This window comes from Lepisosteus oculatus, chromosome 7 (genome assembly GCF_040954835.1).
Source record: "Lepisosteus oculatus isolate fLepOcu1 chromosome 7, fLepOcu1.hap2, whole genome shotgun sequence".
Lineage (NCBI taxonomy): Eukaryota > Metazoa > Chordata > Actinopteri > Semionotiformes > Lepisosteidae > Lepisosteus > Lepisosteus oculatus.
Genome location: NC_090702.1, coordinates 47,840,945 through 48,119,847, shown reverse-complemented (window position 1 = coordinate 48,119,847; position 278,903 = coordinate 47,840,945). Strand labels below are relative to the sequence as shown.

The 278,903-nt window shown below is 49.4% G+C and overlaps 16 protein-coding genes and 1 long non-coding RNA gene across 37 annotated transcripts in view; 6 read left to right on the top strand and 11 right to left on the bottom strand.

Annotated features, from left to right (window-relative positions):
• Positions 1-17,045, top strand: part of pus7 (pseudouridine synthase 7) — a 17,877-nt gene extending 832 nt beyond the window's left edge. Inside the window, exons 2-16 of the mRNA XM_069192625.1 lie at positions 1,170-1,790; positions 1,890-1,974; positions 2,388-2,489; positions 2,610-2,754; positions 6,759-6,870; positions 7,652-7,729; positions 9,286-9,414; positions 9,536-9,661; positions 10,657-10,718; positions 10,885-11,045; positions 12,058-12,184; positions 12,781-12,882; positions 13,608-13,737; positions 14,638-14,729; positions 15,235-17,045. Coding sequence (XP_069048726.1) covers positions 1,414-1,790; positions 1,890-1,974; positions 2,388-2,489; positions 2,610-2,754; positions 6,759-6,870; positions 7,652-7,729; positions 9,286-9,414; positions 9,536-9,661; positions 10,657-10,718; positions 10,885-11,045; positions 12,058-12,184; positions 12,781-12,882; positions 13,608-13,737; positions 14,638-14,729; positions 15,235-15,371 — 1,965 coding nt within the window. The 5' untranslated portion in view covers positions 1,170-1,413 and the 3' untranslated portion in view covers positions 15,372-17,045. The remainder of the gene's footprint in view (positions 1-1,169; positions 1,791-1,889; positions 1,975-2,387; positions 2,490-2,609; positions 2,755-6,758; positions 6,871-7,651; positions 7,730-9,285; positions 9,415-9,535; positions 9,662-10,656; positions 10,719-10,884; positions 11,046-12,057; positions 12,185-12,780; positions 12,883-13,607; positions 13,738-14,637; positions 14,730-15,234) is intronic.
• A 2,270-nt stretch (positions 17,046-19,315) lies between these two features.
• rint1 (RAD50 interactor 1) lies at positions 19,316-33,093 on the top strand. Its single transcript, XM_069192624.1, has 13 exons — positions 19,316-19,587; positions 22,096-22,337; positions 23,342-23,515; positions 24,153-24,293; positions 25,115-25,271; positions 26,370-26,480; positions 26,678-26,903; positions 26,996-27,133; positions 27,814-28,013; positions 28,515-28,732; positions 30,786-30,966; positions 31,533-31,651; positions 32,516-33,093. Exons 1-13 carry the CDS (start codon positions 19,366-19,368, stop codon positions 32,727-32,729), a joined length of 2,343 nt encoding a protein of 780 aa, XP_069048725.1. The 5' UTR covers positions 19,316-19,365; the 3' UTR covers positions 32,730-33,093.
• Positions 33,094-39,320: 6,227 nt separating this feature from the next.
• Positions 39,321-48,827, bottom strand: LOC107077984 (uncharacterized). Of its 2 annotated transcripts, XR_011190100.1 has the most exons (5): positions 48,800-48,827; positions 46,955-47,057; positions 45,907-46,260; positions 41,649-41,709; positions 39,321-39,497 (listed from the first exon to the last, which is right to left on the bottom strand). It is a non-coding gene; the product is annotated as an uncharacterized lncRNA (long non-coding RNA). The 2 variants fall into 2 exon arrangements; XR_001478959.2 differs by lacking the exon at positions 41,649-41,709.
• Positions 42,222-46,876, top strand: szl (sizzled). Its single transcript, XM_006633240.3, has 4 exons — positions 42,222-43,426; positions 43,779-43,948; positions 44,468-44,560; positions 46,016-46,876. The coding sequence occupies exons 1-4, from the start codon at positions 43,152-43,154 to the stop codon at positions 46,324-46,326; spliced, it is 849 nt and encodes a 282-aa protein (XP_006633303.2). The 5' UTR covers positions 42,222-43,151; the 3' UTR covers positions 46,327-46,876.
• Positions 48,828-56,586: 7,759 nt separating the features above from the next.
• Positions 56,587-63,738, top strand: LOC107077987 (uncharacterized). Its single transcript, XM_069192632.1, has 6 exons — positions 56,587-57,415; positions 57,794-57,847; positions 58,861-59,154; positions 60,451-60,596; positions 60,950-61,056; positions 62,663-63,738. Exons 2-6 carry the CDS (start codon positions 57,814-57,816, stop codon positions 62,799-62,801), a joined length of 720 nt encoding a protein of 239 aa, XP_069048733.1. The 5' UTR covers positions 56,587-57,415; positions 57,794-57,813; the 3' UTR covers positions 62,802-63,738.
• Positions 63,739-65,043: 1,305 nt separating this feature from the next.
• On the bottom strand, positions 65,044-74,896 carry LOC102695733 (mitogen-activated protein kinase 12-like). Of its 2 annotated transcripts, XM_069192627.1 has the most exons (12): positions 74,357-74,881; positions 72,584-72,713; positions 71,956-72,014; positions 70,757-70,868; positions 70,545-70,574; positions 70,070-70,117; positions 69,811-69,925; positions 69,628-69,699; positions 69,389-69,468; positions 68,489-68,567; positions 67,715-67,888; positions 65,044-66,816 (listed from the first exon to the last, which is right to left on the bottom strand). In XM_069192627.1, the coding sequence occupies exons 1-12, from the start codon at positions 74,473-74,475 to the stop codon at positions 66,749-66,751; spliced, it is 1,086 nt and encodes a 361-aa protein (XP_069048728.1). In that variant the 5' UTR covers positions 74,476-74,881; the 3' UTR covers positions 65,044-66,748. The 2 variants fall into 2 exon arrangements, with proteins under 2 accessions (XP_069048728.1, XP_069048727.1); XM_069192626.1 differs by having other exon boundaries at positions 69,628-69,925; positions 74,357-74,896.
• A 4,316-nt stretch (positions 74,897-79,212) lies between these two features.
• mapk11 (mitogen-activated protein kinase 11) lies at positions 79,213-101,489 on the bottom strand. 4 transcript variants are annotated; one of them, XM_069192629.1, is made up of 12 exons: positions 101,108-101,486; positions 95,379-95,508; positions 94,236-94,294; positions 93,954-94,065; positions 91,657-91,686; positions 88,388-88,435; positions 87,319-87,433; positions 86,394-86,465; positions 85,320-85,399; positions 84,490-84,568; positions 82,300-82,473; positions 79,213-80,277 (listed from the first exon to the last, which is right to left on the bottom strand). In XM_069192629.1, exons 1-12 carry the CDS (start codon positions 101,218-101,220, stop codon positions 80,204-80,206), a joined length of 1,086 nt encoding a protein of 361 aa, XP_069048730.1. In that variant the 5' UTR covers positions 101,221-101,486; the 3' UTR covers positions 79,213-80,203. The 4 variants fall into 4 exon arrangements, with proteins under 4 accessions (XP_069048730.1, XP_069048729.1, XP_069048732.1 ...); XM_069192628.1 differs by lacking the exon at positions 101,108-101,486 and adding an exon at positions 97,776-97,994; XM_069192631.1 differs by lacking the exon at positions 91,657-91,686 and having other exon boundaries at positions 101,108-101,489.
• A 3,266-nt stretch (positions 101,490-104,755) lies between these two features.
• LOC102696128 (C-type mannose receptor 2-like) lies at positions 104,756-112,579 on the bottom strand. The gene is made up of 5 exons (XM_069192925.1): positions 112,546-112,579; positions 108,507-108,639; positions 107,473-107,609; positions 105,794-106,161; positions 104,756-104,944 (listed from the first exon to the last, which is right to left on the bottom strand). The coding sequence occupies exons 1-5, from the start codon at positions 112,577-112,579 to the stop codon at positions 104,939-104,941; spliced, it is 678 nt and encodes a 225-aa protein (XP_069049026.1). The 3' UTR covers positions 104,756-104,938.
• Positions 112,580-128,987: 16,408 nt separating this feature from the next.
• LOC102696328 (angiopoietin-4-like) lies at positions 128,988-136,254 on the bottom strand. 3 transcript variants are annotated; one of them, XM_069192613.1, is made up of 7 exons: positions 135,916-136,254; positions 133,272-133,346; positions 132,560-132,587; positions 132,006-132,097; positions 130,975-131,092; positions 130,683-130,868; positions 128,988-129,608 (listed from the first exon to the last, which is right to left on the bottom strand). In XM_069192613.1, exons 2-7 carry the CDS (start codon positions 133,341-133,343, stop codon positions 129,307-129,309), a joined length of 798 nt encoding a protein of 265 aa, XP_069048714.1. In that variant the 5' UTR covers positions 133,344-133,346; positions 135,916-136,254; the 3' UTR covers positions 128,988-129,306. The 3 variants fall into 3 exon arrangements, with proteins under 3 accessions (XP_069048714.1, XP_069048715.1, XP_069048716.1); XM_069192614.1 differs by having other exon boundaries at positions 135,992-136,254; XM_069192615.1 differs by lacking the exon at positions 135,916-136,254 and adding an exon at positions 135,065-135,152.
• Positions 136,255-144,662: 8,408 nt separating this feature from the next.
• On the bottom strand, positions 144,663-153,599 carry selenoo1 (selenoprotein O1). Its single transcript, XM_069192612.1, has 9 exons — positions 152,938-153,599; positions 152,234-152,437; positions 150,965-151,145; positions 150,627-150,757; positions 149,389-149,666; positions 148,549-148,717; positions 146,705-146,890; positions 146,177-146,333; positions 144,663-145,780 (listed from the first exon to the last, which is right to left on the bottom strand). The coding sequence occupies exons 1-9, from the start codon at positions 153,501-153,503 to the stop codon at positions 145,556-145,558; spliced, it is 2,097 nt and encodes a 698-aa protein (XP_069048713.1). The 5' UTR covers positions 153,504-153,599; the 3' UTR covers positions 144,663-145,555.
• Positions 153,600-155,443: 1,844 nt separating this feature from the next.
• trabd (TraB domain containing) lies at positions 155,444-172,288 on the bottom strand. 7 transcript variants are annotated; one of them, XM_069192605.1, is made up of 11 exons: positions 172,183-172,227; positions 168,603-168,777; positions 168,078-168,164; positions 167,872-167,938; positions 167,549-167,715; positions 166,239-166,379; positions 165,783-165,893; positions 164,838-164,977; positions 162,220-162,392; positions 161,202-161,298; positions 155,444-157,677 (listed from the first exon to the last, which is right to left on the bottom strand). In XM_069192605.1, the coding sequence occupies exons 3-11, from the start codon at positions 168,099-168,101 to the stop codon at positions 157,506-157,508; spliced, it is 1,092 nt and encodes a 363-aa protein (XP_069048706.1). In that variant the 5' UTR covers positions 168,102-168,164; positions 168,603-168,777; positions 172,183-172,227; the 3' UTR covers positions 155,444-157,505. The 7 variants fall into 7 exon arrangements, with proteins under 7 accessions (XP_069048706.1, XP_069048708.1, XP_069048705.1 ...); XM_069192607.1 differs by having other exon boundaries at positions 168,608-168,777; XM_069192604.1 differs by lacking the exon at positions 168,603-168,777 and having other exon boundaries at positions 172,183-172,288.
• Positions 172,289-172,480: 192 nt separating this feature from the next.
• LOC102696909 (tetraspanin-7-like) lies at positions 172,481-177,254 on the bottom strand. Its single transcript, XM_015352195.2, has one exon. The coding sequence runs from the start codon at positions 177,025-177,027 to the stop codon at positions 176,035-176,037; it is 993 nt and encodes a 330-aa protein (XP_015207681.2). The 5' UTR covers positions 177,028-177,254; the 3' UTR covers positions 172,481-176,034.
• Positions 177,255-183,501: 6,247 nt separating this feature from the next.
• Positions 183,502-204,482, bottom strand: panx2 (pannexin 2). The gene is made up of 5 exons (XM_015352159.2): positions 203,072-204,482; positions 195,504-196,032; positions 191,269-192,525; positions 190,617-190,811; positions 183,502-189,635 (listed from the first exon to the last, which is right to left on the bottom strand). The coding sequence occupies exons 2-5, from the start codon at positions 195,727-195,729 to the stop codon at positions 189,349-189,351; spliced, it is 1,965 nt and encodes a 654-aa protein (XP_015207645.2). The 5' UTR covers positions 195,730-196,032; positions 203,072-204,482; the 3' UTR covers positions 183,502-189,348.
• A 3,569-nt stretch (positions 204,483-208,051) lies between these two features.
• mov10l1 (Mov10 like RNA helicase 1) lies at positions 208,052-226,988 on the bottom strand. 5 transcript variants are annotated; one of them, XM_069192600.1, is made up of 28 exons: positions 226,929-226,988; positions 226,478-226,609; positions 225,627-225,736; positions 224,522-224,709; positions 224,273-224,432; positions 223,684-223,796; positions 223,202-223,389; positions 222,749-222,895; positions 222,136-222,624; positions 220,543-220,737; positions 219,705-219,819; positions 219,166-219,343; positions 218,999-219,069; positions 217,894-217,985; positions 217,723-217,781; positions 216,943-217,004; positions 216,683-216,767; positions 215,304-215,485; positions 214,274-214,420; positions 213,957-214,078; positions 213,045-213,144; positions 212,798-212,962; positions 211,405-211,578; positions 210,354-210,503; positions 210,097-210,204; positions 209,748-209,888; positions 209,286-209,377; positions 208,052-208,216 (listed from the first exon to the last, which is right to left on the bottom strand). In XM_069192600.1, exons 3-28 carry the CDS (start codon positions 225,721-225,723, stop codon positions 208,180-208,182), a joined length of 3,657 nt encoding a protein of 1,218 aa, XP_069048701.1. In that variant the 5' UTR covers positions 225,724-225,736; positions 226,478-226,609; positions 226,929-226,988; the 3' UTR covers positions 208,052-208,179. The 5 variants fall into 5 exon arrangements, with proteins under 5 accessions (XP_069048701.1, XP_069048704.1, XP_069048699.1 ...); XM_069192603.1 differs by having other exon boundaries at positions 226,574-226,609; positions 226,929-226,943; XM_069192598.1 differs by lacking the exons at positions 226,478-226,609; positions 226,929-226,988 and adding an exon at positions 226,659-226,919.
• A 3,639-nt stretch (positions 226,989-230,627) lies between these two features.
• mlc1 (modulator of VRAC current 1) lies at positions 230,628-247,640 on the top strand. Of its 2 annotated transcripts, none has more exons than XM_069192596.1 (13): positions 230,628-230,685; positions 233,493-233,627; positions 238,534-238,727; positions 240,103-240,192; positions 240,835-240,888; positions 242,392-242,493; positions 242,648-242,749; positions 243,592-243,663; positions 244,452-244,568; positions 244,897-244,953; positions 245,842-245,964; positions 246,306-246,473; positions 246,776-247,640. In XM_069192596.1, the coding sequence occupies exons 3-13, from the start codon at positions 238,542-238,544 to the stop codon at positions 246,848-246,850; spliced, it is 1,146 nt and encodes a 381-aa protein (XP_069048697.1). In that variant the 5' UTR covers positions 230,628-230,685; positions 233,493-233,627; positions 238,534-238,541; the 3' UTR covers positions 246,851-247,640. The 2 variants fall into 2 exon arrangements, with proteins under 2 accessions (XP_069048697.1, XP_069048695.1); XM_069192594.1 differs by having other exon boundaries at positions 230,630-230,685; positions 246,770-247,640.
• A 172-nt stretch (positions 247,641-247,812) lies between these two features.
• Positions 247,813-258,458, bottom strand: osgep (O-sialoglycoprotein endopeptidase). Of its 3 annotated transcripts, XM_015352234.2 has the most exons (13): positions 258,425-258,458; positions 258,080-258,140; positions 256,622-256,744; positions 254,983-255,102; positions 254,171-254,346; positions 253,374-253,469; positions 252,519-252,568; positions 252,022-252,100; positions 251,266-251,331; positions 250,472-250,562; positions 249,860-249,935; positions 249,114-249,212; positions 247,813-248,159 (listed from the first exon to the last, which is right to left on the bottom strand). In XM_015352234.2, exons 3-13 carry the CDS (start codon positions 256,734-256,736, stop codon positions 248,120-248,122), a joined length of 1,008 nt encoding a protein of 335 aa, XP_015207720.2. In that variant the 5' UTR covers positions 256,737-256,744; positions 258,080-258,140; positions 258,425-258,458; the 3' UTR covers positions 247,813-248,119. The 3 variants fall into 3 exon arrangements, with proteins under 3 accessions (XP_015207720.2, XP_006633270.2, XP_069048698.1); XM_006633207.3 differs by lacking the exon at positions 258,425-258,458 and having other exon boundaries at positions 258,017-258,086; XM_069192597.1 differs by lacking the exons at positions 249,114-249,212; positions 258,425-258,458 and having other exon boundaries at positions 258,017-258,086.
• apex1 (APEX nuclease (multifunctional DNA repair enzyme) 1) lies at positions 258,393-266,548 on the top strand. Its single transcript, XM_006633208.3, has 5 exons — positions 258,393-258,494; positions 260,634-260,783; positions 262,245-262,414; positions 263,070-263,262; positions 264,776-266,548. Exons 2-5 carry the CDS (start codon positions 260,720-260,722, stop codon positions 265,288-265,290), a joined length of 942 nt encoding a protein of 313 aa, XP_006633271.1. The 5' UTR covers positions 258,393-258,494; positions 260,634-260,719; the 3' UTR covers positions 265,291-266,548.
• Positions 266,549-278,903: the final 12,355 nt, after the last annotated feature.

Below are 278,903 nucleotides of genomic sequence, written 5' to 3'. Positions count from 1 at the left end.
CAGGCGGAGCGCCTGCTTGCGGGACGGGCTTGGGCTGGGGGGTTGTAGATGCAGCTCAGCCTCCTGGTCGGGCTGTGTGGGCGGCTCAGCCGGCGCAAACGCGGGCTCCAGGGACCGGCTGTTGTTGGATCTGGAGGTTTAGTTGTGGCGGAAACGGTTCTGGAAGTCACACCCCCCCTCCCCCGAACTGACGGAGGGGTCGATTCTCTGTCGGCTCGGGTTTTCGTGGCCCAGCTGAAGGCCCAGTCTTGAGGTCGGACGGGAGCAGTGGGGTCGAGCAGTGTGCAGTCTCAGCCCCCTGGCCCGTGTCTCTCGGGCTCGTCACCGCCCACTGGCGCTTCTGCTGGTTCAGTGAGCTGCTGCTTTATTCTATAATAATAATAATTGCTTACGCTTATATAGCACTTTTCTGGACACTCCACTCAAAGCGCTTTACAGGTAATGGGGGCTCCCATCCACCACCACCAGTGTGCAGCCCCACCTGGATGATGCGACAGCAGCCATAGTGCTCCAGAACGCTCCCCACACACCAGCTCTCAGTGGGGAGGAGAGCAGAGTGATGTAGCCAATTCAGGGCCAGGGGGAAATTTGGCCAGGACGCCAGGGTGACACCCCTACTCTTTTCGAGAAACACCCTGGGATTTTTAATGACCACAGAGATTCAGGACCTCGGTTTTACATCTCATCCGAAGGATGGCACCTGTTTACAGTATAGTGTCCCCGTCACTATACTGGGGCATTAGGACCCACATGGACCACAGGGTGAGCGCCCCCTGCTGGCCCCACTAACACCTCTTCCAGCAGCAACCTTAGTCTTTCCCAGGAGTCTCCCATCCAGGTATTGACCAGGCTCACACCTGCTGAGCTTCAGTGGGCTGCCAGCTGTGAGTTGCAGAGTGATATGGCTGCTCGACGCCTCCACTCCCGGATGTGCTGTGGGCTCTGCAGACGGCACGAGTTTCTCGAACCGCCTCGCCGTCTAGCTTCTGCGGTCTCTCTGTGTAGAAGAACCTCGGCATCGGGTCACTAAGCTTGCCCTGCCTTGCTGTTTGTCCGGCGTCCGCCCTGCGGCTCTTCTGGTCTCCTCGGCGGAAGTGGGTTCCGATTACTGTTCAGCTTAATGAAGCCGACGGCCAGCGTAACCGGAGTATCCGTGCATGTCTTCCCAGATTCCGCCGAACTCTCCCCGCTGCAGGACCGCAGCGCCGTGGCCCTCCCTGCTGGACCAGAGACACCCCAAGAGCAAAGTGCTGCTGGGTTTCCGGTGCAGGGCACCCCCTTTCCCCCCCGTGCGGTGCGCCCAAGCCCTGGCAGGGTCTGCGCTGTGTCCCTGAAAGAGTGTACTGTACGTTTCCAGAGCGCCCAGTGCTGCTGCGCCAGTCAGCCTCGCCCTCCGGTCCCAGCGCTGTGCCCATGGAGGTGGCAGAGCCTGTCCCGGCCCCCCGCCCTGGGGGAGAGAAGAGACCCCCTCCTGAGGAGGAACCCCCCCACGCTGCCAAGAGAACCAAGCTCCAGCAGGGGGCGGAGGGGGAAGAGAATGGGGGGCGTGCCGGGAGAGCAGCGGAGGTGGAGAAGGGTGGGGAGGGGCCAGCGGAGGGGGAGGGGCTTGTGGAGGGGGGGGGGCCAGCGGAGGGGGAGGAGCTCGGGGAGGGGGAGGGGCCAGGAGTGGAGGAGGAGGAAGAGGGAGACAGCTTTGCTGAGATGATGAAGCACGGGCTGACGGAGGTGGACGTGGGGATCCTGAAGTTCGTCAGCGATCACGAAGGCTTCTCGGGGATCCTGAAGGAGAGGTGAGTGAGCGCCCGAGCCACGGTTCCGCCCCAGCCGGCTCAGCAGTCTCCGTTTCCGACACGGCGATTGATTTCTTTGTTTTTTGTTCCCGCGCGCAGGTACTCGGACTTCGTCGTGCACGAGATCAGTAAGGAGGGAGCGATCGTGCGCCTGGATGATCTAACGGTGCCCGTGGACGCGGAGGTGAGCACAGCGTCCAGCGTCGGGATCTGTAATCGGAGTTGGAATTGCAGTATGGCGTGGTGCTGAGCCCAAGGACTGACATGCCTCTCTTTGTAGCACGGTCGCTTAATGTCGCCTAATTCAGGTGAAATTGAGCTGTCAGAATAGCACTGTGGAAGCATAGTGGTATGATACTGTTTTAGCTTTGTTGGCATGAGCAAAGTTCCCGAGGGTAAGAGGAGAAGCGTGAAGTGTGTGTGTGTGTGTGTGAGAGTGAGAGAGAAGAGTGCCGCTCTTCTCTGGCCCTGTCAGGAGCCGGTCTCGGGGCCCCCGCGGGCTCAGGGCCACATCCTAAAGGGCAGCGACCCGCTGACTGGGAGATCTGCAGAGGGGCGCCATGGCCGTGACCCCGCTGTCGGTGCTTTTCCTCCCAGGACCCCCCCCTGGACGTGTCGGACGTGCTGACGGAGGAGCAGAAACAGCAGCTGGAGGAGCTGCAGCTCTTCAAGAACAAAGAGGGCAACGTGACCATAGAGGTAAGAGGCAGGCGGGCGGGTCTCCCGCAGCGCCCAGTCTCTTCTCCGCCCTGGCCCCAGGGTTCATTCAGTTTGTTCCACCCGCTGTCTTCATCCCCTTCCGCCCTCTGTCGTGCCCAGGTGGTGGAGGACACGAAGGAGAAACGCACCCTGCTGCACCAGGCGGTGAAGTCCCTGTTTCCTGGCCTGGAGACCAAGACCGAGGAGAGGGAGGGAGTCAAGTACATCGTGGCGTACCACGCCGCCGGGAAGAGAGCTCTCGCAGGTACAGGGAGAGGGGGGCAGAGGGGACCAGGGGCACGCGAGAGGAGGCCCTTCAGTCCGTCAGGCCCGTTTGGTAGTTAAAAGCTAATCTTTCAAGAACAAAGCCAGGATACGAGCTTCAGCAACACGTGAAGCCGGCTTCTCCCAGACTGCCAGAGGCTAACACCAGGTAGAGAGTTTGCAAGACTTTGTTGTCCTCGCGCTCTGCCCGTATTGGCCCACAGTTCTCAACGACCACCAAGCACTGTGTGGCCGTGAAGTTCCTTTTTGTTTCTCTTCTCCCTTAGAAATAGCAGCGAGGCTTAGCGTGCATCTGGGCTGTCGTGTCTCCTCGACAAGCCTGGGTTCAGTCTTGGATTATTCCGACCCGGTCGGTCTCCGTAGAGTATGGAAATCATGATATTTTGCAGGATTTGCTTTATCCTGAAAGGAATAAACTATGCCATTTGTACGCTAGGACAACCGAGAATGACTCCTCTAAGCAGCAAGACCTCTCATTTCCTCCAGGACCCACTTCTGCAGTGTAATCTATTTTCTGACTCTGACTGGATAGCCAGCCTATTAGTATTATTAGTATGGACCTTAAATGATAGGCAAAAAATCGAATTGCATTATGAGAAAAGACCTTAAGAGCAGTGTTAGATGGTCTCAGTGAAATCAAATGCTCGTTCTTAAGCATTAATGTATGTGTAGTGCTGGAGTCTGAATGGAGATTTTTTTGCATGCTTTCTGTCTTCATGATTAAACCCCACATCCTCTCGCTGCATGTGATCAGACCTTGAAACGGGGAGATGCTCTGGGGGGGGGTGGGGGTGGGGCAGGTCATGGCAAGCTGCATGTGTCACGCATGTGTCTAGACCGTAACGGACGCATCGCATGACCCTGGGAAAGATCCAGGCCAGATCATCCAGTTCCTCTTGGCTCCCTGTAACCAAAGTCATTACCTCACTGGATCTTAACCTTTCTGTATAGCACTCTCCTCATGAACTAAACATGTCCCCCACTGCGCCAGTCTAATGCGAGCAGCCTGGCACAGAGAAAGTCTGTGTAGGACGCCAAAGCCCACAGCATTCTGTAGTGGTGTGGGAAAAACTGGACAGTAAGTCCATGATGCTCATTTTAAAATGGCAGGGATCTGTGTAACTATCTGTTTAAGTTCTTAAGCCCTCCTGAGCACAGCACACTTTGTCCTTCTGGTTGGATGGGAGCTGCTTGTGGCTCTTATGTTGAGTCAGACTCTCGGTACAGTCAATCCTCTGTGTGCAGTTAATTAACTAACGAGCTCGGCTGGAACGGAGGCCCAAGGTGTCTCCAAGTATCTCCAAGGAACTCTGGTTTGGGAATCCCCTGAAAATCCTTGGCTTGTCAGATGATCTCTCCTCAGTCTACAGAGAGAGGAAGAGGAACCAAAACAAAGTGACCCGACCTCCTAAAATCACAAGGCCCTCCTGAGCCCAGAGAAGACCCCCCCCCACTTCAGACAGCCGGTTCTGAAGCTCACTGGCAAACCCCTTGGGACAGAGAAACTTCCAGACTCCTGTTTTTTTCAAAGATAGAAGCAAGGGTTCTGGCCAGCATGGCAAACAAGATGAAGCATTGGCTCAGTGACCACAGCTTGGCCATAGAAACTGGACACAGGCAGACCTGACTGTCCAGAGAGGACAGGCTCAGTGACCACAGCCTGGACATAAAAACTGGACACAGACCTGGCTGTCCAGAGAGGACAGACTCAGTGACCACAGCCTGGCCATAGAAACTGGACACAGGCAGACCTGACTGCCCACAGGGGACAGGCTCAGTGACCACAGCCTGGACATAGAAACTGGACACAGGCAGACCTGTCTGTCCAGAGAGGACAGGCTCAGTGACCACAGCCTGGCCATAGAAACTGGACACGGCCAGACCTGGCTGCCCAGAGGGGACAGGCTCAGTGACCAGAACCTGGACATAGAAACAGGGTCATATAGACAGACCTGGCTGCCCAGAGAGGACAGGCAGCACTGCCTCTTCCGGCAGGGAGAAAGAGAAACGGAGGCGGAGAGATACTTTCTGCTGCTCTGTATTCGGCTCATCTAGCCTGCTTGGTAGTTAATAACCAATCGGATCTCTAGGATCTCGTCCAGCCGTCTGAAAGAAGCCAGGGTATTGACTTCAGCAGCGTGGCCGGGCAGCTGGTCCCAGACTCCCACAGCCCTAAGTCCACCTCAGTTGGGACATTGGCACGCACCTTCTCTTCCCCACGCGCATGACCTCGACTGACCTCTTCGGGCGCGCCAGCCGTGCTGTCCCCAGTTCGCAGAGGCTGCGCGGCCTTCGGGGGGCGTCTTGGGTCCTTACTGGGGCAGCCTGGCCGCGGGGGGGGCTGAGTTCTATAGCTGCGGTAAAGTGGCGCGTCGGGGGAGTATTCAGGCGTTGCCGCCGGCGCGGAGCGGAGTCCAGATAGAGGAGGACCCGCGCGGTCTCCCCGGCGTGTCCACACTCCTGCTGCACAGAAACGTTTGAGCACATCAACCTCACCTGCATGCTGACCTGATGCAGACCCCCCCGCTCACCCCCATACCCCCCACCCCCACCCCCCACCCCGAGGTGTGTCTCTGGCTCGCGAAGGGTTGCTGACCGTCCTCGGTAACGCTGTTTTGTCCTCCTTTTGCTCTTCTCTGGGTGGACAGAGGTCAGATCTGCAGCAGGTAAGACCGGCTCGCTGGCTGTCTGCTCTGGGAGGAACTGGGAAACCGGGGTGGTGGAGGGGAGCAGCCTGGGGTTCGAGGGCACTCCGAGTGCGCTGGGGTGGGAGGGAGGGAGAGAAGGAAATCGGTCTCTGTTCTGTGAGTTAGACCTGTCTGCAGCTGAGCCAGAGCTATGCAGCTATTTGCACAGGTTGCAACGCAGGCAGGTGTGTTTTTTTTCGACGTGCGCTGTTGCAGGTGGCATGATTCCTACGTTTCCGTTGACTGTCTCAGATTTGTCTCTGAGTGTGAATGTCCACGTTTGCAAATGGCCTGTTCTGCTGTCTCGAAAGGCCCCGCTGATTCCCGCCTGTTAGCGTTAAGACCGTGTGCTCTCGATGTGCACTATTACAATTGGGAAAATCCCCACGCTGGGCAGGGGGCGCTCCTGTTGGCTGTGGGTTGGCGCCACAGTTGCACTCGGGATGTCGGATACCCCTCCCCAACAAAACGGCTCTTATCTCATTATTCTCCATGTGATAGGTGTGAGATCTGCTTCACAAGCCAAAGCAAAGGAAAAGTGGTATACAATTTTACCGTGCGAGTCAAGTACGTGTTTGAAGAGGTATGTTTCTGGGGGCCAGTGGGGAACCCAGCGGGGGTGTGTGCAGCCGTCTTGAGCGCCACCTCTCTGGGTCCGTCAGCGCTGCCGTTAGCAGCTGGAGCACACTCTCCTCGGAGCGGCAAAGGTGTGAGGATTTCTTTGTTACAAACCCGAGCTGACCTAAACCAAAAGGCACAAGTTTTTATTACTGACAAGAGGGCAGTGGTTTGGTTTCCGATGCTTAATGGCGTGGTGCTCTGTAGGCCTCTAGTGTTCAGGCTAAGTCAGTGTGATGTTAAACATGTCCCCGTCTCGTTCCTCTGAGCTAGCGAGGACCTTCTTCGCTGTTCCTTGTCGTTGGGTCTCGTGGGCCCGGTGGGATTGGCCCGCGCCCCAGGGGGGGCTGGCGGGCGCTGGGCTCGATTGCAGAAAGGGAGGTTAATGCTCGGTTCTGGTAGGGCCTCCGGCATGCGGCTCCCCGCCGCGGGCAGCACAGTGGGATAGGAGTGATGTGAGACGGCTGCCGTGTTCAGTGCAAACGCTCGAACGGTTCTGTGTCACGCCAGCGCCAGAACGGTGTCTTGGGAGCAGGTAGTCTTGTTTTTGGGGTGGGAGGTAATGAATTATTAAATTAATTTAGTGTGCATATGCTGTGCGACGGTTTCAAAAGGATTCATTAACTCCTCTTTTTTTCCGTTTTGTCTTCTCGTCTTCCCTGTGCCCCCCCCGGTGCAGCACCACGAAAGCACTCCTGGCCGAAGAGCCGGGGCAGTTTCTGTCACTGCGTGCTGTACAAGGAGAACAAGGACACCATGGACGCCATCAACGTGCTCTCCAAATTCCTCAGGTGGAGAGCTTCCCTGCCTCGCTGTCCCGGAGGCTGTACTGTGTCTGTCTCACACACTGCCTCACAGCCTCGCTGTCCCCGAGGCACAGGGCTGTACTGTCTCTGTCTCACACACTGCCTCACAGCCTCGCTGGCCCCGAGGCACAGGGCTGTACTGTCTCTGTCTCACACACTGCCTCACAACCTCACTGTACCTAAGGAAAAGTGACAACAGCGCTTGACAGAAAACTCAGTTACATGTCACAATTTAACTGATTTGCATATTTTGCTTTTCCCTATTCAATTTTGGACATAGTGATTGGGGCTGAAAGAAGAGGTCAATTCTCCTGCCTGACAAAAAGCAGGACAGTGTCTGTGCTTGGCAATCTGTTGAGCTGGTGTGAAGAGCAGTTTTTAATGATTTGCTCGAAAATTGTGGCTTAGAGGAAATACCTCGGTGAAAATAGCAGGGTGGTTTGCAGCAGAGGCAGGTTGCAGGTTGTGTTGTTAATGTTGTTATTATAACAAGAGCAGGAGATGACAAACAGACTGCAGCCATTCACTGAACTGTGAGGAGGAACTCATTTAGAGATGTTTGTGTGGAAAAATTCCTCTTCTTCTCTACTGTTATGTCAAAAATGTTAATTAATTTACTAAAAATACTGCACGTGTGTTTTGTGCCTGTAGCCAGCTGCTTATAATCAGCTCTTTAACCCGTGGGCATTGTTTCGGTACAGTGTGGTACTTTCAGAGCAGGCAAAACAGCACCTACCAGGACTGTTAACAGTGATTTTCTCAACAGAGTGAAGCCCAATATCTTCTCTTACATGGGAACTAAGGACAAGAGGGCCATCACAGTCCAGGAGATTGCAGTGCTGAAGTGAGTGCCTCACCGAACAGGCCTTCATGCAGAAGCAGAAGGAAACGCTGGTAGCTCAATCTCTGACTATGGTCTTGGCCTGATCCCTCTGTTGAGATGGGTTTGAGTGACCTGCTGGGCTCTGGTCTTGACCTGACCCCTCTCTTGAGATGGGTTTGAGTGACCTGCTGGGCTCTGGTCTTGACCTGACCCCTCTCTTGAGATGGGTTTGAGTGACCTGCTGGGCTCTGGTCTTGACCTGACCCCTCTCTTGAGATGGGTTTGAGTGACCTGTTGGGCTCTGGTCTTGACCTGACCCCTCTGTTGAGATGGGTTTGAGTGACCTGCTGGGCTCTGGTCTTGACCTGACCCCTCTGTTGAGATGGGTTTGAGTGACCTGCTGGGCTCTGGTCTTGACCTGACCCCTCTCTTGAGATGGGTTTGAGTGACCTGCTGGGCTCTGGTCTTGACCTGACCCCTCTCTTGAGATGGGTTTGAGTGACCTGCTGGGCTCTGGTCTTGACCTGACCCCTCTGTTGAGATGGGTTTGAGTGACCTGCTGGACTCTGGTCTTGACCTGACCCCTCTGTTGAGATGGGTTTGAGTGACCTGCTGGACTCTGGTCTTGACCTGACCCCTCTGTTGAGATGGGTTTGAGTGACCTGCTGGGCTCTGGTCTTGACCTGACCCCTCTGTTGAGATGGGTTTGATTGTCCTACTCCTGCTGAAAAGTGTATCTGTCTGAGTTTATATCGGGTTGTACTATTCTGGTTATAAAGAGCCCCAGTCTGGCAGGTTTCACAGTTTGCTATTAAATCATCATTTCTAGAGACTTGAAACATCAGTTGTGATCAATAAAATAGATGTTTGGTGTAAACCAATATCCGTGTACCCTTCAGCCCTAAATAATGACCAGAGTTTGCTTATTTATACACAGTACTTGCCTTATTAATCAATAGCTTGCAGGTGGTCTTGATCTGAGTCTGGGAGCAGGTGACCTATAAGCCTGTCTGGACTGGGGATCTCCAGGAGCAGGCTTGGAGACCCCTGGTTTGGACAGTCCTCCCAAGTTAAGTTTCATTTACATGTAGCTGTAGGTGGGTCATTCAGTAGATTGACCTGCACTTGGCAGCAAAACTGGTGCCACAATCTGAAAAGTTGCTTTCCATTATACCCCAGTACGGCATGCCACAAGCCACGAACTGAAGACATTGCTCGTACTGCTGGCTGGAGACAGTTCAGGGCTGAATGTGTGCTTGTCTCCTTGTGGGGTAACTTGCAGCTTAGGTTGTTTGTAATCCGTGTGGGTCAACCTAGTCTGAGCTGCTTTCTGTTCAGGATGTTAAAAACATTTTTCTATGCGGAGAAGTGGATTGTGGATCAGGTGTACTTTCTTAAGGGTGAGGAGCAGAACCACTGAAGCACTGTACATCGAGCAATAGGATCATTTCATTAATGTGTTTCGTTAGATCATCTGTTCAGTGATCCTGTTGCAAACAAAGCTGTAGGATTTCAACATGGGGGAGTGTTAAGTAAGTTTTAGTAGTTCAGTGGACATTTGCCTCTTTCCTTCGCAGGATCAGCGCTCAGAGACTGTCTCACCTCAACAAGTGCCTGATGAACTTCAAGCTGGGGAACTTCTCGTACAAGAAGCACCCCCTGAAACTAGGGGAGCTCCAGGGCAACCACTTCACTGTGGTCATCAGGTCAGTGGTGGGCAGCCTGGGGGGTGGGGTGTCTCCGTCTGCTAGCGAGAGGCCGGTGCGGCTGGCTGCGGAGTGGAGTGGGCAGCGCGCTCACACCTGCCTCTCGCTGCCCCGCCGGCAGGAATATCTCGGGCTCAGACGCGCAGGTGCAGCAGGCCATGACCTCGCTGAGGGACACCGGCTTCATCAACTACTACGGCATGCAGCGCTTCGGCACCACCGCCGTCCCCACGTACCAGGTTGGCAGGTAAGGCAGGGGGAGGCGGGGGCGGGGGGGGGCACTGGGCAGGGTGTGTGTGGAGGGCAGGGCAGACACTGGGCAGGGGACGGAGGAGGGCGGGGCAGGGACAGAGGAAGGTGTGTGTGGAGGGGAGGCGGGCACTGGGCGGGGTGTGTGTGGAGGGCTGGGACAGAGGAAGGTGTGTGTGGGGAGGGCGGGGCAGACACTGGGCAGGGGACGGAGGAGGGCGGGGCAGGGACAGAGGAAGGTGTGTGTGGAGGGTGGGGCGGGCACTGGGCGGGGTGTGTGTGGAGGGTGGGGCGGGCACTGGGCGGGGTGTGTGTGGAGGGTGGGGCGGGCACTGGGCGGGGTGTGTGTGGAGGGCTGGGACAGAGGAAGGTGTGTGTGGAGGGTGGGGCAGGGACAGAGGAAGGTGTGTGTGGAGGAGGGTGGGGCAGGGACAGAGGAAGGTGTGTGTGGAGGAGGGTGGGGCAGGGACAGAGGAAGGTGTGTGTGGAGGGCGGGGCAGGGACAGAGGAAGGTGTGTGTGGAGGGCGGGGCAGGGACAGAGGAAGGTGTGTGTGGAGGGGGGGGCGGGCACTGGGCGGGGTGTGTGTGGAGGGGGGGGCGGGCACTGGGCGGGGTGTGTGTGGAGGGTGGGGCGGGCACTGGGCAGGGTGTGTGTGGAGGAGGGCGGGCACTGGGCGGGGTGTGTGTGGAGGAGGGCAGGCACTGGGCGGGGTGTGTGTGGAGGGTGGGGCGGGGACAGGGGAGGGCACAGAGGAGGAGTGCATGTTGGGGGGGCTGGACAGTTAGAAAGGATACATGCGAGTCTGGGGGGCTGTCTGTGGCACGCACATGGTGGGGGTTGATCTGAAATCATCAGAAGTTGCTCTGGATATTGATGTGTGCCGGTTTGTGAAAACAGTAGCCTTTCCTTATGAATCAGTAAGCGCTTACACATTGGCCTGGCGGCCTGGTTGACCACCTGTCTGAGAGGTTGTTACTCCTCTGTCAATCAGGACCATCCTGCAGAACAACTGGACAGAGGTGGTGGATCTGATCCTCAAGCCCCGGCCCGGAGGTAATGTTGTTTTCCGCAGCCTTGCGTCTAGAAACTCTCCTGTCCCAAAACCCGTACAGCGCCCGGGAGCGAACGGCCTTCGTCTCCGTCGCGAGCCCCACCCGCCCGTCAGTTTGTGTGCGTGTCCCGTTGTCTGCTCTCTCACGCCGCCTCCCCCCCCCTCCAGCCGAGAAGGGCTACCTGGTGCGCTGCCGGGAGGAGTGGGCTCGCACCCAGGACCCCGAGGCGGCCCTGCGGAAGCTGCCGGTGAAGCGCTGCGTGGAGGGGCAGCTGCTGCGCGGACTGGCCAAGTACGGCAGGAAGAACATCGTCACCGCCTTCGGCCTCGTGAGTACGGCCCCTCCGCGGACGGGGCAGGGCGGAGCTCTGGGCCGCGGGTTCGGACCAGAGCCGTGCCGCTGCCGCTTAGACTGTTACAGCAGCGGTACAATAAGAAGAATAATTCCTCACACTTACACAGCGCTTTCCTGGACTCTCCACTCAAAGCGCTTTACAGGTAATGGGGGCTCCCCTCCACCACCACCAGTGTGCAGCCCCACCTGGATGATGTCACGGCAGCCATAGTGCACCAGTACGCTCCCCACACACCAGCTCTCAGTGGGGAGGAGAGCAGAGTGGTGAAGCCAGTTCACAGATGGGGATTATTAGGAGGCCACGACTGGTAAAGGCCAGGAGGAAATTTGGTCAGGACTCCAGAATTAACACACCCACCCTTTTTGAGCAAAGCCCTGAGATTTTTCGTGACCTGTGGAGAGTAAGGACCTCAGTTTTATGTCTCATCCCAAGGATGGAGCCTTTTCTTTACAGTATAGTGCCCCCCTCCCTATACTGGAGAATTAGGACCCACACGGACTGCAGGGTGAGCGCCCCCTGCTGGTCCCACTAACACCTCTTCCAGCAGCAACCTCAGCTTTCCCAGGAGTCTCCCATCCACGTACTGGACAGACTCACAGCTGCTGAGCTTCAGTGGGCTGCCAGTTGTGAGCTGCAGGGTGATATAGCTGCTGGCTGTTCAACATCGATTCCTTCGAGTTGAGCTTGTGGAAATAAGAATGCATTTAGAAGCAGAAGTCCTGTGATCATGTAGAAGTTTGCCATTTGCACAGAGGTTCCTGGTCAAACCAGGGGAGTTGCCTGAATCAGTTGCCTTTCTTCTAAGGAACTACTGTCCCTGTAAAGGCTTGTTTGAGGCATGCACTGCAAACAGAGGAGAGGATCACTGGATTGGTCCAGCAGCGGGTGGGGCAAACGTTGACACGGTTGTGGACCAATCCAGCGATCGTGCACTGCAGCGCGGGAGGTGTGTCTTGACGCTGTGGCTCTCCCCCACCCCCCGCAGATCCCCCGGAACAACCGGCTGATGTACATTCACAGCTACCAGAGCTACGTGTGGAACTGCATGGTGAGCCGGCGCATCGAGGCCTTCGGGCTGGAGGCCGTGCCCGGAGACCTGGTGCTCCGCGGAGGTGAGAGAGGCAGGGAGCTGACCGCGTTTGTATTCTCGGCCAAGGAAGTCCAGGCCAATAATCGCGTAGCCTTTTAAGATAAGATCACATTATTGGCCATATACAATTTAGGAATTTGTCTTTTCACATACCCCAGCTTGCTCTCCATGAGACACACAGACAGGGAGAGAAACTGGGGGTCAGAGCGCAGGGTCAGCCATTGTACAGCACCCCTGGAGCAGCTGGGGTTAAGGGCCTTCCTCAGGGGCCAGAGTAGGATTCCTCTTTCAGCCGTGGGATTCGAACCGGCAACCTTCCAGCCACTGGCGCAGATCCTGAGCCACAGAGCCAGTGCACTGCCCCCACACTTACGCTAGAATATGCTTCCAGCCTGTGGGGAATTATTAATCACAGTGAACACAGTGCTGAAAAACGAGGGAGGGGTAAATGAGCAGACACAGGGCCCCAGCTGTAGGCTTAATGCCTCGTCCCAGCGGGTTGCCCGAGCACCTGAGAGTGGCCGCGATGAAGGAGTGGATCCAGGCAGGAAGGAGAACGGGTTCTGGCAGGCGCTAAGCAGTGCTGACTTCGTGCCACTTCTGTGCGTGTCCGTGCAGGCACCGCGGTGCCCCTGTCCCAGGAGGAGGCCGCCAGCCACACCATCCACGACGTGGTGATGCCCCTGCCCGGCTTTGACGTCATCTACCCAGCACACCACAGTGAGTCTGACGGCCTGGCCTCCGGGCCTTACAGGGCAGCTGCAGTCCCAGTTTCTCAGACCGGTTATTAGATCTCGCTAGCAAAGTAAATTCACTGACGTTCTAGAAAAAAATCACAAATGTCAGATTAAACACAAAATTGTGAAGTTTGTGAAAGTACTGTAAGTCGCCACAAACTCCACAAACCGATGCAGCCCTTCCTGCTCACTAGTCCCTGTAATGACTGATGTACGAGCTAAACAAGTACAGGTTGTGCAGCAAATATTTCACTACAGCAATCCAACATTCCAGTGTGATCTGAGTTAACAAGCGAGTTGTGTTTGTCAGCAAAACCATCTCGAAGTCGAGAGCTATGTTTCTATTGGCTCAAAAGAGATGGATTCACAGGGCTGCTTGTTTACAATATAACAGGGCCGCTTCACCTCACCGGAGGGTTTTGTTGCCTCGTTCTGAATTGCAGAACACGGCGCTGCGCAGAGCTGGAAATTTAAATTGACAAGTCAATGTGTATGTTTTGCCGTTGTTGCGACTTGAAATGCACTCATCAGCGCCGATTCTTTCTAACCCTGAAAAACACGGGGACTGTTGCCGGCGTGTCTGCTGTCACCCCTGCCCGTGTCCTCCGGGAGGTGCACGAGGCGGCGAGGGGTGTCGGAGAGATGCGTCTGCGCAGTTTGCTGCGGAGTAGGGCCCGCGTGACGTGTGTGTGCGTGTGTGTGTTCCAGTTGGAGACGGCTACAGGGAGATGCTGTCGGCGGACGGCCTGGACATCGACAACATGCGACACAAGATCCGCGACTACTCCCTGTCTGGGGCCTACCGCCGCATCCTCCTGCGACCGCAGGACGTCCGCTGGTCAGTGTCCGCGTGCTCCCGGCGAGATCTCCTCCCTGGACTCGGGAGTCGGCTCAGAGGCTGCTTGGGCTGTTTCTGCACCCCCCCCCCGGCCATCAGGGGCTGGGGTTCACGGTGTGCATTTGGTAGGAGGGTCTCGGATGTGTCCCTCGAACCGCTCCGCACCGGTCTTCCCTGCACAGGAAACCGGTGAGCCGGAGAGCTCTCGGGGGGTTTGAGGGATACACTCACACACCTGCCAGCTGCTCCAGGGGTGCTATACAATGGCTGACCCTGCGCTCTGACCCTCAGTTTCTCAGTCTTGTATTTCCATAGGAGATCTTCATCGATTCTGTGATTTCCGGTTATCTTGTGGTTTGGTCAAGCTGGCAATGTAGCTCCCAGCTCAAGAGTACGAGCCTCTGTGTCTTTCACACCTGCTTTTTACTGTGTGCATCTGCAGAGTTCAAGTAGCGCAGCGGGGCTGTTTGGCTGCAGTCCAGACGGGAGCCTGCTGCTCCTGAACCCTGCACTGGGTGCAGCCTGTGTGCTACAGGAGTCCCGTCTGTTTTTATTTGGTCCTTCACTCATCCAGATAATCTCCAGTGTTTCTTATGCTTGCCGTTTCTTTTGTATGCTAAGGGTATTCTTTACCGTGAAAACTCAAGATGTGCCCCCAGCTGAGTCAACTCCCTGGGTGCAAGATTCATGCAATGCTAGTTCTGTTGTCTGCAGTGTAATGCAAATCCTAAATGAGCTTTTTTCCCCACGAGTCTTCTACATGTTTGCTGGTGTGTGCCACCGCCCTCTTCTGCTCTCCTGTGCCGTCTGGAGGCGGCGGTGGCTTTGGCCTTGCGGCCCTCGCGTGTCCTGGGCTGACCGCGGCCTGGGCGCCCCTCTCTTCTGTCCCCGTCCCCGCAGGGAGGTGATCAGCTACGACGACCCCCGCATCCCGCTGGTGCACACCGATGTCGAGAAGCTGGAGGGGAAACCGCCGCCGGTCTTCCCCAAAGGTCAGTTGGATTCTCTCCCATTCCCCTCGGGGACACACGCGGGGACACACGCGGGGACACACGCGGGGACACACGCGGGGACACACGCGGGGAGGGAGAGAGAGGGAGAGAGAGGGAGAGAGAGGGAGAGAGAGGGAGAGAGGGAGGGAGAGAGGGAGAGAGAGAGAGAGAGAAGGGGGAGCGGTGTGGGTCCGAGGAGGCTTCAGGTCCAGCTGGGATTGGGACACGGAGCGCCCCCTACTGGCCCCTCGAACGCCTCTTCCAGCAGTGGTCTTGGCTTTCCCAGGAGTCTCCCCTCCAGGCACTGACCAGGCTCACGCCTGCGGAGCTCCAGTGGGCTGCCAGTTCTGAAGGGGGATCGCTGCTGGCTCAAGGACAGGAAGGCCTGGTGTGATCTGCCACAGTGTGTAGTCAGGCGTCTTCAAAGCTGGTGTCGGGACCTCGCGGTGCAGTGTGGTGTCAGAGCACTGGGATTTACTCCTTCCTCTCCTCTCTCCGTCTCTAGAGGGTCAGTACCGGGCTCTCAGGATGGAGTTCTCCTTGCCCCCCTCCACCTACGCCACCATGGCTATCCGCGAGGTACTGAAGATGGACACCAGCATCAAGAACCAGACCCAGCTCAACACTACCTGGCTCTGCTGACCTGCGCCGCCTGACCCGGCATCGAGAGTGTGGCTTCAGTGCCGCACAGCCGGGCTGCGTGATTGTGCGGCTGTCCAGCTGTGCACAAGTTGCTGCTGCTCCTGTATATATGTACAGCCGCGTCTGTTGCGTGTGTGTGTTTTGCAGTGCTGTGGTCTGGCCACACCTAGGGGTCAAGGGTCAGGACAGACACACTGCCCAGCAGGCCTGCACACGGACGGCCGCCCCTCTGAGCAGTGTTTTTAAACGAGAGAGGAGAATATTGCACAAGGGCAAGTTTTTATTTTTTACTTTTTTTTTAAGTGTTACAATTTAAGGCGAAAGCAGGGGAAGTGAAATCGTTTTACTTTACAGCACTAGTGAGAGCAGGGAGGTGGCGATTAGACTCTACTGACTCTCTGTGCCAAGCAGTTTCTAACAGCCCTGGGATCTGTGCAGGGAGGTATTTTTTCTCATTTGTAGCCCCCTGGTTATGTTCTATTTTATACTCTCATTTGAAATTGCCCGTTGTTTAAGAGCTCTGCTGAAAAAGCCGCACAGTGGAGAATGAGAGTAGGTGTACGTGCCCGCCCATCGGAGCCTTTCATCTTGTGACGCATGGCGAGCCCCACTCCCTGACAGCAGTGCTTCCCAAACTGGTCCCATGTGGAATCGGAAGAGATTGTTTAAAGATCTGTGTTTTTGTGTGGCTTTTCCCAGCATTGAACCGAAGGGGTAAACAGTTCTGTCCCTTGAAACAAACTCAGATCATCACATCAGGCTTCTAGTCCAAAAAAGTGAACTGTGATATTTCTCATCACAGCTATAGTCTGTTAATGGCACCCAGCCCTGCTCCTGAAGGAACAGTCTTTGCTCCAGTGCTGATCGATGACTTAATTGATCTGCTTTCTTGTTTAGACTTTCATTGAACTTGTTTCATCTGTAAGTCCTGTGTGTCAAAATTTCCCGAATTCAAGGTTACCACTCCCAACACGTTCAGCATGTAGAACGCTGTGCCGCCTCTCCTCACCTTACAGAGTGAACAGCTCTTGGTAGCCGATCAGCTGCTGGTGAGCAGGTAGAGGTGGGAATGACGCAATGAGCGCTTCTCCTTCTGCACAAGTCTGATCAGTTACATTTCAGGGAGCGCTGCTGGAGGAGGGCAGCTCTGCAGCTCAGAAACTGGTACAGAGCAGATGACAAATACAAGCCCCGATCGACCTTTTAAGAGCTGCAGGTGAATTTACAAAATAGGTAACTGAGATCGGTGAGCCTGTGATTAATTACTCAGCTGCAATAAATAGAGGTACAGTTCTTCTAGGGCCAGGGTTAGGAACCACTGCTCTATGTTGAGAGTTTAAAATAATTAACTCTGGCAATATGGGTGCATTTTATTTAACGTTAAAAGCGTGCCGTGATCTGAAGAGGTTTGGGAAGCACTGCCTCTGGTGGAGAAGCTCCTAGCAGACGCCAGGGAGCGAGATGAAATCGGACCCTGGTACTCTCCCGGTCAGGTGTGTCCTGGTCACGGCCGGCTGGTGACTGCAGCCCACTCCGTCTGGGACGGCCACACCCTGCTGCTCGGCTTCACACACTGTGCCTGAGCCGCCCCGCTGGGCCGCCGCCGCCATTGTTTTAAACTGGACACCTGTATGGATGATGACTTCCTCGAAGAATAAAATGGCCGATACAAGAGTCTGTGTCGTTGTGTGGATCGAACGGCGGTGGGGGGTGGGGGGTTACTCCCGTGCGTAATTTAAAATCGTGTACCGGATATAAAATACATCACTTATGGATCCAACACGTTTACAGCCATATCGGGGAAGATATTTTTTGTAATAAGTACTTTGAATTGTATTGAAAAGACGTGACCTAAAATACATTGCCTGTAGGTGTGACAAATTCACGACATTATCAGGACAGTTTGTATAGCGGATACCCAGGTCAGGCTAGTAGCATGTGTGGCCACTGTGGGAGGAAGTACAAGCTGTACGTCTGGGACTCGTGACTTGTACCAGGTTGCAGATGCTGTGATGTGGGATTCTGTCCCTTTCCTCTCCTACTGCCTGGAGCCTGTGCCTGGTCACTGGTCTCTGAGCCCTAGATGTCACATCACCCCAGCTCATCCCAGAAATGTTTGATGGGGCTCACATCAGGATAGTAGGGATTCCACAGTATAACAGCCAGGTTCCTGTCAGTCCCTGCCTGTGGAGTTCTGTAGTGAGTGGACACTTCTGCCCAGTGTACACAACCACCGTCACATCTGTAACATCAATCGGGGTGGTCGACGCAGAGCGATGCTTCATCTCTGAAGAGGCCTTGGCTCAAGGGCTCTCTCCCCCTTTACTCTGATGAGCATTAGGCCTCTGTGTGATTGTCTGGCCTGCAGACAGTGGCTGCTCAGCTGCCCCCACAGCTGAGAACTGTAACGGACTGCAAGTCCAGTGGCAGTTTGAGATGACGGTGCATGATGTCGGTTCTGGCGAGGTATCGCGACTCGTGCTTTCCCAGATCAGTCCCTGTCAGTGCTGTTACGTGTTGTAACATCTTGCCAGATTTCGGAATAGTCGAGCCTTTCACATTCTGACGGCACAAAGACATTGTTCTCTTCGTCTGCTGGACAGATTCTGGGGTGTTCTTTCTTGATCCCTCAGGGTAATCCTTGAACAGGTTGAATCGCCTCATCCCCTGTGCTCGGTCAGCTCTAATGAAGTGATTCAGCGACTACACAACCGTCAAAATGACTTCCACAGTCAATCATGAATGATCAATTCATAAAACCGAAACTACAAACAACTTCTATATGGGCAACCTTTCAAACAGCTGAAATACTTCTGTTTTATTTTCCTAAAACATGTATGTACGGTGATTTTTCCACTCTGGTTATTGCCTTATAAAAGGGCAATAATACAGTGATGTTCCCTGAGCTCAGGACCTGCGTGGCATGGGCTTGGATGGTGCTAGGCTGTCTGCTTTGATCTGTTCCTGTGGTTTCTGGGAGAGGACGATGGGTGGTCAGAAAAAGAGGAGAACCCTGTTAGAAGTAGGGCCTTGCTCACTTTCCACAGTCAGACTGGTCATTTGTAATGCAATGGTCCAGCAGGAACGGTCAGCAGGCATGTGTGAGAGCTGTTCCTCAGGTCAGTCTGTCCACATGTCTTAAACAAGTCTGTCCAGCCTTCCCGAAGGGAAGATTCAGCAGGGGACAAGCAACGGCGGGCTAGTGGGAATGAGCTCTTCATGAAGCTCAGATTTTTTTACTGTAAACTTATGGCGCCATTTTGCATCCTATATTATTGTTGGGCATTTTTTCAGGTGCTTTTATCCAGAGGCGTTTGGAGAGAACGTCGCCTGGATACAGTCATAGCCGAAGTGCTCTGCTCCAGCTGCACGTTACAAAGGCTGTGTAAGGTTTCCACTGTGATGGTGGAATCCTTCTCTGCCATCACAGAAAAGGGTTGCTGTGCATGGCCAAGTCAAACCTGACTGAGTCCAGGCTTTGGGGTTTTACTGCCTCTGCATCATCCCCGGAAATATTTTCTTGTCTGCAGGATGGAGAGCAGACAGGCCATTCAACCCATCTTGTTTGTTATATAGAAGCTAGTAGCAACACCTGATTCAATAATTCAAAATCCTCAAAGACACTGACAAAAGTCAGCACTGAAGCACAAACCTATGTGGAAGAGCATTTAAAACCGAGAACAGGGGGCACTTCTTTACCCAGAGGGTTGTGGAACAATGTTGCTTCGGCCATGTTGCTGAAGCTGATACTCTTACTTCCAAGAAGCAGCTGGATGAGATCCTGGGATCAATTAATTAGGTACTAAATTCCAAACGTGTTAGACAGGTCAAACGCGCCTCGTTTGTCACCTACGTGCTGATGAAACAAAACAAACTGAAGGGCATCTCTCGGGCTGGGGAGCGCCTGCAATGCCTCTGGCTGCCACAAGAGGGCGCCGACCCCCCGCTTGCTGCTGACGTGGAGACGGGCCGAGAAGGACGCTTGCGAGTAAATATGGCGGCGCCCACGAGCGAGCGGGGCTGTTCCAGAAGCGGCGGTCTACCCGGTTCGGGAAACCCGGACAGCAGTCCGGGGTCCAGGGAGGAGGAGGACGGCATCCCGGAGCACGTCACCCAATATGTGGAGAGCGAGATCGGCGGGGATCTGAAGTCCCTGAGGAAAGTGAGGGCCCTGCTGGAGAGCCTGCTGGCGGAAAACAAGCTTCTGGAGGAGCAGGTAGGGCAGCCGGTGGGCGACACGGGTGACGGGGGCTCGGGGTGGGTCAATGGCAGTCCGTCTGCAGCGCTGTCCGCCCCGAAGAGGATAAAAGGACGGGACCGGCGCAGGGCATTCATTATAATACGGCCAGTATAAAGTGTAGCTCAGCCCGTTATTACTGAGAGACCAGTAACCAGTGGCTGTTTGTTACTGCTATACGCCCGGGTCGACGCCCCTGGTCCCTCTCGGGTCCTAGTGTAAGAAACGGGTAATTATTAATAACAACAACTCATCATAATGCCGGAGAAGCTGTCGGAATAACCGGGGCACAGAGCCGACACGGTCGCGCTTTGCTGATCCTCGTTGTACATGAGGCTCTTCACGCCCGCTATGAGCTGCAGCACAAGGAGGGGAAAAGTGCCTGAAATCCTAATAAGCAGGGAAACGACAGAGAACCGGCCCGCAGACTGGGGTTTGAAGTGTACGAGCCGAGTCCGCAGAGACACACGGACAGTCCACACGCCAGTGTGTGTGTGTGAGAGAGAGAAGTTTTCTGTGTGTGTTTGCGTCCCCGTTAGCGCTCCGCCGGTGAGCGCTTTGGCACATCGGGGTGCGATTGTCATGCACATCATTTCGGGCACAAAAGAAAACGTCCTTTGCATAAAGTCCAGCCGAGACGTGGGAAAGCGCCGCTTTCATGCAGCCCGGCTCGGCCTCTGCCGGGAGTTGTGCCAGATGAGGAGGGGTCTGTGGGGCGGTTGCCCTGCGCAAGACCTCATGCGGAGCAGGTGACATCAGTCTGAGCGGTGGGTGTGAAGAAGTCCTCGCTCTTCCGGCGATGGGTTGAAAATATTGCGATCTCTTCCCCCTGATGAGCTCGGCCCCTGGGCAGCCCTGTTCTGTGCAGGGGGCTCAGTTTCCCACCGAGACCTTGAATCAGGGCGACTCGCACAGACAGGCACTCAGGTTCGCTGAGCTTGAACGATGCCTGAACGATGAATTACTGCAACAATAAGCAAGGCATTAATGTTTACACTTATATAGCGCTTTTCTGGACACTCCACTCAAAGCGTTTTACAGGTTAATGGGGGCTCACCTCCACCACCACCAGTGTGTAGCCCCACCTGGATGATATGACGGCAGCCATAGTGCACCAGTACACTTCCCACACACCAGCTCTCAGTGGGGAGGACAACAGAGTGACAAAGCCAGTTCAGAGATGGGGATTATTAGGAGGCAATGATTGGTAAGGACCAATGGGACATTTGGCCAGGAAGCCAGGGTTACACCCCTGCTTTCTTCGAGAAACGCCCTGGGATTTTTAATGACCACAGAGAGTCAGGACCTCGGTTTTATGTCTCATCCGAAGTATCGTCACTATACTGGGGCATTAGGACCCACATGGACCGCAGGGTGAGCGCCCCCTGCTGGCCCCACTAACATGTCTTCCAGCAGCAACCTTAGTTTTTCCCAGGAGTCTCCCATCCAGGTACTGACCAGGCTCACACCTGCTGAGCTTCAGTGGGCTGCCAGGTGTGAGTTGCAGGGTGACATGGCTGCTGGCCATAATTTGGGATGCTCACTCTGTTCCTCAGGCTGTGACAGGAGATCACATACTGGGCTGCAGCTCTATTGAAGCTGTTCCCATTCTGGCAGGAGTGGGCATTCTGGAATTAGATGTCGTAATTTAGGGAAGAACATTGGCCTAATCCCTGAGAATTTTTTGCAGTGCAGCAGAAACTTTTTCTCTGTCCCTATGTCTCCCAACTGGCAGTGGGAGCACAGCCTGTCCTCTTTTAGCAGTGAGGTCTGCCTGTGTCCAGTTTCCATGGGCAGGCTGTGGTCACTGAGTCTGTCCTCTCTGGGCAGTCAGGTCTGTGTCCAGTTTCCATGTCCAGGCTGTGGTCACTGAGCCTGTCCTCTCTGGGCAGTCAGGTCTGTGTCCAGTTTCCATGTCCAGGCTGTGGTCACTGAGCCTGTCCTTTGTCAGAATCTGTTTCTCCTTGTCCCATGCCAGTTTGTGTTGTTTGTGTGTGTCCTGATGGGAGAGGCGGTGTTGTGTGGTCACTGCGTAATCTGTGTACTATTGGGGTACAGCTCCCCTCCATTGTGGACATTTTTAAAACTCGCTGTCTCAAGAAGGCTGCAGGTATCACTTACGTCAACAATCATCCCGGTTTCTCATCTGTCTCCCCCCTTCCCTCTGGTAAGTGTTATAGGAGCATAAAGGCTTATACGTCCAGATCCAGACGTACAGTTTCTTCCCACAAGCTGTCAGGTTACTGAACTCTGCCCCTGCCGCTGGCTCACACTGATGGCCTTTTTTTTGTCTTTTCTTCTCACCCTGCTTGTCTGACTTGTTTTTTTTAAGTTATATGTTATTTAACTTGTTGTTGTTCTGTGTTTCTGTTTTTTGGTTTCCTTAATGTCTTCGTACTGGAGTGTACATGCAGATAAGCGTGTCATTGTGCCTGTGCTCATGACGCGTACACGGACACGTACCTGGTCTGCTCTCCCCTGCTGCAGGTGCTGACCGTGTCCAGCACCGTGCCCCTCCGCGTGTCGGCGGCGCTGTCCGCGGCGGAGCAGGCCCAGGACTCCCTGCGCCACCTGCTCTGCAGAGAGAGGGCGCTGTCCAACACGCTGCACCAGCACCTGCAGGGGGCGCAGTGCTGGGCCGACCGGCTGGGGCCGCCCCTGGGGACGCTGGACCTCACTGCCAGGCACCTGAGCTACCTGAGGTGTCTGGGCCGCATCGAGGAGCTCAGGTGAGCAGGGGGAGGGGCAGAAGCACAATAGCACAGTACTGCACAGCTTGAACCACCCCAGTCACCAGGGCACACACAATCACAGCACACGCTGGCCAGCTGCTGGACCCTAGAAAGAGAGACAGCACGCACGCACGCACGCACGCACGCACGCACGCACGCACTGGCCAGCTGCTGGACCCTAGAGAGAGAGACAGTACGCACGCACGCACGCACGCACGCACACATACACACGCACACTGGCCAGCTGCTGGACCCTAGAGAGAGAGACAGCACACACGCACACTGGCCAGCTGCTGGACCCTAGAGAGAGAGACAGCACACACACACACTGGCCAGCTGCTGGACCCTAGAGAGAGAGACACACACACACACACACACACACACACACACACTGGCCAGCTGCTGGACCCTAGAGAGAGAGACAACACACACACACACACACACACACACACACACACACACACACTGGCCAGCTGCTGGACCCTAGAGAGAGAGACAGCACACACACCCACACACTGGCCAGCGGCTGGACCCTAGAGAGAGAGACAGCACACATGCACACTGGCCAGTGTGAGACACAGCAAGGTGAAACAAACTCTGATGAAGCACATGTTCAGTGACCACAGCCTGGCCATAGAAATTGGGCGACACAGACAAACCTGGCTGCCCCCTGAGGACAGGCTCTTTGACTACATCCTGGCCATAGAAACCGGACCCAGTTTCCTGGTTGTCCGGAGAGAACAGTTCGCTGGATCTAAAAAACTGGACACAGCAATTGTCATCTGTTGTAATTTAATGCTGTAATTCGCCTGTCATGCTGAAAGGGTGGAGGGATTATGGGGAGAAGAGGGAGGTAAGGGGCTGTTTCTTCCTGCCCTTCCCTGTCTCTCCACACTCTCCATTCTCCACGGAAGCCTGTCACAGCAGGGCCTGCTGAGCAGGAGGAGCTGCATGTGTGCACGTGCCCTGGGTTGGTCTCTGACCTCTTTCCCCCTCCCCAGCGACAGTATCCAGCAGCACCTGATGACCAGCAGTGTGCAGGAGGCAGCCAAGGCTCTGGGTCAGATGGCCAACCTGGACCTGGGCCTGCAGGAGTCTGACTGCTCTCACCTGCGCGGCTTCCTGAGGGACACCCTGCGCTTCTGGCACAAGATCCTCAAGGACAGGCTGTCCAGGTCAGAACCGAGTCTGAACCGAGCTCCAGTGGGTCTGAACCGAGCTCCAGTGGGTGGGGACTGGGGGCTCCAGTGGGTCTGTACTGAACTCCAGTGGGCGGGGACTGGGGCTCCAGTGGGTCTGTACTGAACTCCAGTGGGTGGGGTCTGGGACTCCAGTGGGTGGTGGCTGGGAGCTCCAGTGGGTCTGAACTGAACTCCTGTGGCTTACATTGTATTTAGATAAGATACGAATACTTTATTGGCTCTATACAGTTTCTTGCATTAGGAATTTGTCTTTTCACATACCCCAACTTGCTCTCCATGAGACACACAGACAGGGAGAGAAGCTGGGGGTCAGAGCGCAGGGTCAGCCATTTATACGGCACCCCTGGAGCAGCTGGGGTTAAGGGCCTTGCTCAGGGGCCCAACAGAGTAGGATTCCTCTGCCGGCCGTGGGATTTGAACCGGCAACCTTCCAGCCACAGGCGCAGATCCGGAGCCACAGAGCCCCCGCTCCGCCCCCAGCAGCTTTCTTACTGAGCTGTTAACTAGGTCGTCCTAAATTTGTAATTTCACTTGATGCTGGAGTTGACGCCTCTGCTCTTGCTGTGTTATTATTGTCATTCTTCTTGTTGTTGTTGTCTCCTGTCTCCAGTGACTTCGAGGAGGTCCTGACTCAGCTCCACTGGCCGTTCGTGTCTCCCCCCAGCCCGCTGCAGACGCCCCCCGCCAACTCCTCCGAGCTGCACAGCCAGCTGGAGCAGCTCTTCACTCAGCTCCTGTCCCTGCAGACCTCGTATCCTTAACCTGGAGAGTCACCCCGAGACACCAACACCCCATGTGTGCTAGACACCTGGCGCCCCGAGCCTCTAACACCCTGTGTGTGCTAGAAACCCAGTGAGATACCCCGAGACTATTAACACCCATATGTGCGAAACGACCTGATGAGACACCCCAAGACTAGGCGAGGCACCCCGACACTTGAACACAACCCAGGACTCTAACACACACTTACACATGCACACTGACACTGACACACTAACACACACTTGCACACTAATACATGCACACTGACGCTGACACACTGAAACACTAACACACACTTGCACACTAATACATGCACACTGACGCTGACACACTGAAACACTAACACACACTTGCACACTAATACATGCACACTGACGCTGACACACTGAAACACTAACACACACTTGCACACTAATACATGCACACTGACGCTGACACACTGACGCACTAACACACACTTGCACACTAATACATGCACACTGACGCTGACACACTGACGCACTAACACACACTTGCACACTAATACATGCACACTGACGCTGACACACTGACACACTAACACACACTTGCACACTAATACATGTACACTGACGCTGACACACTAACACACACTTGCACACTAATACATGTACACTGACGCTGACACACTGACACACTAACACACACTTGCACACTAACACGTGCACATTGATGCTGACACGCACTGAAGCTGAGATACTGACACTCTACCCCTGCTCCACTTCCTCCTCCTCCCTCCTCGCTCCTCCCTCTGGCTCACCCCCGGTTCTGCTCCCTAACCTCCGTCTCCAGGGACGATCTCATCTCCGAGCCCAGGCAGCTGCCCCCCCGGTTCGACCTGCCCCCGGCCGCCCCCCTGCCTCTGCCCATCCAGATCATGCTGCTGCCCCTCAGCAAGAGGTTCCGGTACCACTTCACCGGGAACCGGCAGACCAACACCCCCAACAAGGTCAGACGGGCTGATCCGCGGCCTCCTGCTTCCCGGGTCAGCCCTTTCAGGAATCCGGGAACGGGAGGGCCTGCGGAGAGGTCCTCTCCCGCCGTCCTCCGCTCCAGTCCGAGGAGCTGAAGTCCCTCTGTGGGTCAGAGAGGCCAGAATCACGTCCACACACTGAACGAGCTCTGGCTTACAGTATGCGCTGTACAATCGGGAGAATCACTTCCCCTGCATTCCCGTCGGACATTTTCCCTGTATATCTGTAGGAGCTGGCTGGCAGCTGTTTAAGAGGAACAGCTATGTCCTTTCACAAGTTTTGAGCTTGACATTTTGTAGCATCTGTGTGCTGAGACTTTGCATCCTCTTACTTGACAAGTCCCGCCAGGCTTTTAGATCAGAAAGGAGTCTAATACAGACCCCAGAGGCACTCCACAAATTAAAACTTTTTGGAGTCTTTTTTTTTAATCAGTAGTCTGTTTTCCTTCTGATTTTTTCTTTTAAATCAAGCTTTATCGTCCAAACTCTTGAGCTAGATTTTTGACCACAGCTCTCAGTTTCGAGGATGTTTTATGACCTATCACCCCTTGCCTGCCTCTGGTGATGACCGAAAAGTCACAGGGTGCAGAAGGGGAAAAGGAGGTTTTCTTGGACTACTGGGCTGAATTTCAGTGACAGGGTGGAGAGCTCAGCTATCTCGAAGAGTCACTACTCCTCTCAGAGCATTACAGTTCCAAGGGGGCCACTTAGAAAATCTAGCTTGTTTGCTTGTTGGAAACGCATTGATCTGAGAATCTCATAGAGCAGTTTGGATACTGGCTTTGACAATATACTGCTGTAGCTCGTTCCCCACTCCCACAACTCTTTGTGTAAAGAAGTGCCTCCTGGTTTTAAATGCACTTCTCCATAGTGTCCCATGGTTCGTATCGCATAGCTGATAATGAAGAAGTCCACTGCTGACTCTCTTAGTGCTTAACGAAATGTGCTTGAGGAGGGACCTTCCCTCTGCACGTCAACCCTGAATGAGATCGGAGTGTGTGCTCGTACAGGGGCAGTGGGTGCCATACAAGAGCGCAACGCCTGCTCCCTCTGTCTCTCTCCTTCTGCCTCCAGCCAGAGTGGTACCTGACCCAGGTTCTGATGTGGATGGGAAATCACTCTGCCTTCATGGAAGAGAAGATCCAGCCCATCCTGGACCGGGATGGAGCCCGGATCAATGCCCGGGTACGGCCGACTCCCAGACCTGCTCCTGAGCAGGCTGGGGCTCCATCCAAGCTTACAGCCCAGCCAGACCAGGGGCCCACTGAGAGACAGTCAGTGCAGACTGCCAGGGAACAGAGCTGTGAGAGACCATCGCTAGCCTGCCCCCCGTGAGGCGGCACGGCGAGCGTCACGGCGCCCTCTCCGTCTCCTCCTGCCAGGTGGAGCTCTGTCGCGGCCTGCTCTCGCTGGCCCTGGAGAAGCTGGCTGCCGACGCCCCCCGCCTCCTGTTCGACGACGCCCTCTTCTGCCACCTGGTGGACGAGGTCCTGCAGTTCGAGCGCGAGCTGCGCGGCACGCACGCCTACCCCAGCACGCTGCCCGGCGCCCTGCACATCCTGCTGGACGACGCCGTCTTCCAGAAGTGGCTGAGCGTGGAGAAGAAACGTCAGTGGTGTCTGGGGGGGGGGTGGTTTGCGGTGGTTTGGAGTTTGGGGGCTCCTGACACGTGGGGCGCTGCTGTGCTTGTGGTCCGACAGTGGCCGTGGAGAAGGTGGACGCCTTGCTGGCCGCAGAGGGGGCCTGGTCCTCCCAGTACAGGGACATCGCCGACCTGGACGAGCTGAAGGTGCCCGACTGTGCCGAGACGTTCATGACCCTCCTGCTGGTCATCACAGGTACCGTCTGTCTGCTACAGCGTCTGCGTGACCCCCTCACAGACCCCCCCCTCGCGTCCCCCCTCACAGACCCCCCTCGCGTCCCCCCTCACAGACCCCCCCTCGCGTCCCCCTCACAGACCCCCCTCGCGCCCCCCCTCACAGACCCCCCTCGCGTCCCCCCTCACAGACCCCCCTCGCGTCCCCCTCACAGACCCCCCTCGCGTCCCCCCTCACAGACCCCCTCGCGTCCCCCCTCGCGTCCCCCCTCACAGACCCCCTCGCGTCCCTCTCACAAACCCCCTCACAGACCCCTTGCGTCGCCCTCACAGACCCCCTTGCGTTCCTCTCACAAACCCCCTCACAGACCCCTTGCGTCCCCCCTCACAGACCCCCTCACAGACCCCCCTCGCGTCCCCCTCACAGACCCCCCTCGCGTCCCCCTCACAGACCCCCCTCGCGTCCCCCTCACAGACCCCCCTCGCGCCCCCCCTCACAGACCCCCCTCGCGCCCCCCCTCACAGACCCCCTCGCGTCCCTCTCACAAACCCCCTCACAGACCCCTTGCGTCGCCCTCACAGACCCCCTTGCGTTCCTCTCACAAACCCCCTCACAGACCCCTTGCGTCGCCCTCACAGACCCCCTCGTGTCCCTCTCACAAACCCCCTCACAGACCCCTTGCGTCGCCCTTCTCCCGGCAGACCGGTACCGCTCCCTGCCCTCCCCGCGGGCCCGGCTCAGTTTCCTGGCCCTGCAGAAGGAGCTGGTGGACGACTTCCGGATCCGGCTGACCCAGGTGATGAAGGAGGAGAGCCGCTGCCCGCTGGGGCCCCGCTACTGCGCCATTCTCAACGCCACCAACTACGTGAGCGCCGTGCTGGCCGACTGGGCGGACAACGTGGTGAGACCGGCGCGCTGCCCCGCCGCTGAGGGTCACTCGCCGCGCGTGGCTGTGGGACAGAGCAGGGAGGCTTAGGACAGGCTTGCACGCGATCTGCTGCTCAGTCACAGAGCTGTCCAGCCATTTTCTAAACGCCTCCTCCAGGACAGGACCTATCCCAGCATGCAGTGGGCCCAGGGCAGGATACACCCTGGATGGGACGCCAGTCCCTCACAGGACACACAGACTCGGACACACCCACTCACTCCAGGGCCAGTTTTGACAGCAGCCAGTTAACCTGCCAGCATGTCTTTGCACTGTGGGAGGAAACCAGAGCACAGTGGGAGAACATACAAACTCCACAAAGACAGCACCCCAAGTCGGGAATCGAACCCGGGGCCTGATCACCGCAGGGCAGCAGTGCTGAGCACTGCGCCACCAACCCGCCCAGTGTGACCCGGGTTTGCTGGGAGGGCTCGCCTGGCCTGACCCACCCTGCAGCAGCGCTGCTCTGTCCCTCAGTTCTTCCTCCAGCTCCAGCAGGCGGCTGTGGACATGGGGGAGGAGGTGCTGGGGAACCTGGGGGTCACGGAGACGGGGCGGCTGGCGTCCCTGGAGGGCTCGGTGTTCGAGGGGCTGCTGGGCCTGCTGGACCGGCTGCGCGGGGACATGCTGGGCCGCCTGCTGGACGCCGTCCTGAGAGACGTCAAGGACAAGGCCCAGCCCTACTGCCGCGAGAAGTGAGTGCTGGCGGGCGGAGAGACGAGACCGGCCGCCGCCAAAAAAAAACAAAACAAAAACAGAGATAAAACAGGCTCTGTCTCCTGTTCGAGACAGATAGACTCAGCTGGTAGCTGATTGATCTGACTGTCTCCTCCAGCTGTTTGATTGAGGGACCCGGCCACATGGCTGGGTGGCTTGTTCCACCCTCCCACCGCCCTTTGGGTAAAGAAGTGCCTCTGCTATGGAATAAACTGCAGGCTGACTCTGTCAGTGCCTTTGAGGATTGTGAGGACTTGTATGGGATCCTCTCGTAGTCTTTGCTGTTTAAGAATACAAAGTTTCAGTTCCACCAGGTTGTCAGTCTACGACATTCCTCTAAGCCAGGGGTGGGGAACCTTTTTTCTGCCAAGGGCCATTTGGCTGTTTATAACATCATTCGCCGGCCATACAAAATTATCAATTTAAAAATTAGCCTGCTGTATTTGGTCAAACATTTAATGAACTCACCCCTAATGTGATGGCTGGAACTGCCTCTCTTTGGCGAGGCGTGTGATGTTAGCTGGTATTGATGATGTTGCTACTCGCAACTGCTTTTCCAGGTTTGCGTCGGTCAGTCTGGGGCCCAGTCGATCAAACAGCCACTTGCTATCATTGAGTCACCTGACAGGTTTTCCCTTCACCTCCACAGTGTGTTAACACTTTCGCAACGTGTATACTCCCAGCCTGCCTGGCACTGACTGCCCTCTGAGTCACAGCGATACAGGCAGGCGGGCCGCGGGCAGCCAGCGAGAAGCATGCGTGTCTGTCCCATCATGGACGTTCCTTGCTTGTCCCTCAAAATTAACGTTGTTATTATGATTCACTTAATATAAATTTATGTTGCTATGAAAAAAGCTCCTAGATTTATTGAATTTCAAGTCCCGCCTGCGTAGGGCTGGGCGATATGGCCAAAAACATTATCACGATATAAAATTCATATCAGTCGATATCGATAATTATCATGATAAATGTCAAATCACTATTTCTTTCAAGTTTAAAGGCAGATTTTTGTCTCCTGAGTGAAAGTTGAAGAAACCAGACAGTTAATTGGGGAATTAAACAACTCTTTATTTTAAGAACACAACACTTGCCAAACGGCAGAAACATTAAACAAATCTGTTTGCTGCCCGGTCTGCAACACGCACGCGCACACTCGCGCAGTATTTAGTGCGCATGCGCGTATCGTCCGTAAAGCATGAACGTTTATCAAACTTTTGTTAAAATTATATTGAGGAAAATTATATTGCGATATCTATCGTTATCGAATTATCGCCAGGCTCTACACCTGCGGTTGCCTTGGCAGGGCCAGACCAAATGATTTCCGGACGTTCCCCACCCCTACTCTAAGCCCTAGAACATTTCTACTGTATACTGTATCAAAATATAAATTGTAACGTATCGTCAAAAATCACTGCAAAGAGCACGTTTTGGAAACGATGAATGGAATTGGCGAAGAGTGGACAAGGTCTTCCTTCAGTCTTGAGAAAGCACCCCGGCCCGTTGAAGCCGGTGAATTGGTGGCACTACAGGAGGTACGTCTTCCCAGGGGGAGTCTGGGTGTCCCAGCTGCTTGAGGGAAGGATGGGATAGGGCTGACCTTCGACCCCGGACGCCCCGGACGACAGTCTTCTCAGGCTGCACAGACAGACCTGCTGAAACGTGTGAATGTACATCATTGGGCAGATCGGGAAGAGCAATCTTTTGCAGCCAGCCAGACCTTGACAGAACGGGCAGGGATGCGCCAAAGAGCTCCGGGCCAAACCCAGCCTCTTCATCAGGTTCTGTCCATTTATATTTGGGGGGGAAATTGGAATATGGGGTTGACTGCCCCTGGCTTTCTGGATACCGAGCTTGAGGGGAGAGAAGAACCCGCCATCAGCTGAGAAACCTACAGAAAATGGCCGAGGCTGGGGAATTCATTAACTACTAGCAAGCTAATGAGTGAGATGTGCTACAGCTACAGCTTCCCATCGAGTCTGAGCCGTGTCCCTGGGGCTCTGTGAGTGTTGACGCGCGGCCGTCTGTCTGCAGGTGGCTGTCCCTACCCTCCCAGGCGGACCAGGCCACCATGTCTCTGTCCAGCTCCGCGTGTCCCATGATGCTGTGCCTGCGCGACCGGCTGCTCCAGCTGCAGCAGCTGCTGTGCGTGCCGCTGTTTCAGAGCTGCTGGCAGGGGCTGGCGGAGCGGCTGGACCTCTTCATCTACCAGGAGGTGAGAGAGGGAGCGCGACAGACCGTCGTGCGCCCGCCCCTGTCCGGGTGACCGATCGATCGCCTTCCTGCCCCTGTCCGGGAGACCGATCGATCGACTTCCTGCCCCTGTCCGGGAGACCGATCGATGGCCCTCCTGCCCCTGTCCGGGAGACCGATCGATGGCCCTCCTGCCCCTGTCCGGGAGACCGATCGATGGCCCTCCTGCCCCTGTCCGGGAGACCGATCGATGGCCCTCCTGCCCCTGTCCGGGAGACCGATCGATGGCCCTCCTGCCCCTGTCCGGGAGACCGATCGATCGACTTCCTGCCCCTGTCCGGGAGACCGATCGATGGCCCTCCTGCCCCTGTCCGGGAGACCGATCGATGGCCCTCCTGCCCCTGTCCGGGAGACCGATCGATGGCCCTCCTGCCCCTGTCCGAATGCGCTCCTGTGGACACTGTCAGTGTTTGGTCCTCTGTGTGTTTAAGGGTACTTTGTTTTTTTTTAGGACAGTCAAACCATTTTAGTTGCATTCATTTCTCTTGTTTTTAATTGACATTGTCGATCTCTTCTCCTGTCTCCCAGGTGATCCTGTCCAGTCACTTTAACGAGGGCGGGGCAGCTCAGCTGCAGTTTGACATGACCCGGAACCTCTTCCCTCTATTCGGTCACTACTGCAAGAGACCCGAGAACTTCTTCAAGCAGTGAGTCTCCACAGCACGCTGGCCAGCTCCTGCTATCAGACAGGCTCACTCTCTGTTCCCCAGGCTGGGGCACAAGATCACATTCTGGGCTGCAGCTCAATCGAGTTTCCTTCCCCAGCAGGATTGGAAGTTGTTCTGATTCTTGCAGGATTGGATTTGTTATTTTAGGGGAGAACATTTGTCTGATTTCTGAGTATTTCTCATGGTGCGGAGAAAGTGCATCAATGTCTCCGTTTCTCCCTGCTGGCAGTGGGAGTATAGTCTGTCCTCTCTGGGCAGTCTGGTCTGCCTGTGTCCAGTATCTATGTCCAGGCTGTAGTCACTGAGCCTGTCCTCTCTGGGCAGTCTGGTCTGTCTGTGTCCAGTTTCTATGCCCAAGTTGTGGTCACTGAGCTGTGACGGTCTGTTCCTCTTTGCTGTCTCTCTCTCAGTGTGTCTCTGTCTCTCTCAGTGTGAAGGAGGCCTGTATCGTGCTGTCTCTCTCTCTCAGTGTGTCTCTCTGTCTCTCTCTGTGTGAAGGAGGCCTGTATCGTGCTGTCTCTCTCTCAGTGTGTCTCTCTGTCTCTCTCTGTGTGAAGGAGGCCTGTATCGTGCTGTCTCTCTCTCAGTGTGTCTCTGTCTCTCTCAGTGTGAAGGAGGCCTGTCTCGTGCTGTCTCTCTCTCAGTGTGTCTCTCTGTCTCTCTCAGTGTGAAGGAGGCCTGTATCGTGCTGTCTCTCTCTCTCAGTGTGTCTCTCTGTCTCTCTCTGTGTGAAGGAGGCCTGTCTTGTGCTGTCTCTCTCTGTGTGTCTCTCTGTCTCTCTCAGTGTGAAGGAGGCCTGTATCGTGCTGTCTCTCTCTCAGTGTGTCTCTCTGTCTCTCTCAGTGTGAAGGAGGCCTGTATCGTGCTGTCTCTCAGTGTCGGCTCAGCTCTGCTCCTGCGGGACGTCCTGCAGCAGGGGGACAGTGGCTCGGACGTGACCTCTGACCCCTCACAGCCGTCACCCGTTGCAGCGCTGAACGAGGTGGGCATCTACAAGCTCTCGCCGGGCGACGTGCTCATCCTGCTCAACCTGCGGGCACACTGGCCCGGGCAGTAACCGAGACTGCCCCCCTGTGGTCGTGCTGTAATGGCACAGCCCTGATTCGCCCTCGACTGCGCTGTGCACACGGGTACAACACTAACTGGACCGAGCTGCGGAAAGCATTCCCGGAAAAGTGTGGGAAACAGGCAGAGCCACCTGCAAATAAAACTGGATTTCCAGGCCCGGGAAGCCAAGGGAAGAGAAGATTGACTGAGGGGTACTGTGGTTTGCTGGGCGGTGGGGGGTGAGGGGTAAAAAGGTTTAAGCATCCTAATTGAACTGCTAAACCAATTAAATTAAATGGCACCCATGTAACATTATGCCTACATGATTAACCAGGATTTACATAATAAACCCTCCAGATGAGAAAAACTGGGAACTTAGCCCTTGACGATTTATTAGAACTCTGTTCTGCACAGCACCCGCTGGACTGAGGCGCAGATCGGAGCCACGCAGGGGTGGCAGTGACCCCAGCACCTCGATTCTCCTGCCTGCTTCATAGTCTTGAACACATCCCACTGCTGAAACCGAAAAAACCCAACAGCAAACAGGTAGCAAGCCTGAACTACACAACACCTGTCTCTGGTTAATAGGTGCTGCTGTGTGCAGCTCATGAGGTCTGAAATAACCTAAACCTCATTGCCATCCCTGCACTGCCCTCCCACACTGCAGCGCCCCCTTGTGGCCAGCTGGAGCGCCAGCTGGACCAGCACACCAGTGGGACACCAGCCCCGAACTGCTGCTGGCTGGCTGGAGCCCCAGTGCAGGACAAGCCCAGGGGCTAGACTCACGGTCTCCTGTGGTTATGACTGTGTTCACAGCAGTTTGGCTACAGCCCTGGAGTTCCAACGGCATGTTTGAACACTTTGCACCGAAAAAGGTGTACTCACCCGTTTGTCATTTCCGATGCCCCTCGGTGTCAGCTCAGCGTTCTGGTGGTGTGGTCAGAATGCGTCTGAGATCAGGCGGCCAGCGGGTGCTCGCCGTGGAGACTGCAGCGGAGAGGACAGCGATCTGCGGGGTGTTTCTGAAAAGCACCAGGAGACTTGGAGCTCGGTTACTAACCTGCCCAAGTCATGCTGCAACAACTTAGACGGGATCATGTCAGATTTCTAAGACAATCTGAGCAATCATAAAACTACTGTCATTGGTCTTAACCAGTCATGGCCTCCTAATAATCCCCCTCTCTGAACTGGCTTCATCACTCTGTTCTCCTCCCCACTGAGAGCTGGTGTGTGGGGAGAGTACTGGAGCACTATGGCTGCTGTCGCATCATCCAGGTGGGGCTGCACACTGGTGGTTGTGGAGTGGACTCCCCATTACCTGTAAAGAGCTTTGAGTGGAGTGTCCAGAAAAAATAGCTAAGTGGCGGGAATTATCATTTTTGCTTGTTTGATTTCTCCCCTTTCTCACTTTTGGTCTGACCTTTGCTTGACCTTAAATACTTATTTAAAAACACAAGGATGAGTACAAATGATATTCTATTTAATTTGGTTCCAAAGCTGTTTCTTGAAAGACACCGGTGTATCAGCATTGATAACATAAAGGTATTTATCCCTTTCCAATGATGTCCCATTTTATGTAATTACCATTTTTTAAATTGAATATTACTCATCAAACATTGAAGGCACAAACCAAACACTTTTATGGGGGAAAGATCAGCAAAATCTGCCCAAAAAATCCTAGCTAGAACCTGTTGATTTCACAAGTATTCACCCTCCTGAGCTGATACTGGGAGGAAGCGCCTTTCACAGCTATCAGAGCTGCAGGTCTTCTTGGTTATCAGGGGAAATATCCCTGCTCTCGCTCCCAGAGTCACGGGTCAAGGGTCACTGTAGTGAGGCACTGTTTTGAGAAACCCTTGCTGCTTTTTCCCCTGGTCATTTTGTCCAATAGCAGAAGAGAACGGTTGGAGAAGTCTGCGGCCCTAGCAACCAGGAGGAACGACGGCTCTGTGTCCTGTTCAGCAGGGCCATTAGGAGATAAAAGGAATCTCCTCACCCATTAGAGCTCCTATGTCACAGTGAGCGAGCTGCCCAGTGGAGTCTCTGTGCTCCAGACAGCCAGGCTGATACCACTCAATTACCTGCCTCTGTCTCCCGGAGACTCCTGTGTGTCCTGAGCCCCCGAGTGTCCCGGTGTGTCCTGAGCCCCCTGGTCTCCCGGTGGTCCTGAGCCCCCAGGTCTCCCGGTGTGTCCTGAGCCCCCGAGTGTCCCAGTGTGTCCTGAGCCCCCAGGTCTCCCGGTGTGTCCCGAGCCCCCGGGTCTCCCGGTCTCCTGTGCCCTGAACTCATCACACAGCAGAGACACTCAGGCACTGAGGCATCTCCTGACTTCATGACAAGAAGGGGGTTTACCCTGCCTCTGCTGAGCTTCTGCCTCGGTGTCAGGACAAACTTTGAAATATCCCAAAAGGACTGGTTCCGTGAGTAAAAAAACCTCTGCTTGTATCGGCGCAACGCTCTGTCCAGCGTCCAGTTGTGTCCCTCTGTCTGCTTGCTTTGCTCCGTGTGAAAGAGTTTTTGCTTAATTTTCTTTATGGCTTAACCTTAATGAAATAAGACGGCAATCAGGTTGAGTAAGTGATCTAGAGCTATGAATTCCCTGTGGGAATTCTAGTCCAGCACCGGATAAAGCTGACTGGTCCCACGGCTCGCCTGTGCTACAAGCCCATGAACTTGCCTGCTGGTCTAATGATAATATACTGTACCTTATAGCTCCATAGCCAGTGAAGGAAATTCCCTTTGTTCTTCCGAGAGATACACTAAGTACAAAGGCAGCAAAATATAAGCTTGTAAGCAGAAAACTTTTAGTAAAAGATAAATGAAGAAAATGGCCAGAAAGACAAGTTTTATATCAAGCTACAGCTTGTGTCCCGCAGCCTCTGTTGGTGGAAACGACTGGCTCCTAATAACCGGACAGGCCTTTTTAACATGCTGACACGGAAATGGGCTCTACACAGATGTGAAAATCAGAGTACCTCTCCCGTCCTTACGTAGAGTTCTAACGAGACTTTGGGAGGGATGAAGGCGGCCGAATTAACGAAGTTCACCTGGCTCAACTCGCACGGAATCCTGTAGCCTCAGTGCACATTTACACCACACGACACCCTCTCCTTCTCCACATCCCTTTCCTGGTCGCCCTTTCGCCAGCCGTATTGGATCCAAGCGAAACATGGGACTCTAAAGCATAAGGAATGCTGGAGTTTCTCCCCGCGGTGTCCGGAGACCCTGTGTGTGTTTCTGGCTCTGGTCAGAATACAGGGAGTTGTAGAAGGACATTTGAAACTGAGAACGGGGGGGCACATCGTTACCCAACGAGCTGTGGGAGTGTGGAACAAGCCACCCAGCCATGTGATATTCTGGCTTCTTCCAGAAAACAGCCGGATGAGATCTTGGGATCAACTAGCTATTAACTCACAAACCGACTGGACGGGCTGACTCTCGCTTTTAAATAATAATAATAGCAGCAACCTTATTTTTTAGAAGGGCTTATGTTCATCTGGTTCTGTGTCTACCCCTTCCCTAATAGTAACTGTGCAATTCTGCTGGCTCCTCTTTTTGTTTTGTTTTTCTGTAAAACCCTTTGAGAAGACACGTTTAAAGGTGATATACTGTATAAAATAAAGAATAATAATAATAATAATAAGAATAATAATAAAGCCTCTTCCTATGACCATCTGTTCTTACATTCATATGCAGCAGAGCCTTTCCCTGAAGAATCCCTGTTATCATTTTCTTGGCCTTTCTTGAGTTCCTCACACTGTCTGGAAACCTGTCCCAGTCTGCTGGGAGAGTACAGAGGCACTGGAGTGGGGCTGGCCAGCGTGTGGGGGAGACAGCAGACAGGTAGGCAGGTAGCCTGGGGGCAGACAGCCCGTGAGGAATCCACACAGACTGGCGGATCACACCTGTCTCCCGGAGGACTGCTGGGAGTTAGCACTACTGCATTGCTACACCTCAGGTCCCATAAACCCTCCTGTCTTTCACTCGGTCTGGAGGAGTGGTGAAAACAGCACCCCTATGATCTGTTTATTGAAGTGAATCGCAAATTCTTCAAACAGCTTGAATGTTTACTTGACTTTATTGTCTCAAATGGGAGATTTGCTTTGCAGGCAGATATAATACATAAGGCAAAACACAGTCCACACTTCATTTACACTGTAGCTTGATGGATTCCACAACAGGGATCCAGCAACAAATTAGTTACTTATATGATGAGAAAGAAAGAAATTGATAAATAAAGTCAAATGTTTGGTCTTTGACATTGCTCACAGAGTCTGTCTCGTCTTGTTATGTAAATGGAGATTTACTGAGAAGACTTCAATGCAGAGAGTTGTGTGTAGGATTACTGTCCAGGACTGCAGGTCTGACAGCGGAGGGACCTGGGGCCGTATTCTGTTGTAGTCTTGGGAAACCAGTGCCATTTCACAAGTGGCAACATGGTTTGCTTTCCGTGTGCCTCAGTACTCTGACACACTGGTGCAGCTCCGATGTGTTAGTGCCAGTTCTCTCTGTGCTGTGTGTGCCCCGAATGCACAATCCCTGAACTCCCTCAAAAGAGAAGAAGGTTTTTTTTACAAGCAGTTAAGGATCAGGTGAACAAAGGAGCTGATTCACCTTATCCTATTCCTACCTGTGCTCTGTTTTGCTCCTTGGTGCTTAGCAGAATTGTGGCCTGGTGCTGTCGGCTTCTAGATCCTGTGAGCTTAGGCCAGGGCATAAAAGAGCTAGCACAACTTTGGATTGTCCAGCTGCTTTTTGGACTGTTTAATTTGCCTTTGCTTTATTGATCGTGTGCAGAGCTTTCGGTCTGGAAGGCGGTGGGGGTGGACGGTACAGTTCGTTTGGAAACCAGGGCACAGGTGGGTGAGGGTGCCATGCTGTGCTGTACCATGTTATGCAATACCAGTTCAGGTGGGGAGCTGCGTCAGCATGCGTAGGCTGCAGAGGAACAAGTAATAGGTTTATTCCATGCTGAAAAGAAGAAAGAAAACACAACGTTTCAGCCGTTCACACCTGAAGAAGGCTCCACGGCCGAAATGTTGTGTTTTCTTTCTCCTTTTTTTCAGCATGGAATAAACCTACTACTTGTTCCCATGCTATGCAATGCCCTATTCGGGGCCTGCCGTGCAGTGCCAGCGTGGTGCAATGCCATTCAGTACTGTGCTACTCCGTGCATGCCACGCCATCCGCTGCTGTGCCATGCCATGCCATTCAGTGCTGTGTGCTGTGCTGTTCCATGCAGTGCCATGAAGTGCCGTGCTCTGCCATGCTGCTACAGCCCCTGCGGCTGCAGATCAAGAACTGCCTCCCATTAACAAGACAAACAAAGCCCTGAGGGAGACAATCAACAGGGAAAACAAAGCCGGGGAGGAGAAGGAGGAGGGGGGGGGTGTCAGATCCCCTCCATTGTTTTGACAAATTAGTCTCCTGTCCAGAGAGGGGCTCTCCTGTCTCGGCCGGGTTAGAGTCAGGCTGGCAGCTCTGCTGATCCCTGTCTCCTCCTCACAGACACGTTAAGCACTAAAGGATGTTGGCCGTCTGGCTGCGCGGGTCAGCCCCAGACACCACGGGCTCCTGTGATCATCTGCCCTGAGCAGCGCAGCCCCTGGCAGGGCCGCAGAGCGCCAGATAGACATCTCGGGACGCCGCCTGGGGCTAAAGGAAGACTGTTGATAGAACAAGTTTCCAGTCGTTTAGTTTTCCTGTGTTTCGGGGAAGAGTGTGAAGAACACCCAGTGATAAGAGAACCTGTTAATGGGTGTTGTGACTGAGAGGGAAACTGCTGTGATCTGACACCAGGAAAGCACAGAGCTAACGGTTCCCGGGCCCTGAAAGCCCGAAAAAGCTTCTTCCTTCGTATTTCCCTGCACGGTCTGCAAATCAGAAATTGTTTTATTTCTGCCTTTTCCCTCTAGATCTGCTGGGCCAGACCCTCGGTGCAGGAGAGGCTTTTACGATGTAGAACAGTGAGCTTTCCTGGGGGAGTTTGTCCCAGGAAGAGGTGACCCCCCAATCTAATGAGGTTGGAGAACCCCCAGGTGATGAGGACCGGGGGGCTGGAGCGAGGCCAGGATGTGGCTGAGGCAGGGAAGAGAAAACGAAACACAGAAAGGCCAGACTGGGAGAGGTCAGAGGTCGACCTCCCGCCCCCCCCCGAACATTCATTTAAACCTTCAGATGAGAAGAAAAACTGAGGTCCTGACTCAGCGGTTTCTTGAAAAGAGTAGGGGTGTTATCCCAGTGTCCTGGCCAAATTTCCCATTGACTTTTACCAGTTATGGCCTCCTAAAAATCCCTGTCACTGAATTGGCTTCATCACTGGGGTGTGGTGAGCATACTGGTGCACTATGGCTGCCATCACATCATCCAGGTGGGGCTGCACACTGGTGGTGGAGGGGAGATTACCTGTAAAGCGCTTTCAGTGGAGTGTCCAGAAGAGCGCTATATAAGTGTAAGAAATTATTATTATTATTATTATTATTAGCTCCATTACCAAGCATTTTTAAGAACAACATTGTCATGGCCGTTTGTGTGGGTTTTATAACGCTTGGCTGTCGAACAGCGCGATCACTCTCCCTGCTGGCGTGAGGGAGACCAGGTGAGTGGGGTGGACTGATCACCCCCAAAAACTCAGTCCAGTTCAAAATGCTTTATTTATCCCCAGGGGGGATATCTGTATCCCATTTGACTGCGGCCTCAGTGAGTCTCAGTCTCCTGCATGGCGACGCAGTGCGCTCCGTCAGCAGGCCTTGCCAGCAAGAGGTTGGTGGTGTTCTTGCTGGAAAAGACAGACAGGAAGTAACGTCCTTCAAATCATTGTGGTCCCTAATCCAGGAAGGGTTTCTCCAAAAGCCCAATATGCAGGGATTAGACTCACGTTATCAGCACTTTAATTCTGGATAAGACCCTAATACACAATAAAGGGTTTAAGATCAGATACTGGACATCAGGAATAACATGCTGTATCTAATCTGTTGGGTGGGCCTTCAGTTCCTGCCTGGAGGGTGTTGTTTGCGAGGTGGACAGGTCTGCAGCTGGGTGATTCTCTTTTTGAACATCTGGAACACTTGCCCACAGACTTGGGCATTTCAGGGAGAAAAGGCGCCTAACTGTGTGACAGTGAAAGGCAGATCTATCAACACACAATAGACAACAGCTGGAGTCTCATCGTTCACAAGGCGATGGGTATCAGATTTTCAATGAAACCTGGACGTCCTGCTTTTATTTTAATGAATAAATAACCCATCGATTGAAGCGTTAGTTCTCAATATATCCTGGTGAGGTCCATGTATAAACTTCTGCACGACATGCAGAATTCTGCAGACAAAAGTCCTCACAGATTCCTGCCAGAATCCACAGAGTTTTGTCAGGAGTTCCGGTTACAGTTTTAGAAAGGATCCCCTGTGGGATTTAGATTTGATCTGTGTCACCACACAGGTGGGAAAGGAAACAATGAGTCCGAGGATATAATTCTTCCGAATCAACAGTGAAACACTGACCTGAGGACACATAGAAACTATGTGGATATGCATTTAAACCTGAGAACAGGTGACCCCTTTACACAAAGGGTTGTGGGAGTGTGGAACAAGCTACCCAGCCACGATGCTGAAGCTGATGTTTGTCTTTTGAGAAATGGATGAAATTCTTGAATTAGCTACTAATAACCAATGGAACTATATGGGGCAAACAACCCCTCTCATTTGTAAACTGATGTTCATACAAACAGGTCAGCAATAGACTTGCAAGACCAATGTAATTTTTTTTTATGTTGCAGTAATAATGGCCCTCCAGCGATTCAGAAGGGGAGTAGCTGGTGCTTGTCAGCAGTTACACATACTTTGGCACTATTGCTGATTGCAGGCTAACCTTTGAGGACAACACAGATGCCACAGGTAAAACGAGCCAACAGTGATTGACCTTCCTGTGAAAGCTCTGCTCTTTTAATGTGTTCTGTACAGTGATGACCATATTCTGTAAAACGGTTTTAACATTCACTGTGGTAGCCTGGCTTGGTACCTTGAGTCCATGCAGACTGAGCAGGATAGTGAAGGCAGCCAGCAGAGTTATCAGTGCCCAAGGACTGGAGCTGACAGACATCTACTAGCAGACAGGCAGTGCAGAAGGCCAGTGTAATCACTGACTGTAACGACCACCCCTTGCACAGTAAATCTGAGCTCCTTCCATTGGTCCATTTAATTACCCAGATTTAATGCAATAGAACTAAATGATCTTTCATCCCCACAGCTATTAACCTGCCCTGTTTAGAGAAATAACTAATTGTTGCTTTTTTATTTTAATATGTATCTTATGTATCTGTCACACACACACTGATAACCCAACTTCTTTATTTATCTATTCTGGACAGGGAGGATTATTTTAAGCTTCTAGCTAGTTTTTTTAATCTTGTGCACTTGTGTGTTTTTATTTGTTAATGGATTCATGCTCCTGGAAATGTATTATATAATTTGTCCATCTTTAACCTGGCAGATTTCCCAGTATGAACAACAAGGAAGGGCAGCACAGTGTGGCTAGCACTGCTGCCTCGCAGAGCTGGGGCCCAGGGCTCAGCTCCTGGGGTGCTGTCTGTGTGGAGCTTGTATGTTCTCCCTGGTTTTGTGAGGGTTCCTCTGGGTGAGGCTCTGGTTTCCCACAGTCAGAAAACATACTGCAAAGTTAAAGTGGCTTCTAGGAAAACTGGCCCAGGTCTGTGCGTGTCTGCATCTGTGTCTGTTGTGTGCCCTGGACTGGCGACCCATCCAGTATGTACCATGCCTTGAAGATGGATGGACAATAAAGTGAGGAATTAAATAAGCAATTAAGGTTCCCTATATTGTGGGGCACAGTGAGCCTGCACTGTGGAGGGCCCTTCAGTCTGTGAATCGTCTGTTCTCTCTGGCTACATCTCCCAAAACTACATACGGTAACGCACTTGGTCCAAGGTCTCAGTCTTGCACCAGAGTGAAGAGTTGGCTTGTTGGTCAGACCACAGTCTGCATTGAAAGAAAAACAACATCTTTCTGCCCAGTACATATGACATATGTGTTTTTTTTTAACTGGCATTGCAACACTCCTTAGAAATCTTTTGCTCTTTGTCAAAATAAAAGCCATGTTCAGGTCATTTATTTTCTGTCCTGGGCCCGTTTCCTTTTTTAAGATGACTCGTTGTGAGACAGCTACGTGTACAAGGTGCCGTCAGGAAATAACAAATCGACCGGTGGGCTGACAGAGAGCCTGCGCTGCAGCACAGACAGCAGATCAGCTGTACCTGCGGCCAGGTGTGCAAACCGGCTCCTGTCTGCTCCAATTTCTCAGCCATCGCTGGGGGCAGATACTGACACTATTTCTGTATTATATATCGCATTGCGCCTGCGTCATATCACTTACAAATTCAAATTCAGCTCTATTGGCATGTCCAGTAAATTACAGTGTTGCCAAAGCATATACAATCAATACAATATCTACCTACATTTATAATACAAATACATCATGGGACATTTAAATACAACATACGACACATACAACATTATGGAGAGACAAGCTCAGGGTTCCTGGGTATCAGGCAGGAGATCACGTACTGGGCTGCCAGCCCGATTGAGCTCCCTTGACACTTACTCTCAGTGTCACCCTTTTTTATCTCACACCTTCAGAGTAAACAGAGCCATTATCCACAGTGCAGTAGCTCCTTAGCCAGCGGGATTTGAATATGAAATGAGTGTGTCTACAACATCAAAGGCAGGTGAGGAAACTGGGGTTCAGTACTGCAGGCCAGGGCTTCAGAGACTGCCCTCTCATCACACGGACTGGAGGGCTAAGGGTATTTCTCTCCTTCGCCCACAAGCACCTTTTATGAGGAAGCTGTCAAATTAGCAAAGAGTCAAACATGAAAGAGACTGAAGGTGCCTGCAGGAGCCTGGCTGTCTCTACCCCCCCCCCACACCCCTCCATACACACACACAAACCCCAACCCTCACTGGCTCAGATCACACACAGAAGCTCTCGCATATTAACATCTTCATCTGCAACAGATGCTAATTGTCGGCAAGCGCTGTGGCTGTGGGCACATTCAAAAGAAGCGGCGGCAGTTAAAATGGCGTCTAACTGGGAAGAGAAAGGCAGATCGTGTTGATCCCAGTTTTCGGTCTGGGTCCTAATTGAGGATTTGTTCAATATTTAATTGCACCCCCCCCCACCCACACACACACGTCTGCAGTCATTAAGGAGCTGCTGTCTCCAGCTCTGCAGCAGGCTGCTGTGTCTCAAGTGCTTTGATAGGGCCGTTGATAACAGGCTCCGAGGGGGGGAGGGCAGGGGGGGCTGGCCCTAGGTGGGGAGTATATAAGGCCACCTGGCGAGCCCAGAACCACCACAGAGCTCCTGGGAGCCATCGCAGACCACAGCACAGCCAGAGCACAGCGCAGGACAGACCACGGCCATGCTTCTCTTCCTGACCACACTGGGGCTGCTGGGAGCAGCCCTGGGCTTCGACCTCAGCCAGCCCACCCGCTGCGTGGCCATACCCCTGGAGATGGGCGTCTGCCAGGACGTGGGGTACAGCGAAATGCGGCTGCCCAATTTCCTGGGGCACAGCAGCCTGGAGAGGGAGGTGGTGCCCCGGTCCGAGGACTGGAAGCCCCTTTTACAGACTGGCTGTCACCCCCAGGCCCGAGCCTTCCTCTGCGCCCTCATTGCCCCGGTGTGCCTCGACACGTGAGTACAGAGCCCCCCCCCGCGCTCCCCCTGGCTTGCAATGAGGTTGTCATGCCTGGCTTTCAAGTTAATGAGTTATGTGTTGAATGTTGCGTGTAAATGGCCTATGATGTATTTGTATTATAAATGTCTGTGGATATTGTAACATTGACGTTTGGCAACACTGGAATTTATCAGTCAGGCTAATAAAGCTGTTTGAATTGAGTGCATTGCAAGGTTTGGAACATCTGTACAGCTGTGCTAAGCTGGACAGCAAGGAAACAGCCCGACTCCAAGTGAAACAGGCTCCCACGTCTGTGAGTCTGCGCTGTCAGGTCAGTGTGTGACTGTGCCTCTCCCCCGGTCCCTGCAGGTTTATCCAGCCCTGCCGCAGCCTGTGTGTGGCCGTGAGGGACAGCTGTGCCCCCGTGCTGGCCTGCCAGGGACACTCCTGGCCTGAGCAGCTGGACTGCGATCGCTTCCCGGCCCATGAGGACATGTGTCTCACTCCCGTCTCCAAACACGCCCAGCACTTCTACAAAGGTCAGCCTCTTGGGTCTGGCAGGAAAGCAGGTTACGGAGAAGAGAATTACCCTCTGACGACTCACAGGTGGAAGTTTAGATGGCACCGGGAGGGTGGAACAAGCTACCCAGCCTTGTCCTTGAAGCCGATACCCCAGCTGTCCTAGCTGTTCAAGAAACAGTTAGAGATCCTTGCATGGACTCGCTACGAAATAGCAAGGCAGCTAGATGGGCTGAACAGCCTCCTCTTGATTGTAACCTTTCTTATGTTCGTGGTAGGGGAGAGGAAGCTAGGAAATAGTTATCGATAAACTAAATAGATCCCTTAATTTGTAAAAACCTTTCCTCTCAAGGCAGTGGCATGTCATAAACACTGAAATCGTAATGGAGAGCAGTAACAAAAAAGCAAAATCAAAGGTAAAAATGACAGGACTGGCAGAGAAGTGAGTTTTCAGCTGCGTTTTGGAGGTCGCCCGAGAGATTGCGCAGACAGGGACTGTGGATCCTCTCAGCTGACCACTGCCTGTTTTTTTTCTCCAGCTCTGCCCAGACCCCAGTGTCAGGGGTGCCCCGAAGTTGAGGAGCCCTTCTCTTCTAAGACGGTGCTGGGTGCTCTCTGTCAGCATGACTTTGGTAAGTGATTTGTGTCTTACTATCTTAATTGCCTTGCATGAAAACCTCCTTTCTGTTTTATATGGTACCTTTATGGTCCATTGCATCTCGAGCAGCTGTACAATAATATAATTAAGCACAAGTAAGACAGGAGTGCACATCCTGGAACAAATAAATATATCTTGAAGCTAATTAAACAGAAGTCCAGTACACAAGTGGGTTTGAAGGCTCTGAAGGCTCGGAAACTGGTGATTGACCTGCAAGATCTGATGTGGGCTGTGATGTGGAGGTGATTCCTCTACCTTGGATCACCAGATCGGAAAGCTCAGTCCTTCCAGAGTTTCGTCTGTTGGGACCGAAAAGGGGCTGGTGTCTGAGGTCGGTAAAGGACATGTAGGTGTGTAGGGGGGTCAATGGTTTACTGTTGTAGTCAGGAGACAAACTGTTCAGGCTGTTAAAAGAGAGCAGTAGTGTTTGAATCTCAGTCTAAAAGCCACGGGGAGCCAGTGCAGGGAAGCTAAAACAGGCGTTATGTGGTTATGTGGTGTTATATGGTCATGCACTTTGGTTAAAATGCAGGCAGCTGTGTGGTGCAAGCAGGTGTTTGCAGGAGTCTGTAGAAAGCTGGAGGCTGTGAAGATGTCCGTGTGACAAGGACGGCTCAGTCTGCTCTGCCATTTACCTCCACCGATCTGCTGCCTGGGAGGCATCCTCCTGGGGGAGGTGCTCTTTAGGATGAGAAGTGAAACCAAGAGGCCGATTCTTCGCGGTGGTTAAAGATCTCAGACTGCTGTTTGAAAGCGTTGGTGTCCCCTATTCCAAGTCTGAAGATGTGCTTAGGCAGGGCTATTCCAAGTGTCTTCCTTTGCTGTAACTGGCTAATTCGTTCTTTCTTCTCCACTTCCGTCAGATGCAGACTGATCTGCCGCTGTGCCCCTTTCACAGGGTAGTGTGAAGTTCTTTCAGAAGGAAAGCACAATGCAAATGCAGTGTACTGTACTATTCTTTAAGAGCCATTCAACCACCGAGAGGCCATTCAGCCCCGTCTAACCCAATTGTTAATTAGTAGCTAATTAACCAGTGAAAGAGCTTCAACAAAATGGCTGGACATCTTGTTCCAGACTCCCCTAAACCTTAGTGTAAAGAAATAGAAATTATTTGCTCCTGCTGTGCTGTTGTTTCTGCTCTGTTTATTGATGTCCTGAGCATACCATTCAGCCTGTCTAACCCATCTGCTAATTAGCATCTAATTGACCTGAGAGGCTCATCCTTGAAAGTGAAACAGCTTCAATGAAAATAGCTGGGCAGTTTGTACCAGACTCCTACAACCCTTCGTGTAAAGAAACTGGGAATTATTTGTTGCTCACCGTGCTGCTGCTTGGGCATACTGCGAGAGGCTGTGATGTTTTAATTGCTCGTGCTGAATCAAGGCTGTCTCCTGTTCTCCTGCTCAGTCCTGCTGTTTCTTTCTCGCAGCAGTGAAAGTGAAGGTGTCCAGGCGGCGACTGCCCTCGGAGGACCCCGAGTTTGCAGTGGAGGGGCGTGTGGAGTTCATCAGCCAAGGGCCCCTGCTGCCCTACGACACCCACAGTCTGCTGCAGCAGTGGCTGCTCATCAACCCGCGCTGCGCCCACGCTCTCGCCCGCCCGGGTCGCACACAGCTCCACCTGCTGGCAGGAGACGTGCAGCCGGACGGCACAGTCGCCGTCACCCGCGTCTTCCTGTGGCACAAGAGAGATATGCAGCTCACTTCCGCCGTGCGCAAGTGGAAACACCACAAATGTTAGCACAGAAACTGTGGGAGGTCAGGAGAACACCAATCTGCACTGAACTGTGTTGGACAACAGCACACCTGGCTCCACTGAACAGGGCTGGACAACAGCCCACCGGACTGGGGTGTGCTGAGCTGGGCTGGACAGCAGCACACCTGGTTCCACTGAACTGGGCTGGACAACAACACACTGGACTGCGGTGTGCTGAGCTGGACTGGACAACAGTACACCTGGCTTCACTGAGCTGGGCTGGACAGCAGCACACCGGGCTGCACTGAGCTGGGCTGGACAGCAGCACACCAGTCTGCACTGAGCAGGGCTGGACAGCAGAACACCAGGCTGCACTGAGCAGGGCTGGACAGCAGCACACCAGTCTGCACTGAGCAGGGCTGGACAGCAGCACACTGACCGGGCTTCACTGAGCTGGGCTGGACAGCAGCACACCAGGCTGCTCTTAGCTGGAACCACAACCAAGGCACTCGGGAACTGAGAGGATAATGAGACAAGAGTATCCTGGGGCTGGACTATGAGCAAGGCCTGGGGCAGGTTGGGACTGTACAGCAGGGGTGTGCAGGGTATTATAATAATAATAATAATAATAATAATAATAATAATAATAATAATAATAATAATAATTGCTTACACTTATATAGTGATGGAGCTGGGCAATCTGCTAGTCTCTAAAGGTCCCCTGCTGAGCCAATGGGCCACAGTCTGCCTGCTTCTGCTGCAACAAGCTAGCAGGGCTGGGAAGGGAGGAAGTAAATGCACTTGTAACAGGGCTCAGTGGCAATTATGTACCAGGTCCAGTGCCAATGAGCCCTGTTACACACTCTTGAACAGATCCTTATTGTAAATAAAAGCTGAAATGTAAAAAGTTATAATAATTATACTAAATATGATCGTGTATTTAAAACATTAAAAGCGACCTGCAAAGTGTAAAGTCTTTTAAAGGTTGCTAGTGCTGTTGCTGTGTTTGTTTTTTCGCAAATATGCAGTGTGTAAAATAAACTGTAGTGTTATGTCTGACTCTTCTGACCTATTTCATCATCATCTCATGGCCCGGTAGAGTATATTTACCCAGGTGAGGGGTAACAGAAGTGACACATACACACCTTCAGGGGGATTTCTGGGCAAACGTGAATATCAGACCACTTAAAAGGAGAAAAGTCTGACAAAAGCCCAGCCCCTGGGGTGAAGGTGTGAAAGAGGTGTTGTAGGGGTGGCTTTGCTCATGAATGCAGAGAAAGGCAGCCAACATTGGCTCTGCTCACACTGTCAGCTTCCGGGAGAGTGTGTGATCTCCAGTCATGCCAGAGGAACTCTGTAATAATAATAATTAGCATTACAGAGGATCACTCCCTGTTCCTTAGGCTGTGATAGGTAATACCACACTAGGCTGCAGCTCTATTGATACAACTCTAATTCCAGAGTATTTCTTGCAGTAGTTTCTTAGCTTAGTTTGTTCAGGCTGTTTACTGAGCCTGAACTGCATCAGGCTCTGGTTTGCCTCGTCGTTTCAGAACTGGCCATAAACTCTGTCTGTGTGTGACAGATTGTATTAGGTATTGAATTCTTTGCCACTTATCGGGCTCCTTGTGCATATGTAAGCTTTAATAAGCTTTTGCCAGTTTACAAACCTTACCAAGACCTGTTTTCGTTACACTGTTGACAAATAAGATAAATTACAAATACACAGACGAACAGCAGTGCTACTGCGGCAAAGAATTGTTTTCTGAATTTCTAAACCTCTCTAGGGAGATACCTGCAGATCAGCACACAGCAGACGCAGGTAGACAATTACTAGGCTGTCTCTAGAGAGAACCTACAGGGCAAACACAGGCAGCACAGACTCGGAACACCTTCACTGGAACTTAGAAATTTGGGAAAAACATCAGAAAGAGAGGCAGGTCAGTTTAACGCCTCTTATTTTAACTTCGGATAGTCTTCTTAGGGGAATAGTGCCACCTAGAGGTTCATCATCGCCACTTCCAAGATCACTGCAACCACAGCGCTTATCGGCCCACGTAACCCCCTGGACAGCTCAAGCAGTTATCTCCTGCACTCAGATTATCAATCAATTAACATCCAATACATTCTTCCATCTGTACAGAACTGTAGGCATTCACAATAAATACAGTAAAAAAACAATATGAGCACTAAGGAAAGTAAAAGGGCAAAATGTTCAATCAAATCTGGGTTTGTGTGGGTCTAGTAGTGGTGGTATATCTGTTTGGCACTCGTGCACTACACAACTCTGCCACCGTAAAAGTCCATGAAACAGGAAAACGGTGTCAAGCATAAAAACGCTCCGCTTCTCGCACTGTCCGCCCCTGCAGTGGTCACATTTCCCTGTTCTGGCGACCCATGCGGTTCCCCAGCCTGCAGCCCTCGGAACAGCTCAAGGAACTCCCTCTGATCGCTTAAACGGTTGACTTCTATTACTGCACGGGAATTTACTGATAACCCCCAGTGCGCTCGGCCATACCCGACTGGGAAAATCCGCTGCCCGTCACCTACACATGCCGGTGGGGGGGGGGGAGCAAGGGGCTCCGGAACAGTCCATTCTCGGGAGTAGGGGGGGGGGATCTGGAAACTACGATCCGACATCTAGATCTAGATAAACTTCCCAGACACTTTTGCTATCATCATGAATGTGGTTGAGCAAAACACAACTTACTGCTGTAAGCGGAGTTGCATTGCCTTTCTTTCTTGTGACATACGTACTAAAATATTCGCACACCTCAGACACAACCCACCCGCTGCTTCTCAGCTTAAACTGTCGTCACTTCCGCTGCATGAACCACGCGCTTTGCAAACGCACAACAACAATAACAACAACATGGTGGTCCGGTCCGGAGACGGGGGAAGGTACGGAGTCTAATGTGAGTGTTTTTTAAAGATATATGTATTTCATTTCTATTCGTCTAATGATAAGTTCAGTTCTCTTGTGAAATCTAGACAAAAGCCTTTCGCCGCGGTAAGAAGGAACATACGAGGAGGCAGAAGTTAGATCATGTGTGTTTCTGCTTGAAAGTAGTACATGGTAGCATAGTTTAAGACTAGTAAATTAGAGTTATGAATCGGTGCTTATTTAGACTGCATCTCCTTTTTAAAAAAGCAGAGGTGTTGCACCGGTGGCCTGGCTAAAGCGTGCTTCGGTCTTGTACAGTCCGGCCTCTCCAGATTTCACCCTAATGAAACCGGTGAAGCAGTGTCTCTCTTCTCCAGCTGACCTGCTGTGTAGAGTAGGGTTGGGCGGCGAGGTTTGGGAGTGTACACCGAGAGCACTCGGCACAGCAAGACAACACGATTGTTCTGCAAACACCGAAAACGTGATCATGACCAACCCTCTGACTAAGAGCTGAAGAGACTGGTAGAGAACACCCCTACAGGAAGACATTTTGCGAAGAATTATAAAAATAAAATAAAAAAAGATCTTCTGCCACTTTAAATGTACCTTGACATTTAAACTTTAAAAAAAAACAATTGCCAGTTGTGTTTTGTTTCCATTTTTATGTGTTGTTTTACATGAGAACTGCTTTTCTTCATCTACGAGGAAGTGTCTGTTTCAGTATTTTATATGCAGATTGAATTTGCTGTTACAGTCTTCCGTTTGTGTTCATGTTCAACCACCACCCTGAAGACTTCAAAACGCATCGACACGATTTTGTTTATTGTTGATTAACGGTGATCTGACCAGTTTTTTTAAAAACTTGCTTGCCTAAGCTAATCATTCAGTGATCAAACGTTCAAGGTGATATCGCAGAAACAGAAGCCGTCAGCGCAGAACTAGACACACATTCTGCCTGTTGTGACTCACTTGGCAATTCTCAGAGACACTTTGTCAAACCTTTAACACACACACACTTTAGCACAGCTCTCATTGTGAAAACCTGTGTCTTCTTGCTGTACGTTTTCTACTTAAAAGGCCAAGGTCTTTTAAATCACACACTGTCTTTGCAAATCCACAGGCACGTATCCTAATAGTTGATTATGTTTGCAAAACTTTTGTAACGAGGCTCAAAAGTGGAGTTGGAGCTGCCGGAACAGCTTCATCTGTTTTTTTTTTCCCTTTATCTGAAGTGCCCGCGTCTGCTCTGTGGTCGTCCAGGAGCTTCAGGGCTGTGCCCCTGGCCCTGCCCGCTGCCGCCACTGAGAACCCCTGGACTGTCCTCTGCGCCCGAGGTGGGCGTTGGCGTCGAGTACCCGCGGCAGTCGCCTGATCCCCGCCGCTCGCCATGCCACGTAAAGGGGGGTCACGCGAGCTGCCGGACTTCCAGAGGGGGCGCATTGTGGGCCGCTGGTCTGTGGGCGAGAGCCAGAGGAAGATCTCGAGGGCGCTGGGCATCCCCGTGTCCACGGTGAACAGGGTGATCGTGCAGTACAGGAGGTGCCGCAAGACCAGCGTCTGCGCGCGGCCCGGGCGCCCCAAGCCGTCCGGGAGGCTGCTGCGAGCCGTGAAGAGGTGCGTGGAGGCCGAGCCCCAGCAGCACGCCGCCGACATGGCCCGGCGCTTCCGGGTGTCCACGCGGACCATGCGCCGCTACCTGCACAGCCTGGGCTACTACGGCAAACGGGGCATGTCTTAGCCCGCCCGCTTCCCACCCCGTTTCGAGTGGCTCCTGCTGTGGGCTTGCTGCCCTCGTGGACAGCGATGGTCCCGTTCCAGGGGTCGTGCTGCACGAGGGGGACGGAACCGCAGGGGACTGGAGAGGTGTACCCCCGTTCTCGTCCAGTGGAGCAGCGGTCAGGGCTCTGGCACAGTCCCAAGACCCAGGTGGGAGTTCCTAGAGCAAAGTGCTTTACTGAGGTTACTGCAGCACACCCAGCTTTCTAAACCAGGTGCCCAGAAGTGTGCAAAGACAGCTTCCCCGTAAGGCGCTCTGGGCAATGTTCTGCTGAATTATAACCGGAAAGATTAAGGATATTGTGGATAGCAAGGCCCTTAACCCCAACTGCTCCAGGGGAGCAGTATAAATGGCTGACCCTGTGCTCTGATCCCCAGCTTCTCTCTCTGTCTGTGTGTCTCATGGAGAGCAAGCAGGGGTATGTGAAAAGACAAATTCCTAATACAAGATATTGTATAGGGCCAATAAAGTGATCTTATCTTATATACAGGTAGTGGACAGAAAAAATGGTAACACTGATACAAAGTCACTTAACAGGCTGTTGGGCCATCACTTGTGGCCAGTGCAGCCCGTATGGCAGTCGTCTGCGTGTCGAGAACAGTGAAGGACGATTCATCTCGCCATATCGCGTTTCTCCACTGCCCGGCAGTCCTTTGCCAGTGCTTTTCGCAACACTGGGCCTGTGGCCGTGCATTGCCAGGTGTGAGGAATGGTTTTCGCACTTCGGCCCCGACTGCGTGGAGTTCTCAGCGGCCCAGCTTTCGATGAAACTGGCTGCTCGCTCCTCAGATTGCTGGATCTGGAAATGCGTGGCTGACTTGCCGTGCACGTCTTTAATGAATACACAGCTGTCCTGATCTGTGGCTGTAGTAGTTCAGGGATATAGCTGCGTCAGCATGAGTAGTCTGCAAAGGAACAAGTAATAGGTTTATTCCATGCTGAAAAAAAGAAGAAAGAAAACTTCTTGGAAGAAGGCTCCACGGCCGAAACGTTGTGTTTTCTTTCTTCTTTTTTTCAGCATGGAATAAACCTATTACATGATCTCTGGCTGCCCACCGTTTCCCTTTGCCGATGTTGTTCCCTGCTGCCATCGCCATGGCTGGTAAAACAACACAACCCAGACACTGGAGCTCCTGTCGAAGGCTCGCTGATAATCACTCTTTCAAATTCACAGCCTTGATCACTAGACAGCCATATTTTTATATGTGACACTAAGCATGCTGGGATGTCATTTGCTGACTTACTGCATGAGTCTGCCTGGAAGCCTTTGATTTTAATATACATCTTTGCCCAGGTGTTTACTTTTTATTTTCCAGTGCTTGTATAACTATTCATTGTGCCATGCAGCATCTCCAACAGTTATTCCCCAATCAGTTGGACCCTTCTGTAGTCCATGATTTTAGGAGTTCATTTCAGAATTCTCCAGCAACCACAGAAAATCACTGATCGTTGCAGAAAACCCACCTGAAAGAAGACCCTTTGTTTCTTCCTGAACTGTGCGATATCCTCAGCACCCTCACAGCATCCAGATGAAGTTAAAACTTCAAAAAGATGGAACAAAACTGGATTCCGGTGTGCTCTGTGAAGACCCTGGGGAAACACTGGTCCATGTAGTGCTGTACTGCTGGTGAACAAAAGCACATCAGCTGTCGATGATGGCTTGCATTCACCGAAACAAAAAATACTTTACATTACATTCGTGAGCATCCACTGTGAAATGGCATTACATGATCGCCATTGGTATTCCAAAGACTATACTGTGATATTTAGAAATGTTTTTTACTACTAGTGATCTAATAGCTGCTAATTCTGTCAACAGCATTTAACAGGTTTTATCGAAACATTTATCATACTTACACTTACTTTCAAGAAACATACTCCGTGACATAGATTAGGTGCAAGCGTATCTGTGAGACATACAGAGACAGTCATATTCTGAGCTGTATTACAGGAAAATCACTGTTTTCCACAAATTAATTTCACTGAAAATATTTTTGTATTGAATTTAAAGTGGGTAATCACCTGCAACGATTCAAATCGCCCATACAGTGTCGATTGTAAAAAAAGTAATGATTTGCATTTTTCAAAAAACATCAAGATGAAGAGCCAGCTTGTCAGAAAGTGAACTCAAATGTAACTCCCCCGCTAACATGACTGCGCCCCTTATACGAATAGAAAATAACATACCTTTTAAACATAAACCATTCATCATTTTATACGTGCCATTAACACAACATCCGATTCCTTACAGTTTTGGTTCTGTTTCACAGTCTTATGACTTTTCTGTTGTGAATGTGTGATGACCGCACATTAAATGTGTATTGGCTTTTTTAAATCAAGTGACGTGGGATTCTGAAGGGCCTAATTAATCATGTTTAATGACCTACTGTGCTCCACGGTGTGTGTCCCGGCTCATGGCACGAGGCTGAGAGTGATATTCCTCTTGTACAGTGTCTCTGTAATCTGAGACTGTGGAATTGAGGTGGGCAGTGGCCAGAGTCCGTCTCCCACAGAGCCGGAAACTGAATCTCCGTTAATGTGAAGGCTCTGCAACAGTTTTCCCTGGGTTTTTGAGTGTCACCAGCCAGAGTGAACATAGTTTTTCATTTAACTCTTCTGTAGCTGGTTGAATCATTAATCTTTGAATCAATCTCAATCATCATCCTTGAAAAATATATTACATTGATCATTTTATTTATGTTTATAAAACAATGTATGCACACCTTGTATAAAACAGTCATATAGCAACCTAATATCATTCATCGTGTACATTAAACAGTAAGACCTGTGTCCCGCTGCCTGTAATTAATATCTGTAAGCAATAAAAATATTCTTACTAATTTAACTTGTTAGCTTTTTTTTCTGGTGAAGGAAGCACCCCTATGGACAGCACAATTGCATAGTGTTAGCATTGCTGTCTTGCAGTGCTGGGGCCCTGGGTTCAGTTCCTGGAGTGCTGTCTGTGTGGAGTTTGTATGGTCATTTCCACCTTCCAGGTGCTTGAATGTCCTCATGCTATCCAAATACATGCTGGTAGGTTACTGGGCTTGTGAAAAGAATTGTCTCAGGTGTGGGTGTGTGTTGTGATGGACTGACGTCCCGTCTGGGCTGTGTCATCCTTGTGCCCGTTGCATGCTGGGATAGGCTGCGGCTCCCCTGCGACCCTGTGCTGGATGCAGTGGTTAGAAGATGGATGGATGGATGGATGGATGGGCAGTCTGTATGTTTTCAGACCCTTTCTGTGGTGTCAGGTAACATAGCGAGCATGAGCTGGTGCCCCAGAAGGTCGACAGACCCCCCCCAATTCTGGCTGGTGTCAGTTTGGACAAAGCCCTTGTTCCAGACCCCCACAACCCTTAGCGCAAGGTAGTGACACCTGTCCACGGTTTTAAATGTTTTTTCTAATTGTTTTATCTGGTTTGTGTGCCATTGGTGATCCTGTAGGATTCCACAGAGTTGAGTTTGCCAGTGTCCTTGAAGATTATGAGTAATTGAATTATTACAGTAGAAGTTAATGGTGACTTATAAGATTCAATTCTTTCAGCCTGTCAGTGTGGATATTACCTAATGCTCCGACAAGCATCTTGTTTCTCTTCTATGTACTGTAAGTACAGTGAGTCCGGAAGATAGCAATGACTTTTTTTTATAACATGCTGAAATATTTTTTATAGCATGATGTATTTTTTGCCTAAACCTCTGACATGTAACAATTTTTCATTTGGGTTAGTAACCTTTTGTTTAATTTGATTTCACATTTTGCAAAACATTTCAGGGAAAGGAATTACAGGACTTAAATCTTCATGTTGCTCATTTATATTAGCTGCACATGAAATGAATAGGTTTGTGTATTAATGAAGGATTTGGAACCCATAAACTACATTTGTACTTACAATTCTTAAACATTCTGCATCTTATTCTGTTTTAAATTGACATAACATTATGATCTAATTCAATACTGTATACCTCCAGTTTATTACTATTTTGTTGGTTTAGTTTATGTCAATTTTTGAGTCAGTCTCAATCCATGATCTCAAGTTTGAGGTACGCCTTAAACTTTATTTGGTGACAGAAGCATATGGTGCTTTAGCAGTACTGCATTAGTTTAAAAAGGGCATGTAATCTTTTATAACAGGAAAGCAATGTGATATTCATTTGTGTGTATTATTTCTTAACGCATTTTGTTAACTAAGGAAATGTAAAATATTTTTACAATCAGCATGTGCAATTAAACACAGACCCGTTTAATATTCTCTGCTTCTGCACAGCGATTTCATTTATTTCTTGACGTTGTGGTAAAGTGGGGGGGTTGGGTCAGAAATGGATTCTGTGTGGTGTGTTGTTAAGTTATTACAGCAACTGCCTGTGATGCAATAGATTCCGCTTCGGTACTTTTTTTTTAGAGGCAAGACATCAAAGGAGCTTTTAGAATTGAAAAACGTTAAGTGGGCCGATGGGCCTTCTCTGATATGCAACTGTTATTTATTTCAGATACATAGCTGTTGTTCTTTATTTTGAAGGAAATACGACTTTTTTGCAAGCAAAAGGCACGAGGCGGGATGCACGCACACACACACTCTCACACCAGGGCCAGTTTTCCAAGAAGTATGTCTGGACTATGGGAGGAACCCCACATGGACAAACCCCCCAGTTCCCTCGTGAGGCTTATTCCCACAGTAGAGCACCTGATCTCTCTTCGCCTCACCCGGCTTTGAGCAGGAGGAGACAGGAGCTGTAGCTTAAGCCTCACTTGTCCCTTCAGGCGCTGTTTCTCAGTGTGGCTCCTCAACAGAGCCCTCTGGGGGTCTTGACATACAAGCGACGCAGAAAGCGGGACACAGACAAGTGACACGAGTTCTGGCAGACTGGCTTTTAGACGTCAGGCAGGGCCTGGCGCAGATGGCGCTGCATAAAACTTATCCAATGCTGAAAAGAGAAGAAGAGAAACAACGTTTTGGCCTTCTCTGGGCGTAGATCTTCTCATGACTTATGTTTGTGTTCTATACGTACGAGTGTCCTGAGGTAATACATTATTGATTTTGGTTGTGTGTGTGGGGGGGGGGGTGCTCATTTTCATGTGGCTGGACTCCATACATCTACAGATCAGAATAATAAGTGCAGTAGTCTAATCTAATTGGTTTCAGTCGTTCAGAACACTATCCTTCAATCGCAGAAGGATGGCCAGAGCCCTCCCCACCTTCATCAGCTGTCTATCTAATCACCTCAGTCACCAGGTGCTTCTGATGGACTTTGACTAGAAACAATGGTCTTATCTGTCTGGAGGACTCCTGTCCTTTCAGCTAAGACCCAGATATAGGCTGCAGGGGAGGCAGGGCGACATGGAACACAACCCCCCCTCCCAAACCTGGCTAATCACAGAGCCAGGGGGTCCTTGCTGAGTTGATCATAGTGATTAATGCCAGCTAGCTGTAGGGAGGAGCATGGCATTCAACAGGTCTGGACCGCAGTGAGTGAATTAAAACATACCTCTTCGATTCACCGAAGAACTATCAAGCTGACCAGCGTGAAAGCCCCTTTTCCTGCCCACGTTCAGTTCATTGCCTTCAGGGAGTGCTGGATCAGCAACACGAATGGGGTGAGAGGAGCACGCAGCTGACTTCCAGTTCAATAACGTGGATGTTTGTGGCAGCAGTAACAAAATTCACTTCTACACCATCTAAACATTTCGGTAACAGTTTGACAGCTTAGTAAGTAAGGGTGGGGCGGTGGGGCCGTGGTTAGTATAGCTGCCTCGCAGTGCTGGGGCCCTGGGCGCAATGCCAGGAGTGCTGTCTGTGTGGAGTTTGCATGTTCTCCCTGTGTTTGTGTGAGCTTCCTCTAGGTGCTCTGGTTTCCCCCCACAGTCCAAAGACATACTGGTAGGATAATAGGCTTTAGAGAAAATTGGTCGTGGTGTGCATGTGTATGTCCTGCAATATATGGGCGCCCTGTCCAGGGTGTAACTCACCTTGTGCCCAGTGCTTGCTGGGATTGGCTGCAGCTCTCCGGCAACCCTGAATTGGATGAAGTTAGAAAGAGGATGGCCGGATAGATCAGTAAATAAAGCATGCTTATTAAACACTGTGTGAACTATATGGTTTTGTACCCAAATTGAAGAGTACTTTTTGAAGAATTTGGAGAAACAGTTCACGACGTCATGAAAATGTCATTTTGCTTCTTGAGCCAAGAACTACAGCCACGTTCCTCTTTCTGAGAGAATGTTTCATGGGCCACAAGGCGCTGCAACATCAGGGAGGCCTGGAATGGAGTGAGCTGGACCTGGTTTAAACCAACAATGATTAAACAGACAATAACAGGCCCTTGCAGGCACAGATAAGAATTCCTTTGTCTGAGACACATAAGAGACAGGCTTGGCTGCAGTCAGTACTGGGGGAGACAGGCAAGGACATTCAGGCGGAGAGCTGGAAGAGGACAGGCCTGCCAGTGGACACCATCCCTAGAGCTGCATCGCAGAGGTAAGAGAAATTTCCCATTACCTGCTTAAACATTCCAACATCCTCAGCTCTGGTCCTCAAGGGGCCAGAGTCCAGCGCGTTCTAGACGTCTGATTCAGAGATTTTTTTGTTCTAGACCAGGGGAAAAAAAGTTACTCTAACTTGGTTCATGTAGGTATCATGAAGAGAGTTTGTTTTCCATGAAGGAGCACTCCAGTCTGTGTGGGGTTTAGTAGTAGCACTGGGTGGGGAAGGATGAGTTACCTCCACATGCAGTAGAAAACAAATCGTCTGTAAAGTGTGAACTGGGAGTGGTGCGAGAAGAGTTCAAAATCTGTGTGCAACGGAAGGGGACTCTTCTTTCTCCAGTGACAGGGAAACCTCTTTCACTCTTTGCAGAGAGGCATTCCACTGCAGAAATGAGGACGGCCATCTTCCTCGCACTCGTCTCATGTAAGTCAGAGAATCCTGAATGTATTTCGGCAAGGTCTGCGTGCGGGACTGACACAGGGGTCAACATCGCCACTGTTTAATGTTGCGAAAGGGTCCCGGAGGTCAAGGGCTCAGACACTGCAGTGAGAGCCCCAGCTGTGCTCCAGAGAAACTAAACACCCAGGAGACATAAACCCCTAGGTGTCCTGCCCTGTGTAGCCCAGGCCCTGGAGCGCAGGGTTTAGAAACTGTCCTACAGAGAGCATGTGAGAAAGGTTACAGACGAGAGGCCATTCAGCCCATTAATCTGGCCTGGGTTGGGCTGTAGGGTTACTGAATTCCTGAACGTCAAGTAAGGAAGGTGAGCAGACTGGTCACTTACTTACAATCTCAGCTTGCTATCTGAGGAATGATGCTTATTGTTCTAAGATGGCCGTTAAACTAATTAGTAAATACTAATGATCATTAATAATAATAATTGCTTACACTTGTATAGAGCTTTTCTGGACACTCCAGTCAAAGTGCTTTACAGGTAATGGGGGCTCCCCTCCACCAGCTCTCAGTGGGGAGGAGAACAGAGTGATGAAGCCAGTTCACAGCTGGGGATTATTGGGAGGCCATGATTGGTAAGGGCCAATGGGAAATTTGGCCAGGACGCCAGGGTTACACCCCTACACTTTTTGAGAAACACCCTGGGATTTTAAATGACCACAGAGAGTCAGGACCTCGGTTTTACATCTCATCTGAAGGACAGCGCCTGTTTACAGTACAGTGTCCCCGTCACTATACTGGGGCATCAGGACCCACATGGACCACAGGTTGAGCGCCCCCTACTGGCCCCACTAACACCACTTCCAGCAGCAACCTCATCTTTCCCAGGAGTCTCCCCTCCAGGTACTGACCAGGCTCAACCCTGCTGAGCTCCAGTGGGCTGCCAGGTGGGAGCTGCAGGGTGATACGGCTAACTGACATCTGTTGCCTTTGCCGCCTGTCCGGTGAGATGACACCCGTCTGAAGCTCATGTTGCCCTGCAGGGGCGGTCGCTGGGAGAATGCACCATGCGGAAGAGGGAGGCTCGTTCAGGTTCTCTGGAGCGCAGGGATCCACTTCGACGGCCACGCGTATTGTCTGGACACGCAACGGCCAGGTCTGTGTAGAGTATCGTCCAGGGGAGCGAGTGGGGGCGTCCCCCTGCGACCCTCGTGTCTCCAGCTTCAGTCCTGCTGACTTCTCCTTCACTCTGACGGCCCTGACCACAGGCGACAGCGGCACCTACTGCCTGCGTCTCGGCTCCCAACACGCACTGTGCCAGAACCTCACAGTTCACGGTAAGCTCCGTCCTCTGACCACAGCATCTCTGCATGTCCAGAAGACCTGTTTTAGGGATTGATGTGAAGTGTAGACAGCTTACTTTGTCTGTTTGATTGGGCTTGTGTTATTGTTTGTGTGTAGAGACCATTTGTGCAGATGTTTCACGGTTCTGTGATCCTGTGTTTTATTTTTGACTGGGTTTCATTCTGTGTGGAGTCTGCATGTCTTTACAGGTACACTGGTTTGGTTCCACCTCCTGAAGATGTACATAGGTTCTGTAGCTTCTACAGAGAGGACTGTTAGTATGTGGTGTGGATGTAGTGTACTCTGTGCTGCAGGAGGGCTGTACTCTGTGCTTTCTGTTGCAGGGAGGTGCTCGCTGTGCTCTGTGTTGCAGGAGGTCTGTGCTCACTGTCATCTGTGTTGGAGGAGTTCTGTGCTCACTGTGCTCTGTGTCGCAGGAGTTCTGTGCTCACTGTGCTCTGTGTTGCAGGAGGATTGTGCTCAGTGTGCTCTGTGTTGCAGGAGGATTGTGCTCAGTGTGCTCTGTGTTGCAGGAGGGTTGTGCTCATTGTGCTCTGTGTTGCAAGAAGTCTGTGCTCGCTGTGCCCTGTGTTGCAGTAGGGTTGTGCTCATTGTGCTCTGTGTTGCAGGAGGGCTGTGCTCAGTGTGCTCTGTGTTCAGGAGGGTTGTGTTCAGTGTGCTCTGTGTTGCAGTAGGGTTGTGCTCACTGTGCTCTGTGTTGCAGGAGGGCTGCGCTCGCTGTGCCCTGTGTTCAGGAGGGCGGTGCTCAGTGTGCTCTGTGTTGCAGGAGGGTTGTGCTCAGTGTGCTCCGTGTTGCAGTAGGGTTGTGCTCCGTGTGCTCTGTGTTCAGGAGGGCGGTGCTCAGTCTGCTGTGTGTTGCAGGAGGGTTGTGCTCTACCTGTGTTGTAGTAGGGTTGTGCTCAGTGTGCTCTGTGTTCAGGAGGGCTGTGCTCAGTGTGCTCTGTGTTGCAGGAAGGCTGTGCTCACTGTGACCTGTGTTGCAGTAAGGTTGTGCTCAGTGTGCTCTGTGTTCAGGAGGGCTGTGCTCACTGTGACCTATGTTGCAGTAAGGTTGTGCTCAGTGTGCTCTGTGTTCAGGAGGGCTGTGCTCAGTGTGCTCTGTGTTGCAGGAAGGCTGTGCTCACTGTGACCTGTGTTGCAGTAAGGTTGTGCTCAGTGTGCTCTGTGTTCAGGAGGGCTGTTTTCACTGTGACCTGTGTTGCACTAAGGTTGTGCTCAGTGTGCTCTTTGTTGCAGGAGGGCTGTGCTCACTGTGCTCTGTGTTGCAGGACGGTGCTCAGACAAGGCTGCAGGCTGTGCTCAATGTGCAGCCCTGGATCCCAAGCTGGGCTGTGTGTGGTGTGGAAGCACCTGTATCCACAGAGAGCTCTGCCGACAGGAACAGCAGCACTGCTCACTTCCTCATGTCCCTGCAGTGAGTGGCACTGTGTGTCTGTCTGATCGCCCGTTCCTGTTTCCGCAGATTTCAGTCCCTGGAGGGTATGCTTACAGTCCCAAGTTATTTGTACAGTATATACAGTGGGCTCAAGAAATATTGGCGCCCCTGATAAAGCTCAACAGAAAAGGCAAACAGCACAAATAAACATCTGTATTTTATGGCCCCAAATGGGAAACTGCAATCTTTTATTCCTAATATTTTTTTCTCCAAATTATGGGGAGGATTCCAGTTATTTGGGGAGGAGCTTCAGTTTTCTTCAGAAGTGGGGTGCTGGGCTGTCGATAGCGGCCGAGAGGAAGGTCTCCACTACTGTGTTTGTTTCTGCACAGGCCAGCTGGAGGCACGTGGCAGCTGTGGCCAGAGTGATCTGGCCCCTGTTCGGCTGGGTGGCTGTCCTCCTCGCCCTGGCCCTCCTCTCCTCCTGCTGCGGCTGGACGTAAGCACACGGCCGTACCGTCCCCTGTCTACACCATCGCCTCACCCCCCCCCCTGCTTCCTGCACGCTGGCCAGTTGGGGCTCTGGTCATCTCCTGTTTCAGTCCTGCAGTGTACCAAGTGTCCGGGGCCAAGTGACTCCTGGCCATGTCTTTCTCAACAGGACAGAGGATGTGGTATACAACGATCCCAGTAATTCTGGTTAATAATGATAAGAGACATGCTATAGCTACAGCCCGAGGGCAAAGAGTCATTTTTGCTCCTTGGGGATCTTGTGAAGAGGCAATGACTGCTTTTTAAAGTTGGGTATGTTGTTGAAAAATCAGACTGGAGTTATGGAGTGTTAAGAATACAGGATTTTTCATGGAGCGTCTACCCTATTTAGGTGTATCTAGGCCCATCTTGCTCATTGGGTAGTTATTAACTAATTTATCCAATGGCCTTATTCAGCCATTTCTCAGAAGTAGCCAGGTTATCAGCTTTAGCGATTTGTCTTGTTTCCATAGATAAGATAGGATAAGATCACTTTATTGGCCATATTGGCCACAATTTATTCTATTAGGAATTTTTCAGCATGTGTAAGCTGCAAAGGAGCAAGTAAAGGCTTCTTCCACGCTGAAAAGAGAAGAAATGATTAACTTTTACTGGTTCCTTTACAAGAAATGTAAAAACCAGATAGGAAGACAGTACACTCGTGCTCATTTACAGTACAGTAGTTACATTGTTACAGTTGTTAGTAAATGCGCAATCATTAGGTGCTGTCCTATAGTACTGTATATACACTTAACACACACAAGCCTTTATTATAGAAAAGCTTTGATAGAAATTCTAGAGGGTGCTCATATAGCAAGGAATTACTGTATTCCTAATTTGGTATCATCTGCAAATTTACTGTTCTGGAATGTAGAACATTGATATAAATTAGGAAGAGCAGTGGTCCTAGTACAGATCCTTGAGGTACTCCACTAGTTACATCTCCACAGTTTGGGTATTTACCCCATTACCTGTACCCTCTGGTTTCCATTTATTAACCCATTCTCAGTCCAGACACTGGCATTTCCCCCCAAGCCAACAATCTGACTTTCATGAGACACCTTCTGAAAAAATCAAACTACATCATGTTATACTGTATGTCCTGTGTGTGTCCAGTACTGCTGCTGCCTGTTCAAACAATGGTAACAGGTTGGTTAGGCAAGAGCTACTCTTTCTAAATCCATACTCATTATCCCCAGGGATATTACTGCCACGTAGGTATGTCTCTAGTTTTGTTCTAATAGAAGGAAACAGCACTTCCAGCCACAAGACTTTTCAAAGCTTCTTCTGCCCCTGAGTAACGTGGCTGCAAGACACAAACCTGCCAGGGGGCGACGTGTGTATGGCATTGGGCAGGAGATGTCTTTACATTTTGTCACAGTCTGAAAAATGTGGAGTCCATTTTGTGCTGTGTTGAAAGTTTCTGAACCTCCTCCCGTTTGCTGGTAGGATCTATTATTCTGTTACGTTACATGTAATTAATATGTTACATTCTCTTACATTATTCTGTTAAAGAGAAATGTAAACCAGCTCAGTAAAAACAAAAACAACCCAACATCTGTGTGTTTTTACAGGGTTTACATGTTTAGAACCCTGCAGGCCTGTGGAGGAAGACCAGCAGAGAGAGCAGCCGGCACCCAGATGAAGACAACACTGGAAACGTCAAAATGCGACTCCACAACACAGAGTGGCTGCAGAACGTCTATGTGCTAATGTTAGATTCTGCACAGGGAGACGGTTCACAAGTCACCCTTCCATTTTCTAACTGCTTCTTCATGCTCGGGGTCGCAGGGGGAGCCAGAGACTCTCACAGCAACGACAGGAACAAGGGGGGGGTACACACTCTGGACAGGATGCCAGTCTCGCCCAGGGCGCACACACCCACAGGGCCAGGTTTCCCAGCAGCCTGTTGCCCTACCAGCTTATCTTTGGACTGCAGGAGGAAACCCACCTGAACACGGGGAGAACACACAGAAAAACAGAAACCTTTTCTCCTCTTTAGAAACCATTTAGTCAGCTCTTCTCAAACCTGTTTGTTCTTCATCTGAGCTGCAGTACTGAGTCGGTAGAAATACTGTGCTGTAATGGCTCTTCCAGAGGTAATTACTCATTACTAAAGTAGAACCAGATAAACGGACTGTAAGAATATAGATTTATACTGATTTACAAAATCGTAAATGTAAACAATCACGTTTCTGTAAGGCATTAATCCACTGTTTAGTGTTGAGATTGTGTGCTGCTAATAGTATTCAGAAAATTGAACATTTTAGCAATATTACTGTTTACCAGACGTTACCTTTCACCTTTAATTAAAAACACATTAACCACTCTGCTTTGATCGCAGTAGCACAATGCGTCAGAGGGTTGCTGGGTGCTGAGCTGAGAGCCCACAGGTGCCGACAGGGGTTTCTGTGCAATAAACTGGCTCTGAGGGGGACTGCAGCAGAGGCGGGCACAGTGGGGCTGTACTTGCAGGCTTGGCACGCACCAGGGTGTCAGGAAAACAGGTTCTACTTCTCCCTGGTCGACAACACACCTGAGCACCCAACCAAACACACAAACCTCCTGCCCATCTGGGAGTTTACCTGGCAGTGAAAACTGAAGGAGGAGACGCACAGGGTTTTCTACGCCATAAGGAGGAGGCAATATAAATCCCCAGAAAAAACTAGTTGTGAATATTTGAAAGCATAATCCAACCCACTGCACTGTATGGCAGTGAAGCGTGGGTTCATCACAGAGCAGGATCACACTAAATGGGACGAACCCCTGCACACAGAGCTCAGAGTAAAACATTCTCCCCATCCAGAGAAAAACACCAAACCATGCATGCAGGGCTGAATTAAGCCATTACCCACTGCTAATCAATACACAGGAGACCGCAATAACATTTTGGCTACATCTGAAAAACTAACCAGTTAACTTAATTAAGAGATTTAAATGAACAATAAAGGGTTGCCATTTTGTGGCAATTTCTACAAAGCAAAAAATCCTCACTGTTGAGGGGAGACCAGCTCAACTCCATTTTCACTTTTGGTAGTGATCGACTTTGCTTTTACAATTCATTGTTGCTTCCAGAACTTCACCTCCCAGTGTAGATCTGAGGGGAATCGCAGCGCTATGTTGATATTTCTGTTGGAAAGAATCGGCAATAATGAAAGCATTTCAAACCAAAATTAAAGTAAAATGCACACAATAACTTGTAAAACCTCCCATTTACACCAGAAAAACAGACGATTTCTAGTTTTGGACAGCACCATAGTCTGAGATTCAGGTAACAAAACGTCCAGTGAGGTGAAGCAGCCCATTACACTGTAACCAAGCAGGCTTGTGAACACGGCTCTTTTAATCCAATAGAAATGTTGCTATCGCCTCGAAGCAGAGAAATAAGTCCTGTCAACTCTGAATGCAGATCACGTTGAACATCTCCTCGCACAACCTGGACCTATCTGCTTATACATTCGCATTAAACGTCTTCATTACAGGGACCCGTGAGCAGGAAGAGCTGCATCACGTTGCAATTCTCGTGAATTCTCAACAACACGGCGACTGTACTGTACTTTCACGGAATCCCCCGATTTCAATTCTGAATTTCTTTTTTGCGATTCAAGCAATTGATTCCGTTAGTGAAATCCTCATAACCGGTCTGTGGAAGCGGGAGTGCTGTTCCCGTTAACCCAGTCCTGGTGGCGGACGGTCCGCCCATCTACGGGAGTCCTGCCTCTGCTCTGGGAGAAGCTCATAAGCTGATCACGAAGCCAATTCAGGACTGAAAACCTCTTGCCAAACAGGCCATCCTACATTTGGGGGACCTTCACTTGAAACCCCCTTACAGTCTGGTGGGGGAATGGGACAGAGGGAGGGAATTGGGGACAAAGGTTTGGAAGACAAGCAAAGACAGTGGAAAGGAGAGGGAACAATCCTACCCCCAAAAGAAACAGAACACACCAACACCTCATTTACAAAAAACTCTTTATATAAAATATGAATACAGATGTTTACAGTGAGCCCAGTCCCCCTACCACCCCCCCCACCCCAACGATGTGTACGATCCAGAGAGGAGAGAGTGCGTCGGGGTCACAACTCCACTCGAAATGCTCTCATACAGCCAACTGGGGTCCCCGTGACCCTCCTCACCAACACCAGGGTCCCCAGTTTAAACCGGCCAGCAGCTCAGATTGAAGACGAGAGCAGCAAGCCTGAACACGAACACTCCCAAAGGCTCAAGTCAAGATGTCCGCAGGGCATCCGATATTTATCAGACCTGAAGGATACGTGGCTTTAGTTAACAAGAGGTAGCTCTGACCTGCACTCACTCTAAAAAAAAAGTGTACAATATCACAATATAGGAGCGAAGCAGCTGACACCGTCTCTCAGCGAGGCAAGCTCACCTCAGACACCTCGTCTCTCGGCCACAAGCAAACCAGCAGCAGAGGTCAGAGGCAGCTGCAGCCTGGTTAAGCTGGGCCAGAAGTACTGTTCTTTCAGCCCAGCTGTTGGACTGCAGGGCACACAAACCCAAGAGTGAAACTTCTCCACCTCCCATCCAGGCGACTGCAAGATTGCAGCACACCGACAGATGGACTTTGAAAACCTTGAGAAGAAAATAATGTGAAATAAAACCCTCCAAATCTTCAAACTTTTTACATGCTATTTGCACACTTAGACACACAGGTCACAGGTCTCCCACTCTCCCTTGCAGTTCCAGGTTTGCCCACCAGAGGGCCCACCTCCCCAGAACTGAAAGCGCAGTGAAGGGCAGTGGGGGAAAGATCGGGGCGCCCAGTTTAATCCCTGTGGATGGACAGGCTTGGCGGTTTGATCCAGGGCCGTCCAATCCTGGCTTCGAAAGGCCAGAATGTGTCTCTAGCTTTTCCAGGGTGGTCCCAGAAACTGAAAAACTCAGTTAAGAGCCTGTAGAGACACTGGCCCAGCAGAGGAGCAGGACTGGAGGGCCCTGGCTTGATTAATTGAATTTAATTAAGGAGCTGGTGGGACTGAAGGCCAGTAGCGACGCAGTCTTGGTATTTCTGTGCCCCGTCTGGACACCCGGCCAGTCTGCAGCCCTCACTGACTGGAGGTGTGGCCCTGTGTCAACGCAGCAGGGCGAACGTGTAAAAACCCCAGAGGCACGGCTCTCGCATTCCCCCCTGGACAGCAAGACCCTCCAATTCCTGCCCCAGCTGGGACTGCCAGGCTGAAGCGGTACACCGGCCCCGACAGACGCTGCACGCTCTCCCAGACTGACACTCGCCAACAGGCCCTCAAGCGCAGGCCTCACAGACTGCCCGGGTCCGTTCTGTTCTTTCAGCCTGCCAGAGTGGTCTGGAATTCTTGTCTCCAGAGAGCTCGCAGCCTGAATCCGAGCTGTACAAACAGCATGTGTGTGTTTTTTTTTTTTTAAAGACTTCTCCACCCAGACACAGACCCGCCATCAGTGCGCGGCGTGACATCAGCTGAAAGATGGTTTTGGACCAGTCCTCAGCTCCAGCCTGTGGCTCCCGAGAAGACTCCTCAACGCCAGCTCGCCGAGACCGCGACGCCACAGGCAGACCAACATCAAAGCTCGCTGACCCACAGCGAGACAGACGGACTGGTGGACGGAGGAATGTGGACCGGACGGACAGCTGTGGCGCCGCGTGGAGTACTCCTCTCCGGCTCCCTCAGAGCGAGGTCTCCCGGGACTCTGGCGCCGTGGGCTGGAAGGACAGGATCTCTGTGAAGGTGTGGCCTGGAGAGAGAGAGAGAGAGAGCGCGACACAGGGATGAGAGAAAGAACAGGCTGCAGGAGTCCCCCTCCTCCACTCTCCCTCCCCCCGCCCTCCTCCTCCACTCCCTCCCCTCCAGTCCCCCGCCCTCCTCCTCCTCCACTCTCCCTCCCCTCCAGTCCCCCGCCCTCCTCCTCCTCCACTCTCCCTCCCCTCCAGTCCCCCGCCCTCCTCCTCCTCCTCCTCCCTCCCCTCCAGTCCCCCGCCCTCCTCATCCTCCTCCTCCCTCCACTCTTCCTCTCCCCCGCCCTCCTCCTCCTCCTCCTCCCTCCACTCTTCCTCTCCCCCACCCTCCTCCTCCTCCTCCCTCCACTCTTCCTCTCCCCCACCCTCCTCCTCCTCCTCCCTCCATTCTTCCTCTCCCCCACCCTCCTCCTCCTCCTCCCTCCACTCTTCCTCCTCCTCCACTCTTCCTCTCCCCCGCCCTCCTCCTCCTCCTCCCTCCACTCTTCCTCTCCCCCACCCTCCTCCTCCTCCTCCCTCCACTCTTCCTCTCCCCCGCCCTCCTCCTCCTCCTCCCTCCACTCTTCCTCTCCCCCGCCCTCCTCCTCCTCCTCCCTCCACTCTTCCTCTCCCCCGCCCTCCTCCTCCTCCTCCCTCCACTCTTCCTCTCCCCCGCCCTCCTCCTCCTCCTCCCTCCACTCTTCCTCTCCCCCGCCCTCCTCCTCCTCCTCCTCCACTCTTCCTCTCCCCCGCCCCCGCCCTCCTCCTCCACTCTTCCTCTCCCCTGCCCTCCTCCTCCTCCTCCCTCCACTCTTCCTCTCCCCCGCCCTCCTCCTCCTCCCCCTCCTCCCTCCACTCTTCCTCTCCCCCGCCCTCCACTCTTCCTCCCCTCCAGTCCCCCGCCCTCCTCCTCCTCACGTTTCCACTGCTCCAGCGGCAGCTCTGCGTTGTCCAGGGAGTTGTCAAAGGGCTGGGCCTCCGTCTCCTCCTCCGGCTCGCGGAAGTCGGCGAAGTAGGGGTGACCCAGGGCCTCGGCCGCGCTGATGCGGCGCTCGGGGTCCAGCACCAGCATCTGCTCCAGGATGGAGACGGCTGCCGGGGAGCCCAGGAACACGTCACACTTGCTCACACTTGCTCACACTTGCTCACACTTGCTCACACTTGCTCACACTTGCTCACACTTGCTCACACTTGCTCACACACGCCCCCAGCAGGGTCACGTAGGCTGCGCAGGTGCCACCCCTGTGGGTGCTGCGGGTGCTCAATATTTTGTTGTTAAAGCAGAGGGGTGCATGTGTTCGGGACGACCGCCCCTCCGCAGTGCTCGAGTAATTATCAGGTCTTGTCCCGGATCCCACAGTCTGTCTCTCCGACTGATCGCCCATTCCGATTCAGCCCGGCTGTCGATGAGCGAGGCCATTGTAACGAAACCCCACTGTGTATCCCATTCTACAGAAACTCCACCACTCTCTCCAACTATCTCCCCCGTATGCACACAGACGCCCCACCGCCTGGGGAAGCACCCAGTGTTTGACCGTCTGAACTGAACAGAGCACAGATTGTAAACAGTCTGGGTGGCCCTGCTCAAAATTCAGACGGTGGCAGTGCAGCACAAGGGCATTTGTGCTACACAGATACACGCTCCTAGCAAACATCTGGTGTTATTTAGAGAACTTTCAGCCCATTCATTACCTTGGGGGTTAGCCGAGCTGAACAGGGCCTGCAGGTCTTTCTTCTGCACCTTGGGGAGACTCTTGATGTAGTTTTTGGCCTGAGGAGAGAAGGGGAGCAGGGTTGAGAGTCTGAAGCACCAGTGCAGGTCGTGTTCCAGAGTCACCTTGCTCTGGCCGCTTCAGAGCTCGGGAGCGAAGCAGGGCCGGGCCTCAGAGACCTCAGAAGGAAAGAATCAGATGGCACCAGTATCGAGACCTGGCACACTGTGCTGGAGGAAACAGTCCCTCAGATGAGGTATTAAACCAGTGTTCGACGGCCCGGACACCACTCTTTAGAGTACTGCTTCTAAAGAGTAGGGGCATTAACCCCAGTATATAATCCACTCTGGTCCTGCCCAGTCTGGTCTCCCAGAGGTTCCCCTCACGTCTCCCGATGGGCTGTGCAGCAGGGCTGCAGGTGCCGAATGGCCGCCCCGCGTCACCCGGTTGGCGCAGGAGGCAGTGGGTCCCCTGGTGTATGGGGGGCCGCTCTTCGGGGTCCTTCGGGAGAGAGTGCGTCTCACCCATGCAGTAACCCTGCCGTCTCCGCGTCTCTGGAGCTTATGAAGCCAACCCACGTGCTGAAAACTGCTCTTCGGAGCAACAGTGCAAAACTGGACCATGGAGAATAACCCCCATGTACTACAGCAGCACACACAAGAGGGCGCCACATCTTCCGATGTCCCCCCCCAGACACACTCGGGTATACAGTGATATCAGTTCTTTTTTGGGCGTGTTGTCTTCATCAATGGGAACACATTCCTATGCCCCATTCGTAGGTACAATAAATATAATTTCTCCATAGTGTTCATGTTTCACAACACTTGTTTGAACAGAACAGCTAATGGTCAATATCCCGTGTATCTTCACTGCAACTCACTTCCTGGCTCTGCAGTTTGCCGACGAAGTCCTGGGTGGGCGTGCCCGTGACCTTCATTATTTCTGTCAGCTGGTCCAAGTCTGCGGTGCTAGAGTCAAGGGTCAAAGGTCACAGCACTGAACACGTCTCCAGCACGAAGTTCTAGCGACAAGCACGCAGAGCAGACAGTACAGTCAACAACGCACTCGGCGCTATACGAGAGAGCAGAGCACGGCAGCAGTCAACAGCTTAAAGGATACGATCGTTGCCCTTGAAGAGGGGTTTTCCTGAGATCATCTCCGCCATGATACAACCCACTGACCAGATATCCACTGGAGAGAAAGGGGGGAAGGAGGGGTTAGAGACGTGAGCCTGATCGCTGCAGTACGACTGCCCGCCCCTCTCTTCAGCGTGTTTAGGGCACGCCTGTCCGTCTGTGTTACCTGTCTGCGTGTAGTGCATCCAGTTCAGAATGACCTCCGGCGCCCTGTACCAGCGGGTCACCACGTAGCCCGTCATCTCGCTGTCCGTCTGCCGAGCCAACCCAAAATCCAGGATCTGGGGGGAGGGGAGAGGTTTGGGAATTCTGCAGGGGTTAAATCACACTGTTGTGGCCACTGGCGGCAGCAGGTGTGGAGGTGGAAAAAGGGGCCGAGACAGAAAACGGACACGGCCGGGCGGAGGCACCCCAGAGCGTCTCACCTTCAGCTCGCAGTCCTGGTTGACGGCCAGGTTCCCCGGTTTGAGATCCTGTGGGGGGGGAGAGAACAGCAGGTCAGGTACCAGGACAGCTACACGCACACAGAGCAACAGAACGAGCTGCGCATCCAGCCCTGCCGCTGCAGACGGCGAGCGCCGAGCGAGAGGCCCTGCCGGCGTCCGTCCTCTGTCGGACAGCGAGCCCACGACCCCACGACCCCCGCAGAGCTGCTCTCCGTCTGCAACGGCTGGACCTCCCTCCCACAGTGCGGCGCCCGCCCTGAAAACACTTGGGTCTCCATTGGGCATACAGAGCAAAACCAGGACAGAAAATCACTGTGATCAGTTGCCTGTAAGCATCACTACAAAATGTCCCCCGGAGCCTTTTTAAACCTGTGCCCTGCAGGCTGGTGCCGAGCTAGTGCTCCGCGGACAGCTGAACAAAATCTCCCCGCGATACCCCCCCCGCCCCACTCACCCTGTGGATGATTCCTGCCGAGTGGATGTACTGTGGAGGGAAAGGGACACTGTTAAAGGAACCTGCATGAACGATGGGCATCTGGGCACACACTGCCTGTCTTATTCTACCCAGTGACCGCAGACGCAGACGCACACGCAGACGCACACGCAGACGCACACGCAGACGCACACGCAGACGCACACGCACACGCACACGCAGACTGGACCGACCTTGAGCCCCTTCAGAATCTGGTAGACCAGGAACTGCACGCGCTCCTCGGACAGCCGGTCCATCTTCATCAGCTTCCCCAGGTCAGTGCCCATGAAGGGCATCACCAGGTAGCTAGGAGAGAGGGAAGCAGGTTGTACGTGCTGCTGTGCTTTTATGAGGAATGGTTTTTAGTCGGACGTCATTTCAAATGTTAACGCACAAGCAATCATCTCACTATGGGACTTCAGTCCCAGAGGACTAGCATGGCACGTTTTCATTATAACCTGGTTCTATACCAAAAAACGGTCATTGTAGTCTTAAATCTGGTGTCCTCCTTCCTGATCCCGGAGGGCTGGTGTCCCTGCGGATCTTCCAGGTCTCTTTGAAGCAGCAGCACGTCAAGAGCTGGGAGGAGCTGTTAAACTGGTCCAGTTGAGCCAATTATGAGCCGGTTCAGGTGGTCAAGCACCCAGCTGGACTGACACACCGACCCTCCAGGACCAGGACTGGGGACTTGCCTCTTATCTCAAAAACCCGCAGGAACACCAGCCTCCCAGAACTGGAACCCTGAACACCACGAGGAAGAGCAGAAGTTCCCAAGCTGTGCGACTAAAGCAAGTTCCACCCCCCCCTGTGAAATCTAGACCATGTAACTCTCTCTCTCAGGGCAGGGGCTTGGCCTCCTGGCACAGCGGAGCTATCTGGGGTCTCGGCTGGCACGACGCCGAACCCGAGAGCCCGCGAGCGACAGGGAGAGCCCCACAAGGGCAGCAGCTCGCCCGTGTCTGGAGAAGCGCGCCGTGTGAGGCGGGAGCCGTCCACACTGCCCATCAAGACCCCCACATCTGCGGAAGGGCCAACAGAGCGCCAGCGTATGGGGTTAAAAAGCACAGAACTTAAATCAAGAGACGCTGGGTTAAAATTTCACAATGCGCAGGAAAATCTAGTTTCGAATACCGAGTACAGGTGGGGCCTCCCCATAAAAAAAAAAAGAGGTTACTACAGTGAGAACTCAACCAAGTGCCCGAAATCCTTGGGGAGTACACACTGCAGAACAGGAGACACTTCTTTATGCAAAGAGTTGTGGGAGTATGGAACAATCTACACAGCCACGTTGTTGAAACCAACACCCTGTTTTCTTTCAAGAAAGATCTGTAAGCTTTCCAACGGCCTGAAGACCCGTGGACAAATCTCACTGTGGGAACCTGGGGACACTCACAAGTCCTGGAATCTGTCCAGAGAGATGTCTGGAGTGAACACATCCAGCAGGCCAATCACCTGTGGGGAGACAGAGAGAAGAGTCACTGTCCCGCTCAGCACGGGGAGTAACACCACATCACACCTGCCCCCCTACCCACTGGCTAGGGTGAAGAGACCCTTCCAGTCACCACCCACTTTTCATTACCCACAGCTCTCCAGGACTGGCTAATCAAGCAGTGAGTTCTTCCAAAGGCATGGCTGAAGAGAGTGGAGGAAAAACACAGGACAGGAGCACAGAGCAAGCAGGGTCACCAATGAGATCTTCCCTCTCCTTGCCAGTTCATAGGGAAGACTATATTTCTCCATGGGTGGCATGGTGCTACTGCCGTGGGTAAGTATTTCTGCCTCACAGTACCGGGCTCCTGGTTCAATACCTGGGGTGCTGTCCGTGTGGACAAAAATATACTAGTAGGTTAAGTGGCTTCTGGGACAACTGGCCCTGGTGTGAGAGCGTGTTTGGGCTGTGCGTGTCCTGCGATGGGCTGGGAGTACCCTGCCTTGTGCCCACTGCTTGCTGGGATAGGCTCCGGCCCCCTTGCAGCCCTGAGGTGGATGAAAACGGGAGGCTCGGAGAGAGCCGTACTCACGTTGTCGTGCTTCATGTGCTTGAGCAGCTTCAGCTCCCTGTAGGCCCGCTTGGCGAAGAGCTCGGACTGGAAGGGCCGGTACAGCTTCTTGATGGCCACGCGCGTCCCGGTCCGCCGGTCCCCGGCCGAGCTGCAAGGGGCAGAGCCGCAGAGGGACCGTCACACACCCGGCGGCCCGCGGGAGGGCGAGAACAGGCCCGTGAGACACCCACAGTGCAGGGCAGCGGAGGTATCCGGGCCAGGAACCGCTGTCTCGGCGCGCGCCGGCGGCGGAGGAGCAGCGCACGGCCGTTGGCGCGGACAAGCGGGAAGGAGAAGGAACACCTCCTTCCAGACGCGGAGCCCGGGGGCGGCTCCACGGCCGAAACACTGTGCTTTGGCAACTACTCCGCGCCGAGTGAGCCAGGGATTAATAACAGGTCAGAGATTAATAACACAGCCCCATTAATCCCCCTCTCTGAACTGGCTTCATCACTCTGCTCTCCACCCCCATTAATAACTGATGTGTGGGGAGTGTACTGGAGCACTATGGCTGCCGTCACATCATCCAGGTGGGGCTGCACACTGGTGGTGGTGGAGGGGAGCCCCCATTACCTGTAAAGCGCTTTGAGTGGAGTGTCCAGAAAAGCGCTATATAAGTGTAAGCAATTATTATTATTATAATTATTGTTTTAAGCAGCTGAGGGCACGCAGACTTAACGCTCTGGAAACAGAACACCAACGAAGGCCTCGAAAATGTTATTAAAACTCGTAAAACTTACAGAGCTCTAATGAACCTATACTATCTGGTTATGTATGGTGGGGATACCGCACTCTTGTTCTTACCAGTAGGAACTTCACAAGAACTCCTTGTTAACTACTTTTGACCCCCAGAAAGTAGTTGATTCACACCTGTTGATTCTCCCAACCTGAGCGAAGGTGCGACAGATAAGCGATGTGTGAATGACCTTTCCTGCGGGCAGGGCGGGTGACGTCACCGGCCTGGCGTTGCCGGGAACCGGCGGTGTTTGACCGATCAGATCGTCGAGCGCATTGCTGCGACGCCGCAGTTTGAAAACGGGTTGCTTCAGGAAATTTCGCAGCCCCTTGTGGTCTTGTCCTACTTCCGAGTGCTTTTATAGCTCCGCGTGGTGGGTGAACGACGCTCGGGGGCTTGTAAAAGTGCACTCGTGTTTTTTTTACCCTCCCTTCCACTGAGCCGAAAGGGAGACGTTTAAGGACACCCTGCCTCCACCGGGCCAAGTTATTAACCACACCTCCTCCTCCGCTTGCAAGTCCTGACAGAGAGGAGCAGGGGAGTGCCAGACGGACACTCGGCAGCTAGCGTTCATTTCCTAACCCGGAAGACAACTGGTTTTCCACCGTCCACTCGGGCACGACTGTACAAACTTCTGCCTGTGCTCTGCACAGACACGGAGAGGCTGAAATAGACCGTGCTTTCGTGGCTCGGTGCGGGCGTCTGAAACACCCGGACCTGCACGGTCGCTTCGCTCAGATGTGAGCTGCTAGGCAGGGGAGGCAGCCGAGAGGCTGCCGGAGAGATGAGAGAGAGCGAAAGGAGGAAGTAAGAACGCAAATATACATTGCGGGCTGAGCAAATAGACCGGCTCGGGCTTTCTATTGTTCCCTTGCTAATTCAGACTCGGCGCCCTCCTTCTCCTGTGTCTGCGCGTCCCCGAAACCGGCGAGACAACTCCACAAACTCCGTGGGCGGCCGCCCCGCGGGACAAACTGGCGACAGATGTGTTTCTATGAACCCCAGGCGAGCCTCACCACACAGTGCCGTACGCCCCCGTGCCCACGGGCTTCAGCTCCCGGTACCGCTCGGGCACTTCCCACACCGTCTTGTTCACGTCCTGCCGGTAGTATCCGGGTCTGGTCCGGGTCGTCATTCTCCGACCGGTGAAGAAGCCGAGCTTGACCGCACGCCGGTCCCTCCGATGCGCTCTCTCTCTCTCTCTGTCGCTCGCAGCCTCCGGAGCGCAGCGCCCCTCTCTCTCTTCCCCCGTCACTCAGTCAGCGAGTGCGGCGTGTGCGTGTGCGTGTGTGTGTTTGTCTATCTGGTCGCCCTCCCGTCTCCACGATCCCCTCCTCTCAGAGACGCTCTTCCTGTATTGCGCGCTCGGCTCTGCGCCTCCGCGGCGCACAGGTCTGTTGCCCCAAACAGACTCGTGTTTCTTTTTCCCTCGCCCCCGGTAAGAGGGCAGGTGTGATCCGCACCGTCTGACGGGAACTCACCCTGGAGCCGGAATGAGAAACATTCCTCACACGCACACGCCTTGAAAGTACTGAAACGAGGCTAGTACACACATCATCCTCAAGCTCTTGGTATGTAGTACAAGCTATTCAGTTCCAAAGGCCACAACCCACCTGAATCAATTAGCGCATCCACGGACTTTAAACCAGAAACCTGCTTCCTCCTTGCGTTATCTGACTCCTTACCTCCAGCCACCTAAGACACCACTTAACCTTTTACTATAAATCCTAACGTTGTTTAGTTGCCTTTTTTGTGCTCCTCCGCATTGCGCAAGATGAAAAGGAAGTATCAACAACACAGACTTCAAACTTCGCTTCTCTCATTTTATTTGTAGAGTTTGATGTCTTGGCGTCGTGTACATTGGGCAACGCGCTGCTCTCGCCTATATTACAACCATAACCCCACCAGCCAGGCCTTTTCCAAGTTACAGGATTTCAAAACTAAAGCTTTCGCATTTTCTTTTTTGACCTCTACAGGGTTTACTGATCCACCTGTTTTTTTTTTAACTTATCTGTAAACTTGTGTAGTTACTAACTGTACAAGAACATAGATTATGGGTACACCTTAAGCAGAGCAGTGGATACAGATCGCTCTGGCGCCCTCACTAATTACTCCCCCAGGATAACACCAAAGCCTTCTTTTCTCCATGAGGAATCCCAAAGCACCTTACATAAAGGAGAGAACCCAGATCATCCAGCCCTGGGTAACACACAGCAGCCACACCGCACAGCTGGCCAGGGAGAGAAATTGTGTGAGCAGAGGGCCTCTGACAGGCCGCCTTGCTCTTAGGCCAGCAGCATGGAGCCTCACTGTCCTGTCACTGATGTGGGCACTGGGTCTGCCGGCACTTTCAGCAGCAGTACGGGTGGCAGATCTGAAACGATCTCTCAGATGGACCAGTCTGATGTGTCGGTCCTGCTCTGGTGTGGTCACTCGAGGGCGACTGGATCTTGGATGGTCATCTGTCCTGCCGGTCTGCTGAAACCTTCTCTGCAGTCGGGACACAGTGGAGCGACTCACTCCATAGTGTCTGGCAACGCTGGCACATGACATGCCTGCCTGCAGCATGCCAATGGCCCTCTCCCTTGCTTCTGGTGACATTCGAGCCATTATGGAATGCACAGAAAACTGACTAAGTCTGCCCTTTTTCTTGCAGTGACCTAAGCTTTGAATTAAGGCCTTTTTAAAGGTGACCTGATCAGGCATTGTTCCACCTGGACCTCGCTGGGTAAAACTGCACCTAACGAGCTTTCGTGTGATTGGCAAGCTGCAATGCCTCACTGCACAAGCTGTATTGCTGGTCAGAGGGCTTAAAACAAATTGACAACGTTTTGTGAAAGTACATAACCTATAGCTATAGTATTCTCATTCCAGAAAATGTTGCGTTTTTTTCCATCATTATATATATACACTATATGTTTACTTGCTCTTTTGAATTATTTTTTATCATTGTAATAAGCACAGTCAATAAAAAATATACCTGTGCCTCTTATGAATACACAAACTCTTTATTTCATGTGTCATAAACATACTGCATCAAATTTGCTAAAACATACAAAACACAAACCCATTATAAGCAGTGGACCTACCCCTATAGGGCACCATTGCTATTCCTGAATCTCGAACCCATGTAATATTTAACTATTTGTGCATTTCATCGTCATTACGGGGAAAGTCCAGTAGTTCTGATTTTACAGACTGTTTCGGTCCGTTAAAGCGAAGCTCATCATACCAAGGATGTACTGTATTGATAACCCTCAGTCACAACTTTTTACAACAGTGTTGCACAAGGCTGAAATGTCTGAAAACGCCTGGGATCCACACAAAGAAAAGACAGCAAGTGAGAGGTGGAGGGCACTCGGCCCATCTTGCTCATGTGGTAGTTCGGTGGTTAAGTGAATCTAAAATGAATGCCAGATCTTTTTTGGAGGAGCCCAGCAGTTGGGCCTGATTCACCTGACTGTTCACAACTCTGTGTGAAGAAGTGTTTCCTCCTCTCTGTCCTATATTAATTCCCTTTTAGAATCCCGACTGTAAATCCCTTGTTCCTTGTTGCCCTATTGAGTGTGAAACAGTACCCTGGACTCTGTACCCCTTAGGATCTTGTATGCTTGGTTTAGATCCGTTCTGGATTGAAGAGATTAACTGCAGCTCCTTTAATCTGCCCATATACAGCCATACCGTGTCACAAGGACACATTATTGTTGCTCCTCTTGTTGCCAACTCTTTCTAAGGCTATAATATCCTTTTTGATGGTGGACTGAACACTATACTTTGTCTCAGATCTTACAATTTCACCGCCAGGCTTGGACCAGCAGTGAAAACATGATTATTGGCACAGTCAAATGAAATGTATGCTAATGGCAATTTGATTTTCAGATCAAGAGGTTAATATGAGGCAAAAGTATAGAGTTTCCAATTTTGTTTCAGAGTATTATTTAGCATACAGGTTTAGCCATGTTGGAACAATGGCATTTATTATGTTAAAACTCCCCATCTCAGACAAGTGTAAGTACTGGGACAAATGCCTGATGGATGTTTCCGTTCTACTTGTTAAAACGCAGTGGAGCTGTCAATGTATATCCTTGGTTCCAGTCTTCCGGGTTTACTTTTTGGACCTGCCCCTTGAGTTAAACCAAGATGAAGACCAGGGAGTTGTCACCTCAAGCAACAGTGAAGATGAGATCAGAAAATTCCATCTACAACCAACACGTTGACTGCCCCACCAGGGGAAACAACACACTTGACCTTGTTTATACTAATGTACCCGGTGCTTACAAAGCAGTACCTCACCCCCCTCTTGGACAATCTGACCACATCTCCCTGTTCCTACTCCCAGCCTACAGACGACTTCTCAAACGCACCAAGGCTCCAGTTATAACTGTAAAAACATGGACCAAAGAGGCAGAATCAATGCTTCGGGACTGTTTCGAGTGCACAGACTGGAGTGTGTTCAAAGATGCAGCCTCCCATGGATCCCACACCAATATTGACATGTATGCATCAGCAGCCACTAGCTACATCAGCAAATGTGCTGATGATGTGGTGAGCGTTAAAAAGATACGCAAACTCCTGAATCAAAAACCTTGGATGAACACTGAGATCCGCTCCCTGCTCAAAGCCAGTGATGCAGCCTTCAAATCTGGCAATGAGGAAGAACTGAGAGGGGCTAGGAAAAAATTAAGAGCTGGCATAAAATCTGCCAAGAAACAGTACAAATCCCAGATAGAACACCACTACAACACCAACACCCACGACACATGTGGCAAGCACTCTAAAGAGAGCGGGCATTGCGAAATCAACAGTATGAAATGTCTTGAATTACTCCTAGAGGAGTAAGCAATCAGCGGAGACCAGGTCATCCAAGGAAGAAGAAACCTTAGGGCTATAAAGTAAAACCCCATAAGTCAATCTCTAGAGAGCAGGGATGCAGGCATCTTAATTCACTGCGCACTACACTGCCAGAAGCAAACCTCTCATCGCCGCTAAAAACAGCGAGGCCAGACCAGAATTCGCAAAGAAGTAGAAAGATGAGCCACAACCGTACTGGAACTAGAGTTTTATGGACAGACGAGATGAAGATAAACCTGTATCAAAGTGTGGAGCAAGAGAGGAACTGTGAGCTCCTCAGCACATCACCTCACTTTGAAGCATGATGGTGGTGGTGGTGTCACGGCTCGGGCAGGACTCCAGGGCTGGCTCGCTGAATCGGAATCAGTTCTGAAGTCTACAGAAACATCTCGTCTGCCCACGTCCAAAAACTGCTTCTGATCTCATTGGACGACTGTTCACCCTGCACATGACTACAAGGACTCCAGACGCAGCACGCTCTTGACCACGGAGATCAGCAGGGAGGAGTGGAAACTCTTGACTTGGACGGGGCTCCTGATCTGAATCCTGTTGAGCTGCATTTCACTTGTTGAAGAGGAAACCTCAACACGTCACAAAGTGAGAAAGCCACACAGACGAGCAACAACTAAAAATGGCAAAGCGTCTCAAAGGAACGTATCAGGAGCCTGACGACGTCGATGGGTTACAGACCTGAAGCAGCCATTGCTTGTAAGAAGTACTGCATGTGACGAAATTTGAACACTAGTTTAATGTAAAGGAACAAGTAAAGGTTTATTTCATACTGGGAAGAGAAGAAAAGAAACAATGTTTTGGCTGTGGAGCCTTCCTTGGATGTCAAACTTTGACAGCTCCACATTGTCCTGCTGAGGGCTAAGAAGAATTTACAGATTTCTAGAAGTTTTTTAAGCACGTCCATTACTGTCTTCTTCACCCGCGATTACACTGTGATGCTGCAATGAGCTACCAGAATATCCCCCTCCTCCCTACTCTGTGGGTTGTAACAACACAGTCAGAGCAGTACTAAATGATGAACACTTTATTGTGGAGTGGTAAGAGTCAAGGACATGTGGACAGGCTCCACTCACGACTCTGGGTAAGAGGTTTGACATACAGGAAGTGGGAATGTTTAACATCAGTTACTGCTTATAAAACACATGCAGACAGAGTAGGCCAGAGGGAGAAAGAGAGGGACAGAGGAAGGGAGAGATGGAGGGATAGGGACACAGAGGAGACCCCAGGGGTACAGGCTATACTCACAGCGGGACACAGACTGGATGTAAACTCCAGTTACCCCCATCCACATTCCCACTGATCATTGTGACCCCCCTTCCTCTGCTACAGCAAATAACCTGACACCTCCAGTCCAAAATCTGCTAAGACACAAGAATGCTCCTCTGCCCACCTGGTGGGCTGTTGCTCTGAGACGAGAAATGGAACGGGGGCGAGCATGTGGGAAGGGGAAGGGGCGCCCCCTATCTGCCATCCATTGTGTGAACAGTCTGGCAGGGAGGAATGGCTGGTTAGAGTGACCCCTGCTGGGCAGAAGCAGAAGTGAACCCCGGGGGGATGCAGGAGAAAAATTCGCACATCCTTGGCTTGTAAGCATGTCTAATAATGTGTTTGTGAAGCAGCAAAGAGCTTGCTCATGGTGAACAGAGACCGCAGCTTAAACACAGTCTTCTGAAATGCAGCTCCATGGCAATGTATACTCTACGATACGATGCTGATAATGTGAACATGCCCAGTGTCACCTCAAGCTATCTGGGAGCGACAATTTATACCACTGCGGTACGTCTTAGTCTTCATCCACACAGACAGATAGACAGCGCAGCAGAGAGAGAGGTGGTGGACGGGGTGGCCATTCTCAGAGAAGGACAGACAGACTGACAGGGAGGGAGCAGGGTCTTCTCTGGACATCTGGCAGTCTCGTCCATATGACTGCAGGCTGATAGGCAGACGGGGTGAATTCCTCAGGGACAGACGGACTGACAGACAGGGTGGGGTGGGGGGTCTCACTGCTCCACCTGCAGGCTGTCCATCTTACTGCTGGGTGGCTTGAAGCTGTTCATCTCCTCAAACACTAACTCTGTGCAGGGAAGAGCGAGAAAGAGGGGGACATGGGGAGAAAGGGATCAAGAAGAGATGAGCATTTAATGTAGCCATGCAGAAACACCCCACTGTTATCAGTGACTAACTGAAGTGCATCCAGGTGTGTCCAGTCACTGTGTGCATCTCAGTGTCAGAGCGCTGTGCTGCAGTGAATTCAACAACTTGGTGTCAGCCTGCTGTGCTACAAGGTGTTCAGCAGCTCAGTATCAGAGCGCTGTGCTGCAGCGTGTTCAGCAGTTCAGTGTCAATGTGTGTTGCTGCAGTATGTTCAGCATCTCAGCATCAGAGTGGCGTGCTGCAGAGTGTTCAGTAGATCACTGTCGCAGTGCTGTGCTGCAGTGCGTTCAGCAGCTGGGTGTTAGAACGGTGTGCCTCACAGTGTTCAGCAGCTGGGTGTTAGAACAGCGTGCCTCACTGTGCTCAGCAGCTGGGTGTTAGAACAGCGTGCCTCACTGTGCTCAGCAGCTGGGTGTTAGAACAGCGTGCCTCACTGTGCTCAGCAGCTGGGTGTTAGAACAGCGTGCCTCACTGTGCTCAGCAGCTCTGTGTTAGAACAGCGTGCCTCACTGTGCTCAGCAGCTCTGTGTTAGAACAGCGTGCCTCACTGTGCTCAGCAGCTCTGTGTTAGAACAGCGTGCCTCACAGTGTTCAGCAGCTCAGTGTTAGAACAGCGTGCCTCACAGTGTTCAGCAGCTCGGTGTTAGAACAGCGTGCCTCACTGTGCTCAGCAGCTCGGTGTTAGAACAGCGTGCCTCACTGTGCTCAGCAGCTCTGTGTTAGAACAACGTGCCTCACAGTGCTCAGCAGCTCTGTGTTAGAACAGCGTGCCTCACAGTGTTCAGCAGCTCGGTGTTAGAACAGCGTGCCTCACAGTGCTCAGCAGCTCGGTGTTAGAACAGCGTGCCTCACAGTGCTCAGCAGCTCGGTGTTAGAACAGCGTGCCTCACAGTGCTCAGCAGCTCGGTGTTAGACCAGCGTGCCTCACAGTGCTCAGCAGCTCTGTGTTAGAACAGCGTGCCTCACTGTGCTCAGCAGCTGGGTGTTAGAACAGCGTGCCTCACTGCGCTCAGCAGCTCGGTGTTAGAACAGTGTGCCTCACTGCGCTCAGCAGCTCTGTGTTAGAACAGCGTGCCTCACTGTGCTCAGCAGCTCTGTGTTAGAACAGCGTGCCTCACTGTGCTCAGCAGCTCTGTGTTAGAACAGCGTGCCTCACTGTGCTCAGCAGCTCTGTGTTAGACCAGCGTGCCTCACAGTGCTCAGCAGCTCTGTGTTAGAACAGCGTGCCTCACAGTGTTCAGCAGCTCGCCTCACTGTGCTCAGCAGCTCTGTGTTAGAACAGCGTGCCTCACTGTGCTCAGCAGCTCTGTGTTAGACCAGCGTGCCTCACAGTGCTCAGCAGCTCTGTGTTAGAACAGCGTGCCTCACAGTGTTCAGCAGCTCAGTGTTAGAACAGCGTGCCTCACTGTGTTCAGCAGCTCGGTGTTAGAACAGCGTGCCTCACTGTGCTCAGCAGCTCTGTGTTAGAACAGCATGCCTCACAGTGTTCAGCAGCTGGGTGTTAGAACAGCCTGCCTCACTGTGCTCAGCAGCTGGGTGTTAGAACAGCGTGCCTCACAGTGTTCAGCAGCTCTGTGTTAGAACAGCGTGCCTCACTGTGCTCAGCAGCTCGGTGTTAGAACAGCGTGCCTCACAGTGCTCAGCAGCCCTGTGTTAGAACAGCGTGCCTCACAGTGCTCAGCAGCCCTGTGTTAGAACAGCGTGCCTCACAGTGCTCAGCAGCCCTGTGTTAGAACAGCGTGCCTCACTGTGCTCAGCAGCTCGGTGTTAGAACAGCGGGCCTCACTGTGCTCAGCAGCTCTGTGTTAGAACAGCGTGCCTCACTGTGCTCAGCAGCTGGGTGACTGGAGTCCAGGCCTGTCGGGGCCTGCGCGCTCCTGCTGCAGGCCGAGGGAGCGGCCAGGAGCTGCAGGCGTGTCGGGACTCTTCCTTCCTTCCTCACCCTTCCACTCCTCCAGCGTGCGCTCCGTGCTCTCGGCGCTCTGGTCGTAGGGCAGGGCCGCGGGCTCGTCGTCGGGGTCGTGGTACTGGGCGAAGTAGGGGTGCGCCAGCGCCTCGGCCGCCGTCACCCGGCCGTCACAGTCCAGCACCAGCATGCGCTTCAGCAGGTCGATGGCTGAGGGAGACAGCGGAGCAGGGCCTTTCTCTCATACCAACGGCAACAACAACAACAACAACAAAACAATCCTACTACTACTACTAACAATCCTACTCATCATAACAAAACAATAATTCCAATACTGCTGCTAATAACAATAACAATAATAATAATAACAAAACAAAAACAATAATAAAACAAAACAATAATACCAATACTAATAATAATAACAAAACAATCCTACTAGTAATAACAATACTACTCATCATAAAACAATAATACCAATACTGCTGCTAATAACAATAATAATAATAATAATAACAACAAAACAATAATAAAACAAAACAATAATATCAATACTACTGATAATAACAACAATAATAAGAATAATAACAAAACAATAACAATAATAAAACAAAACAATAATATTAATACTACTAATAATACCAAAACAATACTACTACTACTACTGCTACTAATACTACTTTTTTCAGCATTGAATACACCTATTACTTGTTTCTTTGCAGCCTATGCTTGCTGACGCAGCTCCCCACCTGAACTACTCCTACTAATAATAGAGCTTATCTGCGAGTGCTTTTCAGGAAACTCGGAGCTCCAGATGTAAAGGCTCTGGCTGTTAGTGCAGAACGCAGCGGGGACGACAAGCAGACCCGCCCTGCGGTGCGACGGAGAGCGAGGCCTGTCTGACAGAGACCGCCATGGAGGACGCACCTCCTCCCCACCCCGGGCCTGCTCAGCCCCACGCCGTCACTTCCTGGAGGCCGGGGCTCGCTCGTCCCTTCCCCCTTCCCCTCGCGTCACACAAACCCCCCCCCCCCCCCGAGAGGAGCCCGTTCGGCACACCTCACTGCCGGCTCGCCGCGGGCGGACCCCTTCCTCAAACAGAAGCCGGGGCTTTTTTGTTTAATGAGCTGGGTAGCTTGATCCATTCTCCCACAACTCTTTGTGTACAGGTCTAAAGTAGTCCTGTAGGTTGATGGTTGTCAGTGCCTTTGAGGATCTAGATCCGGTCCTCTCGTAGCCTTCTCTGTCCAAGACTAATAGTTTCTATTTTATTTAAGAAACTGTTACATCCAAACATGTCATCTATCTGTGGAAACTCAAAACATTAAAAATGAGTATCTTGAAAATTCTCTGACACTTTGCAACAGGGGAGAATGTTGTCTGACACTGGTCTGGTGATACTTCTCCCTCCTCTCTATCGTATTGTTAGAGAGGCTCACTTTCTGTTCAGTATGTGACACATACTGAGCTCACCTGCCTTTCCTCCCACCGTAGGAGTGGAAGCTGTTCTGATTTTGTGGAATTTTAAAACTTGATTTGTTATTTTGAAAAAATTAAGTTTTATTTAAAATTATTTGTTATTTTGTTATTTTCTTTAATTCTTGAACATTTTTACTGTATAAAGTCCAATTCTGTCTCTGTTTCTTATTGCTGGCAGTAGGAGCACAGCCTGTCATCTCTGGAAAGCCGGTTCTGTCTGTGTCCAGTTTCTATGGCCAGGCTGTGGTCACTGAGTCTGTTCTCTCTGTACAGTCAGGTCTGCCTGTGTCCAGTTACTATGTGCAAACTGTGGTCACTGAGCCCGTCCACTCTGGGCAGCCAGGTCTCCCTGTGTCCAGTTTCTATGTGCAAACTGTGGTCACTGAGCCTGTCCACTCTGGGCAGCCAGAACTGCCTGTGTCCAGTTTCTATGTCCAGGCTGTGGTCACTGAGCCTGTCCTCTCTGGACAGTCAAGCCTGCCTGTGTCCAGTTACTATGTGCAAACTGTGGTCACTGAGCCTGTCCTCTCTGGACAGTCAAGCCTGCCTGTGTCCAGTTACTATGTGCAAACTGTGGTCACTGAGCCTGTCCTCTCTGGACAGTCAAGTCTGCCTGTGTCCAGTTTCTATGTGCAAACTGTGGTCACTTAGCCCGTCAACTCTGGGCAGCCAGAACTGCCTGTGTCTCCCAGTTTATATGGTTGGCCTGTCATCTCCGAATCTGTATTTGAATCCCCCAGCCTCTCTCACCCAGTGGGTTTGCTCCGCGGAATATCTTCTCCAGGTCTTGCTGGGGCATGTAGGGCAAAGACTGGATATACTTCTGCGCCTGCGGGGGAACGTGACACTCAGCAGCGCACAGACACAGGGCGTTTGCTCCAGAGTAAAACTCGCTCCACCTCAAGCTCGGCTAAAACCCTCAAATCATAAAAAAAAAATATAAGAAAAGGATTTCCTCCCCACACCTCTTGTAAGAATCTGAACTGTTATTGTGACCTTTAATTGTGTGCGAGAGCTTGACCCAGGGTGATCCACGTGTGCTCAGTTCCTGTGCTTGTGGTCACTTGTGATATAGTGCACTACCACACCTCTTCGTCTGTCATGCCTGTCTTTCCGGCACACGTTAGAGAGTACAAGCCTGTGGTTTCCCCACATCTCCCCCGCTTTGATCAAGCTTTGCAGTAGCGTTCTAGTCCAAGAGTAATCGAGTCACACCTGGGTCTATGCGTCTTACAACTCCAGCCTCACTCATTGTGTGGGAATCTGCAGTGTACCCTGATTTACTTATTTCTCAACAAATTCATTCATGACATTCACATTCATTTCCCCCAATTCCACTTTGATTTACTTGTCTGCGTCTCTTACTGAGAGGGGCCGTGTCTCCTTTCAAATGCGCTCTGTGCAGAAGCAGCTCTAGTGCGAAGTCTCACTTTGCTTCTCTGGATTAGCTGCTACTCCATACTCTACAGATTACAACCCTTTTCTCCATTTTCTCACAACTTTTTTGCCCCCCCTGCATCTCTGCTCCACCCCCCCCACAATCTAGGTTCGTAACCCCCAGCCCTTCCTGCCCCTCTCACATGCTCGGAGGAGATCTTCTTCAGCAGCTCTGGACTGGGCGTGCCCACAACTTCCATGATCCTTTTCAGCTGGTCAATGTCTGAGGAGCACATTAAGGAGGAACAACATAGCGACTCTAAATAGTGTACTGTCTTCCTAAACACACAGAGCACTAAAACACAGAACACAGCATGAATGCTATTTACAGTGTATTAGTGCACAGTGTCTCCCTATATCCCTAGAGCTCTAAAACACAGAATGGAGCATGAATGATATTTACAGCATATTAGTGCACAGTGTCTCCCTATATCCCTAGAGCTCTAAAACACAGAACGAAGTATGAATGATATTTATAGTGTATTAGTGCAGAGCGTCTCCCTATATCCATAGAGCTCTAAAACACAGCTCACAGTGCAAAACCACCCTATACTAACAGAGCACTAAAACAGCTCACAGTTCAATATAACCTTATACTAACAGAGCACTATAACCCAGCTCAGGGTGCGCAGACTCTCTATACTCACACAACACCATAACAAAGGTCAGAGTGCTCTGACTGAATCACAGCATCGGAGTCACAGCTTCACTCTCTACTTCACCGATACACACAGCTTGGCTCACTCTGAGCCGCACCCTGAATGCTTTCACCAAAACAGGAAAAACACACTGTTACACCATCAAAACCACATAGCTTGTACCACATCACATTCAGGCATTTTTAGTAAAGCTAAATTTGCCTCCCTTTTTAAAAATGCAGAAATCAACTCTCAGCGCTCTCTAACTTAATATCAAAACCTGAGGTTGATGACCATATGAAATCTGAGCCTGATTTATAGCTAAGGGTAAATATTATTTGCTATAGCACACTTTATTCTTCAGTGATACCTTACTCTCTTCCAGCAATACCTCATTTTCATGTTACTTTAAATGTTCTAGCAAATTGAAGACAGTTCCTTGACTTATCGTTGCAAAAACTGTGTCTATCGGCCTCACAGCGCTCATCTGGAAGTAAAAAGGTGTCCACGTCTCCCTCGGTTGGTGTCAGCAGCGCCCTGTGCCGACAGGAAGTGGCTGGCGCTCTGTGGACAGGATACAGTCGTTGCCAGGAAACAGCACCTTCCCCTTGATGAGCTCTCCCATGATGCAGCCCACTGACCAGATATCCACTGCAACACAAAACGCACAACACCTCACACACAGGACGTCATGCGTCTGGCCCCTGTTCAACACGCTACGTCATGCTGTAACTCGGAGGATTTAGGGATGGTTACAAACAAGGGGCCATTCAGCTTGTCTGCTGGCTTGGTTGAGTTTTAGTAGCTAATTGATCGAAGGATCTCACTCAGCTGCTTGTTGAAAAAGCCATGATATTGGCTTCAACAACATGGCCGGGGTATTGGTTCCAGTCTCCCACAACCCTCTGGGTAAAATATGCCTCCTGTCCTCAGTTGTGATGTACTCCCACATGGTTGCCAGTAGCGCCCTCTGGTTCGTATTTCACAGTTAATTCTGGATAAATCCACTGGGATCTGGGATGACTTTGTCGGCACCTTTGAGGATCTTGAATACTTGGATCAGGTCCCCTCATCGGCGTATTAACAAACTAAAAGTTTTCTCACTGCCAAATATTTCATAACAGCAGGCTGGATTCTGGAGTTTTCAAACCCATCAATGTAGAATATTGTGACGTGGCTGTTTATGCTGACATGGACTCTATCCAGCTGCAACGGCAGTGGTCTGGCCTCTGCCACAAAGCTCTGAAACTCAGAATGAAGCTCTGATGCTCTGAATGCAGCACTGGCATTGTTCCCTTTTTCACTGCCTCTTATTGAAACAAGACTCCACTACACTCTGAAAATGCAACAAAAACATTGCAGAGGTCTTTAACAAAGGCACTAATTAGCTGAAGGGGGGAGGCTGCCCTCTTGTGGCCACACTGAGAACTGCAGGCGGTGTAGCCACCCCTGTATGTTCCCTGTCCAGCAGTAGTGAGCCCCCGTCAAGAGTCTCCCCTCTTACCCGTCTGGTTGTAGTGCATCCAGTTTAGCATGATCTCTGGCGCCCTGTACCAGCGAGTCGCCACGTACCCGGTCATTTCATCGTCTGTCTGCCTGGCCAGGCCAAAGTCCAGGATCTGAGGGATACAAGGGTAACTGTGAAACAAGACGCACAACGACACTGCTGGAGAAACAGGAACAGTGGTGTGGAAAACGAGAGGCCCAGTGGTAAGTCCATCTTCCCCGCATAGCTCAGTCACCCTGTTCATCTCCTCCTGTCTGCCCCTGCACCCTAATTCACCTTCCTTCCCACTTCCTGCCTTCCCTTCACAGTCAAAGAGGTTTATTGGTGTTGCTGATCAAGTATAGTGTTGCCAAAGCCATGATAATTAGCAGAACATTTACATTTCAGGAAGCTGACAAAGGTTTTGAGAATCCCCCTCTCTGTTCCCCAGGCTGGGACACGAGATCACATTCTGGGCTGCAGTTCAATCGAGTTTCCTTCCCCAGCAGGACTGGAAGTTGTTCTGATTCTGGCAGGATTGGAAATTTGGGGATTGGATTTGTTATTTTAGGGAAGAACGTCTGTCTGATTTCTGAGTATTTCTCACAGGGCAACAGAAAGTGCATCAATGTCTCTGTTTCTCCCTGAAACTGGCAGTGGGAGTATAGCCTGTCCCCTCTGGGCAGTCTGGTCTATCTGTGTCCAGTTTCTATGGTCAGGCTGTGGTCACTGAGTCTGTCCTCTCTGGACAGCCAGGTCTGTGTCCAGTTTCCATGGGGAGGCTGTGGTCACTGAGCCTGTCCTCTCTGGACAGTCAGGTCTGTGTCCAGTTTCTATGGCCAGGCTGTGGTCACTGAGTGTCCTCTCTGGACAGCCAGGTCTGTGTCCAGTTTCTATGGCCAGGCTGTGGTCAGTGAGCCTAATTTTTCTCACATACTCTGGTAGTGTGTTGTGACTTTTTTGGATCTGGTAGCATGCCAGTTTGTGTTTGTGTTTATGTGTGCGTCTCTATACCCACACAATCCCACTGATATTTGCTTATTTTAATTTCCATAAGCCAGTCAGTGAGCCATGCTGCCTGCCCTACCCTCAGCTCGCAGTCTTCGTTCACAGCCACATTGCTGGGCTTCAGGTCCTGTGGGGACAGAGAGAAACAAAAGTAGAGGAGAGGAGTTTATTGCCATAAATGTTAGAAGAACTCTTATTCGCGGTGATCTCTTTGGAGAAGTACACAGTACAGCAGATGACACAGTACAGCTGACCAATGTAGACAGTACATTACAACCTGATAAATAATAATAGAACAACGAAGATGTAGTAGTGAAAAAATCCCATGGTAGACCATGCAAAAATGTAATAGTGCACATGTGCTGTTAAGGATGCACAGTGCAGTAGGGTAGAAGCTGCTCGAGTCCAGTGGTCCGTGCTTTAACAGTCTGGTACTGCTGGCCAGAGTGCAGGGGGAGAACAGTCTGTGGCCGGGATGGTTGGGATCCTGAATGGTGGATTGGGCTTTACTGTGACAGCAGCTGGTGTGAATCTCTCTGATTGATGGTAAATCCCATCCTATAATCCTCCGCATCATTGCCACAACCCTTTGTAGTGTGTCCTTGTCATGCACGGTAGTATTTCTGTACCACACAGTGACGCCACTAGTGAGGACACTTCCTACGGCGCTGCAGTAAAACGTCATGAGTAGCTGCTTCCTTCTGAGGTACTGCATTTCTGAAGTACTGATGGGCCTTTTTGAGATTCGCTACAGGGTTGTGAGACCAAGCCAAGTCGGTGGAGATCTGCGGACTGAGGAACCTGAAGCAGCTGGAAGTTTCCACTGCTGTGCCCTTGAAGCTGACCGCGGCGTAACTCCCTCTGGGTCTCCTGAAGTCCCCAATGAGCTTGACATTCAGGGGCAGATTGTTGTCAAGACACCATCTTGTAAGATGCTCCACCTCACTCCTGCATGTGGACGCATGGCTGTTGCCAATCAGCCGGATAAATCGGTGGTGTCATCTGCAAACTTAATGATGTGGTTGCTGCTGAAAGGGGCTGTACAGCTATAGGTGAACAAAGAGTCCAGCCTAGGGCTGAGACAGCAGCCCTGAGGAGTTCCAGTCTTTAGGATCACTGCAGAGGAGATATTGTTGCCAATTTTCACCACCTGAGGACTGTCTGTTCGCAAATCCAATATCCAATTGCAGAAAAGAGTTGCCTAAAGCCCAGATTCCTGAGCTGTGGGACCAGCTTGGTAGGAACAATTGTGTTGAAGGCGGAGCTGTAATCTAGAAACGGCATCCTACCATAGGTGCCCTGCCTGTCTATCTGATCTAGGGCAATACGTGGTGCTAGAGATATGGCATCTTCCCGGACCTATGTGGACAGCAAGCAAACTGAAGTGGGTCAAGGGAATGACGGTGCAGTTTATATAGGACAGAACGAGGCTCTCCAGGCACTTCCTGACCACTCTTGTGAGCGCCACTGGGCAGAAAGCGTTCCAACAAGTTACCGTGGTCTTCTTGGGCACAATTGTGGTTTTCTTGGAGCACTCTGGTGCAACTGACAGGAATGGAGAGAGGTTAAAAATGTCTGTATATGCAGGAAACAGCTAACCTGCACCGGTTTTGTCCACACAGTAGCTGACGTAGGATGTGACCACCTCTGTACACTCATTTAGATCAGTGGAAGAATCTTTGAATACACACCAATCCGTCATTTCAAAACAGGCTGCGATTTCCTACTCAGCAGTGTCTGACCGGCGCTGCACAGTCTTTCCCGCAGGTGGCGCTCTTTAGCTCCTGCTTGCAAAAGAGGAAGAAGGAGCACGGAGGCGTGGTCAGACGTACTGAAATGCACGCGTGCAATGGGGCAGTATGCTAATCTAGCGGTGGTGTAACAGTGATCCAACGTGTTGTTCCCGCATGTAACTGGAGCTGCAGAAAATGCACAGCAGTGCCTTTACTTCCTCAGTTGGAAAAAAACGGTCTATCTTCAATTATCGCTCATGCACGGGATTACAGAGTGGTTTGGCAGCAGCTCGTTGTCTGACTGGAAGGCATTACAGGGGGTGATCAGGTCAGCCCAGTCCATCACTGGAGTGCAGCTCCCCTCTACTGTGGACATTTTTACACCTTGCTGTCTCGGGAAGGCTGGTTGTATTGTTAAGGATTCCAATCATCAGAAATCAAATTTCTCACTTTTCTCTCCCCTGCCTTCTGGCAAGCAATATAGGAGCATAAAGGCACGTACGTTCCGGTTTCAGAGACAGTTTCTCCCCACAAGATGTCAGATTACAGAACTCTACCCAAACCACTGGCTCACACTTTTCTTTTCTTCTCACTCTGTTTTTTTTAAAGTTGTATGTTATTTATCTTGTTGTTGCTGCTGCTGTTCTGTGTTTCTGTTTTCTTAATGTCTTTGTACTGGAGCGTACATGCAAATAAGCGTTTCATGGCAGCCAGCAGCCATATCACCCTGCAACTCCCAGCTGGCAGCCCACTGGAGCTCAGCAGGTGTGAGCCTGGTCAGTACCTGGATGGGAGACTCCTGGGAAAGCTGAGGTTGCTGCTGGACGAAGTGCTAGTGGGGCCAGCAGGGGGCGCTCACCCTGCAGTCTGTGTGGGTCCTAATGCCCCATTATAGTGACAGGGACACTATACTGTAAAAAGGTGCCGTCCTTCGGATGAGACGTAAAACCGAGGTCCTGAATCTCTGTGGTCATTAAAAATCCCAGGGCGTTTCTCAAAAAGAGTAGGGGTGTCACCCTGGTGTCCTGGCCAAATTTCCCATTGGCCCTTACCAATCATGGCCTCCTAATAATCCCCCTCTCTGAACTGGCTTCATCACTCTGTTCTCCACCCCACTGAGAGCTGACGTGGGGTGAGTGTACTGGTGCACTATGGCTGCTGTCGCATCATCCAGGTGGATGCTGCACATTGGTGGTGGAGGGGATCCCCATCACCTGTAAAGCGCTTTGAGTGGGGAGTACAGAAAAGCGCTATATAAGTGTGAGCATATATTATTACTATTACTTGTGCACATGACACAAACTGAACAGAGCACACACACAAGTGGCGCCCTCTAGTGGCCCTCCTGGTCATTCCAGTCACTGCACGGGGCACACATTCGGCAAGAACTGGAAGCAGCGGTTCATTAGCAAAACAAAACATAACGTCTGCCAGTCTTGCAGGAGCTTCCCACTGACCCCAGGCAGGGCGAACCTGACCGATTCACTCGAGGAACTCCGCCTGGGTGGCGCGCAGACATGTTAGAGCTCGTCTTCAGACGGCACAGCGACAGCAACTGACCCCAGCGAAAACAAAAGGACTCCAGAGGAGGATGGAGGGCAAGAGGATAACTTACCCTGTGAATAAGGCCGGCTGAGTGGATATACTGAGAGAGAGAAGGTTGGAAACGAGTTATTTATAATGTAGCAGTACTTTGTAGTACAGTGTGCTCCTCACGATGGACTGCAGTGCAGTTATTTATAATGCAGGACAGTGAAGCTTAAAGGGCAACATATAGTATAGTAGACGGCATTCTGTGGTTTACAATGTGGTACAGCACTCTAGTCCAGTTGCACACATTTCTAGATGCAGTTTGGGTATAATTATGAATAAAAGCATCACCCAAATTAATATAGTAAAGGACAGTGCAGTGTGGACTGGGACAGTGCCGTCTAATGCAGTGCAGTATGGAACAGCGCGGTCTAGTGCACTGCAGACTGAGATGGCGCAGTGCAGTGTGGACTGGGACAGGGCCGTCTAGTGCAGTGCAGTGCGGTGCGGTATGGGACAGCGTGGTCTCATGCAATGCAGTGCGGACTGGGACAATGCTGTCTAGTGCAGTGCGGACTGGGAGAGTGGGGTCTCGTGCAGCACAGTGCAGTGGGGACTGGGAGAGTGCGGTCTCGTGCAGCGCAGTGCAGTGGGGACTGGGAGAGTGCGGTCTCGTGCAGCGCAGTGCAGTGCAGTGGGGACTGGGAGAGTGCGGTCTCGTGCAGCGCAGTGCAGTGCGGACTGGGAGAGTGCGGTCTCATGCAGCGCAGTGCAGTGCGGACTGGGAGAGTGCGGTCTCGTGCAGCGCAGTGCAGTGCGGACTGGGAGAGTGCGGTCTCGTGCAGCGCAGTGCAGTGGGGACTGGGAGAGTGCGGTCTCGTGCAGCGCAGTGCAGTGGGGACTGGGAGAGTGCGGTCTCGTGCAGCGCAGTGCAGTGCGGACTGGGAGAGTGCGGTCTCGTGCAGCGCAGTGCAGTGGGGACTGGGAGAGTGCGGTCTCGTGCAGCGCAGTGCAGTGCGGACTGGGAGAGTGCGGTCTCGTGCAGCGCAGTGCAGTGCAGTGGGGACTGGGAGAGTGCGGTCTCGTGCAGCGCAGTGCAGTGGGGACTGGGAGAGTGCGGTCTCGTGCAGCGCAGTGCAGTGGGGACTGGGACAGTGCGGTCTCGTGCAGCGCAGTGCAGTGCGGACTGGGAGAGTGCGGTCTCGTGCAGCGCAGTGCAGTGCAGTGGGGACTGGGAGAGTGCGGTCTCGTGCAGCGCAGTGCAGTGGGGACTGGGAGAGTGCGGTCTCGTGCAGCGCAGTGCAGTGGGGACTGGGAGAGTGCGGTCTCGTGCAGCGCAGTGCAGTGGGGACTGGGAGAGTGCGGTCTCGTGCAGCGCAGTGCAGTGCGGACTGGGAGAGTGCGGTCTCGTGCAGCGCAGTGCAGTGCAGTGGGGACTGGGAGAGTGCGGTCTCGTGCAGCGCAGTGCAGTGCGGACTGGGGGAGTGCGGTCTCGTGCAGCGCAGTGCAGTGCGGACTGGGACAGTGCGGTCTCGTGCAGCGCAGTGCAGCGGGGACTGGGACAGTGCGGTCTCGTGCAGCGCAGTGCAGCGGGGACTGGGACAGTGCGGTCTCGTGCAGTGGGGACTGGGACAGTGCGGTCTCGTGCAGCGCAGTGCAGTGGGGACTGGGAGAGTGCGGTCTCGTGCAGCGCAGTGCAGCGGGGACTGGGAGAGTGCGGTCTCGTGCAGCGCAGTGCAGCGGGGACTGGGACAGTGCGGTCTCGTGCAGCGCAGTGCAGCGGGGACTGGGACAGTGCGGTCTCGTGCAGCGCAGTGCAGCGGGGACTGGGACAGTGCGGTCTCGTGCAGTGGGGACTGGGACAGTGCGGCCTCGTGCAGCGCAGTGCAGTGGGGACTGGGAGAGTGCGGTCTCGTGCAGTGCAGCGTGGACTGGGACAGTGCGGTCTCGTGCAGCGCAGTGCAGTGGGGACTGGGACAGTGCGGTCTCGTGCAGTGCGGACTGGGACAGTGCGGTCTCGTGCAGTGCAGCGCGGACTGGGACAGTGCGGTCTCGTGCAGTGCAGCGCGGACTGGGACAGTGCGGTCTCGTGCAGCGCAGTGCAGCGCGGACTGGGACAGTGCGGTCTCGTGCAGCGCAGTGCAGCGCGGACTGGGACAGTGCGGTCTCGTGCAGCGCAGTGTGGACTGGGACAGTGCGGCCTCGTGCAGCGCAGTGTGGACTGGGACAGTGCGGTCTCGTGCAGCGCAGTGTGGACTGGGACAGTGCGGTCTCGTGCAGTGTGGACTGGGACAGTGCGGTCTCGTGCAGTGTGGACTGGGACAGTGCGGTCTCGTGCAGTGCAGCGCGGACTGGGACAGTGTGATATACTCTACGCATTACTTTGAGCCCACGGAGCAGCTGGTAGATGAGGAACTGCACATGCTCGTCAGACAGCCGTTGGAACTTGACAATATTGTTGAGATCAGCACCCATCAGATTGGTCACCAGGTAACTGACAACATAGAGAGACAGCCATGTCACTACTGCAGCACGCAAACTGGACACGCTAAACAAGCTGCAGAAAGACACAGAGAGAGTACAACACTACTGCAGCACACGGTACAGGCAGAGCTAGTGAGAGCAGGTGGGACAGGGGTCTGCACTGGTTTTACAGATACTCACACTTCATTGAAATCCTCAAGAGACGTGGCTGGAGAGAAGACATCCAGCAGCCCGATCACCTAGAGAGAGGCAGAGCTAAATCAATGATGCAAGACTCAGAACCTCTGGTCTTCATCTCCTTATGTCTCACTGCAGAAGGCATTATGAACAGGCTGCTAGACTGAGAGGCTGCAAGCATCTTCCGTGTCAATGAGGTTGTAGTCATTACTGAAAATGTGGCTCAAAGAAATGGCTGGGGAGATACAGAAGGTGTACAGCTTCCAGGAAAGACACTCCAGTTTCCAAATGGAGCCGAATGGCCTCCTCTCATTTATACTCTCGTCTTTCTATGTATAGTACTTGTATGTGTAGTTTGTACTGCATTTACAATACAATTTAAGTGTGTACTGGTTATGTACTGAACAATGGCAAGGAATTCAGTTGGTTCACTTTATACTACATGGTCTGTATTGTGCTGAGCCATCAGTGTACAGTATGCAGACTGCATATAGTTCAAATGTGTGTAATGTACAGTAAATGTGTGCATTAGTGTGAACAGTAGTGGGTACACCACCAGTACTGTGGTGAGCAGTCAAAACAAAATGCAGCAAGAGTGACAGGGCAATGTGTGTGTGTTTGTTCTGCACAGCGTCTGTGTGTGTTCGTTCTGCACAGCGAGAGAGACAGAGCAGCGTGTGTGTGTGTATGTTTTGCACAGCGAGAGTGACAGGGCAGCGCGTGTGTGTGTGTGTGTTGTGCACAGCGAGAGAGACAGAGCAGCACGTGTGTGTGTGTGTGTGTGTGTGTTCTGCACAGCGAGAGAGACAGAGCAGCGCGTGTGTGTGTGTGTGTGTGTGTATTCTGCACAGCGAGAGTGACAGGGCAGCACGCATGTGTGTGTGTGTGTGTGTGTATTCTGCACAGCGAGAGTGACAGGGCAGCGCGTGTGTGTGTGTGTGTGTGTGTGTATTCTGCACAGCGAGAGTGACAGGGCAGCACGCATGTGTGTGTGTGTGTGTGTGTGTGTATTCTGCACAGCGAGAGTGACAGGGCAGCGCGTGTGTGTGTGTGTGTGTATTCTGCACAGCGAGAGTGACAGGGCAGCGCGCGTGTGTGTGTGTGTGTGTGTGTGTGTGTGTGTGTGTGTGTGTGTGTCACACTCACGTTCTCGTGCTTCATGTGCTTGAGCAGGCGGAGCTCTCTGTAGGAGCGCCGGCTGTGGATCAGGGACTGGAACGGCCGGGACAGCTTCTTCACGGCCACTTTCTGACGCAGGTGCACGTCGTACGCCGAGCTGAGAGGAGAGCAGAGCGAGAGAGAGACAGGAGAGGACAGAAAAGAAAGAGAAACAGGAGAAATGGAGAGTGAGAAATACTGTCTCTAATCAAAGTCAAAGGGCTTTGCTGGGCTTTGTTGGCTCGACTGATAACTGCAGTGCATTTATATTATTATTATTAATAATAATAATAATAATAATAATAATAATAATAATAATAATATCGTTTGTCTGATCCCTGAGTATTTCTCACAGTGAAACAGAAAGTGCCTCTCTGTCTCTGCTTTTTGTCCTCTCTGGACAACCAGGTCTGCCTGTGTCCAGTTTCTATGGCCAGGCTGTGGTCACTGAGCCTGTCCTCTCTGGACAGCCAGGTCTGTGTCCAGTTTCTATGGCCAGGCTGTGGTCACTGAGCCTGTCCTCTCTGGAAAGCCAGGTCTGTGTCCAGTTTCTATGGCCAGGCTGTGGTCACTGAGTCTGTCCTCTCTGGACAGCCAGGTCTGTGTCCAGTTTCTATGGCCAGGCTGCGGTCACTGAGCCTGTCCTTCACCAGGGTCTGTTTCTCTGGCTGCACACACGCAGGCGGGGTGGGTATGTCTCACGGCCCGTGCAGAGAGTCAGCACTGAATCGTGTGCTCTTGCCCGCCGGTCTGTCTGTCTGTCTGTCTCTCCGTCTCTGTGTTCACTGCAGGGGCGGGAGGGGGACTGAGTGGGGGAGGGCATCAGCGGCACCTCCCATCCCCCCATCCCCAAGAGTCACACCCCCCTCCTCCCCGCTCCCGGGGGGTGGTCTGTAATCGCGCACTGACCCCCCCCACGGCCCCATCATTCATCAGTGTCACAGCTCTCCCACAGGGAGCGGGTAGGGGCAGAGAGAGAGGCTGAGGGGCAGCAGCTGCCTGTGAAAACCCAGGGAGGGTTTTCCACCTCCTTTCCGATATCCTCTAGCATAGGCAGGATTCACCTAAAAAAATCCAGCGGGTTTCATCTAAAGGCAGGACGTTTGAGGGAATAAGCCTGCTGACCGGCACGAGGAACATGCTCTCATGGGATGAAGCCGGAGGGCTCCTGGAGGGTTCTGGGAGAGTCCGTCACACCTGCCCTGACTTCAGAGAGAGCAGCACCTTGGCGCCCCGCCGCTGCTGACTGGATTTCCTGTTTCAACACAGGACTGGCTTCGTTCTCTCCGGACTCGCTGTGCCACACCCGCCGAGGGCCGCACGTGTCTGCATCGCCCCCCCCACCCCCGTCCCCAAACCGACTCGGGTCCACGGCACAATTCCGCAATCCGCTTCCTGAGAGAGCCCACACTTCCTCTTTCCACACAGCGCAGGGGAACTGCCTCTGCGGAAACAGGAACCCCCGGGCGAGAGGGATGAATGTGGGCGGAGTACAGCGTCTGTCTGGCAGTTCCGGCTTTGAAGGAGCTGCTGTTTGTTCTCTCCCGCTGCAGCGGAATAACTCCGGGTATAATCCTGACAGCTGTGGAAACTTGGTGCCCACGGTCACCAGTCAGACTCTCCTGCCCCTCGCACAGAGAGTGCTGTGGACCATCAGGTCAGCACACACAACCCCCCAGGTGAGACGCAGATGATCTGCTTCGGCCATTCTCCAGCCACTGCATACTGCAGGAATTCCTCACACTTACACAGCGCTTTTCTGGACACTCCTCTCAAAGCTCTTTACAGGTAATGGGGGCTCCCCTCCACCAGTGTGCAGCCCCACCTGGATGATGTGACGGCAGCCATAGTGCGCCAGAACGCTCCCCACACACCAGCTCTCAGTGGGGAGGAGAGCAGAGTGATGAAGCCAGTTCAGAGATGGGGATAATAATCGGTAAGGGCCAATGGTAAATTTGGCCTGGACACTGGGCTGACACCCCTACTCTTTTTGAGAAACGCCCTGGGATTTTTAATGACCACAGAGTCAGGACCTCGGTTTTACATCTCATCCGAAGGATGGCAACTTTTTACAGTATAGCGTCCCCGTCACTATATTGGGACATTAGGACCCACACAGCCCACAGGGTGAGCGCCCCCTACTGGTCTCACTAACACCTCTCCCAGCAGCAACGTTCTCCAGCAGGTCTCCCATCCACATACGGGACAGACTCACAGCTGCTGAGCTTCAGGGGGCTGCCAGATGTGAGTTGCAGGGTGATATCGTTGCTGGCTGAGTAGGGGTGTTAACTCCAGTGTCCAGGTTAAATTCCACGTGGAGGTCAGATGGAAGAAGCCCAACAAATGTGCTCCTTAATTCAGTCAGTGAAGTGCTGTGTCACACACCTCCACCCGCTGTGCTGTGTCCTGGGGCTGCTGGTGTTGAACGGCGCCACGCGTCGCCCACATGGGTCCTGTACTTCAGTGGTGGAAGAGATGGCTGCCCCCTCTACATACATCACCCCCCTTAGGATGAAGAACATCATACAAATTCAAGCTTATCATGATCATTTTCCATGATCCCAGAGCCCACAGGAGTGTTCCAAGTGACCCAGCATTCCCAGCAAGACTGGAAAGCTTGTTCCAGATCAACGTCGCTCTTGTGGAAAGAGGTCATTTAAAACACACACAGAAGGACTTCAGAACAAAGAGGATACTCCCAGGAAGTCACAAATCCCTGGACAAGTGTTTGTACTGCAGGTGGATGCAGGTCTGCACAGGAAGTGAATACTCAGGGGTCAGAGTATTAGGAACCCCAGCTGAACATCATGTCGGGCCTCTCTATGTGTTCTGAAATGTCACCCTATTCTACCAGCAGGACAGCCTTCGTGTGAGGTAGTGATGAAGGTAGCTGTGCAGGAAAGGACTGCACGTGCTGGTTCTGTCCAGCTCCGACCAAACATGCAGAATTTCTCACCTGAACCGAAACGCGATCTTTTTCCGAATGTGCTTTTGCACACAGAATAAACTTCCGCTGTACCGTGCGAACGACTGGACAGCCGGTTTGAGAAAGGAACGCAGTTTCCTCTGAGATCAGAGCAGGGAGACTCATCAACAGCAGCCCCTCAGTGTGGAACTGACATCTGCCCTCCACCATCCCTCACACTCTTTGTGCTTGGGGCTGTCCGTCTCTGCGGGCTGCGTTTGTGTGAAGGGAGCCCTGGACAAGCCAGTGGAGACGTGCATATAGTCCTGATAGAGAGGACAGGTGGAGGATCATTGTGTTGAACCTGAAGACGACCTCACAGAAGGACACACCTCCACAGCTGAAACATTCCTTTGCTGCCTATGCATGAAGCTGCACCTCCCTACTTGATCGCCCCGATCCAGCTCTCGCTGCTCCTCTGCGCAGGACGGAGGACCCGGTGTCTCAGGACAGGGGGTGTTGCTGAACCGTAAGGCTCTGCCTTAACGGAGCTGGTTTCCTCCTGCCAGCAGTGGGTCTGTAGCCCTGAGTCTTTCACTCCCTGCTCACATCTCTTTCACTCTCGCTAACAATTAGGGGCAGACGCCTTCAGGCCTGTCACTGTGAGCTACGTCCCGTAGAGAGCCGTGGGATTCCAGGGATTCTTTAAAAGAACAACAGGAGGAGACTCTCCGAGCAGCAGGTCAAGAACAAACATGGCCGACCACGTGAGTTCTCCTAGCCAAGGAGAACGCATAGGTACAGAGCACTCTCAAGTACACTCCTACAGGACAAGACTTTCTGCTGGAGAGCAATATTTCCTCCATGTTTGACTGTGTAATGAGTACGCCCCCGGGTATAACGGGGATCTCAGCCGCCCGTCTGAGGGAGGTCTCCTTTAGCTCAGCTGGCAAGTTCCCTGTTGTGTGATGCTGGAGACCCGGGTTCGCGCCCAGGCGGCGAGGGACAAACTGGCAGGGCAGGAGGGGCAAAGGGCACTTGGGGAACCCCAAGAACTGTTACAGTGGCATAAAATGCAACCAGACTAGAAAAATATCTGAGGCTGATCTTTTTCTGCACAGCTATATTGTCTCTTGCTAGATCCGAATTCCTCTTTTAACATATCTTTTTACCCAAAGCAACTTACAAAGCCTCAGCAATGCTCAGCAATAAGTAACTTGAAATAGGACCCCTGATCTGTGCTTCAGAGATGAAGATCAAAATGGCTCAGTTACAAGCTCATGGTACCACCCAGGATATAGCAGCTCCTACAACGCACGGCAAGCCTTTCAGTGATCTGAGCTTTGGAAAATGACCAAATAAAATGAATTCTTTTTATTAGGATTGCAAACAAGTGGATATAACTTGGCCCATCTTGCGCGTTTGTCAGTTTGATAGTTTAGCACTATCCAGAGTCTGGTCCTCAGCCTCCCAGTGCTTACCCAGCTGAGCGCGGAAGATATCTTCTAGGCTTTTATACACTTGCATCAAATCCCCTCTCTGTCTCCTTTGTTCTAGGCTGGAGAGATTTGTCTCCCTTAACCTGTGTCTGAAAATCCCCCGGGACACAGTATCATTCTCGTTTCTCTTCTCTGATCTTTCTAAGGCTGCATTTTATTTTGGATACTTGCCATTTTAAGCACCTGACCACCTAGATTTTTTTTTTAAATCACTTCGGAGACACGTAGTCTTACGTGCACGTTTAAGCATGGGCCCTAACAGTGCTCTTCCACAGGCTTGAAACAGTCCACATGCATGTAAAAAACAGACCACGTTCAACGCAGAAACGAGTGCATAATATTAATACCGCAGAACCTGGCAGAAGATGGTAATTATATTTCACAAAGTTAATCATAATGTTTCCCCAGATCAGACCCCACTTTTCCAGGGTATGACATAGCAAAATAAAAGTTCCAATTAAATGACGATTGTAGCAACACATAGCTTTTTTTCTTCTTTCAGAGTGCACCGTAATTTGCTGCCGTTTAGTCAATTTTGCCAGCCATACGATTATTCTAGTACTTTTCCACAATGGGAGCAGGTGTAAAGGACAGCTTCTCCCCTTCTCTGCGTCTCTTGCCCGCACTCACGGTGTTATCTTCATCTCTCACACAGACACCCAGGTAATTCCACGAGGCTCCTAATAACTTCCCACCCGCGGAGGAAAGCAATCTGAAACACACATCAACCCCCCCCGGACCCCCAGTTAATCCAGACAATGGAGAGGCATCACCCTCCCAGCGGCGCCCATTATTAATTGTACTTCGCTTCTAATATCGCCGCACTTCCAGCTATAGCGACACTCAGTTGTTTAAAACGACGCCCTTTTCCGCACAGCCGGTACCCAGCGAACACTGCCCAGAGCAGAAGCGACCCCTGGTCATCCCGGGCGCGGGTCCGAGCCCTGCCCCCCCACCGTGCGCCTCCTCACTGCGTTAGCGGGCTGCCTGGCTTCCCCCCGGGCCGCGCAACACACCTCCACGCCACCCCCACGCCCAGCAAGCGGGCGTCACCTGCTGCTGCCGCCGCCCGTGGGGCACCCCTCTGTGGAGGGGAGGCTGCCGCCCGCCGCCGTTTGATTTAAACCGTTCGTATTCAACTCCATCGTGACCAATGAAAAGCCCTTTCTTGGAATGCGACGATACCGGATTGTGACGAGAATAATGATAGTTGTTATTTACTACTATGCTTATACCGTGTTTCTCTGCACAAAGCCCCAACCCTAGATACCCCCCTGCGCACCTGCCCCCTCACCTCCGGTTTCCTCACTTACCATACCGAACCGTAGGCCCCCGAGCCCACGGGCGTGAGGTTCTGGTACCGCTCTGGGACTTCCCATACGGTCTTGTTGAGCTCCTGCCTGTAGAAGCCGGGTCTTGCGGTCATTGTCTCGGCCGGCTCGCCGCCTTCAGCTCACCAGGGGCCGGCCGCGGCGGCTTCTCAGGGTCTCTCGTTTCGCGTCGCTGTCTCGGCTCCACAGACGCCGGCCGGCTTCCTCTCTTACCCCCTCAGCCAGTGGGTAATCCGTGATGCTTCATTAGAGGAGGGAGCAGGTTATCGACTCTGAAGACGGAGGGGAGGGAGTATTCTGTCGATTTTGCGCGTCGAAGGCGCTCTTGCGCGTTTCACGTCAGCGCGTTTTGTACGGGCATACAGTATGTGAGACCATTTTCACTGTATGTGTGTGATTTTCAGGTGTCTGTCGGTGAGCGGTTGTGGTTTCAGTCTTTTTTTCAGTCTTGGTAACCCCTACTTAGTTATAATTCTTTGCATACGTAGAGCTGTTTTAATGCTAAAGCAAAAATCACATCAGATGGCGCTTAATAGTTTATAGAAAGTGGAAATTGCGACTTTCTTCTTGTCTTCTTAGTGTCTTTCTTACTGTCTTCAATAGCTTGTATGACTACTTGAGCTCATCCGCGTGAAATCTTTTTAAATATGTAAAAGGCGAAAGTATTTTTTATATTCAATTGACTAAATATATATTTACATGTTAACACACATAAAAGGTAGCCTATTCGAATATTAAATACAATATACAATATACAATATTAAGGTAGTCTATCTCAAAATATGAGTGTAATTGGAAAGTCAGACTGTGCTAATATGAATATGTTTTTGCTGTAATGTTGTGCTAATCGTGATTGCTTTGGCGTCGCTGTAATCCATCGGCTGTGCCAGTAAGTCGCTGAATTTGATCTCCGTTTTTCAAGGGAGAGACGGCGGGTGGACCTTGGAGAGGTGAAAGAGTTTTTAATACAATTAAGCTAATTTCCCCCTGGCCTTTACCAATCATGGCCTCCTAATAACCCCCCTCTCTGAACTGGCTTCATCACTGTTCTCCTCCCCACTGAGAGCTGGTGTGTGGGGAGCGTACATCACATCCTATAGGTGGGGGCTGCACACTGGTGGAGGGGAGCCCCCATTACCAGTACAGCACTTTTAGGTAGGACTGAATTTGAACATTTCACCTGACACTGGAGTTAACACCTCTGCTCTCGATAAAAGCATAATGGGGTCGTTGGTGTGGAATGAGACCTGGTTTAAGGTCTCTAACGAAAGGTACTCCCTCCGCCCGTGTCGCGGGTCTCCGGGTCCCCCGATCACCGTTTTGGGTGTTTTTATAATTTCCTAAACTGAGTGAACAGCGCCATCTGCTGCCCGGCCAGGTGCATTTCAACCACATACGCTTGGGTCCGTCCCATTCCAGGTCCCGGGCCCAGCCCAGAGAGGTAATAATAATAATAATAATTATTACACTTATATAGCGCTTTTTCTGGACACTCCACTCAAAGCGCTTTACAGGTAATGGGGACTCCCTTCCACCACCACCAGTGTGCAGCCCCACCTGGATGATGCGACGGCAGCCATAGTGCGCCAGAACGCTCCCCACATACCAGCTCTCAGTGGGGAGGAGAGCAGAGTAATGAAGCCAATTCATAGATGGGGATTATTAGGAGGCCATGATTGATAACAGCCGATGGGGAAATTTGGCCAGGATGCCAGGGTTACACCCCTACTCTTTTCGAGAAACACCCTGGGATTTTTAATGACCACAGAGAGTCAGGACCTCGGTTTTACGTCTCATCCAAAGGATGGCACCTGTTTACTATACTGGGGCATTAGGACCCACATGGACCGCAGGGTGAGCGCCCCCTGCTGGCCCCACTAACACCTCATCCAGCAGCAACCTTAGTCTTTCCCAGGAGGTCTCCCATCCAGGTACTGACCAGGCTCACACCTGCTTAGCTTCAGTGGGTTGCCTGTTGTGAGTTGCAGGGTGACATGGCTGCTGGCTAAATGTGAACTGGCTAAAGGTGAACTTATTAAGCCACACGGAGGGTGATATAATAAGTCTGATGCTACAAAATAACCTATTGAAAAAAGAAATACAGTTAACGCAAGGTACAGGAGGAGCAATACAGCACATACTGCCAGCAGTAATATCACCCTGCAACTCACAACTGGCAGCCCACTGAAGCTCAGCAGGTGTGAGCCTGGTCAGTACCTGGATGGGAGACCTCCTGGGAAAAACTAAGGTTGCTGCTGGATGAGGTGTTAGTGGGGCCAGCAGGGGGCGCTCACCCTGTGGTCCATGTGGGTCCTAATGCCCCAGTATAGTGACGGGGACACTATACTGTAAACAGGCGCCATCCTTCGGATGAGACGTAAAACCGAGGTCCTGACTCTCTGTGGTCATTAAAAATCCCAGGGCATTTCTTGTAAAGTGTAGGGGTGTAACCCCGGCGTCCTGGCCAAATTTCTCATTGGCCCTTACCAATCATGGCCTCCTAATAATCCCCATCTATGAATTGGCTTCGTCACTCTGCTCTCCTCCCCACTGAGAGCTGGTGTGTGGGGAGCGTTCTGGTGCACTATGGCTGCCGTCGCATCATCCAGGTTGGGGCTTTGAGTGGGGTATCCAGAAAAGTGCTATATAAGTGTAAGCAATTATTATTATTATTATTATACATGTGATGTAGCCAGATCTGGCTTTAAAGTGGCAAAGACAAAAGTAATATCACCACTTATTTTTAAAAAAATTATTGTGTTTGTAAAGTCAGTTAGCCCAACTGCTTTTCTAATGACATACTGTCTTTGTACCCATTTATACAGCTGGATATTTTACTGAGGCCATCTGAATGCAAAACCTTGCTAAATAAATGGCCCAACAGCAGCACCTCACCCGGGCTTCAAACCCACAGTCTTCTCAGGCCAAACACAATTTGAGCCTTCTTCAGGGATGGATGCCACCTCTTCTGTGCATCGTAACTGGAAGGCGTGAACACCAGCTTTCTTTCTGCTGCGACACAGCACGTGAATACAGCACCTCAGCCGAAGGGCTGCTTAAAGAAGAGACCAGCGAGGACTTCGGCACCCACAAAGCCCCTCTGCCTGTGTCACAGTGCTGTGTGGCCAGGAATGTCCCCCCAGCTTGATCCTGCTCTCATCCAAACAGTCCCACGAGAAAAAGAAAATTCCCAACCCTTTCTCCCCAAAATACATGAACAAAAATGTTTTGACAACGTGCGAAAAATCTAGCTCTGGAAAACAGAACTCAAATGACAGAAAAGTACATGAATCGGGGAACTCTCTTTGTTGCTGATTTTAACTACGTGCCATCTACATGAATGAGATGCTTTCCAGAAGGAAATCAATGTAATTTACTTGAAATTTAATCATTTAACTTCATACAACTTTTTTTGTGTGTGTGTGCGTGCACTCATTTTCATATTGTAACATGCTTTAGGATTCAGTACAAGAACAAAACCATAATCTTTGTAAAAGACAATAAAACAAACCAAAAAATAATAATTAAATCGCTGAAGCAGCAGTGGAAACAGCATGTTTCCATGTTTCAGACAAAGCCTAAAAATGTAGCACAAAATGAATAAACTATCATTGGAAATGGTTTTACAAGGGATTTTACATTTTCGTCAGATACAGCATCCAGGATGGAAAATTTTGCATACGGTGCCCTTGTCTCAAATGTTTGACAGGTGGATCGAACTGTGGTGAGAAAACAGCAGGCCTTGGTTCTTTTTCTAGAAATGTTGTTTCTCGAAGTGGGAAGGAGGAGCTGGTGCTGAGCATGTCTCGTTCTTTAATCCTGAAGGAACAAACACAAAGCACCATCGTAATATCATTACCAAGTCGTCTGTTCTATATTCTGAATGCTGCGTTATCAAGGGCTGTTTCTGCTCCCGGGAAGATCCATTGGCTGCTTGTACTAGATCTACCATAAAACCTCATATTAGGCATCTCAAGCTCAGCACTTGGTGAGTCCCAGGCCAGCCAGTTTTATATGTAACCATTAAATCTGCTGTTTCTAAAGGCTTGGCGATCAGTTCCAGGTGATCTGCTACGTGAAGCAGCGTAGGGATTATTTGGAACAACAAACTTCATTCCTCAAACAGGAGGCTGAGTGTGATCAGGCTGGGAGGGAGGATGAAGAGGAGGAGGCTGAGTGGGAAATCAGGAGGCAGGTGTAGAGGAGGAGCTGAGTGGGAGATCAGGGAGGGAGGAGGCAGGTGTAGAGGAGGAGCTGAGTGGGAGATCAGGGAGGGAGGAGGCAGGTGTAGAGGAGGGGCTGAGTGGGAGATCATGGAGGGAGGAGGCAGGTGTAGAGGAAGAGGCTGAGTGGGAGCGTGGGAGGCTGAGTGGGATGAGGCAGGATGAAGAGGAGGAGTCTGAGTGGGAGATCAGGGAGGAGGCAGGGTGTAGAGGGGCGTGCTGAGTGGGAGATCAGGAAAAGCAGGGAGGATGTAGATGAGGAGGCTGAGTGGGAGATCAGGGAGGAGGCAGGGTTTAGAGGGGAGTGCTGAGTGGGAGATCAGGAAAAGAGCAGAGAGGATGTAGAGGAGGAGGCTGAGTGGGAAATCAGGGAGGAAGAATGCAGAAGAGTAGATCACCCAGGGAAGGTGGAGGGGGAACATAGAGGATGAGAAGGGAAACTGACCTGGCAGATGAAAGGCAGCTGTTCTTCACAGCAGGCAGCGTTCCACACCATGTGCCCTGTACTGTTGTAGTCCAGCCTGACGCAGTGTTGGAACAGGGGGTCTGTGGGAAAGCCACTGTCCCACATATTGAACTCGACTGAAGTGCCATTTGCCCAGTGCCAGTCCAGGTAACCCTGGCTCACACTCCGCTGCAGCCCGATCCACACGCCCCCCTCAGGGAAGACCTCGCCAGACGCCGCTCCGAACAGCGTGTTGACTTGTCTGAGCACGTCCGGCTGAGCGATGTACAGCAGGTCCGAGTAATTCTTCCTACAGAGTCCCAGAGCTTCGTCCCAAGTCTTTTTTTCAGGGATGTAATACAGGTCATCTGACAGAGAACGCATAAAACGCAGGGATGAGTGGCCAGTCTTAGTACAAAAATAACAAAATGAGCGCAGAACGTCAATAAGTCAGCTTGGCCTTATGCATTATGTACAGTAGAAGAAGCCATTACTTACGGAGCCGGAGCTGCCCCCTTCAAGCCAGAAGCTAAGCAAGGCTGGGCCTGGTCCATACTGGAATAGGAGAGCTCTGTGGAAAACTTGGCTGCTGCAGTAAGCATTTCTGGTGGACCTACTGACTACTGACTTTGTTTTGAGGCAACAGTAAGGCATTTATTAGGTTCTTCAGCTCCTTCCCAGATATACCAGAAATGCATCTCTAATTCTGATGTTTAATCGAACGTTTAGTTATATTGTCTTGAAAGCTACAGTAGTTCTTTTCCCAACAGTTAAACTACAGTTGTTCATTGACAGATCTGTTACATGTATGTATTCAAATTAAAAGCAGAGGCAACAGAAGAGCCCCTGGGGAGGCGGGGGGGATTTCCAGCTCTCTTTCAGGCACCAGCCCTTGAAGAGCTGAGAGACGTCAGTAAATCAGCCCCATTAAGCTGATTTCAGTCATAATGACCAGAGCTGGAAGGCAACCTTGCTGGTGCGCTGGTTCTCCAGGATGAGGACTGGACACCCCTGGTGTAAAGATGGAAGATAATATTTAGCCCTTAAATGACCCCCTTTTTAATTGCTGCGGCCACGTCATGGGAGACAGTCTAGGGGATTTCCCACTGCGTTGTGCAAGATTCCTGCATCAAAGCAAGGTTATAATACTGAACGAATGTGTTGGTGTGTTTCATGGGGGGTATCCAGGCCTCAGATGTTCCTGGAAGAAAAGGGAAATATTGACGCACTCTTGGTGCATGATTCTGCGAGAGCAGAGAGGTGCGGAGGTGACGTTCGTGGGGAAGTGCGGAAAGAAAGCAGAGGCGCTGCTGAGCCTTCTTCAGGGGTGAGGGAGGGAGAGGAGGGCGAAGAGAAGGTCAGGGAGGGAAATCTGGGAGACAAGCTCCGGGAGATGTGTGCGGAGATGAAATCTGCGGAGAGCCTTTCTCCATCCCAGAGGGGGAAACCCCAGCTGGAGCCCGCCTGTCCCGGCCAGCCCGATGTCTCGTCCCTCCGCCCTCCACATCCACACACTTCCTGTTTGCATTCTGGGAATCGCAGCGCAGGTTTCAGGCGCCCAGAGATGACACAGGGATCCTTAAAGTTTGGATTGTGCTTGTGTCCCACAAGTCTATCTCTCAGTGGACTGGGGCAGCTGGGCCAGTGGGGCAGCTCCTGTGTCTCCTGTGTGTACTCACAGTCATATACGCAGGCGTAGGACGTCTCCAGGTATTTGTAGGTGCCACCGCAGGGGTCAGCAAAGTTCTTGACTGTCACCGTGCAGATGATTTTGTTGCCACAACTACGATAGACAACAGGGACAGTGTCAGGTTTGCTGGTGTCATACAGCTGCAGAGCCCTGTTCTTAAGTGTTACTACATGAGTGTATTATAATAATAATAATAATCATCATCATCATCATCATCATCATCATAAACTAGTATGTCCAAGGACAGGTGCTTGACAGCCTGGGGAAAAGGCTCTGGTAGTACTGTATTGAACACTATTTTACCACAGAGAGGTGACAGAAGTTTTCCCTTCCTTTATAATGGCATGGTAGTGTAGGTCTGGCCTGTTTTGTATTATTTCCTCTATTCAAAATCAAATGTAATTAAGACCTGAAATTTTGTGGTCCAGTTAAAACTAATGGCGAACAAGCTCTGTCTGGAATTAATGGCCAGGATCCACAGGGCTGCTGGGGAGAATTTTTTAAAATGTTTTTTTTTTAATCTTATTTAAATGACTTATTTATGTTTTTTTGTTGCGCACAGCATCTGCTCAGTTGAGCTTTTCTTACTGGGGGTGAAGACTGTTTATTAAAAATAAACAGAGTTTAACGACAGGAAATTGATTCCAGTTGTCAGATCACGTATACGCATACCTTAGCTTTGTGCAACAACCTGAAACTTTCAGGTACCATAAATAATATTATTGCTAAACACATGCCATTCTAATCTGCAAGCGACCAGAATATAGAATACGAATTTTTGTATAAAAATGCATTAAGTGAATAGAAGTCAGTCTGAGGGATCAACTACTGTAACATGGCAGACTCCTAGGCTACAGATGAGGACATCCTTGGCTCTCCTGCATGTGTAGGTGACACCTGTTGCTCAGGGAAGCTCCTGGGAACCCTCACGTGATTAGAAAGGATCAGAAAGCTGCCCATTTATGTCTTCGTAACTGTTGATAGCGAAACGGTATCCAGTGTGTTTGTAAAGGCGTATCTTACCTCTGATTGACATAGGTGAATTGGTTGGAGAGACAATCGGTCTTGGCCAGCACTGAAGCAGCTTGATTTTGACTGCAGACAGAGGAACTGGTGCGCCCATAGTTGACCTTGTAGATCTTAATGACACCCTTCTCTGCCAGAGACAGCAGTTTGGAAACAGAGAAACAGTGACAAGACGCCGACAGACTGTAGGAAATCGAATGGGGCGAAGTACACATTGCTGTGTCCGCAGCCACATGAAACCTACAAGGTATTTTCTCACAGAAATAGCCGGTAAATTGGAACCTGAACCTGTGTGGAAATGAGGTGGAAGACTACGTCGTAGACTGGGGAGCTGAAGTTTGGATGAGAGGAATCACAGGCCATTTGGACAGCAAATGGGAAGTAAGATGAGATCGGTATCCAAGATGTGTCCTACGACGACTGACAGAATCCACATGGAATCTGGCTCCTTCAGGATTTTTCTAACATTTTTTATGGTAAAATTTTTAAAAATCATACGGTGGGAAAAATATAAGATTTTAAAGAGGGCTTTGAAAGTGTCTTTTTTAGATAATGCCACCCCACTGTGTAATGAACGGGCAGCCTCGAAAGTGTAAGACTTACCACAAGCAATGGAACCAGTTAACGTTTCACATATTACACTTGTGTAGTTCTGTTCTTTAGACTCTGGAAGAGATGATGGATGTTAATTCATAGATTTTCCTGGGAGACTTATGCAACAGAAAATTTGGGACCGGTCAGAGAACTGCTACCACACAAAATCTCAACTCGCATCTTAACTTGAATGAACAGAAAATTGAAGTTAAAAAATGCTCAGAAATGATTGTAAAAATTGCAGAGACATTTTCAGAATGGCAGGAAGTAGGCTAAATTAAATTAAAAAAGGGTACTTTATTTGAGTACAATAAAAAAAATATGACTATCCAGTCACAAATATATGACGAGATATATCTAGTCATAACCAAGGCATGTGTTTTTGAATAGTTCCCTTGAAAGTGTTAGGAGCAAGTGTTCATGTATATTTTTTTCTTTTTCTGAGTTTAGAAACACCAGTTTGTTTGTTTTTTGCTTTCCCAATGTGTAAGTGTAAAAGACCTCTGATCAAACCCAGGTGGGTATTGCAGCCAGGTGTTGGTGGGGCAGTAGTGGGCACTCTACGCTCTGAACCAGAATTGCCAAGCCAGTGCTTCATCATGGTGAACAGGGACACTGTGCAGTGAACGGTGCCAACCTTCAGGTGACACACACACCTGAGGTTCCGACTAATTGGCCAGCAAAGCTCCTCACAGCACTGCTCATTAGAGAAGGGGTGTTTACCCTGGTGCCCTGACTAAGCTCCAATCTGGACCGGTACACTTGGCCTACCTAAAGTTCCCCCTTTTTCCAATTGAAGAAGCAATGTCACACTTCTCCACCTGGTTTGCTGTTGTGGAGCTGCTGGCGGGTGGTCATCCAGGTGTCTACTGCACTCCAGAGCTGGAAGAACTGTGAAGCACTTTGAGGTCCTCGTGCATGAAAAGTACTTTATAAATGCAAGGAGTTCATATTAAATCAATATACTATGGGGTACATATACAGCATCGATAATAAAGTGGGTCCCCTTCATTGATGTTTTTCCTTTTGGATATCTGAAATGCTGTCTAAGATGATGGATGAGTGACAAGGTAGGTTGAAGTGGCTCCAAAATGGGCTCGTGTCCATTGCAAAGCCTGAGAAAGGAGTGTAATTACAGGTGACCAACCACTAGGGGCTGCCAAAGGGCCTCTGTAAGGAGACACACCGGGTGATAACGTGTTAATTGATTTATTGGAGAACAATGATTGTGCACTTTCCCACATAGGTTTAAATAAATATGAACTATTTGATAAATGGGGGGTACTAAAACACTCGGACTGGGGCCTGGGTAGGACATGCAAACTCCACACAAAAGGCACAGTATACCACCCCAGTATTGAGTCTATGACCCGAGAGCTGTAAGACTACAACTGATGTGCCACCATTCCCCAGGTTCCAGCTAATGCCTTGCACTTGTAGTTATAATAAAAGTAATGGGCTGGTATGTTGAATTGCATACAATGCAATAGCTCACACCCACCAAAAAGTGGGTGGCATATTCTGACAACTTAAAGGGGAGTTAATATGGGTTTAAATATAAACTTTTTGCTATATAAGGGGTACTAAAACACTTGGCCTGGGGCCTGGGGGAGACCTTCGCCCTGCTGCAGTTACACTGGCGGGGGCCCTACAGATATGATTTCATGAGTCGAGGGTCTCTGTACAAGTCTTCACCCCAGATGTTCCCAGCAGGCCTCCATCTCCCCAAGAGCTCTGGATCTATGGATTCTCCCTCCTGCCTCCATTTCCCTGCAGGGGGGGGTCCCATCTCTGCACAGCAAGTCCTCGTCAGTACAGTGCCTGTGTTCCTTGTCTGTCAGATGATCTAATCTGTTAGATTATGTGAAAACACATGACTGCCCACGACACTGGTAACTGCTGCTGGTGCACGGGTCTGTTCTGTATGACACTGGATGGGGATCAGAATGTGCAGACGAGCCACTAGGGTTTCAGCCCACTCCTGCAGCACGTGTTCTGTATATCTGGGCTGCACAACCGCAGTCCTGGAGGGCCAGAGGGCTCCTGGTGTTCCTTCCACCTCAATCAGGGTTCTTCAGAGCCTGGAGATTTCTAAAACCTGCTGGATGTGTCCAGGAGGAGCTGGACACAGCTGCTGTACATGCACAGCCACAGTAAAAGCAATGGACAATGAAACAACAGGCAGACCTGAGGACATGCTTGCATTGAAAGTACGCTGCTAATTGAAAGGGACAGAGAAAAGGAACTTGTTAGGCAAACAAACCAGTCTCCTGTCTCTGAGACGTGGGTTGAGGCATTTGGGAACACTAGTACTTTCTCACTAAGCCGGTCACAATGAAAGATACTGGTCTCGCGTCTAATGTGTTGTTGTTTCAATGGTAACTTCAAACATCACATCTGCTCCAGGCTGGAGGTTCACTGTCAACAACGCATAGATGTTTGGCAAGAAACCCTGAGCCTGTGTTAGCTCTTCAGTGATCACTGTAGAATGTGAGATTGGGCTGTGCTGCTTAGGTTTTGAAATGTTCTGTTTAACACACACCTCCCTGGGACCCTCCGTGCAGTACAGGAGAAAGAAGCAGGAAAACTTCACAAACAACTCACCAGAGACCACAAGTATTCCTGCCAGCATTAACAGGAAGGCTGTTTGGGGAGAGAAAAGAAATGGCATCACCTAAACTAAAGGCAACAGGGGCAGGACGGTTTATGAATGGACTGCAGTAGCAGCTGATGTGCACCTAGAGGCTGTCAAAGGACTCTAATGAATGTAAATAGGCTCATTGGGTGGTAATTGCTTAATTAGATTACTTTTGAAGGGTTTATATACACATTCTCACATGGGTTAGGTTAGGTAATAGTAGTTCAGGTGGGGAGCTGCGTCAGCATGCGTAGGCTGTAAAGGAACAAGTAATAGGTTTATTCCATGCTGAAAAAAAGAAGAAAGAGAACACAACGTTTGAGGTGTGTTCAGGTGTGACACCTGAAGAAGGCTTCCTTGGCCAAAACGTTGTGTTCTCTTTCTTCTTTTTTTCAGCATGGAATAAATCTATTACTTGTTCCTAGGTAATAGTAGTTCAGGTGAATAGCTGCGTCAGTATGCGTAGGCTGCAAAGGAGCAAGTAAAGGTTTATTCCATGCTGAAAAGATAAGAAAGGAAACACAACTTTTCGGCTATGAAGCCTTCTATGGGTGTAAGAAAGATAGGCATAGCAGGTTAGGTCTTGATGCTAAGGTAGTATATTGTTTCTCTGAAAGTCTCTCTCTGTGTCAGACCTGTGAATGTTGTTGTCAGCTTTTATACGCAGAGATCTTGGGACTGCTCCAGCTAAGTGTTGTGTCTGCCACAGCAATCCTCTTAGGAAAATGGGAAATGATCCAGAACCTCGTGGGACACAGAGCATGTGTGAGCTCTTTCTGCAGAGACCCCTATAAGCTCACCTACCTGGGAGCAGGAAAGGCAACTCTGGGGGTTGCATGGTTTCTGCAAAGAAGAATTGACAGGGGTGAGAGGGCATGCATTTTCTGGAAACATGTCACAGAAACATGTACTTCAAGTTACCAAATACTTAGAGCTAGATTCTGAAAACAGCAGGCTCTTCTTTATTTCAAGAGCTGCTTTGCAATAAAACCACAGAATCACAATGTAGTCACATTGATTCCCTGGGATCTATTAAGGTTTTGGGACCAATGAGCTGCTGAACTAAGCCAGGCTGGATGAATGAGTTTTTCTGTGATGTTCTGCTCTGTTCTTGTCCAGTTTGACAAGAGAGCAGAAAGAGTGTGAAACAATCTGGCAGAGCATCTGAAACTCAGCAGAGAGTGAAATACAGAATCTGGTATTACAGAGCAAACTTTTGAAGAAGTAAATGTCTTCCTAGATTTTAAGTAGTAGAGCTCTTTTTAATGTAGAATTTTGCATTCAAAAGTTCTCTGTCAAAGTAGTTCAGGGCGCAGTGCATATGCAAAAAATTGTCTAACAAATATGCATGTTGGGTGTCACAGACGTCTCTCTAGGTCTGAAGAGCATTAGATTTGCAAGCCTTTTAAAGAGGTAAGATATTAAGTCTTATTTCCAAAAGAAAAGAAACACCCTATAGGTTTTAAAAGTAAACTAGAATTTTCGGAAAAGCTTCAAGATGATAAAGCAGAAGAGGCCATTTTATCTATCAAGCTCATTTAGTAGTAGTTAAGTGATCCGGTTATATCTCGACAGAAGACAGGGTATGAGTATTGACAACACTGCTGTTCCATTCTCCCACCACACTTTGCGTAAAGCAGTCCCTCCAGCTTTCAGCTCTAAATGCACTTCCAGGTACTGTAGTTTCCTCTTGTGTTCTCTGGCTTGTGTTTTACTCCTGGGTTGGAAGAAATCCCCTAGGCTGAATTTTTGCTCTTTTTGAATATTTAGTCAGTAGTTTTCTCAGTTCAAGGCAAAAAATGTATTTTAGGCTGTCCTATTCCATCTGGCCTGATTCCACTACACCATTGTGCCAGACTCTCTATGCAGTATATTTTTTTGTAACCTGAGCTGCTAATGACATCTTGTTTTTGCATTATACTATCCTAATATAGGATTGTTTTAATTTATTTTCTATGCTTTTGACTATGCCTAATAACAAAATCCCCTTTTTCATTTCCCTCATTGTTTACAAGATGGAAATGTGGAGATAAAGCCCAACAGCTTCTGAAAGTTCAGTGTTCCCAATTCCTGTATTCCTGGTGCCTGTGTCTACCACTCTGCACTTGTCCACTTTAAATGCCTTTGTGACCCTGACTAGCATTGTTCCAAGACCTTTCTGCTTTAGTAGCCTGATGCTATGCTGTGACTCTCTGCTGAGTCTTTACAGTCTCTCCCCCCCCCACCCGGGGACATAAGTCTTTTTTCAGTCCCTTTCAGGGGAAGACCGAGCAGATCTCTACTCTCTTCTCTCTCACAGCTCTGATCCTTGTCACTCTAGCATTTCTACCCTCCGAGTGCAGGTTTGCCAGCCCACTCTGCTGTAGGAAGAATCTATAGAGCTTTCCTCAGGGCTCTACAGCGCCCCCACTGCATCTCCCTCCCCGCTGAGCCTACTGGGGGATGCCTGTCCATGCCACACACTGGGCCCTTGACACAACAGCCGTCAGGTCCCTCCCTTACGATTCCCCTCCAGGATCAACCTGTCTTGCTTTGCTTAGTTGGAAGTGAAGGTGGAGTCTGGCACTTTCCTCTGTGAGTGTTGGTTCAGCGTAGGATCATCCCATGTTGTATGGGGGGGATTGCTTCTCTTTCTCGAGGTGCCTGCTCTGGCCCATACACCTGCTTCCACTCAATACTCGGTAGCCATCTTGGCTCAAGGCATCACCATGGCCCAGGTTTGAGCCACAATGGCGCCCCCCCCCCCCCCCCCCGCCTTCACTCTCTTGCACTGACCTGCCAGGTGTTTCTCTACTGTCTCAAAATAATAATCCGCTAAAATCCTAAATAAGGAAAAAAATGTTATTGATGTTCCAAATGAGATTTTAAAATAAATGACATTTGAAAGTCTGGCTGAGAGTAAAAGCACTGAAGTTGCTCGTCTATGAGCACATGACTTCTGCCTTTTCTACCACCAGCGGTCTTCCTTTCCCAGTTGCCATGAAATTGCTCAACATTAGCGCACGTTCAGTTTAGAAATGACTCAAGTTCAACTATATAAACATCTTACATAAACAAAAGTGTGCTATCCTTTTTATTTGGAAGGTCTACCCCTCTCGTTGGGAGGTGGACCCAGAACGATTAGATCGTTTTAAATTTTGCGGTGTGTTTCAGCAAGACTTCTCCCATGTAGACCAAGAACTGCCTGCGCCTGGTTTGTGCTCTATACTCATTCTTTAGCAGCAGTTTCAAAGAGCAGCCTGTCCTGTAGACATGTAGAAACCACATGACCTCCCCAAGTGGCTGTGTGTCAGTCTGTTTGCGTTAATTGTGGCCCAGTATTGAGGTGGACCAGTGCGGACAGCATCAGACTGTAGAAGGCCTGGACTCACAGACTTGCCATCTTTTTTTTTTTTAAGAGTACTGTTTTCTGTGTTCGGTTTTGTAATAATTGTAAGTAAACCTTTGTCATTTACGTTTGTTTCCTGTTTATGAAAGCACTACTAAACCGTGGACAGGCAGAAGCAAAGAAAACACTCGTTCTCCTTTGGGATCATTACTGACTGTAATGGTAAATATCTGTTCAATTTACTTGAAATGGATGTCAGTATTCTACACTTAAAAGAACCACCTTCTTCAGAACTTCTGGGGACAGAGTTAGCCTTATACCCAGATGTTCCAAATGTTTGTCAGTATGGGATATAACATAATCTGGATTTCCAAGACATCATCACCCTCACCTTGTAATGCTAGCCACTTGCTTTTCATTGCGTGATCGTTTCCTATTATTATAGATTTACTATAGTAGTCTTCTTCTCTTCCTCTGGGCTTTTCTACCACACCTTTTTAAAACTAAACCTCTGCAATTTACTGTTCCCTCACTTTTCACTGGATAGTCTTGTTTTTATTTTTCTATGGAGTTGGTTTCCCCCGTTTTACTGGATTAAATATTTTCTGCCACTGTTTTGTAGCTTTTGATTTGATTGACCTGTTTTAGGCTTAAGCTGAGTCCTTCCGGTCTCCACCGACTCCATATCTACCCTGTCCCATTCTACTGCTCCATTCCTTCCTATTCTGTCTTCCTGAAATTGTATACCTCTGTTTTGGATTCTACCTCTCCAGTTTCAAAGAATTTCATAGCATGTAGTGATCTTAGCTTCCTGTTGGGTCTCTCACCTGTTTTCTTCACCCTACGACGATTGCTTTATAACGACCTCTGAGTTCTTCTTGTAGGTGTTTGGACAGGGTGAATTTGAGAGCAGTTGTTAGCCATGTCTGTCATTTTTAGTTTCAGCTGGTGTGTCCCTAGAGTTTTTTTCCCATTCAACGACAGTAAAATAACCTTCTACAATAACCACGTCTTCCTTTAGACATACATTCTGCATTAAATATATGTCATACATATATTTGATATGATATCACAGTAAGGTGGTCAACAGCATAATCCTAACACAGTGTCCTTTGAAGATTTTTGTAAGTCTAGCATCAATTCTGAGACCCTGAATTCATCTAGGTTAAGGTTCTGTGTTTGGATGAATAGTGCTACACCTGCAGTACACACCTTTCTTATCTCTCCAGATTGCTGTGCACGCATTGTCTCTGTATTCTTCATTATCATTCTGTTTACCTTGTTTCTTTAATTCCATTTACATCACAATCCCCTGCTCATGCAACAGCCTCTTTTGCTGGCATTTTGGGTCTCACACTCCTGGCACTTAATCAGAAATAATTACCTGATGTTTTGCCGTTCCGTTTTTTCCCCTTGGATTGTGTCTTTGTCACTATCGCCTGTGGATCTCCTCTGCAGAATGTCTTTGGATTTCCTGCCCCTTTCTACTGTAGGGTAAAGGTTTATGAATTTGTCTGTAGATCCCAGCGCCCAAGCCTGCTGGCGTGTCTCTTTCAGGTGTAATCCACAGTGCCCGTGCGGGTAAGCTTTATCAAAGAAAGCTGTACTTTCTAGAGCTGAATCTTTCTCCTGCACACTTTGGCTCAGTCATGTGTGACTCTGACTGGCTCACATTTGCCTGCGGTTGTACTCCTTTACACAGAGTGGGCAGGAGCCCTGAGGAAAACACTCTTTGCTCCTGTTCTCCAGTTTGTTCCCAAGGTCTTTGAATTTGTTTCCTTATAGAAAGGGTGCTGTTCCCACTGTTACTCCCCTCTTCCTCTCTTCTAGCTGAAGGCACGCTTACTTTCAGAAAGGATTAGGCTAGATCTCAAAGCAGGGTCTAAAATCTGTTTCCAGTGTCTAAGGTTTTCAGGGGGTTTATAGAAATGATCAGTATGGGCCTGTTGAACTCTATAAGCCTAAATTAAATTAAATAAATTAAGATGCATAAATCCAGTTAAAAAAAAACAATTTGAAACCTATTGTTCTTGCGTTGGTGTTGTTCCTGTCTTCTAGAATTAAGAGCAACTTGACATTTTATTTCCAGTAATAGAGTAATTAAATATGAAAGAATCAGAGTTAGAACTGATGAACTCATTTCAACATGACCTCACACTATAAAGCAAAAGTCACTCTTTTAATCTGGGTGAAGTCACATTTTTCAACCCAAGAACCATTGAGTGGCTCAGTTTGTGTTTATTTTCTCACAGGTATTGACAGATAAGAGCTGTCAGAAATTATTGGGGTTTCTAGTCTCTCAGTAAACATGAACTGGGCCAGACATCATTTGTTTTTTCGCCGAGTTGCCTAGCAACAAGTGCAGGCTGTCACGGTCACTAAGTACTACTTAAAAACAGACATGACTAGCTACAAACAACCCGTGGAGGTGAGGAGGTCAGTCTCCTGGCCTAAGACTGAGAACTCCAAACAAAAAATCAAGAAGTTGAATCGTATTTGGCATCAGTTGAACAGTTGTATCATCTCCTACTGCTCTGCAAAATGACATTTCCTTTATTTCACGGTCGACAACGTAAAACTCTGAGGTATAGTTGTTCTGGTGGTCTGATGGCACTGTCTTGGAAACACTGGTGTATACCAGTGCCCCTTATCCCAGTTGAATGGAACTGAAGGCAACTCCACCTTTTTCAGAATCTTCTCTTCTTTAGAACATCCTGCTGTTGACAGGATCCTGGAGGAATATCTCACCCACAGGGACCCCAACAATAAAGCCTCCAACCAGTCTTGGGGGACACCTGTCTCTATGGGATTCTGCTCAAGCCAATGTTGCAATTACCAGCTATAACACTGAGTCTCTTGGAGACTTGTCTGATACTGTGTCACTCTCACTGGTGGTGCCTGTTGATAATTCATTATCTAAGAGCCTTTCTGACAGACATACAGAAGCACATTCTTAAAAAGCAAGTAAAGCAGAGACTGCATAATGTAAATGCTTGGATTGAGAATTTCTTAATGAACAGAAAGTAAAGAATATAAATAAGGGATTAATGCTTCAAATGGGGTGATGTAAGTAATGGTATACACTACCTCAGTGCTCTAGGATCACTGCTTTTCTTAATTTAACTCAGATGATACCAAAATAGGAGGTTTAGCAAGCACTGTGTAAAATGCAAAATAAATAAATTACACAATTTAAAATATCAAAGAATATATTTGGCTAGACGGTTAAAAGAACATAATTTAAAAAATTACAAAAACCTGTAGGGTCAGCACAAGTAATTCAAGACTGGACACAGACCTGGTGCTTATGTTGACACATTTGATCATCTAGATAATGTGAGGAAGCAAATCATGAGGCAGTTTCTCTGCATTTACAGTGTTGCCTATAATATTCCTACCTGGACCTCTTACAAAGGAGAAATGCTCACTGTGGAAGTTTGACCTTCCCATCCTTGTCGGTTCGTTGATCACTTGATCGCTTATGAACAGCTGTTTAGTGAGATGTAAGGGCACTTTTGATGCTGTTTGAAGTTACTGTAACTACAGTATACAGAAGTTGTCTGAAACAAAATGCTTCCAGTGAGGTCGAACCAGAACCAGAACAGAGTGCAGAATCAGAGAAACCAGAGGTCTGAATAAGCATCACTTAGCACCGATCGTCGTAGAGGTCGGCTGAAACAAAAACCAGCAGACACAGGCTGTGTGTGATCCCCCGAAAAGCCTGGTTGAGGCAGAATCCCGCTAGCTGGGTCTTGAATTTTCATTTTCATTACATGCACTGAAACTTTCCATTCTGTGTCCAAATGCCTATTCCTTTCAGATGATACGCTCTAATTGCACGCAGTCCGGCTTCAAACATGACTTGTACATTTGGGAGTATATTGACTCTTACCTCCTTTGCATGTTCTGCTCTTCCAGCTTCATCCATAAGCTCTTCATTTTCCTACGTGGCGCCAAGCCTGGGCCTTTCAAAAGCACAGTGGCACTGAGTCACCAGAACAAGCAGATGCACGTGAAGAATCTGAACTTGCCAATTAGAAACTGCTTGTTTAGAAAAAATACTCATCACAGGTGTTCCATTTGTAGTAGAGGATGGGCTAAGGCATTGTGGAAGTAGGAGAACTTGTTCTATTTGCTGTGACAGTTGATGAAAGATGTAGTCCTCACTCTTTCGTCATTTGCACTTACCAATTCTTCCAAACCATCGAACGCTGGGTACTAGTCACTGCCGTTGCTACGCCACAAGGGCTTAGAGAGGAAAAAGTGGCAGAATTCGAAATCTTCAGGACACGGACAAAGTCAGCCCTTCAGGATCCACAGTCTGACAAGAAAACGCAAGTGGAAACTGCTGGGTGGAGCATTCCGACCTGCATCTGGCAAGCACTCATTCACACAGAGAGTACCGGGAGAACGGACCGAGCTCGGCCACAGAGCCAAGACCGAGACGTCTTTCCAGGAGAAGCTAGATGAGGTCACTCACTTGGACTGTGGGCCACTTTCCAGCAAGACTGCGCCCGGCCTCTTGCTGCTCGTGTAGCGGCAGTGTTCCTGCAGGACGAGAGCCCTGTACCCCGGGGACACCCCCGCTGTCTGTGACTGAACCCCAGCGGACATTTGTGAGAGGACCTGTGAGGACAAGTGGCACCCAGGGCTCTGAGACCATTGAACAGGCACAGACTTGATCAATATCTCTCATATTCATGGCACCGGACAACAGTGGCCACACAAGCATCTACCCTGAGACTTCCATAGGAGATGACCCGTTGATCGGACCCGTTGATGACGAATGTTATTAAGGATAACAAATTTATATACATCAGGTCTTTTCAGTATATTGCCAGTGTACTTGCTCTACAATATTATCTTTTCCTGATAAAAAACATTGCAGTAAAACAATATTTTTTTAATAAACATTAGTATAAATACGTTTCTTTGATGCTCGGTATATTGTATTGCGTTTTTCCCTAAGGCATTTTTTTTTGTCTACCGCAGTGCTGTGTGTGTGTGTTCTGTCCATCCTGTCCGCACAATGCCTCAGAGGTGTGACCCACGTTTCTAAAGGGTTTTCCCAAAAATGGTACCCAATAAAAACCTGGTGAATTAGCATCGCAGAAGGTGCTTTATAACTTTACTGGCTTATCACGGGAGGAAGCTTAATCCGGATTGCCCGACCAGTTCCGTTTCTTAAACATGCTGGTGGTTGCCTTTTAACTGTTGTGTTATATGAGTAAAATAGCACGTAGAGAAAAAAAAAGCAAATATTCCAATCCAGCAAGATTGTTGTTGTTGAATTAAAGCCCAGCCAGTCTTGAGTTGGGGACACATTCTGCTGGCAGTGTTCCTCCATGAGCACTTTTTAAAGGACATCAGCACCACCTGATGATTTCAGCACTGGGGTAACCCAGCACATCATTGCACAGGGGGAAACTCTGGAAACGGAAGGCGTCTTTTATAATTCAGCTGTGCTAGAATCACACACCACTCCCAGAGCGCAACTCTTAGACTTTAGATGCGTTAAGTGGTGTCCCCCTCATTTGCAATCGCTTTCAGCATGTAGGAAATGATGATCTCCAGGGAGATTAGTGACCTGTTCGTCTCATTAAACTCTCTCCCGTCTTTTCCTAAGTAATTGGGCCTGTGTCCTGTGAGCCAGCTTAAGCGAGGCAACAAGCCGAATGGGGTGTTTTGATTGTTGAGCTTGTAAAATACTGAATGGCATACGCAATGACATGGCTGTTGAACCCAGCAATGCTCTGGAGTGTGGGCTCATTGGTAAATGCGGGGAGTACATTTGCAAGAGATTTACATCATCTCTGCAGGCCGCACTCCTATTTCTTTAACAAAGTGTTTCGAAGGGCATACTGCACCTGCTCTCGCAGCTGACTTTGGATAGAAAACGTCCATGCTCCCTGCGGTAAGTCCAGAGATTTTCACAGAAGCCGTGAAAAACAGGCAAAGTGCAAAAGTGAAGTTTCTTGTGCGAAGGAAAATATTTCCCAACAGAGACAAAACATACAACCAAAAAAACAAAACAAAACTGCAGGTTCTCCATGAACTTCACAAGTAGCAGTTGTAGGAATACCGGTCCTACAACTAAAAACACTGTTACAGCACACAGATGAGGTTACACAGACAGAGTGACATAGAAACGTGCAGTTAATTGGAGCAACTATGCAATAGAGACCTCAGATGGAATACAAACCAGAAGAAATTGGGACCCCAGAAAGAGTGGCCTACTGTAAAAAATACTTTTAACGTGTGGCTTTGATGCAGCAGAAGGCAGACAATGCGGTACTGCCACCTGCTGGTCAGACAAATTACACTACACGGGAATTTCTTGACTGCAACTCGCCAATCTGAAATTGAAGATTGGAATGGCGATTTTGAAATTTAAATTTGGAGTAAAATAACTCATTATGAATTAGAAATGGTTGTAATTTTACTTTTCTATTTTTTTAACCATAACAGTAAACATATCACATTTGTTTGACCAGTAACGGCTTAAAATATTGACTATTACATTGGCTCTTTAAAAGACAACAACTGGGAGTGTTTTTTAAATAGGAGGGGACCGACTTAGTTTTTTTTTGTTTATTTTATAAATATTTTATTTAACTCACTGTAACAGGCTCTCTAGCAAAAGACACTATGCATTTGAACAGGAACGATCCATAATTATCAGAGAATAATTTCCATTTATCTGGAGCAAAAAAGAGTGAAGCATACCTCACTCAGCTATCCTGTGAATACATAATATATCATGGTAATTATGACATCTATCCATTGTCTAGCCGCTTTATCCAATACAGAATTGCGGCAGAGGCGGAGTCTATATTATGACATTAACTGAAATAAAAAATAAAAGCTATGTGCAATTCTCATTGTAGGATCTAATCTGTGGTATTAACATTGTGTTTGACGAAAACAATGTTAATATTGTAACGCCCTCGCCTGGTGGTGAGGAGGAAGCGCCCCTAGGCGCTCGTAGTACCGCTGGGCATGCTGGGAGTGGTAGCCGGGGAGAGTCTGAGGGTCAGCACGATGACCAGCGGCTGACCCTACCTGTGTAAATAATGTCCTAGTAATTCTAGTGCCCTGTGTAGTCCTGTAAAAGTGTAGTGTGTTGTTAGGTAATTACCACCCTAAATATGTGTACGTGTTCCGTCAGTCTCCTCATGTGTGTGTGTAGATTCTGTATTTGGTTTTTGAGTGGTTGTAAACGAATAAAGCTAGTGCTTGTTTGTTAATCACGTCTCCACTCGTTCTTGTTCTGAGAAGAACTTGCAAACGCTACATTTGTGTCAGAAGCGGGCAGAATGGACAACTCGTGGCAGACAGTACGCGATTCTAATAAGTGCCGGCTGACGCTGATACAAACAAAACTCATCGGCAGCGCACATAGGGAGCCTGAACAACTCCTTGGTGCGACAGGTGGCCACAGCCCTTACCAGGGCTATTCAATAGTGGTCCCGCCGGTAGAAGTGGGGCGACCGGCCGCTACTCCTGGTCAGCGAGTACCCCAGATAGAGGATACTCTCCCTGCTGGAGCCGATCGGCGATTCCCACACCCATCGGCGCGGGTGAGACCAGGTCGCTACAATGGGGAAGAGCTGTGGGAAATCTACGAGGCGCAGTTCCAGCTCGCGGCCCGGACGAATGGATGGAGCCGGGCGGCGGCGCTGGAAGGAGCGGCCTGCCAGGCGCTCCTGGACGTCCCGGAGGAGGACAGAGGCGAATACACGGCGCTGGCAGCGGCTCTCCAGCTGCGCTTCGGTGTGGAGGAGGCGCCGGACTTGATGCGGGAGAGGCTGGCCCTGCGGCGGCGCCAACCTGGAGAGCCACTGGGCCCGGTCGCCGCTGATGTCGCGTTCCTCGCCCGCCGAGGATACCCAACTTTCCCCCGGGAGGCGCAGCGGGAGATGGCTCTCCAGGCCTTTCTCAAGGCCCTCTCGCCCGAGGAGCTGCGGCGCCACGTGCAGCTGGCCGCGCCAACATCGCTGGAGCAGGCCTTGGCCCTTGCTACACGGGCTGAGGCCGTGTTCGGGGTGGCTGGAAGCGCCAGCAGACGCAGTGCGCCCTGCCGGCTGACCGAGACGGCGACGGAGGGATCCAGCGAGGGGGAAGAGGAGCCAGCCCGGGCAGCGACCCCCGCGGAACAGCCCCGCATGCTGATTTGCAACCGCTGCGGGAAGAGGGGACACCGAGCCCGGTTCTGCCGGGCACCCGAACCTCGCACTCCTCGATCGGCGTCGGGAAACGGGAACGGGGCGGCTCAACGCGGGGAAGGCCGCCCTTGAACAGCTCAACCCCTGCTCCGGAGAGCGCTGTTAAGACCGGTGCCCCTCACGCCACCGTGGGGCGAGTCGGCTGTAGCCGGGGCCTGTACCTCCACTGCAAAATCGAGGACCAACCCTGCCTGGCCCTACTCGACACCGGTTCATCGGTAACCCTACTCCGGCCGGGCGTCCTCCCCGACACCGAGGGCACCAACCCCCCAGGATGGGAGGCCTCCAGCCTGCGGCTAAGGACCGTGACGGGTCAGCTCGCTGCAGTCCGGGGGAAACAGGTGCTTGCCTTCCGTCTAGGTGCAGCGACGGTGCGCCACCCCTGCTACCTCGCACCCATCCAGGAGGATTGCATTCTGGGGCTGGACGTACTGCAGCGAGTGGGGGAAAGTTTGGACTTGAGCCGGCAGGAGTTGGTGTGGCAGGGGGAGCGACTTCACCTGGTGGAGGGCAGGCCCGGCGAAGCCCGAGGGACGCGGGCTTGCCAGAGCCGGGAGAAAAAGAGGCAGTGGCGGCGACGGCGGCGGCAGGAGTCGCCGGGGCAGACCAGGCCTGTGAGCCGGGGAGCGAGCGTGCCGGATCCTGCTCCCGAGTCAGCCGGGGGGCCAGACAAGGCGTTGCGTGTAAGCGAGGCGCGCCGTTGAGGATCTCTACCAGCGGAGCTGCGAGGGCCTCGATCAGGACCAGCGGCAGCGGCTCCAGGAGCTACTCGCCCAGAACGAGGATCTCTTTGCGGCGAGAGATGAGGACTGCACCCGCACTGCCCTGGTCCAACACGAGATCAACACCGGTGACGCTCGGCCCATCCGCATCCCACCGGGACGCATGATTCACGCCAAGCGGACCGCCGCCGAGGAAAAGATCCGGGAGATGGCCGCAGCGGGGGTGATTGAGCCCTCCGCGAGCCCGTGGTCGGCGCCAGCTGTACTGGTAAAAAAAAAAGACGGCTCGTGGAGGTTCTGCGTCAACTACCGCAAGCTGAACGAGGTCACCCGGAAAGATTCCTACCCCCTGCCGAGGATAGATGACGCCCTAGACTACATCACCGGGTCGACCTGGTTCAGCTCCCTGGACCTCCGCTGCGGCTACTGGCAGGTACCGCTTGCTCCCGATGCTCGCCCGAAGACGGCCTTTTCCATCGGCCAGGGCCTCTGGCAGTTTACTGTCATGCCTTTTGGCTTGTGCAATGCCCCGGCGACGTTCGAGAGGCTGATGGAGAGGGTGCTGGCATCTGTCCCGCGGAACCAGTGTGTGCTGTACCTGGACGATCTGCTGCTTCATGCCCGGGGCTTCGACCAGGCCTTGACAAACCTCCAGGCGGTGCTGGCCTGCATCTGCCGTGCTGGCCTGAGGCTCAACCCCCGCAAGTGCGAGCTCCTGCGGCGGGAGGTGACCTTCCTGGGACATGTTGTTGGACCGTGAGGGGTGGCTACGGACCCAGGTAAGGTCGCCGCAGTGAGGGGCTGGCCGACTCCACGCACCGTCGCGGAGCTGCGCAGCTTTCTGGGGTTGGCCTCGTACTACCGGAGGTTCGTCCGGGACTTTGCCAGCATCGCTGCCCCGCTGCACCGCCTCACCGACAAGGGCCGCCGTTTCGACTGGGACTCGGGCTGTGAGACTGCCTTTGGCCGGTTGCATGAAGCCCTGGTGGGGGCCCCCGTGCTGGTCTACCCTGACCCGCGGTTGCCGTATGTTCTCGATACTGACGCGAGTGACTCGGGGGTGGGCGCGGTGTTGGCGCAGGAGGGGCCGGATGGGGAGCCCGTAGTCGCCTACTATAGTCGGTCTTTGACTAGGCCTGAGCCGAACTACTGCGTGACCCGTCGCGAGCTGCTGGCGGTGATGGCGGCGGTCCACCACTTCAGGCCGTACCTGTTCGGGACCCGGTTCCGGCTGAGGACCGACCATGCGTCCCTCACCTGGCTGCTCCACTTTAAGGAGCCGGAGGGGCAGATGGCGCGATGGATAGAGATCCTGCAGGAGTACGACTTCACTGTCGTGCACCGTGCGGGGTCTCGCCATCTCAATGCTGACGCTCTCTCGCGGCGCCCCTGCGAGGCCGCGGACTGCCACCACTGCGCCCGGCTGGAGCAGCGTGAGGAGGCTGTCCGCACCGTGGCGGGGGTGAGCACCGCGGCCACGGCCCGGGAGGGGCCGCTGGGGGTGGGCCTGCCAGACCTGGCGCAGTGTCAGGCAGCTGATCCTGACGTGGGCCCGGTGCTCCGCTGGAGGGCAGCAGGAGTGCGGCCTACACGAGAGGAGCTCGCCCCGCACCCGAAGTCCGTCAAGGCCCTCTGCGCCCTGTGGGAGGCCTTGGAGGTAAAGGACGGGGTGCTGCGCCGGGGGTGGCGGGTACCCTCCAGTGGCGAGGTACGGTGGCAGCTAGTGGTGCCTCGGTCGCTCCGCGGGGCGGTGCTCCGAGCGGTGCACGGCCAGCCGGGCGTGGGGCACTTCGGCGGTAAAAAAACCCTGCAGCGTCTCCGAGGCCATTTTTATTGGGGTCTTTGCCACCGGGACGTGGAGCGGTACTGCCGAACGTGTGCGGTGTGCGTGGCGCAGAAGGGTCCCCCCGAGCGCTCCCGGGCCCCCCTCCAACAACACCAGGTGGGGGCTCCTATGGAGCGGGTGGGGGTGGACGTTTTGGGCCCGTTTCCGCGCACCGAGGCCGGGAACCGCTACGTCTTGGTGGCCATGGATTATTTTACGAAGTGGCCGGAGGCCTACGCCCTCCCGGACCAGAGTGCCCCCACGGTGGCCGATGCACTGCTGGAGGGGATGTTTGCCAGGCTGGGGGTGCCGGAGGAGTTACACAGTGACCAGGGGCGTAACTTCGAGTCCCAGAGTGTGCCAGCGCCTGGGGATCACTAAGACGCGGACCACACCGCTGCATCCCCAGAGCGACGGGTTGGTGGAGCGGTTTAATCGGACGCTCGCCACCCAGCTGGCCACCCCGGTGTCCCGGCACCAACGGGACTGGGACCGCCACCTCCCCCTTGCGCTCTGGGCGTATCGGACCGCGGTCCAGGAATCCACCGGGTGCACCCCGGCCTCGCTCATGCTGGGCCGGGAAATGCGAACACCGGTGGACCTGGTCTTCGGCCCGCCGCCCGGAGACGGGTCGGCACCGCCGGCTGGACCGGACTACGAGTGGGACCTGCGGCAGCGGACGCAGCGGGTGCACAGCTTCGCACGGACCCACCTGACACAGGCGGGGGTCCGGCGGAAGCGGTACTACGACCTGCGCTGCAGGGGGCCTGCCTTCCAGCCCGGGGACTCGGTTTGGGTGTACAACCCGCGCCGCCGCAAAGGCCTCAGTCCTAAGCTGGCGCCATCGTGGGAGGGGCCCGCTGAGGTACTCGGGGTGGTGGGCGAGGTCTGCTACTGTGTCCGGTTGCGAACACGGGGGAGAGTGGTGGTCCTGCACCGAGACCGCCTGGCCCCCTACCGGGCCCGGGAGGAGGAGCCGTGTGGGGAGGCTCCAGAGGAGCAGCCGGGGCCGGAGCCGGCCGATAGTGGGGCGTCCGTGGATCGCCAGCCGTCACCGCGGCGCAGCGGCCGCTCACGCAGGGTTCCGCAGCAGTTGGCCGCATACGAGTACAGCCTGAGGGGGGTGTTCGACGTTGGCGAGACGCCAGACGCTTCAGGTGGGGGCAGTGTAACGCCCTCGCCTGGTGGTGAGGAGGAAGCACCCCTAGGCGCTCATAGTACTGCTGGGCATGCTGGGAGTGGTAGCCGGGGGAGCTGACCAGCGGCTGACCCTACCCGTGTAAATAATGTCCTAGTAATTCTAGTGCCCTGTGTAGTCCTGTAAAAGTGTAGTGTGTTGTTAGGTAATTACCACCCTAATTATGTGTACGTGTTCCGTCAGTCTCCTCATGTGTGTGTAGATCCTGTGTTTGGTTTTTGTGTGGTTGTAAACTAATAAAGCTAATGCTTGTTTGTTAATCGCGTCTCCACTTGTCCTTGTTCTGAAAAGAACCTGCAAACGCTACAATATACATCCATCACAAAATCTGTAAATCACGTAATGTGGATTGCGACAACATGGAAATGCACAGTTGTATCCCAACCTGTATTCCCTGGAAATCTGCACCAAATGGGATACATCACCGATTCTCCTAGTAGACACCTTACCAAAAACGCCTCCCTGTCTACTGCCTGATACAGATCCCGGGAGGGGCCATCAGTAGGAAGAAAAAGTTATCGAGGGAACGATTTACAATTCATGCGCACGAAACAACTAAATCGTTCCCTCGTGTTCTTTAATCCATAAGCACGAAATAATGTTTTCTAACTCTTTTCTTCGCAACTGATCAACAATAAAGCCAATCACTTTTTCTGTGTCTGCAAATCGCCATCGCTACAGCAGCGTCAGTTAGGCTTTATTGTACTGTGTGTAACTGTCTGATATAGCGTTGTAAGGAGCTGGGGATAATGCTGGTGTTTTAGAAGCTACTGTATGTGCGATGACCGTGACACGAAGGGGAGAGTTAGAAAACGTTATTTCGTGCACACGTATCAAAGAAAACGAGGGAACGATTTAGTTATTTCGTCCACACCAATTGTAAATCGTTCCCCTCGATATAACTAGTTCGTGCGCACGAATTGTAAATCGGTCCCTCGATATAACCTTTTCTTACCGATGTCCCCTCCCGGGCTACGTAGCCTGAACCGACCGAGAATGCGAGCTCTCTGTCATCAGAGCTACAGCAACTGAACGTCCCATTTACGGTTGTGAAACAGTGATTACCACTAACTCCATAGTAAACGGCTACAAAAATGGGGCAAATCAGATTCAAGATTTAATCATCTTCACCTCCGAATGCAATACGTCTGTTCTTTTATTCTCTCCAACACTTTCGTGGACTAATAATTAGTCCCAAATCTAGACGTCTGGTTTAAATGTTCAAATGATCAACATACAAGGTTACCCACTAAACATACTATATAGTTCAGGTGGCCAGCTGCATCAACCTGCAGAGGCTCCAAAGGAACAAGGAATAGGTTTATCCATGCTTTATTCCAGGCAGGTGACACCTGAAGAAGGCTCCACGGCCGAAACGCGTTTTCTTTCTCTTTTCAGCATGGAATAAACCTATTACTTGTTCCTTTGCAATGTGCATATATATGTGCGCAGATACACACACAATTGAGTGTCCAAGCCCTGTCTGCTTTAGAGAGAGTACAGAATGCTAATCGGTAATCTAGGTTAGTAAATCAATAAAGACAAAACCATCCACAGCCAAACCAAGAAACTGCATTGTAGTACAACTGATCCACCCCAGGGTTAAATCTAATCAAACATACATGGGAAAACATTTCCCTATTCTTAACAAGCCATGACTAAACTAACAGATTTTTTTTAGTCAGCTGAATAAGCAATAAGAGGAGATCAGAATTTCCAAACAAGACCGCAACTCCTTGGATACTAAATCTCAAGAATATGCTCATGACCCAGACAGAATCAGGCTTCAAGTCTAATTTTCAGTAGGAGGTTTCTGATGAAGAGATAGGAAGGAGGACAAACCTCATTGTCTGGTCTTGCACGTCTCTCCTTTATGCCATGATCCATTCCTGAAGAGTCCGTCTTAACCAACTCCCCACCCCACGAATGACTCACCACTCCCCAGGAGTCAGGTTTTAACAGCTGATTTAATAGCAAAATGCATTGAATCCGAGTATTTCATGAGGGCTCCTCGTGATCACCTAAGGAGGAGTGCAGTTTGAGCAGGATCTCCCTGCTGATGTTGAAATCAGTTTAACCTCAGGAATGCAGGAGAATTATTTATTGAAAAAACCCAACTAAAAACAGGCACGTAAAAAACAGACAGCAGTCTGCCTCTAACAGGCGGTCCAGGCGGGTAGAGAACTGGCGGGGGTGGCACTGGAAAGCACAGAACAGTGCAAGAAGCTCGGCGTGGCTCCGCGCCCGTATCCGTTGGCGCCGTCCTCTCACAGGGTGCGGACCATCATGCGCGTGGCCCGGGCGGAGTAGGGGGCGGGGCCCCTCCAGGTGAGCCAGTGCAGGCCTGAGGCCCAGCCCAGGTGGCTACCCCGCGGGTGCCAGTCCCCGTTCAGGCTGGCCGAGCCGCAGCGGCTGAACCACCAGCCGGCGCCCCCCTCCTCCCGGCTGCAGCTATCCACGGCCACGTCGCCGAAGATGCAGGGCGAGCAGCCGTCGTGGTCCCGGTCCTCCGTGCTGAAGCCGGCGCCGGCCTGGTCTATCCCGCTGTACGCGCCTCGGATAGCGTCGCCTACGGGCGGGAGAGAGCAGGAGAAGAGGAGTTTCGCAATCGGCTTGAACACGGATCGTACTCCAACACCCTGGTCATAATAATAATATTGTTATTATTAATTGCTTACACTTATATAGCGCTTTTCTGGACACTCCACTCAAAGCGCTTTACAAGTAATGGGGATCCCCTCCACCACCACCAGTGTGCAGCCCCACCTGGATGATGCGACGGCAGCCATAGTGCTCCAGTACTCTCCCCACACATCAGCTATTAGTGGGAATGACAAGTGGGGAGGAGAGCAGAGTAATGTAGCCAATTCATAGATGGGGATTATTAGGAGGCCATGATTGGTAAGGGCCAATGGGAAATTTGGCCAGGACACCGGGGTACACCCCTAGTGGTCATGACAGCACCACTCCAACTCCACCGTCCTCTGACTCGCCAACAAGGACTCAGTCCACATAGAAGGCGAGAAGGCTGGGGACTGTCACAGGAAGTAGGATGGACCTCATTTTGAAGGATCAAGGTGCGAAAGGACACCTTTTCCTGTAGGCTTTGTGAAAATAGTGTGTGTAGAGGTTCCCAATTTATATTTTACAGCACATAATAAAAACCTCTGTGTGCTCTGCTTTCAAAGCAGCAATACAAATGTTTGTTGTAGAAAAAAAAAAAAAACACTTGCTTGACAGTTTTCTAGCTTGACCTAAAGCAAGCTGTTGGGGTTGTGGCTCTTGGAAGCCGAGAAGGCAGTTAGAGCAACAATTCCAAACTCCTGTCCAATCTCAGCCTGTAGAGCTGTGCAGTGTTTACTACAGGCCCCTCTCCCTTGCACCCTCACGGCCCGGTTCAGGCACAGATTCCGGACAGTCCTGTTCGCACGGCGGTCAGAAACGCGAACACCCGCACAGAGAAGAAAGCGTGTTGGAGTAAGGCGTAATGCTGAAGTCGCTGCTCTGTTTGTTGATAATCCCTTCCCTCCCCCAACCCCCAAAGACTCCTAGTGGGAACACGTGGCAGTAGTGTCCGCAATAATGGAATCATGGGTCACGGTGGGGGAGAACCGGTTTAAAACTCTACAGAGAGTCGAGTTACCTGCGGTGCCCCTGTAGGTGCTCACGCTCAGCCGGTAGGCCGAGGCCTCGCTGCCCAGCTTGAAGTCCGCGTACTCCGCAAAGGCCGCCCCCCCCTCGAAGTCCCACAGGTCGACGCGGAGCACGGAGCGCCGCCGCCGGCCGCGCGTCAGCTCCCACACGCGCTGCAGGCCCAGCCAGTGGTCCCCTGCCGGCCAGCGAGAGGGGGAGGGAGAGAGAGAGAGCGCGTGTGAGCCGGGGCGAGCGAGACCCCGTGGCGCGGCCGACCTCCCGCCAGCGTCCGGCCCGCTTACCCCGGAGGTCCCCGAAACCCCACTTGTACTCCTTCCAGTTCCTCCTGAAGGACAGGTGGCCCCCGCTGCGCTTCTGGAACACCGTCCACCCCCCGTCCGAGCGCATCTCGCAGTACACCTGGAACACACGCCGTTATCGCCTGGGCACCCCACACAGGAAACCAGACCAGACCAGGCCACACGGACAGTCTACAGCCAGCACAAAGGCTACCAGCCAGAGGAGGCCCAGAGAGTGCGTTTGACTGCTCGTAGCTTATAAGAATTCCTCACACTTACACAGCACTTTTCTGGACTCTCCACTCAAAGCCCTTTACAGGTAATGGGGGCTCCCCTCCACCAGTGTGCAGCCCCACCTGGATGATGCGACGGCAGCCATAGTGCACCAGTACGCTCCCCACATACCAGCTCTCAGTGGGGAGGAGAGCAGAGTGACGAAGTTTACAGATGGGGGTTATTAGAAGGCCATGATTGGTAAAGACCAGCGGGGAAATTGGGTAAGACACCAGGGTAACACCCCTACTCTTTTCAAGAAACGCCCTGGGATTTTTAAATGACCAGGGAGAATCGGGATGGTTTTACATCTCATCCGAAGGACGGCGCTTTTCTTTACAGTATAGTGTCCCCGTCACTATACTGGGGCATTAGGACAAACAGACCACAGGGTGAGCAGCCCCTACAGGCCCCACTAACACCTCTTCCAGCAGCAACCTTGGCTTTCCCAGGAGTCTCCCATCCAGGTACTGACCAGGCTCACACCTGCGGAGCTTCAGCGGGCTGCCAGTTCTGAGTTGCAGGGCGATATGACTGCTGGCCTTAAGGTTCAGATGCTTCTTAGATGAGAAAGAGCACTGGGTATCAGTGTTGAAAGGGTACCGAGGGGGACGGCACACCAGACTGTTCAGTCCACACTAGGAGGTTGCTGGTTCAAATCCTATCTTTTGACACTACTGCTGTATCGCTGAACAGGGATCTTTACCCAGAATTCAACACCAATCCAAACTCCATAAGCTGGAGGGAGGCATGGCCCATACCTGGAATGGGCTTCTCACTCCAGGGGGCTGAATGAAGTACACTCCACTGGAGGCTCCAGGCGAGACACTTTTGATGTGGGAACAGTCCCTCCCTGCAAAACAGAATCATCTCATCACAGAGGATGGGTAAAGACCATAAGTATAGCACAGAAAACAGGGGTCTTTATTCCTGGCCATTGACGGGACCACATCTACATGTTCAACAGAGCTGGGTTCTTAATGTCACAAGCCAGGTATAAGCTGGTTTTTGACAGGAGCAGCTCTTAAACTGGTACCGTCTCATGTGCCGGAACTGAGACCTAGAAAACAAATGCTGCCCCCGGAACAGGATTGGAGACCCCCTGACCTAAAAGGTGACCTGGGCCAATCACTGAAGGTCACCAAGGCTGGACAGTAAAAGGCTTTGGGATAAAACAGGCTATAAAGATTAACGCACAAGAACTACCAATTCAATTTCTACAGGACATGCAATGCAGTGGCTTTAGGAGGAGTGAAGAGACAGACTGCATCAGGCAGCGCAGGAGTTTGTGAATAAGAACAAACTGTAAGCGTACCTTGCGAGACTGGTGTTCTTTGCTTGTTCTGCAAGAAAACAAGAGCAGGAATGAACCCCAGACCTCCCTGAATCTTCTCCTGTCTGCACACACCCCTCTGCAAGCCTCTCATTCATTTAAGAATGGTCCTCTTTCATACGCGGAACCTTTCTGCTACCATCTTTAGTGCAGTCGCCATTTAAATCTTGGGATTGTGCAGGCACTCGTTTGTGAAAGATGACAGGATATCAGTTTCCATAACATGGTCGGGAGCTTGTTCCTGTCACGGACGTCCAAAGGGACTAACCGTGGGGAGCAGGAGAGCGGAAAAAGACCCATATGCGTAGCGGCGAGACGGGAAAAAGGCCCGGGCTCATAGTGCAAAGAGTTCAGGAATGCCGTATAGAAACCTATGCCCTCAGGGAGCGGACGTGGGGCGCCCTGGTGCTAGGCGGATCTCAGGACATCCGAACGTCAATGCTGAGCGAGGACAGAGTGCAAGACCCGGAAATATATAGCCCAAGGGAAAGAGAGGGACAGGAAGGACAGCAGCCCGGAAACTAGGGACAGGACAGAGAAGGAGCGCCCTCTGGCTGCAGAGGGCGTGACAGTTCCAGACCCCAACAACACTCGCTCGAGTCACACCCAGCCCCTGTAGTGTACGGCTACCCTCCAGCCACCTGGATTGCGTCAACGGCAGTTTCTACTGCTCCCCCAGCAGGCAGGTCCTCACCTGAGCTTCACTAGTGAGGCTGCAGAGACAAAGCAGTACTCCCCAGCCAATCAGATTCCACGCTCCAGCCATGATCTGAAAGAGACAGCAGGGCAGGGCTCTGGTCACAGAAGCACAGGAATCCTTCACCTGGACCAGGCTGCCAAGGGAAAGCTAGGAGGGGAGGGAGGTGGAAAGACTATCTCCCCCAGAACAGTCCGGAGAGCCAGTCTCGCACTGTGGAGGCCACGTTGGCTGTTGCTAGGCTGGATAGCAAGGCTCCACCATTAAAAAATGAGAGGAAAGAAATAGCAGACTCGGCTGCTGTTGAGTCCGAGGTGCGGGTAAGGTAACGATTAGGATCCCTGGCCAAACGGGATTTACACCCTTACGCTACTAAAGGTTAAGATCAGGGATTGTCTTCTTTGCAGGCTCCGTGCTATTAGCTCATGTCTTGCCACTCTCCAAGATGTTAGATCTGTGCAACGCTGAAGAGATTGGAGAACCTGTCCAGTGAAAGACACCCCCCAGTCATGGTCATTGGGTTCTCTGCCCCTTCTCTGACCCACATCCTTCTTGCCCAGTTATTCCACGTTCCACATCCTTTCCCTTTCCTGTTCGACTGCACCATCGAAAACGTTCAACACCCTAGATAGGTTTAAAACCCTTCCTCAGACTCAAGCCTCCTTACTGGAGTTGTCTGGACAGCTCCTGTTTCTTCATGGAAGAGTTCCTGCTCCGACATGCACGGTCAGCTGGGGATCTTACATAGACAGGCATTTCTTCTGAAATCAAGTCATCCAACTGACCTGTTTATGTCCCGGAGCCTCACTATCAACAAAGCCCCTATTTCCCCCATTGGCAATCCTCTAGTTCTAGTTGTTGTTTCTGTAACCTTGTACACCACAAGAAAGACTTGCCCATCTAGAACTACTTGGTTACCCATTTTATGGATGGAGACCGCATCGGGAATGTTATTGTGGGCATCACCCCTTGAGTGGCCATCAGAAGAGATTCGTTTTGGCCATGGATAGAGTCTTCTCATATACAATTTGCAGAGTTCCACCAGGCCCCAAAGATAAGAATTTCCAGTGCCTGTATCACTTCTGCCTCATTTGTTCCAGTATTAATTAATACAGAACTTTGTGCTTCCTCAAGTCTGAGGCACGCTGCATGTTCCTTTCTTGGTAAACACTTGAGAGAAATGCTTAAGATAGCCACTCTTATCCTTTATAGGTCTCTTGCTGTCGCAATGTTGGAAAACATTTAAATCTCCACTGTAGGACATCTCTCTGCGTTTCTAATCTCCTTCAGAACCGCTATGTTTAACTCTCCCATACCCGCTACACTCTGGAGCTCGTCTTCAGCACACAATACGCGCAAAGGTCTACGAGTTAAGAGGTTATTAACAGTGTACGTTTTTTTTTTAAAAGGAAAAATTTGGTCAAGTCGACCCATTTAGATTCAGAATTAAAGAGCAACTTGCAATTATGTTCTTTATATCAGTTATCACCTTTGCATGCCTAAACCACACAGAAGCAACCTATTAACAACTAAATATCGTTAGGATATGGGTCTCTCTAAAATAAAATTGGAACACGGAAGACGGGTTAGGACGAACCAGCTTGCTAACCAATGTCGTCGGTTTACGCCCCAATTGCCAATCAATGAATTTAGAGACCCCCTTAACGCATCCGTTTTACTTTAACTCCCCAAAAGCACTCAGCCCTTTCCAGCCGGGCGAAGATCGTCCGGCCCCGAAAAAAAAAGCACATTGAGGCAAGAGCAAAAAAAACAAAATAAATCAAACACACCGAGGCTCTCCGAGACCGTGCTCCCAGCTAATTAGACCTTTAAGACGGGCGAGTTGTTGTATACATCGCTAAGTAGTGCTGGGCGATAATTCGATAACGATAATTATCGCGATAAAAATTTTCCTCGATATAAATTTAACAAAAGTTCGATAAATGTTCGATATAAGTTGCTGGTTTGCGTATGCGCACAAAATACTGCGCAAGTGCGCGTGCATGTTGCAGACCGGGCAGCTAACGTGGTGGTGTTAAAAAATAAATAAAAAAATAACGTGGTGTTTACCCACACGGTGGTGGCTGACAGGAATGTAGCTTAGACTAGAGTGGAGAAATGAGCGACACTGAAGCAAATGTAGTGACGACCAACGACCAGCTCGAAGGACGATGACATTGTCAAAGGAAAAGGTCATTCAACTCCGGTAATCTGGAGATATTTTGGCTTTTTCCGATCAGACATAAAACAGAGCACTTTAAACTTTGCAGTCTGAGCCATCTTCTATGTGCTCATTATCACACTGCAGTATTTAATTTTTCTATTAAGATATCCATTTTGTAAAATCTTACTCATGCATATTTTGACATAAAAAAAGACTTGAATACTCTCTATTCATTTGTTTAATGTTTCTGCTGTTTGGCAAGTGTTTGTTGCGTTCTTAAAATAAAGAGTTGTTTAATTTTCCAATTAACTGTTTCTTCAACTTTCACTCAGGAGAAAAAAAATCTGCCTTTAAACTAAAAGAAATAGTGATTTGAGATTTATCGTGATAATTATCGATATCTACTGATATGAAAATTTTTATCGTGATAATGTTTTTTGGCCATATCGCCCAGCCTTACCGCTAAGCAACACTTACTTGACAGATTTTCTTTCCGCGACACGGGTTTTACACGGAAATTTGCTGCAGGCTGACACCGTGGTATCCAGCTCACCTCGCGGATCTGCGCAGACGGCTCTGTTCGGCGTCCAAACCTGAAGAAATTTAAAACTCCCAACCGCTCTTTCTCCCTCAGTCACCCTCGGTGTTTAGAGAGAGCCCATTTTCCAGCACTTATCACCTGCGTGTGGGCCGGACCCACCCTTTTTTCATCAAGTGGGGGCGGTTTAATAACACTAAAAATATGCAGTTAATTTCAGATGGGGTTACTATCTCCTAACCGTCCTCCCTCGATCGCCCCCGACGAGTTGTTAATGACAGCAATTCCGATAAACAAGTTTACCAGGACGCAAGAAGTTACCCGTGATTTCATCATGTGCTGTCGTTTAAAAAAAACAACTCAAACTTTTTCTGGAACAGGTCCGAGACCTCCAAGCGCCGTATAATGCCATATTACTGTAGGAAAGTTTCTAGTTTCAGGAGACTATAATACAGAAAGTAATAAAGAAACCATAACCAAGTAATCAAGTTTAAAACACAATGGCATCATTAATGGTAAATTTATTCGTGATGATTAACATAGGACGATGTTAATACAACAGTTTTGATGATTAATGAGAATAGTATCTGAAAGGTTTAGCTGGATTAATTATAGGTAAAAGGTCTCAATTATTATATTACTAGCGGCTCTGGTTTGAAGATCTGGTAGAGCCCGCAACAGGAGTGGCTGATTGGTGTAAACAGGTGGGATGGACTTAGAAAAAACAAACGGAAGAATAGTCAGATATTCAAGAAAAATGACAAAACTTATTCATAGTACGCATCACTCAATAACACACACTATCCAAAACACACAACACTTCTTAATACACACACTATCCAAAACACACAACACTCGCTAACACAAATCTTCAAAGAAATCCTGACCGTTGCATGTTGTGTGCTGTTGTTGTCCACCCCTGCCAAGTTCACAACATTCCGTTTTATTTTCTTAGACAGCAGAAAACGCTTTAAACAAAGTTACATAATTGTTTCAGGGCATTAGTTGAAAATGTTTTTCCTTTCCATTGAAAAGTGGGGGACGCAGCACGGCCGGAGGCGTGTTTTGAATTTCATCTCGAGTGTTTGGACAACGCACAGCAATTATATAGTATATTATAGGAACAAGTAATAGGTTTGTTCCATGCTGAATAGAGAAGAGAGAAAACACGACGTTTCAGTTGTGAAGATAGTAATATAAACACTACAACGGGGCACTTTTCTAAAAACAACCTGCAGCACTTCACTGTTGTGCGAGTTGATTTGTTTCTACATTCAAGTCAAGCCGACACCTACACACCGCAGGCCCTGAGAACAGCTGAGTGCCGACAGTGTCACGGTCAGCGCAGGGCTGCAGCGGGAACACAGCCCCGCACTCCGCCGACACCCTGACTGGTGGCTCGTCCCGGAAATCACTCTCCCTCCCCTTTCTCAATTCAATTCAATTCAATTCAAGGTGCTTTATTAGCATGACCGATAGGTACAATCAGTGTTGCCAAAGCAAATAAAAATAATAAAATTAACATAGAACAAAACAAAAGATAGAAGTAAAATAAAATCTACAGACATGTTACAGACATTTACAACAAAGACATATTATATAATATCGACAATATCGACTTTCTCTCTGACTCCTCTCTCTCCAGCCTCATGGTCCGGAGTCTGGTGGTAAGCGAGAGGAGTTACGGGTCTCTGCGTCAACCTGTCCGTCTCTTCCTCCCCTGGCCGCCGGCCTCCTCTTGCTCATTCTTTATCGGCACCAGTTCGTTTTCTTCCCCCGAGTGCCCTTTCTCTCCACCACCCTCTTACTGCCTCCCGCTTTCTCTCTCGAAGCTCGTTTTCATTTCAGAAACACACAGCCTTTTACCGGCTCTCCACACGCGGAAGTGGCTGTTAGTTTTTTTTGAATTTTTTTATTAAACATATAGAACTTACAGATACAAATACAACAAGAGGATCAGAATCATGTACAAGAGGGGAAAAAAACGCGGCAGAAAAAAGCATTTAACTACCAGAGGTCATTAAGTAATTATGTGATCAAATTGCATATTTTACATGTATCATGTTTTCCTTGCTTTCTATTACTTATATTTCTCAATTACTTATAGAATTTAGTTTCAACCTGGATGCGTTTCCTGTAAAAAATAAAACTCAGCACACGGTTTTTTACAAACCAAAAAAAAAACGTTTTTCTTTTAACAACATTTCGAGTACCTCTGGCATTCATGAAAAAGACATACACAAAAGCAAATAACTCTAAGACTGTCTAAACTATTGAGTTTTTCGAAGAACCAGAACTATAACAGTCCTTCATACTGTAACGCAACGGGGGCTCAGGCGGGCGCCCTTGCCGCATCTGGTCGGCCCAAAGTATAGGTGGCTCGAACCCGGGACTTCCGCGTCTCTCTGCAGCGACCTAGCCCCGTGAGCTAAAGAGAGACCTCGCCCCAGCCCAGTAGCTGTGGTCCTGCTATCACAGGGAAGGGCGGTGACGTCACCCGCTCTGGTACGCCGGCTCTTACACACACTTCTTGTCGGCCGTAAGCGTTACAATACTTAACTACACCATTCCAAACTAACACTGAATAAACACTAGTATATACTGCTATAACAAATAAAACCAAACATAATTATTAACTGAGCAGTCACTGGGAGCGAACAGGTCCTCTGCAAACCTCAGTTTGTTCAGTTTGTTCGCTCTCCTGAGCCTGTGAACAAAGTCATTAGCCGATATCATGTCCTCCTGGTCCGGCAGGGTCCTTTTACAGACAGCCTTCACTGTTGCAACAATGTCCTCATCACGTTCCTCCTTAACTCCAAGTCATTTTAAATTCCATCGTCGACAGTATCTATCTACATCGTTCACTTTCAATTCAAGTTCTTAAATATGCTTTTCTTGTTCGGTATTTACTTGTTTAAGAACTTTTACTTCACTCTTTTAAGTCCTCAACCTCTTTAAACACACAGTCCATGGACTTTTTAAGACCTTCAATTCCGACTGAATTAAATCGAATCATTTCCTTCAGCTCACCCATGCTCTTTGCCATCATGTTGAAGATGTTGGTCTGGAGCTCCTGCAGAAGTGGCTGTTAGTGTGGAGCCATACGCAGAGAGTGTACGGAATGAAACAGGACACACAGCACTGACTTCTACATATTCGCCATCAGTCGACTGAACGGATTCTGCGACGGACAATGTGTGGCGGACTCGGAGGTGCCGGCAATCCTTCTTCAGGAAAGTGAATGGAAATGGGGCAAATAATTTCCCAGACCTGCAGAATATTGGGATCCTTGTGATGCTCACAGAGGCCCAGTATGTTATGCACAGTTAGTTCCTAATGTTGTAGCCAGTATAAATAATATAAATAAACCTTACACTTACACAGTGCTTTTCTGGACACTCCACTCAAAGCTCTTTACAGGTAATGGGGACTCCCCTCCACCACCACCAGTGTGCAGCCCCACCTGGATGATGTGACGGCAGCCATAGTGCTCCAGTACGCTCCCCACACACCAGCTCTCAGTGGGGAGGAGAGCAGAGTGATGAAGCCAACATATATGCAGGTGTGTGCATATATGTATGAATTATATTCATATACAACTGCAGCTCTACAGGGCTTTTTAAGCTGACATGCACGATATTTGTGCTTATGCCATGTCTCTCAGGCTGCAGGGCACTGCTTATGTATTCAGCAGCAGGTCAATCGGTCTCTGTCCGGCTGAGGAAAGCCAGGAGCCCTGTTGCTCAGTGCCGAGTGTGTGCGTGAACTTCTGACTCCTGAACAGAGCTCCCTTGTCTGCACTCCTGGCTGTGGCCCAGCCCAGCTGTGTTTTCACAGTCCCTGGATGGCCTCACTGGTGATTTCACAGCTCTAGCACAGTGAAGGGACTGCATTTTGTAGTGGCACGAATTTTCTCATGAGAACCTATGTAATCCAATAATTATTATTGGTTATTGAATAATTAACTTGATTATTAAAATTATTTTATTATTGGAGCGGTGGCTCTGTGGTTCAGGATCTGTGCCTGGGGCTGGAAGGTTGCTGGTTCATACCCCACGCCCGGTAGAGGAATCCTACTCCGTTGGGCCCCTGAGGGAGGCCCTTAACCCCAACTGTTCCAGGGGTGCTGTACAATGGCAGACCCTGCACTCTGACCCCAGGCTTCTCTCCCTGTCTGTGTGTCTCATGGAGAGCAAGCTGGGCTATGCGAAAAGACAAATTCCTAAAGCAAGAAATTGTATATGGCCAATAAAGTGATCTTATCTCTCTTATATGATTGAAACAGCAGTATTGATTGATACTGATATTGCTTTGTTGATTACTGAACATTTTTGCTAGCATTATATCACTTTTATACCCCGCAATATGTCGGTGCTACTTTTGTGTTGCTCCTACATAACATTCAAATTGCGTGAAAATGACACGAAAGAGGATGTTCTCTAGCTGTAGCAGACCCATTCCTCTGAGAAGGTTTAACAGATGCAAGTTGACTTTGATGAAAGGAAATGGGTGGAGGTCTGTATCAAAACGTACAGATGAGGGCTTATAGAAACTGTCCTCATTAAAACCTCAAGGTGGGGGTACATTACCCATCCAGGTTCAAGTAAGAGACCCCGAGCTCATCATCCCTGAGTCCGGGGTTCTCACTCCCTTATGAGGCCAAAAGTTCCCGTGATGAAGTGTTGTAATAATGTCTGATATAATCTAGGAAGGCAGGTGGGATGGCTAAATGATAGTCAATAGCTGCACTGCGCAATTGATTGATCGATTAGTGTTAGAAGGCTACAGTAGGGCTGGGAAATAGTCAGGCACTCCCACCTGAAAATAATAATAGTAATAATCCCTTACACTTGGATAGGGCTTTTCTGGACACTCCACTCAAAGCGTTTTACAGGTAATGGGGGCTCACCTCCACGACCACCAGTGTGCAGCCCCACCTGAATGATGCGACGGCAGCCATAGTGCGCCAGTACACTCCCCACACATCAGCTATTAGTGGGGAGGAGAGCAGAGTGATGACGTGTCCCTGTCACTATACTGGGGCATTAGGCCCCAAATGGACCGCAGGGTGAGCGCTCCTTGCTGGCCCCACTAACACCTCTTCCAGCAGCAACCTTAGTTTTTCCCAGGAGTCTCCCATCCAGGTACTGACCAGGCTCACACCTGCTGAGCTTCAGTGGGCTGCCAGTTGTGAGTTGCAGGGTGATATGGCTGTATGCAAGTACAGTGCCTTGCGAAAGTATTCGGCCCCCTTGAACTTTTCAACCTTTTGCCACATTTCAGGCTTCAAACATAAAGATATACATTTTTTATTTTATGTGAAGAATCACCAACAAGTGGGACACAATTGTGGAGTGGAACGAAATCTATTGGATTTTTGAAACTTTTTTAACTAATAAAAAAATGAAAAGTGGGGCGTGCAAAATTATTCGGCCCCCTTGCGTTAATACTTTGTAGAGCCACCTTTTGCTGCGATTACAGCTGCAAGTCGCTTGGGGTATGTCTCTATCAGTTTTGCACATCGAGAGACTGAAATTCTTGCCCATTCTTCCTTGCAAAACAGCTCGAGCTCAGTGAGGTTGGATGGAGAGCGTTTGTGAACAGCAGTTTTCAGCTCTTTCCACAGATTCTCGATTGGATTCAGGTCTGGACTTTGACTTAGCCATTCAAACACCTGGATACGTTTATTTGTGAACCATTTCTTTGTAGATTTTGCTGTATGTTTGGGATCATTGTCTTGTTGGAAGATAAATCTCCGTCCCAGTTTCAGGTCTTTTGCAGACTCCAACAGGTTTTCATCCAGAATGGTCCTGTATTTGGCTGCATCCATCTTCCCCTCAATTTTAACCATCTTCCCTGTCCCTGCTGAAGAAAAGCAGGCCCAAACCATGATGCTGCCACCACCATGTTTGACAGTGGGGATGGTGTGTTGAGGGTGATGAGCTGTGTTGCTTTTACGCCAAACATATCGTTTTGCATTGTGGCCAAAAAGTTCGATTTTGGTTTCATCTGACCAGAGCACCTTCTTCCACATGTTTGGGGTGTCTCCCAGGTGGCTTGTGGCAAACTTTAGATGAGACTTTTTATGGATATCTTTGAGAAATGGCTTTCTTCTTGCCACTCTTCCATAAAGGCCAGATTTGTGCAGTGTAAGACTGATTGTTGTCCTATGGACAGACTCTCCCACCTCAGCTGTAGTTCTCTGCAGTTCATCCAGAGTGATCATGGGCCTCTTGGCTGCATCTCTGATCAGTCTTCTCCTTGTCTGAGCTGAAAGTTTAGAGGGACGGCCAGGTCTTGGTAGATTTGCAGTGGTCTGATACTCCTTCCATTTCAAGATGATCGCTTGCACAGTGCTCCTTGGGATGTTTGAAGCTTGGGAAATCTTTTTGTATCCAAATCCGGCTTTAAACTTCTCCACAACAGTATTACGGACCTGCCTGGTGTGTTCCTTGGTCTTCATGATGCTCTCTGCGCTTTCAACAGAACCTTGAGACTATCACAGAGCAGGTGCATTTATACAGAGACTTGATTACACACAGGTGGATTCTATTTATCACCATCAGTCATTTAGGACAACATTGGATCATTCAGAGATCCTCGCTGAACTTCTGGAGTGAGTTTGCTGCACTGAAAGTAAAGGGGCCGAATAATTTTGCACGCCCCACTTTTCATTTTTTTATTAGTTAAAAAAGTTTCAAAAATCCAATAGATTTCGTTCCACTTCACAATTGTGTCCCACTTGTTGGTGATTCTTCACATAAAATAAAAAATTTATAACTTTATGTTTGAAGCCTGAAATGTGGCAAAAGGTTGAAAAGTTCAAGGGGGCCGAATACTTTCGCAAGGCACTGTATGTTTAATGCCTTTGAGATTCCTGTAGTTTGTGGGGCTCCTCCTCTTAGTGAGCATAAAGGAGGAAGATACACCTCACTGGTCTGATTCATCTGGGGCTGTCCCGATCCTGCCTCTGATCCCAACAAGAGTCTCCAGAGTCTCCAACAAGCATCGCCCCAGGCTGTCAGTCCTGCAGCGTGTACCAGGATATAGGAACATGAGGACACCCTGGGGATCACACAGCACACGGAGCTCTTGCTCCTGCAGCCCACACTGATCACACACCCGGCCTATTCACCCTCTCTGAGGGCGACACAGCCTCCCCTGCCTCAACCCGATGACGGAACCGTGGCGTAGTGCTGGCTGAGAGTAGGGTTCAAGTCAGGAGTCTCCAGTCCTGGTCCTGCAGGGCTACTGGAAACAGCTGTCCGAGTATAACTGGGGGCACCTGTGAAGGAATCCTAGGGTGCTGAGGACAAACAACTATTTTATGAGCTAAAATACTAACTTTTCCCACCATGTAATACAAATAGATGACTTTCATAGCTGTACACTTCAATGAACCCGGTGCTGGCCAGAGAAGGACAGGCACCCTCTTTCGAGCCTTGGTTCCTCTCAAGGTTTCTGCCTACTTTAATCAGAGGGAGTTTTTCTTGCCACCCTCGCCTTAGGCTTGCTCACTGGGTGGTTCAGGCCCGGAAATCTGTAAAGCTGCTTTGTGACCATGTCCATTATACAAAGCGCTATACAAATAAAACTGAATTGAACTGAAACAAAACAACTGCTCCCCCAATATGACACAGGCAGCATTCTGGGATATTTCAATTGGCAGCTGGCGGGGATTTTGAAATTGATTCTCCTCTAGCAACTAAATGGGGGAAAAAAAACAGGCTGAATGGCTCTGCTTATTCGTACCCCTGGTCTGCGTAGTCAAATAGTCAGCCTGGGAGCAGAAAGCACAAGGTTTGACGTCTCCACAGGCTCTCCTGTCTGTACAATGGTTTCCAAACAGGAGAGCAGCTGATGGAAGTTGTTCTTAAAACAAGCAACCGGCAGAGATGGAGAGACAGTCCGTCTTTGGGGCGGAGACTCAGACTATTCACTGCTGTTCCAAGACACAGGAACCTTTTTTGTGCTACAGCTCCAGTTGAGGACAATTAAAAACATTTCCACCCACTGCCTTGCTTACTCACAATCTTTGATTCTGTCTTAAAACATGTACTCTGGTAAGTGTTCAGCTAACAGTATGAAGAGCATGAAAAGAAACATATTGTACTTACCACAGCATTTGGGATCATTTCCTATTTGCTAGAATTACTTACAGGTACGTGGACAGAAAAATGGAATCACTTATGTAAAGTCACGATAAAGGCTGTTTTGCCACCAGTGGTGGACAGTATGACCAGTATGAGCTGTGGCATAGTCTCCCCGTGTCTAGAACTGTGCAGGAGGGATGCAGAACTATTCTTCCACAAGAAAGTCAGTCAACTCAAACCTGGCAGGAGGAGGAAAATGCTGCCTCAGGCGCTGCTTTGGGATATACTATAATTGCTCGACTGGGGTCAGAGCTGGTGACAAAGGACACTGTGCTGTCAGAGGGGCTGGTCTTTGCATTGGATGGGTCAGTGTTCAGAAGAATAGGGTTAAGCTTGGTGTCTCGACTAAATGCGCCTCTGGGCTTGCAAAACGTGCACCATATGGCCAACCAAAGTCTTACCTTAATTCAAAGGGTGAATTTGAACAGCTGCTGCATGTTACTCATGTGGTTGCTGCACTTTAGAGGTGGATGAATTGGGTCCCTATCTATTATATGTGTAAAGTGCTTTAGAAAAGTGCTATATAACGTCAATCATCTTTATAAGGCATTTATTTAATAATTTCTATAATAAAAAGGGCTTAGCTGTCCCTCACATAGACAAGGTACTTCTGAGATTTTTTTCTGTACAGTTTTACATTTTGCTCTTGGAACCAGGAATCCCACTTGGACATGCAGTACAATTTTATGTTTTATGAGTAAAATTCAACCATCCAGGCTGTAGTGGGGATCTTCCACACTGTGTGAACATTTTCTTTGGCTACGATCAGTAACACACACAGAATAAGAACATGGTAAAGTCTGGAAATCAGCTTAGCTTTTCCAACACAGACTGTCATTGTATGCGGTTAGGCCAACAGTTTCATATGAAATAGCTACTCAATGCCTTCTACATTCAGCAACATTATTGTTTTGTGCATTTAAAAGAAAATAACATCAGGGCAGATGCTGGCTGCACACACACTCTTCCTGAGATTTCCAGTCTGGTTGGGTGCACATCTCTGCAATGTCCAGTGCACACGCAACCTGGCCTGGGAACAGAGCACGGCTCCGGCAACATCGGACTCGGACAGGTCCTTAGCAGGACTGGTCATCCGAGACGTCATTCTCAACCGGCCGAGAGACCCAGCAAGACGGCAGAGGGCAGAGGGAGCTGTACGTGGCACTGTGTACCCTACAAACAGCAGACACACTGCTTCCTTATACAGTATATACACCTGTGGACTGCATCACACCTCTGTACACCATATGACTTCATAGCCTACGCAGTGCCACAGCCCGCCGGCTCTCCATCTGCGGTTCCCGGCTTGTTTCTGAGGAGCCGCCTGTCCCCCAGTCACAGCCTCCCTGCACACCCACCCAGAGGGAGAGGGGGAGCGAGAGAATTACACTTCTCTTCTCCTGGGGTGGGTGTAGTCAGGGAGGCTCTACGACGATCAGGTGACGCACAGCTCGGCGGCCCAGGCAGGCGGCTTGCTGTTGTAAGGCACGCAGACTTGGGGCGCTCCCCCTGCCTCACCCGCACTCTCGGGGCCCCCCTCTTCCCTCTCCCCCTCCTCTGCTGCCCCCGGCCGGCCACCGAGCCCCCCTGGCATCTCCAGCCCGGGCTGGTCTGTGTATGGCTGCTGCAGGACCTTCAGGACTCGCTGCACCTGGGAGAGAGGAGCCGAGGGGGAGTCAGGGGCGCTGATGAGAAGACCTTCGCTCTTTCACTCTTACATGACATCAGTCATTCCAGCGACTAGTGAACAGGAGGGGCTGGTTTTATGTCACAATTCTTGCAAACTCTTGCTCTCGCCCGTGTGGCAAGACCAGCAGTGTGCGACAACAGGGCGAACCTGCCATGTTGTTCATTCTCAATTCTTCGATCAAAGGGTACAGCTGACGAATCTGACAAAACGCAGACAAACAGAAACATACGAAATGACCCTGACAAACAGCACTCAGGTCATGCACTGTTTATTGCAAGATGGAAAGAACTAAATCAGTAAGACGACCGGATGGTTACTTTCAGCTTTTTTCCGATGCAGACTCCTGTACCCTCTTACCTCAGAGAAGTCCCCACACTCTGCTGCCTCTATGGCATTCTGGGCAATGTAGTTCCTGAGGACCACGCGCGGATTGGTGCAGTTCATCACTCGCACCCTCTCCGCCTCGCCGGCCTCCACGTCGCTCTCCCCTTCGAACTCCAGGGCCAGGCGCTCCCTGAGAGAGGGGGGGCAGGGCGTGAGAGGCAAGGGGAGGGGAGGCCCTTACCAATCATGGCCTCCTAATAATCCCCATCTATGAATTGGCTTCATTACTCTGCTCTCCTCCCCACTGAGAGCTGGTGTGTGGGGAGCGTTCTGGCGCACAATGGCTGCCGTCGCATCATCCAGGTGGGGCTGCACACTGGTGGTGGTGGAGGGGAGCCCCCATTACCTGTAAAGCGCTTTGAGTGGAGTGTCCAGAAAAGCGCTATATAAGTGTAAGCTATTATTATTATTATTATTATTATTATTAACCAGAGATGGAGATGGGGGGCTGGAATGCAGTGAGAGTATCAGGGTGGCCCAGCAGTCGCCGGGTCTCTGTACCTGTATTTCTGAACCCAGCTCGTCCACTCCTCTCTCTGTCTCTCCCTGAGCTGCTCCTCGCTCGTCTCCAGCAGCTCTTTCAGCTTCTCCAGATGCTTCAGCTCGCGCAACACCGACCGCCTCTCACTGAGGACCTGGAACAGGCTGGGGTTCGACTGGGCCAGAGTCAGGATCATAGCGAGCTCCCTGACCAGGAAGAGGTGGAGAGTGAGCAGGGGCAGACCAGGGCCGGAGAGAGTCTCGGCCAGCCGAGCCAACACCTGAAACGGGTGAACACGCCGGCTGGAGCCTGTGCCTCGTCTCGTGGAAGGTTCTTTTGGGATTTTCAGTGCCCTCGCGATGGTCTCATCCCCCCCCTGCTTTGCATTACGAGCAGCTGCTGTTGGAAATGGGTGCAGAAAGTGTGAAAAGGAAGGCCAGAGCGGAACAGAAGGGACAAGGCCTCTCTTATCCGTCCCACCTCCCTTTCCAGCCTGCTACCCCTGCACTGTCCTGCTTCGCTCGACCTGTCCTTGCTTTCATGTTCTGAAACTACCAGTTAGCCAGCAGCCATATCACCCTGCAACTCACAACTGGCAGCCCACTGAAGCTCAGCAGGTGTGAGCCTGGTCAGTACCTGGATGGGAGACTCCTGGGAAAAACTAAGGTTGCTGCTGGAAGAGGTGTTAGTGGGGCCAGCAGGGGGCGCTCACCCTGCGGCTCATGTGGGTCCTAATGCCCCAGTGTAGTGACGGGGACACTATACTGTAAACAGGCGCCGTCCTTCGGATGAGATGTAAAACCGAGGTCCTGATTCTCTGTGGTCATTAAAAATCCCAGGGTGTTTCTCGAAAAGAGTAGGGGTGTAACCCCGGCATTCTGGCCAAATTTCCCCATCGGCCCTCACCAATCATGGCCTCCTAATAATCCCCATCTATGAATTGGCTTCATTACTCTCTGCTCTCCTCCCCACTAATAGCTGATGTGTGGGGAGCGTTCTGGCGCACTATGGCTGCCGTCACATCATCCAGGTGGGGCTGCACATTGGTGGAGGGGATCCCCATTACCTGTAAAGCGCTTTGAGTGGAGTGTCCAGAAAAAGCCCTATATAAGTGTAAGCAATTATTATTATTAATTATTATTACCAAGCCCTCAGTACTCAATTTACCCCAACTATATATCTCCAATCTTAATCTGTAGGCTTCTCATATATCCCCCAGACTTGCTCCTCTCCTGCATTCAATTTGCTCTTTGCAGAGAGACCGATATCTGTTGTTTGAGACATTTCAAGAATACCTCAAAGGCAGGGATTGCCTTGACAAAAGCAGTCATTGTGCCATTATAAAGGTCTAGTGTACATGCAGTGACCACTTCTAAACACACATTCATGGCGACAGCAGAGAGGCTGGGACTGCACTCAGACTATAAAAGCTTCCCGATAATACTGGATTTGAATTAAATCACGAATCAAAATGTTTTTAATGACCTTTTTTTTTTGGAGGGACATTGTTAAAGTCACTGGAAATGCAGATCACGGCATATGCTTTAGTGTTATCAACTGTAGCTGTTGCTTCAAAGACACAGGTAAAAAAAGATTTTCTCTTTCTAAATCCATGTTAGCGCTCTTTAAGTGCCAGTGGTTTATCGTTTTCTCAGAGCTCCTCGAGAGCTCCGCAAGGTGGATGCACTTTAGGCGTGTCTCCTTGGACCTTCTCCTTAAAATGGCCTTTTTCGGAACAAATCAAAGCTCATTTCAAACCTTCACTGAACTGCGCTGCGGCTTCTTGCACCCTCTACACCGGTCACTCTTTCTGAACTCACCCCAGCCCACACCAACAAAACCCAGCCCCCCCCCCCCCCCTCACCGGGGGTCCATGGTGGGGCGGTGAGCGGCCCGCAGCTCCTCCAGAGAGGCGCACTGTGCCAGGAGCAGCTCCACACTGCGGCTCACGGGGTCCCCAGCGCCCTCGCTGTCCGGCACGCCTGGGCTGGGCACCTGGCTCAGGCTACGGAAGGTGTTGGTGAAGTCGGCGCCTGCGGGGGGGGGGATAGAGGGAAGGGCGAGAGGCACAGAGATGAAGACCCAGGAGGTGGACAGAAAGGAGTGGTTAGACAGGGGCCAGAGAAAGGAAGGGAGACAGCAGCACAGGCTGAAACTGGACACAGGGCTGCCCAGAGAGGACAGAGTCAGTGACCACAGCCTGGGCACAGAAACTGGACACAGGCAGACCTGGCTGCTCAGAGAGGACAGAGTCAGTGACCAGAGCCAGGCCACAGAAACCGGACACAGACAGACCTGGCTTTGTCTTCCTATTGCCAGCAGGGAGAAACAGAACAGAAGTCCACTTTTTTTGCTACACTGAGAAAATGCCAGGATTAGACAAACATTCATGCCCTAAAAATCGAACTCCTAGAACTCCCACACCTGTCTGAATCACAACAATGTCCAATCCTACTGCAGCCCAGTTCTCTCAATAATGTTTTATGCGATGTATGTAAATGTCCAGTACTATGTTTTTACAGTAAATGTTGTGTTAATTCTTTCTGCTTTGTCAACATTGTACATCAGTCAGGCCAGTAGGGCCCCTCGAATTTGAATCGGAGAGACAGAGAAAAAAGATCAGCTGAAAGCACGCTGGGTACAACAGGGGGTGAGCAGGACAGGACAGGTGAACGGTCAGGCCCTCCCTCCCCCACGGGTGCACCTGTGTTGTGCATGGTCTGCAGCAGCAGCGTGACCAGCTCCTCGTCCTCCGGCGTCTCTCTCCTCAGCAGCCCCAGTTTCCTCCTCATGTTGTCCAGGTAGAAGGCGTTGAACTGGGGCACGAACTCCGCCACGATGGCCTCGGCCCGGGGCGCCGGCAGCTCGGGGCCCATTGCCTCTGCCAGCCGCTCCAGGTTCCAGCGGCACACCGACGGCTGGGCGCTGTACGAGTAGCGCCCCCCGGTGTCGGAGGCGTTGCACACAAAGTCAGGATCAAACCTGCACAGCCAGAGAGAAAGACAGGGTAATGGTACTTTTAAAAAGACCACTGGATATGATGATGATGAATATTGTTATTATTTGCTTACGCTTACATTGCATTTTTTTTGTAAAGTTTGTACTGAATTTGGACAGGACGCCAGGGGAACACCCTTACATTTTTCAAGAAACGGTACGGGCCAGCGTCATTTTCAGTGACCGAGAGTCAGGACCTTGGTTTTATGTCGCATCCAAAGGAGGCGCCTTTTTTACATTATAGTGTCCCCGTCACTATACTGGGGCATTAGGACCCACACAGACCGCAGGGTGAGCGCCCCCTAACACCTCTTCCAGCAGCAACCTTAGTCTTTCCCAGGAGTCTCCCATCCAGGTACTGACCAGGCTCACACCTGCTGAGCTTCAGTGGGCTGCCAGTCATGATTTGCACAGTGATACAGCTGCTGGCTATAGCAGATTATAACACAATGAGAGCAGGATATTTCTGTATTTTTACAAATGAGAGGGAACCTTCAGGCCCATATAGCCTGTTTAGCATTTTCCACACTCCCACCACCCTGTGTGTAAAGACGTGCCTCCTATTCACAGCTTTCAATGCACTTCCACGCAGTTCCTTCTGGAACTTGCTGGTCAGTGTTTCACTCTTCAGATTAAAAATCTTCCGGGTTGACTTCGTCAGTATTTTCGAATACTTGCGCAAGACCCCTTGTAGTCTTTTCTGTTGAACACGGGTTCCTTGAGCCTGTCAGTGCAGGACCCAAAATGGATCTCTGGACTAATTCCAAAGCAGGAATAACCATTAACATATTGTTTTATAAGGCAATGTTAATATTTGGTGGATAAAAAGCTGAAAAAATAAAACAGGGGCAGAGAAAGACGAGGAAGCTGGCGCGGCTGTGAGGGTAAGAAGAGGGGTAAAGAATAAAAGATCTGAGACGGACTAGAAGAGAGACACAGCTCCACCTGTCCATGAAACCGAAGGGGCCGTAGTCCAGCGTCAGGCCGAGAACGCTCATGTTATCGGTGTTCAGGACGCCATGACAGAAGCCCACACACTGCCACTGGGACACCAGTCTGGCTGTCCGCACGGTCACCTAGACACAGGAGCACAACATCACACAGCCGCACACAGCGGACAGAGGACATCTTAGACCTAAAGCTCTTTCTACAGCTCTACTGGATGACCTCTAGCATCTTGAGCTGCATCGTCGGCTTGTTATCGAGAGCAGAACGTATGGTATAACCCAGTGTAAACCAGTCCAGCCTGCTCCGGTCTAGACACGACAGGCCCGGTCCAGTACCTCCCTGAAGAAGGCGGCGTTCCTCTCCACCCGGTCTGCCCCCCGGCTCTGCTGGATGTCGGGGTAGAAGGTGTCGATGACGTAATCCAGCAACTGGGCTCTGATGTCATCGCGGCCCACGCTGGGGCCCTGGCGCCCCGTCAGCTCGTCCTGCGGCTTGAAGATCTCGAACGAGCCAAACCTGCACACAGAAAAAACCCTCTCAGCCTGCGCCCGGCGCAGAAAGAAAGAAAACCGAGTACCGCCTTCTCCCGGTCTACACAGAACACCGACGCTCACTGCAGAAGTCCCGTCTTTCATGACGGACTGTTAAGACAGAAGCTCACTACGTCGTCACTTTAGGTCTTACGATTCTGGGAAAAAATCCTTCTCCTTCCAAAGAACATGTCTTTGGAACGTCATCATAACTGGAGTTGAAAAATGTTTTTTTTTCTTCCTTATCACCTTAACACAAAGTATGGAAGTATGGGGTGAAAAAGCATGACAATAGCATTCAGTGTTATGGATTATAGATCAGAAGCATTTAGACTAAAATTGTAGACGGCAGAGTTTTTAGGGAAGTTGTTTAGCGCAATGAATGATTAAAAAGTCCAGGACTCAATGAGGAGTGCCAGTACGCTAAAAACAAGAAGTCATTTGCGCCGGTACTACACATCAGACAGCACCGGCCCAGTTCAATCACTGCTTTTAACACAGTCTTATTACTGTCCACATTCCTGAACAATAACGACCTGTACCAGCACAGAGAGGAGAAAACCCAAGGCCTTTCTCTTTTTAACTCTGCGTTAAGCAGTTTCTAATGGCAAGCCCAGAAGCACCTCCTGCCCTGACCTCGGGACAAGGTACTGAAATGTAAATTACAGGTACATTTCTTACAGAGCTGCAGCAATGCAGGAGGGCAGTGCAACAGCGTCATTTGGGAAACCCACTAAATTTGATTCAAAGGCAGCCTTTTAAACCCCTCTCAAGACCAGGCAGAATCAATCTACAGGACAGCTCGGAGACCGACACTGGATCAAGGGATCAAAAGCGAGAAATTTAAAACGCATTTCAAACTGAGCCGGGGAAACAATCCTTACACGGAGAGGCAAGGGTGGCTGGGAACACCATGCAAACACCGTGCCACACTGTCAGAGGCCGAGGAACCGCGTCGGATTAAATAGCGATGGCAGACAAATCCGAAGGGCGGGCCGCGCGGCCCCTCGCTCGTCACCACGCTCTGGTACGGCACACCCCGGGCTACACCAGGCTCCACCGGGCTCCACCGACCTGACGAAGGTGGGGGCGACGCGCAGCACCACGGAGCAGCTCTCGGGCCTCGGCCGCCCGCTGTAGAAGACGTCCCTGAGGACGGTGCTGTCGGAGGTGACCAGCGAGCCGGCCCGCGTCGTGGGCACGCCCAGCCCGAACATCGCCTCGCTGCACAGGAACTCCCGCACGCTGGAGCGCAGCACCTTGCGCCCGTCCGCCTCTCTGAGACGAGAAGGAGAGCCTGACACATACCGAATAACGATACTATCCTTACACTTCTCTAATAATGCATTTCTTACACCTATATAGCGCTTTTCTGGACACTCCACTCAAAGTGCTTTACAGGTAATGGGGGCTCCCCTCCACCTCCACCAGTGTACAGCCCCACCTGTACCTCGGAGAGTCAGGACCCTGGTTTTACATGTCCTCTGAAGGATGGCCCCATTTCTACAGGAAGGTATTTTTTTAAAACAAGATGGGGGGGACGACAGCCCTTTACACAAAGAGTTGCGGGAGTGTGGAACAAGCTGTTCAGCGCCATACCCTGGCTGGCAACCGCCAGATGAGAATCCGGGATAGAGCAGCTAGTAAACAAAATGAATAGATGGGCTGTACAGCCTCCTCTCACTTGGGGCAGTTATTACAGATATAAAGAACATACTTCTTGCAAGATCTCAGAGCTGTAGATCTTGGGCAAAATGCCCTCTCTCGTGAGGCCTTACCTGGAGTAGGGGGTGAGCCCAGCGCCCTTCACCTGGATCTCCCAGCGGCCGGACGGGTTCTCCCGCAGTAGCTCCTCGCTCTGCCCGGGTGGGGCTCGCACCTCACCCAGGTAACAAGCCGCCCCATCGCCCAGCTGCCCGGCGAAGTGGCCGAACTGGTGGCCGCAGTAGCAGTGAGCAGCGGGCTCGGAGCCGGGCATGACCCGGGAGCCGCTCAGGTACTCCGGGCCCAGCGGGTCCCGCAGGACCTCCTCCGCGTCCAGCCCCAGCAGGGACAGCGCCGGCCCGGACACGGCCACAAACCGGGGTCTGAGCAGCGGCTGCGGCTGCACTCGGGAGAAACAAGCCCCTCGCACCGTCCTGCTGCCCGGCTCCTGAGAGGGGTCGAGCGGCAGCCTCCTCAGCGCCACGTTGTCAAACTGCAGCCGCTCCAGGGGCGAGCGGCTGGCCGCTGACCCCATACTGTCCATACCGGTGGCAGAAGCAGAGGTCCGGGTGCCCCTGAGCGCGGATATTCCCGAGTTGAAGTTACGAAACCAGGCGAACCGCAGACAGACAGCCGCCATTCGTTAGCGGCTGCATTATATTCCCGAAAGGAACCTGCGCAGAAAGTGTAGAGGAACCCAGAGCTTTCGGTCCCAAGATGCGCTCTTAGCGTGCGTTTCGCAATACGCTTTCGTAAAAACGAAAACATTGCGGAGGAGAGATGGGGTACGGCTCCAATATCATTCCCCTAAGAAACAACTGCTAGTAGGAACCATCGAATCCATTTTTAACAACTCAATACTACGCCCTTGTTTTTGTTGTGAAAAAACAACAACTTTAAAGTTCCTCTGTGTTATCCCCTTCAGTTTTTTTGTTCGATGTGTGTTACACACAGCATCCTAAAACTGAAACCTTTTCCTAAAATGAGAGCAATGATTCCATATATAGGTATTACTTAAATATACCACAAGGTCTCACGGTACGGCAGGTTTGTCTTTTACGAGAAAAATAATAATAAACCGCAGCCACCACATCAGTTGTTGGATGAATCGTTCCATGTCTCCGGTGAGGTCTGTAAACATGTAGTAAACACCTCGCTCAAGTAGCAAACCGACCACTAAGTAAGATTATTACAACATTTTTGGAGCATTTTTTTTTATTTTCCTTTAGTCTAGTATCCATCAAAGAGGCTACATGGGACAAAGTGTCTACTCTCGCCAGTAACTCTTCATACGTCCATAGTCTTTAGTAAAAAAAAAAGTTGTCATTCTGACTTGGGCCAGTCTTTTCCTTCTAACGTATATAAGAGAAATAACCCCTTTAGTGAAGTATCCTAAGGAGTTAAATTTTAATTTTTATTATACATTCTCCAGTTCATACTTTCTTCTATCATGTCCCCATTTTCTTTTTATATTATTATTATTATTTTTATACTTCTACATTTTTGCAATTTTTGCACTTTGAATTTGATTAAGCTTTTAGAAAATGGGTGGATGGATATACTTTTCAGATGCAGCTCATTGAGATAAATGTATGAAAGCCACTATAAAGTTTATTATCCACAATCAGGAAGCTGCGTATTCCTGGAAGGAGTCGCAGAAACCCTGATCCTATCCTAGAAGCACAGGCTGTGAGGCAGACTATACTCTGGGACATTGTGTCCAGGGCCTCACCCTGCCTTACACTTCACACAGAGGACACACTCACAAGCACACAGGGGTGCTTCAGACACAACAATAAACCTCTGGAAAGTGGGAGGAAGCGTGAGCCCCCCTGGTGAAAACCCACACCAATTAGGTGAGAACATGCAAACTCCACACGTAAGGTAACTTATTGAATCCAGGGCCTAAGAGCTGTGAGGCAGCAGTGCAGCCTGAGCACCCTGCCTCCCTCCATCAGTCTTCTAGCTGCTTTATGCAGTACTGGGTCGCAGGGGAGCTGGAGTCTATCCCTGCAGGATACAAGGATACATGGGCACAAGACAGGATGCTGCCTGGATAAGACGAGCACCCTGTCACCCAAGTCTTATTTTCACTGAGCCGGTTAGCAGCAGCTTATTACTGAGATGCTCTGAACACAGCAAAGACAAGTTACAAGACGACAGCCAGAAGATTCCACCCAATTTGTAATGAATTACTTCGTTTTTCTATCAGTTTTATTTAGTCGATTTACAGTGTTCTATTTTACGTCCCTTATGTGTTTTATGTGTCTGTTATTGTTCAGTGTTTGAAAATCCCTCAGATTTGAAATGGTGATTGAACTGAGGAGAACCTGAGAGCATCTTTAATACAACTGGTATGCTTCATATTCACATGGGATAACTGTCTTTAAATTCTGTACAGTGTTCTGCAACACTGCAAAAAACAATGAGCTCTAGGAAGCAGTGAAGATTTAAATCATATATTAAGAATGTTTAAGTGTAATGTTTTCTTTAATCTAAAAATACAAAAATTACAGTAAATTGAAATTCTACACACACGCACAGACATATTCATTCCATTAAATAAAGAAGGCAATCTAGTTTAAATATAAAGAATCTTTTATAGAGGTTTTAGAATTCAGTACAGAGCCTTGGGCTAGGCTACAGTATTTGGCTTGGTACACTGACAATGCTGGGTAAGGACAGGACAGTCCACATGGAAGGCAAATATAAAGAAACAATACTTAATTAGATATATCCTATGAAATAAACGGCCAGAAAACATAGTAAAATACACTTAAAAATGCAACGAGATACTTCTTTAAAAAGTTATTAGGCACAAACTGTTAAGAAATCGTCCACACAACCACCTATTTGTCACTTTGCATCTTGGAACAGACCAAGCTTATAGTTGCATGCCACCATATTTTCAAATGTATTTCAAAGTTGTGTTTTTCTGGTCTGTCTCCATTTTTAAATATTGCATATACATATAATAGACCGCCGAGACGTTTCTTCATATTTCGACTTCCAAGGAGTCACACACAGGCGTACACTCTCTCGCGCACACAGCCCAGCTGAGAGAGAAGAGGGGAAGAGTGCTGAGGCTTCTTTTTACTACTGCAGAGCTTGCACTACCTGATCCTGACAGATAGAGGGCACTGCACACCCCCAGGCTCCTGACTGTGCAGAGCCTGCAGTACCTGATTCTGACACAGAGGGCACTGTAGTCCCAGGCTCCTGAGTGAACCCTTCAGACTGATTGCCAGTTACAGTACAAGCTTTTGTTAATGTTAACAGATTCTGGAACCAGCATTGAGGAAAGAGAGAAAATAATACTATGCCAGAAATACTGTGGTTGTAGGCCTGACTATCTCGACTTTCTCTCCCTGGTTTCTCTCTCACTCGGCCCAGGCTCTGTGATCTTTCGCACAGACAATGCTGATCCTGACAGGCAGACACACACGCAGACACACAGACAGACCAAAGGCTGGGTCTTTACAGCCCATCTCCAGGTGAAAGGCAGCAGTGAAAGCAGAATAAGGCTTCAAACCCCAATGTCGAACCCCGCCCTCCACAAAAACTCTATACCCACCCCCACCAACAGTAAGTCCCTCGCCCCCCCCCCCCCCCAACCCCCCAGTAACTTAATAATCAACCCTCACATCTTTTGCTCAGCCTCCACTCCACACTAAAGTACTCCTCACTCTTTCAGCTCCTGCCCTCTGCATTTCAGCTTCTTAACCTGCAATGCAGTAACCGGCCGCAGGTCCAGTCACACTGGTCCCCTAAACCTCCTGTCCTCATCCTCACCGCCATTCCAAGATCTGTGCATCTCAGCTTCCAAGATCTGGCCATTCAGCTCCACTCACCTGAGTTCAGCCAGGACTGTCACCTGACTATCATCGCCCACTGTAAGCGAGCAGCAACATTTACAAAGACCCCCACCCTGCCCCATCCAGCCCCCCCCCTCCCCCTCTGTCTCTCAGGCAGAGACCGGGGTGTGCAGGAAAAAGTGCTGGCAGGTCCCGGACTGTCAACAGGAGGCACTTCTCTAGTCTTGGTGGTCAGGTTGCATCAGAGACAGGCAGAGCTAGGGGGTGGTGCGACAAGGCTTGTACCTGCTGGTGTGGAATCGGTTGATTTCCTTAACTGCCCCTGTTGTAGCTGTCGCAGCGATCGCAGGCACTGCTGCCGATGTTGCTGCTGTCCTGCTTGGCAATGTTTCTGCTGCAAAAGGGAGCTGTCGGGACGTGGCTCTGGGATGACCGAGCTGCTTGTTTCAGGTCAAGCGGTTTTTGCCTTGCTAGAGGAACAGATGGGAGAACAAGACTGCCACACCAGACACACAGCCAGGATGCCACCCCAGTGGGGCTACGCTAATCACACCTTCAGGTTTCGTTTTTTTGGCGAGTCTTCTTTGGCAACACGGTTTCTCTTTTACAAGTCGTAAAGCCCTTGCACTCGTTCTCAGTGTGAAGAAAGGGAGAGGACAGGGGACCGAGAGAGCTGAAGGAGAGGGGAGTCCCTGCGACCCCTCCCTGTTCCCCTCCAGACACAGCGCCCCGCAGTGGCGACGTATTTAAGGCGATCGGTGGTCAGCACTACCCCCCCGTGCTGGAGTGGTCGGTAGGAGGGGATCCTTCATCCGTGTGTCCGGAGGTCAGAAAGGGGGAGGGCGTAGCGGCCTGAGCAATGACTGGACAGCTGGAAGGGAGAGCAACATACGTCCTACCCCTCCTCCAGCCCGGTAAAAGGCATACCCCAGCGCTCCCAGTACTGCCCCCTTCAACACTGTCCGCAAAGCCCTGCTGAGCCGGGAGGGTGGGGCCACGCTGCAGGAAGAGGAAGAGAGGGGAAGAAAGACTACAGTCAGATCAGACACAGAGTCACAGAGTCACAGGCACACTGGGTCACACACACATGCGCCAGCATGGTGGCCAAACAGCTGCTGTCACCTTTATGACTTGACAGCCAGTTTATCACCTGGTGGTTCAAGAACAGCATGAGCAGAGATTGGCAAATACACTGTAAACATCTGGCTGATAACATCTCTTCAACCACATGTGCCTTTATCTTTTAATTCTAAACAAACAACATCAAATAATTATGTTGTATAGTATATATTTACATACGTAGTATATACATAGCACTGTACAGGCACAATTTTTATGATGGTTGGGAATACTGACGTCATAACAAAGCAAAACAGGTTCTGCATGGAAATTTCCTGCTGTCCGCCCACTTTGCTTATCATTATTATGGGTGTGTTTCCTTGCTGTAACTCAGTTATCAGGTGGTGTGGTTTTACATTTTTGTGTTTTCTAAATGCGGTCACAGGACTAAGTGGTTTTAGGCTTACTCAAACAGCAAACTGGCTTGAAACAAAGTTCATGGCCCTCACCAGAAGTGTTAAGGTAAAAGAAGATGAGGGTGCACTTAAAGTGTTGTAGAAAAACAGCAGGAAGAGTAGTAAAAATGTGTTATATACAATACTGGCCCAAATGCCCCAGTTTCTACAGTTTAAGGAGAACACAGCCAAACCTGGCACAACAGCAAGTCCCAGAAACCAGTTTGAATAAGCGGTTCGGAGAATGGTGCCATTATCAGACTCATCCTGGTGACAGTAAAAACAGGAAGCTGCAACAGCCTAGGGGGACCCTGAAGAGAACTTGATTACTGCTTGATTACAGACACCCCCCTTGTCTGGACATGTCGTTTGGATACAGTGACGTAAGAAACAGAGGAAACTCCACTGTACCTTAACCTCCACCTCAGGCTTGATGTTTTGGGTTTTCACCCTGTCAAGAGTCTCTCTATACAGGTTGCCCTACTTGCGTTATGCTTGGTGGAGAAGGTGGGCAAGCGTGTTCAGGTCGTAACAGCTAAGGCGATGTAAGGTCTCGATAAGCTGTTTGGCAAAGGCCATCCTTGTGCAGCAACTGTGCAATCAGAAAGCAGGCAGAGGACAACGAACAGCAGCTTGAGAAAGACAAGACAGGAGGAAGCAAGACTCCTCCTGGGAGGTCTCAATAAGAGAGGGACATCCCTCACATAGCACACCTCCCCTGGAAAGGGACAGCTATGGATGATGCGGAGGCTTATCTTTTGACTTTTAAAAGCAAGGTGGAAAAAGAGTGGGATGGAATCAGGCTGAAATCCTGATGGGAAGATGGATGGGAAAGGCATCTCATGAGCCCAAACCCACTTTGAGGGCGACTAGACTGTGGGCAGGATGCACCTGGAGAATCAGTCCCCTGGGGATGTGATGATGAGGAGGAGCAGACCACACGTACCAGGGCTGAAGCACCACAAGAGGATGGTGAGGTTGAAATGCCTCAATTAAGAAGGAAGAGAGAGGCTGGAGAAGTTGTTGAGGGAAAACTCAGAAAAATCAGACGCTTCCTCACGGATCATTAACTAAGCACATTGAGAATGAAAAGCATTTTAAGCGTTGTCAAAGCAAAGACAATGATAGCCCCAGAAGGCTCAGGAAGATTTTTGCCCTGTGCAAATCTTCCTTCTAGTTTGACGAGAAGGATTATTTACATAAAGACAACAACAAAGATGTAGGATGGAAGGAATTTATCATGTTAAATCTTTTTAAAAAGTGTGTAGACAGAAGCTTTCATTGCGAGCCCAGATAGCTTCCCGATTGTTTCAAAATCCAGGAAAACTCCCACACCTAGATTTTGATCATGGTGTGTCAGATCCTCTCCAACAGGTAGAGTTCATGGCACAGGAGAAGAACCAGTGAAATGAGCTGGGAACACAATCTTTCTATTCCAAAAACCTTATTTTCATTTTTCTTTGTTTCATTAGAACACGTTTATGTTCCAGCATTCATAAGCCTTCTTCAGGAAATATTGACTCTTACTGTATATAATCAAGCATTCCTTTGAGACTGTGCATTGCTTTTGTGGACTTTTACTGGACCGCACTTCCACAACTTTGTGCGTTCTTTTTCAAAATTAAAAGAAGTGTCATTTAGGCTTAATAGAAGCCATTTATCTGGGCCATACTAGGGTGAGGTGGCTGATCTGACCACAACTTGAAAAGGCTTATGCCCAATGGTCACACCCTAGCAATAAGAAATTCTGAGCTTTCTTAGGTCTCACTGGTTTTTGTCATATGTTTATAAAGGACTTTGCAAAAGTGGCCTGCTTTCCATTTGAAATCACGAGGAATGCCCAACCCTGCAAGGAGTACCGCCATCCAGAGGAGGAGACACCTTTTGACAAAATAAAAAGTTTGTTGTGAGCTTGCCCCACGCACCTCGCTCCATATTTAGAGAACGGGTTTCTTGACCAGGCTGATGGATCTGAGACTGCAAGGGAGCCATCCTCTCCCGAGTGCAAGGGGGTGAGGATTACCCAGTAACGAGAACACATGGTGGAAGAAAATCTCATCTTGGCACTCAAATGTGTGCTTGAAAAAACCTCAGAAACTGTTAGGGAAGCAGCGCACTTCAGTCACAACCTGTGATCTGTTACCGTAGACGTGCAGGAACAAAGAAAAGAACGCGCAGATGACAAACTGTTGTGTTAGCTTACAACCTTTTTTTTTTTACTACCTGTTTTCAGGTAGAACACAGATCAGGAACACAGATACTCAAAGCCTGAAGTGAGGGAAGAAATATGTAGGAAAGCAGCAGGGAGAGTAGTGGAAGGGCGTTGGGTGTCTGCCCAAATGCTCCCGTTTTCTGGAATTTAGGGAAAACATTGCTGACCCCCAAAATACTGCAAATCCCAGAAACTCTTTTACGAAAAGGCAGCTGAGCAGTGTCCATCATGACCTGCCCTGGATGTTATGATAGTAGGGAACTGGAGCAAACCAGAATTAAAGGAAACCTTGAAAGGAAAGAGGGAAAGACAAGGAACCCATCCTATAAATGGAAAGATATTACTGAGCTACTTCCTTTTAGAAATGGGCTTACAGAAAGGAGAGACTCACTTGACGAGACAAGTCTTGTCTACAGTCAGGGAGAAAGGACCAGCAGGCTAACAGTCGCTCTGTGTCCAGTAAAGACCGAGTCAAAAGGTCTCCTCTTGTTTGTAACCTTACTGCAACTAAGCCTGGAGATGTGCAGTTATCTCAGCACGGCACGCACCTGGGAAATGCACTTATCTTGATGAAATTCCCATAATAGTCTCACTCAATTCTTAAGTCTCCAGAGAGGAGACTTTAATGATATTTTTAAACCAGCAGCAGGCCCATTTAGGTCACCAACGCCAAAGTGGCAACTGGATCTCAGCTGCCCTGCATACAAGGGCACACATGCAAAATGAAAGCCGAAGAGAAGAAAAGAGAGCCGTCAGACAGACACAGGCAGAAGGGCTGGGCAGACAGGCAGACTGACCTCATGATCTCCTGGATGTTGAGCGGTTTCTCCCAGTTCTTCTCAATCCCTGGGACATGACCGATTCCGACCACCCCCACCACCACTGCCGGGACCCCTGAGAAGCGGTGAAAGAGAACACATCACTAACGCTGTCCTGCTCTGTTAAAATGGAAATACTTAAACATATACCTATATATGTTTTATACAGAGCTCAAGCTGTGTATAGTCGTTATACAGTTGTATTATATATTATATGTATTATACGACTACTATAAGACAAAAGAGCAGAGGTTGCAGTACTGACTCTGGCATTAGTGAACCTTCCCAATGCTACAAGTCTCTTACCTCTAGGTAACAGATCAAGCCAAGACAAAGAGAAGTTGAGATAAACAGCACAGTATTGACTCTAGGCATTAGGGGGCGCATGCTTCAGGGTGAGACAGACCAGGCAACAGAAAAAGACCATCTCTAACTATTGTTTTATGTGTTATATGATGCATGTAAATGTCCTATGAATGCATGTGTTTGTACTATAAATGTCTGCAGGTATTGCTGTAATTGTATACGCTTTAGTAGTTCAGGTGGGTAGCTGCGTCAGCATGCATAGGCTGCAAAGGAACAAGTAATAGGTTTATTCCATGCTGAAAAGAGAAGAAAGAAAACATAAAACAAAGCGTTTTGGTCGTGAAGCCTTCTTCAGGTGTGAGAAAGACAGGGCAGTAAGCAAAGGTATTGTAGCGGGGGAACAAAAGCTGAGGGAGAGGAGGAGCGAGGGGCAGGAGCAGGGGACAGAAAGAGAGGCCAATCAGGAGGTGTGAAGTCAGGATAGTTAAAGAGAGGTGTGAAATGAAACCTACAATGAATAGAGAGAATTTAGAAGAAAAGTAGTCTGTCGTTAATAGTCAACTACTAGTCTGTAGTCTGTTGTTAATTGTATACGCTTTGGCAACACTGTAATCCATCGGTCACGCCAATAATGCTCACTGAATTGAAAATGAAGTGAACTGATTGAGATTGCAAAAGGCGCAGTACTGACTCTGGGCGTTAGGGGGCGCTTCAACACTGCGGGCCGCCTGCCTCAGGGTGTAGGTGAGGTAGACGTCCCTTTCGGCTACGATTGTGCGGTGCAGGTCGGGGAACTCGCCGATCATCTCCGCCATCGTCTGCTCGAGAAGGTCCTTCTGCTTGCACTTTTCCACATCCTCCTTACTGGAATAGAGACAGAGAAGGAGAGGGGGAGACAGTTAGCCTGGGTGTGCATATGTGCACCGGGGTGGACGACGACTTGTAACAGAATTATCTGGTTCTAATAACGTGTACCACCTGTGTCATGCAAACAGATCTTCAAAGGGATATGGAGGATGCCTTTTAATGTAAAAGATCAATTACAATGCTGTTTCTTTATCTAAATAAAACACCCTACAACCTCAATTACTCAAAACAAAGAATTGTGTTGCTCTCCAGAAATAAGTGTCTAAATCTAAAGACCACCCTCTTCTCCTGGAGCAACCTTAGCTTTATTTAGTATACACACACTGTAGCTTCTTATGCTTGAGCTCTGGGTTGATTGTACAGGGTTTGGGAGTTGAAAATTGCAATAATGCTTGACTTAGTCTCCACCTCTCCACTGTAATCACACAAGGCTTGGCAAAGCTTGGGCTCTGCCGAGCTTAGCAAACTGCTAGGCCCCTTAAGAATCCCGTTAACCGGCTTTCCTCCAGACAAATTAGACATAAATGAACACCAGACATTAGGAGCTCTAAAATAAGATATTACATCCAACAATCCCCTAGCTCCTTAAGCAATCCTAAGAAATTTTAAAGTCAGTTAAATTTATGGAGAAAACAAATCATTTTCCTGTCATTTACAAGTTTCAATTACTTTCAAAGCAGAGAGAGATAAAAAGTATGTAACTCACATAAGGTACATTTAATTAATGTGGTTGTATTTTTTTTTTTATCGGTTGTCATAAAAATAATGCAGACTCAGGAGAGTTTCATGAAGATCCAGAGTCCCTTCAGTTTTGGGACACAGCCAGCTACGGAAGCACAATAGCCGAGCTGAGTAAAACTGACAGTATTAAGTCTGTCAGTCACCACTGGTTTTGTAGTATTGTGCTGTTTGGTAAAAGGTATTGTGACCATAAATCTTGCTGCTCATCCATCACCCCCTTTATTGATCCATTTGACAAATTTCTCAATTAAAACAGCTGAAATGGCAGCAGGTCAAGGCACAGATACGTCACAGTGTGTACTTAGACCTCACATAGAGCTCCTCACTCCCTTCACCATGGAGAGCATATTATACTAAGCTGGTCCCCCTCTATGATTACTAACAACAACTGTGCAGCTTTTCTTCAGTACATCCCGCAGACTTTTTGCAAATCGTGAGCCCTGGATATAACTGAACTTGTGCTATTCGAAAACAACTCAAACGGCTCCCTTTGTAACAATCTCAGATTCAAAGCTGAAGCAAGCCCCAGTTCATAAACATCTGGACATCTCGCTGGTTAGAGCTTTATCTTTTGTAACTAATAAATAAAACTCTACACACTCAGGTCAAGCCTAGACTTGGCTTCCTTTATCTGAACAGACTGTGTTCATCTTGGTCTGTGGCGATGTGGTTCATGGAGTATTTACAGCAGTTGTTAACAGAAGAGCCCCTGAAGCTGTTTCTGGGAAACTCAGTCTTATACCATTCACTGCTGCCCCCCTAATGTACTCATCACTGTGACCTGTGATTGTAATTATGCCTCCCTGCAAGCTAGACAAATGGTTTACTGGCTTAAGCTCTAAGATTGGGAAAAGAGCTTCCCATCTTACTTATGTGCACTTCACTCTACGACATGACAGAGATGCAGCACCTTTATCAAACTGAACCACCTAAGAGCAGCTCAGTGGTCTCAAGTTATTTCAGCTGGCTGCTGCCAATGACTGGAACAATCTGCAGAGTAAACCGTAATATTCCAACCTTATTACCTGAGTGCATGTTTAGATATCTTGTTTAATCTTTTCTGTACACACATCCTGTTATTTATTTAATTACCTTTGTTTAACTTTTCATTTCTTTCACTGCTTTTGTATAACAATGGTGTAAAGCCTCTTCTCCAGACCGTCACTCTAAGCGAGAATTTGTTCTCAGCCGACTCATCAGGTTAAACAAGAGGATTGTTATTTAATGACTGTGCGATGACCCAACTGGGTGCAGCACGCCTTTTCCCTTAAGTTTATTTCTCTAAATCCCAAGATCCACTCCCTGCACTGTCAGTAACGCCAGGAAACCTGCACATTGCTCTGTGAAGGCATCCATGCAATATGGTCACTGCTACAAGTGATGGCTACACCTGATACTGAAACTGCGGCTTGACCTCATCTAGGGCAGGAAAGAGGTCTTCACACAGTGAGGCGGATGATTATTGTTAAATTAATTGGTTAATCAATAAATAACGGTGCGCTGGGAAAATTATATCATTATGCATTAGGTCTGAAAAATAAAATATGAGAGTACACTTGATGTCATGCCTGTAGTTTCTTGTTTGTAAAGAGTATGTGTATTACATGTATCACGCACAAATTAACTAGATAAGAAACAGGACCTGCAATAAAACGTCACATCTGAAACCAACACAACGTGCTGTGCAAACCATCTCCATACCTGATGGGGTCGGACAGGAAGCACAGCCCCCAGGCCAGCTTGAGCTTCTGCCACAGGCTGAGGGCTGCAATGGCCCGCTTGAAGGTGACTGGGATGGGCCGATCTCCCAGGTGGAACTTGCAGAAGGGGACGCGGCTCGCCTGAAGGACAGGACAGACAGGTTAACGCTGGACGCTGGCTTGGAGTTAGAGAAGGTGTCTGCAACCCTCATCCTAGAGATGATCCGCATTTCTGACCGTTTTCCTTCCAGTTAAGATGTGAATGATTTAACTGGATCAATGAGTTATTCATTAGTAGCTTAGGAGAAGTTATATTGACTAACAGATCTCTGCTTAGTGACTTATCTAAGGCTGCCTATAAAAGACCCCTGGGTTAGATTTAAGGCCAGGGTTAAGATCAAGGTTTTTATATCAGCGCTTAGGCTATGGTTACCCTGAAGGCTAGATGAGGGGTTAACTTTTAATCTAAGGTTAGAAACAGAGTAAAGGTTAAGGCCAAAATTTGAGTTTGCCAAGGGTTAGGTTTAGATTAAAAAATTAAGTCCAAAGGCAGGCTAGAAGACAAAGACACGTTTTAACCTGTCAGATATCGTTAACCACAGCATCAGACTCCAGCCCTCTTTCTCAATTACAGACTGCGTGGTTTCAAGGTCTTGCATATGAAAACCGCCTACGGACAATCTGAATCCCAGACCGCGGCAATATTTTCATGCAGTTACGTCTCTGCGAATTGTTCACCTGCTAGACCATCCAGAATATGCTACTATGGAGTGTAGGCTTACTACTGCTTTAAATATTGCTCCCCCTCGGTCTGATTTGTCCCACATCCCCAGTCTGTTAATAAGACAACAGAAGGCCTCTGCACACTGCTTTCTCTGTTTTACGCTGTGACTCATCACTCGTTATTGTCCTGGGTGTGCACTTTGGCCCAGGCTCTGGCCCTCACCTCCCGGAAGGCTTCCCTGAACTCTCCCCCTGGTGCCATGCCCAGCTGCTCTGTGATGTGAGCCGACACCTTCAGCAGCAGGATCTGCATCAACCCCGACATCACGCCGTTCTGAGACGAGACAAGGAGGCAAGAGGAAGAGAGGGTGTGAGAACCAAGCAAGTCAGGCGGGTCCTTCTCTTGCTTCTAACCTTTCTATCAGTTACACCAGGAGTGGGGGAAAAAGCTCAACACTGGCGAGGTTCGGTAAAGCGGAAATTCACTTCTACACAATCTCACGGAGTCTCGACCTCTTGTCAAGTTGCGGGGGTCCTCAGTCCATCACACACTGCCCCCCTGCCTTTCGCCGCAGTCCCACAATCCACCTGAGCTTCAGTCTGTCCACAAGACAAGACCATCCCGGTTCTTCAGTTGTCACCAAGTCCATCAGCCCCGGCCCTCCCAGGTTCGACTTACCTGCCTGATGGCCTGCTGGACCTTCTCCAGGTTGATGTCCTTGGCCTCACGCAGCAGAGTCTTCTCATCCATCTTCAGCATGGAGACCCTGTACTGACACAGCTCGACGACGACAACATCGGGCTGCACCGCCCGGATCGTCTGCGGAGCGTGGGGAGAAGAGAGGGGGAAAATGAGGTGGAGCAGAAGGGGTAAAGAGATTTTTCCGGGGGGGGGCAGGGTGGTGGTGGTAGGGGATAGAGGGAGGAAGTCAAGGCAGAATGGGTTACGCAGAGAGGAATACAGAAAAGGACAAATCAGTCTAGGCATCTGTATACATTTCAGTGTGACACAGCCTGGTCATAGAATTGGCAACACAGGCAGATCAGGCTGCCCAGAGTGGACAAGCTCAGTGACCCGAGCCTGGCTATAGAAACTGGGTGACACAGACAGACCAGGCTCTCCAGAGAGGACGGGCTCTGTGACTACAGTCTGGCCATAGAAACTGGGTTATACAGACAGACCTGTCTGCACAAAGTGGACAGACTGTACTCCCACTGACAGAAGAGAAAACCAGAGACAGACATGCACTTGCAGTCTGCTACACTATGAAAAACACCCAGGGACTAGACAAACATTCTTCCCTAAAATAACAAATCTAATCCCAGAATTCTCACATCTTCCAATCCTACTGGGGGAGAAGGGAGGAAACTCAGTGAAGCTGCAGCGTGTGATCTCCTGTCCCAGCCTGAGGAACAGACAGTGAGCCTGTCTCTCAATAATAATAATACAGTGTGTGATCTCCTGTCCCAGCCTGAGGAACAGACAGTGAGCCTGTCTCTCAATAATAATAATACAGTGTGTGATCTCCTGTCCCAGCCTGAGGAACAGACAGAGCCTGTCTCTCAATAATAATAATACAGTGCATGATCTCCTGTCCCAGCCTGAGGAACAGACAGTGAGCCTGTCTCTCAATAATAATAATACAGTGTGTGATCTCCTGTCCCAGCCCGAGGAACAGACAGTGAGCCTGTCTCTCAATAATAATAATACAGTGTGTGATCTCCTGTCCCAGCCTGAGAAACAGACAGTGAGCCTGTCTCTCACTAATAATAATACAGTGTGTGATCTCCTGTCCCAGCCTGAGGAACAGACAGTGAGCCTGTCTCTCACTAATAATAATACAGTGTGTGATCTCCTGTCCCAGCCTGAGAAACAGACAGTGAGCCTGTCCAGTAACAACACTTTATGCAACGTATGAAAATGTCCAGCGAGGCTGGACTGTAAATGGTGTGTTAACTGCATCAGTGATTCATTTCCCTCGGCCTCACCATGGCCACGTCCCTCTTGCTGCTGTCGCTGAAGTGCGCCGTGCCCACCAGGTAGACGACACTGCCGTCCGGGGCCTGCAGCTGGGTCACCGTTTCTGGCAGGACCGGGCTGGCCTGGCGCCGCTGGGCACGCACCTGCCACAGCAGCTCCACTGCCTCCGTGTCCGCTGCAGGGAGGAGAGGGAGCCGGAAAGGTGGGGAGACGTGAGCGGGATGTGCAGGCAGAAAAGGGGAATGGGAAAACGAGAGAGAGGAGGAGAGCCGGGAGGGGAGGCCGCGCAGACATTGGGTACGGTGCGGTAGGAGAGCAGGAGAGCACTCACAGAGACCAGGGGGCAGGCTGGGCAGCGCGTGCATTTCATCATCCGGATCGGGACTGGCCGGCTCCTCCTGGGAGACAGGGGGAAGGAGGGCGGAGGAACAGGGAGAGTGGGAGAGCAGGAAAAAAAGAAAAACATGTTCTTACATGGGTTCTCTCACACAGTGGGGAAATGCTAGCAGCAGAGTGAAGGGCTTCCCCATCTCTCACCTCTGTGTTGTTGCTCTGGTCCATGGGCGCGTGAGTGTGAACAGTCTGTCTCAGTCAGTCTTCCCGTCCGCGGTCTCTGCAGGTCAGCTGCATCAGAGAACATCACAACGGCATCATCGCACACTCTTCAGGAGGATCTCCATCTTAGAAATCCCAAACCTCATTCCACTCCACCTGTAAAATGGTGTCTGTAGCAGCTCTTCTCTTTTGAGCTGACCGAACAGTGTTCTATAATTGTGAAGATCACATGAGAACGAATGATCATTTACAGTGGTGACCTGTACGCAGCAGGGCAGTAACAGAAGCCGTCTGAATGAAGCAGTTTGCTCAAGCCCACATCTGCAGAGCTCATGACCCTCTTGGTGTGCAGGTCTTCTTCATATTCCACGCATTAATAAAAAACAGTTGGCGGTAAAGCCTTAGGTTACAGGGCCCCTAGCTTATGGAACAGTCTCCCACCCTGTGTTCAATCTCAGTATTAAATCCAGACTGAAAACCTATTACTTCAGCCGAGCCTACACACACCTTACATCATAGCCTGCTGCAACCAGGGCTGCTGGTGCTGCTGTCCATGCCACTGTGTGTCTCTATGTTGGCCCACCAGGTAGATACATCTGTTCTGACCAAACTATCCTATTCTCCTCCCCACATGCCCGAATCGCGCCCGGGCTGGGCACCATCTGAGTTGGATGCTGCACCACTGCAATGAATCCAAGAGGGAGATCGTGGACATAGCTATCGTTTAGGAGGATTTTGCTGGTCTACAGAGACACGATGGATGGATTAATACCTGTATTCATTTTTTACTTTTTTTATTGTATAATGTTAGCATGTCCAGAGGGGTAGGGCAGCCAGTTGGCCTTGGACCCCTAAAGGGTTTTTTTCTCCTTACAGAGGTTTTTGGTTCCTCTCCTCCATTATCTTCTGGTGTTTTCTGTTCTGTATTCACAACATGGATGGTCATTTGCTTTGTTAAGCGCCTTGGGGCAACCTTGTTATGAAAGGCACTTTATAAAAATAAATTGAATTGGAAATTGAGTGCAGAGGCTTGATCAGTCCTCCAAAGTGGTGCCCTGTGTGATCACCTCTAGAAAGCTGTTTGCGTCTATCTGAAGACCTTGCCATCACAGTTAAATGAAATATTTGCGAAGTCAATCACAAAATAATTTAAGAAGAGATGACTCCTTCCCTTAATTAAGAAGAACAAAAAAATCTGCTGATCACCCCACCTTAGGCTACATGTCTAAACAAAGTCAGTCTCAGCCACCCTTTTAATAAAGCTCTGATCAGCACGCACCCTAAGATTCAACGCAATGGCAGCTTCATTAAGGAGAATTCTGTCCAGCGCATTGTCACTCAGTGTACAGCACAGCAGGATTGACCTCATCGCACTTAGTGGGCCACTTACTTCCTGTCATTACTGTCCGCCTACAGAAGCCACCAAATTACAGCTCCACCCCAAAGCTACAACAACAGCAATACAAAAACAACAGCAGTGACAAACACACAAAGAGCACAAGACATAACAGTGGGGAACAAGAGGATGGTGGAGTTAGAGCAGACAGCCATCTTTATTCCAGAGACCTTATTTTAAAATGATCTCCTTGACCCCGAGTCCTCAATGCACATACTCCTTTTTTTTAGGTTTGTCTCACTTGCCCCCACTGATACTTTCTTTACTACGGGTTCTGAGGACGTCCCCTGGGTCAGCACGTTCCGGGAGGTTCAATACTTGAGTCAAGTCTCCAGACTAAGAAGAAGAGAAGAGCTGCAGATGGGAGCTGGTCCTTCGGCCTGTCATGTAAGTGTGCTACCGTGGCTACAGACGGCCCAGGATAAACTGAGGGTGAGGGTGGGCTGGTTTAACTTGACGCGCAGAGACCAGAAAGCCGCAGCGTATAGCAAAACAACCTATAATGGGAAGTTTTCCTCCCTAAGATAAGAACAACATAAACATAGAGGGCCTTGGACTGTAAAAGCACAAACTTTGCCTGAAAACCAGATGCCTTTCCCACAGGAATAACCGGAATAGAGTCGGGTTGAGTCCATAAGTTAGTGTGAGTTTCACTTACAGTTACACAAATACAGAACAGGGGGGTCCTGTTGTAAGTCCAGGTAATGCTCTTTAATAATCCAACTATCACTTAAAAAAGGGAGTTAATATCTATTAGGAATTATGTAATTAGCTTGAGTTACAGTATGTACCAACTCTGACATGGGTGTACAGGTATAAATGAAAAAATACCTATAACCCATACAAAAACAATAAGTAGAAACTGATAGTGTCACCAAGTCTCTTTGAATTGTTGTCTTGCTCACTGCGTCAGGGTAGAGTTCTCCACTCTCTGTTCCCGCAGTTCAAGTTGGCAGGATCAAGCCCCGATCCACTGGTTGGGTCAGTGACGTAGTGCCTGGTGGCAGGAGCTCAGTGTTCATGTCAGGGCACAACGATTCCCAACAAGCCAAGTGTAACGGTACCGTCTTCAAGAAGACGGATTTCTGATGTGAGATTTTGCTCTTCACAATATCGTTTTTTCACTTCCCGAACAAAATAATCCAGGGATCACCTATACGTTGCTGGCTTTTGGTGTTGTGGAAAAGGTCGTAAATGTGGGGATTTTTTTTTACACTGAGCTCCTCATTTAGGCAACGACGCACAGGGGGACGACCTGTACCGCGGACCGCCTGTACCAATAACGAGAGCATGAGAACAGCTCCACAGGAGGCCACTGGGTGCACCCAGTCTGTTCGGTTGTCCATCGCTAATTGATCCAAGCATCTCACCCAGATGGTACTTGAAAGAAACCCAACGGCTTCAACAACACAGCCGGGCAGCTTGTCCCACACTCCCACAACCCTCTGGGTAAAGACGTGCCTCTACTCTCAGTTTTAAATGCTCTTCTGCAATGTTTCCACTTGTCTTCTTCTGGTTCCCATTGGGCACAACTGGTCAGCTTGGCCCTTGAGGTCCTTGGAGGATTTCTTGTATCAAGTCTCCATGTAATCATCTCTGTTCAAGGCTAAGAGGTTTCAGTTTCTTCAGTCTCTCAGTGAACTGGCTGCGTATCAGGGAATATAGTTTCTAACATGAATGATTCTGCTAATTCCAGACTGAAGACCGTAGATCAAGTGGGGAAACTGCTTCACCATTTAAATTAGGTCGTTTTTGGCAGGCTTGACAGTGCAAGCCCAACACTGGATTTACCCTGGGTGCAGGGCTTAAAAAAACACAACTTTTACAAACACTGTTGGTTAGTAGCTCATTGATCCCGAGAATCTCATTCTCTGGTTTGTGAAGGATCTAGAGCGCCTGCATAAAACAAAACAGCCTAGCTGGGTGCCGTAGTTCGATTTAAGACACAACTTCGCCCCGTCACCTGACTCCGACAGTGACACGCTACCCAGACAGACCACACCGGCCGGGACTCAGACACCGCAGATGAGAAACGTCACTGCGGTCAGCCCACCTCTTATTAATATAGGGCTGCATGTATGAACATGACGCGCAGCACAGAACGGGCGACACGGACGGAAAGACACAGGGAAATGAACACAAAGACACCGAACGTACACAAAAAACAAAAACAAAAACAAAACCACAGACAGGGGGCAGACAGAAAGGCAGTTTTAGGAGACTTGCCCCGACTGATATAAGGCCCACCTAGCAAAGGTCTGCATGACAGCCTTGTGGATGCTACGTCCTGCCCCTATCTGGGGCACCGGGAAACCGCCGAGACAGGGTCAAACTCATTCTCATGTGGCAGTTATGCTCCCAGGAGTTTCTAATGAAAGGGCACACGGGCCCGGAGTCGCTGGGACGCAGCACAAACCCGATAACAGACTGTAACGCAGAAGGGAAAATACACGCAAGGAGCGACAGCCCGCATGCCCACCGGTTTCGAGCCGTCACAGATGGCAACACAGCTACGGTGAGCGATCAGGACAAACCGCTCGGTAAACACGCTCGCTTCTTTCACCGCCTGCTCAGGCAACAAAGCTCGGGGACTTTCGGCAAGGCAGCCGAGCCCGTCGCGGAACGGCGCTGTACCAAACGTCGGAGGATGAATCCCCACCATAAGCGAACTCCCGTCAGAAACCATCTTACCTCCACCGCTTCCACTTCAACGTCCGTCCAGTCACCGACACGACTATCTTCGGTTCGCGTTGCCCCCTGGGTAGTGTAGTCATCCTAAAGCCGCTTAGTTTTCGCCCCCGTCGATTCCTGCGGCAGAACTGCTGTCGAGCGCCTGGGCTAAAGGGAATTGTAGTACTTCTGACCAATCCCGGAAATGCATGCGGAAAAAGCTGGACGAAAGCTCTTCCACAACGTGTTTTGACTTTTGAATGAAATTGCCTATCGCTGTTCGCAAGAGGGAAAGACTACTTGTGGAATTCGAATTCAATTCAGTTCAAAGAGTTTTATTGGCGTGACATGTTAAATTACAGTGTTACCAAAGCATTATCAATGACTAAACATTTACAAACATTTAGAACAATATCCACAATTTTTTGTGAAGCTCACTCCCCGTTCCTCAGTCTGTGATGATAGGAGATCACACACTGGGCTGCAGCTCAATTGAGTTTCCTGCCCCAACTAGGATTTTTGTGATTGGTTTTGTCATTATCGGCAACAATGTCTTAAAAATATCTCCCAGTAACACTGGGTGTTTCTGACCCCTGCTCGAAGTTAAAAAAAAACTTAAAATTGCATTTATTATGGGGAAAAAACACAAAACGAGCTAACCGAAAGGCCCCTGATTCTGAGACACTGCGTTCTTGTGTGGTGTCACCAATGGAGGAGGTAAAGTCTAAGAAGTCTAAGGGCTTCTAGTCCAAAAAGGTGAACTGTGATATTTCTTATCACAGCTATAGTCTGTTAATGGCTCCCAGCCTTGCTCCTGAAGGAACAGTCTTTGCTCCAGTGCTGATCGATGACTTAATTGATCTGCTTTCTTGTTAAGACTTTCATTGAACTTGTTTCATCTGCAAGTCCCGTGTGTCAATTTCCCAAATTCAAGGTTACCACTCCCAACACGTTCAGCATGTAGAACGCTGTGCCGCCTCTCCTCACCTTACAGAGTGAACAGCTCTTGGTAGCCGATCAGCTGCTGGTGAGCAGGTAGAGGTGGGAATGACGCAATGAGCGCTTCTCCTTCTGCACAAGTCTGATCAGTTACATTTCAGGGAGCGCTGCTGGAGGAGGGCAGCTCTGCAGCTCAGAAACTGGTACAGAGCAGATGACAAGTACAAGCCCCGATCGACCTTTTAAGAGCTGCAGGCGAGTGGGAAAATAGGAACGTGAAATCAGTGAGCCTGCTTTTAAGAACTCAGCTGGAGAAAAAAAACACAGTCTGTTCCTCCAGGACCCGAGTGGGGAGCCCTTGGTCTAAACGTCTAATGGAGCAGCAAATGGCTATAGGGCTTATCAGCAAATGGGTAATGAGGCTGTTAATTAATCAGAGAGGCGAGGGAGGGGGGAGAGAGACACAGAGAGGGCAGCTGATGTCTCACTGCAGGGCTGTAATGAGCACGTGTCTCGCATCACACCGTGCCTCACTGAGCGCTCTCATCGAGCAGCAGTGCGAAATTTTCCTGCCAGCACTGCAGATTCCTCCACGACCACTGGTCATAATAAGAGCAGTTATAATGATTATAATGTACGGGCGATCAGGAGGAACATTGGGGGGAAGGACAATGTGACTTACATAACAGAGTGTGATTAGGTGGGATGAAATGCTTTCCTTCCTCATTTCTCTCTCGCCCCCTTTAACTCATAGTCCTGTCAGCCCACCCTGGCCCCTGCCACGGACGTGGTTAGGCAGGGCGTGCGGCTCAGCCTGTCCAGGCAAGCAAAACAGCAATAAACCGATCAAGGGCTGTGAAGAAGAAGTTACTGCCTTCCTGAGATCCTCTCTTCTCACTCACACCACCTGCCCTGATGCACATCAGATTCTTCTTGATCAAACTGGGGAGATTTTGTTACCGTTTTCCAAAAAGCACAACTCAGAGCAGAGGATGGGGGGGGTGGGGGGTCAGTATTTACAGGGGTGAATCTGGAGGAGGTGGGAGACAACGTGGACACTAACCCAAAGCCAAAAGACTGACTCTCATTCTTTCTCAGTGTGCATCAATGTGTCACTGTGGGCTCCAGCACGTGAATCCCTGCCTGTCCCTCTACAGCACTGCAGGAGATCACAGCCCAGTGGCGAAGCCGCTGACAGAGATGAACATCAGAGAGAGAGCAGGAGAGAGAGTAGGGTTTACTGACCTTGCCAGCCAGGAGACACTGAGGCAGGGAGGGTGAGAGGGTTTGCTGCATAAGAAATCAGCCACACGCTATTGCACGGTAACAGACAGTGAGAATCACAATCACTTGCAGTCATCGCTAAAAACGTGGCTGTTCATTTGCGTCACCGGCTGTCACAGCCAGTTTCAAAAAGAGGGTGTCTTTTACTGCAGCGAAAGACAGTCATTGACGTCAATCCCACTGCTAGTTTTGTTCAAAGAATGCACAGAATTGGCATACCAAACGCTTGAAGCTTTCTGGAAGTAAAAAGTGTGGTAGACAGGAAGTCCCACTTTCAGCACTACGGAGGTAAGACAGTATTTCCTGCTTCCTACAAGAGCTAAAATCAATTGGCACCCATTCCTAGAAATTTCAAGAGTTGTTCTTAAGTAGTAGTTTTGGCTGAAAATAAAAATACCCTCGTAGTGAAACTCCCAGTCCTGGTCCTTGGTAATCCCTGTGTTTCTGTTTTTTGATTTTTTAAATAAATGTGCTTCCAGCTCTTTAAAAAGTTGACTGAGATTTGTAATTGGCATGAACTCTGTGCAAATAAGTGAGTTCCAGGACTGCCCTCGACCAGGAGGGTGGGGGCTGAAGTATGACCAACAGCAGATGAGCAGAAGGAAAAGGATGGACTCTCTCAGGGAGTGTCTGAGATTTTCATTCCCACCTCTGTTTATCGTCTGTTGATCACCTATTAAAAGCTAGTGAATCAAACATAAGGGAGCAAAGTCTTACTAACCAAGTTGAGGTTATGTGTGTTGAAGCTGTTGGTAATATTGTTAACAAGGATATTTTCGAAACCAAGCACCTAGTGCAAAAAAAGGTCTAAACCAGATCAGGTACAGGCACCAGACAGCACTAGTGAATAAGGGTACAATTAGAGTAAAAACCAGCAGACACAGGGGTTTCCCAGGAATAGGACTGAGAATTATAGAAGATCCACAGGTCTCCCACAGCATAGCCTCCCCTCCCATCTCTGTTCAGGACAGACACAACCAGTCCAGAAAACCACAGCTTTCCTGACCCTGTTCCCACAGACACCCATCACAGCGAGACAGACCCAGAATTAGCACAACAACTGCAGATGACACACACAACACACACACACAAACACAGACATTAACATACTTCACAAATTCCCAGATGCCCCAGGGCTCCCTGTCCTACACCCAGGAAGTGTGACAGTCTGGTTTGCAGGACAGGCCCCTCCTGAGAAACAGGCCGGTCATTATCTCCATTTCGGAAAGAGAGTGGGATCCGTCAGGTGTGATTCCCATGTTGTAGCGTCCCCTTGGGAATGTCGCGTCTGGGTCGCAGTCCCTACGTCCGGGACAGGCAAGCAGGCAGGCAGACGGGCGGACAGACAGGCACACTGACACGTGGACAGAACTCTTGCCGGTACACCTGGGGAGTGCGCTCGGTGTCCCAAAGGCAGGCAGATGGATAAAAAAACGGTCATGCAGACAAACAGTGAATCTACGTTCCGCTATGTCCCAGAATCCCTTCGTCCTCACGGTCTCTGGGCGGCGGCTGGCAGCGGGGAGGACAGACAAACAGACGGACATTGGGGGCAGTCAGGTCCTTCCCAGTGCTGCAAGCCCTTGGCTTGACTGGCAGCTGTGTGTGGCGCCCGAGCTGCCCTCCCTGCCCTCCCTGCGCTGTCTTTCCTCAGTTCCGCCTCCTCCGCGGTCGGGGGTGGATCCTGGCGGCCAGCAGGCAGGCCAGCCCGACGCCCACCGCCTGGGTGACGGCGAGGCCGAGCGCGGCGGCCGCGATGTGGAACACGTTGTCGCTCACGAGGTCGAAGACCTTCCGGAAGCAGCCGTGCTCGTGGATGCCGGCGGCCGCGGCGGCGGCGGCCCCCCCGGGGGGCAGGGGGCTGTTCTGGCAGCCCCTCCTCCTCACGCAGCAGCTGGTGGGCACCGACCGGTTCCCGCCGGCCTGCTCCGCCGCCCAGGGGGAGGCCAGCCAGTCCTGCCAGCCCTCCGCCCCGCAGCACTCCAGCGCCCTCTGCAGGCCGTCCAGGGCGTCGGCCTGCCGCTCGTCCTCGCCGTACGCCGCCACGGCGCGGTGCAGCCCGCTGCGGAAGCCCTCGGCGATGTCGTTGCGGTAGAAGAGGCCGCAGAGCCCGGCGGCCAGGCCAGCCACCAGGGCGGCGAGCTGGAACAGCCCGTAGACCCGCAGGAGGCCGCGGAGGCCCGCCGCCGCGCCCAGGCAGCCCAGGAACCCCCAGGCCGTCACAGAGCCCCCCGTGACCAGCAGCACCAGCGGGGCGTTGGGGTACTGGTTGGCAGAAAGCAGCAGGTAGTCCGCCAGTGAGATGTGCGCCCAGAGGCCCAGGGACAGCAGCGCCAGCCCGGCCGCCCAGAACAGGCAGCTGAACGCCAGCAGGGCGAGGCGGAGCAGCGGCGCGGAGCCCCCCCGCGGGGCCGCGCGGCCCTCCCCGCAGGGCGGCCAGCCGGCGGGGGGGGGCGGGGCCAGGGAGGCCTCGGAGCCCAGCGACAGCGAGAGCCGCTCGGGGGGAGGGGGGCCGTAGGGCGCGGAGGGGCGGCGGGGGGCGGCCGGGCCCAGCCCCCGCGGGGAGGCCTCCCTCTCCACGCTGGCCGCTCTCCGCGGACACGGCCGCGCGGGCAGGGAGCTGTACGGCAGCGTGTTGGTCATCGCAGGGCCCGGGCTCTTCCTTCCTCTCTCGTCCCCTGTCTCCTCGCTCTCCCCCTCTTCTCTCTCTCCTTCTCTCGCCCCCTGTTTACGGCTGGTTGTTAACCCCCCCCCTCTCTCCGTCAGAGGCAGTAAATCTCTCCTGCAGTAAATGGACTCCAGGCGATGCTGTTATCTGCTGCTCTCCTGCAGCCCCACACACCCCTTTTCCTCTCTCTGCTCTCTCTGTGTTTTCGTTTTGGCTCCTATTTTCAGAGCGGTTCCCTCCCACCCTCCCTCACTCCCCCGACTTGGTAATGGTGACCAGGAGTCTTCCTTCTCCCTTCCTCTCTCTCTCTGTGTGTGTGGTGTGACTGCAGATTCCCGGCGGTGGTCAGATACAGAGAGCAGCAGGACTCAATCATCGCCGCCACATCTGATAGAATGATAATTGTAATCGCTGGGACCGAAGAGTGAAGCACAAACTGGAGGGCACAGGTGGAAACAACAGGGGGGTGTATTAAGGAGCGGTGGCTCTGTGGCTCAGGATCTGCGCCTGTGGATGGAAGGTTGCTGGTTCAAATCCCACGCCTGGCAGAGGAATCCTACTCTGTTGGGCCCCTGAGCAAGGCCCTTAACCCCAACTGGTCCAGGGGTGCTGTATAAATAGTTGACCCTGTGCTCTGACCCCCAGCTTCTCTCCCTGTCTGTGTCTTATGGAGAGCAAGCTGGGGTATGTAAGAAAGACAAATCCCTGATGCAAGAAATTGAATATGGTAATGAATTTATCTTATCTCATACCCAAAGGGTGGTGGGAGCATGGAACAAGCCGCCCAGCCCTGTTGTTAAAACTGAAACCCTGGCGTCTTTCAAGAAATGCCTGCATGAGATTGTTAGTTCAATTCAGCTACGATATACTTAACAGGTTAGATGGGCCGAACTTGTTTCTGATCTGTTCTTACTGCCTCTTCACCCAAGGAAACAGTTAAGAGGTGTCTTTGAGAAGGCAGCATGTTAGGGAGAAGAATGTCTTAGAAACCTTTTCGGACTCCCGTTAGTTTCCTTTTTAAGGAGTGGAAGTACTTCGGAGTTACCAGATCATCCAACGCTTCCAGAACAAATAATAAAATAAACAGTGGAGTCAGAATATGTCTTTAATGACCTGTACCTGTAAATAGTTTAAGAAAGCTTTAATTCAAGAACAGTGCCTATAAGCCCTGCTTCTGTGTGGGCTTTCAGAATTATTAACTAAGACAGCCCAACAGGAAGCCTTCCTAGGAAGGTGCATGAAACAAACAGGAAGGAGTTTTTGGTCTGTGGCACTTTTTTGGAAAATATTTAGAGTGAGCAGCTTGTATGCTGCCCTAAACAGACTAACCAGTCGAAAGTTATTTCAATAGACGCATTGCTCAAATGAAAAGATTCCTTAATGGAAATTCCAGGAAACAGAAAAGGCTCAGTTGGTATCTACAGTGCCTGCCAGTATGTTTCAAAACCCAGCAGAGGTCAGTTTATGAGCGCATCACTTTCAAAGAGCCGGGTTTCATTCTACTGGTAACCTTTTGCCTAGCAGAAGTTAATCAATGAACAGCTCATACCAATACATACCAGATCAGATCGTTAGAAACCAGGTGCTAATTTCTGGGGGGGCTAACTGGAATTACCAGTTTCCCTTAGATCACACCCATTAAAGGGCTTTCTGACCCCTCACTTCAAATGAACATATCTTTAACATAATTACATGTTCACATCAGATTCCTTTGTGTTTCCACATCAGACTGTGACAAACCCCATGCGTTTCAGCTAAAGTAAATATAGGAAAAGTAAAAGAACTGACAAAGGATATCGTTAATTAGCTCTATATATCTGCCGTAAGACATGGGGGTGTATTGCCATAGTCCACACGCACAATTGCAGCAAACCTTCTCGAACGCAGACACACGAGCCAAAGGAAGGAAACGCAGTTAAAGCACTGTCTCTCTGCAAGCCCGAAACAGCCACTCCATCCATCAATACAGCTCGTTAATCCCAGCCTGTAATTAAACAGCCCGACCGGACACGGAGCAGCCGGTGCTGACTGCTCCTGAGACAAGGGCAGAGTCTCTCCATCAATCAGGACCTCTAGCAGAGAGGGGGCGTGAGCAAGGGAGAGACCCGTCACGAAGAGAGAGAGAGACAGACAATCTGGCTTCTTGCCAGATCACCGCACATCTGATCACATTTACACCCTACACACACTGATAGACAAACACGTCCACCAAAAACACAAAGGAAAAATTTTTGCCTGCTTTGTCGATTTCAAAAAAGCATTTGACTCGATTTGGCATGAGAGATTGTTTTATAAACTACTCCAAAGTGGCATAGGGGGCAAAGTGTACGACATAATTAAATCAATGTATTCAGAGAGCAAATGTGCAGTGAAAATTGGAAACAAAAGGACTAAATTCTTCACCCAAGGCCGCGGGGTGAGACAGGGCTGCAGCCTGAGCCCAACACTGTTCAATATCTATATCAATGAATTAGCAGGAATGTTGGAGCAGTCTGCAGCTCCTGGTCTTACACTACACGACACAGAAATCAAGTTCCTGCTCTACGCAGATGACCTGGTCCTGCTGTCGCCCACAGAACAGGGGCTGCAGCAGAACCTGGCACTGCTGGAGCAGTACTGTCAGACCTGGGCACTGACAGTCAATATGGACAAGACCAGAGTTATGGTTTTCCAGAAGAAAGCCAGACCTCAGGGAAACAGGTACAAATTCACACTGAACAACAACACATTGGAGCACACATCCAGCTACACATATCTCGGTCTCACCATCAGCTCTTCCGGGAGTTTTGACCTGGCAGTGAAGGCACTGAGGGAGAAGGCACTCAGGGCTTTCTACGCAATAAGAAGGAGGCTCTTCAACATCAACCCACCAACAAGAATCTGGCTCCAAATATTTGAAAGTGTAATCCAACCCATTGCCCTATACGGCAGTGAAGTTTGGGGTCCCCTCACAGACCAGGATTACACCCAATGGGACAAACACCCCACAGAAACTCTGCACATGGAGATCTGTAGAATCATCCTCCGTGTGCAGAGAAAAACTCCTAACAACGGGTGCAGGGCCGAATTAGGCCAGTACCCACTATTGATAAACATACAGAAAAGAATATTAAAGTATTGGCTACACCTAAAAAACAGTGACCAAAATTCCTACCACCACAAAGCCCTGCTGAGCCAAGAGCTGAGCCCAAAACAGAGCCCCCTGAGCCAGCTGGTCCTGAGGCTCACCGACCTGAGCCACACCAACACTAACCAGCCTCAGGACAGCACTGCTAGAGCACCACAACCCAGACTCAACCACATCACAGCACAGATCAAACAGCAATATCTCACACACTGGGACATACACACACAAACACAACATAAACTGGAATGCTACAGAACCTTAAACAGACAATACACACTAGCTGAATATTTGACCAAAATAAAAAATAACAAACAGAAACAGACCCTGACGAAGTACAGGCTCAGTGACCACAACCTGGCCATAGAAACTGGGCGACACAGGCAGACCTGGCTGCCCAGAGAGGACAGGCTGTGCTCCCACTGCCAGCAGGGAGAAATAGAGACAGAGGTGCACTTCCTACTGCACTGTGACAGATACTCTGGGATTAGAGAAACATTCTTCCCGAAATTCAGAAATCTAATCCCAGAGTTCCCACACCTGCCAAAACCACAACAGGTCCCAATCCTACTGGGAGAGGGAGGAGGGAACTCAGTTGATCTGGCAGCCCAGTATGTGATCTCCTGTCACAGCCTGAGGAACAGTGAGTCTGTCTCCCAATAATGCTCCAGCCAAATACAGTATATGTCGATATTATATAATATGTCTTTGTTGTAAATGTCTGTAACATGTCTGTAGATTTTATTTTACTTCTATTTTTTGTTTTGTTCTATGTTAATTTTATTATTTTTATTTGCTTTGGCAACACTGATTGTACCTATCGGTCATGCTAATAAAGCACCTTGAATTGAATTGAATTGAATTGAATTGACAGACAGAGGAGAGAATGAAGGAGAGGGCACGGGGGGGAGGTGGTGGCGGAAGGCACTGGAATTTATCTCATGTGTGGAGAAGTGATTTTATAATCACATACACACAGCCCAGGGCCTGACAAGTAGACAGAGCCATTATGAGGAACTCACGTTTAGAATTAATGTTGTTCTGTCAGGAAGCAGTTATCCAAGGGCTGTGAATGCAGGGGGGGTGATCTCTGCAATTAGACAGGTAATTAGACACTGAATTTGCATATCAACAGAGCCCCGAGCCCCCTCCCCAGCCCTTCATTCTCTGGGTTTTGGAGTGGTAGGGAGTTTTTACCCGGCAGGTGAGGGGTGTGACAGAGGGAGCCGATATCGTTGTCTTCTACATGCTCCAAAAGTCCCTGAGAAATAAAACAATCAGAGTGCTCCGCTTTGGCAACACTGTGATGCGCCATTGATGCCGAAAAGGCTCTTTGAATTTGAAATTTGGATTTTCGCCGTGTCAGAAACCACCATTTTAAAGACATGAGGGACACCTATTGGAAACAGGAAGAATACCGCAAAGCATGTGAACACTCGGGCCTGTTCCAGGTTAGCGTGAAGAAGGGGTCTGGAACTAAAAGACTGCCATCTAGTGTTACACTCCAGTACTGCAGGGACCGGTGTCTCAGCGCTGCCCTCTACTGTCAGCTTACTGCTCCAACAGTTAACTACGCTGCTGGAATGGGTGAGCTCATCACATTTTTCGTGCAGTGTCCAGGAGTGGCGTTTTCGTCGTGTCAGTCAGACTGCAGCCTTACACTTGGTTTACACCCGACAATTTTAATCTTCTATTCGTTAAAAGATTTCTGCCTTCTACACTTCATATCACCCTGCAAGTCACAACTGGCAACCCACTGAAGCTAAGCAGGTGTGAGCCTGGTCAGTACCTGGATGGGAGACCTCCTGGGAAAAACTAAGGTTGCTGCTGGAGGAGGTGTTAGTGGGGCCAGCAGGGGGTGCTCACCCTGCGGTCCGTGTGGGTCCTAATGCCCCAGTACAGTGACGGGGACACTATACTGTAAACAGGCGCCGTCCTTCGGATGAGACGTAAAACCGAGGTCCTGACTCTCTGTGGTCATTAAAAATCCCAGGGCGCTTCTCTAAAAGAGTAGGGGTGTAACCCTGTTGTCCTGGCCAAATTTCCAATTGCCCCTTACCAATCATGGCTTCCTAATAATCCCCCTCTATGAATTGGCTACATTACTCTGCTCTCTTCCTCCTCTCTGATGTGTGGGGAGTGTACTGGTGCACTATGGCTGCCGTCGCATCATCCAGGTGGATGCTGCACATTGGTGGTGGTGGAGGGGATCCCCATTACCTGTAAAGCGCTTTGAGTGGAGTGTCCAGAAAAGCGCTATATAAGTGTAAGCAATTATTATTATTATTACACTTCAACTGGATCTCGTCTTCCTGATTCCCGAGTCATTGCCGACATGTCATCTTGAAACGACTCACAGCTTACCGTTCTTAGTTTTGAAATGGGAGGTTGAGCGACAAGAGGAAAAGTGGAACTGTGCTTTCACCCAGTCGTAACACAATTCTTGTTTCTTTAAAAAGGTTCATTGGAATGGGTGAGCATACAGCTCTGCCAGCAGTTACAGTGTATCACCCCTGCAGCTCACAGCACCCCGACTGATGGGTGCTGTACACTGTAGCGCTCTCGGGTTCACGTGGGTATACACCCACGCCGCTGCCGCCTCAGGTCGGCCCCCCCACCGGTAGGGACTCGAACCCGGGCCTCCGGCGTCACTCAACGTGGAAAATGGGGGGTATCAGTTTATAGAACAGCTTCGAAACCAACACCCTGTATTCTCCCAGACCATGAGACAATATCTATCAAATGAGAAGTCTGATATAGTAATTTAAATTGTAATAAGATACAAATCATGATAGAATTAATATACTTTCTGTATTTAATTATAGAGCTAGCAAGAGATTTATTCAGCCTTTTGCTCAACTACCATTCAGTCCATGTACGACTTCAGAAAATGCTCATATTTAAAAAGTTTCAGCACTACCTGTGCACTAACACACAGACCCTTGACACATACACAGTTCCTGACACACACACAAACCGACACACAGTCCCCGACACACAAACAGACCGACACATACACACAATCCCTGACACACACAGAGACCAAAATATACACACTCACCCTGACCTACAGACCGACACATTCACAGAAACCCTGACACACACACAGATTGACACAAACACATACAATACACACATAGACCCGACACACATGCAGATACTAACACACACACAGACTCGGAAAACACAAACACACACGGTCCATGTCACACGAGACACACACTGTCCTCGAGACACAACATGCAGGCATTAACACACACACAGACAGGCAGACACGATATACGTTCAGCCACACCAAGAAAGAGAACCAGGATCCGACTTTGATTTTCTTAGAAAAGGTTTATTGTTCAGTAATGGTGAGGTCTGACAGTCCTGTCTCCAGATCGTTAGACATTCCCCCTCCCTGTCTGACCGTCCCCTGTCCCACCCCCTCCGAGCGCTGCGGACCAGTCCCAGGACAGCGGACAGCGGACAGCGTTGGATCAGGCAGACTGGCCTACAGTACCTCTCAGATCTCTTTGCATGAACTTGGAGGTACTCCACCTCCCCATTTGTTTAAGGAAAAATGCTAAAATCATTTGAAAGTTCTGAAAATGAAAGAAAGTGCTTATAAAGTGCTTTTACTCACCGCCCTGACTTTAAGAAACTATGACTCCTGCAAGGAGAGGAAGAGAAAACAACAGAATCATTTAGCTGCCCAATATGTGTCTGACTGGCACGGCCTGAGGGAGACTCAGGGTGTCGATGTTCTACAGAAGGATGTATAAACACTGTGCTTGTTACTGTCAAAGTAGGCAGGGAGGGAATCTTTTTTAATACAGCATCTGGACAAAAGGAGAGAGGGTTCCATTTTGTCTTAATGGTGCGAGGGGGTATTTTAGTGTTCGTGTTCATCACAGAGCAAAGGATCGTAAGAGGTTTTACAAATGGGTGTAGAACAGCTCTGTATGACAGAACATGTCTTGGTTTCTGTAGTGTTAGACAGGGGACAAAGGATTCTGGCCATGCTGGTATCTACCTATATAGTTGGGTTGACTGTGTGAATACAGCAGAAACGTAAATCAATGAAACGTAACTTTTCATTAAGCTTAGAGTAGCGTCCACAATGAAGACTTGATTTGTAAGGTGTCTGTGTTGCCCCTAAACCCTGATGACTCTTTTTTCTTCCCCTGAATGTGCTCTCTGTTTAATCACAAATGTCTCGGAGCCCTATTCGCTTTCCTAGGGAATACATCTTCTTGTACCCAGCTCAGAATGAGTCTCTTTACACCCCCCCTCCACTACATGTCCTTCCCTTCTGTCCTCTGCAGCCTCAATAACTGACAGGCCCAGCCCAGGGTGTGGTGGCAGACTCACTTCCTATAGGGCCTGGTGTCTGCTCCTTTTTCTTTCAGCCCAAGTGCTCAATTAAACAATTAACCTATTTTTTTCTTTGACATACTGTGTATAGAATGTACTTGCTGGGATAGGCTCCACCTCCCCTGTGACCCTGAATGGAATGAGGAGGTTTAAAAATGGATCACTCAAAATACACATTTCACTGAAGTTTCTTCTGCAACACCTCAGAGTAAGGTTACAAATAATACACTATCATCTCAGCAACTCACAGCTGGCAGCCCACTGAAGCTCCGCAGGTGTGAGCCTGGTCAGTACCTGGATGAGAGACTCCTGGGAAAGCTGAGGTTGCTGCAGGAAGAGGTGTTAGTGGGACCAGTGGGGGGCGCTCACCCTGCGGTCTGTGTGGGTCCTAATGCCCCAGTATAGTAATGGGGACACAATAATATAAAAGATGAGACATTAAATGACTCCCTGTGGTCATTAAATCTCCCAGGGTGTTTCTCAAAAAGAGTAGGAGTGGTACCCTCGTTTCCTGGCCAAATTTTCCCTTGCTTTACCAATCATGGCCTCCTATTGTCCCCATCTGTGAACTGGCTTCGTCACTCTGCTCTCCTCCCCACCGAGAGCTGGTGTGTGGGGAGTGTACTGATGCATTATGGCTGCTGTGACATCATCCAGGTGGGGCTGCACACTGGTGGTGGTGGAGGGGAGCCCCCATTACCTGTAAAGTGCTTTGAGTGGAGTGTCCAGAATAGCGCTATTTAAGTGTAAGGAATTATTGCTGCAGTTAATTAAAAAAAATTGAATTTGTGTGATTAAATAATCAGTTAAATAACTATGTAACCAAGAGCTCAGACCAGAAGACACCGGGCCATTCTGAAAGGGGGATGGCATCACCAATGGGGTGCCATGCTCCCTCTCTACATTATCCAGATCATGAGGCCCCAGTGAGGCGTGACCCCCAAAAGTGAGGGACTTTCTAGAGCACTTCCCAGCCTTCAAGCCACACCGTGCCTCCTCTGACAACAGCGAACTCCCCTACAGGAGAAGTCTGGTGTCCTGTTGTGGCGAAATTGTCACTGGCCAGTTTCCTCCCTTGCAAGCACTCGCTATATTTTTACTAACGTAGTAAACCACAGTGAAACCACAGTAACAGTTGGTGTTAAATATAGGGGAAAATATGGCAAAAGAGCTCAATTACCATCCAATGTTACCACAGTAAAGTGTAATAAAAATAGTTGCACAGCTTGCTACAGGTCTTCACAGAACTCTAGTCCCAGTCCACAGAAGATGAACTGTTTCACTTATCTCTCAGTTGAGCTGTGTTGTCAAACTTGGGCACTGCGAGTTTAATAAACACAGGCAATTTTCCCACTTCATTGAAATTGCTCTAACACCAGTCTACTTCTTTTAATTTTAGACCAAAATGGGAACTCTTGCCTTTACTCATTCCTTTAATTAAATAATGCCATCGGCCTGACCCTGAGCCACCATAATTAAAGATCCAGTCGGACACACCAGTGCCTGAAAATCCCAGGAAGAGCTGAGATGCTCCTGGCCATTTAAAGCCAGAATAATGCTGACAGTACAGTATGTATACAGGCCAACCACCTGATCTATCGATCAAGCAAGAAGTGCTCGGCTTGTACCAAGTTCCCAGATAATCTCGATGAGATGCTATACAGGGGTGGATCCATCCAGTATCCCAGCTTGTTGGGTTTACAGAGAAAACAAGACGATGAACTCGTAAAACAAACCACGTTTACATCGTTCAGGACTCTAACGTAAGAGAGGGTATGGGAAATTCAAACATGTCTGACTTTGCCTCAACTTATTTTGTTGTTGTTTTTCATTAAAAAAGTACTGGAAAGTCCCTCACAAATAAGGAGGCCCTGCATATGCCTGAACGGAAATCAGTATTTCCTATAAGGAAAAGGCAGAGGGACTGCTGTATTCTTCTGTTCTGGGCTCAGAGCGTGGCCAGAGCGCCTGTCCTGGAGGAGGAGGAGGAGGAGAAGAGGAGAGAGGAGGTCTTGGCAGCGGACGGGAGGGGTCTGCGTGGGAGCAGGACACTCTTCAGCGGGTGGGATCTCACACACACCTCCACACACCACTGCAGAACTAGAGCTGCAAATTAATTAGCACAACCTCATTAATCTCTTATCCGCCCCTCCATCTGGCTCACCACCATTAAGAATCTCTCCTAAGCTCTCCCTCCATCTCCCTACCTCCTCTCCCCATTCACCTTCTCTTTGTTCCCCAATGACTCCCCCTCCTTACCTGTGGGCTCCTAGGGGATCTCTGTGTTGTACATCATCTTGGTCCTGATTGGCTTTCTCCAAGGGGGACAAAGCCCTGATTGGTTCCCTCAGTGTGTCATGTGACCATTGTTACAGCAGGCACAGATGACTAGAGCTGGTATTATTGCTACTGAGCAAGTGCATCCTTGCCTTTTCGGGGGGCGGTGGGAGGTGGGAGGAGCTTTGACACTGACTGTTTCTGGTTGCCACGGTGATTCTTCAGTACAGTGTCCCGGAAGGAAAGTGCTCCATAAATATTACTCTGTGTTGTCATTCAGCAGGGTGGAGAAGCCACTACTGAAGCAGTCTTTGGTGGGAAACGGGTGGGTAAGGAGCTAATGGCTGTTCAGGCTGTGCACCTGTGAGTCTGTTCTGGTTGCGAAGAGTCTCTATCTCTGTGTTCCCTGCCGACTCAAGGCCAGTCTGAATGCGAGGGAAAGCTGTTGTTCACTTCAAGCCCAGCGAAGGAGCAGTCATTTGTTGCACCAGACTGCTGTGACAGAGAGCTAACAGTCTCAGTTTTATTTGGGGAGGTGAACTACTCTCACTGGTGATTTAGGTGGCGGAACACGAATGGTATTTGGCTGGAATGTGAAGCAGTAAGCAATGAAGATTTTGACACAGTTACAGTATGTAATGGTTAGGTCAGAAAACTGGAATGTCACCGGACTGGTTCCCGAGTCTGAAGCAGGGAAACACCGATTAAAATCTTTACAGACATTAACAATCGACTGACAGAGAGTATCAGTGGAGAGATATGAAACTCCTGGTGCAGAGCAGTCTAAATCACACCACCCCATATGGACAAACACACAGGCTGACTGTGAGCTAGATTTGTAAAAAGTAAATTGTCTGTTGCCCTGTAGCTAATGCAGCTCATGCTCAATCAGTACAGCAAATCCTAGATTGTCTCACACTGGTTCACCTGAAGGGTGTATGGATGCTGAGCTGTGATGTGATAAGACACAATGTCTGGTTGCTACTGGTTGGTAGTATATAAGGTACATATATATTGCATAAGAATCCAAATCTGTGTCCAATCAAATGGGCTCAGAGCCCTGGAACTCCAAAAAACAGGCAACATCAGAAAAGATGTGAATGTGAAACTTAAAATGTTTCTTATTGAATGTGTTTTTGCATAATGGCTTGGAAATGTTACGTATTGCTTGTATGTACTTTGCTTTGAAATTTTGTGCAGTGCTCCGAGATAGATATATTTAAGAACATATCTTTATTTTCTGTTGTATTTTAAATCAGATTGTGACAGTGATGTGTGTTGTGACTGGACAGGAGATGGAGTTTGCAGGAGTAACTATAGTTTCTTCTCCACTTAATTTCCTAGGTGGCTCATTTTGTGAAAGAACTTCATAAACTAAATTCCTAAATCACTTCTTCTGAGTAACATTTTGGTTAGCTGCCATGAGCAAGGAAGCACAAAGGCTTCTGCTGGAAAGGATGTAAAAGGTTTGTTTGTCTCTGAGTGACCCCTGCATGCTCCTGAGTGCCTGTGCTTACTGGATGAGAGTGACTGAAGTACATTCACCATGCTGTGTCTGACTCTGTAATTAAGTAAAGATAAGTCCGCGTATCTGTGTATGTGTTCAACTCACTAGGCTACCTGTCAGTCTTTGGGGTTGGAAGTGCACAGAGTTTAGTTATTCAAAAACCATCCTTTAAAATTAGCTGGGGCCAGAGCCTAGGGTTGCTGCGTTGTCTGTGAGACTTCAGTCCATTGACCAGCACTGTTGAAAGTTCTCTTCCTTTTTAGGCAGAGCTTTAAAAATAAATGTTAAATGCAACTCTGCAGAACTGCTTGTTTTCTGGTGTGTATCACACTCAGGGGGCCTGTTTATTCTGTACAGCTGAGATGGATCATTCTCTGTGCTGGAGCTGTGCAGTGGGTGGGGAGTACAGTGCTGTCAGCACCAGGTGACAGTTTGGATTTAGTAGATGGACAAGAACTTGAGAACTTTAGAAAACGTGAGAAAATCGGGACGAGAGCAGATCCTTTAGTCCATCACAGTTCATCATTCGTGCCGATACAACGAGCGATTCTTCACATTTCTCCACAAGTGGAAAGGATGTGGAAGTGCATTAGGACAAAAGGAGGCATGTCTTTACACAAACGTTTGTGGGAGTATGGAATAAGATACCCAGCCATGTTGCTGAAGCCGATACCCTGTCTCCTTTTCAAGAAACAGCTGGATGAGATCCTTGAATCAATTTGCTACTAACTACGAAAGAGGATTGATGGGCTTAATGATCTCCTCTGGTTTCGAACCATATTTGATGTTCTAAGAGAAATCAGACGTGCAGAATTCAGTCACATCCTTTACCCTGGCCAAGACCATCTCTCCTCTGTCTGTGCTCAAGGGGACGGTTGATCAAGGAAGTGACCTGTGGATTGCTGTGCTCCTCCAGTGATGACGGGTGACCCGGACCTCTGTCTCTATTTCCTCTCAGCACAGCGAGGGACAGCGGGATTGTGCATCGGAACGGCGCCGTGGATGAGTGCTGGCGAGTACATTTTCCCCTCAGTACTCCCCCGCGGTGATGAGCTCCCCCGTCCTCTCTCCCAGCCTGTCTCTCCTCTCCCCGCCCAGTGCCGTCTCTTCTTCCTCGTACAGCGTGTGGTGGATGTTAAGCAGCGGGTGGGTGGGGTTCCGGCTGAAGGCCGGGCCCTGGCCCTCCGGGGCTGGCTGGCTGAGCGGGTCGGGGGGGCAGGCTGTGCTGGGAAGGCTCGTGGTGCTGCCGCTCAGGTAGGCTGCGCTGGGCAGAGTCACTGCAGAGAACTTTGGCTCTGTCAGAGGATCCTTCTTCTCTGTAGAGACACCAGGAGGAGATGAGAACTGCAGAGGTCACGCCGGAGAGTAGGTTAAAGAAAGACAATTCTGAAACAAGCCCCTGCAGAGGCTGATTCACTACAGAGCCAGTCTCCAGAGTGAAGATTCCAGCTATACAAGCTTCAATTCCTTCATCTGGACTGAAGAACAAAGTGCAAACTGTCTAAGTCTTAAAGCTGTTTTACAAGCCTCCGGGCTGAAGAATGGCTGAGCTGTCACTGCAACAGCCACCTTAACATAGCGCAGGCTGTTTATTTTCACATACAACCAAGGAACTGTGACCCAGCCCAGCTCCCTTAGCAGTCTCTGAGCTGAAGACCAGTGTACAATTAGTACATCAGCCACATACTTACAGTGTAGGCTGCTGGCTGACCAGCAAGGCCACAGGGCTAACATCATAGTGCCACGGATACCTACACCTGCATCAACAACTGTCTTGGCCACTCTGGAGAGCACATTGAGTACCCCTATTGCTGTGCTGGATAAGAGCTGGAATTGTATATAATTCCAGTCGATAAAGAACAGGTTGACTTTAAAACCACTCTTTAATCGGGGTCCCACCAAGAACCTGTGCCCCTGTTGTGAGCCACCCCATGTGGCATCACGGTATATATTCTGACAAATTGCAGTAAAAATGAGAAATCAAGCTTTTCATTTTCAGCGCCTGTAGAGGTCAGAGGGCACAACACCAAAACAAGCTCAAACAAGGTTTTGTGAGCAGACACATACAGTAAGTAGCTGCAGCAGCAGCCAACTGTAATATTTCTATATAAGGACTAATATAAAAAAATTTCATCAAGCCATTCCCTTATCTGACTCTGTACTGACCCTCTAAGGGTTGTTCTCTCTATACCTGAGATTTCTGTACTACTGATGTCTCAGTCTCTTGTGATCTCTGTAGAGCTGATGTATTGTGCCCATGATCTACATGGACATGATACACCTGTTATTATCTTTACCTGTGATAGCAGCAGAGACATGGACAATGGTGTGTGTGCCCTCAATGAACACTCCCTCTTGTGTGCAGGTGGGAGGCAGCTGCTGATTGCTGGGCGCCTCGGCCTTGGGCTTACGGATGGTCAACATGTAGGGGTGCACGTCCAGGGAGAGGTTCCGTGTGGTCTTTTTGTCCACACTGCCTCCACTGAGCTCTCCTGTCAATACACATACAGTACCAGGAGCGACAATAGAAAGCAAGCATAGGCCATTATGTCTGAACAGATCATTGATTCCTCTCTTCCTTACTAAAGCTCATCAGATCGGTCAATTCAGTAATTAAGGATTGATTAAGTGAACAAAAGTAGAACATACTGGAAATGTTACACTGACTGGGTTACAAAAAGCCCAGCTCTCAGGATAAACACTGCACCTATATACCCCATGATATAAATAACATTAAATTACTGGGTAAAATTCCATAAGTATCTTGAAAGAAGTACATGAAAGGAAATATGTCCAGACACACCACTAAAACTAGTTTCAACACCCACAGGCACAAAAAGCTTAGTATTAATGAGCAATGTTCAGTCTCCCTCTCTCCCTCCCCTGGGGGACAGATGCCTCCTGAAAGACAGATCAGGTGACAGAATGATGACCAGTGTGACTCAGTACCTTTGCCAGCAGGAGGCTGCTGCGTGCTCTTCGAGGAGTCCAGCAGGGGCGCGATCAGGCTGTCCGTCACGGTCTTCCGTCGCACCGGCTTGGGCTTCTCGGGCTTGTTGCTGTTCTCCACCCGCATCAGCGTCAGCGGCTCCTTGAAGGGCTGGGGGAGCGGGTTCGAACTGGGGATCCATTTCATCTTCTTGCGTGGGCGCTTGATGACCAAGGGCTCTCCACCAAGCTCACCCACGCCTAGCATGGCTGGGTCAGCACTGGGGTCCAGCGTCTGGATGCCCGAGTCGCGCAAGGTCGGCGTGGCGTCGTGGTTGGACTGCGCCAGCGCGGCCAGGAGCTGCCGCACGACGTTGTCGTACATGAGGTCGCTCTCGTTGGTGATGAAGTCCAGCCGGTTCAGGGACTTGATGTGGTCGCGGTTCTCGTTGCAGAACATGGCCAGGATGTTGATGTCGCAGAACTGGGACTTCTGCCACTGCCTCTTGGTCTTGATGCCCACCTTGTGCAGCTTGTCGAAGACGAAGTTGGACTTCCGCACGATGAAGAGGTGAATGAGGTTGACCAAGATCACCAGGTTAATGAAACACAGCAGCGTGATGTCCACAGCCGCCATGATGCGCTGGAGCTGCACGGCGGGCAGCTTGCAGTTCACGTTGAGCCGCAGCTCAGGAGCACTGCTGGCATCTGGGGGCTCGCCCAGCGCACAGGTGAACTCGTTCTGCCTCTGCGTGGCATAGTAGGTGCTCAGGTAGGAGATGGGGATAGAGCTGAGGCAGATGATGACCAGGTGGCGGGCCAAGTACAGCTTGGCCAGGAAGTTGCTCTGCCCCCGCCGCTCCAGATACTTCTCGAACAGGTTCTGCTCGGGGCTCTTCTCCTTCTCCGCGTTCTCGATGATCTCCCGCCTCTCCCGCTCCGTGATCCCGGGGCCCTTCGACTGGATCTGCTTCTCGATCTTCGGCGCCCGCCCCTCGGCGGCGCGGTGGTAGCAGTTGTCGATCTCGTGCAGGAGGAAGTTGAGCTCGGAGGTGAGGCGCGTCGAGGCCAGGAACTCCCACCCCAGGGCGGGGATGTACATGATGCCCGCAAAGGCCAGCAGGGCGTAGGGCAGGAACTTGTGTTCAAACAGCGAGGGCCGCAGGGCGGCCTCCACCCCTGGCACCGCGTCGCGCAGCTCTGTCCAGCAGTAGCCCCGTGCGTACAGTGCCTGGTCACGAGTGAAGTTGTGTGGCGTGTAACAGTATATCGACTCCTCTGTCCAAGAGGGAGAGAAACAGTACATTTCAAAGCGTTTTCACTCCAAAGTGGAATCTGGTCCCTGTTATCAGAAAGCAGTGACACAGGGAGTCTTTGAAGGCACAAAAAGCAGGCAATACATGAAGAAAGGGGAGGTGTATTTACATTTTTTGTCTCTTAAACAGTTTGGAAAAATTCGTTCGGACAATATATTGAATTTGGAAAAGTAGGGAAAATCCTGCAATTTTCAAATTCCCAATTATAACTGTATTATATTATAACCTTCTACCTCATAACAAGAACTGCCTGATGTCTACCATTGTGTCAGATTTTTAGGTGATCTGGTCTTCATTTTTATGCTGGCGACGCTCCACATAATATTTTCAAGTTGATATAAATCAACCACGACCTGCCTTGCAACACTGTTCAGATGATGTTCTAAACGGATACAACAAAATCCTGCACATATGAAATCTGACAAGACCAATACTACGTTGATTGGCCTCTCTTTGTCAATTCTGCAACTGTTTCAACTTCAAATCAGCCCAACTGCTCTGGTCAGGAACCCCGGTGTTGTCTTTGACAATCATGCTCACAGTGTAGATTAGGTGGCATTCTTTTGAACATGGCTGGTATGCAGTCACATCTCTCCCAAGCTGCTGCAGAGAAACTACTGCTTGAGCCTGTTCCAGGTTTGATCGTTGTGATGCAACGCTCACTACTGTATCGGAATATTTTCTGAACAAAGTGCAATATTTCTGAAAACTAGATCTTAACTAACTCACTACAATTCTTCTTCTAGCTGCCATGAGTGCAGGCTGGCGAATGATTGTGAGTTTCTTGGTACCCAGGATTTGCTGTACATAATTTTGGGATACAACAAGTGTCTACAGAGGACGTTATTCACTGTACTCAAGTGAAATGGTGAGCTTGTTTGCAATGACAGAGGTTTGACACATCTGTTTTCCCTAACTGTGTCACTGGGTGTTGCTTTAAGATTAAGCACTCAGCGCTCCAGCTATTCAGACCCACTGGAGTAACTCCCTTTACTGTGGGAGACCTTGTTACTGTTACCCTCCCCGCGCGGTGCTAAAGTGGGGCATGTCACAGCTGCAGTGGCCAATTACAAAACCAATTCCTAAGGCTCTGGCGCTCCACTGAATCACAGTCAGATCCATATTGTCCAAATGGAGAACGTTTGAGACACTAGTGAATCCTCCAAGAGCATGGTGTGATATGGTGTGTCTAAGAACTCACAAAGACCTCTAGAACAACATCAAGGGATCTGCAGGCCTCTCTCGCCTCAGCTAAGGTCAGCGTTCAGGACTCCACCATCAGAAAAAGCACAGCAGCACTGAGTACTAAGTACTGGAAACCACTGAGTACTAAGAAGAACATGGGTATTCGCCTCAGGGTTGCCAAAATGCACATGACTAATCCTCAAGAGTTCTGGAACATCGTTCTATGGACAGATGAGTCACAATGTAGAGTTTTGGAATGGCCCAGTCAAAGTACAGACCAAAACCCCGTTGAGATGTTGTGAGAGATCCTGAAAAAAGCGGTTCATGCTTGAAAACCTACAAATGTCATGGAGCTGAAGCAGTTCAGCATGGAGGAGTGGTCCAGAATTCCTCCACAGCACTGTGAGAGACTGATCAATAACCAGGCCAGGAAACGCCTGGTTGCAGTTATTGATGCTAAAGGTGGTGTAACCAGTTATCGAGTCCAAGGGAGCAATTACTTTTTCACATGGGACATTGGATGTTGCATAACTTTCTTTAATAAATAAATGAAATTAGTATAAAACTTCTTTTTTTTCTGTCCCTGACACCTGGGGGGTGGCGCTGGATGTAAAAGTTACCTCACTGATATGTGCTGCTCTAGAATATATTTTTGGCCAAAGTTTAACAGAACTTAAATTGCAGCCTTGGAGATTCCTTCTCTCAATGGAAGGTCTGATGCGATTCAAATACTCAGAATCAGAGTACTGTACATGTCAGCTCAACCCAGGCACTGCTTGTAGCAAGGGGTGAGGGTTACAAGAATCAGATGAAAACAGGGGCCCTCTGATGGGCTCACCTGGAGAAGGCACCCACCTGATTGCAGGTGCCTAAGTTCAAGCCTGGGTCATGTCACCAGCCAGCTGTGACTGGGATTAAAGGGGCTCCCCCAAATATTTCTGACATTTATTATGAAAACAAAACAACATAGTGACGCAGTCTTTAACATTGCTACCTCGTAGCGCTGGAGGGTTCAGCTCCTGCAGTGCTATCTGCGGGGAGTTAGCATGTTCTCCCTATGTTTTGGGGGGGTTTCCTCCAGGTGCTCCAGTTTCCTCCCACACTCCAAAGACATCTGGCATGTAAATTGGCTTCTGGGAAAACTGGCCCTGGTTTGAGTTTGTGTGTCTCTGTTCATATCTGTGCCTTTGCCTCTGCTCTCTGAAGGACTGGTGTCCTGTCCAGAGTGTATCCTGCCCTGTGAAGGACTGGTGTCCCGTCCAGAGTGTATCCTGCCCTGTGAAGGACTGGTGTCCCGTCCAGAGTGTATCCTGCCCTGTGAAGGACTGGTGTCCCGTCCAGAGTGTATCCTGCCCTGTGAAGGACTGGTGTCCTGTCCAGAGTGTATCCTGCCCTGTGAAGGACTGGTGTCCCGTCCAGAGTGTATCCTGCCCTGTGAAGGACTGGTGTCCCATCCAGAGTGTATCCTGCCCTGTGCCTCCTGCTAGCTGGGATAGGCTCTGCCTCCCTTGCAACCCTATGTCGTGCGGATGGATTATGAAAATGGGAAACTCCCTGTCTGTTCTATTTCAAAATACACAAAATGCAGGTTACGTGAAACCCCATTCTAAAGAGTGGTTCTTTCCATACATACTACCATAAAAGTATGAAGAAACAAATGACGTACAGTGATTATATAGGGTGACCTAGCACGTTCTTTTGACATCAAGATATCAACCACCGCCATGCCAGTGTACCTCGGGGTCCAGGACAGACCTGCAAAGTTGCGGGTGAAGACCAGCGTCACCAGCAGGATGGGGATGATGACGGTGCCGATGGTGACGACGCGGTCGAAGGGCAGCTCGAGCTTCAGCTGCACCATGAGGCCGGCCAGCGGCCCCGCCCTCTCGTCCTGCTGCCCCGGCAGGATCAGCTCCCTCAGCTTCTCTCCGGCGAGCAGAGCCGTGGCCATGTCGGGGTTCTGCTCGATGATGTGCTGCATCCGTCCGGAGCGAGACTCCCCGGCCGCCCACCGCCTGGCTGACGCGCTGAGGGACCGGGGGGCGGCGTGTCTGGTGGACCGAGCGCGGGGGCGCGCGGTGGGGGGCGGGGGCGGGACGAGGGGGCTGTGCTTCTCACTGTTTGCGCTTGTGGTCGTCTTTCTGGCTCCCGTGTGAGTGGCTGGGCATCTCTACCTGCTTCTCGGCGGTTCCTCTCCTGTGTGTCTATGTGTCTGTGCGTTGTCCTACGCGGGGGTCTGTGCGCGCGCCTGTGTGCGTAGACCAGCGCCCAGAACCCCACATACCTGCAAGACAGAGAAAGAAAAACATCAAATCCAGCCATCACCGAGTGCGTCACTCAGTGACTCAGTGTGCCTGGATCCATAGTGCACCTACAGTATATATTCTTAATGCTTTATGGTCAGAGCAACATGACATGAACTCAGACAGCCGCCCACACATTGCTTTCAGATAACTCAGCTTGGGAACATGAGAAATGAACCGATCACAGTTTCTGAAAAAGGTATTTTTTGTTACAGAGCCACCCAGTTTGGAATTGCCCATGTATTTCATGCCTTGCCTCACACCTACAAACCTAGCAAGCGCACACAGGGAGAATGAGGTAGGGTCCTGTAACCTTCCCACCTTCAAGCCTTTCATCTTTCATCACATCGCAGGCTACACAGCCCCATTCAGGAGGTTCACTGATGATGGAGCCAGCAGCCATGTCACCCTGCAACTCACCACTGGCAGCTCACTGAAGCTCAGCAGGTGTGAGCCTGGTCAGTACCTGGATGGGAGACCTCCTGGGAAAGCAAAGGTTTCTGCTAGAAGAGGTGTTAGTGGGGGAGCTCACCTAATGTTCTGTATAGTGATGGGGACACTATACTGTGAAAGGTGCTGTCCTTTTCGATGAGATGTTAAACCGAGGTCCTGACTCTTTGGTCATTAAAAACCCCAGGGTGTCTTGAAAAGAGTAGGGGTGTCACCCTGGTGTCCAAATTTTCCATTGGCCCTTACCAATCATGGCCTCCTAATAATCCCCACCTATGAACTGGCTTCATCACTCTGTTCTCCTCCACGCTGACAGCTGGTGTGTGGTGAGCGTACTGGTGCACTATGGCTGCCATAATATCATCCAGGTGGGGCGTTTTGAGTAGAGTGTCCAGAAAACTGCTCTATAAGTGTAAGGAATTTTTTATTATTATTACTGAAGGAGAGGCACATTCATAACCTTGAGCCTGGGTCACGTCACTAGCTGACTGTGACTGTGATTAAATGGGTTCAGCCTAACATTTCTGACATCCATTTTCTAACCACTTCATCCAGTACAGAGAGGGGAGCCACAGACACCTAGCAACCACACACATGGAGAAAGAGGTAGGGTCCTGCGACCTCCCACCTTCCAGTCTCTAATCTTTCACCACATCATAGGCTACGTGTCAGGTCTCACACTCCTCCTCACAAACGCTGGGGTATTTCCCGAACCCTCTGTTTCTCCCATCCATTCCCACTGAAGCCAGCACACTCTCACGTGCACCAGATTCCACAGATCCTCGCTCCTGAACCAATTTTCTAACAACGTCTCTTTCCCTTCAGTATGTAAACCTCTCTCACTCACCAGGCCACGCTCACTATCGAGAAGCCTCCCGTAGAGTTCTCCAGTGTGCGTTCTTACCTCCTCGACTGACTCCCTTCTCGACCTCGCCTTTCGGATATCGTTTTTTGGATTGTCTGTCTCGGATGTAGTTCCGGTTCTACTCTGCATTCCTTCAGGGTTCAGGGCAACGCATAGGATCCCCCTATTCAATCTATTGGTTCCTGACACTACGCAGCCCCACACAGAAGGTCCAGTGATGATTCAAGTAGCGTCACGTTCCCTACTTGATTCAAGTAGCGTCAGGAAAACCCCCAGCTGATTAACTCCATACCTGTCCTCAGCGGCACCGATTGTGTTGCCCGCACAGCTTTGGGGGACCTCAGTCACGGTCGGCTAGGGACATCACCCAGGCTCAAACCTGCGATATCGGGATCACAGAGCACAGCCTGCATTCGAGCAAAACAGGAGTCCCTCCCTGATCGCATCTTGATCGGTAGAAGAGGCAAGATCTGTTGAGCCTAGGTGTGATGTAAGGGCTCCCTTAACATGGGCATTTCAGACTTGTGAGCAGTCTCCGAGTGAGTGAATACAGAACATAAGATCCTTAATAAATCTAAAAAGCAGCATCCATTTAAGAAAAGGCATGATCAGCCAGTTTCTCATTTTCTTATGTTGAGTTATCTTAACACATGCATGTGGAAGCCTTCATATATACTATGTGACTCACATTCATATCCTGTTGGACACCCTAGATTATCTGTTAGAGTTAATAATCCATCACGAAAAATAATCTGCATATAATAACCTGGTAGTTTTCAGATACAAAAATGTTTAAAATCTAAGCACTTTATGGACTTAGTGCTCTGGAGCTATTTTCGAATTTCAAAGAATTAGGAAAGAGAGGCTGTCCTTTAATTCCCAGACTTCGGCAGGGGTTGTAATGGTACTGTGTGAAACCAGTGTATTGTATCGAAAAGATCACGAATAGAAAAGTGGATGAATTCGCTATTAACTATCAAATGAGCTAGATGGTTAGAGAGCGCGAGTGGGAATACGTATCGCTAGGAAGGGGAAGTGCATTAAAACCTGAGAACGGGAGGCACATCTTTACACAAAAGGTAGTGGGAGTGTGGAACAAGCAGGCAGAGTTGGTGAAACTGATACCCTGATTTCGTGGATGAGATCACTGGATCAAGTAGCCGCTGAAAAAACAATATTTTTTCTGGATTAAACAGGATTCCTATTTGTTTTCCACAGTAACAATGATCCAATCTGAATTCATTAAAGAGTTACAGAATATTTTTTAAATTGACCAGAAGGTGATAGGCTTTATAGGTTTGATCAATTTCATTCAGCTGTGCACTCTACTGTCCACAGGCTTCGATTCCCTTGGCTATCCATGAGCCTGCAACATTATACTGCAGCTAACCCTTGCAATACAGTATATGAAAAGATACAACTGTTAATCACACATGAAAATGAATTGGCTCATCGCAGCCCTGTTTGTTTAAAGTAGTAGCTTGTTTGGAACAGCTGTGTTCTGTCCTTATTGATGCACACAAAATTATGAACTGATTGGCCAAGTGCATCCGCAGAAAAAATCATTTGGATGCTACAGTTTTATGGCATCATACCATGTGACTAACCCACATGTTCCTGAGCAACTAATATTATAATATGAAAATCAGCTAATATTGTGCACAAGGTTTCAGAACTGCACTTTCGTTGATTTAAAAAAGATGAGGGGAGCCCATATCATGTGACCAACCATCTTCCACTCCTCATTCGCTGTGATTCCATATGTACTCCTGGACTACATCAAGCCTCATGAGTCTGGCTCACTGTGCCAACAATACCCTTTGCAATATATGCAACTTACCCAGACCTTCAACATTGTTGGAAAATGTTTTTTTTTTTAAGATAGAAACTGGCCATTTGAAATCATGACAGAAAATAAACCTGACATTTTTTTTTTGCTTTGTTAAGATCCCGTTATTTTTGAGAAATTGTTTGAGTTTATTGTATCATCTCCAAGAGAGTGGCCAAACCATGTAGCCGCAACAGGCGTTTACAATGCTACTTGATGTCTTGAGCTCCCATAGGACACTGGACCCTGGTGATCAGAGAGAGAACCTTTACAGACACTGGACACTGCAGTGCAGAGAGAACCCTTACTGACACTAGACATACAGTAGTGAACACATTGAACCCCCAGTTTATTTTTGTATTTTTTGCATTAGAATAAAAAAAACAGTGCATTACAATCACCTTCACTATGGAGACTGGAAAACTGGGCAGAAGTCTTTATATGGTATATCCACAGTGGGAATCAAACACATTGAGAAGACAAAGTGATAACTCTGATACAGTGATATGCATGATGCTACTAATAGAAAAGTGATTCATGGACACTCGGTTTATAAAAGGTTAATTTACAAAATCTGTAGGCATCCAAGGTAACGTCCACGCATGCATGAAGGGAACAGTGAGCCATGAGTGCCACAGGGTTCTGTTTCAGGCCTGCTGCTCTTCTGGAGCTATAGCAGTTATTTAGACTTCACCCCCAGTCACACCACTGGAAGTAAGGAACAAGCTACTCAGCCATGTCTTTTCTGAAACCAGCAGCCTGGCTTCTTTCTAGAAATGTCTGGAAGAGATCACGAATAGAAAAGTGGATGAATTCGCTGCTAGCTATCAAATGAGCTAGATGGTTAGAGAGCGCGAGTGGGAGTAAGTATCGCTAGGAAGGGGAACTGCATTCAAACCTGAGAACGGGAGGCACATCTTTACACAAACGGTAGTGGGAGTGTGGAACAAGCAGGCAGAGGTGTTGAAGCCGATACCCTGACTTCCTCTAAGAAACGTGTATGAGATCACTGGATCAACTAGCTACTGAAAAAAAAAATTGAAGAAGCTTGAATCGAGCCCTCTCGGACATAGCCGTTATTATGTTAGTTAACATTAACATTAGCAGAACAGAAGCAGTAGCAAGGAATGTCCCAAAGGACAAAGGCGGATCGTGGCTTGAGCCAACACTTGGAAAATGGAATTTGATGTTGAGAGGTACAAAAAATAAAAAAATGACATCGACAAGTGCAAAATACTGACACTGTACATATTGCATAGTCGATCCTGAGCTACAGGAAGCTACAGTATCTCTGAGGGGGATCTGGTTGTCAATGTACTGTAGATTCTTCCAGAAACAGAAAGAATGTGTGGAATTAATGCAAAAAGCACAAAGGTAGCAAAAAGCATGGAATTTAAATTAAAAGCTTGGAAGGTAAGGTTTTACAATGCCTAGTAAGACCTTATTTAGAATATATCGTGGTACCAAAGAAAAGATGTTGTAGCCCTATGTGAAAGCGACCAGATTTCTGCTGGTTTTAGAAGGGTCTTTCAGTCAGCACCTAATTAAAACCTGGGAAAAACAGCTGACTGGACTCTCTATCCACTTACAGCATTCAACAAAGTCACTGAAGTCTGAAGTGGAATAAAAAAAACAAAAATACATCCCGAAAGAATTCCAAACTGTGCAACAAGAATGATTCATCGACCCAGGGCATTCTCTATACAAGCAAGTTAAAGGAACTCTCTTTTAAAGCCGAGGAGATCAAGGGAATTTTTAATCTAATTAAGCAATATGCTGATGGGTATAGATAGTGTCAGTCCAGGGGTTTGCTTCAGACTCAGTTGTGGGATAAGAATACGGGGCCACAATTAAAAAGTATAATAGACAATAGGAAGCACTTCTTTACACAAAGTGTTGTGGGTGTGTGGAACAGGATTCTCAGTCAGGTCGCAGAAAGTAGCTTAATGATATTTTCAGCTCAACTAGCTAATAAGCTGAAACACAAAAGAGCCCGAATGGCCTCCTCTCGTTTATATGCTGGGTTGTGACTGAAGACTGGTTGTCTGGACTGCACTGGACTCTACAGCTCTGACAGAGCGTGATCGCTGGACACTGGACTGTAGGAGATATCAGCAAGAGAGCCACGCCACTGTCTTCATGTGGGCTGTATGTGGGTATCTGGGGGAGGTGTCGGTCAGGTATTTCTGCCCCTCTAAATAACAGCTGAAAGGACTGCGACTGAGGGGTCAGAAACGTTCCTTTGTCCACCACTGCACCACCTCGCCGCACACGGCATCTCAGAAAACCCTTCGAAGGGTCAGCACGCAGTTTCGCCTTGTGCTTCCCACGAGTAGTGGAGTCCCTGCTCTGTAACTGCAAAGCCATGCGAAACCCAGCCTGCAGCAGCGCTCCGAGGGAAGGTCAGAAAAATGCCCTTGTGCTGAAGACCAGGGGGAACCGGGCTTTGCTGGGTGAGTGTTCAGACAGTACTCCCAATTCCAGTTCTTACAGACGTGCGCAGTGACCAGCCCGCTCGCACTGTGACCTCTGTAAACTCGGAGCAGCGTCCAGCCCTACAATCAGAGGAGGCGTCAGGGGCTGTGCAGTGAAACCAGCCGTGTGCGTGGATGGCTGGAGACGACAGTGCACTGAAGGGCATGAGGGTGAAGCTCAGACCCACGAGACTCGTGCAGTCCCTGCGTGGGTCATCTCACATTACGGTGCCCAGCTTTTCAACTGGCTGACCTTCTGCAGCTCTTTCGATCTGTCTGGGCAAGGTCTGTGCAGAAGACGGATCGGTTTCGGGTTATCGGCGGCTGGCTCACACCTGAGCAGAGTTTAAACTGCAGCACAATGCAGCATTCCTCTTTAGCTCTGCCTGGCACCCCCGCAGTGAGTGAGAGAGAGAGAGAGCTCAGAGTGGACCCAAAGCGTCAACTGCAGAGACTGAGAGTGAACCTGAACTTGCCTGCCGAAGTCAGCAACAGTGAAAGACCACTGAGTGAATAAAGTGACCAAAAGCTGCAACAATGACCCAGACCCCTGTATTGAGATGAAGGAGCTGAAGAGCCGAAATGGGAAATTGCCGTTTTTTACCGAGAGTGCCTGCTTACTCCTGAACTGTGTTTGCACTTCTTATTATAAGTTGACCCAAACTCTGACCACAGATCTTTCAATTGAGCAGACTGCCTTGTCGTGTCCTGCATCTGCAGAGCTAAACACCCGTGACTGTATGTGTAGCACAGCATCCCACTCCGCTTGTGAATTTAACACTCAAGACACACACAGTCCCGTGCACATTGCGTTGTGCATAATGACAACGTGCATGATACACACACGGTGCTATCGTGTACACACAACACTGTGCGTGTGTTCCGTTCTCCTTGTGTTACGCGAGGATTTTAGTCGGTAACTCTTCGGATTGCAATAATAATAAAACACAAGACCATGACTGGAGACTAAAGCACAGCCCGGCATCGATACACACCAAGTGCAAGATATCCGAGTCAGCACTAACAACGCAAGAGGTCCCAAAGTATCTTAGCAGATGAGGGCGCAGACGGGGAATTCGAGATGAACGACGCCGAGACAGGAGAGGAATGGAGGAGAAGAGGACATGTTAAGAGATGAGAAACGAGAGGCTGTTGGAAGGCAGGACGCGAGAGGAGTAGAGACACGGGCGGAAAGAGATACACGGAGGTGCCCAGTCCTTCTCTCACCTCTATTTCTATTTTTCGCCCCCCGTTTGTGGACCGGCGGTAAAACTTTCATCCTACTCAGTCTCGGACACATCGTCTCATTTTGAGAAAGCAGGCACGCATGCTGCAAGGTTCACAGACGCGCAGAAACACACGCACTCCGCGGCGAAGAGGAAGAGACGATAGTCACAACTCACCCGCTGCGTGGTGCGTCAGTGCTGGAAGAGTTAATCTGCAGTGCGGGCGAGCCGCTACGCGTGTATCCGGCACCGGTCTGTTCCGCTCGTCTCTCCCCCAGTCCCCCTCCTCTCCTCCTCTCCCCCCTTCACTCTCTTTTCCGATTTCTTCACCTCAGAGATGTGGAAATGGGCTCTGGTACCTGTCGGACCACGTAGCTGCACAGCTCCCCACAACCCTCCTCTCCGCTGCTAAAACGAGCACATCCAGATTCTGCTCCTTTTTTTCCCGTGTGACCTCCTAACGTGACTGTTAGCGACAGCGGCTCATTGAGCAGGCGACAGCGATGTACAGTGTGTGGTCCTCCGGAGCTCCTCCGTTTTAGAGCTCGACGGAAGCAGTCCGGGGGCCCTCGGCAGGTGTGGGGAGACGCCCGAGGAGAGATTCAGCACTGGGGACAGGGCATCGCCCCGCTGGTGCGCGCTCATCACGCTTTCCTGAGGGGAATGGTGCAGCCCGGGAGGCGGAGGGACTCGGCACCTGGGCAAGGCATCCCCGGTGGGGTAAAGCACGGTACTGTGCTGTATGCGAGCTCCCGTGTGTCTGCCTGCGGCTGTTCACTCAGACGTTCACATCAGCCTCGCTGTCAGGGAAACACATACCCGGATAAACCACACACACAAAAAACCAAATCCAACCAAAATGCTCCCCCCTTTCGCCCCTCGCTGTTCTCCGTGAGCGCTGAATGATGGAGATGAATATTTGCGTGTCGGCTGTAAAAGCGCGGCCGCCTAGCGCCCTTGACAAAGGGACAGCCGGTCCTACAAGCGAGTATGCAGCCTGAAACAGCCCGAGTACTGTACGTCAGGGCGCAGCTGTCTTCATTTTTAAAGTACCTGCTCGTGTATGGGCTTGGGGCGAGACATGTTGTTTTATTAACACTGAATGCCGTTCCCCCTCGCCTCCCGAAGACAAGGCGTCACGCACTGTAGCAACGGACGGCAAGAACAGCGTTTGTTTCTTTGAACGGCCATATTTTCAATTTCATGCCGCACGTCCTCTGTAGCACCGGCCCATCCCTCTCCAGGCTGCTCGGGTCCCGCAGCCCCGAGGTGCCGCCGCAGAAATCTGCGGATAGGCCCCGCCGGGCCCCCACCGCCTGGAGACACGGCGCACGACGTTTCAACCAACCGTCTCCGGTTTCTGCCGGTTTGGTGCCAGCCAGCCTCCTCCTGAAGGAGAGACCGCAATGATGTGCACCAGACATTTAGAGAGCCGCTCCAATCACCTTCGGTGTCCTAGCCGAGGTGACGCTGATCGTAACTACACCAGCCGTGACAACGCTGTTCCAACCCCATATTGCTTCTGAATTTGCTCACTATGCGCTCTGTGAGGACTTCTCCAGTTTGGATGACAGGCCAGAGGAGTGTTAAGACCGCGGTGTATGGACTCTGTGCTCTAGTCTTCACCAATAGGCTCCAGAGCTGTGCGCAGCCATGATTTCTTTCCCCACCAATTTTAGCAAAGCTTTGTCAGAATGAAAAAAAAAAACCGCATGGAGGGAAGAAAAGCTGAGGCAAGTGCCAAAAGCCGACGCTGGGTCTGATGCAGTAGATTCTGAAGCATCTGTCCATGTCCGTACTGCTTCCTTACTCATCCAGTTCAGGGTCAGGGGTAGGGGGAGCCAGAGTCTACCCCGGCAAGCAACGGGGTGCAAGGCAGGATACACCCTGTACGGGACCCCGGTCCATTGCAGCGCACAGATACAAACACACACACACCCACTCAACAGGGCCAGGTCTACCAGAAGCCCATTAATTAACCTGCCAAGGTGTCACAGAGAGAGAGCATGCAAACTCCAAGACTGCACCCCAGGAGCTGAACCAGGGCTCCAGTGCTGAACACTGCACCACAGTGCACCACAAAACATACATGAGGCACTTATGGAGCAAGTCATAGGTTTATTCCCTGCTGAAAAGAGAAGAAAGAAAACACAACGTTTCGGCTGTGGAGCCTTCTTCCGGTGAACTTATTCATAGAAACTTAGTACTTGCACGAGATACATGGTTAGTATGTCCCTTATGTTATGCATTTCATATTAAAATGCACTTTAAATCAATCTACAGTTACCTAAAATATAGTCTGCATTCCTTTTATTACTAAATTAACTTTATTTTCTTTTAGATACATTTTAATTCAATACGCTTTTATAAATAAAGTAAATAAGGACTCGAGAAAGAACACAAACAGAAGAGCCCATTGAGCCCTCCTTGCCCGTTAGGAATAAATCATTTAGTTCAGATAAACCAGTTTAGAGATTTTTTTCTTTGCGGTTTCTCCCCTGTTTAAATTCAGAATCTGAAACTGCAGACTGGTGTAGAAAGTGCAGAGCCAAAACTCAAGGTTCAAGAGATTTTGTTGAGAGAGGTGAGTAACTTGTCTACTTTTTGGGAGGAGGAACAAGTAGACAGTTGTTAATTGTTCAATTGTTATTTTCTAATTCATTAAAGGAACTGTTATATTTTTGGCTAGAAACAAGGGAAAAGATTTCTTTTTCCATTTAATGTCTAGAATAAGCTGTTGCACCTCTTGAAGGGGGGCAGACTGGATTTTTGTGGTCTTGTACATCAGACTTATGACTTCATGGGGTCTGCTATTCCACCTTTGTTGTCCACTAGGTGTGTGAATAAAGTATGAAGTATGAGTTAAAAGGCTAGGAACAGAAAAATTGCTGAAACAATGTTGCATAAAGGAATCCAGGACTCGGAAAAGGTTATCTTCTTCGCTTGCCTCATAGGAAAGAAAGCAACTATTTTTAGCGTCTCTTCTGGATGGCTGTTTTGTTCTGCATTCCTTTATCCGAGCTGGATCTCTGCCTGGCACACCTCTCCACCTCACATGGAGAGGGTTTGACCTGCTAGTTTCTTTTAGAAAGAAGAGCCAAGGTCACAAAAATGAGGAGGGCATTGGGCCTGTTGAGTTCATTTCTAAGCAAAAATCTCTGTGCTCTGACCCCAAGCTTCTCTCCCTGTCTGTGTGTCTCACGGAGAGCAAGCTGGGGTATGCGAAAAGACAAATTCCTAATGCAAGAAATTGTATATGGCCAATAAAGTGATCTGATCTTCATTTGGTTACCACTGGGTAATTCAAGGATCTTATCCAGCCACTTCTGGAAAGAAGCTTTACTGAGAGACTGGTTTATTTGTGTAGATGACTTTGTAAGCAGATAATTTTCCCTGGGTCATATTTTCTCCTGCGGGTTGTAGCCTAACAATACTGCCACTGTAAGGGGTTGTGTGTAACAGAAGCAGAAATACTGTGTGTGTGTGTGTGTGTGTGTGTGTGTGTGTGTGTTCGAATACAACAAACTCCCTCTGGAATCAGAAGCGAGTCAGCATCTGACTCTGCTGCGTCTGGCTGGTGTTAATGTTAGCGTTAATAATGCAGGCAGCAGCATCTGTTCACGAGGGGGACGGATCCAGACTCTCCACCCCCTGCAATCAGCTTAACACTCGGAGAAAAACAGGTGAAGCATTTGAAGAAAAGAACACCTTACCCACGGTCAAGCCTGGGGGTGGATCCCTTATGCTTTGGGGTTGTGTGGCAGCCAGTGGCACAGGGAATATTGTGTGGGTGGAAGGAAGAATGGATTCAACCCAATCTCAACAAAGTTTAGAAACTAATGCCCCACAGTCAAAATCATACCTCAAAATCAACCATGAAATACTTACAGGAACAAAAGATTAAGGTTTTGGAAGGGCCTTCACAATCCCCAGACTTGAATATTATTGAAGAGCTGTGGGGAGATTTCAAACATGCAAAAAGACCTAAGAGTATTTATGAGCTAGAAGAGTTCTGCAAAGAAAAGTGGGGGTTGGGAAAATCTTATAGCAAAAATATCAAGACTCTTGACAAAAAAAATGTTTGGAAGCTGCAATGTCTGCCAAAAGAGGCGTTACTAAATACTGACAGGGTCCCCAAACGTTCGTTCATGCCACATTCACCATTTTATTTTTCCCCAATACGTTAAATTCAGCGAATAGCAATTATGCATTAAAATATGCAGAAATATCATGTTTAAGTTCATACGCTGCAGAGACTGCGTTAACTTCTTTTCACTTTGAGACTCTGTAAAACGAGCAACTTGACCAGGGATCCCCAAACGTTTGCACACAACTCTAGATGTTTATTTTCATTGCTGCTACTGCATAGTCCCATAGACGCTCATGTTCCACTTTCATTTCCCCCTAGGGGTTAATCAGTACTGTTGCTTTATTCTCGTTTACTAATGTAAAATAAAAGTATAATCGAGGGAGCATTAGAAGTGTGGAGATGCTGCTGTCGAAAGTCATCCGCCTCTTTGGCCTGACTAAACATCGGGTTTTAGATCATGCTTTTTGACTTCTTAAAATAGAACCGGTTAACTGAATGTTAAATATGCATCACCCTTATAAGGGGCAGATCAGTGGCTCTGTGGCTGAGGATCTGCACCTGCAGCTGGAAGGTTGCTGGTTCAAATCCTGTGGCCGGTCGGAGGAATCCTACTCCATTGGGCCCCTGAGCAAGGCCCTTCACCCCAGCTGCTCCAGGGGTGCTGTATAAATGGCTGACCCTGCGCTCTGACCCCCAGCTTCTCTCCCTGTCTGTGTGTCTCATGGAGAGCAAGGTGGGGTATGTGAAAATACAAATTCCTAATGCAAGAAATTGTATAGGGCCAATAAAGTGATCTTATCACTTATCTTATAATAAGAAAGCAAACCTCTTCGCAGTTCAGCATAATGCAGAAATTATTGAGCCAGCTTCAATGTATTACTTAAAATCATGCGTTACAGAATAAAACACAGGGACAGGATTACAGTTAGAATGCTTTGGTCTAATATTTGTGATGCTGCTCCCAGCCAAGGCTTTGTTTTCCCACCAAAAGCGTTCAACTGCGGTGCCATACACAATTGTCACTAGAGGGCGCTAGTTCCTCCACAAAAAACAAACAAACGGCAGGCTTACAAGGTGACACCTCCTGCAGCATCAGATCATGTTAATTTTATTGAACAAAAACAAGACAAGTAATTCACAGTGGGTGACACAGGCCGGAAGAGAGAGAGGGCTGGTCCTCGTGGATCCGCCTGCTCTAGGGGGTCTCTCCTGAGCCGGCTTCGGACGCAGGCCTGGAGAAACAAGCAGCTGAACGTCACTGGTATTGAAAGGGGGAGAGAGAGGGAAGGGTGACTGAACGACAAGAAAAGGGCCGAAAGGGAGAACAAGAAGAACAGGGCGGTACTGGAGAAGGAGTGTGGTGATCTACTGGGTTATTCCCATCACCCCCAACCTGAGCCGACAGGACAGATCTGCAGGAGTGTTCAATTTTTACCATTAACTTCAGACAACATTAAGTGTCAGGTCCTTGAGAAAATGCATATGCTATGCAGTAAAAAAAAAATAGCCTAGAGGACATTCTGTAGGAGCTAAAAGGTAGCAATATCCCCATTACTGTGATCAGTAACACTATTTTTGCTTAATATTTTAAGTAAAAAAAAAACTTTTGTTACAAATGAGGTTCTTTTGAAATATGCTCCATATTCTACATTTCACCACTTTGTTTTAATGCTGGAAGGGAGTGGTTAACTTTAATGAGCAGTTAAAAAAAAAAAAGGTTGAAGGAAGTTATTGGGCTCATTTATAGAAGGAATACCACCCAAAGAGTCTACTAGAAATTATGTATCATTCAGACATTTTCGTAAAAAGATTTACTAATCTCCCAATTCAAAGACATAATGTGGCTAACCTATTAAAAGGAGGAGTGGAGGCAAGCTCATCATTGGCATCTCCAAATCTCCTTTATTTAACCCACAGGCCTCTCCTGTAAGATTTAACAACAAGCCAATTAAGACCGTAACGTTCTTGCTTACAAACCACTAGAGGGAAAACTCTCTACCCTTCCCTACTTTCAGGGGAAAAAAACAAAACATAAGCTCTGTAATATACCATCTTTACAAACGTAACCAAGTTTGACCGTGTGATTTGTAACATCACCCCTCCTTTGCATACATACAGTATTACCCAGCTTCTCCCGGATCAAAGATAGACGCAGCTGGGATGTTTTCAGTCTCCATCTTCTACTGTTTTAAAGCTGGGCACATAATTAAGTTATAAAGTGGGTTATTTTCCCTTAAAAGAGGTGACTGTGGAGCTGGCTGTGTGGCGAGTCAGAACCCTGTCTGTAACCGAGACACTTGCCTGGACTGGGTCCCAAGGTCGGCTGGGGCTTCGCAGCCCACAAACGCCTTGTTGTCATATGCGTACTGCAGCAAGGCACTGAAACACGGGTCCTACAGCAACACACGACAAGCACACAGGATTGTTAGAGTACAACGGCAACACATGGCCTCATAATGTCACAACACAATGATAATATCGCATAACACGCCCACAGTGGGCTACACTTGTGCTCTGAAACATAGCCGTCCCTCTATTCCTCAGCTGCCCTGGCCAACTCCAGTAACGGGGAAGAACGTTTCCGTGTGAAGTGGATTCTTTCAGCCCAGTGCGCTGAGAGGAGTATTTGAAGGGGGTGCAAGTTCAGGGTGCAGAGAGCAGCGCATGGAGTGGATTCTTACAGTCCGAGAGGAGGAGTATTTGAAGGGGGTGCCAGTTCAGGGTGCAGAGAGCAGTACGAAGGTGTGGGGAAGCAGGTCAGACCTTATTGAGCACGTGCGGGTTGCCCACAATGATGAGCAGGGCCTTCGGACGGGTGATTGCCACGTTGAAGCGCTTGGGGTTGGCGAGGAAGCCCAGCACGCCCTGCCCATCCTCTCCCAGCTGGTCCTCATTGGAGCGCACCTGGAGAAAACAGCCCACGATATAGCAGCGGTCGTCCTCATGCAGTCACTGCATAACACACCTGGAGGTGCACACTCCACAGCACGTGTGCAGAGTGTGTGTGTGTGCGCGCACGCAACACTCACAGCCCTGAAATTCAGCCAAATACAGAGCCGCCTGCAAAACAACTGGCGCCGTTCACACCCACAGCGCAGGGGAGGGCTGTTACCGTTGAGAGGACGATGACCAGGAACTCCTGCCCCTGGAACTCCTCCACCGAGCCCACCTTGATCTCCATCAGCCCCACGCGCTGCAGCAGCACTCGGATTTTCTCCACCTGGGAGAGGCAGAGGCGCACAACAGCCCCCCAAAAAAGGAAGAGACCGTCATCTCCACATGTTTTGTTTCAACCACTATTTTCTTCTTGACAAAACCTTCTCTAGAGTAACAGAGTGCGTCTGTTGATAAGGCAGGGACAGACCCTACCTGTTTCTTGTAAGGGGTGATGATGCCAATGTCAGAGGGGGCGATAGGTCTGTAGAGCCTCTTGGCCAGCTGGCAGCAGTACAGCATCGCCTGCACGGCCTCCGCAGGGTTAAACCAAGACGGATTACTGCCCTCCCGCATCTCAGTGCCCTGGGAGGCAGAGAGGAAACAGGGAGACGAGCACCACCTGTCTCGATTTAAACGGTTGGAATATAACATCCCTAGTGACGTCTCCGATTTATTGTAAAATGGAGGCTGTGCTATGAGAGCCATTACACTGAGCCTGATTAAACTTAAATAATGTTAAATATTTTGAATAAGTTGAGCTTGAATGTTGGAAGAAGACCGCCTTCATAAATAATTTTTTACATTTATATAGCGCTTTTCTGGACACTCTACTCAAAATGTTTTACAGGCAATGGGGGCTCCCTTTAACCCCCAGCACCGACGTGCAGCCCCACCTGGATGATGTGACGGCAGCCATAGTGCTCCAGTACACTCCACACACACCAGCTCTCAGTGGGGAGGAGAACAGAGTGATGAAGCCAGTTCACAGATGGGGATTATTAGGAGGCCATGACTGGTAAAGGCCAGGGGGGAATTGGGCCAGGATACTGGGGTGACACCCCTACTCTTTTTGAGAAATGCCCTGAGATTTTTAACAACCACCGAGTCAGAAACTCGTGTTTAAGTCTCATCTGAAGAATAGAGCCTTTTTCTTTTTTCTACAGTATAGCATCCTTATCACTATACTGGGGCATTAGGACCCACACAGACCGCAGGGTGAGCGCCCCCCCGTGGCCCCACTAACACCTCTTCCAGCAGCAACCTTAGCTTTCCCAGGAGTCTCCCATCCAGGTACTGACCAGGCTCACACCTGCTGAGCGTCAGGTGGCAACCAGGTGTGAGCTGCAGGGTTGATATAGCTGCTGGAAACACATGTTTCTTAGTTCCAATTGCGAAGTTTAAATTCTGCAATCAAGCCCTAAACAATTCCCATGACCCCTACGCCATGAGGAGCCAACGCCAGAAGAGCTGCAGCCGCCCTCACCCTGACCCCGTGGAACAGCAGCGGGAAGCCCCGCGCAGGCAGGCGGCTCCAGTCGCTCAGCGAGTTGACGACCGCGGGGTCGGCGCACGCGACCAGCTCCTCCTTGTAGAACAGGCGCGACGGCAGGGTCAGCAGGGCCTCGTGGGAGCGGTAGTTACACACCAGCTTCGTCACCTGCCGGGGGAGAGAGAGAGAGAGGGAGGGAGGGCGACGGGTCACGTGCCGCCGAGGGACACCCCGTCAACCACACCCAACCTCAACTGGAGAGCGGGAAACGGACTGGGGGGCGGGGAGTGCACGGACAACCAGAGGGCATTTCACAGGGGTGAGAGGGGGCAGCTGATCCCATACAGACGATAAAAGCTGAAACACTGCGACTCGAAGAGCTGAATCTTAAAGCTCGGGGTCAATTCAAGTACGAGCCACGTCAGGCACTCTGAACAGGACGTGCTTCGCTCCCCAGAACCTACAGAGCGGAGCTCTCCCAATGTTTGGGCTACGGGTGGGTGCTCAAAACTTCAACAGGCTCAGAACTGCTCAGCTATGCAAGTGCTCCATCTTGTGGTGCTAAAAAAAAAAGGGGGAACAGAGATGGAGAGACTGAAAGAGATGATACAGCGTCCAGCCTCAATGTCTGCTCCAGGAGGGATCCAGCTTCCTCTAGCTATCGATTCGTCCGGAGCCTCAATGATACAATGGACACCGTTTGTGCTATTTCACCGATCCATTTATTAGCAGAAAGACACTCAGTCTTTTTCTTGGCGAGGACCACGGCAATCTGCAGACTACCCCTGTAGCGACACCCGTCCTTCACAGGGCACACGTTCACAGGCAATTCGGAGACACTAATTAGCCAGCCATTGCGTCACTGGAAGGTGGAAAGCAAACCAGACCAGCTGGCAAAAAAAAAAAACAAACAACTCAAGGCTCCCTTTACCATTACAAACAACTAAAAACTGCAAGCCAAGCGATCAGCTTGCTTTTATTTCCAGCTTTATTCTTCATTTCCCCAAATTGAACCAATCACTGCTTTTCTGCTCCAATTTAACCCTTTGTATAGGTCTCCAAGAAGGTGACAATTTAAAGAGATGTAACACGTAACAATTTAAAGAGACGTAAATGGACAAGAGCCACTTTCTGTTTTCAATCATCTCCGCTCAAAGTCAAGAGCGGCAAGGTGAACGATTATATTGTATATATTATATATTATATATATATATATTATAACGATTATATATTATATTGTATTATATAATTATATATATTGATATATTATATTGTTCAAGGACGCCGACTGCCCAGCTAGGAGTGGGCCGCAGCTTCCTGGGACTTGTCTTTGAGCGGACATGACTGATCAAGAACGGAAATGTGAGCCCCCCGAGGCTTGACCCACCAGCAGAGGGTTGTAGGCGGCACCCTTCCCATAACGCTGCTCATCCCGGAGGTACAGGGGGCGCTCCATCAGCCGCTCCAGCAGAGACACCCCCAGCCCGAAAGCGGAGGCCAGCCGGGACTTCACCACGGGGCCCAGCTGGCAGGGGTCACCCGCCAGAACGATCTGGGGACACGGAGAGGGTGAGGTCGGGACACAAGGGAGGCGGGCGGGTGTAGGTTCGAGAAGGGGGCATCCGCTCCCTAACCTGCCCGTCCCTTTCCGACAGCAGCCCGAGGGGGATCAGGATCTCCGGTTCGCTGGCTTGGCCTGCCTCGTCTATAAACACGTGAGTGAAGTGGCCCACCCTGAGGAAAAACAGAGTGAGGACACTCAGAATCCAGTTCGGGATACCGCTGATGAAAACTGCTTCATAAGTGTTTCATAAAAGAAAATCTTCTCCCTCCATCTCTTAGATCCAGCCTGCCTCTGAATGTCCCCTCTGACTCTCTTTCTTCACACATCTCTCTCTCTCTCCCTCCCTCTGTTGCCAGCAGCTATATCAACCCTTCAGCTCAAAGCTGGCAGCCCACTGAGGCTCAGCAGGTGTGAGCCTGGTCAGTACCTGGATGGGAGACTCCTGGGAAAGCTAAGGTTGTTGCTGCTTCACGAGGTGTTAGTGGGGCCAGCAGGGGGCGCTCCCCTCGTGGTCTGAACAGGTCCTAATGCCCCAGTATAGTGATGGGGACACTATACTGTAAAAAGAGGCTCCATCCTTCGGATGAGACATAAGGACAAAGTCCTGACTTTCATTAGGACCGCGGTCATTAAAATTCCCAGGGCGTTTCTTGAAAACTATAGGGATGTTTCCCTGGTGCCCTGCCCAAATTCCCAATTGGCCTTTACCAATCATGGCCTCCTAATAATCTCCATCTGTGAACTGGCTTCATCACTCTGTTCTCCTCCCCACTGAGAGCTGGTGTGTGGCAAGTGCACTGGTGCACTATGGCTGCTGCTGCATCATCCATGTGGGACTGCACATTGGTGGAGTTTGAAAGAGGTCCCCATTACCTTTAAAGTGCTTTGAGTGGAGTATCCAGGAAGTGAAAGGAATTATTAACCCACTGCCCAGCCCCCATCTGGAGAACTCTGCCAGCTACACCCCTCCGCCCCACAGTACCGCAGTCCTATCTGGTACAGCATGCCGGCGGACGAGCAGGTGGAGATCACCACACGGTGGAACGCAGCCTGACGCACATCCTCTCCGGCTCGGCAATAGGACCGCAACACCTCTGCGACAGACTGAGAGGGAGGAGGAGGAGGGGGGCAGGAGCTTAGACATCTGAGGTTGCAAATATCTGCTGCTCCTGAGCAGAACGCAGAACGCAGACAGCAGGGTTAGGGTTAGCACAGAAGTACGGAAAAGATTCAAGCGTTTCGCACCCGCCTGGTTCCTACTGCTAGGAATAAAGCGATTCAGTTTGCAGATGTAGTTACCTCCTCTAGCCTGCAGGTGGCGTTGAGGCGCACCAGGCTGCCGCCCTGCAGGAAGCCGCTGTAGTGCAGTCGAGTGCAGAGCAGATCGGCTGCGCTGTTCGAGGGCGTGCACACCAACACCCTGCTGGAGGGGAGACGGTGATGAACCTGAACCGGGACAGAAGGAGAGGAGTCTAGAGCTCATGGATGGAGGACTGATTACAGGAAAAAACTGGGAACAAACTAAAAGTTTGAACGACTGGCCTAGGGGGGTAGGCGAGCCACTGTGTTAATCGTTTGAGTTTAGAGTCGCCATTAATTTAATACGCATCCACCCAATTTGAAATTGCCAATAACATCGTCACCCCTTGGCTCAAAGTGACAAGGTCTGTACAAACATGGGGAGAACCAAGACCGAGCACACAGGCTCTTCCAACCCAACCTTCTGACACACAACACAGTCGGCAGCAGCACACAGGAGGTTCAGAGGCGGCCGAAGGACAAACGCGTGCATCACCGTCACCGCAGGCAACTGGCAAACACCTTGCACTACAGGCAAATGCGCTTTAACGAGAATAATTCCCTGACTTTATACAGCACCTTTCGTCTTGCAGGACCTCACAGTGCCTACATTCATGAGGGGGATCCACCACACGCACCACTGAAGGGAAACGGAGCTAATTAGAGCCAATTAAGCCAATACTGGATTCAATGATGAGGGGTTGACACCTCTACTCTTTCAAAAAGGACGCTCATCTTTAATGACCAAGTTATTGGTGGCATTCAAAGCTCTGTGCCTTCTACAGCACACTGTCCCTGGTCACCACAGGGGGGCATCGGAACCCCTCACCCAGAAGGATGAGTGCCACCTGAAGGATGGACCCAGTCACCACACTGGGGCATTGGGAATCCTACCAAACTCATCCACCAGCAGCGCAACCATCCCAACCAGGCTGGAACCCGCTTAGCGCCAGAGACCCGGCGAGATCAGGTTACAGGGTGTGAAAAGCTGCTGCTCTTACGGTTGAAATGCAACCCGGCCAGCCCGTACCTGGAGGATGGCCTCGATAAGCGTGATGGTCTTGCCAGTTCCCGGGGGGCCGAAGAGGATGTAAGGCATGGGGCGACACTCTCCCACCAGGATCCGCTTCACCGCCTCCCGTTGCTGGGGGTTCAAGGCCGGATTAAAGAAGCAGCCTGGGCTCGGCACTGGGCGAGACTGAGGACGGGAGTCTAGGAGAGAGGAAGAGAAGACCACCATCCGTGTGAACGTCTGCTTCCGCCCGCTTCAGAGCTACTGCACTGCTCCAGCGCCGTGTTGTGATGGGGCTGCAGATCGACCGAACTGTCATCACCAGAGACAGATTAAGGAAATCACAAAAGCCACAGGAAGCTCTGCTCCAACACATTAACAATCATCATAAAAACAATGACAATGATGCAAACATCCGCAAGTAATTTTAAAGTGCAGTACCACCAACACTGTGACACCATTCATAAAAGAACATGCTGGGAGGAAAAGAACAGAGACAACGTTTCGGCTGTAGATCCTTCTTCAGGTGTCAGAAAACTGAGTCTTTTCCTTTCAGCATGGAATAAACCTTTACCTGTTCATTTCCAGCCAACGCAGCTACCTACTTGAAAACAATTCATAAAAGACAGCTACAAGAGCACATATGTAACACAGTGCAGCCACTAGTCAGTTACTCAAACTGGGATTTTGCTAGTTTTCTGGCTTGTGTGTGTAAAGTTGCTTTACCTAGCTGCAGTGCCAGTGGATTCATTATAAAGTTTGCTAGTCTGAAGTGTCACACCCCAGAGGGGCTATCCACTTCATCACCCTGTCTGCCATACGCATTATCTTAAGAAGGAACTGTTTATTGCACGGATTCATCCAAACCTTTCACATCTTTTTTCCCTTTCCCTACCCAAGCTTTCTCGTTCAATTCCTAGGCCAATCACCTCACCTAATTTCCATGCTTTGACTTAATTTACAGGCAAAGGTTAGTAGGCTCAGAATGGCTCTGAGCAAGTCTGCAAATGTACTGGTTTATCTGCTAAACCATGCAAAATGTTTTACAAAAAAGTTTAGTGTTGGCTATTCACACTTGTTAAAACATGAAATGCACATCTCTGTTGAGAAAACATGTTTGAAGTGATGTGTAAGTGGCTTGCAGTATATGCTTTGACTATGCCTGACAAAATTATAAAAAAAATGTATGTTCACCTTAAAAAGTTAAATGTAGTAAACTAGAGAAGCACTGTATAGTATATAATTTCCTTACAGGTAACTAGTGGTGAGGGAGAATGCACATTGATTTGACCTGCCATGTGGTATATGTTACCGTAGTACAGTGCTATCATTTCCGGTGAATGGCAGGGCCATCCCTCCCCAGACTGTCCCAGTAAGTGAGAGTGAAAGTTAAGCACCTGTCTTTGTCTGAGTCGCCACGGAAACCATGTCCATGAGGAGCATCCTGACATCTCGTCCATCGCTCTGGGATGTCCCTTGGTCCTGGCAGAGAGAAAGATGAAGTAGGGAGGCCCTGGGAACTACTCCAAATCCCTTCCTCTCCAGGTGCCCTGAAATCATCCTCCTTTCACGCCCACCACCACCACATCCCTTCACCTCCATGGAGGCCTGGCACTATCCCCCGCCTCACCCCCTGCGTGGCCTCTCTGCTTCCTACCTCCTCCTCCCAATCTTCATTCCACTGGGGGGGCTGGAGCACGACACTGCTGGGGAAAAGAACTGCAGAGGGAGAACAGTTGGAGGAAAAGGAGGAACGAGATTCCGTGAAAACCACAGAACAAAACTTCCGACCTAAACTGGGGAGGGGGACTTAATGCTGGTCTTCACACACCACCGCCCCTCCTGGTTTTCCTTTCAAGTGGAAAATACACCCTGTCCGTCCCTTCCTTAAACAAGGGCCCTATAAACGAGGTCTGCTCCGAGACCCAGCAAGTGGTAGAGTTAGTGCTAATTTCTAACCCCACACTGTTTAAATAACTCCTAATAACGCAAACCATCAACAAATAAACCCACTTAATGAGCAAAAAAAAAAGACATTACTTAGTGAAACTGTAGTGGTGTAAGGAGTAAGAAGTGGTTTGCCAAAGAAAGGAGGAAACCCACTCCAGTTTTTGTTTGCATAGCCTAGTTTCCACCACGTGCAAGTTTATTACATCTGCTTATTTATCCACAATGAATATTTCCATACGCGTTTGTAAAAGTGAAGAGGGAAGATGTGTCTGCTGCAGAACAGACTGAGCCGGGGAGATCAGCGAGGACGCTTCTCCAGAAGGCCCCTCTGTTAAAGCCGCGAGAGAAACGCCAGGCATGGGCATGAAGACACTGACCATCAGCGGCCATTCCACTTTCTCTCTGAAGCCCCAGGAGGACTCACTGTGCAGGGAAAGGCCTGAACTCTGGGTCTCGGGTGGATAATTCCCTCATCGTAATGTCTCACCTGTCTCCCCCAGGTGTCTGGACTGCTCCAGCGCACAATGACAGCGGCGCATTGTCAGCCTGGAAATAAACACGGGTTCATCACAAGGCACTGCTTGCGCACGGGACCCGAAGTTTGGCATGAACACGCACATGCTCGGGTCTTCCCCACCTCCTCTCGCCGGTCTGTTACCTGTTGAAGGTGAACTCGACATCCAGCGGCTCTCCCATGTAACTGCGCTGGAAATCGCTGTTCACCCTGAGAGTCAGCTCCTCCTCACTGATCTACAAGGCAATGCAGCTGGCTGAGAGGCCAGACTCCGTACAGGTTCACCACAGTATCAGAGATCACAGTTTACTGTATATGATCAGACCCCCCCCCGTGCAATTTAAAATTAATTTTATTAATATTAAACATGGAAATGAGACTTGCGTTATGGATGGAAATCACAAGGTCTTGAACACACTTTTAATTTAACATCCATTAAATCAACATCAATTCAAAGCACACCATATTCCTTTTAATTTACTCAAATTGATTAAATAAACAGGATATTTCTGGTCTCTGCTCCCTAAATCTCAATTTCAAATATAATCACTATGATAAATGGAGTTGAAATAAGTTATGAATTAAGAGCATAACATACATTAAGTGGCCTCTAGACTAAATTTTGAATCAGCCCCAATTGCAATAGCAAACTTTCCAGAGCTGCTAATGTTTCACAGTTTGATTGGTAAGCATCCAAAGGCGCTGTATAAATAAAATGTTTCATTTCAATGCCTGAGTGATGAACACAAATCTCAAATGAAAATCTCCGATGACAAACTTTTACAGCACCCCACAAAGCTTCTGAACAATTTGACCGAGGTTTTAAAGGAAAGAAATGCTAAAACAGTTCTTAAAGACTGATTAACATGGTACAGTTTTAAGGAAATTAGTACAGAGGAAAATAACTGAAAAAAATCACTCTGTATCAGGATCTACTGTATAAAAGCTGGTGTAATAACTAACAATTTGAAAGCTATTACAAGAATAATATTAATAGGTATTTAAACCTAACATGCCTCAAATTCTCAGATAACCAGAAATGATTATTGAAAGGAGACTAAATGCTTCTGCACTGCGTTTACAGTAACACAGATCCCGTTCTGATGGAAACCTCACAATCTTAAACCAACAAGCAGAAACGGTGGCGAGGCAGCCGCAGGAAGCCGAGAACGTGACCCTGACGTGACGTTGGCTAGACATCAAAACTCGGCACACCCCCTCTCCCCCCACCCCCCAGCTGTGTTCGTACCTCCGTGACGTAGGCAATGTACTCCACCTGGACCCCCCCGCTCAGCAGCTTCTTCAGCAGGACCTTGTCTCCTGCGGGGAGGCGGACACACAGCTCCCGTCACAGCGCGGCAGACACATCGGCCTCCGCCGCAGCCCGCCGCGCGCCTCCCTCCGCCCGCTACTCGCCTACGGTGACGCTGGGCCGCCCCTCGGCCACGCCGGGCACCTCCAGCTGCAGGTGATCGCCGCTCTTCCTGAGGATGGCGCCGCCGAGGCCGAACTCCTGCAGCTCCCTCTCCGCCTTCAGCTCCTCCAGCCACAGCAGGACCGAGAACCGCGGCTGCAGGGTCTCCACGGACAGGGGCTGGGGCGGGACATCGGAAAGCGTCACGCCCGGCGTCATGCTGCTGGCCGTTCCGTCTCCCCTTCTTTCCTTCCCCGGCTCTCCAGTCGAACCCGATCTCTTCGCCCCAACGCTTTTTAATGGACACCTCAAACGGAAGACCTGTACCCCCCGTTCAGATTTTTACCCACCCCACCACAGGACGCGTCGGAAGCAAAGAGGAAGTCAAGGGGTTGATGGGAGTCTGAAACGGGCCGGCTGGTGAAAATTGGGGGGCGGCGAAGACGGAACGACAGACAGCGGATCCCCCCCAGCGGGGCACCGGGAGGACGGAGACAGACGGACAGACCGACGACCAGCGAGAAAAGGACGGATCCCCCACCTGCCCCAGCTCGGGGTGCGCCACCAGCACGTCGCCGCTCGCCCACACGCAGTCCCGCAGCCGCTGAGGCACCGGGTAGTGGCCCAGGAAACTGGGCAGGTGCCGCCTCAGGGTCCTGCGGGCAGACACAGCCGCGGGCGTGACTCGAAACGCAGCCAGTCGATGACCGTCACGCCTGAGCAGCGGTGAACAGCGGGCCATTCGGACGATTTCAGAAGGCACGTAAACTTTAAAGCTCAATTTCAAGGAAGAAAGCTTCAAGCGTGTTGAGACATACTGTATACTTATTCGATCCACCCAGTGGAGCTGCTGTTACTTTAACGGCACAAGACTTAATCCCGATTACCCGAACCAGGTCCCCTCACGGGGGACTCTAAGATTCACAAACTATAATGCTTTGCAAAACGGTCTTTTTTTGGGAGCCGGTTTTCAATACTTTTTATAGAATTACACTAGGTGATCATGTTTTTTCGAAGAATTTGAAAGGTATATAAAAAGCCAATTTCAAGGAGGACTGCATCAGGCACACAGAGATGTACGTCTATTATTTGGACACAGTTTAAAAGGCTCTCAACCGAAGTCAGACACCTTTGGAGTGCTTCCACTTTCATGATTAGGACTACTAGAGAATAAACTGCTGCTCCCAGTGCATGATACCATTTAGTCTAATAACCTGCTTCAAGACGGCTGCCAGCAACCTCAAAGGGATTCGGAGCCACATTCTCTTTTAATAAGTTATTCACATGCTACAGTCCAGCACTGGACCACCATCTTCCTAACAAACGTTTGGGCTCCCAGGTGGCGAGGCTCAGCGCGGGAGGCAGGGTGCCAGACTCACCGCGACGGGGCAGGTCCAGGCAGGACAGTGAGGGTCTCGGCGCCCCTTGCTCTCAGCGCTGGCTGGGCAGGGCAATACGGCGACGCCGGCTGCAGCAGACTCTCCTCCACGCTGCCGACTCGGGCCTGCAGGCGCCTCTTGATGGTGAAACCGGGGAAGTGCAGCAGGAGGATCTCCGTACAGCGGCCCAGGCTCCTGGGAGGAGAAGGGCCCAGCGTCAACGCGCAACGCAGTACCGGGCCGGGACCCGGTCGGTTTCAAACCAGCACCCGGGTCTGGACGGTTCAGTTTCGAAAAACGGCAGATCGTCACGGGCAACTGGGCTCCAGGCAGCAGCGGCTTAGTTATTTCAAGGGGAAACTGGGGATTTCTAAATACCGCGATTTGTGAATTTCTTATTCAAAACGTCCGCCATCAGTAAGCATCATGTGAAAGGACACAAACATGAAAAAAGGACTGCCGACTTACTGAATCTTTACAAGTGCACGGATTAATTCTTTGAATGCTGGATGTGCAAATGCTAACCACATTCACCAGAAACTAGGAAAAATTGTCAAACATAGGATATAAAATGACCACTTTCCATGCAACTCAGTCACAGTGATTAAATCACTTGAAACCCAAAACTTTCAACACATGCCAAGAGATGTTTTGAGGTCTTGAAGTATACTGCAGCCACTTGACTCTCCCTGCCGATGTGAATTCTCCCCAATACGATCAGTAGAGAAACTGGAAACTTTTAATTCTTAGTTTTTCCCGAGTCATTAATGGCAGCTTTAATCTTCTGATATATATTTCTTATCCAATTACTGCAGTCAGAGTTAACAGTACAATAGTCATCAAAAAAGGTGAAATTGCTGGTTAACATTTGTCTTAAATACCTAAAATATTTGTATGCATTTCTTTCGGTTTAAGGAATAATCCGCCCTGTCCAGAGTGGTCTAGTTAGGACAACCCAACAGTCATCAGCAGGTTGTAATCCTGCACACAGAAGCTCTGAACCTCAGGGTCACAATCCTTGCTGTGCTCCCCAAACAGGGCTGAATGGAACTGATAAAGGCAGACTTTAGATCGCTTCTAGTATGGATTTCAATGTAAGATCACACCTACTGAACACTTGAAAAAGAAAATAAAATCCACAAAAGTACATTACTCAGCTGCACTCGCCTTTGACGTCTTGCTGAAAAGCCTTGGTGGAGCTCTTGGGTTCATCACGCCAACTGGTGTGGCTTGGAGAGCAAACTCACACCTGACTGGTCTATGCCAATTCCAAGAGCATGGAAACCAAGGCAAAGCTCCAGAAACCAGATCCCATTACAAATGCGTATTTTTATCATTTTTTGCACCTCATTAACGTAGTTTCAGTAAAATTATAAACAACGATGAAGCAAAAATACTGCTGCTTGGCATAGATTCAATAGAAGCCGTTCTGAAGTTTGGACGAGACTGATCTCTGCCATTTTAAAGGCGTTCCTGCTGCCTGAAAATGAGATGCCCGCAGGACTACCCAAACTAGTTTTAAATTTTACAGGGACAGAGACAAGTGAACGGACAAACGCACCAAAAGGTGGGAGAGCACCAGCGGAATCTCACCTGGCCTGGCACCGCACTGAAACGCACACTCTCTGCCCCGGAGGGATCGCGATCTCTCTCTTGCTGGTCCCCGCTGGCTCCGCCTCGTCAGGACCGGCGCTGAGCTTTTCACACACCCTTTCCCCTGGCCCCTGGTCCAGGGCAGGCGGCCCTCCCCCTCCTTCGACCTCCTCCCGGGCTGCCCCCTCTCCACCACCTGGAGGGCCCGGGAGACGGAGAACCGGGTACGGGCACTGCCCTCCTCCGGAGATCGAGCACGGCGGCCTGAGCACCGAGCCCAGGTAGGGTCTGCGGAGGGGACCGTAGCCCCCGAGAAAGCCCTGGCGCTGGGGCAGATGTCCCATATGGACGGGGCCACTAGGGGGCGACGGAGTCTCCATCTCCTGGGGCACAGTTTCTTCTCTGGGGAAGCAGAGCGTGAACTGGCCCTCAGGGTCCCTGCCTGCGAACTCGCAGCCCTGAAGGTGCCGAGTCTCTGTGCCCTTATTCCTGAAAGACAGCGAGCGGTCAGAGGGAGAGGGGGAATAAAAGTAGAAAGAGGAGCAGCACTAGGTGGTAACAGGAGAGATGGCGAGGAAAGCAGGAGCACGTAGCCAACATCGGAGTCACTCACTCTATCCAGACCTGCAGCGCCCTGCCCTGACCCAGAAGCAGCCTGCCGAAGTCCGTGTCGGTGCCGACCTCGAGATCCCCCTTGTTCAGCAGCAGGCTCTGGTTCTCCCACTCCGGAGCAGGCTGGACCGGGGACCTCGCACACGCGCTACAGGAAAAGCAGCCGTGTTAGACCGCTACACGGACATGACACAAAACGCACTCACTTGGGACAGCTGCAGGCCGTCTCGTTTTATGAACGTTAGAACAGTTACAAACAAGAGGAGGCTGTTCGTCGCATCAGACAGTCAGTGGTCCGTCAACCCAAGGGTCTCCCCCGGCCACTCTCAAATCAGGGTATCGGCCTCAACAACATGGCTGGGCAGCATTTTTCATGCTATAATGGATGGCTTCAGAATTAACCGGGAAATAAGCGAAAAATGGTGTAGAGGGGCCGTTATGATGGGCTTATTACCTGCGGTCGCTAGGCGCCATGCACAGGGCCCTCCAGCAGTACATCGACTGGGAGCTCTCCACCACCACCACAGTGACCAGGTCGCCAGCGCCGGGCGTGTACTGGTCTGGCAACAGGAGGGAGTCCAAGGTGAAGAAAACCTTGTCGTCCACCACGCCGGTACGCCCATGAACACTGGACACGGACACCTGAGTGAGAGAGGGGCTAATAAACGCACTGCGGTATATTAGGACCGCACTGGCTACGATTACATGGGGGGAGGTGACAGAGAGAGGGACTTCAGGAGGAATCTGAAGCCTCGGATACTGAAGACAGACCATGGGGGGGGCGAGAGAAAAGAGGTACAGGGTGAGGACAGACAATTGTAGTTTATCAGGCACTCTAGACAGGCCACAGCTCATTCGTAACAGTTCATGCAAAGGGAGAAATGACGGGGAATGGGCAGAAAGAAGTACACGGACAGGAGCAGAGGGCAGACTGACCTGGTCTATCCGATGGTACCGCAGTGGGGCAACAGACTTGGCCTGACTTGCCCACTGGGTTTGGCTGACGAAGTACTGAGCTTGTACCCAATCTCCCTTCACGGGCTTGAACCCTGGGCACACGACAGGGACACCAGTCAGGCCCTACTGTACGGCACACTGAAACACGCCAGGCTTTACAAGCACAAGGCCCTGGCACATACATAGTGTAAGCCACCAGGTGCTGGATACAACACTTCATTAACATAATTACAAATACAACGGCAGACTGCAAGGACAAATGAATGGAACTGCTCTGCGACGGACCCCATCCATCCATTTTCTAATCCACTTTATCCAGAACGGGACTGCGAGGGAAGCCAGAGCTTCTGGGAGGGGTGTGCCAGGAGGGGACGCCAGTCCATCACAGGACACACACAGACCCAAACGCACACTCACACCAGGGGCAATTATCCCAGAAGCCCATTAACCCACCAGCCTGTCTTCGGAGTGCGGGAGGAAACCGGAGTGCCCGGAGGATAATAAATGGGTTATGTATCTGTATGGTGCACACGTATAGAATATAAACACACGGCAAGACGGGTCTCACCATCGCACAGCGCCTGCTGGGGGAAGTAGGTAGTGTGATTGATGAACCCGCCCTCCCGCTCGCATGAGGTCACCATCCCAATCAGAGACTTGAGCGGACTGGTTTCGGAATCGACCGTCTTGCCCCCGGCCTCCTCCCAGGAGTCTGTGACCCGCTCCACCTGCGGGAGAAGAAAGGCCGCTCGGGGCAGGCTGGCCGCGGATGGCGGTCAGCGAGGGCGTGTCGGACGCGCCCCCACCCCCCACTCACCTGCAGCGCCCTCCAGCCCCCCGCGGCGCGGTCTCTCACGGCGACGGCGCGCACCTGGTCCCCAGCGCCCACGGACAGGCCGCCCAGCACCTCGGCGGCCGTGAAGCACACGAGCTCGTCGATCAGGCCGTAGTCCTGGCACAGCCGCGTCACCACTCCGCTGTGGAGGTGCCGGATCTCCTCCACGCCTGCGGCACAGCAGACGAAAACATTTCGCTAAACTTGATCAAAGACAAAAACCGGCGGTGATACTACAGAAAGAGATTTACACGGCAAATTGATGTTTAATAAGAAAATAAATTAATTTACACTAATAAAAATTAAAAAAAAAGTGTTTGTTAGTCCTGTGGGGTGTTCGGAGCAAATAATATAATAATAAGATTAATATTATTATTATAATATAATAATAATAATAATAATAAGAAGAAGAATATAATGTTTCAGAAAGAAAAATGCATCGCCGGATCTCCTCCACGCCTGCGGCACAGCAGATGAAAAGAAACACCCTTATACGAGGATGAGACACAGTCCTACGAAAAACCTCAATAACGTTAAAAACGGAACGTTATTGAGAGAAACGTTACATTAAAAAAAAAAACAGACAGCTGAAACAGTAGAAAGGGGTGTGGGCCTCTAGGACCACGACTCACCTACCATGTCCAAATGCATTTTACTTGCTTTCAGTATAGCATAACACCACTGCAGTCACCTTTACAACATTAAGAATTATAGTTTAACGTAATAGGAATGGCCATTTTAGGGACTTTTCCCAAGAAAGGTAAAAAGAAAATAAAGTTAAAAGCAAGTGAAGGTTTTGGAACATGTAAAACATTTTGACTCCTTCACGCCAAGTTATTGGTGCATTTCTCCGACATCCCAGTTTTGCCGCACTTTTTAACAGACCTGAGGAACAGTGATCCTCATTCCTGGTCTTGGAGAGCTAGAAGGAATTTTGGTTTTCATTATACCTGCGCTCTTACTGTATTCATTGAATGGCATGCTGACTTGGAAGGTCCAAACCACATCTGCATCTTTGCTGAAGATGTCAAATTAGCTGCAAACACACCAAGTGTGAACCTCAGGAAGTTTTGCATCTACAACTTACCAGAAGTGATCAGTCCTTCCTCACCTTCCTCTTCCTCCGCCTTTCTCCACAGTGGGGCCAGCAGCTTGGCCACCAGGGACCTCGCTACTGTCACCATCTTAACACACTGCCTGCAACACAGGTCCTCAACACAATCACCAATATGCCACCTCCTACTACAACTTACATTTCCAAATATCACGCTCCTCAGATCTACAGAATAATACTTAAAACGCATACTGGATAGTCTTTGATTCAAACAAATGAAGCTTTTAAACACCAAGACAGTTAAAACGTTTTAGAGTTTAGTTTATGGAGGTATTAACTAATGGCAGTGTAAACGTTTCAAAATACAAAAAAAAAAGATCGTATTGAAGAAACGGTTTAGTTTGTTCATTTTCTTTATGGAACTAACGTAAACGATTTGATTATGCACTTAAATGACTGCTTATTAAAAGCTAACGTTTTTTTTGCGGTAGAAAATGTTACTTAAAGCAGCGTGGGAAAACTCTCGGGGAGCAACATCGTGTTTTGGCAAAACAAAGTATGTCTAACCAAGCCATTTTTCACACCATCTTGATCATGACAATATCAAATACCACTATGTGAAGTCTCGTTAACCAGACACGAAATGGAACGGTTTTATCCGCAAATTAACCATCGTTTTTCCCTAGAGCAAACGCGTTTTTTAAAAAACTGCGGGTCTCCGGTGTTGGAGAGGTGCAAGAGGTGAACTGACCCCGGGTCCGGCTGGATTATGTGAAAACACAAACCTGAAGCGGGAAACACTCGGGTCAACGAGATCCCTGTGAGTTTAGCGAAACAGACAAATTTGCAAAACACCCCTTTAATTACTTGCCCTGTCTTCTTACCAGTCGGAGGCGGCGTATCTTTATCTATATATCCCGGACACAAGCTTCTTCGCCTTCAACCTCCACGCACACTCGTGACCCCGCCGCTCAACCTACCTCAGGCCCACGGGGGGGAGCGGAGACTCCTGGGGGCTTAAAATAAAATAAGGTTTTAAGTTTAAAAGTAATAAAGAGCAATTACGTGGAGGTGCCAGCCTTCAGATGCTGGTGTTTCGTGTGCAGTGAAATAAGCACTGGTGGGCTCATACGAGTTTCAGAAAGAAAAATGCATCACATGTCGCATTCGCTTTTGCTGCTAGCTCACGTTTTCTCGGGCGAATTTAAAGTTTTAATTGCGTTTAGGCGCTGTAATCAGTCCAGTGAATGAAATCCAGCGGACACATGACCTTTAGGCTAAAGAGGCGCCAAACGTCGTAATTTAATAAAACGCTTCGCATAGGTCTTTAGTTACCGGGCCACAGGCGGATTAAGCCCCGTCGACAACGTGAAAGTCTTGTGGTCGCAACTACGGTATTTGCACAAGTGGTATGAGAGATCATTTACGGCTTGCACCGACCCTGCAACAATGAAGTTAATTAATGGTTATTTTTGTATTAATTATTTAATTTATTACGATATCAAAATCTTAAAGCAAAATGACTATTAAAATCGCATAAGGTCTTCCATGTCTGTGTTATGAACTTCAAATTAGGCCTCCGCAGGCTTTTTATTATTTTAACAACTTTGACTCTTTTAATACTTCTTAGTGAGAGAATACATTCCCATTTAAGCAGTCTTACCAATACTCTATCACAACTATTAGAGGAAAACAGAACAATAATGTCCAACATTTATTTTCTCTAGGTTGGACTACTTCCAACGGTGTCCACTCCTGGTCCCAGAGGGCCAGTGTGTCTACAGGTTTTCATTCCTAACCAGCTCTTAACAAGCTAAACTAGCTGGTTACTGGCTTAAGTGGAGCAATTGATCAGATTCTCTCAGTTCTTCAGGTGCTGCTGATTTAAAGAGACCTTGAAAACCTACAGACACAGGGACAAGTGCATTGCTGTTTCAGTATGTTCAAAATTCAGGCGCTTAAAACTTAACCAGATCCAAGCCAAACCTGAATATCACTCCTGTTTGAGCTCTCCTGTAGTGGCTGTCAGTGTCATGTAGAATCAAGTTCAAAATCCTTCTCCTGACCTACAAAGCAGTAATCAGGCACTGTCCACCACACATCAAAGACTTGTTGAGCTATTAAGCACCATCTCAAGACTCTGCCCTTTACATTTTGACTTGCCATGCCCCCAACAAAAGACACTTTATATTGGGTGACAGGGCTTTCTACAGAAATGTGTCTAAATTGTGCTATATCTGAGTCTCAGCCTCTGTATATGTCTTCAAAACTCATTTAAGTTATTTTTTTCAGGCTAGCATTTATTTAGTTTAAATGCATATATACTGTTTTTTGTCTCAACACAATCCACTATGCAGCAGATGAGGCAGAGAAGTGAGAAACTGCTTCACCAATGGCATTAAGAATGAACTTTTGAAAGGACAGGTTGTGCAGTTGTACACTGGGATGAGTACCCCTTTTCTTACTAACAGTACCCTGGGAACTTGTGACCAAGTAATCAGGATCTTGGTTTAGTATTGCTCTTCTAATTCTGGTCTCCCATCTGTCCCCCAAGCCCGTCTACACTCTATGGGTGACAGGGCCTTCTCCTGTTATGTCCCCAAGCTCTGGAACTCTCTCCCCGAGGATATCAGAGAGTCACCTTCTCTAAACTCCTTCTAATCCAGACTCAAAACCTTCTTCTTTAGAAGAGCCTTTACTTAACTGGTTCTGTTATTTACCCCTCTGCTCCTACTGTATTTAGTACCACCATCTACTGTCAACTCTAACTGTAAAGCGCTTTGAGAAGCCACCTTTAAAATCGCTATTTACAATAAAGTTTATCATTATCACATCTGAAGGATGATACCCCCTACGTTGTACTATGTTTGGTCACCATACTGGGGCAGTGTTCTGGAAATTCTGAACCAGAGAGAAGATCGCCCCCTGCTGGTCTACAAACAGCTGTCACAATCCAAGAAACTGAAAATAAAAAGTATTAAACAGAAAATAATTACTTTCTTTCTGTAACCCTTTCAATCCTGAAAATAAATATCTGACATTTATTTATTGATTTCATATTTAGGCAACCACAAAATAATGTTACAAATTAATGGTTGGGAACTTAATTCCTTCTACACTAATTGAGCACATAATCCATCCATCCATTTTCTAATTGCTTTATCCAATACAGGGTCGCGGAGGAGACGGAGTCTAGCCTGGCAAGCAACAGGTGCAAGACAGGGTACACCACGGTACGCCTGTCTCTCACAGTTGCACACACCAGGCCAATATTCCCAGAAGACACTCAACCTACAGTTAATACAGTTTCCTCTATAGACTGTGGGAGAAAACCGGAGCTCTCAGCAGAAGCCCACGGGAGCACAGCAAGAAGATACAAACTCCATGCCGACAGCACCTCGAGAATTGAACACAGGTCCCCAGCACTACAAGGCAGCCAGTATGCTGCCCCTTGCTTACTGCATTTGTTTATCAAGCACATTCTTGATCCAATGTTCTTCGTTAATCAGAACGCACACACAATATATTATGAATGCAGTACTATTATTAGTAATATTAGGGGAGATGATTAGGACTTAATGTTTGCACAAAGGATTGCTGGAGGCTGGATACAGTATATGTACACAGCCATGTTATTGAAACCTGATACAATGGGTGCCTATGAGAAAAGGATAGTTGAAATGAACAAGGTTCTAACAATCAATGAGCCTGGAGCCTTCTTCGGGTGTGAGGGAACACAGCTGAAACGTTGTGTTTCCTCTCTTCTCTTTTCAGCATGGAATAAACCTTTTGCTTGTTCCTTTGCAGCCTACGCATGCAGCTCCCTATTTGAACTCTTTCTTAAGTTCTTGTGTGTATTATTTGAGAAGAAGACAAATATATGGTTCTTAATAAATGCCCTTTTAGCCCACAAGGGGGTAGCTGTAAGCCACATCATGTACGTGGTATTTTTTTTCAGACCACTTTATTAGCCCTGTACAATTTCTTGCATTAGGAATTTGTCTTTTCGAATACCCCAGCTTGCTCTCCATGAGACACATAGGCACACAGATGGGGAGAGAGAAGCTTGGGGTCAGAGCGCAGGATCAGCTATTTATATATTACCCCTGGAGCAGTTGGGCTTAAGGACCTTGCTCAGGGGCCCATTGGAGTAGGATTCCTCTGCCAGCCGCGGGATTTGAACCGGCAACCTTCCAGCCACAGATCCTTAGCCACAGTGCCACCGCTCCGCCCCTGTGATGTGCGGCATTCTGGCTCAGCGGTTATTATTGCTAGCTCTCAGAGCTGGGGTCCAGAGTTCAGTTCTGGACCTGGGGTGCTGTCTGCGTGGTATTTGTATGTTCTCCCCACATTCGCAGAGGTTTCCTCCAGGTGCTCCGGTTTCCTCCCACAGTCCAAACACATGCTGGTAGGTTAATTGGATTCTGGGATAATTGGCCCTGGTATGAGGGTGTGTCTGTGTTTGTCGGTGTGTTGCCCTGTGATGGACTGGCAGGTTATACTTCAAGGGTGTACCCTCCCTCGCGCCTGTTGCTTGCCAGGACAGGCTCCTGCTCCCCTGGGTCCCTGAATTGGAAGTTGTAGTTATAAGACGGACGGGTGGGTGAGTGGTCTGAGAACCTGCGTGTTGTCCGCGAGAGGACCTGAAAACACTCAGGAACAGAGAAGGGAGGCTGAGAAGGAAATGAGGGACGGAGGGAGGAAGCGGGGAGGTCTGAGAGAGAGGAAAAAGAGAGAGTGGAAGGGAAAAGCTTTTCACAGTCACGTAAGAAAGCGAATCAGGCAGCCCTGGTACTGCCCTGAGTGTGTGGGAGTGAGGAGGGGGGAAGGAGACCTGTGGGATTGAAAGACAAGAGGGACAGGGAGGGAGAAGACAAGGTGGAGCATCCGACAAACACGCACACACTTGTTACGCAACAGTGGGGCAGAGGAACAGGGCTGCCATTGTCCTCTGGAGTGTCTCTCAGTCTGAGGGCTGCGGAGCGTATGGGACTGCCCTGTCTGCTTGGCCCGCTCTCTTCCCGTTAAAGTGAACGGCAGCCGCAGCAGCAGCAGTAGGAGCAGGGCAGGACAGCACAGCAAGGGCCTCCAGGTGAGCATGGGGTTTGAAGGGGAACTGCAGCACTATTTTTATGTTTCAGGGTTAGGAAAAATCGGCACCGATGAGAGTATTTCATACCGCAATAACAGTAAAATGCTGTACAATACAGTACAGTAAAGTACAGTAACCTGTAAAACCTCCAATTTACCACAAAACAGACTAAATTTCCAGGTATACCCAGCACCATGTTTTGTGATTCAGAAATAGGTAACAAAACTTCCGGTGAGGTGTTGCGGCCCCATGACTGTGTAAACAATCTCTTTTAATCTTACAGAAATATTGGTCTTGATTTCAAAACAATTTTGCAGACAATCACTACTTGTTAACTCTGCCCGCAGATCATGTTGGAACATTTCTGCAGTGAAATATCTGGTGCACAACCGGTACTTATTCACTAGTGACAAGTGAGCAGGAAGGGCCGCGTCACGACGCGATTCGTGGGAACTCGAATGTGAGCTTGCGACAACACGTACTTTCTCAAAGTTCATGATTTTGCGATTCGAAATCTTGTCAACTTTTTCTATAACGTCAGTGAATTTATTTTGGTACCGAGATTTAATAACCTCTGGTCTGAGGAAACTGGGACTGTTCCCCTTTAATAAAAACCCCCTCTACCGGCAGAGCCCCTGCACTGCCCCTGGCCTGCCCCACAAAGCCCCCTCCCGGCAGCTGGGGGCTGTAGGGACGGACGTCATGGGGGAACAGGACACTGGAAGTGAATAATTCAGGTTAGCCCAGGGGAGGCCAAGACACTGTTTTTCTGGCTGCGTACTGTACTGTACCTCTATTTGGTCACATCATGTCAGCATCCACCCCACACTTCTTATATTTTGTGTTGTGCTGACAGTTGTAAGCTTCCTGGGTGACCTAGAAACTTTTGCAGTAATGTCTGAGATTGAAAAAACACTTCGATTTCAGGATTTATCTTTGGCCGGTAGCACAAATGCACAATTTCACTTTGTTTATCCATCCATTTTCTACCTGCCTCTTCCAACTCAGGGTCAGGGGAGAGCCGGGGGCCCTTCCCAGCAAGCAATGGGACACCAGTCCATCACAGGGTAGGCAGACGCAAACGCACACGCACTCGATTTCCCAGAAGCCACTTAACTTACCAGTATATTTTTGCACTGTGGGAGGAAACCCACACAAACACAAGGAGACCATACAAGCTCCACACAGAAAACACCCCAGGTTTGGAATTGAACCCCAGGGCTCCCGTGCTGTAAGGCAGCAGGGCTAACTGCTGAGCCACTGTGCCAGAGCACTTTGTTTATCTGAGTCTTAAATGTGAGTCCTACATCACTCCTGTGCCTTAATGCAACCTGACATTTTAAAGCATTTTGAGGTGGCGCTTTGCATGAGGCGCTGTGTGCAACAACAAGTGATCAATGGACAGAAATAACTGTCCTTCAGAACTGCCCTTCTCCGGGGTCATGCTGGGCTGTTATGCGGAACACTGGCTGCTGAATGGCTGAGGCCATTTTCTAACAGTCTCCAAGGATACGGCTGTGGGGACTGGGGTGGAGAGAAGGAAGAGGGATAGGATCTGCGTAGCTCTGGAAATGAAGGCTGTCACCGGGCCAGCTTTCAGCCTGAACCTCGCTGTGACACTGAGCTCAGATCTCAGGGCCTTAACGCCCACATCCCCAGCTGCTACCCTCTGCGCTTCTGCGGTTTTTACACCTCTGTCTCTTTCATCTTCCCCTCTTCCCTGCCCCAGTCCAGTCTCCCCCATAATCTCTTCTTTTCATCTGTGCTCTCCCCCTCACTCTTCTGCTCTCACAGCCCGTAAAGGACACAGTACAATGTGAGTTGGACAAGCTGGCTCGTCAAGGTATTCCCGACGACTAACTGCTCTCTGTGTATCCTCGAGAGGAATCATGTTTTCTGATGCCAGCTGTTTCACTGCCTTTCTTCTCAAAAGCATTTTCTGGAGATGAACAGTTTGGTACTTATTAATATTTAATAACAGAAGAAAGGCTAAAGGTGAGAAGAGGCCATTTGGTAGTTAGTAGTTAATTGATGTGATGAACCCATCCAACCTGGCTTCAGCAACATGGCTGTGCAGCTTGTTCCATACCCCCACAACCTTTTGGGTAAATAAGTGCCTCCTGTTCTCAGTTTTAAATGCATTTACCCATAGTTTTGTTTGTGCCTCATTTGTTTGTGTTTCAGTGTTCGTTCTGAAAACATCAGCTGGGTTAACTTGGTCAGTGTCTTTCAGGATTTCAAATAAAAATAAATGGATCAGCTCCCCTTGTAGTCTTCTTTGTTCAACAATAAAAAGACTTTGCTCAGTTTAGGAGGGTTTCAGCGGGTATTCTGTGATTGTGCTTCGTTGAAATGCACTGAAAGTAGTTGATGTTAAAACATCTTACACCTGTTTTTTAATCTAAAGCACAAATCTGTGATCATTAAAGACAGATAGAATTAATCTCAAACTCTGCTTAAATATAACAATATATATTAAAACATATGTATATTTATTATTATGTTAAAGTAGGTAGCTGTGTCAGCATGCATAGGCTGCCAATATTTAAGCATTTATTAATGTATATAGCACCACAATTATGTTGTTTTTATTTTTTATGTATGTTTATAATTTACTTGAATAAAAAGCATCTACAGTATCTCACCAACTTGTCTGCAAACTTAAGACAAGATTTCACCCCTCTGTCCCTCCTTCTCTCTCTCCTCATTAAGATGCAGCTGGCGTCTCTTCCTGGCACAGGAACGGCTTGTTTGCCTGGCTGTTTTGTTCCCCAGTTGAATAGATCCTCTTCCAAACTTTTCCAAAGGCACAAGCGGACCCGAGACCTGCCCCCGGATTCTCTGCCTGAACGAGCCCGGAGCCGCGCGAGGGAAACTCACAAACTCTCCCCATCCCCACGGCGGCCCTGAAATACCTGCGGACGCAGCCCAGCCAGACACAGGTGAGCAGGCGGGGAGGAGGGAGGGGTCCAGGGGGAATCAAGTCATCGTGGCAGGCAGGGGAGGGAGCTGCAAGGGAGCTCATCTCTACCTTGCAGCTTCTGCACAGAGGATAGTGCAGCAGTGAGGTGGACAAACAGACAGAGGTCCTCTCTTCTATCAGTTTATGGATGAAGGGGACTGTGACTGAGAATACAGTATGGGGCTAGCAGAGTTAATCTATTTCAAGCTCATGTTGCACCTTTGTTATCGTATTGTAAGGGGGCTGTAGCATCTTGTAAAAAATATTACTAATCCACACTTGATAGGAATGTGACAATATACACTAAGATAGTTATTGCTAAATGTTATTGACGCAGCGGGGTTTTCATACTGCATGCAGATGTTTTTTACCAGCGGGATTTCTTTGAGAACATGTGTGATGGGTGTACAGTTATACTGTATTACCCACTGACTCGTAAGGCCCACCAAGATTGTGATTTCTAAGCCAAGCAATCGGATGTGTGACTTCTCTGCTGAAAATGATGAAACAAGGAGAGGTAAAAAAATTGGTTGATATTTTAGCAAGGGCACAAAGAACAGAACAACAGGTGGGTTTGAATGTAATTGCACACAGGTACCCCAAATGTCCCTGAGGCTTGTGGCCATCCGGATCTAGCAGCTATTCCGATTCAATGGGCCACATGGCAGAGGTCATGAGAGGGAAGTCAAGATTGACTTGTGCTGGCAAAGGCTAGCAGGTACTGCAACCCTCCTGAGGAATGCCAACAGTGTCTGTCTCAAGGCAGACTGCATGGAGATGTGTCCGTGATGCAGGGTTTTAAGAATGTAACGGCTGCTTTCTACCCAATGTCACGTGCAGCAGAAACTGAATTGAGATACAGAACGTGTCAAATGGATCTTGAATGTTTGGAGAAGAGTCCTGTTTCTTTTTGGATTACAAGACAGGAGGGTAAGAACCTGGAGGAGAGTCAGAAACCCACTGGGTCTCCATGTTGCATGGCAAGGACGTTATGGACCTGTGCTAATAGCGGACAACATGCTCTGGCTGAAGATTGCATCCACCTGTTTGTAGTTAATCACCTGGCTATTTAAGGCCTGCCTCAGGGCTACTCTGACTCTCAGTCTTGGCCTTACTTGTGTACTTTCTGCCCAATATCCTGACTGTGCTTTGCTTGACTTCCTTTGTGGATTCTCCCTGTGCTTCCCTTCGGATTTTTCCTGGCTTTGAACTTGTCTTTTACTCTCTTGACTTTGCGTCTGGATCCTCCCTGGAACTGCGTTCTTGAGCTGACCTGGCGTTGACCCCTGCATGTTCTCTTTAATGGACCTTTTGCCTGCCTGCTTCACCACTGCAGCCTTTGGCTCACCTGCTGTTTGCCTGCTCTTGAATCCAGCCTTCAGCCTGTGCCCGCCGCCCTTTTCCTGGAAAGCAATACAGGAGGATTACAGGATTGCTGTGGAAAAGCAATTCCGTGACAATCTTATGGGATGGCTTATTTCCATGTGTGAGCTGAAGAGATGGAATACTTCTTGCAAGTGTCCCATGGTTCCTCTGCAGTTTTTGATGGGCGATAATGCTCACTGGACATCTTGCAGGAATAGTGTCTAGAGGAGCTCCAGTCCTCCCTGCAGGAGGAGTGGAGACGAGTACATCGTCTGAACAGCCGTACGAGGAGACGATGCTGAGGTGTAATTGATGCACTTGGACATACAATATTGACATGAATAAAAACATATGAAAGATTACAAAGGAGAGGAGGAAATTCAGCCCATCTCGCCCCTTTGATAGTTACTAGCCAGGTGTTTCTTGAAAGAAGCCAGGGTATCAGCATCAATGACATGGCTGGATACCCTGCCCCATACACCCACAACTCTTTTTGTAAAGAAGTGCCTCCCATTCCTTGTGCGAATCCCACTGCACATTTAACTATGGCAAGTAAACTCCCCTTTCTCTGTGTTCCCAGATTTAGGTGCCCTTCTGTGTCGCTTCCAAGCTTGAGCGTTTCTTTGAATATACTTTTACCAGCGCAAATGAGGAAAAATAAGTATAAACAATGATGCCACTACAATGTGCCCTGAGGTTAGCGGGTATGGTGTGATCTCACTGCTGTCATTTTGTTTTATGTTCACTCAAGAAAAGGTAGGTATCCCAGTTTGGGGTATCTGAACTTCATTTCTTACAGTGTGCCTATAGAGAGTCTATGCACCCTTTCCAGAGTAACATATTTTGTGGCCTAACAGCTTAAAATCAAGACATTAATTCAGAATTTATTTTTCATTTATTTACACATTGTGTTTACTCCAGGTGAAAGTACAAATGCTGAGACATTCTGAAAAGTAATTACAATGGGGAACCTATAAAAAAGGACTTTGTATAGACATCCTATAGGCACGATACATAAATGATTTAAATGGGACATCAAGATTGGCTTTGTTCAACAAATTAACATGTCTTCCAGGTCTCTGCCTATAAAGATTCAAAGTGCTAAAAAAAAACAGCAGACGAGTGGCAGTCCATTACTGTGCTGCAGACGTTTATACTCGGAGGGCCACTGAGTGGCTCAAAGGATTCCACCAGGCTGAACGCTTCCCTGCTCCTCGAACTTTCCACAGCCTCCTCGCTGTGTGCGCTGGGCGGTGCTGCTGAACTCTCCTGCAGAGTAAATAGAAGCAGGAGCCGGTGTTCTCCCGCACTGCCTTCAGAGGAAGTGTCATGTGCATGACACTTATGTTCAGATTTAAAATCCAGACATCAAGGCTGGAGGGCAGTACGGTGGTGCAGTAGTCTCAGAGCACTGGGGCCCTGGGTTCAATTCCTGGGGTGTTATCTGAGTGGAGTTTGTGTTCATGTGGGTTTTCTCCAGATGCTTCACTTTCCTCCCATAGTCCAAAGATTAATCGGATCCAAAGATGACTATTATTATAAAGGTGACTTGGTAGTTGGTTCCTGTAGTCCGGCTGCACTTAAAGGAGTTAGTTGTCATGCTTAAAGTGCTATTTGAATAGCAAAATCATGTTAAGAAATGCTCAGCATTGCTTAATCATGTTCAGTGTCGTCTATGAGCCATTTCCTTTGATTTATCTTTGCTGCCATTTGAACAGGTATTGCCAGTTTCGATTCCTCACAGATTAAATTATTTCTTCAGACTGTTCACCACTATTGCTTCCCTTTTTAAAGGCATAACACTGAATTCACTCATGTGTACTGCCATTGCTCTGTCTGCATTGTGTGAAGCCCCCTCCTCCTCCTGTACCCTGCTCTGTGTCCGCTGTTCCCAAGCCCACTGCTGCGCCCAGCTCTCTGTGTTCTGTCTAGGCTGCACATTTCCCCGGCATGCTGTGGCCTTTGTATGCTGGATTTGCACTGTGTTTTGCCTCTCCTTCCAGTGTGCCGTATTAACTGTAGATCAGAGAGATCCGATCCTGATCTTCGGGGGGGTTACATTAGAAATCAGCTCATAAGTTGCTTCATGGGACGAATGTAATAGATTCTCCCAGCTCTGCAGGTGCTGGTGCTGTAAAGAGACCTAGTAGAAAGCTTATAAACAGTGCCAGATCTGCAGGACCAGGACTGGACTGCCCTGCTGTTCCTAGTTGTGTGCCATTATTGGGAGTCTCTGGAGAGCATAGTTCAGAAGTGGATCCTCAGAATGGCCATAGTTACAGTTGGAAATGCGTGTAATTTTGGATCAAGGAAGCCTCTTCAGTGTTGCTTTTTAGCTCCCCAATGCACCACAGAGATGCTGTAGAGGATGCTTTCTTCTATGCAGCCATTCATGCACTGAATAGTTCCAAGACTTTTTAAAACTTCTTATCTTGGACTTTTACTGTCTGTTTTTACTGTTTTTGTGTTAAGAATGATGCATAACACGGTGTGATCAATTGTGTCCATGTACTGAGATATACAGTACTGTATGTCTGTTTAGAAATAATTGTCATGCCTGTGTAGTGTATTTATGTTCTTTGCTGTACTGGATGTCTATGATCTGTGTTGGCAATTAAGGGGGACCTGCAGTTCTAATTTCTCAGAGCGGTTATTTAATCTTGGAAACACGATAAATAAATGGGCAGGATCGCTAGAGTTGACCAATTTCGAATTAAGCACAGAATCGTGACCTTTGTGAAAGTACCGCACAGTCGCCAAGTTGTCGCAAACCTCTGGTCTCGCCACAGGTGAGAGTGAGAGTTCCCGCGAATTGTGATGTGATGCAGCCCTTCCTGCTCACTAGTCACTGTAATAACTGATGTCATAAGATTTATGAGTGAATCAGTACAGGTTTTGCAGCAGATATTTCACCACAGAAATCTTCCAATGTGATCCGCAAGCAGAGTTAACAAGCAAGTAATACAAATCATGATTAAATAATAAGACGGGTAGAATTTGTCTGCAAAACCATCTCAAGATTGAGAGCAACATTTCTATTGGATTAAAAGAGCTGTATTCACAGGCCTGCTTGTTTACAGTGCAAGAAGGCCGCTTCACCTCACAGAAAGCTTTATTGCCTTATTCTGAATCACAGTCAATGACAGCAATATGGTGCTGCACAAACGTAGATGAAATTTTGTCTCTTTTGTGGTGTAAATTGGAGGTTTTATAAGATACCGTGTACAATTTCATTGTGGTTTGAAATGCCCTCATCACTGCCGATTCTTTCTGACAACAAAAATATGAAAAAAGAGTTGCAGTTCCCCTTTAATTCTCCCCCTTGGGGGTGAATAAAGTGTGCGGCGTCGTATTGTATCGTATCGCAATCCAGTTCTCTGTGCTCTACTTGACCTCTCACGTCTCACTTCAGTTCAGAACTGCGTGCTGTAACGGCACACCGCGCCGGTGTGTCTCACTCCTCGTGGCCCCGGTCCTTGGTCTCACGCCCCCCGTGTGTGTCCCCTCCCACCCCCCCCCAGGCGCTGCAATGATGCCCCGAGACGAGGCTCCGCGGGAGGAGTACACGTACGACCACATGCCGACGCTGGAGCGGTCCCGGCGCGGGGACAATACCAGCTACACGGTGGACGTCAAGCCCAGCGACCTGCGGCGGAGCCCCAGCCTCCACCCCTGCCTGAGCTACAGGACCTGGCTCTACAGCGTCCTGATCGGGGTGAGAGAGAGCGGAGGGGGAAGGGGGGTGGCGGGGTGCACGACAGCCCCCCGGAGGAGAGGCGGGGGAGGCCAGAGGGAGAGCCGGCTGGCTGGAGCGTCGCGGGGCTGTGTGTCGGCTCTGGGTCGTTCCAGAATCCCAATGGGGACGTTCAAATCTCTGCTCGAGTGAAGGACTTCCAGGAATCAGCCCAGATCGTTTCCCAAACCCATTCTTGAATGAGCTCCAGGTTCCTCCCGCCTTCCAAAGACACGCTGGCTAGCTCAGGGGGTGTCCCACAGCTCTTCTTGCGGGCACCTTGGGATTGGCCAGTGTCCTGACCAGGGTGTGGTCCCGCCTTTCGCCCTTGCCTTCTGGGATAGTCTCTGGCCCGGTCGCACCCCTTACCAGGAAAAAGCAACTTGCCGAAAACGAATGTTTAAGTGAAAGTGCGTCATTGTGTATTGCTTTGTTGTCTAACTCTTTGCAGGAAATGCTTTATAGGTTTTATGGCACAGCAACTAATGAAGCTGAGAAATCACCCTGGTGATGCCCAGGAACATCAGGTGCTTTGAGGGGAGAAATGACCTGTTCCTCTCATTTATGTAGTGCTTTAAATAACCATGTGAGGTAATGTAGTATGCAGCATGAAACTGTTCATTCCAGTGCTCTATATAGCATAGGCCTGTCTTGATTTTTTTCTGTCTGGTGAAATATAGCATTGCATGGCTGTACTGGGTCTACTGTATACCACATATTGCATGGCTGTACTGCCTGTATTGCATGACATGTACTGCATTGCTGCATTATGTGTAATGCATAACTAACCAGTGTTTTCTCCATAACGTGCACTGCATAACTATACTGGGTGTACTATGTACACATACTGCATCACTGCAATCTGTGTAATACACACATGTACTGCATAACGTGTACTGCATTATTTTACTTGTGTATTGCATTATACTGTATGTACTACCTGGATGTTATATAACACCCAGTGAGAGGTTTGGTTTCCACCCAGAATTCTATCCTCTTTATTGATTAATTGCTTGATTGACTATGCTCCTTGAAAATTACTTAAGGTTTAGTTGGAAACATATCACGCACTATAATGACAAGCACAGCCTTGTTGACCTAACTCTGCCCCAGTGCACTGTACAGCACAGTGGGGGGTGCGCAGCATGTTTCTAATTCATTCACTCAATAGCTCTCCAGGAGTTTCAACAGCTTCTGGAGTGTCAACACATCTCTGCGCCCAGCCCTGGCCCTCATACTACGGTAAAGTGGGAGTCGGACTTCAGGAGGGTTGTTTAAGTGGGTGGATTGACAATTCTGGCAACGAGCACAGGGGCTCTGACCGGTGGGCAGTGAGCGAAGTGTGTTTGTGTTGCAGGGCAGTCTCCTCATCACAGCCGGCTTCTCTCTGTACCTGGGCAACGTCTTCCCTGTTGCCATGGACTACCTGCGCTGCGCGGCCGGCTCTGTGAGTCAAGAGTGTTTGTTTAAATCCATCCCTCCGAGGCGAAGAGGTCTGTTCGAGGGAGACCTGGTGGAGGGGGAGCGTGTTAGGAACAAAGAACACATGTAATTGGGAGTTAGGGATTTAGACAGGCCAGATTTTCTCACCTGTCTAAGTGGGCCATGAGGAAACTGGGTCCAACACCACTGCAGTGGTAAAAAGTGCCCTTGGTTCTTGATTCCAGAAACCCAGAATCGGAGGCCCCCAGCTTACTTTGATCTGAAAGATGGTACCTTGTGTAGCCTGAGGCCCCACCCACAACACTGGTGCAGTTCTTCTCTGAGCTGTGGTCCAGGAAGAAGAGCAGCACCCACAGGTCTCACAGGTTAATTTCATACCCTGTTCCTCAGATACTGTCCATGTCGGTACTGGCCAGGCCGAGCCTGGCTGAGCTCCTGAGATCAAGTCGAGTCAGTCTTCGAGGTGGCACAACAGGGGATGGATTTCCCTGGCAAGGCCCTGGGTTAGCTGACTGTTGACCACTGGCTGTTGATGAGCTAACTGTATCAGGATGATCACTGTCAGTCAGGCGGACGACGTCCTACTCTGTGAGTTACACGTTGCTGACCCTTGACCTCTGAACCCACCTACACCCCTGTGTTTCAGAGCATCCCTGCGGCAGTGGTGAGCTTCGCCATCGCGAAGAACCGGCAGGCCATGGTGAGTGAGGCTCCAGCTCCTCCGTCTGCAGGGCAGAGCATCACTAGCACAACAAGCACGTTCTTAATTATTTAAACAGCTTTGCGCTGCAGGGTTGATGAATGAGACAGCCGGCTTGATTACAGTGCTGCAGTCAGAGGGGAAAGAGGGGCACAGGCTGCTTCCTCTCGAACTACAGCGCTACAAACACGCTGGCTGCACTGCAACGCAAACAAGGCTTCCAACCCGACTCTTCGCCACAGACTGTCCTCCACCCTTTAATTCCTCCCACCTTTGCCGAGCTTCAGCCTGGTTTACGTGTCATGTACACAAGTGCTATGAGATGCTTATTTGCATGTATGCTTCAATACAAAGACATTAAGGAAACAAAAAACAGAAACAAAGACAAGTTAGACAACCAGAGTGAGAAGAGAAGATAAAAACATTCGTGTGAGCCAGTGGTAGGGGTAGAGTTCAGTAATCTGACAGCTTGTGGGAAGAAACTGTCTCTGAATCTGGAGGTTCGTGCCTTTATGCTCCTATAACGCTTACCAGAGGGAAGGAGGGAAGATTATTGTCCTTAGCGATACTTCCAGCCTTCCTGAGACAGCGAGTTGTAAAAACGTCCACAATAGAGGGGAGCTGTACTCCAATGATGGGCTGCGCTGACCTGATCGTAAACATGGAAAACAGCAGGGGCCTCAGCACACAGCCCTGAGGGGCACCTACTGTATATTTACAGTCAGCGTGGAAGAAAGCTTTCCATTGACCCTCACAGTCTGTGGTCTGCCAGTCAGGGAATCCAGAATCCAGTTGCACAGAGAGATGCCGATACCCAGATTTTTAAGCATGCTGACTAGTCTGGATGGAATTATAATGTGAAAGATGGAGCTGTAATCAATGAATAGCATTCTATTCTTCCTGCAACTTCCTGTGCCGATCTGGGCAGTGCCAATGCCTTGACTTCCTGTGCCAATCTGAGTAGTGACAATGCCTTGACTTCCTGTGCCGATCTGGGCAGTGCCAATGCCTTGACCTTCTGCGCCGATCTGGGCAGTGCCAGGAGTTTCTACTTCACTGAAATGCTACCGATTTGAAATGAATCTTTTAATATTTTGCGCTACTTGCAGGAAGTGTAGGTGGTGGGCCTCACGAAAGCCAATTAGTTTAAACATAATACGTTCACTGGAGTTTTGCAGAAAGGAGATTGCAGGAGGATTTGATTGATTCATTCAAGATCCTCAAAGGTGTTGATAAAGTCAGCCCCCAGAGTTTTTCACTCTCAGTGATAATGCAAGGATGCAAAGTCACCTGGGATCACAAGCAGGATCTACGCACCTGTGCCAAAGGACTGAAGTTAGAAAGCACCTTATACAAAGAGAGGCCAAAGTCTGACTCAAATTGCCCAGCTATGTGCTGCAGAATGGCTCAGCCCCAGGGCTGATTAGCTGTTAATCAGCACAATTAGAAGAACGGGAGGAATGTTTTGTGCTTCAAACTGTTAAGTCCTTGTTTTACTGACAGGTGTCAGACTACCAGGTGCTGTTCGTGTCGACCTTTGCGGTGACGACGACCTGTCTCGTCTGGTTCGGCTGCAAGCTGGTGCTGAACCCCACGGCCATCAACGTGAGCCTGGCAGGGCGGGGAGGGGGTGGTAGAGAGTGGGGGGGAGGACGGGGCGGGAGAGAGCGGGGTGGGGGAGAGTGGGATGGGGGGGACACGCCATTGTGTGCGCGAGCCACACGCTCCCTCGACGCCTGACAGCTCCCTCCCCCTGCAGATCAATTTCAACCTGATCCTGCTGATCCTGCTGGAGGTCCTGCTAGCGAGTACCGTCATCTTGTCTGCCCGCTCCACCGAGGACTGCTGCGGCCGCACAGCGGTCAGTCTCTGTGCCTCCGAGTCTGTCTTTCCTCCGGCCCTCACTGGGTACCGCTGTCACCCTTAACATCACCTCCGCACACGGGGCACTGGGCTGGTACTGGCTCCTGGCTAAGCAATATATTTATTACAACAGGAATATGCAGTATAAAAACCACATGGATGAGTGCTTAAAACAACATCAAATGAGTTAAGTCTAAACGTATGCAGAGTAGCTCACAGTTAATCAATAGATGAACCAAAGTCTGAATTAGGCTTTTGCCCTGGTGCACAATGAAAAGGATTTAGGATTTTAGGAAGATTTATCAATTTAGCATTAACAAATGAGAGGAGGCCGTTTCTTGAAAGAAACCATCTTCAACAACATGGCTGGGTAGCTTGTCCCACACTCCCACCACCCTTTGTGTAGCGAAGCATGTCCTGTTCTCGGTTTTATATGCACTTCCATGAAGTTTCCACTTGTGTCCTCTGGTTTGTCACTTCACTGTTAGAATGAATTTTTAAATTCTACCACTGGCTCACAAGGGCTTGTTAAGTAGAATGTATTCCATTTTAGTCACCACATCGCAAAAATATGGCCTGGAGAGAGTTCAGAGATAAGTGACCGGAAGAGTTATACCTCATCCCAAAGGAATGTCATGTAAAGAGATATGTGGGTTACAAGAACTGAATCTTTTTAGTCTTCTAGGGAGGAAACTCCTAGGCCAGTCCAAGTGACAACTTCTGTCTCAGTAATGAAGCAGAGGCCCTGTGACACAACACTCTTTTTGGATTTTTAGGACAGTGTATCCTTAACAAAGTGTAGGACACTACCGTGCTGACAAACACTCTGTTTCTCCACAGCCTGTGACCTCTGAGCCCCCTGTGGTTCTGAAACCCCTGTGCTTTCCCACCAGGCTGCTCAAGTCCTACTCTGTGAGTGACACACTTACTGACCCTTGACCTCTTGAACTCCACACATTTCCTTCTCTTTCCTTCTGCTTCCTGTGTGTAGAGGTATATCAGATGCAGTCAGGCCTGATCTTGGTAAACAGGAATTTTTCGAAGCCTTTCATTAGAAACCACGGATCTATGTCCAGAATTCAAAAGCCGGGAACCTGACCGGGTCGTGTGAGAAATGATCACATTACTCCTGTCCTGGAGTCCTTGCACTGGTTACCTATCAGGTTTCGTGTTGACTTCAAAATCTTCATGCTCATCTGTAAAGCTCTACGTGGCTTGGCCCCTTAGAACCTCTCTGATTTATTATTTTCCTGCTCCCCACCTTGCAACCATCGTTTGTCTGACTCTAGTCTCCTATCCGTCCCCCAAGACTGTCTACACTCTATGGGTGACAGGGCCATCTCCTGCTAAACCCCACAGTTCTGGAACTCTATCCCTGAGGATATCAGAATGTCTCCTTCCCTGAACGCTTTCAAATCCAGACTCAAAACCTTCTTCTTCAGAAAAGCTTTCATTTAAAGTGTTTTCCGCCTTTGCATCTTCTTGTGCATTCTAAGCCCTTGTTTTTAATTATGATGACTCTGTTATCTCCCGTCATTGTTTTTTCTTACTGTTAAGCACTCTGAGAAGCTGCTTTTAAAGGTGCTATGCAAAATAAAGTTGTTTATTATTATTATTATTATTATTATTACAGATTTCTCTTCAGTGGTGTTGGAAACGGTGTGGCAGTGGCTGAGGGCGCTCTTTGTCTCCCTCTGCAGGTGATCGAGGTGATCGTGGGGATATCGGCGGTGTTTGGCGGGATCATTGCCCTCAACATGGATGCCCTCGTCCCAGGACCCTACCTCTCCGTCACCTTCTTCTGGATCCTGGTGGCCGTGCGTGTGGAGTGGCTGAGGCCTGGGGAGGAGGGAGGGGGAGGGGATCTGGGGGAAATGGGATATTACGGGGGCCTGGGGGGATATGAGGTCATGTCAAAGGGGGAGGGAGACGGGGTTTGGAGGTGGATGAAACCTGAACAGTTCCCCCAGCTTTCCAGTCCTGTATTAAGGGCCTCTTAAAGACCAGGGTCTGGGGTGCGCGTCCCGGCTCTATAAGACAGGGCGTGGCCAGAGGTCATTCCTCCTCTGGCTTTCCTGCCTGGCACCACCTCAGCACCGCTCCCGTTATTAATCCGAGTGTCCGTTTGTCTTTGTCCGCCCGCAGTGCTTCCCCAGTGCCATCGCCAGCCACGTGGTGGCAGAGTATCCCAACAAGTGCCTGGTGAGTGCTCCTCGGGAACTGACACTACACCGCTGCGAACGGCAGAGCCCCCCTACGGCTGCAAGTTCTCCACTGTCCACAGCTGGACGCTGTTTTGCCCTGGCACCTACTACACTGACCCCACACTGTGCTTGCTGCCATCGATGGCCAGCAGCTATATCACCCTGCAGTTCACAACTGGCAGCCCCCTGACGCTCAGCAGGTGTGAGCCTGGTCAGTACCTGGAGGAGAGACTCCTGGGAAAGCTAAGGTTGCTTGTGGAAGAGGTGTTAGTGGGGCCAGTAGGGGGCGCTCACCCTCCAGTCTGTGTGGGTCCTAATGCCCCAGTATAGTGACAGGGACACCATCCTTCGGATGAGACCACAAACCGAGGTCCTGGCTCTCTGTGGTCATTAAAAATCCCAGGGAGTTTTTCAAAAAGAGTAGGGATGTTACCCCAAAGTTTCCCCTGGCGTTTACCAGTCATGGCCTCCTAATAATCCTTCATCACTCTGCTCTCCTCCCCACTGAGAGCTGGTGTGTGGGGAGTGTACTGGTGCACTATGGCTGCCGTCACATCATCCAGGTGGGGCTGCACACTGGTGGTGGTGGAGGGGAGCCCCCATCACCTGTAAAGCGCTTTGAGTGGAGAGTCCAGAAAAGCTCTATATAAGTGTAAGGGATTATTATTATTTTAAACAATTCAATTACTGCAATTACCTACGGCTTTCCAGATTGGTTATTTATCGTAGGGGCACGGCATAAAATGAAAGCTCGCCAAGCTTGTGCTGACGATGAAGATCTTCCAGTAACGGGCTGGCTGCCGGTTCTTGAACACACAAGCCTGGCCTCTGCGGCTGCAGAGCCAGCGACGTGCGTAGTGACAGCTCTCCGCGTCGCTCTGCCCAGGTGGAGGTCCTGATCGCGATCAGCAGCGTGACGTCCCCCCTCCTGTTCTCGGCCTCGGGGTTCCTGTCCTGCAGCGTGCTGCGTTTTGTTAACATCTTCCTGCACGAGATTCCCGTGGCCAAGGTCTGTACTGACACCCACCCACCTGCCCACGCCTGGTACACTGTTTCAGACTGCTGCTGTTACTGCTCATACCAAAACCCTCAATACTGCTGCTCCAGGTCCACATTGCAGCGTTTCGGTGGTCATGCCAACACTGCTATTAATATCAAACCAAGTCTTGCTAATACTTCAGTACTGCTATTAATATTAGAACTTACAACTGCTAGAGCTTCTGTGACTATTGGAACTATTAATAGAGTTACTAATTATAATAACCACTGATATGGAAACCTTATATGAAACAATGTAATACTCTGTGCACCGTGCAGTGTGTGTAACACGGATTGTATATCGGCCCTCAGCAATCCTATGATATCCTGCTACTGATCCTCATGGTGCTGCTGCTGGTGCAGGCTGTGCTCACCCTGGCTACTGTCCTGCACTGCGTATCCTTCAAGACCGAGCTCCGCCTGGGGAAGCCGGACTGGGGCAGCCCCTCCTACACGCAGCACTCCCCCCGGCCCAGTGAGGTACACAGACCGCCACCCCGAGAGACAACACAGGGGATTCCGAGACCCCGGGAGATCTGTCCGTTTTCCCGAGACACGCAGCAACACCCTGACCTACTACAATGCACTCTACTGCGTTGACACGGTCTGCGGGTGGGAGGCACACTAGTCTCTGTGAACAGCCTAGTCTCAAACCTGAGCCACACAAAGCAACAGTCAGGCAGAGAAGAGGCTACAGGGAGGGTAAAAATCCAGCATGACTGAAAATATATTAATTAGAAGAACGACAGAACTCTAACTTGGGCCTCCTCTCTCAGCAACAGGTTTCCAACGGTGCGGTGCGGGAGTTCGACAAGGACAAGGCCTGGAAGGCAGTGGTGGTGCAGATGGCCCAGTGAGGAGAGAGAGGCCACAAGTGGGGGAATGAAGAGAGGAGAAGGAAGAGTCAGCTGTGGAGTCGAAGGGCGGAGTGAAGAGGAAGATGGGGACAGGCAGTGGAGGGACGTGGGAGGAGAGGGGAGAGGAAGGGCGGAATAGTCAGAGAGGTCAAATGAAAGAAGGAGGCGGAGAGGGGAATGCATGTGAACGTCAGCCATTCTGTTAAATCCTTTTTTTCCTCCAGCAGCGTAGCCTTTGTTTCAATTGCCTCCTTTTCGCCTAGTATCCCCACCTGAATGGCTGCAGTGTAACCAACCTGCAGAGCCAGTCTTCAGTCAGACTTGGCTGAAAAAGGAGTAAATCTCCCAACCCGCGCGTTTCTGATCACTCATCAGCCCAGGCATCCCTGCCGACTACTACGAGACGGGGCGTTGAAAAAATGTACGCTTGAACGATCCACTTGTAGAGACTCTCTTTAAAAAAGTCTATACTATAATGCATTCAAGTAGGACGCTGTCAAGCATGAATGAGATGATAATGTAGACGTTTTCCTGCTTTCCTGTGCAGAAAAGGCTATCTTAGGCTCAGACAACGGGACAGAGGGATGTTGGTGAGAGGAATCCTCCACTATAAAGGCTCAGTCTTCAGTCTGCTCTAACAATCAGCTAAATGTGTACAATCTCTAGGCAGAGACATTCTATATCAGCTTATTTGTGTATATCTAGTGAAGTGTCAATTTTTGATCTGTGTTTTTTACAGCAGTACAGGGCAGAGTCCTTGCTCTTTCAATAAAGCAGAATGTTTCTCAAAGGGCCTACCTGTCTTCACTCACTTTCTGAAATGCACATTAAGGACACCCTCTCACAAGTGCGCACACAGACTGGGAATGTGGGGGTTTAGTTCAACCCCTTTCTCTGCAGCAGCAGGATGTACAATTCAGATGTTCACTTACTGTCTTCTGAATTAAAATCTGTCAGCATACTAGAAGTATAGTGACTTTATTATGAAAACAGAAAGAGTACTGATACAGCTATTTTCAAACGGTGGCCTTGTTTCCCCAGTTCTTGGGGCTGTGTGGTCAGATATCTCTGCCTTCTTTGGCTGTTTAACCCACCCCACCATGTGGAGTAGCAGTCTCTGTTCACCTCCACAGACACAGGAGGCAACCTGGACCAGCACTGCTTCTTTCCTGAGACTCAGGTCATTCTTTCTGAAAGTCAGCGAGGTCAGGGATTTATCCTTAAATACAAGCCGGTCAACCGAAAATGAGATCGCAGGGCCGCCAGCGTCTAGTCCCTCCACGTCACCTCCACCTCGTCTGTCCGGAACCTGTCAATCAGACAAACTCATGTCAATCACCCTCTGTCAATGCAAGGTTCTGATCCCTAAAGCACACGTCACGATTTGTATACATGCGAAACTGGCAGCCTCCCCAGCCCCTGCAGTGTGTAACTGAGAAGTCAGACACAGTGACGTGCCGTGACTTTCCTTACAGGGCATGCAACAGCAACGCACACACATATGTAAATATATCACGAGAGGCGTCCAACACATAACCCATTATTGCACTTTTAACACCTGTCTGTACACAATGTACAGGCATCTGAAAACATTCCACAACAATTTACAGAGAAAAATTATTTTGGGGGAGAGACACACCTTATATATTGTAACATATATTTAAAGATGCTTGTTTATCTCAGTGAAAAAGAAATTCCAGCGGTGTTTTTTCCACAGATCTTCTTGAGAGGACCACATTTTCCATGCAGTCCATTTAAACAGTGTATCAGCTGTGATTTTTGTACTACATTTTTCTCTATTGCAAGTAATTGTGAAAAAATAAGCCTGTAACGGTCATCTGTCTAAATGATATGTTTCCGACAAAAATAACCATAACCACATTTCACTATTCTTTCTGATTTTTGATTCTTTGCGCTCCATCAAAGAAGCCGCCTGTGATTGCTTTTAGTGTTATATATGGTTGTCACCATCTGTAAAATGTGTGAGTAGTAGTTGATACAGCTAACAAAGCGATGGTGCAGGAAAAAGACTTGTTCAATAGGATTTGACTTGGGACCTGCACCGCCCTACGAACAGCCCTGTTTACCCTGCATAAGCAATATTTCAACTACTATCTTCAGATGACAAAATCAGAAAAGGTGACTGAGAAAAGACAAGGATGATGCACAGTGCTCTGAAACCCAGAAGTAACAGCAGGTGTGCCGACAGTGGTGGCATTTGCAACATCAGTCGCAGCAATGGTACTGACAACAGCGGCGCTACCTCTGTGTGATCCAGGAGTCTTTCAGCTCTGTCACCTGTCCCGAGCGGAACATCTCCCAGCCAGCTTGAGCAATCATCGCCCCGTTATCAATACAGAACCTGAAACACAGGCGTCATCGCCCCTTTATCAGTACAGAACCTGAGACACAAGCGCGGTCACCCCATTATCAATACAGAACCTGAGACACAAAAATCACCTCTGCAATATCACTACAGAACCTGTTCTGGTTTGTGGAAGAATGGAACAAGTTACCCATCTATGTTGTTGATGCCAATACCTTGGCTGGAACTTCAGATCAATTATTAGCCATTACCAACTAAATGACCAAGATGGGCAGAATCATCTTCTCCGACTTCTTGAGACCGAAGATACTTAAAATGCTTCACTGGCGGTCTCTAGTGGCCAACCCATTATTGGGAAAAGTGCAAGCCCCTTCTCTTGTTCACAACCTTTTTTTTTTAGCAACACAACACCCTAATAAACACAAAGGCAATGTTCCTAATATGCATTTAAACTATATAATTATTTTTGGTATCTCTTTACCATCATCCACTGCAGGAAATTCAGCCTACAAAAAAACACCTCTGGTCCTTTATTTAAAGAAGAGGTCTTGTGGGCAGCAGGCTGGTCTGGAGCTACTGCACAGCAGACAGAGAGGCCCATGTTCTCCACGCTGCCTCCCCTGCAGGTGAGCACAAACCCCCAGGCTCTGCCCACCGCAGCGGCTGCGGTCTCCTGCTCTCACCTCTCGTCCGTGGCAAACAGGCGAGCCCCCCTCTCTGCACACATGACCCCCATCATTTCCTGCAGCCGCAGGTTGCCTGGATCGAGAGAAAGAAAGGGAGCGTGGGAAGAACAGAGGAGCATGATGGGGGGAGAGAGAGACACCCACTAGGAGACTCGTGCGGCCATAGTAAAGAGAGATCTAAATGGCGACCAGATGGACAACGATCGCCGTTTACACTGGCTTTCCATGTTAAAATGCGTGACGGTGTTCTTGTGGTCTCTCTGCTAATTTCTGCAAAAACTCTTGTGCAGCGCCTTGATGTCCTTGCAGCGTGCCATGCTATGTTGCTAGAAGAAAATTACATCTGTGACGAGGCTTTAAAAGTCTAACTTATTAGGATTTCATGCTAACCGTTCTTTGCAAATGAATAAAAAATTACACAGCTGCAACCAAGCCAGGTAAATGTTCACGTCTGGGATGCCTACAATGGTTCGTCCGGTGTCAAAGTTAAATTCGAAATCTCAAATAACCTAAAATGCCGAAGCAGCATTTCAAATCTGTGCCTCTCCAAAGTGGCGCCATGCGGCGAGTGTACAATCTGAAAGTGGAGAGCTGACTGGGAATACTCACAGCCCACCCCTCCGACAATCATGACTTCCTGGGAGCCACAGTGAGCCATTGCCCTCTCCGTGATCTCCACCAGCATGGCAAAAACCGTCTCCTGGACAGAGGGGGCAGAAAGGGGCAAGGGGAAGAGCAAGGATGAGGATGAGTAGGAGGGATGGAGGTAGGAGGGAGATCCAGATAATGAGGCAATGAGGGAGAGGGAGGTGCAGAGTGAATGACACTGCATAGCTCCCTACACCACAGCTTGGCCCCCCGTGCCTGATGGTGCAACTGCCTCTCTGTCTCTCCATGTCTCCTGCTTGCACAGCTTCCCGAGAGAGATATGAATCATTTCCTTCATGAGGACGGACCCAGATGTGTTTCTCCTAGGCTGCTGAGGTCTTTATTTTGAAATCATTAAATATTGCACAGACCCAGGAAGTGATGAAGCACATAGATAGCACAGGATATTAACAAGGCAGGAAATGGATATAGAGAGGTTAGAGTAAATGTTTAAAGTGTTACGGCATAGTGTTCTGTGGACCTTGATCTCTTTTATAAACATCTTCTCCCATTCATTCCTTTCCCCTTTTAAAATCTGACTGGACCCAACATTAGCCTTTATACCTTTCTCCCAATTACCATGTAGCTGTGCTCCTATCTCCAGTTCCTTCACCCTGTCTTCGCAGGAAACTGTGGCGAATCTGTCCTTTGGCTGCAGGATTACTTTACTCTGAGACTTAATTTCCCCTCCTATCCACATGCACAACAAAGTCCCGATTGCCGAAAGGAGAACAAACAGATACGAGCGGACGGACCTGCAGGGAGAAGCAGAGGTCCTCGGCGCTGCACTCGCCCGAGCCCAGCAGCTTGTGCGCCATCTCCTGCAGGACAGGACACTTCCAGTCAGAGCAGGGTCACTCCTACTGACCCACTGACCAGGCCTTAACACCTCCCTAATTCATAAAAACATGTGCTCACATATGGGCTCAGGTTGCAAAAAAAAAATACTATTGTTCTGGTTAAAACTTTGAAAACTCAGGTGGGCATGCATGGAAGGTATAAACAACAGGCAGGAACTTAAGAGCATAATGTTAGAAATCAGGAGGCCTTTCGGCCTACAGTATGTGGCCCGTTTGCTAGTTAGTAGCAGATTGATGCTTCAACAACACAGGCAGGCAGATTGTTCCACACTCCCACCACCCTGTGGGTAAAAAAAAAAAAAAAAAATCCTGTTTTCAGGTTTAAATGCACTTATGTTAAAACATAAGAGAAAAGAAAGGAACTGTTAAAGAAGAGTCAATCTTAGCTTATTCTGTAAAATGCCAGCATTGTAACAGACGTTTAAAAGGAAGAATTTATGTGATAGCTGGGACTCCTGTACAGTCCTATTACCTACAGTGCAAAGGAACCTTTTAACAACCTCACTGCAGCATGGTCCGACTTAACAACTTGTCTGCCGTCTCCAGGTAACACAAAGTACAACGGGGCTGCTGGAGAGGTGCTGCCCACGCTACTGGCTGCTCAACAGGAGGTGTGTATTTCACAGCTGTGCGGCCTCTTCCCCTCCTCACCTCAACGAAGGACAGGATCCCCGAGAACGACACATCCATCCCCTTTACTGTGTAGGGCAGCTCCACAAACCGGCTGCTCCTGCCGAGACGCACAGAACAGACAGACGGGGAGAAATAATGAGCTCGAGAACAAGACTGGATCTCTAGAAGTGAAAAAAGGCCGTTTTTAGGAGTTTGGGATTTATCCACTTATCCATCAGCAGTAAGCCCATGAAGTTATTTAGCCAAGTAGCAGGTGCAAGTTGGAATCTGGACCACACACTGCAGACATGGGGGAGAGCGTGCAAGCTCCACAATTACAGAGATCCAAGGATACAAGGCAAAATTCGCACCCAGGACCCTGGAGTGTGCAGCCATTATGCCCCCCCCCCCCACCCTTTGATGCTTCTATAGATATACAGACTGTTTTATATTTGAACTAGACTTTGTTTGGAGACAGAAAAAAACAAAGAAAATGTTTTGCTGCCCGTGAAGTGACACACGGGCAGAAGACTTACTTTTTAGCCATCTGCTCGATGTTATATCCAGGGCTGGGGTCGTTGGAGATCTGAACACAAGGAGAACAGTATCAGGAGTGGGAGCCGAGAGAGAAGCAGCCTGCTGGACCGTGCTGTCCCCCCGGCTCTGAAAATCAGATCACCGCTGCTGCTCACAGCACCGTCAGTCTTAAAATATATGGAGAGCATAGCTGTAGAAAGAATCGAGCAATAGCTCTGCACTGTGTGTGTAGCCACAGATTACAGAAAACTGAACGTCAGACTTCCACTGTAACTCTTCCAAAAAGTGAAGGCTGCCAGTGACTGATTATGTTTATAGATTTTATACTGCATGTCCACCCCATTCTCACAGAGATGACCCTATACCCACAGAGGTAGCTTGAGGATTTACAGATGGGCTCTTCCCATCCCACTCACCTCACTCTCCAAGTTATGTGACATAGTTCACACCTTGCAAAGACACACAGAGGGGGATCAGAGCAGACTGGAAGAGAGGTGCATCCTTCACAGATGTCACCACAAACCCGCAGGGGAAAGTCGACCCCAGCGGACTAATCCCAGCTCTCCTCCCAGTGGCCCACTGCTGGGGGAATCATGGTCACAGTCAGCTAGTGACAAGACCCAGACTCGAACCTAAACTGATTGAGCCCTTTCTACTGAAGCCTTCACGGAGCCGACATTTGCTGCTGGTGATTTGATGAGCCGACAGCTTTGCAAAACGTGGCAATTTCTAACAGCTGACTGAAGGCAGCACATGTTAACTGGAAGTGTGGGCAGAACGCAAGTCTTCAACTGGCACTACGCTAAGCTCACGCATGCAAGATGCGCTCCAAGAGCAGCTGCCCCGAGTATTACTTTGATGACACGTGCGAATCTGTCCAGGCAATTTCCCACAGCGATGTCGATGGTCTCCCCGAAGATCCTGTACCTCCGCTCGGAGTATGCGATCACCTGGGACGAGACAGATCATGCCTTATCACATCGCCCACTGTATCTGTACTCTCACACGCGCACAATATGACAGCAAAGGGAAGGCTTCATTGAATTTTATATTCTTCATTTAAGGGATCAAATGTTGACCTCAAGTATTATTTTAAACTAATCAGGTATAAGCAAAATGAAAATGGACAACTAGATTCTGCACCGACAATAAGGAAACACCTCTCGGAAACTGTGCCAAGAATTAATGGCCAAGTCACACTGCTAGGCTTTGTAATGGGATCTTTCCAATTCCAGCTGGCGATTGAGAGTAACTGTGCTCACAGGCTAAGTGTGAACTTTGATGGGCTTATTTGCCAGCTCTGTCCATAAGCTTTTCTCAACCTGTTAGGCATCAGCTCACAGACAGCACTGCTCCACTGCTGAGAGAGCATCCTATCAATGCAAAACACGATTATAAAGAATGTTAGGAGGGTTATATAAATGAACAAACATTTCCCTGCATATTCCCTTTCAGAAACCCACAACAAACCCACTTCCACTGTGTAATGTATACAAACAAACCACAGAACACCAGACAGGCATGAAAAAGTGGGATGTTTCAACCCAAACCAAACTCCTGAGCAGTGACCTGTTGGAGACCTTGTCCTTACTCCTGCTCATGATCATTAATCACCCTCTCGACCCCTGACCTGCGTGTCCCCCCCACTGACCTGTGTGTTGCCCCCACTGACGTACAGCACGGTGGGGTTAGTTGCCCCCGTGATGAGACGCCCCATCTCGATATGACCGATGCAATGATTGACGCCCAGCAGTGGCTTCCCCCACAGCTGGGCTACTGTTCGGGCCACTATCGCCACGGTAACCAGGGGGGCGCCCATCCCGGGCCCTGCAGAGGGAAAAGAAGGATCGAGGGGGAACGAGAAGACAAAGGTTCAATGAGGAAAGAGGAGGTGAGAGACAGGGGGCACAAGGCAGATGAAAAAAGGAATGTGAAATGATATTACTGCAGAAAATAACGTTTGGTTTAATCTGGTCAACGGAACTAATACACCATGCTAGCTACAGCACCCTGAACTCCCAACAGGAGAGAGAACACTGGGAGAGCAATGGCTTGCTCCTATAATCCCCTGTCAGGGGCTTGTTGCAGCACTGTCCCTGGCAGCACACGCCTGTTCATCTCCAAGAAACCAGGAAAAAGTGAAGCTTATGTGTCCCTGTTGGCATAATTCTGAGCATTCAGAATATTATTTTGTGTTTTTCAGAGAACAATCAATTTAGTACATTTATATAGCAATTAATTTAGCGGGACAAGAGACCCCAGTGGCAACAGTGCGTGCAGACAGAGAGAAGAAAAGGTAACATAGATATACCCACATTCCATGGGTAGGTTTATCGAACAAGGACACAGAGACGGATAGAGACAGGGCCGAACAGAGCAGACAGAAGGTGAGGGAACAGAGACTCTGATCAAAACCGAGCCAGTCAGAGGCTGTCATCCTGCTTAGCCACCCGACAGCCCCACCTTTGGTGTAGGCCACACAGTCGATGTCGGCGGGCGTGAGGCCAGCCTGCTGCAGCGCCTCCTTGAGGACTGTCAGTACAACTCCACGGTGGTGTCTGGCTGTCTCGCTGGGCAGGAACCCTGGGGGTCAACGAGCAGGTAGGTTAAAAAAAAGCATTTTAGCGGTCCATTAGAAATGTTTTAAGCAATCAATCATTTAATATTGCAATCTTTTATTTCCTTTATTGCAATACACTGCAGCTACCCGTAGATCTGATTTACCCATCAACCCACCCATCCATTTTCTAACCCCCTCATCCAATTGAGGGTCACAGGGGAGCCAGAGCAACAGCAACAGGCACAGGGCTGGGTAGCCCCTGGACGGGACGCCAGTCTATGCAGGGCACAAACAGAAACTGACACAAACACGCACGCACTGGCGCATGCATGCCAGGGCCAGTTTTCCCCAAAGCCACTTAACCTACCAGTGTGTCTGTGCACTGTGGGAGAAAACCGGAGCACCTGGAGGAAACCCATACAAACTTAGGGAGAACACGCAAACTCCACACAGACAGCACCCTAGGCATTGAACTCGGGGCTTCAGAGCTGCGAGGCAGCAATGCTAACCACGGCACCGCCATGCCACCATCTGATTTACCCACAAAAACCAAATACTATACTGAAATGACGGTAACCTTGGGACAAATACATGAATTCAACTTGTTAATAAAAGCTAGTTGGGAAATCATAAGTTCTCCCCTTGTGCGGCAGAGGTTTTAACAACTGATTCTGCCTCTGTTGCAATACCTCCGTCACGAACACAAATTAATAATAATTAATTTGATTATTAATTAAAATTATTAATAATTAATTATTAATAATTAAAAATTAATAATAAAAATTAATAATACTAATAGTGCTTACACTTTTATAGCGCTTTTCTGGACACTCCACTCTTTACAGGTTTACAGGTCATGGGGATCCCCACCACCACCACCAATGTGCAGCCCCACCTGGATGATGCGACGGCAGCCATAGTGCGCCAGAACGCTCACCATACATCAGCGATCAGTGGGGAGGACAGCAGAGTAATTAAGCCAATTTATAGAGGGGGATTGTTAGGATGCCATGATTGATAAAGGCAGGACGCCAGGGTACACCCCTACTCTTTTCGAGAAACACCCTGGGATTTTTAATGATCACAGAGAGTCAGGACCTCGGTTTTACATCTCATCCGAAGGACGGCGCCTGTTTACAGTATAGTGTCCCCGTCACTATAGTGTAACCCACATGATCCGCAGGGTTAGCGCCCCCTGCTGGCCCCACTAACACCTCTTCCAGCAGCAACCTTAGTTTTTCCCATGAGGTCGCCCATCCAGGTACTGACCAGGGTCACACCTGCTTAGCTTCAGTGGGTTGCCAGTTGTGAATTGCAGGGTGATATGGCTGCTGGTAAATCTGGCAAATCTGCGATTTAACATAGCATGCTGTTCCAATGCCTCTATACAGCTACAATAATGCTCCCCCCATTGAGGACCACATTATAAAGATACAGATCAGCTCTGACATTCTGAACATGCTGCTAGCCGGCTGCTCAGTAATATCACCACTGTTTGTTTCTACTTCGGTGCCCAGCGGTGGAAGATGCCAGTGGACTTGCCTTGCCCCGGGGGGGTGATGTAGGTGCGCCGGGGGTTAGAGAGCACCACTCCATCCCTCACGATCCCCACGCCGATCTTGTTGGCGCTGCCTTCGAACCCAATCACCACCGTCATGGCGGGCCCTAGGGGAGACAGGTAGACAGCACAGCAGTCTCAGTTCTCAGCCTGGTTATGAGGGACCCCCGTCTCTGCTGGGACCTAAATGCCTAGTGCTAATTGACGTCGGCAACTGATCTGCTTTGCTCGTTTAGACATTTTCTGCACTCAGTCCTTGGTTTCTGCAAAACGCTGAAGTGCAATATTTCCAGCAGCTTTAGCCTACAGAACTATGCAGTCTCTTCTCTACTTTCTACGATGAGTAGACAGGTAGGTATGATAATGCATCAAGCTCATCTATAATGAGTGATAATTAAAAGATTAAAGCTCTAATCTTTTGCATTTCAAGTATTGCACCTGGACGAGGGGAGTAATGAAACTGAGGATTTGTCACAAGGTTGATAAAATTCAATTCCTACTAATAATCCTCTTTTCAGGGCAAAAAGAACATTTAAAAACATTTAAAAATAATTTTGCTTGAGATTAAAAACCTGTCTGCAGCAAAAACAGAAAACAGAAATTTCCCCACTATATTCTTACTACAAAGAGCAAATGATGTGCTCCACTGCAATTATGGTTCCACTTGCTACTGTCCTTTTTCCTGCGGTGTTATGATTCAATTATTATTATTCTTTTGCTTTGTCAGACTTTCCATCTGCCAGTTTCGAAGTAGTACATATCTCATGCTTGTCATATTTTCGTTATTCCACTATGCACACTCGACCGTCACACTCGAGTTCAGCTCACATACTGTACACACGGCGTTCATGGTTCATCTCTGTGGTTTTCAAGTCAAATCCTAACCGAGCTCCACAAATGTCCCTTTCCAGAACGAACGCGTTTCAGTACGATTCCTCAAGAGCGCTACTCAAGGATATTACTGTTGCTGCTACGCACATTTACTGTTCTGTATTCGCACTGTATTAATTCTGTCAATACCTGTGCCCCAAGAGGAACCTATAAAGTTATTTTTGAATTTACAATCGCACGGCTCTCCTCAGCAGGACTTATGAAATTTTAAGAGCAGTACTGCTGTTCTTTGCGTAAAATAAACAGCTAACGATTAATAATCGCTTTTTATAATTAATGTTTGTGCGTTGTAAGAATGTGAAAGGTGATTTTAACAGGATCACATACAATAATAACACAATTGGACAATAATAGCCGGTATTTCATTCATCACACGCCATACGGGCACTGCGACTAAGCCAGTTGTATACAACACCAGCTGGTAGAGGAGTACAGAGCAGCACGAAGATAATTCATTTATAATAACGGCAAAAATATGAACAACATACTTCTTGCATCACAACATTTGCGAAAGACGTATAACAACCAAAGCCAAATTACACTCTTCTTACCAACAAGTGTCAACCCCGCAGGACCTCAGCGAAGACCTCGGGGTGTCCGAAATCACGCCAGCTTTAAAACAAAACCAACAACAACAACAACAACAGGAATTTGGTTAGTGTTTAGATGTTTCGATACCTAAACACGTATTTAGTATCCTGCAGCGTTCTTCTAAACGAGACACTTTTACCACACGATATATGCTTCAGTGATGTGCAAAATGTTTTCTTCCAATACACATATCAATATATTTTATTTTTTAAAGGCAAGCCCGGTGAAGAGTCACTAAAGAATGAAGTAGTTCAGGTGGATAATAATAATCAGGCGAAAATTAAGGCCAGACCCTAGTGTCTCACATGGTGTCCTGCGTGGTGCTGTGCTTTGTTGTGTGAGGCTGTGTACTTGAGCCAGTGGACGACGTGCCGGGTAAGTGGGATTGTAATTACTATTTGTACTCGAGATTGTGATTAGAGGGGTATTCAGGAGTGGACACGGACTGGTTTATTACAATTGATAAGTCATCCCACTCATTAATCGGAATTGATGACCACTCGCTTTAACGGAAGTGTAATACGGGGAGCGTCGACGAAGTGTTGTCGATTTTTGTAACACTATTATTAGTTTTAAAACAGTGGGCTTGGTAGTTTCTTAGCTTTTGTTTTTGTATTAAAAAGTAACGTTACTATAATACAGTATCATCTGAAATAAACCGCGCATTACTGTGCTGCGGGTTATATTGGGTGCTCACTACAAGCCCTATCCGATGCCCGGAGCTTTCCTGCCAGCCTGCTTTTCATCTTAAACTCTTAAAAGTGCATTCGTCCTCGGATATACACTTGGGGTGAAAGGGGACTCTGATTGTACGGGTGCATTAAGCTTGACGGAGAAGACGGTCCCGCGGTTTTAAGGTCTGCAGGCTCATTTCAGATTGTGCTGCAACGGCCTGGCGCAGGCCTTGTTTCCAGCCTGCTCTCCGTCCGCCTTTCACGGATAATTTGGTGCGACCACGACAATAGATAAGACTTTATTGATCCCGAAGCGAAATTGATTAAATTATTTTAATACAAAAAACAAACACAAAATAACGCGCGGAAATGTGTTGTATGGATTTTCGGTCCGGTTTGCTTTGTATTTCCGTGTAGATTTTTAGATCTGAAATAAGATATCCTTGGTTAACCAGGGGGCGCTTAGACGCTTTTTTTAACATGGAAACTCCGACATCAACAAATACTGTGCGATACATACATACGTTTACCCACCAGGGATCCATCTGTCACATGTAAATTAATAGAAACATAACGTCACTATTGAGGTCTCTGATTTATGAGCGTGACACGGGAGCCATTGAACTGAGCCGATTAAACTTTAAACGCTTGTGTAAGCGTCTTCCAAACTGTAGGTTGGAAGGAGGTAGTGGTAAAAATAATATATCCTACTCTATGTGGCCCCGTTGATGGTAATAATTCTTTACACTTGTATTGTGTTTTTCTGGACACTCGTCATAGAGCTTTACAGGTAGTGGGGACCCCTCTACCTGCACCAGTGTGTAGCCCCCACCTGGATGATGAGACGGCAGCCATAGTGCGCACAGTACGCTCCCCACACACCAGCTCTCAGTGGGGTGGAGAACAGAGTGATTAAGCCAGTTCAGAGATGGGGATTATTAGGAGGCCATGACTGGTAAAGGCCAGGAGGAAATCTGGCCCGAACACCAGAGTAACACCCTCGGAGATTTAATGACCACAGAGAGTCGGTTTTAAGTAGAGCCTTTTTTCTACAGTATAGTCACTGTGTAGACAGTATAGTCTACACCCCATCACTATACTGGGGTGTTAGGACCCACACAGATGGTGGGGTGACCACCCCCAACTGGCTCCACTAACCTTTACAAGAAGTGCCCTGTGATTTTTAATGACCACAGAGAGTCAGGGCCTCTGTTTTAAGTCTCATCTGAAGGATGGCATCTTTTAAAGTATAGTGTCCCCATCAGTATGCTGGAGCATTAGGACCTACACAGACTGCAGGGTGAGCGCCCCCTACTGGCCTCTCTAATACCTCTTCCAGCAGCAGCCTTGTTTTTCTCAAGAGTCTCCCATCCAGGCACTGACCAGGCTCACATCTGCTGAGATTCACTGTTGTGCCAGTTGTGAGTTGTAGGGTGATGGAGCTGCTGGCTATATTGTGCTTCATGTTGTGGCATGCTGCAAACCTTCTTTGTTGAAAGTTTCACACAACAATGCTCCATTTGCGCTCCAATTCTGAGAACTTTGCTGTGCTTTTTTTATTTAAAAGAGACTATAAATTTCCAAAGGAAATGTGGCCATTCGATTGGTCTAGTTTCCTTTCTCTTATCTCATTGATCAGAAGGTCTCATCCAGCCGTTTCTTGATAGAAGCCAGAGTGAGCGTCTTGTTCCATGCATCCACCACCTTTGGTGTAAGGACGTGTCTCCTGCTGTCAGTGCTTTCCAATGCCGCTGGGATGATAGGGCCTGCAGCACGTGACCCCAGGAAGGGGTTAGCTGCTCTGGCGGTGGTTACCCATGCTGTTGCTGCTCTGTTCCAGGGGTGAGTGTGTGGATCGCGCGAGGTGGGGGCCTGTGTCTGCGTGTGTGCCTGCGGCGCCTGAGTGGGGACAGACGATCGGCGACGATGTCCAAGAGAGCGAAGAAGAACGTGGAGGCTGCGGGCGACGGGGAGCCAGACAACGGCGCAGGTGTGCAGGGGGGGAAGTGGCTGAATACTGCGCGGACGAGCCGGGCGAGTCGCTGGGATTGGGCAAACTGCCTCTTTGTAAAGAGCAAGCGAAGGGTGACTCCACGCTGAAAAACGGAAGAAGAAACAAGACACTTCTTCAGGGGTGACTCCTGAGTGTTGTGTTTCTTCTTTCTGCTTTTCCCACTGAAATTAACCTTCATGCAGCCAGCGCACGTCCACGCAACTCCCCCTTTCTGTGTCTTCCAGAAACAACCAGCAATATCAAGTGTGAGCCGCTTCAGATCAAAGCGTCAACCACATAAATTGAATTTGGAATCCTCACGGAATTGTAGAGCCTCTCCTGCCCTCCTTCGGAGTCATCTTAATTATTCTCTCTGTTTGCCTTCCTCTCTCTGTCACTAGACGTCTATGGCCTCTCTTTCTCTCCCTTTAAGGTCTTTCTCCTATCTCCTCCAACACCCCCCACCACCCCCTGTCTCTCTCCTCGTCTGTGATGGCCCTCCCTCTCTCCCTCTCAATTCAGTTCACTTCAAGGTGCTTTATTAGCGTGACCGATGGGTACAATCAGTGTTGCCAAAGCAAATAAAATAATAAAATTAACATGGAACAAAACAAAAAATAGAAGTAAAATAAAATCTACAGACACATTACAGACATTTACAACAAAGACATATTATAAAATATTGACATATACTGTAGGCGGCTGGAGCATTATTGGGAGACAGACTCACTGTTCCTCAGGCTGTGACAGGAGATCACATACTGGGCTGCCAGTTCAACTGAGTTCCCTCCTCCCTCTCCCAGTAGGATTGTCCCTCTCTCCCTCCCTCAGTCCGTCTCTCTCTCGCGGACTCGGTGTATGACGTGTAAGAACACAAAGATTACGGTAGAAAAATCTACCCTTATTGGCAGTTAGTAGCATGGGGATCCCAGGGTCTCATGCAGCTGTTTTATTTAAGTATCAGCTTAGGCCTCATGGTGGGTTGGCTTGTTCCAGACTCCCGTAACCTAAAATTGTGTGTGTAAAGTTGTGGAGGTCTGGATTTTCTGCTGACACTTCTATCCGAAATGGCTTACATTTGTACCTACAGGTGTATGCAAAAGTTTGGGCACCTCTGGCCAAATTACAGGTTTCGTCGGTTTTCTAAGTGACAAGAAGTTAACACAGCCGCTGCAGCTAACAAACTTAAACTTGACATATTTCTGCAAATTGTAATGCACAGTTACTATTTATTTGCTGAATTTAACAGATTGCAAAAAAAAAATAAAACCGTAGATGTGGCATGTGCAAAAGTTGTAACTGTAGTTATAGAGCTGGACGTTTTCTGGCTGTAGTCCTGATCAGAGGCCCAACGGCACCTTCTCCACCTGGGATTTGAACCCACAGCCTGTGACTGACAAGCCCAGAGTTTTAACCGCTGCGCTGGCGATCTCCCTCCTTGTCTCCTCGCCGGTCCAGCCCCCGAGGCCAAGCGCAGCAAGAAGTCGGGGAAGGAGCCAGAGGCGCCCGTCCTGTACGAGGACTCCCCGGACCGGCTGACCAGCGAGGACGGCCGCCCGTCCAGCCTCAAGATCAGCTCGTGGAACGTGGACGGGCTGCGGGCCTGGGTGAAGAAGAAGGGCTTGGAGGTGAGGATCCCACCTCCCCCCGGCGCACGAGTCCATGACTTGGGGGGGTTCGTGTGCACGTGCACGCGTGACGCAGCACAGCGCTAGACACGTCTCCGCCCTGTCGGCAGAGTCAGTTTCCTGTGATTCACCAAGCGGGTGAAGCACAGCCTTTTCATCCGATGCCTGTGTGATTTTGGAACGGGTGCTTGTGTACTTTATTCTCTAGCCCAACACACGCTGCTGTCTCCATCCTGGATGTTTGAGGAACATGGCTCCTGCAATCAAGATATACGTGACACAAAATAATATGAATCAGATAGGTTTTTCTCCAGAAAGGGAAGGCTTCTTAGGTTAAAAACCCCCTGTTCTGCCACTGTCTGTTCTGGTCTAGTAGGATCAGTCTTGACATGGGCTGTGATTATACTGACCACAGCAGTCTGAGTCAACCTGTAGGTCAGACAATGACGCACTGTCTGATGATCCACTCTGCACCCTTACTCCTTGTGATGTAGTGAGAAGTGGCTCACTAAGGAAACCCCCATCTTGGCTCAAAACCCCGTCCTAGTGGCGTGGCCTTGAGCCAAAATGGCCGCCACCTCACAGTGCCACTTCTCGTTTCATCTTGCTTTGCCACCACTTCCTCTCCCCGTGCTTACTCCCCTCTCTATTGCAGTGGGTGCGCGAGGAAGACCCCGACATGCTTTGCCTGCAGGAGACCAAGTGTGCGGAGAAGTCTCTCCCGGCGGAGATCACCGACATGCCAGAATACCCACACAAGTACTGGTCTGGCTCCGAAGACAAGGGGGGGTACAGCGGGGTGGCCATGCTCTGCAAGACCAAGCCTCTGAACGTCACCTATGGCATTGGTGAGCCTGCTCAAACACTCTCTCTGGGGGGCCCGTGGGTCACTGTGTGAAAGGATGGGCACCCCTCGCCCCCTGTAAGATTCACTTTCCATCAGCAAACAACAAACACATCATAATTAACACAACAGTATGAACAGAAGAAAATAGATGTACCCAGACATCACAACAAACGGACCATAAAAATGATCGAAAGTGACAGAAAGACCCTGCAGTTCTCTGATACAGCAGAGGCCACGTTTATTATATTGATCCCACCCTGTTAGTAGGTTGGGACAGTGGCACCTGAAGAAGGCTTCACAGCCGAAACGTTGTGTTTTCTCTCTTCTCTTTTTCGCATTGAATAAACCTATAATTTATTTGGGCCCAATGGAACCTTCTGGTTTCCATTCCAGCCGGTCCATTAATCACTGGTTCTGATTGGTGACTGGTTGGCTTCCTTGTTTAGACTTTTCTATGCACATCTAGGCCATGTTAAAGCTAAAGCTATGGCCAGGACTGGAACTGGGAATCGCTGGAATGGAAGAGCATAATATAATAATAATAGTCATAAAAAACATTTATATTTTTATGGAGCACCTTTAAACATGGCTTCTCAAAGTGCTTTGCAGAATGAGAACAACAAAAACAAAATACACAAGATACGCACAATGAAAATACACAATGAAAGGAGACGGTAGATGGGGGCACTGAACACAGTAAGACCAGAGGGAAAAATAACAGAACCAGTTAAGTAAAGGCCCTTCTAAAGAAGAAGGTTTTGAGTCTAGATTTGAAAGAGTTTAGGGAAGGTGCTTTTGGCCATAACAGGAGAAGGCCCTATCACCCATAGAGTGTAGATGGGTTTGGGGAACAGATAGGAGACCAAAATTAGTGGAGTGAAGGTTGTGAGACAGGAAGTAGGATGACAGTAGCTCAGACAGGTACTGAGGTGCCAAGCCATGCAGAGCCTTATAGGTGAGAATGAGGGTTTTGAAGTCAACATGAAAGCTGACAGGAAGCCAGTGCAAGGACTCCAGGATAGGAGTAATGTGATCACTTGCACTAGACTTGGTCAGGATTCTGGCTGCCAAATTTTGGACATACAATTTTGGAGTTCATTCAATGTGGATTTAGAAACCCCCGTGAGTAGAGTGTTACGGTAGTCAATTTGAGAGAAGATAAACGTGTTGATCAGCATTTCAGCAACAGAAACTGATAACATGAGATGTAGTCTGGCGATATTTCAGAGGTGAGAGAATGATGTTTTGACAATACGTTGCACATTTGGGTCGAATGTCAAACCACCCCCGAGCTTTTCAGTTTAGACTAAAGCTCAAGTACAATACCATCCACAGATAGGGTTACAGCATTGGCTTTACAGAGTTGAAGGGGGGTGCCAATAAGCATGACTTCAGTCTTGTCACAGTTTAGATGAAGGAAATTTGGAGTCACCCGTGTTGGCTCAGGGAGTCGCCCTGGTGTGTGCCCGATGCGTGCTCACTCCGGCATCGTCCTCCTCTCTTCCCTCTTGCAGGTAAGGAGGAGCATGACAAGGAGGGGCGCGTGATCACTGCTGAATTCCCCTCCTTCTTCCTGGTGACCGCCTATGTCCCCAACGCGGGCCGCGGGCTGGTGCGGCTCGACTACCGCAAGACCTGGGACGTGGATTTCCGGGCCTACCTGAAGGGGCTGGACCAGCGCAAGCCCCTGGTGCTGTGCGGGGACCTCAACGTGGCGCACCAGGAGATCGACCTGCGCAACCCCAAGACCAACCGCAAGAACGCAGGCTTCACCGCCGAGGAGCGGCAGGGCTTCACCGACCTGCTGGAGCAGGACTTCGTGGACAGCTTCCGGCACCTGTACCCCGAGCGCCCGCACGCCTACACCTTCTGGACCTACATGATGAACGCCCGCGCCAAGAACGTGGGCTGGCGGCTCGACTACTTCGTGCTGTCGAGCGCCCTTCTGCCCAGCCTGTGCGACAGCAAGATCCGCAACAAGGCCATGGGCAGCGACCACTGCCCCATCACCCTCCTGCTGGCTGTCTAGATGCCCCCCTCTGACTGCCCTGGTGTCTGTGTGCCTCCTCAAACCTACCCCGTTTCTTGCTTCTCTTTAATTACCTGTCATTTCAACAAGACACTAAACCTAGCCCTCTAAATACCCCCTTATTTCCCTGTTGTCCTGTGCTTAAGCTTTCATTTACCTCAGATGCTCACAGCCTACAGGCACAGGATAGGGTGTTAAGGCCCGTCTTTCTGGCTCCTTTCTTGCTGTCTCAGCAGGCCAGTGATGTTCACATATTGGCTGACACGTGAGAGCTCAACTCACATGGTGCTGAATGTTGGGGGCAGAGTCATTTTTGAACCAACATCATTTCCCTAGTGTATTGTTGGCCAATGGCTCTTCGAAACTGGATATTTGCAATGCTTAGTGCCCCAACCCCCCCCCCCGCGGACTGCATCCTATTGAAATAAGCTGTGAAAGAGGGGGCACACAGTTGGCAGGAGGGTTGTGTGTTTCTGGGCTGATTTAAACCCCGGCTGTATGCCCATCTCTGCCAGGCCAGTGTAGTGTTCTACCCTCTTTCACTTTCCGAAGTGATTTTACTTTATTGCTGTACCAATTTACTTTATTGGGATGTGTTCAGACCTTTTTCATGTAAACGGTTAGCTGTGACGATGTGTGGTGTACTGATGTAATTGTAGGGCCTCCTGCCTGATTTTCCCCATTGTTGCGTCCCTCCTCGCTTTTATCTTCAGCAGTGAAGACGCTCTGCTCAGAAGGGAAAGCAGGAAAAACGTAGTCTGTTTCATCTGTACTTTTAGGCACCTGGAGCTGAGGGTTGTTTTATTAAGTAGTTCCTTTTAAAAGCCGATGAATCTTTCGTTTCTGATTTTGTTGCGATGTGCTGTAGGCGTTTCTTTTTGTTCGGTATTTGCGATAAGCCGAAGCTGATTTTGAAACCGAAGAGCAGGTGAACATAGTTGTACCAGCAGTGGTGCAGTGCAGGGGTCATGGTGGCTGACAAAGGTCAGGCTCTCAGAGCTGTGTGGAGCTGTGGAGACCTGGCGTGCGAGGAGCTGCACGTGCTCCGTCCTGCCAGTCTGTCCCCTGGCCAGCTGTTGTCACAGGTGCTGGACAACTCCGTCTTCCTTCAGGTCAGGAGGACGAGACCTGCCGATACATTTCTGCCTCCCGTGTCTATCGATAAGCTTTCATTTTTCATTACTTTTCTTTTCAAAGCGTTTTATAGATGTTAAACCTGGTCCTGTGTTTCAAAATAAAGTTTAGTTTTTAATACTGATGAGTCTGTCCAGTTTCTTTGTTGTTACCCATGCTGATATAACTGGAGCCTTCGCAGTTCTTCAGCAACACTGGTTATAGGAAAGAGGAGGCCATGCAGCCCCTCTTGTCTGCTTGGTAGTTTATAGCTGATCTGAGGATCCCTCTCAGCTGTGTTTTAAGGAAGCCAAGGTATGGGCTTCAACTACATAACCGTTCCAGACTCTCACAGCCTTTATTTCGTGTAGATATGCTTCCACATAGTTCCTACCTGTGACCTCTGGTTCATGTTTACTGTGTAGTCTGAAGAAGTCCACAAGGTTGACCTGCTCATAGTCAGTCCAGTAGAACAAAGGGCTTGTTCAATGAAGGAACGAATCTTATCTTTCTCTGGTCTTTTAAGGGTTGAAAGCTCTTCAGTTTTCTGCCTAGTGTTCGGTTAATTAATTTAACAAATCACATGTTGAATTGACTACACTTTAGCTCTTCCAGAGCTTTACAAAGTGCAATTTAATAGCTTCCTATAATAAACCCTGTTAGATAGGGGCTCTCCAGGAGTAAGCCTGGGGACCACTGGTCTCCCTGGACAAAAACATCTTCTAAGCAAATAAATAAAAATAGCCTTAGACATTTTCATCACTGAATATATATTTATAGAAATTATATATACAGTACATGAAGTCAGGAAGAATAATTAATATCCATTATTCCTTCTTTTGATCACATATGTCCTCCAGGGTCTGAATTCAGCTCCTGCCTGTACGGATTGTGAAGACAATTCAGATTAAACTCCACAGCAATTATGTGCTGTAGTATCTCCTGCGTTTTTAATTCACACTTTGACAACATATCCTGCTTTGTGAAAAAATGGAAATCATGGCCGTATCCAGAAAAATCACTCTGAAGATGTTTAGTCAGTATATTGAATTCAAGCTTGTACTAATTAGTAAACAGTGGAAGCACTCTTATTTAAGGTTCATAAGCTTCATTTTTGTGTGTCATCTTGTTTATAGCACTACAAAATAATATTTAGAAAATAATATCTGTAGCCTCACCTTTACCTCCAACCCGCTGCCCAACCCCAATCCAAAGCACAACCCCACAGCTGCATACCCCTGTATATCTTTGCTCAGCATAGGTCTGCATACAGGCCAAATTCATAAATCTAAAATTCTCAAACCTTTCCCTTCCTTTAACTCATCCCCTACCTGACCCCTCAGCTAGGCCTAACCCGAACTGTACTACCTAACCCAAATTCACACCCCACACTTAAAACATTTATCTTAATTCTCTTAAATATGTCAGTGACGGAGTATTGTTTCTACCCTTAAAAATTAGAGCCCCCCTTTAAAACATTTTCTGGGTTTTCTGAGGATGAGACTTGAGAGATTATGAAGAAGGAAAGAGATACAGTGTCTTTTTATTCATTAATTCACTTTGTACTGAAGTTATATGTTATTATTTATTGAAAGTACAGTATGTAATAGCATTTAACCCATAACGAATGTCAACATTACTGTAAGGTGCAAAGGTTTATTCCATGCAGGTGTGAGGTTTCTTCTTCAGGTGTCAGGTTGTTTCCTCTCTCCCCTCACACCTGAAGAACGTTGCGTTTCTTTTCTTATCAGCATGGAATAGACCTTTACTTGTTCCTTTGCAGCCTTCGCATGCTGACGCAGCTCCCTACTTGAGTTTACTGTAGTGTAGAAACCATCTCTCATTTGTCTCTTTCAATAAGCAGTAGTGCTTTTGGTCAGATGAAGATCCCAAGTGTCTGTTAGAATTGGCCACAAGATGTCCTCCCAGTCCAACTGTTTATTCAGTACTTTTCACTACTTTTCGGGGCTGGAGGTGACCCAAGTAGTGCAACTAATGTTTTGAACCGGAGAGGTCAGGAGCCACAGCTGTGGATTTAATACATTGGAAACGCAAAAGTTTGTATGGTTAGATTGTGCTCTAACACTGTCTTTTCATAGACTTCTAATGTCATTGGAATGTCATGAGATCTCAAAAATGATATTCTCTTGGATCCACTTTTCTCGGCTCTTCAGATAACTACAGCCTGTCTTTATCATGGAGGTCTGGTCCATCCATTATCAGAAAGCTGGCAAGGGTTGTGGCACCTCTGAGCTTAACAGGGCCACACTGGGACAATTAAGAGACTGCAGGTAACCCAGCCAGCAGTGGAAGAAAAATGAATTAGCCATGGAACATCGGACCCAAGGAGAACGTGCAAACTCCACTCAGAATGATCACGGATTAGAAATGGAGCGTAGGGCCCAAGAGCTTGTGGAGGCAGTGCCGTATACAAATGTCACAGTTCAATACTTTGCAGCACTAACAGTACATCATTGTTTTCCTCCTGACAGTGCATTATAACAGTTTTCAAATAATTGCTTCTGAACGTGCCTAAAGAAAAAGGGTAGAAAGAAAATGTGCAATATTGGATTCATCTTTAGATTTCCGTGTCACATTGTGGATTGTCATTACTTTGATACCAGTTCAGTGATAAGATGGTAAGCCTTGCAATGCCAGTTGTAAAATCAAGGTTCAAAACCATATTGTGCTATTAAAGATTAGTCCCACCAATAATTCTAATACATAGTCATAGTCATATAATAGATATCTGCAATCATGCTGCCATGGTCTCTTTGTGTCACTACAAGGAAGATCAAGATTAGTGTATTCCCCATTAGCTGGTGAAGCAGTGACAAAAAACTTTTTTCAACACCTGCAATCAATGAAGCCCTATGGTGATTTAATATGGCAGTAACCAGGATTTGCAAATAATGATCCCTTCTTGGTACAGACATGAATAATGTGCTCTTGGACTCCAGGACATCTCCAGGACTTTTGGACATCAGGTTTCTTTGTGGCTGTTGGGGACAAAATGCTGCTTGCCGTTTCATGAACCACCTGTTCTTCCCAAGACCACAGCAGGCTGGCCAGCACCTGGTGCTGTACTGTACTGCCACCACCAAACCGAAATACTAAAAAACCTGTGCTGTCTGAAACAAACGACCTGTAGTTGATTAGACCTGCAAAGTCTGTCCTCCTCCTGGGATGTCATGCAACATTTCCTACATACATGTAGGAACAAGTAAAGAAAGGCTGATTCAGGTGTGGAGAACTCTGAAACACGCTTGTATTTTTCAGCAGACCATTAACCTCTACCCCAACCTTTGCAGCTCACACTCTGACACTGCTCCACACACTAATATTCCCAATAGACTGAGAGTACTGTAGGTACCACATTAGCCATTTTTTCATGTTCCAGGACATCCTGGAGACAACCCAATTGCACAAAAAAAGTGTTTGCCGGAGCAATGAGAGAGAAGCACCTCGCTCCAGGGTACAACCACAGAGCCCCACTGAGGATGTGTAGCTGCCACTGTCCTGTGTGGAGTCCGGGGGTGGAGAATTCAAAACAGATTCCAACTTTTTCCCTTTCCTTTCCTTTTTCCCTTTCTTCTAGAACAGTCCTGGTCAAGGTGTCCCACACACCTGCTGGCTTTTATTCCATCTGCCCTTCATGAAAGAACCGAAGCCTTACTTGATCCAAGAAGCCGCTTCGATTTAATATTTGCATTTTGTTTCTAGTCACAAGTTTGGGATTTTGTTTCACTTACGAAATACAAGGGTTGAAGCTCCAGCATGCTTGAGAACTGGGAACAAGCAGTTCAGACAAATCTTATTATGAAGTCAGTGAAGGGTTTCATTGTGTCACTGAGGGCTGGGCTGGAACAGAAACCCACAGGTGTGTGGGTCACCCAGGACCAGGATTGGGAACCACAGCTCTAGAATATGCCAGTATATGGATGCTAGCCTAGTAAGCATGTTTTTTTTAGCTCTCACTCATTTTTAATCTTGTGTGAATTACGGGAACGAGATTTTGTGCTCCAGGAGGAGAGAGCCCCTGATTTCCGGCAGCCAGACTTCCTCACAGCCATCACCTGCTGTTAACTCCACATACATCACTCAGCAATTGCGGGAAAGCGCTTCAGATGTCTCTTAACCACCCGCGCCAATTTCCATGTGAGTACTATGAGTTTAATGCAATGCATGATGGCCCATAACGCTGAAATCAATAAAAAGCCCTGCTAACAGCTCTCTAACTTGCTGAAGGTGTATCCTGCATTCTCCTGGGAATTCTATGAGCCGTTGTTGCATGGAAGCAGGAACAATTACTAACTAGCCTTTTCTTCCCCCAGTTTCATTTTCTACGCATTTGTAAATTTATTTCAGACTAGTAAATGATATAACATATACTCACAGACCTGCATTTTGGCACTCTCAAGCAATTTATTTATTTACTTAAAGACTAATGCTCTCTCCAATTAATTAACACCAAGAGTAATAGGTATCGCCTGTGAAAATATGTATTTTGCTACAATATCTCTTGAGAAGTCACCGACTCTAGCAAATTGTAGCTAGCTATTTATGCTTAAGGATGCAAGGCGTGGAATAACAAACTGTATAGTTCTTTAGAAAAGCTGAATAACTGCTTGAAAAGAGGGGAAGGTGGGAATTCTTCAGCCTATAATCGTACGAGGGGTAGCAACATTGCCACCTTCTAGTCTAAGTGCCTCTGAAGCCTAATATTTCATCCTGTATCGTGTTCTCGAGTCAGTATTTTGCATGTGCATTCAAATTGATCAAAACAAATTATTTACATGAGAACATAAGAGAGGTTACAAATGAGAGCAGACCATTCTAGTCTGTTAGTGCAGTATTTAATGGATCAGAGGAACTCACTTAGTTGATTCTTGAAAGAAGTCAGGGTTATCAGCTTTATCAGCATGGTTGGGTTGACTTAGAGCTTTTAAGTCATCAGTACCTTTTAAATACAGTGCTTGGACCATGTTCTGTCATAGTCTGCTCTGTTCAAGGTTCAGTTCCTTCAGCCTGTCAATGTTTCTGGTTGCTCTTCTCCAGACAGATTCCAGAACAGCAATGTCTGTTCCATAATCACAATTTGTGCACAATATTCGAAATGGGGCCTTACTAGTGCATTATAAGGTTTTAACATAACATCCCCAGGTTTGTTTGCCTTTTTATCACTTTCACACATTCTCTAGAGGATGTAAATGATGTGTCAATATAAACAGCCCATTCTTTTTCAATGTAACCTCTTCCATCTTAGTGTTTCCCATTTTGTAATTATAATTATGTTTGCTACCGGCATGCAACACCCTGTCCCAATGCCTGCTTGTCTGTTTAACATAATGTGAACCAGATCATGTTAAAAGAAGTGCAACATGAAAATGATCTTTCACTTAGTGTTTGGAATTGTTCTTCATTTTCATGGAAGAAGATAAGAGCACTTGACATTTTACATAATTAGTTACCCATGGTTAGCAATTTGACACTGACTGTAAACCTGCAGCACGCATACTCTGTTTTCTGGTGTACGAGGTTTGCAGGCAGGGAGAAAACGCAACTCCACAGCTGTATCATCTCATGTCTGGACCAGTGATACTTCATCGAGAAAATAGTGGCCTATCTTCACACTGTATTGTGCCAAAATCATCAGATCTTTTGTGATTCCTGATGATGAGTAGCAGATTCTAATTAAGTGTAATTATTCTTTGCTGAAAAGCAGTTCAATTGACTTGAGATAAGTGCTGTTTCCTCTTGGGTTTGAAGTGCCTGCAGGTTGGACTAACTCAAAACATCAAAAATACTGCATGTTCCACTTTTAAAGGAAAAACAACCAAACATATTATCATTGAACACTGTCACGTTGAAATCTTCTAATAGTTTAACCAAGATAAATTTTGCTGATAAAAGTGTACAATTGTCATACTGTATGTACAGCAATTCACTTGAAATAACAATAATAAAGTTTCAGTGCCTCCATAAGTCTTTTTTTATCAGCTAGATGTGCTTGTCAGCTTAGAGCACTGAGAATCTGCTTTTATTTTAATGAGCACCATTTGTTAAAAGGTTTTTCCAGTTTTGACGTTTCAAGAAGATAACACAAACATGACATAGTCAGAATAGGAAATGAATTCATGCCAGACACAATAGAACTGGTAAGTGTGTTCAAGGCAGTTTGAGTGTTTTATAACATCACTTTATTAACCCTTTACAATTTCTTGAATTAGGAATTTGTTTTTTCACACACCCCAGCTTGCTCTCCATACACACAGACAGGGAGAGAAGCCTGGGGTCAGAGCACAGGGTCAGCCATTGAACAGTGCCCCTGGAGCAGTTGGGGTTAAGGGCCTTGCTCAGGGACCCAATGGAGTAGGATTCCTCTGCCAGCCATGGGATGTGAACCAGCAACCTTCCAGCCACAGGCGCAGATCCTGAGCCACAGAGCCACCACTCTGCCTTTTCTGGTGCTATGAGGAATTGCGTGCTGACTTTACAGAGTAACAGCTCATCGCTTCAGTTTTTAGGTCACCTGGAATGTCAGTGGTCAATCTGTGAGGACCTGCACTGAGGGCACAGGGCAGAGAGGAAGTACTACTGCGCAGTACAGAAAGTACAGAACACACTCCACCGACCCACTAATAAGGGACCTTCATTTGTGAAAGTCCATCAATATTACAAATGACCAAAATGACAGTACAAAAAATGTAAAGGAGGGTTTATCCCCCTCCATAGTATAATGGACCATGAAGGTATTATTTAAAAATAAATATAATAAAAATCTACATAAATAAATGTACTTATACTAACTGCCTTACAAAAAATAAATTTTAACTAGCATCTTTTTACCACCAATGTTATCCACTTACTGTACTTAAAGGTGAAATCCCTACCAGAGCAGTTTCACTGAGCCAGACTAGAGACTCTCCCATCCAACACTGGGCACACTGAAGCAACCTGGGTAAAGTACTTCACTCAACGTACGACAATAGTGTCTGCAGCAGGGACTTGACCTGCAACCTGTTCGTTATAAATCACCAGCAGCTACAGTACATCACCCTGGAACTCACAACTGGAGACCCACTGAAGCTAAGCAGGTGTGAGCCACTGTCCTGACCAAATTTCCCATTGGCATCATGTTAATAATCCCCATCTATGAAGTGGCTTTATCACTCTGTTCTCCTCTCCACTGATACAGTAGCTGATGTGGGGGGAGTGTACTGGCGCACTATGGCTGCCATTGCATCATCCAGGTGGGGCTGCACATTGGCGGTGGAGGAGAGTCCCCATTACTGTAAAGCAAATTGAGTGGAGCATCCAGAAAAGTGCTACTGTATATAAGTGTAAGGACTTATTATTAATTATTATAAATCCAATGGTTTACTCACAGTGCTATTCCAACACGACATGACCCACTTCCTGTAAGATCATTTGAGAATTCCTAATGTAAGTCAACACCAAGTGGCAGAAAATGTGTTCAGTCTGCATGGTTGACTTTGTCAGTGCCTTTGAGGATGCTGAACAGTTGAGTCAGGTCCCTAGCAGTCTTGCCTGCATGTGATTAAAAAGCATCAGGAGAAATTCCAGTGGGTGTATCTAAAAAGAACTGGCGAGGTGGAGGGTTAAAATAGGACAGTGTGAAATTTACAGAATTACAATCATAATGATGAAGATGAATATTCTGGACATACGACTAGACATTCAAAATTCAGTATCAATCATCTCCACTATGATGTGCGAAGATGGTGAAGCTCTCTGTGTAAAAAGGGATTGACACTTATTACGACAAAATGAACACAGGCGTGCTTTTAATAAAATTAAAATTAATTAACACTTGCAGGAAGCCTGTCATTTTAAGATGTTATGATCTATTCTTGGAAGACATATTTCACCTCTATTTTCTTCTATTTTAATGAAAAGCGGTCCTGGCAACACACAAAGGTCAAGGAATTTGTATTTTGATGGATTCAATAATTATTTTGTATTCAATTTAATATATTTAATCAAAAGAATGTCCTAAACTGACAGGCTGAAGGAATATTGAACGGAACTGAAAAGATGACAAGGGTACAAGTATAAAAAAATCCTCTGAGCCATCAACCCCAAAGATTTCTTCAGAATGAACAGTGAAACATCAATCAGGGAACAGCAGTGGAAACAAAGTGGAAGTGCATTGAACGAGGAGAACAGGAGACACTTCTTTACCCAGAGGGTGGTGGGAGTGTGGAACAACACCATCATGTTGTTGAAGCCAATACCCTGGATTCTTTCATGAAACAGCTGGATGAAATCTTCACAGAAATTAACTACCAACCACCTCTTCTTATTTGTAAACTGTACTATGTTCTTGTGAATAAATCAAGTGTTAATGTGGTTTTCCATTCTGTCTATTCATCCCGAAGATTCATTGTAATTAATGTGCTTTTGTGATTGTTTCCAGCAGCAGATTTTGTTTTATCAACGCTTTGAACCCAAGAAGAGGATTATAAAAAGCAAAAGTGGTGCTGATTTCCTCCTGCACAGCAGTGCTGTGAATTAATTCCTGTCCTTCTGATCCCACCTTCCTCACAGGGAGCAGAGAGGCAGTGTGACCTTGTCAGCTCCTGCCCTCAAGACACCAAGAATCGGTTTATTTCCACTAAGGAGAAATTTGAATCTGCGTTTCAAAAGGCTTGAGGGGATCTGAATTTCCTTTCATTACAACGATGCGGTTCTTTTGGTTCCGAAGCTGTGCCTCTACCAGGAGAAACTGAAAAGCATGAAGAATTATTCTGGTCTCATGATTATTCTTGACCCCCAGTCCTATAATATGGATGAAACTAACAGTTTCAGGGGTTCCTGGAATGGTGGTTCCCTCTTAAGCTCCAGGCAAGGTGGGTGGGCTCAAGGGGAAATAACAGTAATCAACAAAGGCCACCCTAACACTCCAGCCAACCAGCACAGGGGGAACCCCTGAAGACGACTTAAAGGGGTGCTTTCATGCAGTATCCTGATGTCAAGATCAAGCATAACCTATCTTAAAGAAACACCCACTGTGCCATCTTTTAGAAATCAATTACCCAACCTGTCCAGCCCCAGCGAATCTGAGACCCAGTTGTTCTGACATGAGCGCACCACCCTTGAAATATCATTTCCTTAAAAAGACAAATGGTGTAGAAACTTTGATGCACGTGGGTTCAAAAAGTGTGGGTCGCTGTAACTGGGCCTCAGGGTCCTGCCGGCTTGAGCCTCTGCAGGGGATCCTTGCTGTACAGTTATAGTAGCGTTTCAGGCAGGAATATACTGATCCACTGTGACAAGCGCAGCTCTCGCTGCTGGGATTCAATCCCAGTGGCCTGAGGGGCTCTGAGGACACACAGCACCACTCCCTAGACAGCGGAAAAGTCTGCCGCACCAAGAGAGCAGATCCCCCACCAGAGGTGAATTCCACACCCCACCAGTAACCTGTAATGAGGCTCTGCTTGGCCCCTGCTGGGATTCAGTCTCAGTCCTTAATGGGCTCCGTGCGCATACAGCGCCCCTCCCTAGACACCAGATAACCCCACCACGGGTGAATTCCACATGACACCAGTGACCTGCAGTAAGGCTGTGATCTGCCTCTGCTAGGATTCTGTTCCAGTCACTCGTGGGGCTCGGAGTACATACAGCGCCCCTCCATAGCCAGCAGGTAACTTCCCCATGGAGAATTTTACACAACACCAGTGACCTGTGGTAAGGCTGTGCTCTGGCCCTGCCAGAGTTGGATCCCTGGGCTCCAAGCCTGCACAGCCCCCCTCCCGAGACAGCAGATAACTCCGCCATTTTGTGATGGTGTAACCTAGGCAGCTTTGCACTGCCGCTGCTGGGATTCGATGCCAGTTCCTCTCGGGCCCAGAGCCACGCAGCACCCCTATGTAGCCAGCAAAGGATTCCACTGTGAGACAAGACCAGCTCCTCTGCCACATCTACACTTTCTAGACATCTGAGGGAGGGTGTATTCCTAACTCGCTGAGAGCACTGATCCCTGTGGCACTGAGATCTTAGCAATACATTGATCAAGTATCTTTCAATTTAATTTTCTCTCTCATTCTTCAAAAAATTGAAGCCCAATCTACAGGATTGAGATTTTTAGCTTTGTCACTTCATAGTTTATTTAAATAGCTTCAATAATATGTGCACGGCCATTTTGCTCCGTTTATGTTACCACAGCAACAGCAGGTCTCAACACAAACTCCAGCAGACCGGACACCAAAAAAGTTGTGTCAGTACAAATTCGATGCATCTTTTTTGTTGCAAATGCGAAATAATGAGCTTTGGCTCTGTTTGATTTATGGTTCTGCATTTCCTCTTTCCACCAAACATTGCTAATAATAATGTTTTTTCCTGTTGTGTGTTTTTCTCCAAGTGTGTCTGGTAATGAAGAGAGGAAGAAAAGAGGTCAGTGATGGTAATAGTCTCTTTAAATGGAGGAACAAAAAGTCAAATAAAAAGTTATTGACTAGATTAGGGTTGAAGACAGACATTGTTGTGTTTTTATTGAAATAGATAACAATCATAGATTTCCAAAGGATTAAGTAGTTTTCCTCTGGTTAGGTTTAGGACAGGTGGCTTTTTTCGTCCTATCTGAATTTTTTTTTTCAGAAACTCTCGGGCGTGGGGGGCGCGGTGGTAGTTGTATCCCGAAACTGATTCGGTGGGATCAAAAGTTGTCACCAAACATTGTAGAATCTCATTTAATTGCAGGAGCTTTGATCAATGGTCTTGATTGTTTCCCACTTATACCTCATAGGTTTGGGAAACACGTCAAAATCCGATGCCCAGAGAGGCTCAGATATAAATCGTGGAAATTCTCACTTGACACCCCAGGCAGGGTTAGGGTTAGCATTTACACTCTACTAAGACAAATTTAAAGCTCAGTGTTGAATTGTGGAGCCCAAGCCAAGTTGAGAACGAGTGTTTTTTTGTCCTTATCTGAATTTTATTTTCAGAAACGCTGGGGGGCCTGGATGGCACTGTGTAGCGCACAGTAGTTGTATCAAAAAACGGAGTCGTTTGAATCATAAGTTGTTACCAAGCATTTTTTAATCTCATTTAATTTCAAGAGCTTTGATCAACTGTCTTGAATGTTTCCCACTCGTGCCTTTTGATATGGGGATCAAGTCAAAATCCCATGACCAGAGAGGCTCAGATGGAGATCATAAAATGCTCAGTTGACACCCCAGGTAGGGTAAGGGTTAGCATTTACACTCTATTCTGACAAATTTAAAGTTCAGTGTTGAATTTTGGGGCCCAAGTCAAGTTGAGAAGATTTTTTTTTTGTCCTTTTCTGTTTTTTTTCAGAAACTCTGGGGGGCATGGATGTCGAGGTGCAGCGTGTAGGAGTTGTATCAAGAAACTGAGTCGGTCTGATCAAAAGTTGTCACCAAGCATTTCTGAATGTCTTTCAATTGCAAGAGCTTTGATCAATGGTCATGAATGTTTCACACTCATGCCTTTTGATATAGAGAACATTTCAAAATCCCATGACCAGAGAGGCTCAGATGTAGATCCCAAAATGCTCAGTTGACACCCCAGGTAGAGTTTGCATTCACACACTTCTTAGACAATTTTTAAGCTTAGCGCTGGATTATGAGGCCCATGTCAAGTTTAGGACGAGTGATTTTTCTGCTCCTATCCAAAAAAATGTTTCTCAGAAACTCTGGGGCCTCGGCAGCACTGCTCACCGCGTGGTAATTTTCTCCCAAAACTGAGTCGGTCGGATCAAAAAGTGTAACCAAGTTTTATTGAATCTCGTTCACTTGCAAGAGCTTTTATTAATGGTCTTGAATGTTTCACTCTCATACTTCTTGTTTTGGGGAACATGTCAAAATCCAATGCCCAGAGAGGTTCAGATATATATCGTGGAAATAGTCAGTTGACACCCCAGGTCAGCTAGGGTTAGCATTCACACACTACTTAGACAATTTTTAAGCTCAGCGCTGGATTTTGGGGCCCAAGCTAGTTTTAGGACGAGTGATTTTGTTCTCCTATCGGAAATTGTTTTGTCGGAATCTTTTCAGTGCCTGGATGGCGTGGTACACCGCTCGGTAATAGAATCCCAAATCTGAGTCGTTCGGATCAAAAGTTGCAATGAAACATTAAAGAATCTAATACTTTTGCAATATCTTTTATCAATGCCTTTGATTGTTTCACACTCATGCTTTTTGGCTGGGGGAATATGTCACAATCCGATGCCCAGAGGGCTTCAGATATTGATTGTGGAACGGGTTGGTTGACACCCCGTTAATGATAATGATAACCCGGGATGGGGTTATCATTAACACTGTACATAGACCATTTTTAAGATGAGCACTGGATTTTGGGGCCCAAGTCAGCTTTAGAATGAGTGATTTTGTGCTCTTATCTGAATTGTTATTTCTCTGAAACTTTTTGGTGTACACCGCTCAGTTATTGTTTTCCAAAACTGAGTCGTCCGGATCAAAACTTGCAACCAAACATTATAGAATGTAATACATTTGCAA

What these genes read in the sequence shown, in the direction of transcription:
- rint1 (XM_069192624.1), top strand. Translation starts at nt 19,366, where the DNA reads ATGGCGGCGCCCACGAGCGAGCGGGGCTGTTCCAGAAGCGGCGGTCTA. An exon ending in GGCCGCATCGAGGAGCTCAG is followed by an intron (nt 22,338 to 23,341) that starts GTGAGCAGGGGG and finishes CCCCCTCCCCAG; the next exon opens with CGACAGTATCCAGCAGCACC. An exon ending in AGACCAACACCCCCAACAAG is followed by an intron (nt 25,272 to 26,369) that starts GTCAGACGGGCT and finishes TTCTGCCTCCAG; the next exon opens with CCAGAGTGGTACCTGACCCA.
- szl (XM_006633240.3), top strand. Translation starts at nt 43,152, where the DNA reads ATGCTTCTCTTCCTGACCACACTGGGGCTGCTGGGAGCAGCCCTGGGC. An exon ending in GCCCCGGTGTGCCTCGACAC is followed by an intron (nt 43,427 to 43,778) that starts GTGAGTACAGAG and finishes CGGTCCCTGCAG; the next exon opens with GTTTATCCAGCCCTGCCGCA. An exon ending in TCTCTGTCAGCATGACTTTG is followed by an intron (nt 44,561 to 46,015) that starts GTAAGTGATTTG and finishes TCTTTCTCGCAG; the next exon opens with CAGTGAAAGTGAAGGTGTCC.
- LOC107077987 (XM_069192632.1), top strand. Translation starts at nt 57,814, where the DNA reads ATGAGGACGGCCATCTTCCTCGCACTCGTCTCAT. An exon ending in CCAGAACCTCACAGTTCACG is followed by an intron (nt 59,155 to 60,450) that starts GTAAGCTCCGTC and finishes TCTGTGTTGCAG; the next exon opens with GACGGTGCTCAGACAAGGCT. An exon ending in CACTTCCTCATGTCCCTGCA is followed by an intron (nt 60,597 to 60,949) that starts GTGAGTGGCACT and finishes GTTTCTGCACAG; the next exon opens with GCCAGCTGGAGGCACGTGGC.
- LOC102695733 (XM_069192626.1), bottom strand. Translation starts at nt 74,475, where the DNA reads ATGACGACCCGGACCAGACCCGGATACTACCGGCAGGACGTGAACAAG. An exon ending in AGCACATGAAGCACGACAAC is followed by an intron (nt 72,015 to 72,583) that starts GTGAGTACGGCT and finishes GTCTCCCCACAG; the next exon opens with GTGATTGGCCTGCTGGATGT. An exon ending in ACCAGGACTGCGAGCTGAAG is followed by an intron (nt 69,926 to 70,069) that starts GTGAGACGCTCT and finishes CCCTCCCCCCAG; the next exon opens with ATCCTGGATTTTGGGTTGGC.
- mapk11 (XM_069192628.1), bottom strand. Translation starts at nt 97,915, where the DNA reads ATGATGTTCTTCATCCTAAGGGGGGTGATGTATGTAGAGGGGGCAGCC. An exon ending in ACACAGCACAGCGGGTGGAG is followed by an intron (nt 95,509 to 97,775) that starts GTGTGTGACACA and finishes CTCTCCTCTCAG; the next exon opens with CTCGGCGTACGACGTGCACC. An exon ending in GATGCACTACAACCAGACGG is followed by an intron (nt 86,466 to 87,318) that starts GTAAGAGGGGAG and finishes TTTGTGTTGCAG; the next exon opens with TGGATATCTGGTCAGTGGGC.
- LOC102696128 (XM_069192925.1), bottom strand. Translation starts at nt 112,579, where the DNA reads ATGCAACCCCCAGAGTTGCCTTTCCTGCTCCCAG. An exon ending in GTTGCCTTTCCTGCTCCCAG is followed by an intron (nt 108,640 to 112,545) that starts GTAGGTGAGCTT and finishes TGTCTCTGGCAG; the next exon opens with AGAAGGGTGTCATTAAGATC. An exon ending in CTACGCCTGCGTATATGACT is followed by an intron (nt 106,162 to 107,472) that starts GTGAGTACACAC and finishes GTTCTCTGTCAG; the next exon opens with ATGACCTGTATTACATCCCT.
- LOC102696328 (XM_069192613.1), bottom strand. Translation starts at nt 133,343, where the DNA reads ATGGCTGGAGCGTGGAATCTGATTGGCTGGGGAGTACTGCTTTGTCTC. An exon ending in GGGTTTCGGGGACCTCCGGG is followed by an intron (nt 130,869 to 130,974) that starts GTAAGCGGGCCG and finishes GCTGGCCGGCAG; the next exon opens with GGGACCACTGGCTGGGCCTG. An exon ending in CACCTACAGGGGCACCGCAG is followed by an intron (nt 129,609 to 130,682) that starts GTAACTCGACTC and finishes TCCCGCCCGTAG; the next exon opens with GCGACGCTATCCGAGGCGCG.
- trabd (XM_069192604.1), bottom strand. Translation starts at nt 168,101, where the DNA reads ATGGACCAGAGCAACAACACAGAG. An exon ending in GCAAGAGGGACGTGGCCATG is followed by an intron (nt 166,380 to 167,548) that starts GTGAGGCCGAGG and finishes CACGCTCCGCAG; the next exon opens with ACGATCCGGGCGGTGCAGCC. An exon ending in TCAGGGAAGCCTTCCGGGAG is followed by an intron (nt 164,978 to 165,782) that starts GTGAGGGCCAGA and finishes CCTGTCCTTCAG; the next exon opens with GCGAGCCGCGTCCCCTTCTG.
- LOC102696909 (XM_015352195.2), bottom strand. Translation starts at nt 177,027, where the DNA reads ATGACCAACACGCTGCCGTACAGCTCCCTGCCCGCGCGGCCGTGTCCG.
- panx2 (XM_015352159.2), bottom strand. Translation starts at nt 195,729, where the DNA reads ATGCAGCACATCATCGAGCAGAACCCCGACATGGCCACGGCTCTGCTC. An exon ending in CTTCACCCGCAACTTTGCAG is followed by an intron (nt 192,526 to 195,503) that starts GTCTGTCCTGGA and finishes CCTCTTGGACAG; the next exon opens with AGGAGTCGATATACTGTTAC. An exon ending in GCAGCCTCCTGCTGGCAAAG is followed by an intron (nt 190,812 to 191,268) that starts GTACTGAGTCAC and finishes GTGTATTGACAG; the next exon opens with GAGAGCTCAGTGGAGGCAGT.
- mov10l1 (XM_069192598.1), bottom strand. Translation starts at nt 226,723, where the DNA reads ATGAGCCCACCAGTGCTTATTTCACTGCACACGAAACACCAGCATCTG. An exon ending in CAGACACCTGGGGGAGACAG is followed by an intron (nt 217,005 to 217,722) that starts GTGAGACATTAC and finishes CTCCCTCTGCAG; the next exon opens with TTCTTTTCCCCAGCAGTGTC. An exon ending in GACCTTGGGACCCAGTCCAG is followed by an intron (nt 208,217 to 209,285) that starts GCAAGTGTCTCG and finishes TTGTTTCTCCAG; the next exon opens with GCCTGCGTCCGAAGCCGGCT.
- mlc1 (XM_069192594.1), top strand. Translation starts at nt 238,542, where the DNA reads ATGATGCCCCGAGACGAGGCTCCGCGGGAGGAGTACACGTACGACCAC. An exon ending in TGCGCTGCGCGGCCGGCTCT is followed by an intron (nt 240,193 to 240,834) that starts GTGAGTCAAGAG and finishes CCTGTGTTTCAG; the next exon opens with AGCATCCCTGCGGCAGTGGT. An exon ending in CGAAGAACCGGCAGGCCATG is followed by an intron (nt 240,889 to 242,391) that starts GTGAGTGAGGCT and finishes TTTTACTGACAG; the next exon opens with GTGTCAGACTACCAGGTGCT.
- osgep (XM_015352234.2), bottom strand. Translation starts at nt 256,736, where the DNA reads ATGACGGTGGTGATTGGGTTCGAAGGCAGCGCCAACAAGATCGGCGTG. An exon ending in CATCACCCCCCCGGGGCAAG is followed by an intron (nt 255,103 to 256,621) that starts GCAAGTCCACTG and finishes GTTGACCCCCAG; the next exon opens with GGTTCCTGCCCAGCGAGACA. An exon ending in GACTCCTGGATCACACAGAG is followed by an intron (nt 248,160 to 249,113) that starts GTAGCGCCGCTG and finishes TCTGATTGACAG; the next exon opens with GTTCCGGACAGACGAGGTGG.
- apex1 (XM_006633208.3), top strand. Translation starts at nt 260,720, where the DNA reads ATGTCCAAGAGAGCGAAGAAGAACGTGGAGGCTGCGGGCGACGGGGAG. An exon ending in GGAGCCAGACAACGGCGCAG is followed by an intron (nt 260,784 to 262,244) that starts GTGTGCAGGGGG and finishes TCGCCGGTCCAG; the next exon opens with CCCCCGAGGCCAAGCGCAGC. An exon ending in GAACGTCACCTATGGCATTG is followed by an intron (nt 263,263 to 264,775) that starts GTGAGCCTGCTC and finishes TCCCTCTTGCAG; the next exon opens with GTAAGGAGGAGCATGACAAG.